At 42.7% G+C, this 270,316-nt stretch overlaps 2 protein-coding genes across 5 annotated transcripts in view; one reads left to right on the top strand and one right to left on the bottom strand.

The window, feature by feature from the left end:
- nts (neurotensin) overlaps positions 1–5,114 on the top strand; it is a 14,042-nt gene extending 8,928 nt beyond the window's left edge. For both annotated transcript variants that reach the window (XM_042301163.1, XM_042301162.1), the window contains 2 exons: positions 797–1,000; positions 4,648–5,114. In XM_042301163.1, coding sequence (XP_042157097.1) covers positions 797–1,000; positions 4,648–4,794 — 351 coding nt within the window. In that variant the 3' untranslated portion in view covers positions 4,795–5,114. The remainder of the gene's footprint in view (positions 1–796; positions 1,001–4,647) is intronic.
- Positions 5,115–27,021: 21,907 nt separating this feature from the next.
- Positions 27,022–210,856, bottom strand: mgat4c (mgat4 family member C). Of its 3 annotated transcripts, XM_024380083.2 has the most exons (7): positions 210,514–210,856; positions 130,627–130,750; positions 130,394–130,458; positions 113,635–113,730; positions 33,083–33,232; positions 32,053–32,200; positions 27,022–31,934 (listed from the first exon to the last, which is right to left on the bottom strand). In XM_024380083.2, the coding sequence occupies exons 5-7, from the start codon at positions 33,209–33,211 to the stop codon at positions 30,778–30,780; spliced, it is 1,434 nt and encodes a 477-aa protein (XP_024235851.2). In that variant the 5' UTR covers positions 33,212–33,232; positions 113,635–113,730; positions 130,394–130,458; positions 130,627–130,750; positions 210,514–210,856; the 3' UTR covers positions 27,022–30,777. The 3 variants fall into 3 exon arrangements, with proteins under 3 accessions (XP_024235851.2, XP_024235854.2, XP_042157694.1); XM_024380086.2 differs by lacking the exon at positions 130,627–130,750; XM_042301760.1 differs by lacking the exons at positions 113,635–113,730; positions 130,394–130,458; positions 130,627–130,750; positions 210,514–210,856 and adding an exon at positions 41,420–41,567.
- Positions 210,857–270,316: the final 59,460 nt, after the last annotated feature.

The raw sequence follows: 270,316 nt of genomic DNA, 5'->3' as shown, positions 1-270,316 counted from the left end.
CCACACGCTCAAACTAGACTATGATACAGCAGGCTTGGAGCTAGATAAGGTTAAGATCTGATCTGTTGCCATGAATTGTGAGAGGGAGCAGAAAGCACAGATATTCACACACACACACACACACACACACACACACACACACACACACACACACACACACACACACACACACACACACACACACACACACACACACACACACACACACACACACACACACACACAAACACACACACACGCACGCAAACGCATGCACACACACAGTCTTACACAGCACAGCTAACCTTGTGGGGACATACAATTCAGTCCCATTCTAAATCCTATTTTCCTTAACCCCTAACCCTAAGCCTAACCCTAACCCGTACCCTTACCCTAACCTTAACCCTGACTCTAACCCTAACCCAAAAACCTAACCTAAATTTAACCTAAACCGAAACCCTAGCTCTTAACCCTAACCCTAAACCTAAACCTAATTCTAACCCTAACACTAATTCTAACCCTAACCCTAATTCTAACCCTAAAACGAATTCTTACCCTAACACTAATCCTAACACTAATCCTAACACTAATTCTAACCTTAACCCTAAACACCCTAGAAATAGCATTTGACCTTGTGGGGACTAACAAAATGTCCCCAGTTGGTCAAATTTTTGTTTGTTTACTATTCTTGTGGGGACGTATGGTCTCCACAAGTATAGTTAAACACGTACACACACACACACACACACACACACACACACACACACACACACACACACTGTCTTAATTATTTCTTATCGTCTCCCACATGAAACAGAGCAAGCAGAACGCCCCCTACTGGCGTGTGTCCCTGGTGAATGTGTGCAGGATGGTGAACAGCCTGATAAACAGCCGGTTGTGGAGAGAACAGGTGGAGTATAACACTGGGGAGGAGCTGGGGGAGAGGCTGGCCTCCCTGCCGGAGCCCTTGGATGAGCTCCTCGATCTACAGCACATCTGCAGAGTACTGCAGCCCCGAGAGGTGAGGGACGGACACAGGGATGCATGCATACATAGTGTACACTGGGATATACAGACGCTAAGGACTGGATTCGGAGGTGTCGGAGGTGAAACTGAATTAGAGCTGTCAAATCCACAAGTGGCTCGTTGAGTTACCTTATCGCGGACACTGCCATTGTGTGCACCGAAACCACACCCGACTATAATCCAACAAATCCCATCCAGACACGTTACAAGTTCATACCCTCGAATTAGACTGACAGGCTTACAATCCTCCCATCCAAATTAACATGAAAACATGCATTAGCCTCACATCAACGGTTTGACATTTCAGAGTCATTATTTCTACCATGGATAGAGCCTACACAGTCTAGTACCATTTTGAACTTCTAGCTCAGTAGGGATAATAAGGAAGGGATTGGTTTGTGACACAACACAGCAGCCACTCCCCGATTTGTCAGCTCATACCACAGTTACACCTCCATTACCGTCAAAACATCAGCTCGATCTGATTGAATCAGGCCACATACAGGGATGACCATACCGACACCTACAATGACAGAGGCTGATACACAGCAAAGAGAGCAATTTTCCCCATTTGAATAGAAAACACACACACACTTTGCATACACACATATAGAAAACAAGCACAGGGATGAGCATTGTAGGTCTACAGAGAGCAGTGCGCACACAAAAAGACATATAAACAGGGCCACACACATATCGCTCACCCACGATGAGCATCTATCTCTGGGCCCTGCACAGCGCTAAATACCCACGATGAGCATCTATCTCTGGGCCCTGCACAGCGCTAAATACCCACGATGAGCATCTATCTCTGGGCCCTGCACAGCACTAAATACCCACGATGAGCATCTATCTCTGGGCCCTGCACAGCACTAAATACCCACGATGAGCATCTATCCCTGGGCCCTGCATCGCGCTAAATACCCACGATGAGCATCTATCTCTGGGCCCTGCACAGCACTAAATACCCACGATGAGCATCTATCCCTGGGCCCTGCATCGCGCTAAATACCCACGATGAGCATCTATCTCTGGGCCCTGCACAGTGCTAAATGCCCACGATGAGCATCCATCCCTGGGCCCTGCACAGCGCTGAACACCCCTCATTAAACACCTATCCTTCTCCTCGTCTCTTTTCTCAAGCTTCTCCATCACGTTGATGTGCACACTGGCAGCTTCTCCATCACGTTGATGTGCACACTGTCAGCTTCTCCATCCCGTTGATGTGCACACTGTCAGCTTCTCCATCCCGTTGATGTGCACACTGTCAGCTTCTCCATCACGTTGATGTGCACACTGTCAGCTTCTCCATCACATTGATGTGTACACTGTCAGCTTCTCCATCGCATTGATGTGCACACTGTCAGCTTCTCCATCACGTTGATGTACACACTGTCAGCTTCTCCATCCCGTTGATGTGCGCACTGTCAGCTTCTCCATCCCGTTGATGTGCACACTGTCAGCTTCTCCATTGCATTGATGTGCACACTGTCAGCTTCTCCATTGCATTGTTGTGCACACTGTCAGCTTCTCCATCACATTGATGTGCACACTGTCAGCTTCTCCATCACGTTGATGTGCACACTGTCAGCTTCTCCATCACATTGATGTGCACACTGTCAGCTTCTCCATCACGTTGATGTGCACACTGTCAGCTTCTCCATCACATTGATGTGCACACTATCAGCTTCTCCATCCCGTTGATGTGCACACTGTCAGATTCTCCATCACATTGATGTGCACACTGGCAACTACACAGCTCCTCACACATCATGATCAAGGTCTCTTCGCCCTGACTATACAGATGACCTGTTTTCTCATGAGTGGAAGAAAATACACTAAACACTTGTTTGAACCACAGCTGCATAAAGTAGGTACAAACCAACCATTATCTGGTGTCAAAATGATTATTATTATAACTGCGTTCCAAATGGCACCCTATTCCTTAAAGTGCACTACTTTTGACCAGAGCTCTATAGGCCTTGTCAAAAGTAGTGCACTATACAGGGGAACATAGGGTGTAATTTGTGTTTTCATGGCCTTATGCACCAGGAGTGGCTCATTACAAAGCCTATTCCCCCTCAGGAGACTGAAAAGATTTGGCATGGGTCCTCAGATCCTCAAAAAGTTCTACAGCTGCACCATCGTGAGCATCCTGACCGGTTGCATCAACGTCTGGTATGGCAGCTGCCCGGTCTCCGACCACAAGGACAGTACAGAGGGTAGTGCGTACAGCCCAGTTCATCACTGGGGCCAAGCTTCCTGCCATCCAGGACCTCTATATCAGGCGGTGTCAGAGGAAGACCCTAAAAATTGTCAAAGACTCCAGCCACCACTATAGTCATAGACTGTTCTCTCTGCTACTGCACTGCAAGCAGTACTGGAGTGCCAAGTCTAGGTCTTCAACTGGCAGCTTCATTAAATAGTACCTGCAAAACACGTCAACAGTGAAGAGGCGACTCCGGGATGCTGGCCTTCGAGGCAGAGTTCCTCTGTCCAGTGTCTGTGTTCTTTTGCCCATCTTAATCTTTTCTTTTTATTGGCCAGTCTGAGATATGGCTTTTTCTTTGCAACTCTGCCTAGAAGGCCAGCATCCCGGAGTCGCCTCTTCACTGTTGATGTTGAGACTGGCGTTTTGCAGGTACTATTTAATGAAACTACCAGTTGAGGACCTAGACTTGGCACTCCAGTACTGCTTGTCGTGCTGTAGCAGAGAGAACAGTCTATGACTACAGTGGCTGGAGTCTTTGACAGTTGAGGACTTGTTTAGGACTTGTTGCGGACTTGTGAGGCGCCTGTTTCTCAAACTAGACACTCTAATGTCCTCTTGCTCAGTTGTGCACCAGGGCCTCCCATTCCTCTTTCTATTCTGGTTAGAGACCGTTTGCGCTGTTCTGTGAAGGGAGTAGTACACAGCGTTGTACGAGATCTTCAGTTTCTTAGCATATAGCCTTCATTTCTCAGAAGAAGAATAGACTGACAAGTTTCAAAAGAAAGTGCTTTGTTTCTGGCCATTTTGAGCCTGTAATTGAACCCACAAATGCTGATGCTCCAGATACTCAACTAGTCTAAAGAAGGATGGTTTTATTGCTTCTTTAATCAGAACAACAGCTTTCAACCGTGCTAACATAATTACAAAATGGTTTTCTAAGGACCAATTAGCCTTTTAAAATGATAAACTTGGAGTAGCTAATACAACGTATCATTGGAACACAGGAGTGATGGTTGCTGATAATGGGCCTCTGCGCATATGTAGATATTCCATAAAAAATCTGACATTTCCAGCTGCAGTAGTAATTTACAACAATAACAATATATTTCTGATCAATTTGATGTTATTTTAATGGACAAAAATGTGTTTTTCTTTCAAAAACAAGGACATTTCGAAGTGACCCCAAACTTTTGAACAGTAGTGTACATGTACATATTACCTCAATTACCTCGACTAACCGGTGCCCCCGCACATTGACTCTGTACCGGTACCCCCTGTATGTAGCATCGCTATTGTTATTTTACTGCTGCTCTTTAATTGTTGTTGGTTAAGGGCTTGTAAGTAAGCATTTCACTATAAGGTCTACACATGTTGTATTCGGTGCATGTGACAAATAATATTTGATTTGATTATTCTGTTTTTCTTTACAGCTGCTTGACAACTCTCAAGAGTACCTTGACGCCGATCAAAACAGTGACAACCCGCTCAAAAGGAAATCACCGTATATTTTTAAGAGGCAAGTGAAAAACACCAAAGCTCGGAGGCCGTACATCTTGAAGCGGAGTACATTTTACTGATCCACCCCCGGGAGGAGAAAGAAAGACACTATACATTCTGTGGATATGTGACCATACGTGCTCTCTGTTGTAGTGTTATTACTGATGTTTCCGCAGTGTTTCGTCCATACAGATGATATCTCAAATCTGTGTCTGTCACTATAGGTCTCTACTCACATTCTAGGCCCAATCCTGCTCCAAAAAGAGAGGACCAATTTAAATAAAAGCATACAAAAGCAGTAAGCAAATGTGTATCTTTTGAGAGACTTTATATTTACTCTATTTGTTCACTCCATGTATTTTCTTTCCAATGTGATTAAACAATACATATTTCAAAACCACTAAGATGTGACAGTGTTTTTTCAGAACTCTAGCTGTTTATAATAGCAAACATCAGGAGACTGAAAAGATTTTGCATGGATCCTCAGATCCTCAAAAGGTTCTACAGCTGCACCATCGAGAGCGTCCTGACCGGTTGCATCACTGCCTGGTATGGCAACTGCTCGGCCTCCAACCACAAGGCACTACAGAGGATAATGAGTATGGCGCAGTACATCACTGGGACCAAGCTTCCTGCCATCCAGGACCTCTATACAGTGCCTTGCAAATATATTCATCCCCCTTGGCATTTTTCCTATTTTGTTGAATTACAACAATTTAAATAGATTTTTATATGGATTTCATGTAATGGACATACACAAAATAGTCCAAATTGGTGAAGTGAAATGAAAAAAATCACTTGTTTAAAAAATTTCAAAAAATAAATAAATAATGGAAAAGTAGTGCGTGCATATGTATTCCCCCCCTTTGATATGAAGCCCGTAAATAAGATCTGGTGCAACCAATTACCTTCAGAAGTCACATAATTAGTTAAATAAAGTCCACCTGTGTGCAATCTTAGTGTCACATGATCTGTCACATAATCCCAGTATATACACACCTGTTCTGAAAGGCCCCAGAGTCTGCAACGCCACTAAGCAAGGGGCACCACCAAGCAAGTGGCACCATGAAGACCAAGGAGCTCTCCTAACAGGTCAGGGACAAAGTTGTGGAGAAATACAGATCAGGGTTGGGTTATAAAAATATATCCAAAACTTTGAACATCCCACAGAGCGCCATTAAATCCATTATTAAAAAATGGAAAGAATATGGCACCACAACAAACCTGCCAAGAGAGGGCCGCCCACCAAAACTCATGGACCAGGCAAGGAGGGCATTAATCAGAGAGGCAACAAAGAGACCAAAGATAACCCTGAAGGAGCTGCAAAGCTCCACAGCGGAGATTGGAGTATCTGTCCATAGGACCACTTTTAGCCGTACACTCGACAGAGCTGGGCTTTACAGAAGTGTGGCTAGAAAAAAAGCCATTGCTTAAAGAAAAAAAGAAGCAAACACAAATGGTGTTCACCAAAAGGCATGTGGGAGACTCCCCAAACATATGGAAGAAGGTACTGTGGTCAGATGAGACTCAAATTTAGCTATTTGGCCATCAAGGAAATTCTATGTCTGGCACAAACCCAACACCTCTTATCACCCTGAGAACAACATCCCCACAGTGAAGCGTGGTGGTGGCAGCATCATGCTGTCGGATGTTATTCATCAGCAGGGACTGGGAAACTGGTCAGAATTGAAGGAATGATGGATGGCGCTAAATACAGGGAAATTCTTGAGGGAAACCTGTTTCAGTCTTCCAGAGATTTGAGTCTGGGACGGAGGTGCACGTTCCAGTAAGACAATGACACGAAGCATTACTGCTAAAGCAACACTCGAGTGGTTTAAGGGGAAACATGTAAATGTCTTGGAATGGCCTAGTCGAATCTCAGACCTCAATCCAATTGAGAATCTGTGGTATGACTTAAAGATTGCTGTACACCAGCGGAACCCATCCAACTTGAAGGAGCTGGAGCAGTTTTGCCTTGAAGAATGGGCAAAACTCCCAATGGCTAGACGTGCCAAGCTTATAGAGACATACCCCAAGAGACTTGCAGCTGTAATTGCTGCATAAGGTGGCTCTACAATCTATTGTGGGTGTGAATAGTTATGCACGCTCAAGTTTTCTGTATTTTTGTCTTATGTCTTGTTTGTTTCACAATAAAAAATATTTTGCATCTTCAAAGTGGGAGGCATGTTGTGTAAATCAAATGACACAAACCCCCCAAAAATACATTTTAATTCCAGGTTGTAAGGCAACAAAATAGGAAAAATGCCAAGGGGGGTGAATACTTTCACAAGCCACTGTACCAAGTGGTGTGCGAGGAAGGCTCTAAAACTTGTCAAAGACTCCAGCCACCCTAGTCATAGACTGTTCTCTCTGCCCCCGCATGGTAAGCTGTACCGGAGCGCCAAGTCTAGGTCTAAAAGTCTTCTTAACAGCTTCTACCCCCATAAGACTCCCGAACAGCTAAACCATGAATAGGGTCTGATAGAAATAACACCATTCTTCATGCACTGAAATTTACAACTTGATAAGAGATATTGATAAGAGCTAGTTAAATGACTAATCCATCTGGATAAGGGAATAGTAAATATAAATGACACTTGTTTTAGATATATTTTAACTTTTAAATCACTGGAGAAAAATGTGAAACCAGTCATGAGGCTAACTGAAGCATATCAACATATCAGCTTTCCGGCAGTAAAGAAAAAATGTACCAAAAAGAAAACAAACATGTACCTGTGTGAAAGAGAGGCTGTGATTGAATAGCAGAAAAACACAAGGTCTTATTTAATGATATGGAGTCTGAGCTGTATGAAGAGAGGCTATGATAGAGTAGCAGAAAAACACAAGGTCTTATTTAATGATATGGAGTCTGAGCTGTATGAAGAGAGGCTGTGATTGAATAGCAGAAAAACACAAGGTCTTATTTAATGATATGGAGTCTGAGCTGTATGAAGAGAGGCTGTGATTGAATAGCAGAAAAACACAAGGTCTTATTTAATGATATGGAGTCTGAGCTGTATGAAGAGAGGCTATGATAGAGTAGCAGAGGAACACAAGGTCTTATTTAATGATATGGAGTCTGAGCTGTATGAAGAGAGGCTATGATAGAGTAGCAGAGGAACACAAGGTCTTATTTAATGATATGGAGTCTGAGCTGTATGAAGAGAGGCTATGATAGAGTAGCAGAAAAACACAAGGTCTTATTTAATGATATGGAGTCTGAGCTGTATGAAGAGAGGCTATGATAGAGTAGCAGAAAAACACAAGGTCTTATTTAATGATATGGAGTCTGAGCTGTATGAAGAGAGGCTATGATAGAGTAGCAGAGGAACACAAGGTCTTATTTAATGATATGGAGTCTGAGCTGTATGAAGAGAGGCTATGATAGAGTAGCAGAAAAACACAAGGTCTTATTTAATGATATGGAGTCTGAGCTGTATGAAGAGAGGCTATGATTGAATAGCAGAAAAATACAAGGTCTTATTTAATGATATGGAGTCTGAGCTGTATGAAGAGAGGCTGTGATTGAATAGCAGAAAAACACAAGGTCTTATTTAATGATATGGAGTCTGAGCTGTATGAAGAGAGGCTATGATTGAATAGCAGAAAAACACAAGGTCTTATTTAATGATATGGAGTCTGAGCTGTATGAAGAGAGGCTATGATAGAGTAGCAGAGGAACACAAGGTCTTATTTAATGATATGGAGTCTGAGCTGTATGAAGAGAGGCTATGATAGAGTAGCAGAAAAACACAAGGTCTTATTTAATGATATGGAGTCTGAGCTGTATGAAGAGAGGCTATGATTGAATAGCAGAAAAACACAAGGTCTTATTTAATGATATGGAGTCTGAGCTGTATGAAGAGAGGCTGTGATTGAATAGCAGAAAAACACAAGGTCTTATTTAATGATATGGAGTCTGAGCTGTATGAAGAGAGGCTATGATAGAGTAGCAGAGGAACACCAGGTCTTATTTAATGATATGGAGTCTGAGCTGTATGAAGAGAGGCTGTGATTGAATAGCAGAAAAACACAAGGTCTTATTTAATGATATGGAGTCTGAGCTGTATGAAGAGAGGCTGTGATTGAATAGCAGAAAAACACAAGGTCTTATTTAATGATATGGAGTCTGAGCTGTATGAAGAGAGGCTATGATTGAATAGCAGAAAAACACAAGGTCTTATTTAATGATATGGAGTCTGAGCTGTATGAAGAGAGGCTATGATTGAATAGCAGAAAAATACAAGGTCTTATTTAATGATATGGAGTCTGAGCTGTATGAAGAGAGGCTGTGATTGAATAGCAGAAAAACACAAGGTCTTATTTAATGATATGGAGTCTGAGCTGTATGAAGAGAGGCTATGATAGAGTAGCAGAGGAACACAAGGTCTTATTTAATGATATGGAGTCTGAGCTGTATGAAGAGAGGCTGTGATTGAATAGCAGAAAAACACAAGGTCTTATTTAATGATATGGAGTCTGAGCTGTATGAAGAGAGGCTGTGATTGAATAGCAGAAAAACACAAGGTCTTATTTAATGATATGGAGTCTGAGCTGTATGAAGAGAGGCTATGATAGAGTAGCAGAGGAACACCAGGTCTTATTTAATGATATGGAGTCTGAGCTGTATGAAGAGAGGCTATGATAGAGTAGCAGAGGAACACAAGGTCTTATTTAATGATATGGAGTCTGAGCTGTATGAAGAGAGGCTGTGATTGAATAGCAGAAAAACACAAGGTCTTATTTAATGATATGGAGTCTGAGCTGTATGAAGAGAGGCTATGATTGAATAGCAGAAAAACACAAGGTCCTATTTAATGATATGGAGTCTGAGCTGTATGAAGAGAGGCTATGATAGAGTAGCAGAGGAACACAAGGTCTTATTTAATGATATGTAGTCTGAGCTTGATATAGAGAGGCTATGATAGAGTAGCAGAGGAACACAAGGTTTTATCTAATGACATGGAGTCTGAGCTTGAAAAAGAGAGGCTATGATAGAGAACACAAGGTGACATGGAATCTGAGTGCTGACCAGTTTCATGGGCTTGGTAGCCAGAAACGGAGACAACTTGCCTACTAATTGGCACGCGGTTATGAGGTTACAGCAGGGCCTGAGCCTATGTTTAAACTTTTTTTAAGGTACAGTGTTAGAAAGGTGTGTTACACTGTAGGTGTTAAAACTGTGTTAAAATTCTTAAAATACAAAAAAGTGATAGTGTTGAATAGTGTTTGTGAAATAAAAATCAACAAAAAATCAGTTTTAAAAAGGTGTTGGTCAATGTTTCCTCAATTTTTTTTGTCACTGAGCAAATGTCAGGTTTGCTGAGTGCCAACTTGAACCTTCTGTTTACTGTGAACACTGAGGCTGTACCTGCTTTAAAGTTAGTTTTAAGAGTGGTAAAGTAGGCTACTGTGGCAATTTGATCATAATGCATGCCTACCTGAGTGACCTACCATCAAAAACAATGGAGAAAATGCATCCCATAACATTTTAATATGGAAATAGCTGTTCTATCTTTCACCCTTACAGCAGCAACCAATGTGTGGTATTCAATGTAGGCCTACATTCCATGACACCTTTGAAAAAAACATGCAGGGTGTCACGCCCTGACCTCAGAGATCCTTTTTATGTCTCTAATTTTGTTTGGTCAGGCGTGAGTTGGGGTGGGCATTCTATGTTTTGTGTTTTCTATGATTTTCTATTTCTATGTTTTGGCCGGGTATGGTTCTCAATCAGGGACAGCTGTCTATCGTTGTCTCTGATTGGGAACCATACTTAGGTACCCTTTTTCCCACCTGTGTTTGTGGGAAGTTAACTTTGTTTGATGGCACATAGCCTTGAGCTTCACGTTTTGTCGGCTTCATTTCGAATAAAAGAGAAAATGTACTCTAATCACCACGCTGCACCTTGGTCCAGTTCTTTTAATGGCCGTGACACAGGGTTTGACATAAGCTATTTATCCAGACAAGGACGTGACTGAAAATGTTGTGTCGTTTGATGAAAGAAACCACTTTACAAAATAAAATGCAGCATTATTCCCATGCTATTATTACAGAGAATCAGACAAATTAGGCTATCCTCTGCCTATTGGCTACTTAGCTCTTTCAAGCCTGTCTCAAAATACAACACTGCCACTTTAAGACAAAACAAAGATCTGTTTTGTGCTCTTGTTTTGTGCTCTCCCCCATTGCTGACTACAAATGATCTATAACTGGGCTAATAACTCACTAACTAGCAAAGGATATAAACAAATGTACACACGTCGCTACATGTAGCTCTGGCTTTGATCTCAAGACAAGCACATCTACTCACGACCACTCATGCCGTCAACACCGTCCAGTTCAAAGTGAATGGCACAGATCCATTTATGGCAATGATCTATTTGCATGTAGGCCTACTGCAGCTCTGATTGGTTATGGTGCATTGGTCTGTGTAGAGTAAGAGCCTGAGTCATGGCTGTCAATGCAATAGAACCCTATTTCCGATGCGTTCTACCTACAGCAAAATCTTACATAGTTTTGCATACTAAGTCTTGCATAGTTTGTTTTGTTTCAGTATGTTGCATTGAAAGTGGCTAATATTGCCTTGATTTGATCACAATTGCCACTGTAAAGGGAAACATTGATAGTGTTAACTAACAGGGAAAACTCTAGAAAGTTGAAGTTCAATCTCGTGCTTCTCTGCGTGGGCTAATATTTCTTATGCTCAGCAGTCCTGGGGGAGCTGCATGCCCGTGCGCAACTTAGAGAGGACATTGGTGGTGATAATATTTAATTTGGGACAGAATTTTGTAGATGTTGAACATCACCCCAAGGCGATGTCATTTTTAACCTGTCCCTTTTTTTGGACAACTATGTTTTGAAAACTTATGTTCACATGAATTCTGATTATTTCCAGGGAAACACAACATCCTGAAATAAACATATAGTGCCTTCATAAAGTATTCATAGCCCTTGACTTTTTACACATTTTGTTTTACCAAGTGAGATTAAAATGGATTTTGCACACCTGGATTGTACAATATTACACATTATTCTTTCAAAAATTCTTCAAGCTCTGTCAAGTTGGTTGTTGATCATTGCTAGACAGCCATTTAAGTCTTGCCAGAGATTTTGAAGACAGATTACATCAAAACTGTAACTAGAACACTAGAACATTCAATGTCGTCTTGATAAGCATCTCCAGTGTATATTTGGCCTTGTGTTTTAGATTATTGTCCTGCTGAAAGATGAATTTGTCTCCCAGTGGAAAGCAGACTGAATCAAGGTTTCTTCTAGAATTATGCCTGTGCTTAGGTCTATTCCATTTCTTTTTATCCCAAAAAAACTCCCTAGTCCTTGCCAATGACAAGAATAGTCATAACATGATGCAGCCACCACCATGGTTGAAAATTTGAAGATTGGTACTCAGGGATTTGTTGAGGTGGATTTGCCCCAAACATAACACTTTGTATTCAGGACATCAAATTAAAATACTTTGCCACATTTTTTGCAGAACTACTTTAGTGCCTAATCAAAAACAGAATGCATGGTTTGGAAATATTTTTTTTCTCTACAGGCATCCTTCTTTTCTCTTGTCAAATCAAATCAAATCAAAGCTAATTTTATTTGTCACATACACATGGTTAGCAGATGTTAATGCGAGGGTAGCGAAATGCTTGTGCTTCTAGTTCCGACAATGCAGTAATAACCAACGAGTAGCTAGCTAACATCTAGCTAACATCTAGCTAACAATTCCAAAACTACTACCTTATACACACAAGTGTAAAGGGATAAAGAATATGTACATAAAGATATATGAATGAGTGATGGTACAGAGCGGCATAGGCACGATGCAGTAGATGGTATCGAGTACAGTATATACATATGAGATGAGTATGTAAACAAAGTGGCATAGTTAAAGTGGCTAGTGATACATGTATTACATAAAGATGCAGTAGATGATATAGAGTACAGTATATACGTATACATATGAGATAAATAATGTAGGGTATGTAAACATTATATTAAGTAGCATTGTTTAAAGTGGCTAGTGATATATTTTACATCAATTCCCATCAATTCCCATTATTAAAGTGGCTGGAGTTGAGTCAGTGTGTTGGCAGCAGCCACTCAATGTTAGTGGTGGCTGTTTAACAGTCTGATGGCCTTGAGATAGAAGCTGTTTTTCAGTCTCTCGGTCCCAGCTTTGATGCACCTGTACTGACCTCGCCTTCTGGATGATAGCGGGGTGAACAGGCAGTGGCTCGGGTGGTTGATGTCCTTGATGATCTTTATGGCCTTCCTGTGACATGGGGTGGTGTAGGTGTCCTGGAGGGCAGGTAGTTTGCCCCCGGTGATGCGTTGTGCAGACCTCACTACCCTCTGGAGAGCCTTACGGTTGTGGTCGGAGCAGTTGCCTTACCAGGCGGTGATACAGCCCGACAGGATGCTCTCGATTGTGCATCTGTAGAAGTTTGTGAGTGCTTTTGGTGACAAGCCAAATTTCTTCAGCCTCCTGAGGTTGAAGAGGCGCTGCTGCGCCTTCTTCACGATGCTGTCTGTGTGGGTGGACCAATTCAGTTTGTCTGTGATGTGTACGCCGAGGAACTTAAAACTTGCTACCCTCTCCACTACTGTTCCATCGATGTGGATAGGGGGGTGTTCCCTCTGCTGTTTCCTGAAGTCCACAATAATCTCCGTAGTTTTGTTGACGTTGAGTGTGAGGTTATTTTCCTCCTCCCTCCTCCCTGTAGGCCGTCTCGTCATTGTTGGTAATCAAGCCTACCACTGTTGTGTCATCCGCAAACTTGATGATTGAGTTGGAGGCGTGCGTGGCCACGCAGTCGTGGGTGAACAGGGAGTACAGGAGAGGGCTCAGAACGCACCCTTGTGGGGCCCCAGTGTTGAGGATCAGCGGGGTGGAGATGTTGTTACCTACCCTCACCACCTGGGGGCGGCCCGTCAGGAAGTCTAGTACCCAGTTGCACAAGGCGGGGTCGAGACCCAGGGTCTCGAGCTTGATGATGAGTTTGGAGGGTACTATGGTGTTAAATGCTGAGCTGTAGTCGATGAACAGCATTCTCACATAGGTATTCCTCTTGTCCAGATGGGTTAGGGCAGTGTGCAGTGTGGTTGAGATTGCATCGTCTGTGGACCTATTTGGGCGGTAAGCAAATTGGAGTGGGTCTAGGGTGTCAGGTAGGGTGGAGGTGATATGGTCCTTGACTAGTCTCTCAAAGCACTTCATGATGACGGAAGTGAGTGCTACGGGGCCGTAGTCGTTTAGCTCAGTTACCTTAGCTTTCTTGGGAACAGGAACAATGGTGGCCCTCTTGAAGCATGTGGGAACAGCAGACTGGGATAGGGATCGATTGAATATGTCCGTAAACACACCAGCCAGCTGGTCTGCGCATGCCCTGAGGGCGCGGCTGGGGATGCCGTCTGGGCCTGCAGCCTTGCGAGGGTTAACACGTTTAAATGTTTTACTCACCTCAGCTGCAGTGAAGGAGAGTCCGCATGTTTTGGTTGCGGGCCATGTCAGTGGCACTCTATTGTCCTCAAAGCGGGCAAAAAAGTTATTTAGTCTGCCTGGGAGCAAGGCATCCTGGTCCGTGACTGGGCTGGTTTTCTTTTTGTAATCCGTGATTGACTGTAGACCCTGCCACATACCTCTTGTGTCTGAGCCGTTGAATTGCGATTCAACTTTGTCTCTATACTCTGTTTGATTGCCTTGCGGAGGGAATAGCTACACTGTTTGTATTCGGTCATTTTTCCGGTCACCTTGCCCTGATTAAAAGCAGTGGTTCACGCTTTCAGTGTCACACAAATGCTGCCATCAATCCACGGTTTCTGGTTTGGGAATGTTTTAATCGTTGCTATGGGAACGACATCTTCAACGCACGTTCTAATGCACTCGCTCACCGAATCAGCGTATTCGTCAATGTTGTTGTCTGACGCAATACGAAACATATCCCAGTCCACGTGATGGAAGCAGTCTTGGAGCGTGGAATCAGATTGGTCAGACCAGCGTTGAACAGACCTCAGCGTGGGAGCTTCTTGTTTTAGCTTCTGTCTGTAGGCAGGGAGCAACAAAATGGAGTCGTGGTCAGCTTTTCCGAAAGGAGTGCGGGGGAGGGCCTTATATGCATCGCGGAAGTTAGAAAAGCAATGATCCAAGGTTTTACCAGCCCTGGTTGCGCAATCGATATGCTGATACAATTTAGGGAGTCTTGTTTTCAGATTAGCATTGTTACTACAATGTTGTTGATCCATCCTCAGTTTTCTCCTATCACAGCCATTAAACTCTGTAACTGTTTTAAAGGCACCGTTGGTCTCATGGTGAAATCCCTGAGCAGTTTCCTTCCTCTCCTAAGTTAGGTAGGATGCCTCTATCTTTGTAGTGACTGGGTGTATTGAAACACCATCCAAAGGGTAATTAATAACGTCACCGTGCTCAACGGAATATTCATTGTCATTTTCTGTTTGTCTTTATAGATGTCCTTCTTTATGTGGCATTGGAAAACCTCCCTGGTCTTTGTGATTTAATGTTTGTTTGAAATTCACAGGTCGAATGAGGGACCTTAGTCATCTACTATTATGGCACACAGACTGAGTCCATGCAACTTATTATGTGACTTGTTAAGTACATTTTTGCTCCTGAACTTATTTAGGCTTGATATAACAAAGGGGTTGAATACTCATAACCTCAAGACATTTCATTTGTAATTCATTTGTAATAATTTCTAAAAACGTAATTCCCCTTTGACATTATGGGTTATTGGGTATTGCCAGTGACACAAAACCTCAGTTGAATACTTTTTAAATTCAGGCTGTAACACAAAAAAATTTGGAAAAAGTCAAGGGGTGTGAGTAGTTTCTGAAGGCACAGTAGATATCTATTTGAAATATTTCGCTTGACATAATGATGCTGAATGTAAAAAATGGCCCAACATACCCCACTCTCCCCTACCTACAAGCCATGCATCAACACTAAGGCCAGTTTAATTGGCTCTTGAGATCTTGAAATCCCTGTTTTGTATTTTTTTCATCTCGGTATAATCTTGAAATAACTTTGTCTCATTTATTAGATTCTCCTTTTGTCTGAGTGAGTATCTGGTGTTTCTGTTCTCTGCTATGCCAGGCTGGAGAGAAGCATTCCAGAACTTGTAACTGTAGTATTTTGTATGTATTATGATCCTGGGTTCAAAATAGGATTAAAACAAGAACATCACAACAAAAAGTCTACAGTCTACATCATAAATAACACAATACAACCTACAAGACATTATTACATTATTCCTCTCTTATTACAGAAGTACAATATAATATCCACACTACCACAATGTGTGTGTGTAGAATGTGTGTGTTTGTGTATTCAGTTGCCAGCGAGTGAGACTGCTGTGGAGCTGCATACAGGTATGTACACCAGCCAGACAACAGAGGGCACTGAGGATTTAAAGAAACACACACAGTGTAATTATTTATTTTGACAATAACGTATGTTGGAAATAGCAAGTGTCATCTCAGGCAAAATATACAGTTTTGTAGTCATAAAAAAAGTTTTTAGGGAAGAGAGTAAGAACAATTCTATCACCTCTCAAACAAAGCCATTTGATGGAGCACTATCTATAGAACTCCAATCAGATGTAGCTAACTCAACAAAAACCTATTGCATTCATGTTCAATTAAAACAATTCAAAAGAGAGATACCGTCAGTTTCTCCCATCCTGTTTGGCTCCATATTACCCGTCCAAACATAACGCACGGTGACTGGATCTCTCATTTTCCTTCTCTTATTAGAAAAGCACAGCCGTAGTGACTATCAAATCACAGGAACAAAGTTTGAAATATCCAGATCAACAGAAAGTAGTGACTATCAAATCACAGGAACAAAGTTTGAAATATCCAGAGCAACAAGTATCTTTAATATTAATGTATGTACATTGATGTCCATATATTACGGCATTAAATACGTAATTAAATGTCCATTAATCAAAATGTGTCCAGTATGTATGGATGCATACATGCCAACAGATGGCAGTATTATACAATGTAACTTTGAACCTTCCCACAGGGCACACACTGGTTGAATCAACGTTGTTTCCACAATATTTCAATAAGATTACATGGAATAGACGTTGAATAGACGTCTGTGCCTAGTGGATTGGTTGTTGAGACAGAGAACGAGAGGGAGAAAAACATAGGCTGAGAGTTTATTGTAAAAAGTTAGTAACATAACAATAGAATGGATTTTAGAAAACAAATGAATCCTAGGTTTATTTTTTTATTTAACTAGGCAAGTCAGTTAAGAACAAATTCTTATTTATAATGACGGCCTACCCCGGCCAAACCCAGACAACACTGGGCCAATTATGCACCGCCCTATGGGACTCCCAATCACAGCCGGTTGTGATACAGCCTTGGAATTGAGCAAGGGTCTGTAGTGTGCCAGTCTCTATGGGGGTGCCACAGGGTTCAATTCTCGGGCCGACTCTCTTCTCTGTATACATCAATGATGTCGCTCTTGCTGCTGGTGATTCTCTGATCCACCTCTAAGCAGACGACACCATTCTGTATACTTCTGGCCCTTCTTTGGACACTGTGTTAACTGACCTCCAGATGAGCTTCAATGCCATACAACTCTCCTTCTGTGGCCTCCAACTGCTCTTAAATGCAAGTAAAACTAAATGCATGCTCTTCCACCGATCACTGCCTGCACCTGCTTGCACCTGCCAGCATCACTACTCTGGACGGTTCTGACTTAGAATATGTGGACAACTACAAATACCTAGGTGTCTGGTTAGACTGTAAACTCTCCTTCCAGACTCACATTAAGCATCTCCAATCCAAAATTAAATCTAGAATCGGCTTCCTATTTCGCAACAAAGCATCCTTCACTCATGCTGCCAAACATACCCTCGTAAAACTGACCATCCTACCGATCCTCGACTTCAGCGATGTCATTTACAAAATAGCCTCCAACACCCTACTCAACAAATTGCATGCAGTCTATCACAGTGCCATCCGTTTTGTCACCAAAGCCCCATATACTACCAACGAGACATTACTATCTCGTTGGCTGGCCCTCGCTTCATACACGTCGCAAACCCACTGGCTCCAGGTCATCTACAAGTCTATGCTAGGTAAAGTCCCGCCTTACCTCAGCTCACTGGTCACCACAGCAGCACCCACCCGTAGCTCACGCTCCAGCAGGTATATCTCACTGGTCACCCCTAAAGCCAATTCCTCTTTTGGTAGCCTTTCCTTACAGTTCTCTGCTGCCAATGACTGGAACGAACTGCAAAAATCACTGAAGCTGGAGACTCATATGTCCCTCACTAGCTTTAAGCACCAGCTGTCAGAGCAGCTCACAGAACACTACACCTGTACATAGCCCATCTGTAAATAGCCTATCCAACTGCCTCATCTCCTTACTGTATTTAGTTATTTATCTTGCTCCTTTGCACCCCAGTATCTCTACTTGCACATTCATCTTCTGCACATCAATCACTCCAGTGTTTAATTGGTATATTGTAATTACTTCGCCACCAGGGCCTATTTATTGCCTTACCTCCCTTATCTTACCTCATGTGCACACACTGTATATATACTTTTTCTACTGTATTATTGACTGTATGTTTGTTTATTCCATGTGTACCTCTGTGTTGTTGTATGTGTCGAACTGCTGTACTTTATCTTGGCCAGGTTGCAGTTGTAAATGTGAACTTGTTCTCAACCAGCCTACCTGGTTAAATAAAGGTGGAATAAATAACAATAGAAAAGTGGTGGCTTTAGCACTGAGATGCAGTGCCTTAGACCGCTGCAACACCGGGGAGCTCCTAGGCAGCCATCGTCATTATCTATAGACTTGTTTTTAATTCTCAAGGTACTCAAGGTATTATTACTACTATTTCAGAGGTAGTGTTCCCTTCCACTACACTGGTTTTGAAGGATTTACAGCAGTGTTTCAGCTGTGTAGTGCTAGAGCAAAACACCTTCGGGCCCCCACCAGGTTAAAGAAACACTGATTTACACTATCAACACTTGTGTTGTCTCAGTCTCCGCGGGTTTACTGACCCTGTAGAGTTAATCCCTACCATCAACACCCCTACCACTCTACCACACACCAGATGATATGCTACACTACGTAAATTAATAGAACAGTATTAAGGACTGGTTTAATTCCATATAGCGGAAGATCCTCGTAAAATGTAAAGGTAATCTTCGATTGAGCCGACATATGCAGCTTTTACCGTGAATGCAAGTAAGCCTTCATAAACATCTGATGCATACAGCAGTAATGTTAAATTCTAGTTGTTTGTATTGGACTAAATCCAGCCTTGAGGTACGCCTATTCAATTCCACTCCAATTTAGAGTCTGGATGCAGATTGACAGTTAAAGACTTGTCGATGCGAGCCGCCTGCTGGAGCCTTTTCAGTCAGTGAGTCTCTCTCTGTCTCTCTCGCTAAATGAAAGTAATTCTCTCATCTCATCTGGACGGGAGACACAGCACATCCTGTCTGTCTGTAGAACAGGCACAAGGCAGTCAGATCAAGAGAATGGCTTGTGAAGGAATGAGATTAGTTCCCTTTGTGCAAAATCTGATTGTGTGAATTGGATGATGGCATAACAAGTGCGACCTTGTTGCGGGGCCTGCCGAGGCGGTAATTAGACCTTCGTATGGAAGCCATTACAGAACTCACCACAGAAGGGACAAGGGAACGGGCATTGTCAGAGCTGTTTATTGTCATCCAATAAGACTAGTGCTGCCTGTCAATTAAGAAAGTTTTTCTAATTATAATATAATTTAAAAAATAATGGCCCGTTTGCAGAATAAGGAGAACCACCACTACCCAGCAGAAATTAAACCTTGATTTACATTTTGTTCTTTGGATAAAGCATATCTCTATGTCATAATACTGCTTTTTCTTATCCTAACCCTAACCACAACCGTAACCTGGTAAAACACTTTCAAAACCACCCTACAACCTCCCTCCGCATCACCGGTCTGGAGATGAAAGCCTCCTGGACCATATTCCAGAGGAGAGCAGCTGAATCCAGGTGGATAGCAAAACTTGAGACCTTGGCTCCACTTCGTATGAATGGTAAAGAGTAGGATAAAGCATTGACAGTGGGAGTTAGTGAGAGCCTAATTTAGAGAGCAGGAGGGGCCACCGACACGAGGAGGAAGTTCAAGAAAAAGCTATGTACTTATTTGCTCAATCTGGTTTTGTCTTTTTTATATGAAATTATATTATATCAAGCACTTTAACATAACACTTATCTTTGTAGAACTTAATCCCTTCATCCCTTGGTGTGATTTCCAATTATGTCCTGACTTATTTAGTTATTTATCTATTCATTTATTGATCGAGTTTGCATGTTTTAATATGATTTTATTATATAAAATTTGTTTTAAAATGGAACTTTCCCCAAGCACTTTATCAAAAATGGCCTTCGTCCTGTTGTTGAACTGTGATGTGTGACCCCTCGGAGCTCTCAGCCTTTCATGTTCTCTCACCCTCTCCAGACCAGTCTGATGTACAATATAGAAACAGGGTAAAAAGTTGCTACAGGTCCATGCAACCCAAGGTTTAATACCAGCATAAACAGAAACCTAAGCCTAGCTTCATGTCCACACACCAATTCAACCCTAACCCTAGCTTCATGTCCACTTTCTGGTTCAAACCTAACCCTAGATTCATGTCTGCATACTAGTTAAACCCTAGTTTCATGTCCACACCCCAGTTCAACCCTAACCCTAGCTTAATATCCACATTTATTTTTAGCTTTATTTAACTAGGCAAGTCAGTTAAGAACAAATTCTTATTTTCAATGACAGCTTAGGAACAGTGGGTTAACTGCCTGTTCAGGGGCAGAATGACAGAGTTGTACCTTGTCAGCTCAGGGATTTGAACTTGCAACCTTTCAGTTACTAGTCCAACAGCTCTAACCACTAGGCTACCCTGCCGCCCCATCCTAACCACAACCTTAACGGAACCCCCCAAAATAACCTACAATTTTGAGTGAAAAACAAATGGGATGTTTCGTGAAAGAGATCTGGCACACAGTCAGGTCTTTAAAAAGCCAGAGCAGATCAGTTGATGCGGCACATCAAACATTGTTTTGTAGTGTCATGTGCATCGGCAAGACTGAGTCAGTGAGACACCATTTACACAATAATATCTCTCTCTCTCACACACATATACACACACACACATCCACTACACCTTCCCGTGTTCCTCATGAAGACAGGAGGCGGTAATTGTCGAGAGGGGAGGGAGTATGTGTGTGTGTTTGTGTGTTTGAGGCAGCCGGTGCAGCAGAACTTCAATTTGCTATTTGTGTCTCTTTGCAGACGATAATTAAAACAACTCTACCCCCCTTCCCCCTCCTCTCTCCACAGCGGTGGCCTCCGTGCCGTTACTGCGTGTCCTTCAGCGGGGAGCGTCCTGACCTGATAGTTTGGTCTTTGTTCTGATTGCACGCTGCAGTGAACCGGCGATCAGCTTTGCGGGTTCAGAGATGCACCCTGGGAGAGGAGCTATCTCCACGCAGCGTGCGGGGAACCCCAACATTAATCTTTAATTAAAGCCTATTCATTTCTAAGGGATGGCACTGCAGTCAATCTGTGAAGAGAGTGAAGAGCTAGATATGAGCAGTGGGTGAGGGTTTAGTGTGTGTGCTAATGTGTGTGGAATCCTGTGTGTGTGTGTGTGTGTGTGTGTGTGTGTGTGTGTGTATAATGAGTGGAGGGAGGGATAGCGGAGGCTGGGCAGAGCCATTACGTCTACTGGTTGAGCTCATTCTGTCTCATCAAAGTCCAGGAACCATTGTTCTGTCAGGGATTTCACCGTTTTTTTTCTTTCTCTTTAGCTAATCAGGAGACTCTGATCTACTACCGCCAGGAAGGGATACCTTGAATTGAGAGAGAGAGAGAGAGGGAGAGAGGAAGAGGGAGGGAGAGAGAGACAGGGAGAGAGGGAGAGAGAAAGAGGGAGAGAGGGCATGAGAAAAAGGGAGAGAGAGAGAGGGAGAGAGAAAGAGGGAGAGAGGTAGAGAGAAAGAGGGAGAGAGGGAGAGAGAGAGGGAAGAGAAAGAGGGAGAGAGGTAGAGAGAGAGGAAGAGAGGGAGAGAGAAAGAGAAAGAGGGAGGGAGGGAAAGAGAAAGAGGGAGAGAGGGAGAGGGAGAGAGAAAGAGGAGAGAGAAAGAGGGAGAGAGGGAGAGAAAAGAGGGAGAGAGGGAAGAGAAAGAGGGAGAGAGGGAGAGAGAGAGAGGGAGAGAGAGAAAAGAGGGAGAGAGGGAGAGAGGAGAGAGAGAAAAGAGGGAGAGAGGTAAAGAGGGAAGAGAGGGAGAGAAAAGAGGGAGAGAGGAGAGAGAAAGAGGGAGAGAGGGAGAGAGAAAGAGGGAGAGAGGGAGAGAGAAAGAGGGAGAGAGGGAGAGAGAAAGAGGGAGAGAGGGAGAGAGAAAGAGGGAGAGAGGGAGAGAAAAAGAGGGAGAGAGGGAGAGAGAAAGAGGGAGAGAGGGAGAGAGATACTCTATGTATAAAAGATGGATCAGAGTATTTATCTCCAAGATTAATAAGCAAGATTTAGAGTGTTCCAAGAAAATATCCTCTGTTAGCCTACATTATGATATTTGTTTCAATATGGTCCATAGGCAATAGATTGGTGGTTTCCTCCATCCCACATGGCACCCTATTCCCTATATAGTGCACCTATTGGTCTCTGGTCAAAAGTAGTGCACAATAAGGAATAGCACACCGTCTGGAATTGGAACACAAACCAAGCCTTCTCCTTGCGGCAAGATTTGTGTGTCGGTAACAGTGAGAAACAGATGGGGAGTTTTGCACCTTTGTGAGGCATAGCAATTGGGAGCGATTAAGCGCTCTTGCTGTAGGGACACCCTCTGAGGTACCAACCGGCTCCAAGAAAGCCCCAAGCCCTGCTCTTTTAACTGCACTCTTCCTGAAGACCCAGGAATTGCCATGAGAGAGAAGAGACAGAGAAGAGAGAGAGTGAGAGAGAAGCTAAAGCTGTTATGAATCTTCATTTGATAGTTTTGGATGTAAATGAAAGATTCTGATGGTGATGAGTAAGATTCTGATGGTGATGAGTAAAATTCTGATGGTGATGTCTAAGATTCTGATGGTGATGAGTAAGATTCTGATGGTGATGAGTAAGATTCTGATGGTAATGAGATTCTGATGGTGATGAGTAACATTCTGGTAATGGTGATGGTCTAAGATTCTGATGGTGATGAGTAAGATTCTGATGGTGATGAGTAAGATTCTGATGGTGATGAGTAAAATTCTGATGGTGATGTCTAAGATTCTGATGGTGATGAGTAAGATTCTGATGGTGATGAGTAAGATTCTGATGGTGATGAGTAAGATTCTGATGGTGATGAGTAAGATTCTGATGGTAATGAGTAAGATTCTGATGGTGATGAGTAAGATTCTGATGGTAATGAGTAAGATTCTAATGGTGATGAGTAAGATTCTGATGGTGATGATGAGTAAGATTCTGATGGTGATGAGTAAGATTCTGATGGTAATGAGTAAGATTTGGATGAAGATGAGTAAGATTCTGATGTTGATGATGAGTAAGATTCTGATGGTGATGAGTAAGATTCTGATGGTGATGATGAGTAAGATTCTGATGGTGATGAGTAAGATTCTGATGGTAATGAGTAAGATTTGGATGAAGATGAGTAAGATTCTGATGTTGATGATGAGTAAGATTCTGATGGTGATGAGTAAGATTCTGATCGTGATGATGAGTAAGATTCTGATGGTGATGAGTAAGATTCTGATGGTAATGAGTAAGATTATGTTGGTTATGAGTAAGATTCTGTTGGTGATGAGTAAGATTCTGATGGTGATGAGTAAGATTATGATGGTGAAGATGAGTAAGATTCTGATGGTGATGAGTAAGATTCTGATGGTGATGAGTAAGATTCTGATGGTGATGAGTAAAATTCTGATGGTAATGAGTAAGATTCTGATGGTAATGAGTAAGATTCTAATGGTGATGAGTAAGATTCTGATTGTGATGAGTAAGATTCTGACGGTGGTGATGAGTAAGATTCTGATGGTGATGAGTAAGATTCTGATGGTGATGTCATGAACCTATCCAACAGCTGTATGGTGTTGTTACTTTATTTCAACTCAACTATCAAGACCTTGGCCTGTTTCCCTACTAAAACCTACTAAATTACTATCTGGCAAGGGAAGAATACTGTTTTGACTTACCAAAATGACCATCCAGATATGGGTGTTGCCTGAACACTGCTTTACAATACCTTTCCATCTCATCCATCCCCTTTTAGATCCCTGATTAGTGATTTGTCAGATACACTATAATAGAGACTGCTCTGGTCTATGTTACATGCCTGGTCCAATCCTGTGTCTTTCTGGTTGCAGACGCGGCTAGTCGCCAGGCTCCGGTCATCACCTCCTCAAAGCATGTGGTCGACAGAACGCTCCGAACACCCGGCTTGGGATCCTCCCACCACCAGAACACACAATCACAGTCTCCCGCCAGCTTATTGCAAGCCATTCATCACCCACCCGTCTGTTCTCCTCCCCGAGGCTTTTAAAGGCCCTTATTTACCCATTCATCTGTTCGAGGCTCTCCACTTTCCTTATTTTTGTCTCCTCCACATGTTTGCACGCACACTCATAACAAGCCCCTTCTGATTGACCTTCACCTTTACCATCCTACCTCAGGTTCATGTAACTCTTCACTGCTACAAAAACCATGTTGTTCTGCTGCCATGTTGTGTTGCTACCATGTTGTTGTCATGTGGTGTTGCTACCATGGTGTGTTGTTATGTGTTACTGCCATGCTATGTGGTTGTCTTAGGTCTCTCTTTGTAGTGTTGTGGTGTCTCTTTTGTCGTGATGTGTGTTTTGTCCTATATTTGTATTTTTAATCCCAGCCCCCGTCCCCGCAGGAGGCCTTTTGCTAGGCCGTCTTTGTAAATAAGAATTTGTTCTTAACAGACTTGCCTAGTTAAGTAAAATAAAAATAATAATAAACTGTGTTACTGGCACACAGATAAATACTGTACATGTGATGGTGCATCAGTACACAATATTCTCAAAATATACTACATCCACCTGGATTCAAAACAATAAATGTTTTAATCTCGAAACGTGCAGCATCTTGGAAGTGAATCGAATGCTTTTTGGATTGGATTCATACACGGGCATCTCCACCACATACTGTACAGCACTGTAGGCCTATGTGAAGCGAATTAGCATCCACTGTGATGATCACAGAGGTGAGTTCAGTCAGGCTGCGGGAGCCAGGAGCATAACTGATCAAAAGTCAAACGAGGAAATCCAAACAATTCATATTACCTGATGGTGCAGTGTTGCGTTTCTAGTTACACACTGCTGGCGTGACCATGGCAACCAGGAATGGATTTGGGTGGTGTCGACTGCAACTGCGTCTGGTGCACTACCTATTATGGGTTATTGCTTTGGACACGCCACTCTGGCAGCTCTCTAAAGTGTGCATTAGAAATGGTTGCCGAGATATGCTGGCTGCTGTGTAGACTCACCTCCCGTATGGTTCCAGTTCACTTTGAAGAGATGGGCAGGGTGGAACGAAGGTCTGAATCTAGTATCTGTGCCTGGAAGGGAAAGTTAAAGACCTGTAAAAGTATATTACCAACCAACCAACAACCAGCCCAGTGTGAGGAGTCTAAAATCTCACTATACAGGAACTCAAATCTATGTATAAGTAGAGATAAACGCAACATGTAAAGTATTGGTCCCATGTTTCATAAGCTGAAATTAAAGATCCCAGAAATGTTCCATATGCACAAAAAGCTTATTTCTCCCTGTTAGTGAGCATTTGTCCTTTGCCAAGATAATCCATCCACCTGACAGGTTTGGCATAAGCTGATTAAACAGCATGATAAGTACACAGGTGCACCTTGTGCTGGGGACAATAAAAGGTCACTCTAAAATGTGCAATTTTGTCACACAACACAATGCCACAGATGTCTCAAGTTTTGGCATCCTTGAATATCCACCAGAGCTGTTGCCAGAGAATTGAATGTTGATATCTCTACCATAAGCCACCTCCACTATCATTTTAGAGAATTTGGGTGGTTTGCGTTGTGTGGGTGAGTGGTTTGCTGATGTCAACATTGTGAAAAGAGTGCCCTGTGATGGTGGTGGGGTTATGGGCAGGTATAAACTACGGATAACAAACTAAATTGAATTTTATCGATGGTAATTTGAATTCACACAGATACGGTGACGAGATCCTGAGGCTCATTGCCGTGCTATTAATCTGCTGTTATCACCTCATTTTTCAGCATAATAATGTACAGCCCCATGTCGCAAGGATCTGTACACAATTCCTGGGAGCTGAAAATGTCCCAGTTCTTCCAAGGCCTGCATACTCAGACATGTCACCCATTGAGCATGTTTGGGATGCTATGGATCGATGAGTAAGACAGCGTGTTCCAGTATCCAGCAAATTAGCACAGCCATCGAAGAGGAGTGGGAAAACATTCCACAGGCCACAATCAACAGCCTGACTAATGTGAAGTAGATGTGTCGTAATGCATTAGGCAAATGTTGGTCACACCAAATACTGACTGGTTTTCTGATCCACGCCCTGACCAATTTTTTTAAGGTATCTGTGACCAGATGCATATCTGTATTCCCAGTCGTGAAATCCATAGATACGGGCCTAATTGTTTTTTTCTTTTTCAATTGATTGATTTCCTTATATGAGCGATAACTCAGTAAAATCTTTGAAATTGTTGCATGTTGGGTTTATGTTTTTGTTCAGTATATATTCACATATATACACATTTCTATATTTCAAATATTGGCCGTAACTGACAGTGCTTTGGGTCCACAGTGCTCAGCCCACTTTCAGAACCTTGATGTCTGTAGTCTATGACAGCTGTCTTAAATATGGTAAAGTAATGCACGTCCTGTCCACTGTAAGCCAAACAAAGAGCATCGTGATGAAGCACTTTTATAAACAGTTCCACCCCAAAAGGCAGTAAGACCCTAGCACTACACAGACATTAAGTATGCAGTAAAAAGGCTACAGTAAAAAGGCAGTAAGACCCTAGCACTACACAGACATTAAGTATACAGTAAAAAGGCAGTAAGACCCTAGCACTACACAGACATTAAGTATGCAGTAAAAAGGCAGTAAGACCCTAGCACTACACAGACATTAAGTATGCAGTAAAAAGGCTACAGTAAAAAGGCAGTAAGACCCTAGCACTACACAGACATTAAGTATGCAGTAAAAAGGCAGAAAGCACATGAATGTTGAAATGAATAATGTATGGATTTTGCTCTTGGCTACTGCAAGATCTGAGTCAAACACGTTGCCTTCCTGCGTTTGCTGGAAGTTTCAAGGAACAGCAAATGTCACACCAGTTTTTTTTATTTGCACTGTGACGAGGGTAGCCAAATTGCAGGATCTACATTTATTGGTAAACATTTCTATATCAAAACATACTGTAACATGTTCAGGCAAAGACATTATAATAACACATACTGTATTGACTCAAGGCTACCTTGTTCTCAATAGCTCTTTCTCTCTCCTTTAACCATTGAATACCATATTCATGCCCCACTGAATGTACTGATGCAGACAATGATGTCATTCATCATTTTGTGCTGTGCAATTTCTCACACAGCGTTTTTTCCCCTTTTAATATCAATGAAAGTAGTAGTAGACTTTTGATATCAATGAAAGTAGTGGTAGACTTTTGATATCAATGAAAGTAGTGGTAGACTTTTGCAAAGTCAATGTACTTCCCCCAAGGTTATTGGCATTCGTTTTGTTTAATCTAAATTGATTTTAAATACAATATATGCAATAAAACATTTGAAATGATACATGTAAAAAAATATATGTCATTTTACAACAATATACATACAGTACTGTTTGACGAACAATGTCGGAAAATACAACACGAAAACGACATCTCTACACATTCTCTCCACTGAACAATATAGCACAAGTGAGATTTAACCTGTTGTAAAGTAAGTAAGGTAGTATTGGTAAGCATCTAGTCACAAACCAAGTACATTTTCAGTCAAGTTCCACTGCAGATGCTGGACAACAAGTTATAGATCCTGGAATATAAAAGGATTCAATTACTCACTTAACACTTGGTGTTGTTCAGATGCATGCACCTTTGTACACTCACAATTGGAAGACAGCAAAACTTCCCAACAACCCAGAATTTCCATTTATACACTGCTTTCTCTTGTTATTCGTGAGTTATGGGAACAGTGACAGAAGGCTCCTGGGTAGCATGGCTACTGATCTGTTGGAAATTATTATAAAAAAACACCCTGGAATTATCTAATGTGGTGCATTTGCTACCACATAATGTATACGTTGAGCTCACTAAAAAGTATTAGGAGATATTGCTGTTTGAAGTCAGGTCGCCAAAGGCGGAACAGCTGTACGCATCACTTTGCTGACTCTGAGCCGAACAGAATTTATTAATATTTCTATGTTTCCCCACCAAGATGTAAATGCTAGTGTTGACTTCAGTCTTTTCTTCAGCTATGACAGCAATTTCCCCTCAAGTAATATCCATGTACAACAACTTCCCAGGATCAAATAAAGGAATCTTGGAATCACAATCTCTATCCCAGGAATACTCCCAGGGATTCCAGGAAAACTAGGGATCCTACTGTGACGTGTCCATGGCTTAAGCTGTATCATTACAGGTAGTACACTGACCTGATTCGTTGGCACTGCTGTGTACATCAGCACATATATTTCATTGCATTCTGTAATAATGTTCTTACACTTTTCAATAAAGTCCACAAAATTTGAATGAAAGGACCACACTGGGCCTTTTAATAATGTTTGCAGTAAGACATTATATTCTAAACGCCAGAGGATTTGAAGTGAAACTATATCATTTTGTAGAATGGGCATAAGAAGAAGTAATATATATTTTGATGACCTGTACAAAAGATGACGGGGCAGCAGGTAACCTAGTGGTTAAGAGCATTGGGCCAGTAACCGGAAGATTGCTGGTTTGAATCCCAGAGCCCTTGAGCAAGGCACTTAAGCCTAATTGCTCCTGTAAATTGCCCTGGATAAGAGCATCTACTAAAAGGTTTGTTTGTACAGAGCACTACAGTTTAATTATGACCATAGCAATTGTATAGAAAGGATGAGCTATAAACGGCGAATAATCCCCTTATTTACTGACTTTTTAACATGCACAAAATGAAGTCATAAGAGGTTGGGGCCTCATGTAATCAAATGTTTGATAAGAAGGAAAAGGTTGTTCTTCAAGGTGATTTGGAACACAGATGCTTATAATGAATAGATCAGAGCCATGGATAAAGAGAAACCCTTGATCTGTGTCTGAACAAGACCAAATGGAAGAACAACATGGAAAAGGCCATGCACCCTTATAATCCCCTCCTGGCACAGCCAGAAGAGGACAGGCCACCCCTCAGAGCCTGGTTCCTCTCTATGTTTCTCACTAGGTTCCTTTGTAGGGAGTTTTCCCCAGCCACTGTGCTTCTACATCTGCATTGCTTGCTCTTTGGGGTTTTAAGCTGGGTTTCTGTATAAGCAACTGCTGATGTAAAATGGGCTTTAGAAATGGATGTGATTGACTGAAACAACAGGTATACCATAACAAGGCATTTTGTGTGAAAAGAAAAACTGCTGTAGGTTTTGAACCATGCCTCCACCTCCACCTTTAGTATTTCAACAGAATATTGGTGTCATGTATGCAAACATTTATCATTTTATTGCATTGCAAAGATTTGTTGAAATTGATGATGCTCTTGATTATGGAAAGATATTTGTCACAAAGCTACACTTGCTAACAGAACAACATTGTATGAAAAGGGAGAGGACAAGGTGATTCTTCAAAATCGTTTCTGAATTGTTATGACAGTAGTCCTTATCTCATTTTGAGAATTGACTTTATACGTATTTTTTCAAAATGACAGGGTATATTTTATTAATTGCATATTACTGAACATTTTACAGACGGTGGCTTTAAGTTACCATCGCCCATGGGTACCACACAGAGTAAAATGTATTTGTTTCTATATTACAGAAACATTCTAAGAGAAGATACATTAGCGGCTGAGAGCACAACATAGGGGAAAGAGAGAAAATGTACTGGAGAGCCTAGCTCCAGGGGGGGTTGTTGTTTGCTGGTGTAAAGCAGAGAGAGAGAGTGCCAAACACAGACCAATTTACTGGGGTAAAATTGTGCTGTGGTGGAAAAAAGGGAAAGATCAGGTCCACCCTATTTTTCACAATCCGATCTGAGCTGTTAAAGAAGATGGGTGAAAACAAACATTGTTCTCCCGTCAGTGGTTCTGATGGAACATACAGCGCCAGGGAAATAGCACAGCTCGCTCCAACACTTCAACACCACACTAGCCTAGATAGGAGGGATTGAAGCAGCACTGACAAAAGTAAAGCCCTGACACAATGGATATTTGTGGAAATATTTACCATCATAATGCTTATAGGGTAACATGGAAAGGATAACTTCGGAAAGAGGTGAATGGAGCTACAGTACTTACTGATAGCAAGAACATTTGGTGCAATGCTATGTTCCTGGGGCAAAAACTGTCTGCAGGGGTGTTATTTATTAAGCAACATTGTTCAAGGCCAGAGGACCCAGAGGCTGCTTTCAATGTGGAAAGAAACTGTGAAAAATATACAGAAAAATAAATAACATCATGAGTGAAATAACCAACAGACCATTCTTATATACTCACACCCATAAAAACGGGTCACACCCATAAAAACGGGTCACACCCATAAAAGAGGTCAGTCAGACAATCCTTAAAAACATGGATTGTGATGATTTCCATAACTGTATAATTCGATAAAGGTACCTTCAAATATAAAAAATTCTAGATCAAAATATGAATGAATACATACAGTATACTATAAAATTAATAAATAAATGATAAAATAAATGCAATAATGTGAAAATAAATACATAAATAAGTACATAAATAAATACACTGTCAAATGAATTACTAAACCAACTGTTGTCTAAACCAACTGTTTTTGTATTGTCCTCATTGACTGGGAGGTTGTGTAGTCCACAAGCTTATACTCCTAATGATCAGCCATTCTTTCTGACTGGCAGTCACCACAATACGAACACACTCAATGTCAAAGGCAATCTTGTGGTCCACGTCTTGAACCTCAATGTTGCCATATTTAAACTCCCCTAACGTGATGTAGGAAGAACACTGCCTTCCTCTTTTTGTCCCCACCAGCTTCTCTCCTACTTCCAGAGCTCCATGGTGCAGGATGTCGTTCTGACGATCGTCCGTTCCTGTCACGATTTTTATCTTGCTTATTTTAGTTGATTTGTTAAAGACTATAACAAAGAAGTCTCCGGTAGAGGGGGGTTTCCCCCAAAAGTATTCGTCCACACTGCTATAAGCCTTGGTGGCGTCATAGTTTTCAAATACATGAATGTTTGTGTACAGGCTAGCAGGAGGGTTGTCAGGGATATCAATGGAGTCTTCTTCAAAGTCATCATCCTTCAACTTGTTCTCTGCCCCTTTATATGAGGAGTAGTAGCCCATGTGCTGGAACAAGGAGGGCTTGAAGCGGATCACGTCTTTCTGGGCAAGCAGGTCCCGGAAGTGAATGAGGAGCCAGTCACAGGGCATCTCCTGGTAGAACATGAGCAAGAAGTGGGCCAGGCGTGGCAGGTCTCTTGAGTGGTAGAGCTTCCCTATGTAGCCAAGCTTGGAGAACTCCAGCATCACCCAGTAGGAGCCTTCCCTGGAGGTGACCACCTTCTTCAGGGATGTCAGAAAGTTCCGTGAGCAGCGCACATCATCCTCCAGCATCATGTAGAAATCAGAGAGGTTGGTGCAGAAGTTGAGGAGAAAGGCATAGTCCACGTTCTGCTTGGAGCGGAATCGTACCCTGTCCTCTGGGTCATTGTAGTTCCTTTTTAGCCCATCCAGTGATGGATAGTACTCCTCAGGGGCATGGATCACCAGGAGATGCCCAGCGATGATGTGGTGGGCAAACTTCCTGGAGATGTCCTGCACCAGGTTTTCACACCAGGCCAGGTCAAAGTCTGCCAGGTGGACCACCACCACAATCTCTTTCAGCTCCTCATAACTGGACTGGTCAAAAATAGATTTGATCGTCTCCATGAGGTAATTTCCTCTTTTTCTTTTCACGGATGACAATCCAATGGTTAGATATTCTGTAAACAGAAAAGTATATTTTATTAAAGCGTACATTGAAAATAACATTTGTGGAATAACAAAGATGAAGGTGACCAAGATAAAATAACATGTAATGACAGTCAAAGATACAATTACTCTTTCGGGGCAGTGGGGTCCCAGCGAGGTAACGATATGTGACGTTTATGGTTCCAGAGAAATTAGTGAGGTCTCTGAAGGTGTGAACATATCTCTCAGTGTGTGAAGGATGCATTGATGTCTCTCTCAGCGGTCTTTTATCCTCCTCCTGCAACACACAACAAAGACAACAGATCAGATGAGACGACTTCATATAGTGAATGCCAGACAAACCAGTGTCTCATCTCATCTAAGCTGCAGACAAACACACACAGCAAAGTCAACTAATTTCCTTGACATGTCTCACATTCGTCTGTAAATAATAAAGAGGTAGAAATAACACATTTTGGTTTTAAACTCCTCAAGAATATCCTGTATAAAAGAAAAAGAAGGGTTAGCCAACTGATAAGAAATGTGGATGCGTCATACTGATTTCAAAGATTTCTAAAACCATTGAGGCATTTTTTTATTGCCATGGAAATGGACTTTGTGAGAGCACAATATCATTGAAGATATGCAAAACTCCTCAATAATTTAAATAACAAATACAGATAATGTGTTATGATTACCAAGATTTGATGGCATCATGAATAAAAAATAATCATCGGCTTTGGGTCCACATCATGAAAATTTAAATATGTTTCCTTTTGAAAACAAGTAATTATAAAAGGGACAACATGGTTAAATACTAAAGTGAACTTGTGGGTGAAAATGATGTTGTTTGATTAAGGAGAGGAGAGAGTTCTGTCAGATGTTTTAATAGCCCAAAAACGGATCTAGTTTGGAATCCATATTCTATGCCATCTGCTGTGAGGATCCTATATCAGCCGGGAATCTGCAGGCCTCAATCCCAAAACAATGGAATAGAGAGGCACCCTCTAAATAGTAGTTATTATATTGTGGCTATTACTTAAAAAAAAAAAAACTTTATTTGGGATCGGAGCCTGCAGGTAGACTGAGCCTGCCTTTAAACTTTAAACATCTGACCGTTAAAAAAATTGTGTGAACTTGCCCTTTATGACTCAAGTGAAAAATATAGAAGAAGACTCACCAGGACGTATCCATCCTCCATGTACAGGTTGAGGAAGAGGAGACAGGTGATCAGGACCCCCAGAAAGGGAATGGTGGAGCGTTTACGGAAACACCTCATCTTGTCCAGGGACTTCCACACCAGCCTCATGATGGAGACACTCACTGGGATCTGCAGGGAAACACAGGGGGAACGGTACATTAGCAAGCCAGTAGAAAAACATTGAATTGGAACATACAGTGGGGCAAAAAAGTATTTAGTCAGCCACCAATTGTGCAAGTTCTCCCACTTAAAAAGATGAGAGAGGCCTGTAATTTTCATCATAGGTACACTATGACAAAATGAGAAAAAAAATCCAGAAAATCACATTGTAGGATTTTTAAGGAATTTATTTGCAAATTATGGTGGAAAATAAGTATTTGGTCAATAACAAAAGTTTATCTCAATACTTTGTTATATACCCTTTGTTGGCAATGACAGAGGTCGAACTAATTCTGTAAGTCTTCACAAGGTTTTCACACACTGTTGCTGGTATTTTGGCCCATTCCTCCATGCAGATCTTCTCTAGAGCAGTTTTGGGGCTGTTGCTGGGCAACACAGACTTTCAACTCCCTCCAAAGATTTTCTATGGGGTTGAGATCTGGAGACTGGCTAGGCCACTCCAGGACCTTGAAATGCTTCTTACGAAGCCACTCCTTCATTGCCCGGGCGGTGTGTTTGGTATCATTGTCATGCTGAAAGACCCAGCCACGTTTCATCTTCAATGTCCTTGCTGATGGAAGGAGGTTTTCACTCAAAATCTCACGATACATGGCCCCATTCATTCTTTCCTTTACACGGATCAGTCGTCCTGGTCCCTTTGCAGAAAAACAGCCCCAAAGCATGATGTTTCCACCCCCATGCTTCACAGTAGGTATGGTGTTCTTTGGATGCAACTCAGCATTCTTTCTCCTCCAAACACGACGAGTTGAGTTTTTACCAAAAAGTTGTATATTGGATTCATCTGACCATATGACATTCTCACAATCTTCTTCTGGATCATCCAAATGCTCTCTAGCAAACTTCAGACGGGCCTGGACATGTACTGTCTTAAGCAGGGGGACACGTCTGAGTCCCTGGCGGTGTAGTGTGTTACTGATGGTAGGCTTTGTTACTTTGGTCCCAGCTCTCTGCAGGTCATTCACTAGGTCCCCCCCGTGTGGTTCTGGGATTTTTGCTCACTGTTCTTGTGATCATTTTGACCCCACGGGGTGAGATCTTGTGTAGAGCCCCGTGGGGTCAAATCGAGTGAGATTATCAGTTGTATATTGGATTCATCTGACCATAGTCTTCCATTTCCTAATATTTGCTCCCACAGTTGATTTCTTCAAACCAAGCTGCTTACCTATTGCAGATTCAGTCTTCCCAGCCTGGTGCAGGTCTACAATTTAGTTTCTGGTGTCCTTTGACAGCTCTTTGGTCTTGGCTATAGTGGAGTTTGGAGTGTGACTGTTTGAGGTTGTGGACAGGTGTCTTTTATACTGATAACAAGTTCAAACAGGTGCCATTAATACAGGTAACGAGTGGAGGACAGAGGAGCCTCTTAAAGAAGAAGTTACAGGTCTGTGAGAGTCAGAAATCTTGCTTGTTTGTAGGTGACCAAATACTTATTTTCCACCATAATTTGCAAATAAATTCATTAAAAATCCTACAATGTGATTTTCTGGATTTTTTCCCCCTCCTTTTGTCTGTCATAGTTGAAGTGTACCTATGATGAAAATTACAGGCCTCTCTCATCTTTTTAAGTGGGAGAACTTGCACAATTGGTGGCTGACTAAAACGTTTTTTTGCCCCACTGTATAGTTCATGAGACTGGGTTGGCCTACAGACTGCCATCAGATGAAGTGGTTATAAATTATTTCCTGTTCTTTCAAGCATCACTTGTTGTACTGGAATCACATTAGTACAACTCTTCCTGGACATAGTGCATAGTGGGAAAAAACTATTTTCAAAATAACATGGCACTGGCAAACAACTGACATATAAATATTCTTGTGGAATACAACTAGTACCACCAGAAATGGATCAAAGAATACGAAGAGTGACATAAAAATACATATTTTTTTTCTAGAACGCAATTAGGCGTCAGCAAGCTCTTTTGTGACACTGCTACAAAGCCCCAGAGATGCCTAATGGAATACAAACTAGCTGTAAGCTTGGTTCAATGACCACACACACATCAATCACGAACACCGGGAGCCTGGATCACCTGGGAATAGGGCTGGTCAATACATTTCTGTTTGGGGTCTAAAACTGACGCTAACATCCTGTCTCTTTGAAGGCTATTTATTCAATCATGACTGGTATTGGTTGTGTGTAATTAGACACTCTTGATGCTTTTGCAATTTTGCATAATTATGGCTTATAGAGTTGAAAACACTTTAACAGACAACTCTCCTTTAATTTCTACATCTGTATATCTCCACGTCCTGTAGTAGCCAAGGTATACAGTATAAAAAGGTCTAAAAAGGTATTGAACAAATCATTGATAAAAGAATAGGTATTGATGGAACCTTGGTTCTAATCATTATGATGGTAGCCTAAAGAAACACCTGCCTACAGTAAATGCATCAATTAGTGGCCAAGAGTTCTAATAATAGTAATAATATAATCTTGAGCCAAACAAGTAGCTCTCTTCATCTACACTGACAGCTTGTGACATCCAAATCTCTCTCTCTCGCTCTCTCTCTCTCTCTCTCTCTCTCAAATAGTAGCCTACACTGCCACACAGCCATTAAATTTCCAAACTCAGTCAGTGCAATTTACTGCAGGGCTGGCCGACCCTGGTTGTTGAAGAGACCACAAAGTGGCAGGTTTTAGCTGATGTGGGCTAGAGTGAGAACAGGCCGGATAATTACAGATGTAGGATCTTCATTTGACCTATATTATCACAGCTAAATAATCCTGCAGCAAGAGGATTTGAACGTTTAGTCCATAATGTTAGGCTATTAGCTAGCTAAAAGTAGTCTTGAGGAAAATCACATACAGTTAATATAACTGGTTTTCAGTGAATCTATGTAAATCACAAAGGTCATCTGCATTTTCTGTGGTGCAGGGACATTCTCAGCAACAAAAAGAGTGATCACGTTAAGATCCTACATCTGTATGTCCTTCCAAAGGTACCTCTGTAGTGTGGTTGACTAACATCAGACAAAAAGCTGCAGTGGTGACTTCACTCCACAGCAGCAGCACAGTGAACACAACACCACCACCTGACAAAATAGTTCCTGAGTCACCTCTGTCACCTCTTCCTGTCAAAAGCCAACAGCCACAGCAAAATGTGTCACTGGCAACCTTTTTCAGTCACTTTTTTAAAACTACATTACTGGAAAAGAAGGAAATTACAACAGGGGAGAGGTTGAAAGAAAGAAAAGCATCTTGAAATAAACAAAATAAATGTTAGTTGGGCCACTGCAGACGAAATACTACAATTACACAACTGGGCAATTTTAGAATTTTCTGCTTCATGCTGGGTGGGTGGTATTCTGTCTCTCACACATGAGTGCTGGATTTGGTGTCCTGATAATGCAGGTTGGATTAGCACTTTGTACTGGCTGCTTGCCTGCATCCTGAATGGCACCCTATTCGAGTACTAGTCAAAAGTAGGGCCATGGTCAAAAAGTAGTGCTCTTAAAAGGGAATAGGGTGACATTTGGGATGCATATCTTGTTTCAATAATTCAGTCTATCTGGGCTCGGGCTTGATAGAGGAAGCTGTGGCCTAAACCTGCCAAAGGCACAGCTGCAGGTACCTACTTCACTCTCTACACTCTTATTGCACACTCAAACAGCTGCTGTGGCAAGGATGTGCCTGAAATCTGCACTGCTTTCCCCAAAAGGAATGGCTTTTGATATGCAATATGCATATCCTGTACCAAAATCAAATCAAGTTTTTGAGGGTATGTGTCTATAAGTGTACCGGACTGTCTCTAAAATATGAATGTGTGTGCACGAGCGAGTGCATGCGTGCATGTGTTGACTATCATGAGTCCAGAGGAGCTTAGTCTGTGGTTTGCAGAGAAAGGGGTAAGTGTATTTTAATGGGCTGTCATAATGGCAGTCAATCACTCCCTCAGCCATCCAACCTCCTTGCTGTAACATTGCAGCAGGATAGTGATAAAGAGCCATTGTACTTTGAACTGAACCAAAGAAACCGCACCACTGCCACTCATTGATAGAATACTACTTATGATATGATAACAGTACACAACACACTGTAGTAGTCTCTCACATCCGTTGGAAATGGTTTGATAGCTATCTATGAAAGACTGCTACCTGTCACTTACAGTCTGTAAGGGAAATTGATCTGAAGAGTGAGGAAAGTAACAAGTAGTTAAAGGGAGTTGAGTTGAGCACTGTAAGTACAAAACTCAAGTCAAATTCCACCATTTCCACTAATGCCTCTCAAGGCTCGACTCCTCTGTAGCTTACCCCACTGAAATAAAATTATATTATATTGAATATTATATATTCAAGATACCACCCCAGAGAATGGTTACACTGTCAAAGCAAAAGTGAAATATCTCTGAAACCTGCATTTGACAAGCCCTGGCAATAAAAGAATCAAGAAAACCAAGCTTTTCAATGTGTTTGTGTACAGTATTATCTACATAATGAATTCATTCCTTTAGCAGGCTACTGGCAGCAGGGCACTGAGGAAGAAGGAATAATGAAGTAAAGATTTTGTAGTAAAGAGTTCTCCTCTGGGAGTATGAGGTGGGAACAACCTTGGAGTCGCAATGTGATATTCAGACATCCAAATAAACCCTTAACAAACACTTTTCTTTCGAGTCTAAGTCACTTTAAACTCCGCAATTTAGTGACACTTAAACATTTTTAAAACTAGGCGAGCCTCGTGTAATGGGAAAACCCGGATGGAAAACACATTGTGAATGAGAAAAGGGGAAAAGATGAATAAAATGGGCAGCAGAAAGCTATTCTCCTACATTTGATGTTGTTATCTGTTTGACATTATTTCCCCTGGGTATCCTGCACCTCACAGATATACAGCTCTGCACAAATAATCAATTAAGCCTGCAGATTTGCAGGGGTTCAGCAGTTGCTTTGTGTCAGGCCTTCAGCCACTTTCAATGGATTTTCTTTCTCCCACAAAAGAGGGAAATACCGGAGGCTGGTGTTGATAACAAAATTGTAGCAAAGCGCGGAATAATAAATCCCTTCATTATGATTTTTTTTATTTTTAGCAAAGAATTCAAATTGACCAAACAGTTGACCAATTACCACATTCTTATGGAATTTGTCACACAAAGAGAATCTATCATCTACAAAGACTTTGTCAGATATCGACCTCTTTTTCGAAAGATGCTGAATTATCAACATAGGCAGCACACCGAAAGGGATTACTATTGGTGCACTATCACTCTTTGGAGTAATAAATTAAAAAGTTGAAAGCAATTTCATCATGCAATCCATAGATATTACCATACACCCGAACAAGGCTACAACTATCAAGGCTGGAACATTGTCAATCATGTTCCCCAACCTGAGAAGATACAGCTCCTCTTCCATCTTGCATTCCACTAACTCCTATTCTAACTTCTACTGAAACTACATGACACACCCGCATTGATTCTGCGCCCCTCTTGTTTGCTGCTCAGTCTGTCGGCATCGTGACTGTGTGCTCACTTAGCTGCCAACACCTTATCAGATCTGATCATCTTCATCGGGTCCAAACGCTGTGTTCTACCAGTAACCGGTACCGACAAGCTGGCTGGCTGTGTGGAACTCCAGAGGCTCATCGGTGCCAAGGTCCAAACAGATGTACACCCACTCCCCTCCTGCTCCAGGCCTGTCACCGCTGTCAGCAGCCTGATCGCACAGACTCTAACGGGAGGTTGTGTGTGAGATTCCCCCCAGGACACACTGTGTGTGTGTGTGTTTCCCCCCAGACATGCTGTCCAAGCTGGCCCTCGCTGCCACCACTACCCCATGGGAGCCAGAACTCCAGCTGTTCTCCCATAAGGGCTTGGTGGTGCACCTTGCAAACAGGAAATCAGAAACATTCCTCATACCAATGCCTTCCTGCCTGCATATCTATTAACCTTTTAGTCGTTTAGCAGACGCTCTTATCCAGAAGGACTTTTGGTAGTGACTGCATAGACCTACATTTGAATACTCTCTAAGCCTCCCTCTGTCTGGCAGAAGTCCATAGTGTTATGGATTCTCCCAACTCAACACCATTACCTATTTTTGCTGACTTCTAGGAAGCTAAGCTTTGTTCTAAGTCCAGCCGCAGTTTGGATCCACATACAGTCCTAAAACTCATTGCCATTTATTACCATCCAAGCTTTTTATGCAAGGACCAGAGCAGGTGACACAGGTGGGGAACAATATTGAACATGTGTCGCCCATTGATGCTAGCTTCAGCGCAATCAGGCTTCAAAACACTTGGAACAAATGGTAGTTCTCTGGCTGCAGTACCAGCGCTCCTGATAGCTCGGTATTAGCCATGATTGAAATGCAATCGTAAAAGGGTTCTTTAAGATTGGAATGGTCCGTATTTCCAGATGGCCAGTGACAAAGCTAAAGGTTGTAGAATATATTTTCAAGGCCACCAAATGGAGGCATGCCACACCTGGACAACTGCACAACTGATCATTAACTGGCTATATCACTGTGATGTTGGATTTGAAAGGGAGACTGCCTTTGTCATTATGACTATATTGATATCAATTGAAGAAAGAACTATGATAAGAGAGAGTACAGTGATCTGTTGACATACATTTGTAACATCACAGCGGCCAGTTGAAAGAGGATATGAGTTCCACTGTAATGACAGGGTCTGATCAGACCGAGGAGCAACACCCTCAAAGTGTCTCTGTGATGGGGGTAAAGGCAATGAATGCTACAGTGAATTGGGTGCCGGGCTGCTTCCACAGTGTTATCTGGGTATTTACCTTTAAGGTCAGAAGGAAACATGAAAGGCTTTGTGGTTCCATCAGTGGCGAGCATAATGAGGACGGGAGGCGTGAGAAATGATTCATGTGTAAGCGAGCCTCTCCCAGGCCCTTCTCAGCAGTTTGCTCTTTGACCCAGATTAGCACTCCGCCAGAGGCCCGCTGGGGAGGGCTGGAGATGGAGGGCCGCGATACGGCTGGCTCATTTCCACTCGAAAACACACCGGACATGTTGTACTAGACACATAAACGCACATATGAATGCACGCACGCACACACACACACACACACATGCACACGCACACACACGGTTTCAGTTAGAACACTATCTTTGGTGTCATTAAAATGTGTTACTGCTAGACACAGACTGTGAGACACATGATGCCACAGCATTACAGTACCACATGGTTATGTAACATATTCTGAAGTTATTATCAAGTGTCAAAATATTCTGTTAATTTATCACCACGGATAGGCCACATTCAGCCCATGGCTGACCTGCGTGTTGAGTAGTCCTGCTGCTGCATACTGACTATCCCTCCTTGCCCTTTGTGTATGACGTCACATGTCATCAACATATGCTGCAGCATTAATCCAGAACCAGAGGCCTCACGTGTATATCTTCTCTCTTCTCCTCTCTTCTCCTCAGACAACTGTCAGCAGCTCGTCCACTCTATCTATAAAAGGACTGGACAGAGGCTGCTCTGGGCGAGAGAAAAAAAGCCATTGAGGACAGGAGAGAAAAAAAAGAGGAGAGGAGAGAATTCTCTCTGTCTGTCAGTTTTGGAGAAGGGAGTCGGAAGGTAGACAGGGGGACTTGGCTCTGCCTTAAAAGCTCTTAAAAAACCAAGGTCACCTCCTGGTCAAATCTGTGAAATGAGAAAATGGCTGAAGGGGCAAGGGGCCCGTGGCAGATAACATGAGAATGCACTATCTCCTCCCCACACATTTAGTGCAGGGCATTGGCAGGCTTTTCAAAGGGCTCTGTCTCTCTGTGGTTTTGAAATGAGGACCACAGAAAGATACAATAAGATGCCCCAGTTTCCCACCAATCTGACAACAGAAAACAGAACAGAAGAAGTAGTGCTCTTAGGAAATGAGCCTCTGGGATTAGGAAAGTAACCACAGAGATGAATAGTGTTCATATCATTGGGGTTTAGAACAAGGAGGAAAGTGATGTAACAAATCCCCAGTACTGTACAAGTGAGGAGCAGATACTGAATAACTTCACCATTCCATTATACTGTACATAAAAACAATTTTCTACATTTTCCTTTTTGTACGTTACTAGCAAACCCCTAAAACACCTCACTGAAAGTAATGCCCAACAATCAAACTATTGAGACCTCAAAAACCATGATATAAAACTGCTTTACACAGCTAAGTGAGATGCAGTAGCCTACCTTAGTGAACAATACATGTCCGTTATTCCATGTTGACTAAAGCATCCTAAACAGCAGTATCCTCTGTCAGCAGCTGTCTCAGCAGGACAGTATTCTACTGTACATCTTCTCTCATGACTGATGAAGAGTATCCTATAACCCTGCATCCAGCATCCACCCAATCTCCCCAGTCTTCCCTTCAGCATTCATATTTGATGAGGAATGTGTGCGCTGGACCAATCACTAAAAGTCATTTATCTCCAATAATCCTGACCAGGCAACCAACCCTGCTGTAGTCGAGACCTTGTTTTTACTGCCTTATCAGGGATTTTTTCTAGCATGAGATTCTTTAAAACATTTTTAACATGTTGCAAGCTAGTAATTCTTAGTTTTCAAATAGGCGGGTTCTACTTAATAAACCATTCTAAGTGGGCACTATAAAATATGTTACATTTTTTTCTCTGTTTTGTATTTTCCAAAATTCTGTTTTGGGGGTTTTAGTTTCTCTGCTTTCATTGTTTTCAGTACTGCTTTATTTGGTAAATGACAAGTTTATAACAATAACAACAAGCTAATGAGGATGTTTTTGTCTGTCTGGCTCCCTGTGTCCTATGGGATGTGCTGTGTTCATTAATTGGCTATTTTCAGACCTAATGTCTCCAGTCTTACTTACTCAACTATAGTGTTGTTCTAACACTTCTGAGTCATCCACCAAACATTAGTGGCCATTATGCGGCACATGACTTACTTCTAAAAAGTATGCTAAATATTTAGCCTAATATCTGATAACATGAATGACTAAACTGTAAGTGATAGGCCTATACCACCAAAACTGAGTATATAATAATATGTTCATATAATGAGATGTTTGATGAAATATTTTTTTCCAATCAGTAATGGATGTTTAGTCTCATAATCAGACAGAATTAAATGAGGCACTAAACGGCCTGTAACGCAATTACACTTTAATTAACGACTGGTTTACTGTTCACTGACATTTATGCTCAGAGCAAAGACTAACTGCTTTTCTACTCTGGTGACTTTGGCTAATTTTCCATGTCTGATTCCCCTTGTCACCCCATAGAAAATTGACTATAGTCATGTTTGGTGACTCCAAATGTCACCAATAATCAGAATAGGTAATGATATGTCATGTCGTTGCACATAAAAATATGACCCAGTCACAAGAGACAAAAAATTCCAAAATACAACGACATACACGAACGAGCCAAGGGTGAGGTTTTACTGTCACGACTTCCGCCGAAGTCGGCCCTTCTCCTTGTTCGGTGGTGTTCGGCGGTCGACGTCACCGGCTTTCTAGTCACTACCGATCCATTTTTCTGTTTCGTTTTGTTTTGTCTGATTACACACACACCTGTTTTACATTCCCTCATTACATTCCCTATTTAACTATCTGGACATACATTTCTGTTCTGTCTGTGATTGTTCATGTCGTTAGTGGTTGTGTTTGTGTTTGAGTTGTGTTGTATGTTCCTATTTGGAATTTTGCTTTATTCTTTGACTAAACTCAGTTGGATTACTATATACCTGTGTCCTGCGCCTGACTCCGCTTTCACTCTGCACCCAATCGCTGATATTTACATTCAAGTGGTGTACTGTATACAGTGAGTATGTAATTACTGACGTGTAGTGTCATTGTGCATGAACAGACGACCACATTCTCTAGTTAAGACGGTCGTTTTCTTTACCTCCAAATGCTATATGTATCATAATCAACTATGCTGTGTTTGTATTTCGGTACATACATGTATATTGCTGTCAGTCTCTAACAAAGCAAGCCCTTTAACATTGAAGTATTTCTGCAAGGCTTGGGTAAAACACAATACAACTCGTATTTTAATGCATAAAGAAAACTTTTTGCATAAAGATTTTTTTGCATAAAGATAACTTTTTGTTTTGTTCAACCTTAAGGCAGGCCCTCAACCTGGTTCAACCTGTGTCCGAAATGGCACCCTATTCCCTATAAAGTGCACCACTTTTGACCAGGTCCCATAGGGCACATGGTCAGAAGTAGTACACTATGTAAGGAATAGGGTGCCATTTGGAACACAAACCTGGTATCACTCTGATGTAGCAACATTCTTACATACTGGAGTATAGGTCTTAAAAATAACCAATCCTATCTGTTCTGAGTTTTTTCAAAACTTTGCTAGTAGCCCACACAGGAACTTATGCATACTGTAAACTATCCCTGAACTTGGTGAAATATCAAATCGGACACTAGTGAAAGCATTCCTGCTTTTATTATTGATGTTCAGAAAGAGGATGAGGTAACTGGAAATATTCTTATATGACTTCAAAGTCCTACTGTTGAGTCCTATACAGAAACATACCAACAGTACACACATGCACCACATACTCCAAAAAGAGTGTAGCCTACATGCACTCTCGTCTTGCTGCCCTCTCGTCTTGCTGCCCTCTCGTCTTGCTGCCCTCTCGTCTTGCTGCCCTCTCGTCTTGCTGCACTCTCGTCTTGCTGCACTCTCGTCTTGCTGCACTCTCGTCTTGCTGCACTCTCGTCTTGGTGCACTCCACTTTAAACGTCTTGCTGCCCTCTCGTCTTGCTGCACTCTCGTCTTGCTGCCCTCTCGTCTTGCTGCCCTCTCGTCTTGCTGCCCTCTCGTCTTGCTGCCCTCTCGTCTTGCTGCACTCTCGTCTTGCTGCACTCTCGTCTTGCTGCCCTCTCGTCTTGCTGCCCTCTCGTCTTGCTGCCCTCTCGTCTTGCTGCACTCTCGTCTTGCTGCCCTCTCGTCTTGCTGCCCTCTCGTCTTGCTGCACCTCTCGTCTTGCTGCACTCTCGTCTTGCTGCACTCTCGTCTTGCTGCCCTCTCTTGTCTTGCTGCCCTCTCGTCTTGCTGCCCTCTCGTCTTGCTGCCCTCTCGTCTTGCTGCCCTCTCGTCTTGCTGCCCTCTTGTCTTGGTGCACTCTCGTCTTGCTGCACTCTCGTCTTGCTGCCCTCTCGTCTTGCTGCCCTCTCGTCTTGCTGCCCTCTCTTGCTGTCTTTGCTGCACTCTCGTCTTGCTGCACTCTTGTCTTGGTGCCCTCTCGTCTTGCTGCCCTCTCGTCTTGCTGCACTCTCGTCTTGCTGCACTCTCGTCTTGCTGCACTCTCGTCTTGCTGCACTCTCGTCTTGCTGCCCTCTCGTCTTGCTGCCCTCTCTCGTCTTGCTGCCCTCTCGTCTTGCTGCACTCTCGTCTTGCTGCCCTCTCGTCTTGCTGCACTCTCGTCTTGCTGCACTCTCGTCTTGCTGCACTCTTGTCTTGGTGCAATAATGTCTTGCCCATGCATTTTTTAGATACAATAAAGTTGAATTATAACACACAAAAAATAAAATGAAATGAACTAGGAGAGAACACAAATCATGAAATCCACAAAAAAGTCATATGCCCCATTTTAAAATGTCTCAAAATGTATTCCATTCAGATACAGTAACTAACTGGTCCCATTTGCCTCAGGGGCAGAAGCTCATGTGTTTAGAATTCAGCGTGTGCCTGGTACTGCCAGTACACCAGCCGAGGTCCACCTTTGGCTCATTTCCTAACAATTTCCAAGCTTCCTCTAAAATGAATATGAATATGCATCATTGTTGCGCAATGAATCCATTTGCAAGACAGAATGATAATGAAGAAAAAGTGCTTTCAAAAAAGCCAATTAATCTTATGTAAAACGGCTGCTCAATGCGGCTAATGAGATGCCATTTTAATAAGCGGGTGTGTTGTACAACAAAGCCATTTGGTAAACACTATTGTTCATTTGTTTGATGACATGCAGGCAACATAACAGATTTGGGTTTATTAAAAAATAGCAATCAATGTTTTATCTGAGGGAGAAGAAATAACCCTCACCTACAGGGAAATGTCTCTACTTATAGAAGCTACTCCAGACAAGATAAATCAAATAGTGAAAGTATTTAAAAGAAACAAAGTATTTGAACCCAGGTTTCCCACATGAAAAATACCATAGTATGGTATAAATACTATAGAATTCACTGTAGTGTTTTTGAGGACTAAAGTATTTACTGTATTATACTGTATTATACTGTAGTATTTACAGTTAACTATAGTGTATTAAATTTCTATAGCGCTTTTCATAGAATCTCAAAGCACTTCAAGAGCAAAAAACAAACAAGAAATATATCACGATAGGGCAACCGATAGAGGCCAAGTTTTTGAAAGCTTCATCCTCCGAAGGTGGAGAGGGTGAGTTCATGGCTTGAGCGGAGAGAGCTGGTCAGAGGATGGTAGATGATGGTGATGGAGTCTGCTGATGATCTTGTAGAGGGCAAGTCTGGGAACCAGCCTGACTCTTTTGGTCATTGGACTTCTTCTCTTCCAGTCTGTGAGGCAGCCACTTGGGTGATGCCTCAGCAGCTCTGGGCACCAGAAAGATCTCCACACAAAGTTCAGAATAGTAGCTGGTCGTCCTCATTACAAGCCCTCTGCCTCAGCAGGGCTGTATTCCACCAGCTCCCATTCCTCTCACGCTTCAGGCGACTCCTCAAATGATGTTCTCAGAAGATCAGGAATTGGCAGCCAGGTGAAATAAAAAATCTGTAACTTTAGTATAAAGAACTAAAACTATAGTATAATTCAGTATAAATCAGGGCCACAACTTTCACTGGGGACAGGGGGGACGTTTTACCATTGGAATGTAATACAAAACGAGACAACAATGTGCTTTAGGAACATGCGGACGCCTCCGAGAGGTCGGGAAGGCTGTTTGGAGTGTTTATTCGACTCGTTAAAAAAAAGTTGCGCCCCTGGTATAAATAATGTAATAAAAAAATGTAGTATACACTAACTGTACAAAACATTATGAAAACCTGCTCCTTCCATGACATGGACTGACCAAGTGAATCCCGGTGAAAGCTATGATCCCTTATTGATGTCACCTAAGGCAACTCCACCACCATTGGGTGCACACTGCCTACCCTACAGGACACCTATAACACCAGGTTTCGCTGGAAGGCCAAGAAGATAACTATTGGACCACCATCTTATTACATTTGCAATCGCAACAAATAATCTGCTTAGACCCCAACAAAGGATCATCAAAAGCCGTGCTATAAATTCTCGGACAACCCAAAGATTCCTAGATGCCCTTCCAGACTTCCTCCACCTACCCAAGGACGTCAGAGTACAAAAATCGGTTAACCACCTAACTCAGGAACTCAATTTAATAGGACGTAATAACCTAGATGCAGTCGCATACTCTGAGGTGCTGACCTGTTGCATCCTCTACAACCACTGTGATTACTTTTATTTGAACCTGCTGGTCATCTATGAACATTTGAACATCTTGGCCATGTACTGTTATAATCCCCACCCTGCACAGCCAGAAGAGAACTGGCCACCCCTCAGAGCCTGGTTCCTCTCTAGGTTTCTTTCTAGGTCCCTGCCTTTCTAGGGAGTTTTTCCTAGCCACCGTGCTTTTTCATCTGCATTGCTTGCTGTTTGGGGTTTTAGGCTGGGTTTCTGTATAGAACTTTGTGACATCGGCTGATGTAAAAAGGGCTTCATAAATACATTTGATTGAAAATTTGATTGAAGATCATCAGGGTCCCCAGCCATCCAAGCCATACCCTGTTCTCCATCCTACAATCACTCAGACATGGGCAGTACAGGAACATCATGGTAAAAACTGAAAGACTGGCCAATAGTTTCTACCCTTAGACCATCAGGCTGCTGAATAGCCACCACTAGTCAGCTATCTGCTTCCCCCTCTCCCCTGCTGCCCCCCCCAACATACTTTTACTCATTCATCACTGTTGCAGTTGTTAATATGTATATTATAGATTTTTTAAATAATAATTTGTACTGTTTTTATTTCACTTGGCCCCCACACCCCCTCAATGGTCATGCTGCTCCCCCTGTGGTCATTCCCCCCCCCAACCCCCTCAACAGTCTTTACTCTGCCTTCTACCCAATGGACATGCATTTATTCATCACTGCTACAGTTGTTATTATTATACAGTGCTATTTCTATTGTTGTTTTATATTACCATTTTCATTATTTTATTTCACTTGGTCCTGGATGTTGGAGCTCGAAGCTTAAGATTTTCACTGCACCCTGCAATCACATCTGCAACCCTGTACTTCTGAATCTGTTGAAACTACTTCAATCAGTGTAGACGATGAAGGAGAGGAGACCGGTTAAAGAAGGATTTTTAAGCCTTGAGACAATTGAGACATGGATTGTGCATATGTGCCATTTAGAAACAAAAGATTTAAGTGCCTTTGAACAGGGTATGGTAGTAGGTGCCAGGTGCACCGGTTTGAGAGTGTCAAGAACTCCAATGCTCAACAGTTTCTGATGTATGAAGAATGGTCCACCATCCAAAGAACATCCAGCCAATTTAACTCAACTGAGGGAAGCATTGGAGTCAACATGAGCCAGCATCCCTGTGGAATGCTTTAGACACCTTGTAGAGTCCATGCCCCGACGAATTGAGGCTGTTCTGAGGGTAAAAGGGGGTGCAATTCAATATTAGGAAGGTGTTGCTAATGTTTTGTACACCTAGTGTAGTATTTACTATGTTTTTGCAGACTGTAATATACTGTTGTATTTTCTATAGTGTTATTGTTTTATTATCTTTGACATAGAAGCAGAGGAGAAATACTAAAACCACAAATTTCACATAACCTGTAGGTAGGTAGAATGGTAGGTAGGTAGGACTGGGGTCTGAACAGATACAGAATATAAATTGTCTATGCTTGGAATGTATGTTTCTCACTTATGGGTGGCAACAATTGGGATATGGGGGAGGGGAATGGGCAGGGTGTATGCAAATTAAATACAGTAGTATAGTATATACTATATAAAAAAACGTCTGTGTTTTTGCAGACTGTTGTATTTTTGCGGACATTATATTCATATTTACTACATCGTTATTTTGCAGATAATACTGTAGTATTTACTATAGTTTACTACAAAATTATATAGTAAGTACTACACATGATTGAGGGAAAATAGTGTGTAGTATAGTATTCTATTACAGTATACTACAGTTTACTATAGAATACTATAGTACTTACTACAGAATTCTCTACTAACTGTAGTATACTGTAGTATACTGTAGTAGAATACTATACTACACACTGTATTTTCCCTCGATCTTGTGTCTTACTTACTATAACATTTTGTAGTATACTGTCGAATACTAAATTATAGTTTTTTCATGTGGGTTGACTGTAGTACTACCAAAAACATAATGGACTGAATGTGTATATTATGGTATGTGTCCTATGGGCGTGCTTTTATGGTGCAGTACATTTCCCAAAAGGTTAGTTCCTTACAAGCAGAGAAAGTAAAGAATGTGGTTAAACTCAGAACTACTGAACATGTCAGGCTTCAGTGGAAATTGTTGAGAGATGGATCACATTTTTAGAAGTAATCGGTAGCTTGTGAACAGCATTACTTTCAGAAGAAAACAAATCTGCTTGTTATCGACTGGTTGTTTGCCGACTGCATCTCTGCCCGATTGAATGTGTTTACTTATTCATCAAGGAAGAAGGCTGCTAGTTCTCGGACGCTGGGCCCCTGCAGTTATCCCCTTCCTGCTGCTGGACAAAAGGGGCAGACCCCATTAAAGATGCATGGGGACCAGTGATTTGAGTTTAAAGTTCTCCAAGCTTTGTACCGGCCTCTTCAAATATTTATGCCCTACACTGTGTGTTCAGTCTTCAGCACATGGAGTCACTGTATACCTCTGCAGTGGGGGCTGAAGCAGTGCATCCAACTCCAGCCAAACAGAAAGGGCCACACAACCCCATTGTCTTTGGATGCAAGTTACTCTCACTAGCATGGTTTCCAGTATTGTGCCATCTCCTCATGAGGTACAGTATTTGCAGGAAGTAATTGCATGTTGAGTCTCTTGGCTTTAAACATCTCCGGCACTAGCAACCACTGACTAGCTCGAAGATAGTGTCGTTAGTGGAAACCATGCTAATGAAATGAGAGAGGGACGAGGTATGACTGATCACTTGTTCGATATCTTCCTGGACCTCTAGATAGTTTGGTATTCCAGAAGAGACTAGTGGATTGAGAGGAGATGTAATGAAGGAGTATTGAGCCCATTGCATCATGTGCTACTCATAATAGACATAATAGACATAGTAGATAGTTCAGGTGAGTATCCAAGGTGGCATAGCAGTTCAGACGTCTTTTGTCCTCGTCTTGTCGTGTCCTGTATATATATATATTTACAACTTTTTTATATACATTTTATTTTTATTTTCCATCAACTCATCTTCAAAACACTCTCCTGCAACCCGCCTCACCAATTGATATTTATAATAAAGTATTATTTACCTCAAATCTGTAATCCTCCAAGAAGCTAGCCAGAAACTCCAAGAAGCTAGCCTGAAACTAGCCAGAAGCTAATCCAGAAGCTAATCAGAAGCTAGTTCAGAAGCTAGTTAGCTTCTTTACTGGCAAATCGTTAGTATTCAGCTAACCACGGTTTGTGGTCATCAGCTATCCTTTAGCTCGAAAATCTATCGCCAGTTCTGTACGGCGCAGCGCGGCTCGGAACGGAACATACCAGACCAATGTCCCTGGATTTCGACTGCTCTCTGGACATTCATACCCAGATCTCACAGCTAGCTAGCTGCTATCCGTGTGACTATCGGCCTTCGTCGATTCCGGAGCAAACATCAATTATTCCGGAGCTAGCCAGCTCCGTCAATCACTCCTGAGTTCCATCAATCACTCCTGGGCTGCAGTCACCTATCCGGACCCGTTTTACTGCCTACGCGGAGCCCCATCGGGCCTTCACAACTGGACTGCCGACGTTATCTACCCGAAGGAGATCCGGCTGGGTCCTCCGTCGCGACGTTACCTGAACGCCCATCTGCGGCCTGCTAACCGTTAGCTGTCTTACCGGCTGCTATCTGAATAGACAATCGGACAATTTATTTATTTTTATTATTATTATGTTTTCTTCTTGGGCCTCTATAACTATATCTATTGTTTTTATTTTTGTTGTTGTTGTGTGATTTGGATTAATCCCCTCTACCACACGGAACCCCACTAATCTACTGACGGAACGCAAGAGGTGGCTAACAACAGACCTCCATCCTATGCTAGCTTGCTACCGATGGCCTGGCTAGCTGTCTAAATCGCCGTGACCCCCAACCAACCTCTCCACTCACTGGACCCTTTTGATCACTCACTAAGCATGCCTCTCCTTAATGTCAATATGTCTTGTCCATTGCTGTTCTGGTTAGTGTTTATTGGCTTATTTCACTGTAGAGCCTCTAGTCCTGCTCACTATACCTTATCCAACCTATTAGTTCCACCACCCACACATGCAATGACATCTCCTGGTTTCAATGATGTTTCTAGAGACAATATCTCTCTCTTCATCACTCACTACCTAGGTTTACCTTCACTGTATTCACATACTACCTTACCTTTTTCTGTACATTATACCTTGATGCTATTTTACCGCCCCCAGAAACCTCCTTTTACTCTATGTTCCAGACGTTCTAGACGACCAATTCTCATAGCTTTTAGCCGTACCCTTATTCTACTCCTCCTATGTTCCTCTGGCGATGTAGGTGAATCCAGGCCCTGCAGTGCCTAGCTCCACTCCTATTCCCCAGGCGCTGTCTTTTGACGACTTCTGTAACCGTAATAGCCTTGGTTTCATGCATGTTAACATTAGAAGCCTCCTCCCTAAGTTTGTTCTATTCACTGCTTTAGCACACTCTGCCAACCCGGATGTTCTAGCTGTGTCTGAATCCTGGCTTAGGAAGACCACCAAAAATTCAGAAATTTTAATTCCAAACTACAACATTTTCAGACAAGATAGAACTGCCAAAGGGGGCGGTGTTGCAATCTACTGCAAAGATAGCCTGCAGAGTTCTGTCCTACTATCCAGGTCTGTACCCAAACAATTTGAACTTCTACTTTTAAAAATCCACCTCTCTAAAAACAAGTCTCTCACCGTTGCCGCCTGCTATAGACCACCCTCTGCCCCCAGCTGTGCTCTGGACACCATATGTGAACTGATTGCCCCCATCTATCTTCAGAGTTCGTGCTGCTAGGCGACCTAAACTGGAACATGCTTAACACCCCAGCCATCCTACAATCTAAACTTGATGCCCTCAATCTCACACAAATGATCAATGAACCTACCAGGTACCTCCCCAAAGCCTTAAACACGGGCACCCTCATAGATATCATCCTAACCAACTTCCCCTCTAAATACACCTCTGCTGTCTTCAACTCTCAGCGATCACTGCCTCATTGCCTGCATCTGTAATGGGTCAGCGGTCAAACGACCTCCACTCATCACTGTAAAACGCTCCCTGAAACACTTCTGCAGGCTTTCTAATCGACCTGGCCGGGGTATCCTGGAAGGATATTGATCTCATCCCGTCAGTAGAGGATGCCTGGATATTTTTTAAAAATGCCTTCCTAACCATCTTAAATAAACATGCCCCATTCAAGAAATTTTGAACCAGAAACAGATATAGCCCTTGGTTCTCCCCAGACCTGACTGCCCTTAACCAACACAAAAACATCCTATGGCGTTCTGCATTAGCATCGAACAGCCCCCGTGATATGCAGCTGTTCAGGGAAGCTAGAAACCATTATACACAGGCAGTTAGAAAAGCCAAGACTAGCTTTTTCAAGCAGAAATTTGCTCCCTGCAACACTAACTCAAAAATTTCTGGGACACTGTAAAGTCCATGGAGAATAAGAACACCTCCTCCCAGCTGCCCACTGCACTGAAGATAGGAAACACTGTCACCACTGATAAATCCACCATAATTGAGAATTTCAATAAGCATTTTTCTACGGCTGGCCATGCTTTCCACCTGGCTACTCCTACCCCGGTCAACAGCACTGCACCCCCAACAGCAACTCGCCCAAGCCTTCCCCATTTCTCCTTCTCCCAAATCCATTCAGCTGATGTTCTGAAAGAGCTGCAAAATCTGGACCCCTACAAATCAGCCGGGCTAGACAATCTGGACCCTTTCTTTCTAAAATTATCTGCCGAAATTGTTGCCACCCCTATTACTAGCCTGTTCAACCTCTCTTTCGTGTCGTCTGAGATTCCCAAAGATTGGAAAGCAGCTGTGGTCATCCCCCTCTTCAAAGGGGGACACTCTTGACCCAAACTGCTACAGACCTATATCTATCCTACCGTGCCTTTCTAAGGTCTTCGAAAGCCAAGTCAACAAACCGACCATTTCGAATCTCACCATACCTTCTCTGCTATGCAATCTGGTTTCAGAGCTGGTCATGGGTGCACCTCAGCCACGCTCAAGGTCCTAAACGATATCTTAACCGCCATCGATAAGAAACATTACTGTGCAGCCGTATTCATTGATCTGGCCAAGGCTTTCGACTCTGTCAATCACCACATCCTCATCGGCAGACTCGACAGCCTTGGTTTCTCAAATGATTGCCACGCCTGGTTCACCAACTACTTCTCTGATAGAGTTCAGTGTGTCAAATCGGAGGGTCTGCTGTCCGGACCTCTGGCAGTCTCTATGGGGGTGCCACAGGGTTCAATTCTTGGACCGACTCTCTTCTCTGTATACATCAATGAGGTCGCTCTTGCTGCTGGTGAGTCTCTGATCCACCTCTACGCAGACGACACCATTCTGTATACTTCCGGCCCTTCTTTGGACACTGTGTTAACAACCCTCCAGGCAAGCTTCAATGCCATACAACTCTCCTTCCATGGCCTCCAATTGCTCTTAAATACAAGTAAAACTAAATGCATGCTCTTCAACCGATCGCTACCTGCACCTACCCGCCTGTCCAACATCACTACTCTGGACGGCTCTGACTTAGAATACGTGGACAACTACAAATACTTAGGTGTCTGGTTAGACTGTAAACTCTCCTTCCAGACCCATATCAAACATCTCCAATCCAAAGTTAAATCTAGAATTGGCTTCCTATTTCGCAACAAAGCATCCTTCACTCATGCTGCCAAACATACCCTTGTAAAACTGACCATCCTACCAATCCTCGACTTTGGCGATGTCATTTACAAACTAGCCTCCAACACCCTACTCAACAAATTGGATGCAGTCTATCACAGTGCAATCCGTTTTGTCACCAAAGCCCCATATACTACCCACCATTGCGACCTGTACGCTCTCGTTGGCTGGCCCTCGCTTCATACTTGTCGCCAAACCCACTGGCTCCATGTCATCTACAAGACCCTGCTAGGTAAAGTCCCCCCTTATCTCAGCTCGCTGGTCACCATAGCATCTCCCACCTGTAGCACACGCTCCAGCAGGTATATCTCTCTAGTCACCCCCAAAACCAATTCTTTCTTTGGCCGCCTCTCCTTCCAGTTCTCTGCTGCCAATGACTGGAACGAACTACAAAAATCTCTGAAACTGGAAACACTTATCTCCCTCACTAGCTTTAAGCACCAACTGTCAGAGCAGCTCACAGATTACTGCACCTGTACATAGCCCACCTATAATTTAGCCCAAACTACCTCTTTCCCAACTGTATTTCATTTTAATTTATTTATTTTGCTCCTTTGCACCCCATTATTTTTATTTCTACTTTGAACATTCTTCCATTGGAAAACTACCATTCCAGTGTTTTACTTGCTATATTGTATTTACTTTGCCACCATGGCCTTTTTTTTGCCTTTACCTCCCTTCTCACCTCATTTGCTCACATTGTATATAGACTTGTTTATACTGTATTATTGACTGTATGTTTGTTTTACTCCATGTGTAACTCTGTGTCGTTGTATCTGTCGAACTGCTTTGCTTTATCTTGGCCAGGTCGCAATTGTAAATGAGAACTTGTTCTCAACTTGCCTACCTGGTTAAATAAAGGTAAAATAAAATAAATAAAATAAAGGTCCATTCAAGTTTTCTCCTGGGAGGTTTAAGATTGAGATTAAGGTGAATGAGTATGGTAAAATGCAGATTGCAAGATCAAAATTGTCTGTAAGAAGCAGTGATGTAGTGGTAAAAGAAGGTGGGTATACTGTAAATTCCAGTGGGTGTTTGAGATAAGACAAACAACCACGGATATAAACCAAAACATACAACATTTTTTAAATGATTGTATTGTTTGATTACACTGATCATGTGTTTTTAAGTTTAGGTGTCGCTTTACTTAGGGTTTAATATTTTCCGGTATCCTATAAATGTTCCATCCCGAGAAGAAATCACTTTTCTCCCGGGTAACCCGGTATTTCCCACCAAAACCGGAAGTGTCTTTCAAAAACATTATAAAGCATATAAATATGTCTGGATTTGATTAGAGCTTTGATTAGCATGACATTTCAAACCTGATGCTACCTGAGCCTGATGAATCATATATTTAATACATTTTATGAGCCCTACATTAACCACATTTAATGAGCCCAGAGCCAAAAACCCCTAAATGATTGTGCCGTTATCCAATACATATTTGATATCGGGTACAGCACATTACCCACGACAGAAAAACATAAAAGCTTATAGATGTAGCTAGCTATATGCTCTCTTGGGTAAATAAATGAAACCAGCTGCAGTAGGCTAATATTTTTTTTGTGTGAACTCTATTACTGTACTGTATTGTATTATACAAATCAAATCAAATCAAATGTATTTATATAGCCCTTCGTACATCAGCTGATCTCTCAAAGTGCTGTACAGAAACCCAGCCTAAATCCCCAAACAGCACGCAATGCAGGTGTAGAAGCACGGTGGCTAGGAAAAACTCCCTAGAAAGGCCAAAACCTAGGAAGGTTCCTAGAGAGGAACCAGGCTATGTGGGGTGGCCAGTCCTCTTCTGGCTGTGCTGGGTGGAGAGTATAACAGAACATGGCCAAGATGTTCAAATGTTCAATTGTACTGTACTATATGGACTGAAATAGAACATGCAGAATAGAAAAGCAGAATAGAACATGCGATTCAGGTGCAGCACATGCGACTCTACAAAGTTACAAGTATAGGCTAGCGAATTGGATATTAATTTTGAAATATAATAGGTAGGCTGACGCATATATACCTTTCATAATATTCCCTTAATGTTATTAGCCTACCTCCCCTTTCTCTCTTTATTGTTGCTTCATTCCTACCTCGCTTTCAACAGTTAAATGACATTTTGTTGTCCTTATCTTCATCATTCTAATGACATCGTTGAATAATGTTGGACTAGAATTAGATGCAGAAGGCTTTCACTTCTCTTCACAAAGATTGAATGGTTATGGGTCTGAATAAATAACTGCTATAGCCTATAACTGCCATCGCACGTTCGCACTTTTTTCAAAATACCCGTGAGTTCCATTGGGCTGCTGCATTTAACATTCAGCAAAAAAGAGCTTGCATCCCTCTTCGAATAGACTATTGGTATAAGAAATGCTAAAAAAAAATGATGTCCAGCAAGCTATTCTAGTCTAGCTTTCTCTGCATGGGAGGACATTTTATGGAGAGTCCAACAGAGCACAGGTGCTTGCGTGTTATAAGTTAGAAGCTATTTTGCATAACCCATCATTAATAAGCTAAATATAAGGCTAATACTACATTGAATTTATTACCTGAAAGAGGTAGGCTAGAATTTATATATAGGGCTATATATCAATCTAGAACAGGATTATATATTTTGGATGCGATATATCAATGGAGTTGATGGAGAGAGTGCTTGCACATGCACTGATTTAAAGCAACGATATTCGAGTGATAAGCTGTTTTAAAACTCTTCAGCTGCTATTAAAATAATCATAATCTTTACAATTAAAAAGCAAGGTGACCCCTGAAAGCCAGACGGAGATGGGTAAATTAGACACGTATTCATTCGGGTCTTTATATTATTGTAGCATCCCATAGGAAAACAAAATCCAAGATGATATCTCCTTTATAACATCTGTCCATCTCCTAGACAAAAAAGAGCACTAGTCAATACAAAAGTGAGATGTTGTGCATTTTCTCATACATCTCAATTGTCACTCCTGAGAAGTAGACATGGATCTGTGTCAGAGTTATCACTGTATGAGTTCTCTGAGCTCTCTCAACATCTGTCTCTTTTCTCAGTCTCAGCTACTAGATAAATGAGAGTAGTACAAGAACTTAAGAGTCTCAATGTGATACAATCAATTAGATGCTCTATCTCAAACATGCCTTACATTTACCCCATACAGATCTCAGTGGTATTTACAGATTGTAATATTAGACCTACCTCACTATTTTTAAATGTTTTAAATTTTATCAGGTAAGTTAACTGAGAAAATGTTCTCATTTGCAGCAACGACCTGGGGAATAGTTACGGGGGATGAATGAGCCAACTGTAAACTGGGGATTATTAGGTGACTATGATGGTTTTTGAGGGCCAGATTGGGAACTTAGCCAGGACACCATGTTTAACAGCCCTACTCTTACAATAAGTGCCATGGGATCTTTAATGACCTCAAAGAGTCAGGACACCTGTTTAACATCCCATCCAAAAAACAGCACCCTACACAGGGTAGTGGGGTATTGTTTTAGACCAGAGGAAAGAGTGCCTCCTACTGACCCTCCAACACCACTTCCAGCAGCATCTGGTCTCCCATCCAGGAACAACCCTGCTTAGCTTCAGAAGCAAGCTAGCAGTGGTATGCAGGGTGGTATGCTGCTAGCATACCATAAACTATATATGAGACCAATTATTACAGGTCTGATCAATTCATGCAAATGTTATCTCAGAGATATCTCTACATGATCTCAAAGTGGTGCTGAAGTGTAAAATAATCACAAAAGTGATATTTTTGTATCAAAAGATACGATATCAAAAGATATGATTTATTTCCATTAATTCATCATTCAATATACATTCATTCTGTTCCAACACAAGTCATTTGTTGAGTATACCTTGTCCTTCTCAAGTGTGTTTGGAAAATGAGCTGCAAACACAATACAGGGCATAGATGTCAAGTCAAGGATAACAACTTTGCCCAAAACATGCTCAAGGGAAATTACAACTGTGTTGACAGGGGTTTCCAATAGGGTCACAACATGAAAGCAGGTACCATGTGTTACAGTATCTTGCAGCAAAGAAAAACCTGCCTTTTCAAATTCACTAATCAGTGTGCATTTGTCACCTGATTCCTCAGAGGTAAAGAAGAAATCAATCTGTCCATACTTTATTTGTGCTACATTAGAATAAAAAAAAACCCAGTACAATTGTTCCTTCTTTTTCCTTTCCCATAATGCCTTGATGTGAGATGAGTTCTCTTAACTTGTGCCCTGTGAAATGCTTTCACTGAATGCAGTGAATGAATGTGGCGACCAGCATGTTTTTATATTGCAGACGGGTACCTTGGCCTCTAGTTGAAGTTCACTTGATGCTCCAATTATGTTTGTTCTCGACTTATCACTCTTTTCATCAGAAGAACTATGGTCATTGGTCATCCGTGCGTAAAAGTCAGCTATGGCATCAGAGAAATAGCAGGAATAAACTGCACTAGTTTGACCGCACGGACTATTTGCATTGGTAGATTTTGAGTACCATGTATGTATGCCTTAACAAATAGCCATTTTATCTTCAAAATGGAAACATGAATGAGTCCATAATGGGCCAAGGGCTCTGACGCTGCCTGCTAGGTGCAGAAGAATGTGAATATTTGCAGTTTGGTAACACTCACCATAGAGATTCCTAATTTGAGAGCAAAAGTTCCATAGCAGATTCTCTGCATGATCGATCTGTTGCATTGATATGGAATCCATCAGAAGAATGAAAATAGCTTCACTTAGAAGGAGGAAGTGACTGTAGTGAAGCGTTCCAAGAACACCACGGAAACAAACAGGTCCAAACAAGATTAAAAGAGCCCGATATTCTGATGGCTTAAAAAACATCCTGTGAGATGCTACTGATCGAGGATATCGTGTCAAGGATGGTGGTCAGATATCGTGAAATCGCTTGTCTATTTCTTTTGTTTCTTTTGACATGCTGAAGGGCTGATGAGAAAACTCAGTGGAAAATCACAGAAGCATCAGAAGGAGCATCACTCCTAACAGAGCTGAGTGCATGTAGTCTATGCCAGTGCTACAGATTAGGTCATAACTTTTAAGTTGGCTAAGCCAACAGGGACCCTTCACACCTTTCACAGTGTTTTTTGTCTCATAGGCCATTTTAGCATCATCAGCAAGCGTGATATGTGCGAGGTGGCCCTTTTGGATCCATTTCTTGGAATGGAAATGCATGAACATGTCCCCTTTGCCCTGTCTTCACAGTCTTTCCAGACTGCTCACATTTCGAACATCGAAAGTTTCCATTGAACTGCACTGTATTTAGTACTATTGCCTTGGCAGGAAAGTCACATGTGCCAGCAATAGTGAGCACTTTGCACAAAAAAAAACAGTTTCAGAGCCCTCTGCAGGTTGCACATGAATTCCATCCACTTGATGTTTACTCAGTGTATTACTCAGTGGTCTAAGAAAGGTAACCATAGATGGTTTTGAGTCCCCATATCAAAGCCCAGCTAAAATCGAATTTCCACTTTTTGTGCATTCAATAAAGCTCAATTCATTATTGATACAATAAAAATGTCACACTGAAAATTGAGATGATTTAAAAACAGGTACCCCATTGGTGTTCCATGTAAGTGAGATGTTTCTAGGATCACCCCCTATCTGCATGCTGTCTGTAAACTTCTGCATCATATATATCTTCCGTTGTTAGGATATTTCTTCTTCTTACAAAATCTCTAGTTAAGCTTTTCCTGAAAACCAGGCTTGAGAAACAATGATCTTATTTGAACCTCCATGAAGGATGATGCTGATCCTTGTTCTGTCATGCTGGTCCCACAGGTCAGACACTGTTCCCTCTACTGACGCAAAACATTTCCGGCAATACTTACAGTACGTATCACAATAGGGGAAGATGCAGAGTGGGAAAAAAGTCTCTGAACTTCTGTACACTGCTCAAGCAGTCTGTGTTGAGACTATCTGGACAAAGCAATGTTGTTCATTTAAGCGAATCACTAAGGGCCTTACCAGTTACTTTATGACAGTTTGTGTAAGCCATAATTACGGAAAGGCCATCTCCAACGGTTATGGATACATTGTCATATAATGGTGTGCCTGTTTTGTTGTGTTGTTGGATGTTGACTGTGCACCGTCCTCACTGGACACCTTTTCAAATCCCTCACTGAAGATAAAGCTCTCATCACAGGGTCAATCCATGAAATCAGGCAACACTTCCTCAAAAGATTCAGATGGATCATACTGATCAGTATTGTCACGTACAGTTGTATATCTCTGCTGGCTGATCTGAAGTTGGAAGTTGGCTCTTCATTTTCAATGGTAAAGTCTGTCGTTGAAACATTCTCTTTGTGCTGGTAACAGAAAATAATAAAACAACAGTTTAATAGTATGTTTAGACAACATTTATTAATGGTAAAACATTGTGTTGCACCATCACTGTGAGTGTACACATGGGTCTCAAAAACTTGGCAAGATAACACACACATATGTGATAAAAGCAAATTAGATGTTTATGCAAATATGTTTCTAGTACAAGAGGGTGCTACTATAAAACATAGGAATTGGAATAAGAATGTATAACTTACTTAAATTTGGTTCATTAGTCGTGCTGTCCTGATGGAGCGCGTGTGTTCTGTCCTGATGGAGAGGGTGCATTCTGTCCTGAAGGGGCTGGTGCGTCGATCCGTCCTGATGGGGTGGTTGAGTTCCATTCATGTGGGCAGGCTGCAGGGAGTAAAATAAAATGTTTTATTAAAATTGTGTCTGCCATGTTACAATATGTCAGAGCAAAGCCACGCCACACTCACCTAATGTGCAGTCCTTCTTGGTCGTTTAGGTGGCCCAGCGTTGTCTTTATTCATCTTTCTTCTCCATCGGCTTCCAGGCTCTGGTCTTGTCATTTTGAGTCTCCAATATTATTCAATGGAGATACAACTAATTACGGCTAGCCCAGTACTACAATGTGTTTGCTCACTCAATTATCATCAAGATACGTATAGGCCTAACACATCTTATAAAGATTCAAGATGCAATACTAATATGCATTACCAAATAAAATTGTTAGAAATATTGTCCCTTATAAAGAGTAGGGGTGGGGTTAAATGCGGAAGACACATTTCAGTTGAATACATTCAGTTCAACAACTGACTAGGTATCCCTCTTTCCCTTACACACATATGCTGAAATAGGGGTGTTGTTGAACATAAACACATGCATGTCAAAAACAAAATAATAAGGCTAGCAGCTAGGCTAACGTTATACTGGAATGGAATATGCATGGGGGTCCTGACTGAAGTATATTATATGTAGATGGCCTAGTGGTTAGAGCGTTGGGCCAGTAACTGAACGTTTGCTGGATTGAATCCCCGAGCTGACAAGATAAAAATCTGTCGTTCTGCCCCTGAGCAAGGCAGTTAACCCACTGTTCCCTGGGTGCTGAAGACATGGATGTTGATTAAGGCAGTCCCCCGCACCTCTCTGATTCAGAGGGGTTGGGTTAAATCCGGAAGGCATTCAGTTGTACAACTGTTTAGGTATAAACTTGCATTACTAATACAAACAGATAAAGCTATTTTACTTACTTACTCTTGCAAACACTGATGCAACTTTCCCCCATGAGTTTGTAAGGAGAGCTCTATGGCAAAACCCTATAAAGTCTATTTGCTCCTTGGCAACTAGCTAATCAACACGGGCATATACTGTTTCGCGTTTATATATATCTCCAGAATTAGACCCAAATGAGCATTCTGATAAATACTGCACTAATCTGAAATCTTTTCAATGTTTGCTACCTGTAGGATAAGCACCATGCAGGAGAATATGATGATGTGCAAATATATGTTGCTTTTCAAGTGTCTCAACAAGTGATTTTTTGAGCAACATATGGCAGCCCGCCTTTAACATTTTCTCTCCCTCTTCTCAATTTCTCTCTCAGGACATTTAGCTTTTGTGAGGCAAAAATCTTCCAAACATCTGATATTCTAGGTGAAGAGGACGTTCCTATCCGACATCTGCAAGATCTTAGGTCAGGAGTAGCCATTCTAGCCAAGGGGTCAGACGGCAGATTTTATAGGGCCACTGTTGAATACATTGGGCAGCCAGAACAGATTGAAAAAAACATTAGATATGGACAAGCTAGGGAAGGGCTGCCCACCTCAACCAACAGTATGTCAGACACCCACAACTGAACATTTAAGCTCACCGTATTCAAGTGACACTGTAATAATTGAGAGGAGCCCACTGTATGAACACGGCAAAGATGTCAGATCAATACTCCCTCTCTGCAGAGAAAACACAGCCAGTCCATCTCTATGGTGGCAACGCACCCACCCTGGTGAGACAGCAACAACCAGCCCCAATGGAACAGCACGCACCAACCCCAGTTGGACAGCATCCCCCAGCCCCCATGAGACAGCACACACCCACCCTGGTGAGACAGCACACACCCACCCTGGTGGGACATCATCCACCCTGGTGGGACATCATCCACCAGCAGTGGGACATTATCCACCAGCAGTGGGACACCATCCACCAGCAGTGGGACATCATCCACCAGCAGTGAGACATCATCCACCCTGGTGGGACATCATCCACCAGCAGTGGGACATCATCCACCAGCAGTGAGACATCATCCACCAGCAGTGAGACATCAACCACCAGCAGGGAGACATCATCCACCAGCAGTGAGACATCATCCATCAGCATTGGGACATCATCCGCCAGCAGTGAGACATCATCCACCAGCAGTGGGACATCATCCACCAGCAGTGAGACATCATCCACCAGCAGGGAGACATCATCCCCTAGCCCCCGTGGGACAGCAAGCACCAGCTCCCACTGGATGGAACGCACCACTCCCAGTGGGACAGCACGCACCAGACTAGGTAAGGTACGCACCGAGAATAGGTAAGGAATTAATATCATGTCACCTAACAAAATATATTTTGTGAAGATGAATTGTAAATCATGTTGAAAAACTTGTCCAATCCCATTTCTGTAGTTTTTTATTTACCTTGGGAATAGTGATTGGGCCTTGAACACATAATGAATGTACTGTATGTGCTATCGTCTCCTCTCAGACCCAGTCTAGATCCCGAGAGCTGCACAGTATCATTGACATCGTTGGAAAAACACTGTGAGCTACAGTAAAGGCCATCGGCGCCGTCCGGCGAGCAAGAGCTGTTTCCTGACAGTGGCATGTTCCTCTCATCGTTCTGCCTTGCTGCCACCCATCAGGCATCTAGGCAAGATTGCTTGCATCTGTTTCATAAGCTTTTTGACAACTTTTTCTCAGTGGAAGAATGTGTCAATTCAGTTGCCTTTGGACGACATGGCAAGATCCCCAAGGGGAAGCGAGTCCTCGACCGGAAGAAGGTCAGCGGAATTCTAAGTAAGTATTTTCTCAAAGCTAGGTTACTTTGTTACTTAAAACTGCCTACAGCAAATATTGATCGAATTTTGATTAAAACTATTTACGTATGTTATTTGTTAATTCATCACTGCAATCAAGTCAAATCAAGTTTCTGAAAACTGTATCTTAAATACCAAAAAATAAGTCCCCCAATGTCCTTTTAAGAACTTTTTGTTTTAAGACATTTGTGTTTTGCATACTGTGAGTCCTTGAGTAGAATTGTCATGTGTTATTTATGTGCTTTTTGTCAAAATATTCATAAAACTTTTTATATACTTTATTCCAGCCTTCGTCTTGCGATGTGCTAACTTGGATGGTTGGACCGCAATCGATGAAGCCAAACTGAAGAAGGCATTCATCAACAAGTGTAGGACCAGAGCAGGACATACAGAGAAGTGAATGTACTAAAATATTTTTGCTTGTGTACAATGTTCAATGTTCATATTTGTAATAAGGTTAATTTAACAACTGTTATGGGCTTACTGGTGTCACATATAGGTTTGACGTTTTGTTCACTACATCTGGTGGGTGACAACCGCCTATTTTCATGTCGACAATTTTCTTTTGGGTTTACCTAATGTATCAAATCAGGTACAAGAGCATATGCTGTATATTCATTTTATTTACATTCTTACAGTTAATGGAACCCAATCTGTGCTGGGAATATAAGGTGAGATGCTTTGTTAATATAATAATCACTGTTGAATACAATTGTTGAATTGTATCAGTTTTCATTCTTGTTTTTAACAGGTAATCATAATTAATACTGCAAATTAATGCTAAAGAAATTAAATTCTCAATTGTGTCTCATATCTCGTTAATCAAGCTCATGTATAGCTTCTGTAGTAATTTTAAGATAAATAAATGAGACATGGAGGAGACTCCTTTATGGATCATACTTCTTAGATATTTCTGAAATGATCACCTCAGACTAAGATCATTAGTTTAATAAATGTATCAAACTTGTCTCAGGAACTTTTCATTATTGCTCCTTTAAAATAACAGAGACAAGAATGAGCTCAATGGTATACAATGATGAGAAAGACCTCTTCTGCTGATTATTTTTACTTACTGAAATTTAACCTTTATTTAACTAGGCAAATCAGTTAAGAACAAATTCTTATTTACAATGACGGCCTACCCCGGCCAAACCCGGATGACGCTTGGCCAATTGTGCACCACCCTATGGGACTCCCAATCACAGCAGGATGTGATGCAGCCTGGATTCAAACCAGATACAGCAGAGACTCCTCTTGTATTGAGATGCAGTGTCTTAGACCAATGCGCCACTCGGGAGCCCTAAAATCATACTTCTCGAAAACTGCTAAAACGATCATCTCAATTAAACTTCATATGTCCTATATATGTCTCATAGAAGTCTCGAACTTCATCTCAATATTTCTCCTAAGGGGCCTTTAGGAGCAATAACCCAGACACAAACGGTCACAGAATGATTCAAAATTGAGAAGCTCTAGGTAGTTTTGAAAGATCTCGAGTGAGCAACAGATTTTTTCCTATGTGATAGGCTATGCTGAAGCAAGTGTAGACTGTTCTGTCACAAAAAAAAACGTTACCATGATGAGATGATAGGAACACTATGCTCTGTACTGAGATGGGCTGTCTGTCCCCACCCTGAGCGTTGATTCATCATGCAGAGGCCGTAGAGAAGACAGATTTAGACATCACATACAATTTAACAGTTCCATTTCACACCATGCTGTTCATATAAATAATTTATTCTAATTTACCAGTTTCTCGCAGTTATTTATCCCAGGAAAAGGGAGTGATTTTGGGTGGTAAATTCCAGTGCTTTTACTGTCCAAATGCTTGGATAGCCTCTGTCTGCTTGCTCCTCTCTCTCTCTCTCTCTCTCTGTCTCCTCCTGCATTGCTGCCTGCCTCAGACTCACCTACGTCTGCCTCACGACTGTCTGTCTTTCTACTCTCTATAAAAGCGTTTTAAAAATAGATTTTATATACAATGGGACAAAAAAGTATTTAGTCAGCCACCAATTCTGCAAGTTCTCCCACTTAAAAAGATGAGAGAGGCCTGTAATTTTCATCATAGGTACACTTCAACTATGACAGACAAAATGATTTAAAAAATCCAGAAAATCACATTGTAGGATTTTTAATGAATTTATTTGCAAATTATGGTGGAAAATAAGTATTTGGTCACCTACAAACAAGCAAGATTACTGGCTCTCACAGACCTGTTACTTCTTCTTTAAGAGGCTCCTCTGTCCTCCACTCGTTACCTGTATTAATGGCACCTGTTTGAACTTGTTATCAGTATAAAAGACACCTGTCCACAACCTCAAACAGTCACAGTTGCAATGTGGCTATCGGAAGTTAAAGGTTGTATCCCTTTGGAGAAAATCACTTACTGCTTGAGGAATAAGTTAAAGACATTTTACAGAATTTGGCAACCTTTTATTGACTATATGGAGAATCTCTCCCCACATCTCATTGATTGAATCTATATATAATCCTCACATAATGTTTCACACGTAATGTATAATATGTAGCCTACGGCAGGTGATCCAATGTCTCGTTATTATTTTTTTCTTATTGTATGTTTGTAGATATAATTATAATTATAATTATTTTTTTGTTACGCTCGTCTGTTACTGTCACTTTGTCCTATCGTTGTCTAATATCTTTTCGCTTTTGTTTTGAATGTTCTTAATTGGAAAATGCAAAAATAAAATATATAAAAAATTTTTAAAAACAGTCACACTCCAAACTCCACTATGGCCAAAACCAAAGAGCTGTCAAACGACACCAGAAACAAAATTGTAGACCTGCACCAGACTGGGAAGACTGAATCTGCAATAGGTAAGCAGCTTGGTTTGAAGAAATCAACTGTGGGAGCAATTATTAGGAAATGGAAGACATACAAGACCACTGATAATCTCCCTCGATCTGGGGCTCCACGCAAGATCTCACCCTGTGGGGTCAAAATGATCACAAGAACGGTGAGCAAAAATCCCAGAACCACACGGGGGGACCTAGTGAATGACCTGCAGAGAGCTGGGACCAAAGTAACAAAGCCTATCATCAGTCCACATACTTTTGGTCATGTAGTGTATCAGCGACGACTTACCAGTTGTACACTCATTATCCAAGAGTTTTTAGTTTGGAGTAGGGATGGGCATTTTACTTTTTTTGACTGTTCAAGTACTTGCATGGGATCGGCTGGTACAGTAGTTCCTATTTCACATCTCGGCCTGTGCCGTTGGACAGAGTGGTGAATGAATGAGCTGCTAACAAGGCAAATCTGGGGGGAACATGCGAACATAACGAGCATACCTGAATCATGAATACACTTGTTCACAGAGAGGCAGGCAAGATTAGAACTCAGATCAATTTTTCAGAAGTTTCAAGTCTGTAGAAGATTCACTGCAATAATCCCATTACACTTAACACACTCAAAGTATGGAGGTCAGTTCAACGCTTCCTGGGAAGGTCCAAACTAACCTCTGCTCTTACCCCAATTCTTAACAACCCAGATTTCAGTCCAGGATTGCTGGATGCTGGCTTTAACTTATGGCTTAATAAGGGCATACGCAGGCTAAATGACTTATTTGCTGATAAGATTTTGTTGTCATTTGAGCAGATGGTCGAGAAATATCGACTCCCAAAGCAGGACTTTTTCCGCTTCCTACAAGTAAGACATTATATTCTGAAGAGCACCACCTTAATTGGTAACCCTGATGTGTCTGTCATTGAAAGAATGCTTTTTTTTCCCACAAAGGAAAATGTCTGTAAGTCTGTTTTATGATACTTTAAGGTCCTTTTCTGCTGTCAACACACAGAGGGTGAAACAAGTGTGGGAGAAAGAATTGTCTGTTACTATTGACGAAGAGATGTGGGAGGACATTTGGAGATATGCAAAAACAATATCTATATGTAACCGTACAGATGTCCTGTTATGTCATATCTTAATATGGGTGAAAATTGTGAAATTCCAATAAAAATACTGTTACAAAAACAAAATGGTGGTTTATACTTGGTTTTCTGCCATCTTTGTGATATATTTATATTTGGGTTTTATGAGAACCAAGGCATTACAGTCCAGTTAATAATCCTTCAAAAGGAGGCAAAAAAAGATCCATTATAAGTCCCTTCTCTGTGCTTCAATTCATAACTGGTAAATCTCTGTGTAACAGGCTATAAGCTTCCTACACAATTCCATCATGTGTCACCACTCTGTTCTATCAATCCACTCACTGCCTTGATCCCTTGACACAGAGACTACTTGAGTTTCCATGGCCTGCCAAAGTGATTACATTGTTGTTTTCCACGGTGTGTTCTCTCTGATTTGCTTAGCCATGGGTGTCCATCAACCGAAGACACCTCAACCCTCAATCTGGATTTCTTTTGATACGTCAGCAGTGATGCTGAAAGTGGTTACGGGTCATTGAGTGTCCTCTTACATTTCCCTCCTAGCTCAGTGCTGCTGGGCTGGGACTGTGGTAGCATACATTTTGTCACCTTGTTTCATTCTGTCTCAGATTGGAAATGTATGGAGGATTATTGCCTGGTGTTCAGAATGAGTGATGATGGGCACTGAGCCTGGCCTGCTCTTTCTCTCCTCTTGTGTGTGACTTGAACTGTGAAACTCATCCTGAATGAAAGACAGGAAACTAATACAGCGGACGGTTGTTGTTGTCATTCATGGGACGCTTCAACCCCCAATGATGGGATTTACATCAGAGATGTAGACTGTATACACTATCGGCGGCTCTGCAGTACTCTGACTGAATAACTTGATGTCAAGGACGTCACTGTATAGAAACTCTTTCACACACTCCCCACTAGACACAGACGTCAGTTCGACGTCTAGTTTCGATATACATTTGGTTGAGTTGTCAACTAATGTGATATAAACGTTAAATCAACAAAACATTTCATTATGTCATTGGATTTAGGTTAATTACTTTTTACAAATCCAATCAGTTTTCCACGTTGTTTCAATTTCATCACATAGATCTTTTGAGTTGAAATTACATGTTGATTCAAACAGTTTTAACCCAATGGGTCAGGCTTACATTTCAGTTACAGTTTACAGTAAAAAAAATAAATCCTATAAATGTTTTTTTATTACTGACATGTATTTTCGACAACTATGTCCCACTTATCAAACTAGGACACTAGTATATTTTCTCTCCGTCTGTTGGGTCACAACCATGAAATCATAAACCACAAAATCATGATCCATCTGACATTTCTCACTGGAGAAGTAATTGCGATAACTCCATACTGCAGTTGGCATTTAGAAGTTGGACGCCTTAGGGACAGAAAGGGAATCGTGGGTTGGAAGAGAAAATGAGAAGAGAGGGTGTTTTTGTTGTGAGGACAAGTAAGCAGATCTGGGTTCAAATACAATTTGAAATAGTTTCAAATACTTCTCTGTGTTTGTTTGAGCTTACCTGGCACAATGGAACCATGAGAAAAGCCTTCTACCCATCTGGTAGAATAGAGCAAAGTTCAAAGTAAAAGGTACTGTAGTTGAAAGATTTCAGATAGTATGTGAACCCAGGTCTGGTTGTGAGAATGAGCGGATCCCTTGTATCAGTCACAGTCTCTGTTGGGGACTGGCGTTAGTTAACTCCCTCCATTATACTCCACACGTCTCTTACAATAGAAGACAATAACACAAATGGGAGGCTCTTCAAGAAGAGAATGGAAGTCACCTTATGGGAGAGGAGGCGACGCTCATATATCACAACTTTACCTTTCTCTGTCTGCTGTTTGATGTGGCTTTTGACTTACACTGTGTTGAATCCAAAGATTGCATGAGGTGGCGTTTTGATGCTTCGTAAATTGGTTAAATGAAATGTTTAATATGACTTACAGCATGGACTGGATAGAAATGGACTGTAAAATGGCAGCATGCAAAAAGTGACGTTAACTATGTCTGTACTTAGAGTGAATTAGACATACACTGTGGCAAAGTTTCTATAGAGAGTTAGAAAGGCTTTTCATATAGTGCAGCCAGAGGAACTGTAGATAGTGTAGGTGTTTCCACTGCAACGCGCAGAATATCAGATACATGGGTTGTTACTCTTCATTATGTTTTAATACACCTGTTTTTTATCCTCATCAAAACTTTGTTTAAATATCCTTCCCTGAAGTCTCAAAGGCAACACAGGTTAGTTCAACAAAGACCAAAGATTATTCTGTTATCAGCTTTCATTCCTCAAATTAATCACATAGCATTTTCCACTCTCTCTCTCTCTGTAACTCTCTCTCTATCTATTTTCTTCTCTTTCTACCAGACATTGAAGATTTATGTGCCCTTTGCTATTAACTAGCCCCACTAACCTTTCTTTTGGCTTGACCTCTATGTCATTAATTGTACAAATCAGGTAAATGCCCGTCCACAGTTAGGTCATTGAATTATTCAGCTATGTTCTCCTTGACATCTGTTGTAATTCATTCTCTCTTCTTTTGCATATAAGACTTTTAATTAGATTTACATCTGGGCTTTGGGCTTTAGGCAGGCCGAGAGAAATGGACATTGATTCACTTTTTCCCCAATGTGCTTTTCCACAAAGCCTCTTTGATGGATAGAAGATAGTCTCACAGTCTGGGAATAGAATTATATTTATCCAATCCTTGACATAGAAATACCAGTGGTGATGCCTTCCGTGGTGAAATTATAGGCTGTCAGCCCCAAACGAAAGCATTTAATTAGTGTCTGTGGGCTCTTGGCTGCTGCAGGCTAACGAACGATCACAGACAATCCCAATCCTACCACCCAGAGACCAGACTGCAGTTAATGCAGCTCGTCACGTCTGAGCTGCTCTATCTTGGGGTTGCTTCCCAAATGGCTCCCTATTCCCTATGGAGTGCACTACTTTTGCCTCTCTGGTAAAAAATTAGTTCACTATATAGGGAATAGGGAGCCATTTGATTCAAAGCATCCCGAAAATCGCTCTTCTCTCAACAACATCTGTAGCATCCGAATGGATATAGGCCTAAAAAAACGAAGGGAAGATGAGACTCTCACGAACATGATGGTGTTCTTCATTTTGTACTACGTCCCCCACAAGCCCAAAGGGATTCGTCTGAAGTCGGTACCGCAGATGTGTCAACTTCTGTCTGTATCGTCAGAACCGCTTGGGCTACACACTAATATGACCCCACTATGTAGGGGAGACTCTCACAAACGTGGTGGTGTTCTCAGTTTTGCTCTACGTCCCCCACATCTGAAGGTAGCCAATACCGGTTTAAAGGTAGCCAATACCGGTTTAAAGGTAGCCAATACCGGTTTAAAGGTAACCAATACCGGTTTAAAGGTAGCCAATACCGGTTTAAAGGTAGCCAATACCGGTTTAAAGGTAGCCAATACCGGTTTAAAGGTAGCCAATACCGGTTTAAAGGTAGCCAATACCGGTTTAAATGTAGCCAATACAGATTTAAAGGTAGCCAATACCGGTTTAAAGGTAGCCAATACCGGTTTAAAGGTAACCAATACCGGTTTAAAGGTAACCAATACCGGTTTAAAGGTAACCAATACCGGTTTAAAGGTAACCAATACCGGTTTAAAGGTAACCAATACCGGTTTAAAGGTAACCAATACCGGTTTAAAGGTAGCCAATACCGGTTTAAAAATGAATGGAAGTATGGATGTAATTTTGTGCCAACAAAAAAAGGGGTTAAATACAGTGCTGTCAGAAACTTCGACTTTAAATAAAAACATTTAGTTGTGTTACAGTCTGAATTTAAAATCGATTGAATTGAGATTTTGTGTCACTGGTCCACACACCATAACCCATAATGTCAAAGTGGAATTTTGTTTTTAAACATTTTTACTAATTAATTAAAAACGTAAAGCTGAAATGTGTGGGGTCAATAAGTATTCAGCCCCTTTGTGATAGCAAGCCTAACATTTTTTTTTGCTTAACAAGTTTTAAATAATTTGTTGCAGGGACTCACTATGTGTGCAATAATAGTGTTTTGAATGACTACCCCATCTATTTACCCCACACAAATTCACAAGCACTGAATTTCAAACACAGACTCAACCATAAAGACCAGGGAGGATTTCCAATTCCTCACAAAGAAGGGCACCTATTGGTAGACAGGTCAAAAAAACAAAAATCAGACATTGAATATCCCTTTGAGCATGGGGAAGTTATTAATTACACGTTTGATGGTGTAACAGTACAACCAGTCACTACAAAGATACAGGTGTACTTCCTAACTCATTTGCCGGAGAGGAAGGAAACCGCTCAGGGATTTCACCATGAGGCCAATGGTGACTTTAAAACAGTTAGAGAATTCAATGACTGTGATAGGAGAAAACTGAGGATGGATCAACAAGATTGTAGTTACTCCACAATACTACCTTAATTGACAGAGTGAAAAGAAGAAAGCCTGTATAGATAAAAAATATTACAAAACATGCATTATGTTTGCAATAAGGCACTAAAGTAAAACTGCAGAAAATGTGGCAAAGAAATTCAGAACTTGTCACACCCTGACCATAGTTTACTTTGTATATTTCTATGTTTTGGTTGGTCAGGGTGTGAGCTGAGTGGGCATTCTATGTTTCATGTCTAGTTTGTCTATTTCTATGTCTGGCCTGATATGGTTCTCAATCAGAGGCAGGTGTTAGTCATTGTCTCTGATTGGGAACCATATTTAGGTAGCCTGGGTTTCACTGTGTGTTTGTGGGTGATTGTTCCTGTCTCTGTGTTTGCACCAGATAGGACTGTTTAGGTTTTCACTTTTCTTGTTTTGTTTAGTCTGTTCATGTATAGTCGTCTTTATTAAAAACATGAATAACCACCACGCTGCATTTTGGTCCGCCTCTCCTTCAGCTGAAGAAAACCGTTAGAGAATCACCCACCGCAACGGGACCAAGCGGCGTGTCAACAGGCAGGAGCCACAGGAGAAGCAACAAAGGCAGCAACAGCGGCGCAATGACGATTGGACATGGGACGATATATTGGATGGCAAGGGTTGCTATACATGGGAGGAGATCCTGGCGGGAAGGGATCGCCTTCCATGGGAACAGGTGGAGGCAGCGAGGAGAGCAGAGGCAGCCGGAGAGAGGAGCCGGCGATATGAGGGAACACGGTTGGCAAGGAAGCCCGAGAGTCAGCCCCAAAAATTTATTGGGGGGGGCTCACAGGGAGTAGGGCTACGCCAGGTAGGAGACCTGCACAAACTCCCTGTGCTTACCAGGGGGCTAGAGAGACCGGGCAGGCACCGTGTTATGCAGTGGTGCGCACGGTGTCCCCAGTGCGGGTGCATAGCCCGGTGCGGTATATTCCAGCTCCGCGTATCGGCCGGGCTAGATTGAGCGTCGAGCCAAATGCCATGAAGCCGGCTCTACGCATCTGGTCCCCAGTGCGTCTCCTTGGGCCGGCTTACATGGCACCAGCCTTGCGCTCGGTGTCTCCGGTTCGCCTGCATAGCCCAGTGCGGGCTATTCCACCTCGCCGCACTGGCAGGGCGACCGGGTAAGGTTGAACCAGGTAAGGTTGGGCAGGCTCGGTGCTCAAGAGCTCCAGTGCGCCTGCACGGTCCGGTCTATCCAGTACCACCTCCACACCCCAGCCCTCCGGTAGCAGCTCCCCGCACCAGGCTTCCTGTGTGTGTTCTCGGTCCATTACCACCAGTGCCAGCACCACGCATCAGGCCTACAGTGCGCCTCGCCTCTCCAGCGCTGCCAGAGCCTTCCTCCTCTCCTGCGCTGTCGGAGTCTCCCGCCTGTTCAGCGCTACCAGAGCCTTCCGCCTCTACAGCGTTGCCGGAGTCTCCTGCCTGTTTAGCGCAGCCAGAGCTGCCAGTCTGCATGGAGCAGCCAGAGCTGCCAGTCTGCATGGAGCAGCCAGAGCTGTCAGTCTTCATGGAACAGCCAGAGCTGTCAGTCTGCATGGAGCAGCCGGAGCTGCCAGTCTGCAAGGAGCTGCCATTCTGCAAGGAGCTGCCAGTCTGCAAGGAGCTGCCAGTCTGCAAGGAGCTGCCAGAGCTGCCAGTCTGCATGGAGCAGCCAGAGCTGCCAGTCTGCAAGAAGCCGCCAGAGCCGCCAGTCAGCATGGAGCAGCCAGAGCCGCCAGTCAGCATGGAGCAGCCAGAGCCGCCAGTCAGCATGGAGCAGCCAGAGCCGCCAGTCAGCATGGAGCAGTCAGAGCCGTCAGTCTGCCAGGATCCGCCAGTCAGCCAGACTCTTCCAGATCAGCCAGACTCTTCCAGATCTGCCAGTCAGCCAGACTCTTCCAGATCCGCCAGTCTGCCAGACTCTTCCAGATCTGCCAGTCAGCCAGACTCTTCCAGATCCGCCAGTCAGCCAGACTCTTCCAGATCTGCCAGTCAGCCAGAATCCGCCAGACTCTTCCAGATCTGCCAGTCAGCCAGGATCCGCCAGTCAGCCAGACTCTTCTAGATCTGCCAGTCTGCCAGACTCTTCCAGATCCGCCAGTCTGCCAGACTCTTCCAGATCCGCCAGTCTGCCAGACTCTTCCAGATCCGCCAGTCTGCCAGACTCTTCCAGATCCGCCAGTCAGCCAGACTCTTCCAGATCCGCCAGTCAGCCAGGATCTGCCAGAGCCTTCCTCCTCTCCTGTGCTGTTGGAGTCTGAAGAGCCCCTTTGTCCTGAGCTGTCCCTCTGTCCCGAGCTGCCCCTCTGTCCCGAGCTGCTCTGTCCCGAGCTGCCCCTCTGTCCCGAGCTGCCCCTCTGTCCCGTGTTATTAAGTAGGGTTGCCGTGGCTAGGAGGTCACGGAAGCGGACAAGGTGGAGGAAGACTACGGTGAAGTGGGGGCCACGTCCAGCACCAGAGCCGCCACTACGGACAGATGCCCACCCAGACCCTCCCCTATAGGTTCAGGTTTTGCGGCCGGAGTCCGCACCTTGGGGGGGTACTGTCACACCCTGACCATAGTTTACTTTGTATATTTCTATGTTTTGGTTGGTCAGGGTGTGAGCTGAGTGGGCATTCTATGTTTCATGTCTAGTTTGTCTATTTCTATGTCTGGCCTGATATGGTTCTCAATCAGAGGTAGGTGTTAGTCATTGGTCTCTGATTGGGAACCATATTTAGGTAGCCTGGGTTTCACTGTGTGTTTGTGGGTGATTGTTCCTGTCTCTGTGTTTGCACCAGATAGGACTGTTTAGGTTTTCACTTTTCTTGTTTTGTTTAGTCTGTTCATGTATAGTCGTCTTTATTAAAAACATGAATAACCACCACGCTGCATTTTGGTCCGCCTCTCCTTCAGATGAAGGAAACCGTTACAGAACTTGATGTCCTGAATACAAAGCATTATGTTTGGGGCAAATCCAACACAAATCCTCTCCCCTGTATCTCTCCAGGTTGTTGCGGTAAATGAGATTGTGTTCTCAGTTAACTTACTTGGTAAAATAAGGGTTAAATACATCACTGAGTACCACTCTTTATATTTTCAAGTCAGGTGGTGGCTGCCGAAAGGCTTTTTGTGTAACGATTGTTTTCCTCTTCTGATGAGGAATAGGATGGATCCGAACAATGCGCAGCGTGGTAGGTGTTCATGTTATATTCATTAAACCGAACACAAAAATAACAAAGGAGAAAACACGACAAAAACAAAACAGTTCTGTAAGGTGTAAGGCAACTCCGGCAGCTCCTGACAGACGGGCGGCTCCGGCAGCTCCTGACAGACGGGCGGCTCCGGCAGCTCCTGACAGACGGGCAGCTCTGGCAGCTCCGGACAGACGGGAGAACCTGGAGGGAGGAGACGGAGAGACAGCCTGGTGCATGGGGCTGCCACAGGACCCACCAGGCTGGGGAGACCTACAGGAGGTCTGTGGGGGAGCACTGAAGATCTGGTGCATACCACTCGCACCTCTCCCTTAGGCTCAATACCCACATTCATCCGGCATGGGCGGAGCACAGGCATAGGACGCACTGCACCCTCCCAGCGCCCCGGAGACACAGCATGCAGAGTGGATGCCCACTCTCACATGGCACTTGTGGGGGGCTGGCCTATAGTGCACCGGGCTATGAGCGTGTACTGGCAACACAGTGCGCTTAACCGCATAACACAGTGCCTGACCAGTACTGCGCTTCTTCCGGTCTATCGACTGACTCCGCCAATCTCACTGTGTACCCCCCCCCCCAAAAAAAAATTGGGGGGCTGCCTCTCGTGCCTGTTGCACTGCCTTACCTCATATTGCCGCCGCTCAGCTTTCGCTGCCTCCCGTTCTTCCTTGGGGCGGCGATATTCCCCAGCCTGTGCCCAGGGTCCCTTGCCGTCCAATATCTCCTCCCAAGTCCAGGAGTCCACTCCACGCTGCATGGTCCTTTTGCGGTGCGTAGTTCTGTAACGTTTGTCTTCCTCTTCTGATGAGGAATAGGATGGATCGGGCGAATGTGCAGCGTGGAAAGTGTTCATGTTATATTTATTAAACCGAACACAAAAATAACAATGGAGAAAACACGACAAAAACGAAACAGTTCTGTAAGGTGCAACAAAAACACTAAACAGAAAAGAGACAACGATTGCCAGCTGCCTCTGATTGGGAACCATACCAGGCCAAACACATAGAAATAGAAAACATAGAACACAAAACATAGAATGCCCACCCCAACTCATGCCCTGACCAAACTAAAACAGAGACATAAAAAAGGAACTAATGTCAGGACGTGACATCTTGAGGTTTTAAAGAGCATCAATAATCAACCTGTCCCTCCAACATGCTGACCACAATGCTGGTGTTACGTACGCACGCATTGCTAAATAAATGTACACATACTGTCACGCCTGCTCCCGCTTTTCCCCCCTGGCGCTCGAGGGCGCCAGGCTGCTATGCATTACGCACTCCTGCCACAATCATTTACGCACACCTGACTTCCCTCGTAACCCGTTTCAGCGATATTGGACTCACCTGGACTCACTCAATCACCTGTTTATTACCTCCCCTATATTTGTCAGTTCCCCAGCTCTGTTCCCCGCTGCTGAATTGTTTGTCATGTGTCTGTGTTACCCATGTGTTGACGCTGTTCCTGTCTAGCTCTATGTCTGTTCCCGAATAAATGTCTGACTACCTGTACCAGAGTCGGTCCTTACAGAATGCAGCAGACATCACACAAAGCATTGGGGAGTACTGGCGTTCCAGTTGGTGGTGACATTGGTCCTGAACCGGGGGTGCCTAGCCAGCTCGTCGGGCTTCCAAGCCCAAGCTGGCTCGAAAGGATTCCTTGCCCCGGTTGGCCCGGTAGGCGCCCATCCCACGTCGGGCCTCAGTTTTCTTGTTTTGTTGGTGATGTCAGGCTTGGATTCCGCTGCCGATGGAACCGGGGGGTGCCTAAACCAGTTCGTCGGGCTTCCATGTCCAAGCCGGCTCGAGAGGTTTCCTTGCTTCGGGTTGTCTCTGCAGGTCCCCATTTCAAGTCACGCTCTGCCGGATCATCGGGCTTCTACGCCGCAGCGGGATCGACAGGCGTTCATGCCTCAGCCGGATCGTCAGGCTCCTATGCCTCTGCCGGTTTGTGGGGAGTTTACCCCCAGCCGGCTTGCCCAGCGCCCATGTCTCGGCCGGCTCACCAAGGTGGGAGGCCGGGTGGCGCCCCTGGGGGGGGGTACTGTCACGCCCGCTCCCGATCTTACCCCCTGTCGCTAGAGGGTGCCAGGCTGCCCTGCATTATGCACTCCTGCCACCATCATTTACGGACACCTGCCTTCCCTCGTCACACGCTTCAGCGATATCGGACTCACCTGGACTCACCCAATCACCTGTTTATTACCTCCCCTATATTTGTCAGTTCCCTGCTCTGTTCTCCGCTGCTGCATTGTTTGTCATGTGTCCGTGTTACCTGTGTGTTGATGTCTTGTTCTATGTTTGTTCCTGAATAAATGTCTGACTCCCCGTACCTGCTTCTCCTGTCTGGCGTCGGTCATTACACATACACGTTATTCAATCATTTCATCCAAACTGCTTGAGCGCAACAACGAGCGTCTGAGTAGCCAGGCTTGCTTCTATTTTTGAATGTTGACGTGCTGCAAGTCCCGCCTCTCCCATCTCCTCATTGGTGTTTAGAAGCATATACCCATGTCGTTGATTGAAAGCTGAACTGAGGTCCACACTATAGTCCAGGCAAAATAATAGCCCAATGTTTATATTCCATGACAAATTAGCTAGCTAGCAACAGCAAGCAAGCTAGCTAAATGTCCATGAATATTTGTGTTTCGACCTGTCCCCAAATTAATGTAGTTGGTTCAGAGTTCGTTTTGATATTTCAACCTGTGTTTCCTGATCGCGTCTGGTATGGATGTACAAAATCAAAATGCACGTGATGGCACACGTGGACGCATGCGTGTGTGCGTGCCCGGTGTAGCAGCATGTAAGACAGATAGAAAACCAACCCAGGTTTAAAGCTAGCATTATATGAGTGAGAGACAGCTTTTATCCAGCTTCAGCCTATGCTTTGGAAAAATTACAGGCTTTGCTTTGAGACACTTAGTGTTGACCTTCAACAAAGACAACAATATGACCTGTGAGCCACGATTCAAAATTGGATGAAGATAAAGGTCAGGAACTGAACTTGTGTTCCCACGGACAGGCATATCTGAATGTGTTACACAGATAAATGTCTACTTTCCATCAATGTAACTGAAGCTCACCTTTTCCATGTACTGCCAAGGCCAGGGTTCTCCAATCTTGTTCCTGGAGAGCTACCGTTTTTAGGTTTTTGCTCCAACCCTCATCTAGTACACCTGATTCTAATTATTAGCTGGATGATAAACTGAATCAGATTAGTTACAACTGAGGTTGAAAGGAAAACTTATCGGATGGTAGCTCACCAGGAACAGGGTTGGAGTGCCCTCACTTAGGCTATTTATAGACATGAAACTGAGCTAGTGCACTCTCTGTAGCCTTGTGAGAAATGACATGGATGTTACATGTTCTGCTGAAGATAGTTGAGTGTAATATAGGTGGTTCAGTGAAGACTTGTGTTAGCTCCCCTAGAAAATTCCTAGGCGTTAGCAGGCTAAGACAATCTCATGGTGCACAGACAAGTCAAAAATAAGGCTGATGTTGATTGTTGAAAATGTGAAATAGTAGGGCATGTCAATGAGACCACTCAACCAGATACATAGTATCCATTACACTCATTCACCCTCCTATAAAGCCCCCTCAGAAGTGGGTGAATCTAGGATTTTAGATGGCTTCATTTAGCCATTTAGTCTTTCAACGGCTTGGTCATTTATTTACAGATCAAAGAATGGGCTGTTTGACAGTCAACAGCCAAAGGCGTGGAACTTTCATCAGTGCCTGTCCGCCCCGAGGAATCAGTCGAGTGCTATCGTGATGGAGAGTCAGGGCTCGGCCCCAACACTCATCCCCAAACAGAGCCTGATTTCCTGCCTCTGAGCCACACAGCCCGTCATTGACTGCCAGTTGTAATTCTCTCAGAGATTGGAGCTGACAATCTTCGGCTTGCCAGACACAAAATCCTGTTTATCTGTCAAGAAGAGGGGCCTCCCTATCCCAACCACTCTCACCCGGCCCTGTCTGAAAGCTCCCTGGGAAGAAAAAGTCTTAGAGAACAAAAAGTGGAAGACAGGCCTGATAGCGAGCCGACCACTGAGAGCTGCCATCAACATACACTCGATGACTGAAGCTTGGGGTGGAGGGAGGGTTGAGGCCTGCTGTAGCCTAATAGTGAGGTCTGGAGAGCCACCAGACAGACACAACCACCTGTGACTGACTTTGGCATCTGTAGAGTAAGTAAGATTGTTGGAGGTCAATTTCAGACTTTCACCGCATCCCCGGAAAGACATTTAGACAGCATTAATAAAAGTCATGGATAATTCTCTATGTCTGCCTCTTCACAATTCACATAGTCATTCAGCCTTCTGAAATGAAGAAAGTGCGCTGTAATAGAATGACACTAAAGATACAGTGAATATGGAATATTTTGCCTCAGGTGATTTATCTTTAGCAGAGAGCTTGATTGAAGGGTTGTGTTCAAAGTCCAGCATCTGGTAAATTCCATCACAATAGCTAATGGTCCGCTACATCCAACATCTTCCCTTTTCAGGTACAGACGGGAAACATCCACTGTCTGCCAATTACCAGCAAAAAAAAATGTCCGGAGTTCACAAAGCTCCTTTGAACGGGTCAGTAGCCAGTGTTTTCTGGTAGGGTAGCTTACATGCAGCTTGTCCATGTAGCAAAAACTCCCAAGGAGGGATGATGGCGCGTCAAGAGTGGCCTGGAGTGGCCAAATGTGACACTCAGTGGAGTGCCAAGATGGCAGTAGTTGGAGGCCAAGATCTGGAAGCGTGGGGCGAGTGAGAGGGGGCCTCTGTGGGACTGAGTGGGGTGGGGGGAGAGGAGAAGGCCAATGAAAAGCTCAGGTCGGGCAGATGGTGGTCAATAATGATGGTCTGGAGGTCCGGGGCTGAGAGAATTCCCAATGCTCTGAGACTGCATGGAGCTTGGAGCTCTGAGACTGCATGGAGCTTGGAGCTCTGAGATTGCATGGAGCTTGGAGCTCTCAGATTGCATGGAGCTTGGAGCTCTCAGATTGCATGGAGCTTGGAGCTCTGAGATTGCATGGAGCTTGGAGCTCTGAGACTGCATGGAGCTTGGAGCGAATACAGAGAGAGAAAAATAACAGAATGTCCGTGGTGTGTTTATGAGAGAGAACGAGATAATCAGAGAAGAGAAAGAAAGAGACAGAGAGAAGTATGAGAAAAAGTAGTGTATGTGTGGGGATAATTAGAATATCACCTAGCTTCTCCTAGGTATTCCTATGAAATTATTCTTCCCATTGTCTCTGACATCTTTAAACCGCCGCCTTGACCTTGCCACCATTACAGGCAACACAAACGTTGACATCAATGCATAATTAATAAGGTACAAATGAGCTTATGTTAATACAGTCGGCAGAAATGTGACGGCAGAAAACGGCGTGGTTCGTTTTGGAGGCCTGGTGGCTAGGGCCGGGGTCAGGAGCAGAGAAAAGCATGCTGGGGTTTGCGGACTCAGAGGGGAAAGACAAGGTTTTTTCCACCAGATAATTGGGAGAGAGAACAGCTGAATTGTGTTCTCGGGGGGCAGTGGTAGCACCCTGGGAATTAACAATAGATTAAGACGACAGAGATGAAAGGAGTGGAGGGGCACTTTTTAATGGGGAAGAGGTGCATTTGTTCTGCAAAGTCCCAGGATTTGCTGTATCGTACACACTGTGTCCTACATTTTTTTGTGAGCGTTACCTCACACTGTCTGTATCGGGTCCTGAACACATCTAGTACCTTTTCATAAGCAGGGTAAATTATTCAGAAACACTGAACACTAAGGAGTGATGAAAATTGTGTATTGAGGAAAAAGGAGACAGATAATGAAATGAAGTAATAAAAGCATGTATAATCACCAGGATTAGATTTCATATTATTTGTGTTGACAGAAAAATGTGGAGCTTTGGCAGTTTCCACATTAATATTCTGATTCAATTTTCTGTTGATGTTGACAGACAAAAGTGTTTTATTATTTCTCTGTGCTAACTCTCTATAAAATACAAGAATCTTATGAGACATTCTGATTAGACTTCAGATTCCTGTGATGAGAAATGTGTGCTTTATTCATTTTCCTTCTTTCTGCCTCATTTGGTCGTGACGACAGTTGACAAGCCCCACTGACTTTTTCATTAACATCTAATTTCTCGTCACCAAAGTGTTAGCAACGCTAGTGTGCTACACAGGAAATGAGCACTCATGTCAATATTTCAGGGGACGTCCTACACACAATGCATTTCAAACAGGCTGCTGCAGACAACGGCAGGTGGTCCGTAGGGGTACACTATTGATCACCCTGCATTATCATTATCAATCTGGGAACGAATCAAGGGGTCAAAACCAGTCACTGCTTAACTTTGGCTGTTCTCACAAACAATCGGAGTCTCTGGAACAACACAAGGAGAAACACAGCAGATTGGTTACCACTTCTCTTTGGCTGTTTACACAAACAATCACTTTTCGTCCCCATGCTCATTCTTGTTCTCGGCATGCCTTTTTGGGACCAAAACACAATACTTTTACACCATACAGACTATACAGAGAAACAGCATGCTGCATTTGATGGGGTTCTCTGTTGGTAAGAATAAGTCAAAGTTAGCAAGGGTTTGGGTTGGCTCTTGATTATGAAACCAGAATCTGATTTCCAGACCTGCCTTGAGCAATTCTAGGTGTATAGAGATCTATTTGTTTTTGATCCGTTCGTTACGGCAGGTAGGTCCAGCCCTTCAACACGGCCATTCTTCTCTATTTCATCACAGAGACTAGAGGAAAAAATAAAACAGAGGGAACTGTCTACGCTCCGTGCTCTATGGGATCAAATCTATTCTCTTATTGCATTCCCGTTCGTTGCTCCCGTTGCTTGGGGGCTGTCAGGCTAAAGGTAATGATATTGCCTGAGACTAGCCAGAGGTAAATTTATGATTGAAGTCTTCCTTGTACCGTGGGGGAAATAAAATGGAGGTGTTGCCCAGCTGGTTTGAGTCACATCTCCAATGACAAATGGCACTCCAGCGTCACTTCAAGTCAACAATGGCATTTACAATGCCGTTGCATATGATAAAGTGTGTTATGGTGATGTTAAATGCATTAAACATTTATGACACAAAGCCATGCAGCAGCTTAAATCTATGTGAGGCCAGAGATCATGTCAATATTCCAGATGACGGAGCAAGCATCAAGAAGTACGACCACGAAAAGAGAGGGTTCTCAGATTTTTTACGTTGGTTGCCGTGGCAACCTAGAGGAGCAGTCATAAGCAACAGAATGGCACACCAGACAATAAAGCATCTGGTTCACAGACATCAAAGGCGTCTGGGGTCTCAAGGTTTTCCCGAAAGCACCATCCATCGTCTAGCACCAGCACCAACCGAGGACCCGTGGCCATTTTCCCTCTCTCCCCTTTATTACCTAGCTCTCAGCTCTCAGCAATGCCCTGGACACCACCACTTGTCTTTGCTAATCTTTCATCATCAGATCCATGTATACTTTACTATCCCCCCCTTCTTTCTTCATCCCAGGCGGTGTGATCGGTGGTTCAGCTCCAATTAATCAATACTAGCCAGTGAGGAGTCGGCAAAGTTTCAGTTTCAGTGAGGCTGAGCTAATAGACCAGCTGACTGAAACTGCTTCACATTTCCCTCCTTTACTGCTGCATGAGAACCATCTATTAAACCAGGTCATGGCTCCTCCAGGACCTCACTTTTGTCATCAAGTGTTAAATAATAATTGGTTTACCAAAGGTTAATTGCTCAATAGATAGCGAGCTGTTGGAATTTAATTGTGCTGTTAAACGCCTCAGTCGTGGACCCTGCTTTCTGTAATGGCTCCTTCAATTTCAAACAAATGAAAATGGTCATTTAGTTTCCAAACGGCCATAAAAAGGTGCAAACAGTTGGTTTAAGACAAGTACTAAATTGGGATAAGTCAAAGGAGAGGAACATTTATGTTCCAATTCTCTGATTGGTTCTCTACGAGACCATGATAAGCTAACCTGTGTTGGCAGAACGCTGGCCAGACCTTCATTAACTTTCTATACATGCTAAATGAAGTCAGAGAGAAATAAAGCTGCCGTGTGGCTCAATTGGCAGAGAAGGTATTTTCTGTATTTATTAGGGATCCTAGCTGCAGCTACTCTTCCTGGGGTCAAAACACAATAAGGCTCTTACATTACATACAAAACAAAAGTAAAACAGTACATCATATAACATTATTACACCACTAAATATCTACAATACAAAATGTATAATACCACCATACAACAATATTACAATATAGAGTGCATGTGCTAGCGCTTGTGTGCATATCCGTGTCTCTATACCTTTGTGTGTGTCTCTTCACAGTCCCCGTTGTTCCATAAAGTGTATTTTTATGAGTTTTTTAAAATCTGATTCTAATGCTTGCATCAGTTACCTGATGTGGAATAGAGTTCCATCTAGTCATGGCTCGATGTAGTACTGTGCGCCTCCCATAGTCTGTCCTGGACTTTGGGATTGTGAAGAGACCTCTCGTGGTGTCTTGAAGGGTATGCATGGGTGTCTGAGTTGAATGCTAGTAGTTTAAACGAACAGCTCGATGCAGAAGACAGAGCGCCGGAGCAGAAGGCAGATGTTTTACGTGCACCCAACCGATTGTGTTGTTTTGTTTGTTTATCTGTGTCGTTTGTAGATCATTTTTTTCTCTTTTTGTACATAATGTGGCCGCTATCGTCTCTTATGACCGAAAATAACTTCTAGACATCAGGACTGCGATTACTCACCACGGACTGGCAGAATCCTTTTTCTTCTTTCAGGACTCTGACGAGCCCGAGGTGGGGGATATACGGTTCCCTTGGGAACAGGCCCCAACCCCAGTGATCTGCGTGAAGAGGAGGCGGAGAAAGAGAGGCCGGAGAGCGGGATGCCTTCTGAGGAGTCGGAGGCGATCAAATAAACCCCCACTTCCCTCAATTCTTCTAGCAAACATGCAATCTTTGGACAATAAAATAGACGAGTTACTTGGAAGATTAAACTACCAACGGGACATTAAAAACTGTAACATCTCATGCTTCACGGAGTCGTGGCTGAACCACGACAATATCGACATACAGCTGGCTGGTTATACGCTGTACCAGCAGGATAGAACAGCGGCATCTAGTAAGACAAGGGGAGGCGGTCTATGTATTTTTGGAAACAACAGCTGGTGCACGATATCTAAGGAAGCCTCAAGCTATTGCTCGCCTGAGGTAGAGTTTCTTATGATAAGCTTCAGACCACACTACCTACCAGGAGAGTTTTCACCCGTATTATTTGTAGCTGTTTACATACCACCACAGTCAGAGGCTAGCACTAAGATAGAATTGAATGAGCTGTATTCCGCCATAAGCAAACAAGAAAACGCTCACCCAGAGGCGACGTTCCTAGTAGCCGGGGACTTTAATGCAGGGAAACTTAAATCAGCTTTACCAAATTTCCATCAGCATGTTAAATGTGCAACCAGAGGGAAAATAACTCTGGACCACCTATACTCCACACACAGAGATACATACAAAACTCTCCCTCACCCTCCATTTGGCAAATCTGACCACAATTCCATCCTCCTGATTCCTGCTTACAAGCTAAAATTAAAGCAGGAAGCACCAGTGACTAGATCAATAAAAAAGTGGTCAGATGCTAAGCTACAGGACTGTTTTGCTAGCACAGACTGGAATATATTCCATGATTCCTCCAATGGCATTGAGGAGTACACCACATCTGTCATTGACTTCATCAATAATCGATGACGTTGTCCCCACAGTGATCGTACGTACATACCCCAACCAGAAGCCATGGATTATAGGCAGCATCCGCACTGAGCTAAAGGCTAGAGCATCCACTTTCAAGGAGCGAGACTCTAACCCGGAAGCTTCTAAGATATCCCGCTATGCCTTCCCGACGAACCATCAAACAAGGAAAACCGTCAATACTGGACTAAGATCAAGTTGTACTACACCGGCTCTGACGCTGGGCAGGGCCTGCAAACCATTACAGACCACAAAGGGAAGCACAGCCGAGGATTGCACAGTGACACAAGCCTACCGGATGAGCTAAACTACTTCTATGCTCGCTTCGAGGCAAATATCACTGAAACATGCATGAGAGTACCAGCTGTTCCGGAAGACTGTGTGATCACGCTCTCCGGGGCCGATGTCAGTAAGACCCTTAGACTGGTCAACATTCACAAGGCCGCAGGGCCAGACAGAGTACCACGACTGCGAGCATGCGCTGACCAACTAGCAAGTATCTTCACTGACATTTCAACCTCTCCCTGTCCAAGTCTGTAATAACAACATGTTTTAAGCAGACCACCAGTTCCTGTGCCCAAGAACGCTAAGGTAACCTGCCTAAATGACTACTGACCCATAGCACTCACATCTGTAGCCATGAAGTGCTTTGAAAGGCTGGTCATGGCTCACAACAACACCATCATCCCAGAAACCCTAGACCCACACCAATTTGCATACCGCCCCAACAGATCCACAGATGATGCCGTCTCTATTGCACTCCACACTGCCCTTTCCCACCTGGACAAAAGGAACACCTATGTGAGAATGCTTTTCATTGACAGCTCAGCGTTCAACACTATAGTGCGCTCAAAGCTCATCAATAAGCTAAGAACTTTGGGATTAAACACTTCCCTCTGCAACTGCATCCTGGACTTCCTGACGGGCCGCCCGCAGGTGGTAAGAGTAGGTAACAACACATCCGCCACACTGATCCTCAACACAGGGGCCACTCTGGGGTGTGTGCTCAGCCTCCTCCTGTACTCCCTGTTCACTCATGACTGCACGGCCAGGCACGACGCCAACAACATAATTCAATTTGCCGAAGATACAACAGTGAGAGGCCTGATCACCGACAACAACGAGACAGCCTATAGGGAGGAGGTCAGAGACCTGGCAGTGTGGTGCCAGTACAACAACTTCTCCCTCAACGTGATCAAGACAAAGGAGATGATTGTGGACTACAGGAAAAAGAGGACCGAGCATACCCCCATTCTCATTGACGGGGCTGCAGTGGAGCAGGTTGAGAGCTTCAAGTTCCTTGGTGTCCACATTACCAACAAACTAACATGGTCCAAGCACACCATAACAGTCGTGAAGTGAGCACGACAAAACCTATTCCCCCTCAGGAGACTGAAAAGATTTGGCATGGGTCCTCAGATCCTCAAAAGGTTCTACAGCTGCACCATCAAGAGCATTCTGACTGGTTGCATCACTGCCTGGTATGGCAACTGCCTGGTATGGCAACTGCTCGGTACTGCCTGGTATGGCAACAGCCTTAAAAATTGTCAGACTCCAGCCACCCTAGTCATAGACTGTTTTCTCTGCTACCACATGGCAAGCGGTACCGGAGTGCCAAGTCTACGACCAAGAGGCTTCTAAACAGCTTCTACCGCCAAGCAATAAGACTCCTGAACATCTAGTCAAATGGCTACCCACTCTCCCCTCTCCACACCACTGCCACTCTCTGTTGTCATCTATGCATAGTCACTTGAATTAACTCTACCTACATGGACATACTACCTCAACTAACTAATGTGCCCCTGCACATTGACTCTGTACCGGCACTCCCCTGTATATATTGTTATTTTTTACTGCTGCTCTTTAATTACTTGTTACTTTTATCTCTTATTCTTATCCATATTTTTTTTAAACTGCACCTTTGGTTAGGGGCTCGTAACTAAGCATTTCATTGTAAGGTCTACACCTGTTGTATTCAGCGCATGTGACTAATACAATTTGATTTTATTTAATTCAGCTTGTCAACACTTCTTACCAAAACAAGTAGTGATGAAGTCACTCTCCTCCACTTTGAGCCAGGAGAGATTGACATGCATATCATTAATGCTAGCTCACCGTGTACATTTAAGGGCCAGCCGTGCTGCCCTGTTCTGAGCCAATTGTAATTTTCCTAAGTCCCTCTTTGTGGCACCTGACCACACAACTGAACAGTAGTCCAGGTGCGACAAAACTAGGGCGTGTATGATCTGCCTGTAGGATCCGCCTTGTTAATAATGTTGTTAAGAAGACAGAGCAGCGTTTTACTTTGGACAGACTTCTCCCCAACTTAGCTACTGTTGTATTGATTGACCATAAAAGTTTACAATCCAGGGTTACTCCAAGCAGTTTAGTCACCTCAACTTGCTCAATTTCCACATTATTCATTACAAGATATATGCTTGATTCCCACGGGGGACCAGCACAAAAATGTTTGCACTGACTGTACTGTAAGTCACTCTGTAATTCACTGATGGCTTCTTACGAGAACATGATAAGCTAACATATGTTACGTAAAGCATTGGAGAACTCAAACCGTCTAATTATACACATCTCTCTTTGATTGCCTCCTGCTCATGTGTTTGCTCTTTGAGTTTGTAGATGTACACAAGTCGGCAATATCTACAGCATGGGGGAGTTGATGCTCCCTCTGCAGATAACGAGAATATAAACCAACCACCTTGCAAGCCAAAAATGGGAAAAAAGAAGACAGACACATTTATTTTGGAGTGTGAATTGTGAGCGTTTACTGAGCGATATGAAATATGTTTTTGATTCCACTGTACCACTGCCAGCCAGAGGAATATTTTAAAGGCACATCCACCTGTCAAGAGCAGAGCCTAATGGGGGACTTTATAAATAATGACGACAACATCCTGCCTGTTATCGTGTCGTTTCTAAGAGAAGGCAGGTGAGCCAGCAAGAGATCAGATTAAACACAAAGCACACACATCTTGTTTAAAGGTTTATCGGATTTCAACGCCATGCTGGGCCATTGAAATAGCCACTGCTGCCTTTCAGGTCAACTAAAGCACAATTATCTTGTTTATGTGGTGACAGTGTCCAGGCTCCGAGGGCAAATGTGCTCCAATTACATCAGCTGATTGACCTTATGTTGTTGCAGGAAGGCGATAATATATCCAGCTCAAGCACAGGTAGGCCTAATCTATTCTAATGTTTTAGATAACAATGACAGGTTCATTTCAAAGGAGACAAAAATAGAGGAGACAAAACCATTATTAGGAAGTTGTTTACTTTTGGACCGTTTTGAAAGAAAGTAGTGAAGAGACTCAAATCACACAGAAGTTTCAAATCACTTCTGTCAACCTGTATGCCTAACTAACTACCTCCATTCCTACAGATATAGGATCTTGATTTGATCACCCTGTTGCAAAACATTTTAAACGTGCAATGCATTTGAGGCTTAAAAATGCTTCTGAAATTTCAGACTTGATTTTCCCTCACAAATAATATATCAACCCTTACAAAAAGATCCATTAATTATAATCCACATAATAATTCACATTTCATGTTGCTGCAGGATTATTTTCCTGCTGTAGCAAACTGGCTCAAATTAAGATCCTACATCTGTAACACCTCCAATTCACACTTCCAATTATTTTAATTGGAATGAAGGCCTTAGCTAAAGGGGGCTAAAAACAAACTTCTTTAAAAGTAACAGTGTTACCTGCGGAAATACCAAGAAGTGGTACATCCAGTCTGTCAAGTGATTAACACCAAGCTTGTTTCGACGTCACCATTTGAGGCTAAACATGTTGTCGAGACACAATAACCCCCAGAGGAGAACATGATTATTATTTTTTTAATTAGCCCAAACGTCAGGACCCCGCTGCTTTGGCTGTGATCACAGGAAGGTGCCACCACAAAACACTTGACAGGGAGCCACAACAACCCAATGACAAACCGCCAGCGCGACTCGCCCTGCAGAGCTGCCACCCTCCGCTCCTGACCCCATAACGAACTACAAGTGCTTTCCATCTCCTCAGACTTGTCAACCTGTCAATCTGCCTATTCAAAGGTTCCCCTTTCCCCGGGAAGGAAAGCTCATTTTCCCTCACCGTCAGCCAAGCCACTAAGTGTCACTTCAGTTTAGGTTTCACTGTCACACTGCAGCCTCTCTCACACTACGGAGCTACCATCGAGGGGTTTAGTCTGGCAATGGTGCGGACCCGTTGTAAATATATATACTGAACAAAAATATAAATGCAACATGCAACAATTTTAAAGATTTTACAGAGTTACAGTTCATATAGGGAAATCAGTCAATTGAAATGAATTCATTCGGCCCTAATCCTTGGATTTCACATGACTGGGAACACAGATATGCATCTGTTGGTCACAGATATCACCGCCTGATACGGCTACTGCACTGCCCGCAACCACAGGACTCCCCAGAGGGTGGTGCGGTCTACCCAACGCATCACTGGGGGCAAACTACCTGCCCTCCAGGACACCTACAGCACCCAATGTCACAGGAAGGCCATAAAGATCATCAGGGACAGCAACCACCTGAACCACTGCCTGTTCACCCCACTATCATCCAGAAGGCGAGGTCAGTACAGGTGCATCAAAGTTGGGACAGAGAGACTGCAAAACAGCTTCAATCTCAAGGTCATCAGACTGTTAAATAGCCATCACTAGCACGTTAGAGGCTGCTGACTATATACATAGACTTGAAATCACTGGCCACTTTAATAATGGAACACTGGTCACTTTAATAATGTTTACATATTTTGCATTACTCATCTCATATGTATATATTGTTTTCTATTCTACTGTATATTAATCTACTAAATATTGCTCGACCAAATATTTATATATTCTTAATTCCATTCCTTTACTATGGACTTGTGTGTATTGTTGTGAAGTTGTAAGATATTGCTTGTGTAACGGGATTTGTCCTCCTCTGAAGAGGAGTATGAGAGATCGGACCAATACGCAGCGTGGTAAATGTTCATGATATTTAATAGAACAGAACACTTAAATACAAAAACAACAAGAGAACAAAAAATAAAACCGAAACAGTTCTGTCTGGTGCAGAATCAAAACAGAAAACAATCACCCACAAAATGGGGGAAACAGGCTACCTAAGTATGATTCTCAATCAGAGACAACGAACGACACCTGCCTCTGATTGAGAACCATACCAGGCCAAACACATAAACACAACATAAAAAAAAGAACATAGACTACCCACCCCAACTCACGCACTGACCAAACTAAAACAAAGACATAACAAAGGAACTAAGGTCAGAATGTGACAGCTTGTTAGATATTACTGCACTGTTGGAGCAAGAAACACAAGCATTTCGCTGCACCTGCAATAAAATCTGCTAAACACGTGTATGAGACCAATAAACTTTTATTTGATTTGAGATACCTTAAAAATAAGGTAGGGGCGTGGATCAGAAAACCATTCTGTGTCTGGTGTGACTCATTTGCCTCATGCAGCGCCTTCGCATACAGTTGTTCAGGCTGTTGATTGTGGGCTGTGGGAATGTTGTCAGACTGCTCTTCAATGGCTGTGTGAAGTTGCAGGAAATTGGTGGGAGCAATAGCACGCTGTCGTACAAGTCAATTCAGAGTATTCCCAAACATGCGCAACATGACACGTATGGTGAGTATGCAGGCCATGGAAGAACTGGGACATTATCAGATTCCAGGAATTGTGTACAGGTCAAATTAAATAAAATTTGTCAAATGCGCTGAATACAACAAGTGTAGACCTTACTGAGAAATGCAGACTTACAAGCCCTTAACCAACAATGCAGTTCAAGAACTAGAGTTAAGAAAATATTTTCTAAAATTACACACAAAAAAAAGTAATTACATAACAATAACGAGGCTATATATAGGGAGTACCGTGTCAATGTGCGGGGGTACAGGTTAGTCGAGGTCATTTGTAAAGTGACTATATCATGACACAAGGCGAGACCCAGATGGAGACACAGGAGGCAGAGGGTTGGAGTCTTACAATGTTTATTAAACCAAAAGGAGTAGGCAAGAGAATGGTCGTGGACAGGCAAAAAGTCAAAACGAGATCAGAGTCCAGGAGGTACAGAGTGGCAGACAGGCTCGTGGTCAAGGCAGCAGAATGGTCAGGCAGGCGGGTACAGAGTTCAGAAACAGCCATGGGTCAAAACAGGGAGGACTAGACAAAGGAAAAGAGCAAAAAGCAGGAAAACGGGAAAAACGCTGGTTAACTTGGAAAACATACAAGACGAACTGGCACAGAGAGACAGGAAGCACAGGGATAAATACACTGGGGAAAATAAGCGACACCTGGAGGGGGTGGAGGGACGGGTGAAACAGATCAGGGCGTGACAGACTATACATAAATAATAAACAGCGAATAACAGCAGTATAAAAACAATGTAAATAGTCAGGGTAGCCATTTGATTAATTGTTCAGCAGTCTTATGGCTTGGGGGTAGAAGCTGTTAAGGAGCCTTTTGGTCCTAGAATTGGCGCTCCGGTACTTCTTGCCGTGCGGTATCAGAGAGAACAGTCTATGACTTGGGTGACTGGAGTCTTTGACAATCTTTTAGGCCTTCCCCTGACACTGCCTAGTATATAGGTCCTGGATGTCAGGAAGCTTGGCCCCAGTGATGTACCGGGCCGTAAGCACTACCCTCTGTAGCACCTTACGGTCAGATGCCGAGCAGTTACCATACCAGGCGGTCATGCAACCAGTCAGGATAATCTTGGTGATGCAGCTGTAGAACTTTTTGAGGATCTGGGGATCAATGCCAAATCTTTTCAGTCTCCCAAGGGAAAAGAGGTGTTGTCGTGCCCTATTCACAACTGTCTTGGTATGTTTGGACCAAATATCAAATCAAATCAAATTTTATTGATCACTTACACATGGTTAGCAGATGTTAGGAGATGGTATAGAATACAGCATATACATATGAGTTGAGTAATGTAGGACATGTAGACATTATTAAAGTGGAGCTATTTAAAGTCACTAGAGATACCTTATTAAATCCTTTTATTAAATGTATTAAAGTGGCCAGAGATTAGAGTCTGTATGTTGGCAGCAACCACTCTATGTTAGTGATGGCTGTTGAGATAGAAGCTATTTTTCAGTCTCTCGGTCCCAGCTTTGATGCACCTGTACTGATCTCGCTTTCTGTATGATAGCGGGGTGAACAGGCAGTGGCTCGGGTGGTTGTTGTCCTTGATGATCTTTTTGGCCTTCCTGTGACATCGGGTGCTGTAGGTGTCCTGGAGGGCAGGTAGTATGCCCCCAGTGATGCGTTGTGTTGACCGCACTACCCTCTGAAGAGCCTTGTGGTTGTGGGCGGAGCAGTTGCTGTCTGTGTGGGTGGATCATTTCAGTTTGTCCGTGATGTATATGTCGAGGAACTCAAAACTTTCCACCTTCTCCACTACTGTCCCGTCGATGTGGATGGGGGGATGCTCCCTCTGCTGTTTCCTGAAGTCCACAATCATCTCATTTGTTTTCTCAACCTTGAGTTGAGAGGTGATTTTCCTGACACCACACTCCAAAGGCCCTCAACTCCCCCTGTAGGCCGTCTCGTCGTTGTTGGTAATCAAGCCTACCACTGTAGTGTCATCTGCAAACTTGATGATTGAGTTGGAGGTGTGCATGGCCATGCAGTCATGAGTGAACAGGGACTACAGGAGAGGGCTGAGAACGCACCCTTCTAGGCCCCCAGTGTTGAGGATCAGCAGGGTGGAGATGTTGTTTCCTACCCTAGAGCTCCGAGACAGGATTGTGTTGAAGCACAGATCTGGGGAAGGGTACCAAAACATTTCTGCAGCATTGAAAGTCCCTAAGAACACAGTGGCCTCCATCATTCTTAAATGAAAGAGGTTTGGAACCATCAAGACTCTTCCTAGAGCTGGCCGCCCGGCCGAACTGAGCAATCGGGGGATAAGGGCCTTGGTCAGAGAGGTGACCAAGTACCCGATAGTCACTTTGTTAGAGCTCTAGAGTTCCTCTGTGGAGATGGGAGAACCTTCCAGAAGAACAACCATCTCTGCAGCAATCCACCAATGAGGCCTTTATGGTAGAGTGGCCAGATGGTATCCACTCCTCAGTAAAAGGCACATGACAGCCTGCTTGAAGTTTGTCAAAAGGCACCCAAAGACTCTCAGACCATGGGAAACAAGATTCTCCGGTCTGATTTTGCATGAATGCCAAGAGTCGCTACGGTGAAGCATGGTGGTGGTGGCAGAATGGGGATGTTTTTCAGGGACAGGGACAGGGAGACTTGTCAGGATCGAGGCGAAGATGAACAGAGCAGAGTACAGAGAGATACTTGATGAAAACCTGCTCCAAAGTGCTTAGGACCTCAGACTGGGGCAAAGGTTCACCTTCCAACAGGACAATGACCCTAAGCACACAGTCAAGACAACGCAAAAGTGGCTTTGGGACAATTCTCTGAATGTCCTTGAGTGGGTCCTCGAGTGGTCTAGCCAGAGCCCGAACTTGAACCTGATCGAACAGCTCTCGAGAGACCTGAAACTAGCTGTGCAGCAACGCTCCCCATTCAACCTGACAGAGCTTGAGAAGATCTGCAGAGAACAATGGGAGAAACTCCCCAAATACAGGTGTGCCAAGCTTGTAGCGTCTACTGAATAAGACTCGAGGATGTAATCGCTGCCAAAGGTGCTTCAACAAAGTACTGAGTAAAGGGTTGGAATACTTATGTAAATGTAATATTTCAGTTATACATTTTTTATAAATTAGCAAAATTTAAAAAAAAATGTTTACGGTATAGATTGATGAGGGGGGAGGAAACAATTTAATCCATTCAAAAATAAGGCTGTAACCTAATTTAAAGGGTTATAGGACAATTTCTATTTTGCACTGTTTATCAAAAGTTTTAGAAAAACAATAATCAACTGACTGGCTTTCTTGATGTCTATAGTATTTCTCTCTGGTATGCAATCTGGTTTCCTCTCGGGTTATGGATGTGTCACTGCAACCTTAAAGGTCCTAAATTATGTCGCCCTTGATTCTAAACAATGTTGTTCTGCTATTTTTATTGACTTAGCAGAAGCTTTTGATATCGTTGACCATTCCATTCTTGTGGGCCGCCTAAGGAGCATTGGTGTCTTTGAGGGGTCTTTGGCCTGGTTTGCGTACTGCCTCTCTCAAGGAGTGCAGTGTATAAAGTCAGAACATCTGCGGGCTTAGCCACTGCCTGTCACCAAGGGAGTAACCCAAGGCTCAATCGTAGGCCACACGCTCTTCTAAATTTACATCAACAACATATCTCAGGCAGTAGGAAGCTCTCTCATCCATTTATATGCAGATTATACAGTCTTATATTCAGCTGGACCCTACCCAGATTTTGTGTTAAAAGCTCTACAACAAAGCTTTCTTAGTGTCCAACAAGCTTTCTCTGCCCTTAACCTTCTTCTGAACACCTCCAAAACAAAGGTCATGTGGTTTGGTAAGAAGAATGCCCCTCTCCCTACCGTTGTGATTACTACCTGAGGGTTTAGAGCTTGAGGTATTCACCTTATACAAGTACTTTGGAGTATGGCTACAGGTGTGATTACTACCTCTGAGGGTTTAGAGCTTGAGGTATTCACCTCATACAAGTACTTGGGAGTATGGCTAGACGGTACACTGTGTTTCTCTCAGCACATATCAAAGCTGCAGGCTAAAGTTCAATCTAGACTTGGTTTCCTCTATTGTAAATCACTCCTCTTTCACCGCAGCTTCCAAACTAACCCTGATTCAGATGACCATTCTACCCATGCCAGATTACGGAGATGTCATTTCTAGATCGGCAGGTAAAGGTGCTCTCGTGCACTAGATGTTCTTTACCATTCTGCCATCAAATGTGCCTCTATCAACTGGTCATCTCTGTATACCCGTAGCAAGACATCTGAGATCTGAGATACCTACTGCAGCCCTCATCCTCCAAATACAACACCCATTCTGCCAGTCATATTCGGCTAGGGGCAGTATCCTGAATTTCCAGATGACTGATGTGCCCAATGTAAACTGCCTGTTACTCAGGGCCAGAAGCTAGGATATGCATATAATCGGTAGAATTGGATAGAAATCACTCTTAAGTTTCTAAAAGGGTTAAAATAATGTATGTGAGTATAACAGAACTGATATGGCAGGCGAAAACCTGAGGAAAATTCATCTGGGAATTTTTGTTTCGTTTTAGGTCACAGGCTTTTCATTGCTAGCCTATGGGATATACAAAAAATAGGAACCAGATTGCAGTTCCTATGGCTTCCACTAGATGTCAACAGTCTTTAGAAAGGGTTTCAGGCTTGTTTCTTGAAAAACGAAAAAGCAGTTGTAGTTTATCCAAGGTGGTTTCATCAGGACAGGTAGACTTTTGGCGCGCGTGAATGAGGGCGTGCTCTTCATTATTATTCCTTTTCTATTGAACACCGTTCTTTCTGTCTGAAATATTATCGTTTATTTACATATTAGTGTACCTGAGGATTGATTAGAAACATTGTTTGACTTGTTTGGACGAAGTTAACCGGTAGCTTTTTGGATTCCTTTGTATGCATGTTGAAGGAGTGGATTACTGAAATCAATGGCGCCAACTAAACTGACTTTTTTGGATATAAAAAACTTTATCGAACAAAACAAACATGCATTGTGTAGCTGGGACCCTTGGGATTGCACACAGAGGAAGATCTTCAAATGTAAGTGATATATTTTATCGCTATTTGTGATTTTTGGAAGCCGTTGCTGATTGAAAAAGTATTTTGATGTGGGGCGCTATCCTCAGATAATCACATGGTATGCTTTCGCCGGAAAGCCTTTTTGAAATCTGACAAAGAGGTTGGATTAACATGAAGTTAAGCTTTTAAATATGTAAGACACTTGTATGTTCATGAATATTTAATATTTCGATTTTCTTATTTTGAATTTGGCGTTCTGCAATTTCACCAGATGTTGTTGCAGGTGGACCGTTAGCGGTCCACGATCCCTAAGAGGTTTTTAAATGTCCCCAATGCACATGCATACCTGGGTCGTCCTCTTTTCAGTTCACTGCAGCTAGCGGCTTGAACGAGCTGCAAAAAACACTCAAACTGGACAGTTTTATCTCCATCTCTTCATTCAAAGTCTCAATCGTGGACATTCTTACTGACAGTTGTGGCTGCTTCACGTGATGTATTGTTGTCTCTACCTTCTAGCCTGTGTGCTGTTGCCTGTGCCCAATAATGTTTGTACCATGTTTTGTGCTGCTAACATGTTGTGCTGCTGCCATGTTGTATTGCTACCATGTTGTTGTCTTGTGGTGTCACTACCATGCTGTGTTGTCATGTGTTGCTGCCATGTTATGTTGTTGTCTTAGGTCTCTCTTTATGTAGTGTTGTGGTGTCTCTCTTGTCGTGATGTGTTTTTTCCTATATTTTTAATCCCCAGTCCCTGCAGGAGGCCTTTTGCCATGATTGTAAATAAGAATTTGTTCTTAACTTCTTATGGCTGGGGGCAGTATTGAGTAGCTTGGATGAATAAGGTGCCCAGAGTAAACTGCCTGCTACTCAGTCCCAGAAGATAAGATATGCATATTATGAGTAATATTGGATAGAACACACTCTGAAGTTTCTAAAACTGTTTGAATGATGTCTGTGAGTATAACAGAACTCATATGGCAGGCAAAAACCTGAGAAAAAATCCAACCAGGAAGTGGGAAATCTGAGGTTTGTAGTCTTTCAACTCTTGGCCTATCGAATACACAGTGGGTTATTGGTCATATTGCACTTCCCAAGGCTTCCACTAGATGTCAACAGTCTTTAGAACCTTGTTTGATGCTTCTACTGTGAGGTGAGGGCGAATGAGAGGGGAATGAGTCAGAGGTCTGGAAGAGAGCCACGAGCTGGTGACGCTCGTTCACGTGAGAGCGAGCTCTGTTACATTGCATTTCTACAGACAAAGGAATTCTCCGGTTGGAACATTATTGAAGATTTATGTTAAAAACATCCTAAAGATTCATACTTCCATACTTCGTTTGACATGTTTCTATGACCTGTAATATAACTTTTTGGACTCTTTGTCCGTACTTTCCGCTGGACTTGCAGTTTGGATGAGTTTGGATTTGTTTACCAAATGCGCTAACAAAAGGAGGTATTTGGGCATAAATGATGAACTTTATCGAACAAATCAAACATTTATTGTGGAACTGGGATTCCTGGGAGTGCATTCTGATGAAGATCATCAAAGGTAAGTGAATATTTATAACGCTATTTCTGACTTCTGTTGACTACACAACATGGCGGATATCTGTTTGGCTTGTTTTGGTCTCTGAGCGCTGTACTCCGATTATGGTTTGCTTTTTTGGTAAAGCTTTTTTGAAATCTGAAACAGCGATTTCATTAAGGAGAAGTTTATCTAAAGTTCCATGTATAGCACTTGTATTTTCATCAACATTTATGATGAGTATTTCTGTAAATTGATGTGGCTCTCTGTAAAATCACCAGATGTTGTTGGAACTACTGAACATAATGCTCCAATGTATACTGAGATTTTCTTTATATAAATATGAACTTTTTAGAACAAAACATACATGTATTGTGTAACATGAAGTCCTATGAGTGTCATCTGATGAAGATCATCAAAGGTTAGTGATGAATTTATCTCTATTTCTGCTTTTTGTGACTCCTCTCTTTGGCTGGGAAAATGGCTGTGTTTTTCTGTGAAAAGGCACTCACCTAACATAATCGTTTGTGGTGCTTTCGCCGTAAAGCCTATTTGAACTCGGACACTGTGGTGGGATTAACAAGAAGTGCATCTTTAAAATGGTGTGAAATACTTCTATGTTTGAGGAATAAATGCCCTGGAGGACTCAGGCTGTCCTGTTAGCACTGTAGGGAACTATTCTTTCGTTCAATCCAACCCATTATTGAATTGAATAGCTCTAATAAATGTATTTTATTTTAATTAACCTAATTTTCAGCTTTGACTGAAAGAGTATGAGGACAAACTCCATGCTGTGACATTATGGTGTGGTGAAGAGGTGTTTCAGTGATAACGCTAGGCATTATGGGGCCCGTCGTGATACCAAAAGGTTCTTGAAAATAACATACATAAAAAAAATTGAACTTGAAAATAATATACATTTTGATGCCACGGTTAGTTTGGTTGGACTCGGATTTCTTTACCGGTAATGGTCATATCTAGGACTGCAAGATTACAGGAACTTTAAATAAATTCCCTGGTTGTCCTGAAATCCTGGTTGGAGATTTCCTGTTTATTCCCTCCTGATTCCGGGAACCTCCAACCAGGATTTAGGGAAAACCAAGGAATGTATTGAAAGTTGCAACCCTAGTCATATCCCTTCAATTCCCTGGTTGACGCCAAGACTATGCTTTGTACTAGAATCCTTCTCCCATCAACCCAACCGTCTCTTGGAAGCATTGAGGAGTGGCTGAATCTTAACACAGCCTGATGTCTGTCTCGTTCCCAATTTGCTCCTCTGCAGGCCTGTCTGTCTGACAGAGTAATGAGAGACTTCATCCAAGACCGCTGGATTACAAATTCACTGCAGCAGTCACTGGCTACAGTACCAAGGAAGGCAGCCAACCTCTTTTTCTCAGCAAATCAATTCTAATTTTGTTCTTTCAGTCGATAACCTGCTGCGCATGGCTGTGTTTCATTCAAGCTTATTTGCAAGCCCCTTTCATCCAGTCCTTCAGCCATGTTGTTTAAACTTGCTAATAGGTAGGCTACCTTCAGCAAAAATCCAGACAGGGGACTTGTGAGTGAACAGGCTTGTTCCTGGAACTAAACATAGTGAAAACTTAAGAACCCAGAGGAGTGAATCCAAACAACTCAACCCTATCAACCCATCTGAAGTCCATAATCCATAGAAGAAGGACACGCTGAAGGGTTCTTGAAAACACAGTATTCAACAATAAAAAGCCAATAACACCTTTACTTCCCCAGAAAACTAAACTCATCTGGTGTCAGTAGTATCCTGTGTATCTGCTACGACACCATTGACAGTACCCTGGTCTTCTCACTCATGCCGGTTCAAATCCCTAAGCCTCAAAAACTGTACCCACAACATAATTAAAAGCAACTCTAAAAGCCTAGCTGTGTCCTTAATGAAGTCTGCCTCAGTTCCACAAACAACAAACTGTTAAAAAAGCTCTTGCAGTACCGGACAAGTATTTTAGTTTATTAAGTCAATATTTTCTTACATTATTTTCTTAAAACTGCATTGTTGGTTAAAGGCTTGTAAGTAAGCATTTCACAGTAAGGTATTTGGCGCATGTGACAGGCTTCTTTGCTCTGCATGGTGAACAAGACAACAATAGGTGGTCCAGATTTAGATCATGAAGACATTGCAACAATAGAGCATCATCATCATCTGTTATGATTGATAGGACATTTACTTTTACTTCTCTGAATGTAAAACATGGTTTTAATGACAGTAACTTTGAGGGTTGGCAAATTCTGAGCAATAGGAGCAAGTACAAACAGTGTGGAATAACTTGGTTATGTGGAAGCCTCATTGCATTCCCTCGTTGTTCTGCAAACTTTTCTCCCTCGGTATCTTTCAGCCTCAGTATCTACTGTACCGTCAAGGTTCCAATGTCAGTGAGTGAGTGTAGTGATGTTATTGCAGCCAGTGAAGGCCCTGAGGCAACATATTAAAACAGGGTCACAGGCTAGCTCTCTACAGTGCTCCCTGTCGACGCTTCATATTGGTATGACAAGTGGGTTCCAGGTAGGGTCCCGTTCATTGAATTAGGAGCCAGAATATATACGACCTGAATTGTAGTATTATATTACTGGGAGGGAACCTCATTGCTTCAGTAAATCAATTACTCTAATTTTCGACAGACAAGGGCAGGTTTTAACCCAAATATGTGTGGCAGTGTATTCAAATAGATGCAGTATAATGTGGGGACATTTGAAACTAACTTGAAGAAAATAAAATGTTTAAAACAGTAATGGGATTGAGAGTGCTATTTTTCACCTATATTTTCAATAAAGATCTATGTTCAGCTCAGAGCCTTTGCACTTTGAGCACTGTGAAAAATGTTTTAACAGCACTGGACATTTTGGGTAACTGAGCCAAAATCTGTATGAAATGACCCTGTTGAGTTTCTGGTACAATGCCTGCATGCTCAGAAAAGCCACTGACCTTCATCAAATGGCCTAACTGATTGTCCATGTAAGCAGAAAAGAGAAAGGTGCCATATATGTACTCGCTCCCAGTGATGTTGTGACAAGGGAATGTGTAATTTATGTGATAACGACTGTTTATGAGAGTGCTAAGCCAAGGCATTGATGGGCTTTGCGATGCTGGAGAGAGGCCAGACAATAAAGAGCAGTCAGGATCAGTAGAGCTGGTCTCCACTGACTCTCTGCATTGTCGGATGCTTCGCTCCCTGGGAGTCTCGCTACGTTATCAGTGATCATCAAAGGCACTGTCAAGAAAATTTTAAACTGGGGCTTCCAGAGGCTGCCAGCGACACTAGACACATCTAAATGAGACAGGCTTATTAATTCTTCAAAAGCCACACAGCTTCCTTTTCCCCAAGACTCATTTTGGTACATTTAAGGAGGATAAAAGCTCAGCCAGACAACCTCACTGTCTCTTTCTCTCGCTCACATACATCATACATAATGCAGACACACATATTCTGTTGATCTCAAGACAACAATATTTCTTACTTTAAAATAGGTGTCATGTTTATAAGTGTTTCATAGAGAGTATAAATGGAAATATGAACATTTCAGGAACAAATTCCAGAGATCAACAAAACACAGGGAATACATAGTTTAAAAATGAACTAACCTGTTTTTATAGAAAACTGCTGTGCTGACAGAAAATTGTTTGTTACCAGTGGGTGAATGTGGGATTTTAATTCGAATGCAGGAAAATGTGATTGATCTTTTAAATTCAAGATTGAATGACATTTTGTTGATGAGTGCAGTGACACAAAAGGGTGGTTTTTGGGGCTTCATCAGGAGTCTCTGCCCTCCTGGCCCACTTATAAATGGGCAATAGCAAATTCGATATTGGGCCAGCTCTTCCCACTTTCAGTGAACCGAACCATGCTGGAATAAATAGTGTGAAAGTATGCTTACTGGGCAAGCATGGTACAGTACGGCTTGGCTTGGCTCGGTTTGAGTTCAAGAGCCTACAAGCTCATAAGACCTGGAGAGTGCAGCACTCCTGTTTTACCCCCCCCCCCCAAAAAAAGGGGGCATCTTTAAAAATGTATATTAATAAATAAGAAAATGGAGCTCACATAACTCTGAAATGTTGTATGCAATATGAGACAAGGAAAAGGCCTTGCAATCTATTGAAACGTTTTCTTTCAGCATACATATTCCACTGCCAAGCATACGATTGTATGAGGAACACCAAAGCCTTAATTATTGTAATTAACCCTTGCATGTACAAGTAGGGACGGCTCCTTGAAACCACCGGGAAGATGTGAGAATGTTTGTATTATAAACCAGTGGTTAAAATGCACATAATTTCGATGTTATACGAGATCCATAATTGGTGAATTCATGATCAGGGGGCCTACTTCATTACAGCTCAAGAGGCTTCATCTCCTCATGGTGGCCATATTTCACCATAATGAATGTGATTTTTTCTCTCTCTTCTCTCTGCAGTAGCTAATTGCAAATGTTTTCTCTCCATGTGAATGATTCAAGTTTTTTTGTTTGCTACAAACATCTTGATTAGAAAACACCCTCCCTTGTGATCACTCACAATGCTGTTATGTTACAAGAGTTTTATTTATTCCTTGGGAGGTAAACTTACTGTACCTAAGAAGGGAGTTGGAGCCCATCTTCTCATTTAACTGCATTGAGGTCAATTGGAATTCCAGTTTACTTCCTGAATTTACTGAACGGAAATGGCACTGACCCCAACCATGCTAAGCACAGCAGTGGACTCTCTCTCTCTCTCTCTCTCTCTCTCTCTCTCTCTCTCTCTCTCTCACACACACACACAATTTGACCCCATGTCTCTGGAGTGGGGTGGATAATCTGTCTATCTGGCCCCTCTGGGCCCTCTGTGTCTCAGCATGGGGGCAGAGGACACTCTGAGCCCCAGAAATGTCCACTCCTATCGGGCTCTCGTCCCAATTGGCCTGCTCCATGGAGGTAAAGACAGCAGCCAACTGCCAGAGGCCATAGGTTAGGAAACACCGCTCTGGCCCACTGCTGCCCACTGACTCTGAACAGAAGGGTCAGTATAGCTCCCTGAAGCTCCAGCCAGGCTCATTCCTCCTGACACGAGCACAAACATCCCCTACTACGATGATAGATACCTCCCTTTATAATGTAATACCACTTTGACTGCAGGAGAAATAAAAAAAATGCACATGCCGCCATCGTATTCATGAGGATTAATGTGGCATCCAGTTTTGTGTGACTGGAACAGCAGCTTAAGCAGCGACGCCACAAAATAATATGCACATTTTCAATTATCATCAAATGTCTGATTATCTTGAGTCTCACTGATATTCAAACAAACATATGATATAATCTCATAGAAAATACTGGGAAATAGTGTTTGACATGACATTGATGAAGCTCCCACTGTCTAGTGAGATAACCCAACCAGACAAATGCAATGGTAGCCTTAGGCATACTTTCAGTGGTGTCACTTTCCCAACTTTCACTTTCAGCGGTGTCACTTTTGAGGCCCTCAAGGCTGTCAGTATAAACCCATACTTCAGCTAGAAGTGCACTTTGAGGAGGGGGGTAATGTTGAGGGGCGCTCTTGGTCTCCTCCCTCACCAGCCCAGCACCTCTACACTGGAAAAGGTAATTGTCTCCTCCGTACGTGGAGAGATGAGTGTTTTTCTAGGACCCATGCAAGGCGCTGTCCCCTCTCTCACACAGCCCAAGAAGTCACAGCAGTTTGCAATAATTACTTTTGCAGATAGAGGTGAGAGAGGACGTTTGCATTAGATGAGGGCCTGGGTAGTCGGGTCCCCATGCTCGGCGCATGCAGCTTTTAATGTCACCATAATCTGGAAAGGTTACCACTGCCAGATCCACTGTATATCTCTGCAACTTGCTGAATCAGTATTTCTGAAATAGGCTTGACATTGATTTAGAAGAAGTGCACACCCAAGTAACTCCTTGAAAAGAGATGTGCTATACAGCATTTCCATTCTATTACAATGTTGTTGTTTTTGTTGTCATGTTGTATTATCACGCCACTACATTATGACACTTGCAAGGTTAGACACATAATTATGTTAAACCATAACATATCGACTGACAACTTTTTTCCTGGTAAAATGTATTTTCCTAAAGCTTTTAACGAAAATATTTTTCTTTGAACCGGTCTCCACTTTATAGACAGATACTACAGAGAGGTAGAGACAAGATACTCAAGGTCAGCAGCTCTACCTCTTTCTCATTTCTGTCCATCTCCTACTCTGTGAAAATGGTTTCTCAGATTGGTCTCTCCCTTCAATGGTCTCATATTCCCACACCTCCCACAGCATAAGCGTCTTATCATCATCACACTTTCTCATTCCATTTTCTCAGGGATGCTGGTGACATTTTGAAGTGTCTGATTCATGCCTTGAGACAGAGCGAGAAGGTTTGTGTGTGTGTGTTCGTGCGTGGGTGCGTGCGTGCATGCATTTGTGTATGCGTGTGTGTATGTGTGCATGTATGTGTGTGTGTATGCACATGTACATGTGTGTGTTTATGTGCCCGGTCATCTCCACCTCCAATCACACACTCCCTCCCTCCCTTCTCACACCTCTCTACTCCATGCCTGGAGCCAGACTCTTGTGTTGTCTACCTCAGAGAAGCTGGTGCTTGGCATAAAGAAGAGGCTCCAGTGGATTCTGTGCTCCGCCTGCCAATGGACTCTTTTGATCAGCCGCCAGGTGATGACAGGTGATCTACATTAATCTCAACCCTCCTGCCTCCCACCTCTCTCTCCTTCTCTCTGTGTCATTCTCTTCTCTTCCTCCCTCTTCCCTAACAGAGGGTCAGTGTGCTAAGCCCCAAGGCTAGGAGAGAAATTATATCTCATGGGAGGGCATTTTAGTTTTTCTCCTCTCAACAGCATTGGATAAACTTTGACTGATGCCTGCTGAGACATTTCAAACGTACAGAAAACCAAGATGGTTAGAAACCAGGTCGATCTTTGTGCTAGTATTTCATTCTGGAATACTGGATCCATGGAGTGGGAGTTAAATACACAATCTGAAACTTATATCATACCAAGTGGTTGGACTGCAAGCATCCAGCTTAAGCAACCGTGAAAGACACAGTAAGTTTACTCTCTCACTTTGACCTTTGTCCTGCACTCTGAACCTGAAACAGCTAAGAGGTCACTATGGAAGATACTGTGGGAGAAGCTGGCACTATTGTAGAGCTAGAAGATGTTTGTGTTTTCCATGATTAGAGCTGAAGAGTTAAGAGTGCCAAACAGGATAACTTATTGTATTGTGCTGCTCTGGTAATTGAAGTCAGACAGATCCCACTGGCACTGTTAGAATTAATTGGAAGGTGAAAGGCTTCACAAACAATGTAATTGAGATTTGGAAAAATAAAAAGCCACTTTTATAGAAGAAGTAGAGCAAATCCTCTCCAGTAGCTAATCACTACTAACCACAGAAACACTCTCCAACACAGATTAACAGTGACACTTCGAAAGTAAGTTGTGTCAGTATCAAATTATACAATGGGTGGGACTAATCCTGAATGCTGATTGGTTAAAAGCGCATTCCAGTCGGTGGCTATTCCACAAATTACCACCGGCTAAATCTATGACTTTAAAATGCCTATTTACTCTGTTCTATCTCACTGCCAAATCCACGATCTCATCAGCCCAGCCAAGCAATTAATAAACTTGATATCCACTATAAAAAGCATCTAGACATTATCTCACTTTATTTTTCTTCAACAGCGAAGATTTGTATAAACCTTGCTTTCTGTCTCTCCGACATTTGAAACATTGTTTCAATATTCAAATTCGATCTCCAGCTGTCCCATAGTAATTAACGTGTCGGAAGTCGGGACGAGACAGACAGGCAGCGTTTCTCAGCCAGCCGAAATCATGAATCGGCTGGCATGCGTGCTTAGTCCCCTCCTTTACTCCCTGTTCACTCATGACTGCATGGCCAAGCACGACTCCAACACCATGATTTAGTTTGCTGACGACACAACGGTGGTAGCCCTGATCACTGATAACGATGAGACAGCCTATAGGGAGGTCAGAGACCTGGCAGTGTTGTGCCAGAACAACAACCTCTCCCTCAACGTGAGCAAGACAAATGAGATGATCATGGACTACAGGAAAAGGAGGGCAGAACATGCTGAGCGGGTCGAGAGTTTCAAGTTCTTTGGTGTTCACATCACCAACAAACTATCATGGTCCAAACACACCAAGACAGTCGTGAAGAGGTTTGTGGAGACTGAAAAGGAGACTGAAAAGATTTGGCATGGGTCCCCAGATCCTCAAAAAGTTATACAGCTGCACCATCGAGAGCATCCTGACAGGATGCATCACTGCCTGGTATGGCAACTGCTCGGCATCCGACCGCAAGGCGCTACAGAGGGTAGTGCGTAGGAAGGCCCAAGAAATGGTCAAAGAATCCAGTCACCAAAGTCATAGACTGTTCTCTCTGCTACATACGGCAAGCGGTACCGGAGCGCCAAGTCTAGGTCCAAAAGGCTCCTTAACAGCTACTATTCCAAGCCATATTTACATTGACAGTCTACACCGGCCAAACCCGGTTGACGCTGGGCCAATTGTGCACTACCCTATGGGACTCCCAATCACGGCAGGTTGTGATACAGCAAGATCAAATACGTGTGTGACTATCATCCCTGGATTACGGATCACCACTTTAAATATCCTGTTAATTCATTTAAAAAAAGAGGTGGTAATGACTGTAACACTAATACACTTGAATGAACTGTATCATACTGATGAAATCTAGTCAACCATAGAGCATTAAGAGCCATAACCACTGTAGGTTGGATAACAACATACTGTACAGTTGAGAACTGATGAAATCTAGTCAACCATAGAGCATTAAGAGCCATAACCACTGTAGGTTGGATAACAACATACTGTACAGTTGAGAACTGATGAAATCTAGTCAACCATAGAGCATTAAGAGCCATAACCACTGTAGGTTGGATAACAACATACTGTACAGTTGAGAACTGATGAAATCTAGTCAACCATAGAGCATTAAGAGCCATAACCACTGTAGGTTGGATAACAACATACTGTACAGTTGAGAACTGATGAAATCTAGTCAACCATAGAGCATTAAGAGCCATAACCACTGTAGGTTGGATAACAACATACTGTACAGTTGAGAACTGATGAAATCTAGTCAACCATTGAAGCAGAAAGAGATCCCTATTCCATGGTATCTTGGCTAACAGCTGCTGATGAACGAGGAGTGATGGCGTGTGATGTGGCTCCTCCATTACAAAAAAACAACCAACTGTTATTTCTAAAGGTGATCACCTGCTTATTACTGTGATTTCCAGCAGGAATAACTCAGCTCAGTGCCTCAGCGGTGGTGGTTTTGGCAGAGGCGGGCGTTATTCAGCATGGCAGGCAGAAGGGGGGCTGTATGGAGCAAGGTGTGACTTTGTTGTGTTGATGATGGAAAAACACTGTCTCTGTTCCAAATGGCACCCTATTCCCTTTACAGGGCACTACTTTTGACCAGGGCCATTCGGACTCTAGTCAAAAGTAGTGCACTACATAAGGAATAGGGTGCTATTTTGGACACCGACAGTGTGTCTTGTCTTATCTTTCCAGACCCCTCAGGTTTGCTTTGGAAGGAGCTATTATCCATTTCATGATCTCACACCATTGTGATTGGAATTACTCAGTTGGATTGGTATGAAATGAAATGCAAAATGGCATTTGGTTTATGATTGACCATATTGTTCGTGTTTGTGGTTATTTTGTGGGCATCCATTTTGATTTAGCGAGGGGGTAGTGCTTTGTTGTGCGCTGTGTTAAATTGGCAATCAGATTGTCACATTACCATTCAGATGGCAAGCGTGATGTTTCTGATAGCGTGATGTTTCTCTCTCTACCACTGTGAGGGCCATGTCCCTGTCTGCATCCCAAATGGCGCCCTATTACCTTTACAGTATAGTGTACTACTTAGGGAATAGGGTGCCATTTGGGACATAGATAGGGACATGGCCCCCACAGTGGTAGAGAGAGAATGCTATTATGTTACTCTCCTTAAAGATCATCTACATCTTTATACGGCTAGCTGGAGAGAAAATAGAGTAGGAGCTAGCTATCGCTGTTCAGTGGTTCGCACTGCATGTCCAATCCATTTCAATGCTGCATTGCTCTGGACATTTAATCAAGCTCCCTTTTACAGCGATACGTCAATCTCCCCGAACACCCGCAAAAAGGGGATCAGGATGCATGAGTGGCGGAATGGGAGATGGAGAGAGCGCGAGTGATATAGTGAGCGAAAGGAAGAGAGAGAAAGTGGGAGGAAGAGTGTTCTAGTCTTCCGCAAATCTGTATTTTGAATCTGAAAATCATCTTTTGTCTCTGTTTAAACATTTGACTTGTCATGTATTTTAACAATGGTGTAAACATAAAAAATTGCATGCAATCACCAAAGACAAATTACTTTATCGACCAGTGATCACCACATTCCAGATGCTCAAGATTATTTAACAACTGCTCAAGCAACCATTACCTCCATCACGTAAACTGGTGGTGGTGTTGAGCTGAGTTAAATCTGAGTTAAAAGTTATTGTGAAAGGGCTGCTTAGTGTGAGCTCTTTTTGACGCTATGCACAGCTTGGGCAGCTGGGATAGGTGCTCTTGCTCCACTTCAATCGGCTGTGATGTTCTTCTCAAGGCTACTTCCTCCTTCTCCCTGATCTGGAATGTGAGCACACAGGCATTGGTTCTTGCTGTCTGTCCTGTAGGAAGAACAGCTGTTTGCATGAATCTTTAATGCACATCGCCCACATCAGTGTTGCTCCATTCGAGCAGACATAGATCTGGTTCCCTTCATTCTCACTTTAAACTGTTTCAAGTCACTTAAAGAATGTCAAATGTCTCATTCATTCAAGTGTCTCACTTCATACAGTTATCTGTTGATTGGAAAAGTATGTATCACATTTGCTTCTGTCAGTAAATGACGCCATCCCTCCAAAAATCAACTAACAATGGCTTTTTACTGGAGAATGGGAAGATTGAGACACCAGCAAAAACCAAAAGCTATTCAAACTGTTGCGTGAACCACCTGTTAACTTGAAAGTTATACAATCAACTTACAACTTACAATCTATGACAACACTAAAGCTTCATTACTGTTTGCGCACATACACTGGTAAGAAGCTCCACATGGCCCTGAGAACCGTCTAGGCTGTGCCACTGTCAGTGACAACATATATACTCTGGCTGTCGGTTGACAATTGTTCTACATAGTGACTCTACTGTCTGTAGCACAGAAGTGTAAAAAGCAATAACAGCAGCAAAGTGCAACAGTGGCTTTGCTTTGCTGTCAATATTTTCCCTCTTGATAAACCCCCTGGGCAAGTATACTTCTTCAGCCAGCCAACACAAACACAGCTTTGTCCTTGTTTGATCCTGTCAACAGTGTGTAGATACAATAGGCAGAAAATAAAGCCTTTTCACTCTGAGGGCTCGACTTCAACAAACCTAATGCTATGGTAAATCTAAGCGCTGGCTGTAGCGCTATAGGTCTGGGGGTATGTCAGAATTTATTATCCTGATTTTCACAGAAGGAATTATGAGAGCAAATAGCTGGTTGTAGGTGTGATGAGGGCTTGGCCACTCATTGGCCAATCAAGGCTTTCATGGCTTCATACTGCATGTGTTTGTCTCAAGTTCTGTAGGTTATTGACAGTCTTTGCATTGTCATCAACTCCAATTAAGCTGGAGGCACAGAATATTCTCGTCCTAGTCCATTGTAGATTGATACTACAGTTTATTGATTAAATGGCATAGGCTACAGTAATAGCAGCAGTAAAAAATCATCCAGTGTTTGCTCAATATGTTTGGAGTGTTGAAAGTCAACATTGTTGTCACTGGCTTCAATGAGTATAGTCCTTTACGTATGTATTGTATGTGTGAGGCACGTTCTCAATAAATATATAGCCTAGGCCTACCATTGATATGGCGTTATAGGAATGAAACATTTGAATATGTTTGTAATCGGACAACAGGCGCTCCTTGAAAATGGAGCCGAATGGAGTATGCACTGCAGGTAGACCTATGTAAATTCTGAATAATGCAAAAGCATGATGGCAAAAGCCTAGACCATTTAGAAACCTTTGATGGACAGGCTACTTGGCTAATGCAAGTTTTTTTTTTAACCACATCCAAAATATTAACAGGACTTAGCAAAAATAATATACAATAGCCTACATAGATAAAAGGGGGTATGTCCACTCACTCTTTTGCTGCTCCCAAACTTAATATTTTAATAAAGCTTTGGTGATTAAGATTTATTTTAAAGCAGTCTCATGAGCCAAACCCTTTATTGATAGTCTCGACTACTTGGTGAATGCATTGAGCAGGACAAAGAAAATAACCTGCAGTACAGTGAGAGGAGGGGAGGCTATGCTTGTTTTTTTAAATGGGGAAAAAACATTTGTTCTTTATGTTTTTAAATACGGTTGGAGAGGCTGCACCCCTGTTGTGAAAATCATGCCATAATCAACCACAACCACAAGACCACTTTTCCCCACCAGCCATACTGAAATTGGCACTTTGGTGCATGTTTTTAAGGACACACCTCAGATATTGCCACCCTTCCTACCTCTGGGAAGCCAGCTCATATAAGACAGGTAAATTACCAATCCTAGCGCTAGGGTTTGAAAATACAAGAGTGCCAGCTTTAACAGGTCAGAATTGCGAACAAGCGTGTTTTTGACAATTGCTTTGGCTTAATGCCAGACAAAAATAGAGTCCAGAGAGTCTGTGTCCTCAGTCTTTGCTGCCACCTCCAAAACACATATCGGTGGTCAGGACCACATATACTACCCCGGAGACCAGGGTTCGATCCCCCATTTCACCTCTTCTAAAACCTCCACCCTCTCATATATCTCACTCTCTGACACTGTCTATCTCTATAGAAAATAAAATACAAAAAGGAGGATGAAATTCTCATTTGTCATCCGCATCACCTCCTCCCAGATTCATGAGAGGAACTGATGAAACTAATGACCAGACAGATGGAGACCAGTGGAGGCTGGTGGGGGGGGGGAGAAATATGAGGACGGGCTCATTGTAATGGTTGGAATGGAATAAACGGAACAGAGTCAAAAGTGATTTCCATATGTTTGGTACTGTTCCATTTATTCCATTCCAGCCACTACAATGAGCCCGTCCTCCTATAGCTCCTCCCACCAGCCTCCACAGATGGAGACAGAGATAATGCGATATTCTGTGTTTGTACCACAGAAGGGAAAGGAAAACCCCATTTGTAAACGCTAATTAGGAGATGTTTTTTTTAAGTGTATGCGGGCGACAGTGAGACAGCACTTCCTCATTGTGTTCACCTTTTATAATGTCAGATCACAGCGAGAGGCATCATTCACTCTGCTACACTGAGTTGTAGGCTACAGTAGCTTCTCTGATGTATGGTGAAGTACAGTATAAGGGAAATTCAAGGAGAAGAACAAACAAATGGGTCGCTGCACAAAAAGAGCACCTTTTGCACCCTTTTGACATTTTAACTAGAAATTGTGCATCAATATTGCATTTTAAAAGCCTGTTATATTAAATGAAGTGTCCTTTAATATAAACCAAATGGTAAATTGAATACATCCCAAAAAATGTTTATGAATAAAGACTTGCCCAAATTCAATATTTTGACATGTCCCTCTGTGGACCCTTCCAAACTTCCATTTCCCCAGTCACAAGGGAATTTATGGCCGATTTAAGATGAAAATGTCAATCCTGTTACTTTATTTGGCACTTAGTAAACACTTACTATAGTATTTTTATTTAACCTCTTCAGACAAAAAAACCTGCTCTTTATGAAGTTGAACATGTCGTCTTTATGACAGAATGTTAAAATTAGGGGAAATATACAGTGCAATCGGAAAGTATTCAGACCCCTTGACTTTTTCCACATTGTGTTATGTTACAGCCTTATTCTAAATTGATCAAATTTAGGGGGGTTTCTCATCAATCTACACACAATACACCATAATGACAAAGCAAAAACAGGTTTTTAGAAATGTTTGGAAATTTACCACAAATAATCAAATGAAATACCTTCTTTACATAAGAATATAGACCCTTTGCTGCAGCATTGAACGCCCCCAAGAACACAGTGGCATCCATCCTTCTTAAATGGAAGAAGTTTGGAACCACCAAGATTCTGGCCAAACTCTGAAATCAGGGGAGAAGGGCCTTGGTCAGGGAGGTAACCAAGAACCCAATGGTCACTCTGACAGAGCTCCAAAGTTCCTCTGTGGATATGGGAGAACCTTCCAGAAGGACAACCATCTCTGCAGCACTCCACCAATCAGGCTTTTATGGTAGATTGGCCAGACGGAAGCCACTCCTCAGTAATATGCACATGACAGCCCACTTGAAAGGCACCTAAAGGACTCAGACCATGAGAAACAAGATTCTCTGGTCTGATGAAACCAAGGTTGAACTCTTTGGGCTGAATGCCAAATGTCACGTCTGGAGGAAACCTGGCACCATACCTACGGTGAAGCACGGTAGTGTTAGCATCATGCTATGGGGAAGTTTTTAGCGGCAGGGACTGGGAGACTAGTCAGGATTGAGGAAAATACGAATGGAGCAAAGTACAGAGAGGTCCTTGATGAAAACCTTCTCCAGAGCGCTCAGGATCTCAGACTGAGGTGAAGTTTCACATTCCAACAGGACAACGATCCTAAGCACACAACCAAGACAATGCAGGAGTGGTTTCGGGACAAGTATCTGAATGTCCTTGAGTGGCCCAGCCAGAGCCTGGACTTGAACCTGATCGAACATCACTGGAGAGACGTGAAAATACAGTAGCTGTGCAGCGATGCTCCCTGTCCAACCTGACAGAGCTTGAGAGGATCTGCAGAGAAGAATGGGAGAAACTTCCCCAAAACAAGTGTGTGTCTTACCCAAGAAGACTCGAGGCTGTAGTCGCTGCCAAAGGTGCTTCAACAAAGTACTGAGTAAAGGATCTGAATGCTTATATAAATATGATATTTCTGTTTTTTTATTTGTAATAAATTTGCAAAAATAAAAAAATGAACTATTTTCCCTTTGTTATTATGGGGTATTGTGTGTAGACTGATTGGGAAGAAGGGGAAAAAACAATTTAATACATTTTAGAATAAAGCTGTAACGTAACAAAATGTGGAAAAGTCAAAGGGTCTGAATACTTTACAAATGCACTGTGGATATACAGTACCAGTCAAAAGTTTTTCTCTATTTGACAATTTTTTACAATACCGTTCAAAAGTTTGGGGTCACTTAGAAATGTCCTTGTTTTCCATGAAAACATACATGAAATTAGTTGCAAAATGAATAGGAAATATAGTCAAAGTTGTTGACAAGGTTATATATATAATGATTTTTAATTGAAATAATAATTGTGTCCTTCAAACTTTGCTTTCGTCAAAGAATCCTCCATTTGCAGCAATTACAGCCTCGCAGAACTTTGGCATTCTAGTTAATCTGAAGAGATTTCACCCCATGCTTACTGAAGCACCTCCCACAAATTGGATTGGCTTGATGGGCACTTCTTACGTACCATACGGTCAAGCTGCTCCCACAACAGCTCAATAGGGTTGAGATCCGGTGACTATGCTGGCCTCTGCATTATAGACAGAATACCAGCTGACGGCTTCTTCCCTAAATAGTTATTGCATAGCTTGGAGCTGTGCTTTGGGTCATTGTCCTGTTGTAGTTGGAAATTGGCTCCAATTAAGCGCCATCCACAGGGTATGGCACGGCGTTGCAAAATGGAATGATAGCCTTCCTTCTTCAAGATCCATTTTACCCTGTACAAATCTCCCACATTACCACCACCAAAGCACCCGAGACCATCACATTGCCTCCACCCTGCTTGACAGATGGCGTCAAGCACGCTTCCAGCATCTTATAATTTTTTCTGCATCTCATGTATGTTCTTCTTTGTGATTCAAACTTCTCAAACTTAGATTTGTCTGTCCATAACACTTTTTTCCAATCTTCCTCTGTCCAGTGTCTGTGTTATTTTGCCCATCTTAATCTTTTATTTTTATTGGCCAGTCTGAGATGGCTTTTTCTATGCAACTATGCCTAGAAGGCCAGTATCCCGGAGTCGCCTCTTCACTGCTGATGTTGAGACTGGTGTTTTGCGGGTACTATTTAATGACGCTGCCACTTGAGGACTTGTGTTTCTCAAACTAGACACTCTAATGTACTTGTCCTCTTGCTCAGTTGTGCACCGGGGCCTCCCACTCCTATTTCTATTCTGGTTAGGGCCAGTTTGCGCTGTTCTGTGAAGGGAGTAGTACACAGCACTGTATGAGATCTTCAGTTTCTTGGCAATTTCTCGCATGGAATAGCCTTCATTTCTCAGAACAAGAATAGACTGACGAGTTTCAGAAGAAAGGTATTGTTTCTGGCCATTTTGAACCTGTAATCGAACCCACAAATGCTGATGCTCTAGATACTCAACTAGTCTAAAGAAGGCCAATTTTATTGCTTCTTTAATTAGCACAACAGCTTTCAGCTGTGCTAACATAATTGCAAAAGGGTTTTCTAATAATCAATTAGCCTTTGATAAACTTGGATTAGCTAACACAACGTGCCATTGGAACACAGGAGTGATGGTTGCTGATAATGGGCCTCTGTACACCTATGTAGATATTCCATTAAAAATCAACCGTTTCCAGCTACAATAGTCATTTATAACATTACCAATGTCTACACTGTATTCCTGATCAATTTTATGTTATTTTAATGGACAGAAAATGTGTTTTTCTTTCAAAAACAAGGACATTTCGAAGTGACCCCAAACTTTTGAACGGTAGTGTACATTGTAGAATAATAGTGAAGACATCAAAACTATGAAATAACAAATATGGAATCATATCGTAACCAAAAATGTATTAAACAAATCAAAATATGTTTTATGTTTTAGATTCTTCAAAGCCACCCTTTGCCTTGATGACAGCTTTGCACACTCTTGGCATTCTCTCAACCAGCTTTACGAGGAAGTCACCTGGAATGCTTTTACAACAGTCTTGAAGGTTCCCACATATGCTGAGCACTTATTGGCTGCTTTTCCTTCACTCTGCGGTCCAACTCATCCCAAACCATCTCAATTGGGTTGAGGTCGGGAGATTGTGGAGGCCACAAAGACACGTCGGTTGGAACCAATGTAGAAAATAGTACAAATGAAGAAAAACCCTTGACTGAGATAGGTGTCCAAACTTTTGACAGGTACTGTATATATATTTCTTACCAAGTTACACTACCCAAAAGGTTCTCAATTGGTGGAACGACCCAACTATTAAACTATCCACGGCTGAAACTACTTCTACCAAATCTTGATTAATAATATAGTAATATCCTTCAATATTACAGTACCTTTCAGCAGAAGTCAGATGTGTTAGTGGGAAGATGTCTGGTTGCTCTGAAGGTTGACATGGACTGGATCCACAAACAGATGCTCCTCAGTTGTTTCTGTCAAAAAGAAAGAGAGTCAGTCAAACGCACAGGAAGTGAATTCATTATACCGTGCACATCGGCATTCCATTGTTCATCTCTGTACCCTGTGTGTATGTGCCAAGGTATGCATCAATGTATTATACCGTGTGTGTTTCTGTGTGTGTGTGTATGAGCGTGTGGGGCACATGTACCGTAGCGTGTGTGTAAGTGTATGTGCAGCTTGCGCTTGCATGCGAAAGAGTAGCTCATTTTCTGTGTGTGCACACATACAACAAACAGTACAGTAAACAATAAGGTCACAACTCCCCTGAGCTTCCCACTGTGACTAGTACACTGCCTTACATTTGAAGATGACTCTCCTCTCAAGAGTTTCCCTGGTAAAGGAAAAACGCTGGCTTTGCCTACGATGTCCACTCTGCCTCTCTCTAGTCTCTAGTCTAACTGTGGCTGACTCTCTCTCTCTCTGTCCAGTCTAACTGTAGCTGACTCTCTCTCTTTCTCTCTCTAGTCTACCTGTTGTTCCCTCTCTCTCTTTCTCTCTCTAGTCTAACTGTTGTTCGCTCTCTCTCTCTCTCTCTCTCTCTCTCTCTAGTCTACCTGTTGTTCCCTCTCTCTCTTTCTCTCTCTCTAGTCTAACTGTCATTCACTCTCTCTCTCTCTCTCTCGCTCTCTCTATGTCTTTCTCTCTCTAGTCTAACTGTGGCTGATTGTCCCTCTACGCAGAGCACAGAGACACTGATGGCAGAGATGAGATGGTGTGGTGCTCCCACACAGAGGCAGGGTAATTGGCTCTCCATGATGGGCCATAAACATACATCACAGGGGTGGTGGAGCGCCAAACAGACAGCTAACTAAGCCTCTCTCACTCTTTCTCTGCTGCTCCGTCTCTGCTGCATATACAAGAAGACACAGATATACACACACAAGTCCCCAAGGACACACACACACACACACACAAACACACACACGCACACATGCACACAGCACATTGTCTTTGTTACTCTGGATATTCACGCTGCCTGCACGGGTCATGCCCTTCACGCCATTATCATAGCACACAGTAGAACACCCCGCCCCCTTTTTCATTACAACAAAACCATCATCATAAGGTAATATACAGTTATATACAGTAATATATAGAGGACAACACTCTCTCTTAATCTCCATAGCACCATCACCATCACCCATAAGGTATGCCCTCGCAAGCAATTACCATAACACCATACATTAGTGATGCGCTGGATGACTCATAACCCACAGTCCCTGTGGTTTTGTCTTTCATTATTTTTATCTGCCGTTAGTACGTAGCCTCAGCTTTAGGGCTGTAGCATGTCAAATACACAACAATTGACAAACGCTTTTGGGAACTTGGTCATAAAAAGTTTATGTCGATCCACTGAGGCAGAAAGGAGTTTAATTCAATTAGAGAAAAGCTGTGAAATAGAGAGTTCAAAAGAATAGAAGGGCCAGAACATTAGTCTAATGTTTGGTGAAGTGGTAAAAGATGATGATAGCAGTGTTATGTGTGATGATTTGTGAGGCGCTATACAAATTCTACAGTCATAAGACGGAGACTTCAAAATGACAAGTCGAGGTAACTGTACTGTTCAGATGGGTTAAATGGAATAGTAGCCTATCTGAAATCTGGACACTGACTGTAAATGTTGACTCTGGAACGTAAATAGCCCACCCAACTAACTCCAACCCACTATTGTTTTTTTCCCCCTGCTCTTTTGCACCCCAGTATCTCTACTTGCACATCATCATCTGTAAATCTATCACTCCAGTGTTAATGCTAAATTGTAATTATTTCGCCACTATTGCCTATTTATTGCCTTACCTCCCTAATCTTACTACATTTGCACACTCTGTACATAGATTTTCTATTGTGTTTTTGACTGTACGTTTGTTTATCCCATGTGTAACTCTGTGCTGTTGTTTTTGTCTTACTGCTTTGCTTTATCTTGGCCAGGTCACAGCTGTAAATGAGAACTTGTTCTCAACTGGCCTACCTGGTTAAATAAAGGTGAAATAAATAAAAAATATTTTTATATTTGCAGGTTAGGGTCGAGTGTGGGCCTCAGATGTTCACTTTATCACATATAGTCACGCGGTTGTGGATGTGTTATAAGCAATTGCGGGCGGGTGAACAAACATCTGAACCAGGCATCACCATAACCCGTATAGGATGACCTTGCTAACCATTACCATAAGACCATAGTGCCATGTATAATAAAGGCGATCCATTACCATAGCACCATTACCATAGCACCATTACCATAGCACCATTACCATAGAACAGACCCTCACTTCCATTATCATAACAGTATTGTCATAATAAGCAGGATGACCCTGTTAGTCATATCCACAAAACTCTAAGACGAGGCATTTCTTTCAGACAGCAGCCTGAAACACAGGAAATGGGGGAAATAAGGGCACCCAAGGCTATAACACAGAAGGAAACATACAGAGAATGGGTGTTTTCAAAAGGTGTTCTCCTTTCAAAAGTGGACTCTAAAGTGTGAACATTTTCTACACCATTCCTGGTTGTGCCTCTGAGTGAGTTACTTAAGCAATAAGGCATGAGGGGATGTGGTTTATGGCCAATATACTATGGCTAAGGACTGTTCTTACCCACGACGCAACGCAGAGTGCCTGGATACAGCCCTTAGCCGTGGTGTATTGGCCATATACCACAAACCCCCGATGTGTCTTATTGCTATTATAAACCTGTTACAAACATAATTAGAACAGTAAAAATAAATGTTTTGTCATAGCCGTGGTATAAGGCTTTCAGCCAAAGCATTCAGGGCTCGGACTCGGTTTGTAATTAGATATAAAACGTCTTCTTACTTTAATATAAAAAATATTCTCAATTTCATGGACTGTTGGTTAGAACAATTTTGTTGATCGGTAATAACCATTTAATTGCTCCTCCGAAGAGCAAGATACTTGAATTAAATGATCAATCCACTTGTTTAGATTACAGCATAGAGTTCCCCTTTCATAAATGAATACAATAAACCCAGTTTGTGGGTGGGTGTGACTGAGTTTATAATATTAGCTTGCCTCAAAGATGAATCACAATAATAATATCTCTCTGACACGCTATACTGTGTAGCTCCATCTCTGTGCTGTGGTGTCTCAACACTGTTCTGTCATATTTGTGTATTAATCTGTGTATTAAAACCATTAAACTGAAACATTTTTTACCATTGTTCATCGCAGGATATAAATGGCAAAAATGAGGGTCTCGGTTTGAAAAACCCACACATAATTTATCCAATTCACTTTTCCCAAAATTAGAGTGACAGGTCTTACATGACCATTCTATTCTGAGACAATCACAGATCCCGAGACCCCCCCACACACACTCTATTGCTCTCTCTCTCTCTCTCTCTCTCTCTCTCTCTCTCTCTCTCTCACTCTCTCCAGACTCTCTCTCCAGACTCTCTCTCCAGACCCTTTCTCTCTCCAGACTGGATCTTCAATGGGAAGAGTGAATGAGATGAAGGGAACAGGAAGAGGAAGAGTGAATGAGATGGAGGGAACAGGAAGAGGAAGAGTGAATGAGATGGAGGGAACAGGAAGAGGAAGAGTGAATGAGATGGAGGGAACAGGAAAAGGAAGAGTGAATGTGATGGAGGGAACAGGAAGAGGAAGAGTGAATGTGATGGAGGGAACAGGAAGAGGAAGAGTAAATGAGATGGAGGGAACAGGAAGAGGAAGAGTGAATGAGATGGAGGGAACAGGAAAAGGAAGAGTGAATGTGATGGAGGGAACAGGAAGAGGAAGAGTGAATGTGATGGAGGGAACAGGAAGAGGAAGAGTAAATGAGATGGAGGGAACAGGAAGAGGAAGAGTGAATGTGATGGAGGGAACAGGAAGAGGAAGAGTGAATGTGATGGAGGGAACAGGAAGAGGAAGAGTAAATGAGATGAAGGGAACAGGAAGAGTGAATGAGATGGAGGGAACAGGAAGAGGAAGAGTGAATCGGATGGAAGGAGAAGGAGAAAGCGGAGGGTCCACAATGCCCCTCATTATTCAGACAGACACTCGAGGCCACAGGAAAAAGCACACTTCATTGTTCTTGTCAAACTCTGTCCGGCTTAATGGAGTGTTCAGTTCTTAGGGCCTCCGTTCGTGGAGAGATTAAGGATGGTGTGGCTGGGCCAGATGTAAAGAGAGAGAGATTAGATCAGGACAAAAAACTTGAAAAAAAAAATCTCCTTTCTCTATTGTTTGTTTCACGGCTTTTGATCTCATTTTAGTAATTTAGCAAACACTCCTATCCATAGCACTTTACAGGAGCAATTAGAGTTAAGTGCCTTGCTCAAGGGTACATTGACATATTTTTCACCTAGTTGGCTCAGGGAATCGAACCAGCAACCTTCGGTTACTGACCCAACACTCTGAACGGCTAGGCTACCTCTCGCTTGCCAGACTTGCTTGACAGAGTCATGGTGCTTTGCAATACAGTGGACCTAGAACACCTGAGAGGAGGTAAAGCCCTCTTGAGATAAATATCTTCCAGGGGCCAAAGTATTTTGCAGTTTCACATAAATATGTCATATCATGTAGCAATGGAGAGGGTAAATGGCAATGTTTTCCAACTGAAGAATAAACTGATGGTTTACGGCATAGGAACTGTGAAGTGGCACAGATGTTTCTATTGTTATTCCTCCTCTGTATCCTTCCCTCCTTTCTGTGGAGATTATCCAGTGATTATGTATTATGTATTATATGTATTATAGAATGTATATGTAGAACCCCATATGCAACCAGCTCTGTAACTTACACTCATTACACAGATTAGGTACTTAGTCCTTTATTTTCTTTGTTTTAACATGATGCTTCTGCTATGGTGCTCAAACATACTGTAGCTGTGAAGCAGTAGTGGAGGTGTTGTTACCATGTTATGGCCAACACACATTCTAAACTGCTTGGCGTACTACACCCTGCAGTCAAAGATATTTTCATCAGAGGTGGATGCAGTTAAAATGTCTGTTTAAATCTCATCCATGGTATATGCTTCCTGATGCAGATGATGCAGGAAGCAGTTGGATTCCAGGCCAAAATAGGACACAGGTGTTTGAGATAAACTCAGTGTCAATGAAGCCTCGTTACAGCATGTCCTTCCCTGCATGCGTCCCGAACGGCACCCTTTTCCCTACAGTGCACTGCTTTTGATCAGGGCTCTGTAGGACTCCATAGGACTCTGGTCAAAAGTAGTGCACTATGTAGGGAACAGTGTACCGTTTGGAACTAGGTTCTACCTATGGGTGTGTACCAGAGTGGCTGCAGCATTGATCAGACAGCCAAGCCCCTTTGTTTGCCTCCTAATTGGGGTAATTTATTGCCCTAACAGAGAGAGCAGCTGTGGCTTTACAGCATCGCACCAATTAAGCCCAGATGCTAAAATGAAAGACAGTACTGAAGACGTGAAGAATCAACAGACCATAACTCAGATCTGGGTAATAAATGTGACAGCATGAGACCGAGGAATGAGGAGGACCGTGGCGGGCTCTTCAAAACCCTCTGCTGATGTATTCCACTGATGTTAGAAACAACAAGCAATGTCATTATCAATGTAAATTCAATGAGTAATTTCAAAACCAGATCTAAGATGACCTGAGAGTTATTGTTTCTTATAACTTCTATGATTTTAATTATTGGTCAGAATCAAAGAAGGGAACAGACATCTCTACAGGGAGTCGAGAACACTTCACGTCTAAGGTTAGATGGATTATGAGTAAAATACTAAATTGTTCTCATGATAGCTCAAGATTTCTCTGATTTACATTTTTATTTTCCACAAAATGGCAGTGGCGGTCAGGATCAGGTGGATTAGAGAATCGGAGAGCGACTGGCCCAGGAAATGTGGGACATAACAGGAGGAAATCAGGTCACCATGGACATTCCTCCAGGGTACGGATAACCCCGACATACTGTGGTTGGCCTGCCTCTCCTCTCACCCAGTCTGAGTCCTTTAGATGATGTGCACTGGGAAAGGGCACACATGTGAGTAACACAGAAGAGTGTGCAGTAACACGGAAGAGGAGGAGGGGCCAACCTGAAGGCTCAGCTTACTGATGATGAATACTTCCAGAGAGAGTTTATGTTTTCTTGTCATGTTACCCCAAAGGAAAAGAACATCTCATCGTTTTGATGATGTCTGGAGAGAGTTTGTAATGTTCTTATCTGGCTCGAAGGACCATGATAAAAGAGGTTGAGTCTGAGAGAATACGTCGTTGTACACATTTTCATTGTGTCACAAATCAAAAAGTCCAAATGGTTCACCCAATAGGCTTGCCAGTCCACATAACATGAGCAAGTGATCTGCCTGGGAATATATTCATTTTAATTATACGGTTCGGCTGGGTCCAAGGTGGTGTATAGGTGAATAGCAAAGTGAGACGTGTGAGCATGCTAGTACCTGGGTCATACAAAAGCAGCACTAAAACATGCAGCACCTTGATAGACTGAACCATACCCCAGAGATGAAAGGCGTTCATGCACTCCTACAGAGAGTATCTCCTCCCTCTGTCCTCCATTAGAATTCCAGCTCTGTCTGGAGCTCCCCTGAATCCCATTACCTTCTCCATTCCATCACTGACTTAAACCCTCAAGACAAAACGAGTGCTTGTCTGTCGTGCCATTGACGGCGGTGTCTTGCTCCTCTATGTAACCTCTCTCCGTCCCTCTCTCTCTCTGTGCCTCTCTCTCGGTCCCTCTCCCTTGCTCTCTCGGTGTGTCTCTCTCTCTCTCTCTCTCTCTGTCTCTGTCTCTCTCGCTCTCTTCAGGGGGAATTCTGATATCAGTAGCCTGATGGGGAGTAGAAACCTCTGTATTTTATGAGGAGAACGAATGGCCCTGAACCCAATTATCTTTCTTTGTTAAGTAAAACTCTACTGGCCCTCATTTCAACATGCAGCCCCCCTTCTGCTGTTTTTACACTACAAAGTGATTACAGATTTAATTAGCTGAGGACCTTGCTTCAGGGAGACTCATGAATCTATATTGATATTTCTGCAGAATGTGGAGATAGGGCCTCGTCCTCATGATGAGCTATGGAGACGCTACTGGAGAAAAAAATAAAGGAGGATGAAGTGATGATTTGCAACTTTCACTCTCCTGTTTACTTTTTCCCCTGAGGCTAATATTTTTATTGCTCTATGAGGATGAGCAGCATGGCTGAATTATGCAGAGCATGGCAGCAGCAATCAATGCTGTCTCACTGTGAGTAGCTTGGATTAAAAGAGGCCTGCTGTCAGGAGAGCAGCATTTCTGTTATTGACATTAGAAAATATTCCACCACTAATCTGGTAGAAATGAATTAAGTGTTCTGAGACCTTCCGCCCCATTTGGAGAGTGGAATCTAATTTGGATTTAATGGTGCAATTTTCCTGCCTAACCTGGTCACTTTGTTTGATGGATCAGTTTAACCATCTGGAATAACATTAACTATAGCATTGGGGTCCTGAAGGTATAGAACTCTATGTATAATACGGAGGTTTCTAGGGTTTCCACCAAGCTAGGTAAATCTGCTTTTACTTTTAAGGCATCGAAATGCTGGAAGAAAATTGATGTTTTTGTGGCATTTGGGCAATTTAAAGTATTGATTGGGAACTTGTTTGAGGATGAAGGTAACTGTTTTTCTGGGTGATTTGTGATGTTGTATTTGTGCTTCGCATGACTGTGTTTCTACATTTGTTTTATTTTTTTTATTTCACCTTTATTTAGTCAGGTAGGCTTGTTGAGAACAAGCTCTCATTTACAACTGCGACCTGGCCAACATAAAGCACAGCAGTTCGACACATACAACAACACAGAGTTACACATGGAATTAACAAACATACAGTCAATAATACAGTAGAAAAAAGAAAAACCTATTAACAGTGAGTGCAAATGAGGTAAGATAAGGGACGTAAGGCAATAAACACTGGGGTGCAAAGGAGCAAGATGAATAAATAAATACAGTACGGGGATGAGGTAGTTGGATGGGCTGTTTACAGATGGGCTATGTACAGGTGCAGTGCTCTGACAGGTGGTGCTTAACGCTAGTGAGGGAGATATGGGTCTCCAGCTTCAGTGATTTTTGCAGTTCGTTCCAGTCATTGGCAGCAGAGAACTGGAAGGAAAGGCGGCCAAACGAGGAATTGGCGTTGGGGGTGACCAATGAGATATAACTACTGGAGCGTGTGCTATGGGTGGGTGCTGCTATGGTGACCAGTGAGTTGAGATAAGGCGGGGCTTTACCTAGCAGAAACTTGTAGATGACCTGGAGCCAGTGGGTTTGCGATGAGTATGAAGCGATGGTCAGCCAACGAGAGCGTACAGGTCGCAGTGGTGGGTAATATATGGGGCTTTGGTGACAAAACGGATGGCACTGTGATAGACTGCATCCAATTTGTTGAGTAGAGTGTTGGAGGATATTTTATAGATGACATCGCCGAAGTCGAGGATCGGTAGGATGATCAGTTTTACGAGGGTAAGTTTGGCAGCATGAGTGAAGGATGCTTTGTTGCGAAATAGGAAGCCGATTCTAGATTTTGGATTGGAGATGCTTAATGTGAGTCTGGAAGGAGAGTTTACAGTCTAGCCAGACACCTAGGTATTTGTAGTTGTCCACATATTCTAAGTCCAAACAGTCCAGAGTAGTGATGCTGGCAGGTGCGGGCAGCGACCGGTTGAAGAGCATGCATTTAGTTTTACTTGCATTTAAGAGCAGTTGGAGGCCACAGAATGAGAGTTGTATGGCATTGAAGCTCGTCTGGAGGTTAGTTAACACAGTGTCCAAAGAAGGGCCAGAAGAATACAGAATGGTGTCGTCTGCATAGACGTGAATCAGAGAATCACCAGCAGTGAGGGCGACATCATTGATGTATACAGAGAAGAGAGTCAGCCCAAGAATTGAACCCTGTGGCACCCCCATAGAGACTGCCAGAGGTCCGGACAACAGGCCCTCCGATTTGACACAATGAACTCTATCAGAGAAGTTGGTGAACCAGGCGAGGCAATCATTTGAGAAACCAAGGCTGTTGAGTCTGCCAAAAATAATGTGGTGATTGACAGAGTTGAAAGTCTTGGACAGGTCGATGAATACGGCTGCACAGTATTGTCTCTTATCGATGGCGGTTATGATATCGTTTAGGACCTTGAGCATGGCTGAGGTGCACCCATGACCAGCTCTGAAACCAGATTGCATAGCGGAGAAGGTACGGTGGGAATCGAAATGGAAGGTAATCTTTTTTTTTTTTTAATTGGCTTTCAAATCAAATCAAAAAATAGAATTGATTTGTCACATACACATGGTTAGCAGATGTTAATGTGAGTGTAGCGAAATGCTTGTGCTTCTAGTTCCGACAATGCAGTAATAACCAACAAGTAATCAAACCTAACAATTCCAAAACTACTACCTTATACATACAAGTGTAAAGGGATAAAGGATATGTACATAAAGATAAATGAATGAGTGATGGTACAGAACGGCATAGGCAAGATGCAATAGATGGTATCGAGTACAGTATATACATATGAGATGAGTAATGTAGGGTATGTAAACAAAGTGTCATAGTTTAAAGTGGCTAGTAATACATGTATTACATAAAGATGCAGTAGATGATATAGAGTACAGTATATACATATACATATGAGATGAGTAATGTAGGGTATGTAAACAGTATATTAAGTAGCATTGTTTAAAGTGGCTAGTGATATATTTTACATCAATTTCCATCAATTCCCATTATTAAAGTGGCTGGAGTTGAGTCAGTGTGTTGGCTGCAGCCACTCAATGTTAGTGGTGGCTGTTTAACAGTCTGATGGCCTTGAGATAGAAGCTGTTTTTCAGTCTCTCGGGTCCCTGCTTTGATGCAACTGTACTGACCTCGCCTTCTGGATGATAGCAGGGTGAACAGGCAGTGGCTTGGGTGGTTGTTGTCCTTGATGATCTTTATGGCCTTCCTGTGACATTGGGTGGTGTAGGTATCCTGGAGGGCAGGTAGTATGCCCCTGGTGATGCGTTGTGCAGACCTCACTACCCTCTAGAGTGCCTTACGGTTGTGGGCGGAGCAGTTGCCGTACCAGGCGGTGATACAGCCCGACAGGATGCTCTCGATTGTGCATCTGTAGAAGTTTGTGAGTGCTTTTGGTGACAAGCCAAATTTCTTCAGCCTCCTGAGGTTGAAGAGGCGCTGCTGCGCCTTCTTCACGATGCTGTCTGTGTGGGTGGACCAATTCAGTTTGTCCGTGATGTGTACGCCGAGGAACTAAAAACTTAGCACCCTCTCCACTACTGTCCCATCGATGTGGATAGGGGGGTGCTCCCTCTGCTGTTTCCTGAAGTCCACAATCATCTCCTTTATTTTGTTGACGTTGAGTGTGAGGTTATTTTCCTGACACCACACTCCAAGGGCCCTCACCTCCTCCCTGTAGGCAGTCTCGTAGTTGTTGGTAATCAAGCCTACCACTGTAGTGTCGTCTGCAAACTTGATGATTAAGTTGGAAGCGTGCATGGCCACGCAGTCGTGGGTGAACAGGGAGTACAGGAGAGGGCTCAGAACGCACCCATGTGGGGCCCCAGTGTTGAGGGTCAGCAAGGTAGAGATGTTGTTACCTACCCTCACCACCTGGGGGCGGCCCATCAGGAAGTCCAGTACCCAGTTGCACAGGGCGGGGTCGAGACCCAGGGTCTCGAGCTTGATGACGAGTTTAGAGGGTACTATGGTGTTAAATGCTGAGCTGTAGTCAATGAAAAGCATTCTCACATAGGTATTCCTCTTGTCCAGATGGGTTAGGGCAGTGTCCAGTGTGGTTGCGATTGTGTCGTCTGTGGACCTATTTGGGCGGTAAGCAAATTGGAGTGGGTCTAGGGTGTCAGGTAGGGTGGAGGTGATATGGTCCTTGACTAGTCTCTCAAAGCACTTCATGATGACGGAAGTGAGTGCTACGCTACGGGCGGTAGTCGTTTAGCTCAGTTAACTTAGCTTTCTTGGGAACAGGGACAATGGTGGCCCTCTTGAAGCATGTGAGAACAGCAGACTGGGATAAGGATTGATTGAATATGTCCGTAAACACACCAGCCAGCTGGTCTGTGCATGCTCTGAAGACGCGGCTGGGGATGCCGTCTGGGCCTGCAGCCTTGCGAGGGTTAACACGTTTAAATGTTTTACTCACGTCGGCTGCAGTGAAGGAGAGTCCGCAGGTCTCGGTAGGGGGCCGTGTCAGTGGCACTGTATTGTCCTAAAAGCGGGCAAAAAAGTTATTTAGTCTGTCTGGGAGCAAGACATCCTGGTCCGTGACGGGGCTGGTTTTCTTTTTGTAATCCGTGATTGACTTTAGATCCTGCCACATACCTGTTGTGTCTGAGCCGTTTAATTGTGACTCTACTTTGTCTCTATACTGACGCTTAGCTTGTTTGATTGCCTTGCGAAGGGAATAGCTACACTGTTTGTATTCGGTCATGTTTCCGGTCACCTTGCCCTGGTTAAAAGCAGTGGTTTGCGTTTTCAGTTTCACCCGAATGCTGCCATAAATCCACGGTTTCTGGTTTGGGAATGTTTTAATCGTTGCTATGGGAACGACATTCTCAATGCACTGTCTAATTAACTCGCTCACCGAATCAGCGTATTCGTCAATGTTGTTGTTGGAAGCAATGCGGAACATATCCCAATCCACGTGATCAAAGCAGTCTTGAAGCGTGGAATCAGATTGGTCGGACTAACGTTGAACAGACCTGAGCGCGGGAGCTTCCTGTTTTAGTCTCTGTTTATAGGCAGGGAGCAACCAAATGGAGTTGTGGTCAGCTTTTCCGAAAGGAGGGCGGTTGCGCAATCGATATGCTGATACAATTTAGGGAGTCTTGTTTTCAGATTAGCCTTGTTAAAATCCCCAGCTACAATGAATACAGCCTCAGGATATGTGGTTTCCAGTTTGCAAAGAATAAAATAAAGTTTGTACAGGGCCATCGATGTGTCTGCTTGGGGGAGAAAATATACGGTTGTGATTATAATCAAAGAGAATTCTCTTGGTAGATAATGCGGTCAACATTTGATTGTGATGAATTCTAAGTCAGGTGAACAGAAGGACTTGAGTTCCTGTATGTTGTTATGATCACACCACGCCTCGTTAATCATAACGCATACCCCACCGCTCCTCTTCTTACCAGATCGATGGTTGTTTCTGTCGGCGCGATGCGTGAAGAAACCAGCTGGCTGCACCTACTCAGTTAGCGTCTCTCGAGTGAGCCATGTTTCCGTGAAGCAAAGAACGTTACAGTCTCTGATGTCTCTCTGGAATGCTACCCTTGCTCGGATTTCATCAACCTTGTTGTCAAGAGACTGGACATTGGCGAGTAGTATGCAAAGACCTTAGTAGTTTCGAAGACCTTAGAAAGGCAGTGTAGGATGGATATAGGTCTGGGGGGATGACCCTCAAAGCTTTCCAATCTTTGGGAATCTCAGACAATACAAAAGAGAGGTTGAACAGGATAGTAATAGGGGTTGCAACAAATTCAGCAGATCATTTTGAAAAGAGAAGGTCCAGAATGTCTAGCCCGGCTGATTTGTAGGGGTCTAGGTTTTGCAGTTCTATAAGAACATCAGCTATCTGGATTTGGGTGAAGGAGAAATGGGGGAGGATTGGGCGAGATGCTGTGGGGAGTGCAGGGCAGTTGACCGGGGTTGGGGTAGCCAGGTGGAAAGCATGGCCAGCCGTAGAAAAATGCTTATTGAAATTCTCAATTATAGTGGATTTATCGGTGGTGACAGTGTTTCCTAGCCTCAGTGCAGTGGGCAGCTGGGAGGAGATGCTCTTATTCTCCATGGACTTTACAGTGTCCCAGAACTTTTTTGAGTTTGTTCTACAGGATTAAAATTTCTGCTTGAAAAAGCTAGCCTTAGGGCCTCCCGGGTGGCACAGTGGTTAAGGGTGCTGTACTGCAGCGGCAGCTGTGCCACCAGAGACTCTGGGTTCACGCCCAGGCTCTATCGTAACCGGCTGCGACCGGGAGGTCCGTGGGGCGACACACAATTGGCCTAGCATCGTCCGGGTTAGGTGCAGTGCGCACTAACCAAGGTTGCCAGGTGCACGGTGTTTCCTCAGACACATTGGTGCGGCTGGCTTCTGGGTTGGATGCGTGCTGTGTTAAGAAGCAGTACGGCTTGGTTGGGTTGTGTATCGGAGGACGCATGACTTTCAACCTTTTCCTCTCCCGAGCCCGTATGGGAGTTGTAGCGATGAAACAAGATAGTAGCTATTAAAACAAACAATTGGATACCATGAAATTGGGGAGCAAAAGGGGTAAAAAAATAATTTAAAAAAAGGTAGCCTTAGCTTTCCTAACTGCCTGTGTATATTTGTTCCTAACTTTCCTGAAAAGTTGCATATCATGGGGGCTATTCGATGCTAATGCAGAGCGCCACAGGATGTTTTTGTGCTGGTCAAGGGCAGTCAGGTCTGAAGTGAACCAAGAAGATCTTCAAAGGTAAGGCATAAATTATATCGCTATTTCTGACTTTCGTGTCGAAACTCCCTGATTGAAAATGATTTGTTAGTGCTGGCACCGTCCTCAGATAATCGCATGGTTTGCTTTCGCTGTAAAGCCTTTTAAAAATCTGACACGGTATCTGGATTAACAACTAGTTAAGCTTTATTTTGATGTATTACATGAAAGTTTAATATTTATAGTAATTTAATTTGAATTTCGCGCTCTGCAATTTCACCGAATGTTGTCCAGGTGGGATGCTACTGTCCCACCTATCCCAAAGAAGTTAAGCTAACAGTCCGGTGTGCTCTGGACAGCTAGCAGGCCGCGGCTAGCATGCTAGCGGATGGGATTTCAGGGGACGAAGCGACGGCGGAGCCAGTTGAGAAAAACCCCATCGGGCGAATCACGTCGGTGGTCCAGTTGTGATGAGTCGGCGGGGATCCAAGCCAGTTGGCAAAAAGAGGTATTGTAGCCCAAGTAGTGGCTGATGGACTTATTTGGCTAGCCGGGAGATGGGCATAGTAAGGCTAACTCCAGGCTAATTGGTTATTGCTTCGGGACAGTGACGTTAGCCAGGAGTGGCCACTCGAATAGCAGCTAGCTAGCTGCGATGATCCAGGTGGGAAAAAAAGGTTCAGAGCTTGCAGTAGGAATCCGGAGATATGGAGAAAAATAAGTACGATTTGCTCTGCTTTGAGTCGCGCTGTGCAAACTGGCGAGAGTTTTCCATGCTAGAGGTGGCTGATGACCGCTATCAGTGGCTAGCTGAGTACTAGCTAGTAGCTAGTTAGCTGGCTAGCTTCTGTTGGGGTTCCGGTTCAGGTGACGGTTCAGACAACGAATCAGCAGGGCTCTGTATGGTGGGTATAGTGGCCAAATAATTTGTCCGATGGGCCTCTTAAGCTAACAGTCCGATGTACTTTAGACAGCTAGCGGGCCGTAGCTAACTAGTAGCCAGTTAGCTGGTAGCCAGTTAGCTGGCTAGCGTTTGATGAGTTGATGAGTTCTTAAGTATAAAAATAGCAGATCCGTACCACATTGGTGAAGCGGGTTGCAGGAGAGTATATTCAGTCCGTAGATAGAAAGTGATATTAAAATATTAAATATATATACGGGAGAAAACACCATCTTGGAATTTAATACATATATATAGTTTGGGTATAATGTGTATATTTAGGTTTTATATGCAGGTTGCATTTGTAAAAGAGGCCGAGGTCTCAATATGTCTTCCATGTTAAAATAAAGGTTAAATAAAACAAATGAAAATAAATACTGAATACAAAACCTAAATCAAATCGTATTGGTCACAAGAGCCGAATACAGCGGGTTTAGACTTTATCATGAAATGCCTGCGTACGAGCCCTTCCCAATGATGCAGAGTACAAAAATAAATAAAATACAAATTAAAGTAGTAAAACAGGAGGAATAAAATTCACGAGATCGGAGCTATATACAGGAAGTACCAGATCAATGTGTAGCTATATACAGGCAGTACCAGTACCAGATCAATGTGCAGGAATACGAGGTATTGGAGGCAGATATGTACATGAAGGCAGGGTAAAGTGACTAGGCATCAGAATAGATACTGTCCTGCATACTGTATACTGTATCTAGACACTGAATTGTATGTGGTACTCTTACTTCAGTCACGACAACTTACTGTATAACTACATGTTAAACTGTAGGCAACCAACAACTACTATACATGTCAAGAGTACAGTGTTCCACTGGAGTGTTGTGATGAACAGTGAGAGATGAAAATGAGTATGAAAGTGTCAAGTGGAGCTTGTCAAACCCCACTCATGTATGAATATTTCACTAGCATCACACACACACGCGCCCGCACGCAGACACACACACACCACAAACCAGCCCTCCTCGCCTCGATTCCCCCGGCTCAGAGAAGAAAGAGGCCCTCCGACGGATACCTGTCTCCTGCTTCATCTCACAGCCCAAATTTCAGATGGCATGAATGACAGGAGGAGCTCTCCAGTGCTGACAGCGCTGCCTTATGGGGGAACTTGAGCGGTCTCATAGGAGGAGCTCTCCAGTGCTGACAACGCTGCCTTGCGAAGGAACTGGAGCTTTCGCCCACATCACACTGCTGCCAGAAACCAGGCTACGCCCATGACCGACACACACAGAAACAAATACTGTACCACACAAACGAGTAATACACACTCACTCAATCACTCACAAACGCACATAGACGCATAGGCAAACAAACATTCAGCAAACAAACACACATAAGCATGCATGCACGCACACACATACTATAGGTGCACACACACACGGCACACACAAATGTCACACAAGTACATTGAGTAGGGAGCACACACAGGCAAACACACACCAAGGATGCAGCAATATTCCAAACATATAGAATAGCACACACACACAAAAAAAACACACACACACACACACACACTTGAGCAGAGCTTTTTTTGCATAATGTGTCTCCTGACAGTTATCAAGATGGTAAAGTACCGCCCCCTTTACATACAGCCACATCTCTCCCAGGAAACATAGATATTCACAGAGCTACTAGGTCTTTCCTCTACCACATGACAGATCATAATGTAGTTATAGTAGCCAGGGAAATCCTACAAGATAATACTATATACGCCCCCGTCTCACGTTCAGCCAATTTCGTACATTACACAGCATTCCCTGTTTCCCTTTTAGTTTAATTTTGTATGTTAAATGCGGAGATTTAAAGATTGTAATTAAGGCTGGAAGAATTACCGTACAATCGTGTAACTGACCATTATGGATGAAGACCGTAATGAAAATAAAAGAAACCGCAAACTGGACGAATAGCTGAGTGAAGAAGGGAGGGCCGGGCATTATTGCGGTTGAGTCCATTTCCACGGTTACATGGACTCTTTACAACATGATGAAACTTTGTTTCTAAGGTGTTGTAGCAAATGAGTCTTTGGTTGCCTAGGTAATGCCTCCTTTCTGTAGCAGCACATGCAGTCAGGAGCTAAACAAATTATTATAACGGTGACCACGGTCATTTGGCTGACCAACAACCGTCATCCAGAATTCCATGACCATCACAGCCCTAATTGTAATGCAGTATTGATCAACATACAGTATATATTTTAAAACCCACTATTAATGAACCACAGTATGGAGACCAGGGAGTGGGTCACTAAGATAGTAAATCCATCCTGATGTACTTACTTTTACTGCTTATCCTATGGGCCATTATAGGACTCTCCTCTCTCTCACAGGTCAAAGTGTCGATGCTGGAAGAGGGAAAAATAAACATTTGGATGTTAAATCACTGTGGTAAGAAAACCCACACAGACTCAGTAAACACACAGTAAAACACTAGTGTGTGGTGGTGCGAAAGAGAGAGAGGGAGAGAAAGAGAGAGAGAAGAAAGAGAGTGAGAGACATTGATTTTCCCCTACCCCGAAGTGCCAGTTCATCATTCCGTGAGACACTCTCTATCGATCCTTCGCCTTTAGTTTGTTTGTAATTTTGGGGGCTTAAAGCTGGTCGCTATGATAGATCCCTCTGTACGCCATTCGTCTCCTACATGAAAAATGGACAGATCAAAGGATGTGTGGAAATGACCTCATTTTCAGAGTTGTTTGATCTTCCCTTCGGTTGGTCTTTCAGCCTTGTTTTAAAACTTTTTTATTTTGTTATTAAACCTTTATTTAACCAGGCAAATCAGTTAAGAACACATTTATAAGCTCTGTCCAACCTTTTAAAATGGTGTTTTTGCTGGTATGCAACCATACAGTAATAACACAGGAAAAACGAGATGAGTATAACCCCAGAATACCAGGAACATTCGCAGGACATTAGCTAACATTCACATAAAGTTATATTTCGGGTTTTATCTAACATTAAGATGATAACATCCTAAAGACATATATATATATGGGGGGTTAAATTAGTGGTTAAATTAAATATCCTTGGAATGTTATCCTAACATTCACAAAAATGTTGTGCACTACATCTATAACAACCACCACAGAACATTCTCCTGAGGATCTTAATAGGTTTCCAGGTAATGTAATAACAAAATGTGTTCTGGGAATGTTCTTGCAACATAGTGAAGGTTTTATACAATCATTGTACAATCATCAGTACAACTTGACAGTGTTTGTGTTATTAGGACTTTTTGGGCAACCTTAATGAACTAGAAACATTCACAGAACGTTGGTTTGCTGGGATTACTTAAGAAAATTGGAATCATCTTTGTAAAATACAACTGTAAGTGCATCCCTAGACCAAGATCATTCATGGTAACAAAACCAAATTACTTCACATTTTCATTTTGAGTGGATTCAATTATTCTGATATGTCTGATGGTTAAGAGATATCTTTCCCCCTTTCAATATTCAGGACCACTGAAAAATAGAACATACCTTTAACTATCCATTTCGGTTTAGCCCGTGTTCATAAATTTTACTCTCATCCCTCCCCCATCTTCGAGTCTATCCTGATTTCCGTTCAGTGAGAAGTCACAGAAACGTTTTGTTTTCATCCACCCACACACAACCTCCAACTGCCCCACCTTCCTACCTCCCAACCCCCACCCACACACACCGTGGACCTGCCTTCCCTTCCTGGAGCCAGAGAGCATCACATAGTGACCTAGCACCACCTCTCCAGATGCTAAAAGATACCCTGAGGTTATCATGTATGACAAAGCTTAGATTACAGTACAGAGATCACAAAAGGAAGTAAGCTCCCTGCACAGGAGATCCCAACAAATACAAACATTGGCTGCTGCTAGCTTCAGTATCTCTTATCTCTCTATTTAAAGGCCTGTATTGAAATGGTTTGTTTCTGATGAATATGAGAGACAACCCGTTTCTGATCATGGAGGTCATCCAATAAATCAATGGAGAGGTGTAACTCCCAGGCAGCCATTTCTCCTAGCCAGCACAGCCCTAACTCAGCCCTAACTCAGCCCTAACAGCCCTAACTCAGCCCTAACAGCCCTAACTCAGCCCTAACTCAGCCCTAACAGCCCTAACTCAGCCCTAACAGCCCTAACTCAGCCCTAACTCAGCCCTAACAGCCCTAACTCAGCCCTAACAGCCCTAACTCCCCAGGTTTTATAACGTAATGTGTGCCTAATGGCCACACTCATTAGTGGCATCTCCAAAACACACTCTGGTCATTACCGAGCACATTTGCAGTTTAGGCTTCATGCCGGCATTGTCACTTTAAGTCATTCGTCACATTCCCTGGCAGTTGGCACCACAAATGAACAAAAAGCACAAATCGTATCATAATCTGTGACTATCGTTATCTGCATACAATGCCAGCCAGCTTGTTTTGACACGTCAGTTTTTTCGGTGTAGCGAGAAACCTGGTTTGAAACAACATCCATCATGTTGACTCAATGCTGCCGAGGGAGGCCACTTGAAGACCACATAGTAGTAGGCAGGAGGAGGTGCAGTGTGAATGGTGCACTTTACCTTAGTAAACCTCCAGTGTATGGAGAGAGAAGAAGAAAAAGTGCTGAGAGAGAGAGAGTTATAGTGGGACAATGGGAGAAAGAGAACAAGTGGGAAGTTACCATGGGTTCTCTGGACCAAAAAGGGTCTAGGAGGTGGCTGTGGCATGTGGCGTGGAAGCAGTCGGACCGTGGCTGAATTTTTTATCAAATTTTAGAGGCCCCCCATCTTGGCAGTGTAGCTACATTTTTTTAATTTGGCTTGCAGCTGAAATCAAATGTTGCCGTTTTAAAGCACATTTCTTGGAATTCTATGCATTTTGACATGGTTAATGCTGTGTTCTTTTGTTCAAACATAATACATCTATTCTGCTAAATCCATTGGTTCGGATTTTTTATTTTTTATTCTCCCTGACTGTCTAGCTTTATTATAGTGATTGTTAGTTTTCAAATATTAGATTATTGTAAAATATATAGGTCCATTATCTTTCCTACATACCTTATATTTGCTTTAAGGCATTTAAGTTTACACTGAAAACATTTTAACATCCCAAAAATACACTGCTCAAAAAAATAAAGGGAACACTAAAATAACACATCTTAGATCTGAATGAATGAAATATTCTTATTAAATACTTTTTTCTTTACATAGTTGAATGTGCTGACAACAAAATCACACAAAAATGATCAATGGAAATCAAATTTATCAACCCATGGAGGTCTGGATTTGGAGTCACACTCAAAATTAAAGTGGAAAACCACACTACAGGCTGAGCCAACTTTGATGTAATGTCCTTAAAACAAGTCAAAATGAGGCTCAGTAGTGTGTGTGGCCTCCACGTGCCTGTATGACCTCCCTACAACGCCTGGGCATGCTCCTGATGAGGTGGCGGATGGTCTCCTGAGGGATGTCCTCCCAGACCTGGACTAAAGCATCCGCCAACTCCTGGACAGTCAGTGGTGCAACATGGCGTTGGTGGATGGAGTGAGACATGATGTCCCAGATGTGCTCAATTGGATTCAGGTCTGGGGAATGGGCGGGCCAGTCCATAGCATCAATGCCTTCCTCTTGCAGGAACTGCTGACACACTCCAGCCACATGAGGTCTAGCATTGTCTTGCATTAGGAGGAACCCAGGGCCAACTGCACCAGCATATGGTCTCACAAGGGATCTGAGGATCTCATCTCGGTACCTAATGGCAGCTAGGCTACCTCTGGCGAGCACATGGAGGGCTGTGCGGCCCCCCAAAGAAATACCACCCCACACCATGACTGACCCACCGCCAAACCGGTCATGCTAGAGGATGCTGCTGGCAGCAGAACGTTCTCCACGGCGTCTCCAGACTGTCACGTCTGTCACATGTGCTCAGTGCGAACCTGCTTTCATCTGTGAAGAGCACAGGGTGCTGTTGTGTATGCAGGACATGGAAGTACTGGGACGTTTTCAGCTTCCAGGAATTGGGTACAGATCCTTGCGACACGGGCTGTGCATCATGATGAAACAAGAGGTGATGGCAACGGATGAATGGCACGACAATGGGCCTCAGGATCTCGTCACGGTATCTCTGCGCATTCAATTTGCCTTCGATAAAATGCTATGTGTTTCTTGTCCGTAGCTTATGCCTACCCATACCATAACCCCACCGCCACGATGCACTCTGTTCACAACATTGGCATCATCAAACCGCTCGCCCACACGAAGCCGTACACATGGTCTGCGGTTGTGAGGTCAGTTGGACGTACTAACAAATTCTCTAAAACGACATTGGAGGCGGCTTATGGTAGAGAAATTAATATTACATTCTCTGTCAACAGCTCTAGTGGAAATTCATGCAGTCAACATGCCAATAGTACGCTCCCTAAAATCTTGAGACATCTGTGGCATTGTGTTGTGTGACAAACTGCACATTTTAGAGTGGCCTTTTGTCCCCAGCACAAGGTGCGCCTCTGTAATGATAATGCTGTTTAATCAGCTTATTGTTATGCAACACCTGTCAGGTGGATGGATTATCTTGGAAAAGAAGAAATGTTGACTATAAGGGACATAAACAAATTTGAGCAAAACATTTGAGAGAAATAAGCTTTTTGTGTGTATGGAAACGTTCTACAATCTTTTATTTCTGCTCATGAAACATGGGACCAACACTTTACATGTTGCGTTTATATTTTAGTTCAGAATACAGTTGAAGTCGGAAGTTTACATATACTTAGGTTGGAATCATTTAAATTCGTTTTTCAACTACTTCACAAATGTCTTGTTAACAAACTATAGTTTTGGCAAGTCGGTTAGGACATCTACTTTGTGCATGACACAAGTCATTTTTCCAACAATTGTTTACAGACATATTATTTAACTTATATAATGCACTGTATCATAATTCCATTGGGTCGGAAGTTTACATACACTAAGCTGACATACACTAAGCCTTCAAACAGCTTGGAAAATTCCAGAAAATGATGTCATGGCTTTAGGAGCTTCTGATAGGCTAATTGACATAATTTGAGTCAATTGGAGGTGTACTTGCAGATGTATTTCAAGGCCTACCTTCAAACTCAGTGCTTCTTTGCTTGACATCATGGGGAAATCAAAATAAATCAGCCAAGACCTCAGATTGTCGACCTCCACAAGTTTGGTTCGCTTCAAAACTGCCATAAAAAAAAGCCAGACTACGATTTGCAACTGCACAAGGGGACAAAGATCGTACTTTTTGGATAAATGTCCTCTGGTCTGAAGAAACAAAAATAGAACTGTTTGGCTATAATGACCATCATTATGTTTAGAGGAAAAAGGGGGAGGCTTGCAAGCCGAAGAACACCATCCCAACCGTGAAGCATGGGGGTGTGTTAGGAATTTTATAAATAATGACTAAACAATATCTACATTTAAATAGAACTGTAACTAATTGAACTCTACCCTGTTTTACAATATCTGATTAATAATGTTAGTTCCTAAGAAAGAGGTTATGTAGCATGGATAAGGGGTAATTGGAAATGATAACCATTGTGTAGGAAGGAATGTGTGTGTGTGTCTTAAGTAAGCAAAGAGGATCATTAACCTATGTTTGAACCGACTCAACTAGAACTCTGTGGCGATCAAATAAGACAGCGAGAGCCCCTCCAGGTTTTCCGCATCTGGAACTGTCTGCTAAAGTGGTAATAAATTATGGTGAGACTTCAGGAGTTAATCCAGATATATTGTGGGTCATGTATGTGCGCTAGTGAGTTGGCTTTTGAACCTGCTTTTTCCTGGTCGAGAGGAGGAGATACCTTTTATAACCTATGACGTCATATTTGATATATAAGCTGTTGTACAGGGTTCTATGAACAGCGCGCTCTCGAGAAGAAATGCTATTGGCTAATTTTGAGACTGGTCTCTGTCTATTTTATGCAAATAAGGATCTTACAAATTCTTAGAAACAGACAGAGTGATTTTAATTGAATTGGTCAATGAACAGATATAGGAATTATTAAATTCCTTTGACGGGTGGCAGCATCATGTTGTGGGGTGCTTTGCTGAAGGAGGGACTGGTGCACTTCACAAAATAGATGGCATGATGAGGCAGGAAAGTTATGTGGATATATTGAAGCAACAGCTCAAGACATCAGTCAGGAAGTTAAAGCTTGGTCGCAAATGGGTCTTCCAAATGGATAATGACCCCAAGCATACTTCCAAAGTTGTGGCACCAAGACTCTTCCTAGAGCTGGCTGTCTAAGCAATCGGGGGAGAAGGGCCTTGGTCAGGGATGTGACCAAGAACCCGATGGTCACTCTGACAGAGCTCCAGAGTTCCTCTGTAGAGATGGGAGAACCATCCAGAAGAACAATCATCTCTACAGCACTCCACCAATCAGGCCTTTATGGTAGAGTGTCCAGATGGAAGCCACTTCTCAGTAATAGGCATATTTCAGCCTTGGAGTTTGCCAATGGGCACCTAAAGGGCTCTCAGACCATGAGAAACAAGAAACTCTGGTCTTATGAAACCAAGATTGAACTCTTTGGCCTGAATGCCAAGCGTCACGTCTGGAGGAAACCTGGCACCTCCCAAGGATTTCAATAGCAGAAACATCCCTGGTTACAACCTCAGAGCTGTGGGAAACACTGTCCACACTCCGCAGAAACCTCTCCCAAGTCCTTGAAGCCCAAAGTGTTCCAACGAGAAATGTCAGAATCTTAGGTGCAACCACGCTATTTGATCAGGACATGGGATACCTAATACCAATTCTGTATTTTTCCTAGAAGATTGAGGGAATTGAAGTGTGGGTGTACAACAGCTCCCATCCAAGTAAGAAATATAGAAGGAGTGTGAAAGAGAGAAAGAGAGAGAATGAGGAGAGAGAGAACAAGGAGAGAGAGTTAGAAAAATAGAGAACAAGAGAGAGAGAGAAGAGAGAGAATGACCAAGAGGAAGAGAGAGAGAGAAAACGACAAATAGAGCAATAGAGAAATAGAGAGAGAGAGTGGGTGGAGAAACATGTTGGCTATCCTTTGTCAACTGCTCAGTGCCATTTAATGGCCTGTAAACTCCTTTGCTGGAAAAGAAAAGGCAATTAGCATACTGAGTGGATTACAAGATTGCTCTGACTCCTGGATTAATGTGTGCACTTAATCGTCTCATTGCTAAGCGATTCTTGGATATGGCTATCCAAGGGGAACACATTTCTTCATTCTCTAAACCCTGTAAAGCTCAAACATTAAAATGGATTTCTTCTGTCGCACCAAAGATGCACTCCTTCACAAAACTCCCTCACAATATCTATAGAAGTCGAGTTGTTATTGTTTTGTTGGTTGTTGCTATACACCCTCCAACAACAGCAACTTTCCTCAGTTAAGTAAAGTAGTGTTTCTCGATGTCCTTGAATGTAAAAGCCATACATTCTATTTCTCTGATGCACGTACCACACACTTTGCAACAATCTTCATCACAGTCTCTGCCACCCTGCAACTCTGATCAACGAGGAAACTTGGTGCTCTCTCTCTCCCCATCTCCAGGAACTGCAGCTTCACCCCCTATCTTCCCCCTTCCTGGCTTTGATATGATCTTTAATCCACAGCTACTCACCTCACCTCCAAATCCTTCACTGACAGTGTCAACCCAGAAATGAAAAGAGCTGATAACTTTGCAGCGCTATCACTCAGCACCGAGGCAGGCGACACACACACACACACTCTCCCAGGATGGTAGCTTCACCTTAACGCACACACAGAGCCACACACATACCTGACACTCTCACACACACACAGATTACATTACTGCATTCAATATTCCAGGTAAACATTTTCAGATGGTGCAAAAAAATCAGTTTCATAAAACCTTGCCAACCCATGCGAGAAATTCCACCCAGGCCATTAGAATGTAAAATAACCTGATTAGGTTCAGTTCCAGAAAGTTAGGTTTACCCTGTTTACCACATAGCCTTGTCATGAGCACTAACAGTGAGCACTACTTCATTTATTTGGTTATCTATGGAAATTTCCATCTCCGTTTTGATTCTCTGCTGTTACCATCCCTGCAGATAAAGAGCTTTGGGGATGCGCTGCACTTCCCTCCTTCAGAAATTAAAGAGCTGATTCACAGCATTCTGTTAAAAGGAGCAGATGGTGGAGACATGCCTTTGGTTCCCCAACCAGTGTTGTTCACCAGCCCCCACTAGACCACCGGCGCTGCTACTGGGCTGGGCTAGGCTGGGCTCGACAAAGCAACTAGGCCTTTGTTGCAGTTCAGGTTTTACCTGTCATTGCCTCTTTTCTAGCTAACTTCCTTAGAGAAAGGGAAAGAAAGGGAGAGGAAGAAAGAGGAAGAGGGGGAAAGAGAGAGAGAAACATGGTGAGAGCGAGGGAGAAAGACAGAAAATTATAAAGACAGAGAGAGAAAGAAATAGTGGGAGAAAGTGGTGGAGAGGTAGAGTTGGTGAGAAAAGAGTGACAGAGAGAGAGAGAGAGAGAGAGAGAGAGAGAGAGAGAGAGAGAGCTCTCTGGGTGCATAAAGAATGCATTTTCTCTTTAGAAATCAATAATGTCTCAGTGCTGTGAGGATCACCAGCGTCGACATCGCCTCCAACTTATTCATTCATTTCTCCAAATGATCTACTGCTTCCTCACTCTCTTTTCCTTTATCTGTCCCTCTCTCTGTCTACCTCTCTGGAGGTAGTCTCTTTGGCTTGTTAAGATCAAATTCAAATTCAGATTGCGTTATTGGCATGAAATACAATTTGTAGATATTGCCAAAGCAGGATAGTGGTACAGCATTCCAGTAAATACAGTTTAATGCAATGAGGTTAATGAAATACAGTTAATTTCAGTAGTAATAATAACAATAGTACATATGTGAAACTAGACGAATATTGCAAGTCAAGACTTCACAGGAGAGACATTTGAACCTTTTCTGGGGTGGTTTATCAAAATGTGTTTTTTGGCAGAAATGCCTGTGAACTTTCATGTGCCTTAATAACAAACGTGTATGCCATATGTAAAAACAAATATAACATTTCAATTACGAGCCTAGTTGGTTAAGCGTTTCAGGAAACTAGGTGTATGTCGACACGACTCCACAGGAGAGCCATTTTAACGTTTTTTTTATTGATTTTTTTTTAAATGTATTTTTTGGCAGAAATGCCTTCTGGAACATGGGAACTTTCATGTGCCTTAATAACAAACTTGTGTGCAATAATATTGTTAAATTACGAGCCTTGTTCATTAAGACACAGAAAAAGTCAGCAACCTTCCCACTAGCCATGATTGGCTGAGATAATGAGTGAGCTGGACATGCCAAGAGAGGAGTTCGGATTGGTCTGCCATATAGAAGGCTTCTGTCTATATGAGCTGGTCAGTCTGTGTTGGTAATCCTGTCGAACCCTGATTTTTTATGTATCGTGTAGTGGAGCTGCATAAGTGTTGCTCTCCACTTTCTGGAGGTTTGAGTTTTGAAATCAGTGGAATCAAAATATGATAGCTAAAGAGATGGAGAAAACACCTGTCTTCGGATTACATCTTCACACTAAGGGCAACCATGGCATGGCAGGAAGACGTGTCCATCAAGCATGAAGATGTATACAGGTAAGATAGTCTAGCTAACTACATTTTCAGATATTACACATTTCTAATTTTGACAGGAACTGGTTTCATTTCAAGCTGAAGTGTAGTTAGCTAGCTAGCATACACGTTGTTAACCAAGCTAGGTTCATTGTTCACCTACATGTCTTAAGCGAAGGTGTACTGTAAGCTAGTTAGCTAACTTTAGCTGACTGGCTCCCTAGCTAACATCACATGTATCCTCGTCCTCTCCTCGAAGTTGTCCAATGCCGTGTCTCCATCTCCCCATACAGCGTTTGCCCACTCCAGAGCTCTCCCCGAGAGGCATGAGACGAGGGTGGACACTCTCTCCCTTCCAGTTGGAGCTGGGTGAACGTTGGCCAGGTATAGGTCAAGTTGTAAGAGGAACCCCTGGCACTGTGCTGCAGTCCCATCACGTGTATCCCCTGTCGCAAGCGGAGACGGCAAGCTATGGAGACATATGTCGCCGAATCCCTGCGTCAGGGGTTCATTCGATCCTCCACTTCACCCTCCTCCTCAAGTTTCTTTTTTGTAAATCAAATCAAATCAAATGTATTTGTCATGGTTAGCAGATGTTAATACGAGTGTAGCGAAATGCTTGTGCTTCTAGTTCCGACAATGCAGTAATAACCAACGAGTAATCTAACCTAACAATTCCAAAACTACTACCTTATACACACAATAATATGTACATAAAGATATGAATGAGTGATGGTACAGAACGGCATAGGCAAGATGCAGTAGATGGTATTGAGTACAGTATATACATATGAGATGAGTAATGTAGGGTATGTACATAAAGATATGAATGAGTGATGGTACAGAACGGCATAGGCAAGATGCAGTAGATGGTATTGAGTACAGTATATACATATGAGATGAGTAATGTAGGGTATATAAACAAAGTGGCATAGTTCAAAGTGCCTAGTGATACATGTATTACATAAAGATCTAGTAGATGATATAGAGTACAGTATATACATATCCATATGAGATATATGGGTATGAGTAATGTAGGGTATGTAAACATTATATTCAGTAGCATAGTTTAAAGTGGCTAGTGATACATGTATTACATAAAGATGCAGTAGATGATATAGAGTACAGTATATACGTATACATATGAGATAAATAATGTAGGGTATGTAAACATTATATTAAGTAGCATTGTTTAAAGTGGCTAGTGATATATTTTACATCAATTTCCATCAATTCCCATTATTAAAGTGGCTGGAGTTGAGTCAGTGTGTTGGCAGCAGCCACTCAATGTTAGTGGTGGCTGTTTAACAGTCTGATGGCCTTGAGATAGAAGCTGTTTTTCAGTCTCTCTGTCCCTGCTTTGATGCACCTGTACTGACCTCGCCTTCTTGATGATAGCGGGGTGAACAGGCAATGGCTCAAGTGGCTGTTGTCCTTGATGATCTTTATGGCCTTCCTGTGACATCGGGTGGTGTAGGTGACCTGGAGGGCAGGTAGTTTGCTCCCGGTGATGCGTTGTGCAGACCTCACTACCCTCTGGAGAGCCTTACGGTTGTGGGCGGAGCAGTTGCCATACCAGGCGGTGATACAGCCTGACAGGATGCTCTCGATTGTGCATCTGTAGAAGTTTGTGAGTGCTTTTGGTGACAAGCCAAATTTCTTCAGCCTCCTGAGGTTGAAGAGGCGCTGCTGCACCTTCTTCACGATGCTGTCTGTGTGGGTGGACCAATTCAGTTTCTCCGTGATGTGTACGCCGAGGAACTTAAAACTTACTACCCTCTCCACTACTGTCCCATCGGTGTGGATAGGGGGGTACTCCCTCTGCTGTTTCCTGAAGTCCACAATCATCTCCTTAGTTTTGTTGACGTTGAGTGTGAGGTTATTTTCCTGACACCACACTCCGAGGGCCCTCACCTCCTCCCTGTAGGCCGTCTCGTCGTTGTTGGTAATCAAGCCTACCACTGTAGTGTCGTCCGCAAACTTGATGATTGAGTTGGAGGCGTGCACACAGTCGTGGGTGAACAGGGAGTACAGGAGAGGGCTCAGAACGCACCCTTGTGAGGCCCCAGTGTTGAGTATCAGCGGGGTGGAGATGTTGTTACCTACCCTCACCACCTGGGGGCGGCCCGTCAGGAAGTCCAGTACCCAGTTGCACAGGGCGGGGTCGAGACCCAGGGTCTCGAGCTTGATGACGAGTTTGGAGGGTACTATGGTGTTAAATGCTGAGCTGTAGTCGATGAACAGCATTCTCACATAAGTATTCCTCTTGTCCAGATGGGTTAGGGCAGTGTGCAGTGTGGTTGAGATTGCATCGTCTGTGGACCTATTTGGGCGGTAAGCAAATTGGAGTGGGTCTAGGGTGTAGGTAGGGTGGAGGTGATATGGTCCTTGACTAGTCTCTCGAAGCACTTACATGGTGACGGAAGTGAGTGCTACGGGGCGGTAGTCGTTTAGCTCAGTTACCTTAGCTTTCTTGGGAACAGGAACAATGGTGGCTCTCTTGAAGCATGTGGGAACAGCAGACTGGGATAAGGATTGATTGAATATGTCCGTAAACACACCAGCCAGCTGGTCTGCGCATGCTCTGAGGGCGCGGCTGGGAATGCCGTCTGGGCCTGCAGCCTTGCGAGGGTTAACACGTTTAAATGTTTTACTCACGTCGGCTGCAGTGAAGGAGAGCCCTCATGTTTTAGTTGTGGGCCGTGTCAGTGGCACTGTATTGTCGTCAAAGCGGGCAAAAAAAGTTATTTAGTCTGCCTGGGAGCAAGACATCCTGGTCCGTGACAGGGCTGGTTTTCTTTTTGTAATCCGTGATTGACTGTAGACCCTGCCACATACCTCTTGTGGCTGAGCCGTTGAATTGCGACTCTACTTTGTCTCTATACTGACGCTTCGCTTGTAAAGAAGAAGGATGGTGGTCTGCGCCCGTGCATTGACTGTAGAGGTCTCAATTAAATCACGGTGAGGTACAGTTACCCGCTACCTCTTATCGCCACAGCGATTGAGTCAATGCACGGGGCGCGCTTCTTCACTAAACTGGATCTCAGGAGTGCGTACAACCTGGTGCGTATCCGGGAAGGAGACGAGTGGAAGACGGCGTTTAGTTCCACCTCAGGGCATTATGAGTACCTCGTCATGCTTTACGGGTTGGTGAATGCTCCATCAGATTTTCAGGGACCTGCACGGGCAGGGTGTAGTGGTGTATAACGATGACATTCTGATATACTCCACTACACGCGCCGAGCATGTGTCCTTGGTGCGCAGGGTACTTGGATGACTGTTGGAGTCTGACCTGTACGTCAAGGCTGAGAAATGCCTGTTCTTTCAGCAGTCCGTCTCCTTCCTGGGGTATCGCATTTCCACATCAGGGGTGGAGATGGAAAGTGACCGCATTGCAGCCGTGCGTAATTGGCCGACTCCCACCACGGTAAAGGAGGTGCAGCGATTTTTAGGGTTTGCCAATTACTACCAGAGATTTATCCTGGGTTTTGGCCAGGAGGCTGCTCCCATTACCTCACTACTGAAGGGGGGCCCTGTGCGTCTGCAGTGGTCGGTTGAGGTGGACTGGGCTTTTGGGATAAGCTGGGATAGAAGGCGTGCTCTCTCAGAGCTTGGGCACGCCACCGAAGCTCCGCCCCTGTGCTTTCTTCTCGAAGAAGCTCAGCCCGGCAGAGCGTAACTATGATGTGGGGGACCGGGAGCTGTTGGCTGTGGTTAAGGCTTTGAAGGCGTGGAGACATTGGCTTGAGGGGGCTAAACACCCTTTCCTCATCTGGACTGACCACCGCAACCTGGAGTACATCCGGGCAGCTAGGAGACTGAATCCTCGTCAGGCAAGGTGGGCCATGTTCTTTACCCGTTTTGTGTTTACCCTGTCCTGCAGAACAGGTTCCCAGAATGTGAAGGCAGACGCACTGTCCCAGCTGTATGACACAGAGGAGCGGCCTATGGATCAGACTCCCATTCTCCCGGCCTCCTGCCTGGTAGCGCCGGTCGTGTGGGAGCTGGATGCGGACATTGAGCAGGCGTTATGTACAGAGATGGCACAGAACTCGCCCCGCCACTCCTCCACTAACCTCTCCCCCTTTCAGTGTGTATTGGGGTGCCAGCCGGTCCTGGCACCGTGGCATCAGAGTCAGACCGAGGCTCCTGTGGTGGACGAATGGATCAGGTGTGCGGAGGAGACATGCAAAGCCACCCATGGTCACCTCCAGCTGGCCGAGCTGCGCCAAAAGGCGGTGTCGGCGCGCCGCTGGAGCCGCACGTCAGGGGGGGGGGGGACGACTGTCACGACTTCCGCCGAAGTCGGCCCCTCTCCTTGTTCGAGCGGCGTTCGGCGGTCGATGTCACCGGCTTTCTAGTCATCGCCGCTCCATTTTTCATTTATCCATTTGTTTTGTCGTGTTCCATGCACACCTGGTTTTCATTACTCAGTCACACTACATTTATTTATACCTCTGTTCCCCCTCATGTCTTTGTGTGAGATTGTTTTGTGTTACGTGTCTATGTTGACACGCTTTACTGGTATGCGTTTATTCTGTGTTTTCTTTCACGAGGTATGTTAATGTGTTTATACAATATTATTATTGCGCGTTTGCACTTTTGCATTGGCTGGAGGTTTCGACACAGTGGCGTCCGTCTGTTGGTTTCTACTGCCAAAATAAAGCGTGCGCCTGTTCACAACTCTCTGCTCTCCTGCACCTGACTCCGCTCCCAGTACGCACGCTATTGACAGCTAACTTAACGTTAGCTACAATGCCTTGCCAAAGTATTCACCCCCCTTGTCTTTTTTCCTATTTTGTTGCATTACAACCTGTAATTTAAATGGATTTTTATTTGGATTTCATGTAATGGACATACAAAATATAGTCCAAATTGGTGAAGAGAAATTTTAAAAAATCAAAAAAATAAAAATGTAAAAGTGGTGCGTGCATAAGTATTTACCCCCTTTGCTATGAAGCCCCTAAATAAGATCTGGTCCAACAAATTACCTTCAGAAGTCACATAATTAGTTAAATAAAGTCCACCTGTGTGCAATATAAGGGTCACATGATCTGTCACATGATCTCAACACTACTAAGCAAGGGGCACCATGAAGACCAAGGAGCTCTCAAAACAGGTCAGGGACAAAGTTGTGGAGAAGTACAGATCAAGGTTGTGTTATAAAAAAATATCAGAAACTTTGAACACCCCACGGAGCACCATTAAATCCATCTTTAAAAAATGGAAAGAATATGGCACCACAATAAACCTGCAAAGAGAGGGCCACCCACCAAACTCATGGACCAGGCAAGGAGGGCTTTAATGAGAGAGGCAAACAAAGGACCAAAGATAACCCTGAAGGAGCTGTAGAGCTCCACAGCGGAGATTGGAGTATCTGTACATAGGACCACTTTAAGCGGTACACTCCACAGAGCTGTGCTTTATGGAAGAATGTCCAGAGAAAAGCCATTGCTTAAAGAAAGAAATAAGTAAACACGATGGTGTTTGCCAAAAGACATGTGGGAGACTCCCCAAACATATAGAAGAAGGTACTCTGGTCAAATCTAGCTTTTTGGCCATCAAGGAAAACGCTATGTCTTGCGCAAACCCAACACCTCTCAGCACCCCAGGAACAACATCCCCACAGTGAAGCATGGTGGTGGCAGCATCATGCTGTGGTGATGTTTTTCATCGGCAGGGACTTTGAAACGGGTCAGAATTGAAGTAATGATGGATGGCGCTAAAAACAGGGAAATTCTTGATGGAAACATGTTTCAGTCTTCCAGAGATGTGAGACTGGGACGGAGATTCACCTTCCAGCAGGACAATGACCCTAAGCATACTGATAAAGCAACACTCGAGTGGTTTAAGGGGAAACATTTAAATGCCTTGGAATGACCTAGTCAAAGCCCAGACCTCAATCCAATCGAGAATCTGTGGTATGACTTAAAGATTTCTGTACACCAGCGGAACCCATCCAACTTGAAGAAGCTGGAGCAGTTTTGCCTTGAAGAATGGGCAAAAATCCCAGTGGTTAGATGTGCAAAGCTCATAGAGACATACCCCAAGAAACAAAATGTGGCTCGACAAAGTATTGACTTTGGGGGGGTGAATAGTTATGCACACTCAAGTTTTCTCTTTTTTTGTCTTACTTCTTGTTTGTGTCACAAAAAAATATATTTTGCATCTTCAAAGTGGTAGGCATGTTGTGTAAATCAAATGATACAATCCCCCCAAAAAGACATTTTAATTCCAGGTTGTCAGGCAACAAAATAGGAAAAAAGCCTAGGTGGGTGAATACTTTTGCAAGCCACTATAGCTAGCTAACAAGCTACAAACTAACTACAACATTGTTCAGAAAGTTGCTTTTAGTTGCTAGATTGACATATATTATATTCATTTGTAAGAGGATGGGTTATTGGTGTTAAAATACACCAGTTATGCTGTTTTGGACCACCTGGCTGCTGATGTCATGCAGTTTTTGTGTTAAAAAAATTTCACCACGACAAGTTTGATGTCGGACGACAATAGAATGTTCATGATGTCACTGTCTACAGAGATGTCAATAGACCTAGTATAAACCAGACTTTCGTCTTGAAATCTTTGGTTGTTTAGTACACTACCGTACTCACTCTGTTTAGCACATGGCCTTATTTGTGAATCCTTAAAGAGATGGGTGGGGCTAAGGCTTAAGAGGCTGTGAACAATGCTGAATGGGTGTAGACAAAGAAAAGCTCTCCAGTAGGTGTACAAAACATTAAAGGGCCATTTTCTCAAAAGTGGAGTTACAAGTTTATCAACTTTCAAAGCAGAATTACTTTCCCATTGTTCCTCAACTGTAGTGTACGATATAAAATTTTCTAGCACTGAGTCGCTACTTTTATCCAATATAAAAACACCATTGAAAATGTTGCTATATAAGACCGAATCGAGCCAGTCTGTCACATATAACCAATGTTAGATAAAGTAGATAACTGGGGAGACCCATGAGGCACCGCACAATTGGCCCAGCGCCGTCTGGGTTAGGGGAGGTTTTGGCCTTATCCCATCGCGCTGTAGCGACTCCTGTGGCAGGCCGGGCGCATGCACGCTGACATGGTCACCAGTTGGACGGTGTTTCCTCCGATACATTGGTGCGGCTGGCTTCCGGGTTAAATGAGCAGTGTGTAAAAAAGCAGTACAGCTTGCCAGGGACATGTTTCGGAGGACGCACGGCTCTCGACCTTTGCCTCTCCCGAGTCCATACGGGAGTTGCAGCGATGGGACAAGACTGTAACTACAAATTTCCATGTCGTCCCCTGCTGCTGTTAACCACAAAGTTCCCCTGGAACTCAGCTGTGCTCCATCCACTGTGCTGTGCACTCACCCACACCTACTGTTTCAAATGCACTGACATTACATAAGCATTCAATACTCAGCTGAGCTAGAACACCACATTGCTGAACACAACACCTACCACAGAGCAGTCACCAAACACATCTTCGTTCATTCCCCTAATTTTCATCATTAGCCATAGAATCAAGGTGCGTCAACGCAGCAAACAATGCATGCCACGAACAGATGCCACCTTCCGCTGGGGCTCCAGAGAGAGCGAGAGGGTGGGTGGAGGACATGTAGCATCAGACACACCACATGCTCTGCTCCTCTGTCCCAAAGCCCCAGCCGAACCCCCAGCCAAACCCCCAGCCAAACCCCCAGCCAAACAGCCAGCCAAACAACCCAGGTGATGGGTAAACAATCGGAAGAATTACTTAACGTAGTGCTGCTAAATCTGGGGAATGAATGGGTATGTGAATAAACAGATGGGGTTTTATTGGAGGTGTTATTCAAATGTGGGTCTGCCTTAGTTACCACAGAGAACCTTGTTTTTTATGATTAGAGTTAGCAGTAATGCTGAACTGTTGAAGTTCAGAGATTCTCAAAAGGTCAGTGAGGTGACTTTGGGATACAGTTTTGGACTCTTTTCCTCCCAGTGATATTTTTCAGTGAATGTTTTGAACACAGGTAGCAGGATGTGCAAGACATACAATTTGGGTTTGAGCTTGTATGAGTGTGTGTGTGCGCGTGTGTGTGTGTCCATTGGAACACCACTTGTGCTGAGTCACAATAAAGAGTATCTCAATGTGAAGCACTCACTCAGCAACTTTAATGCTGGTGCCGCGAACAAAGGGGTCAGAGATTACAGTAATTTCACTTCTCAGCATCGATATTCACAACTTCTCTGGGGCAATGAAACTCTGTCCAAAGTTATAAAGGGATCTGTTATTTTTTGGTATGCATGGGCCAACTCTGACAAGCGAATGCACTGTGTTGCACATTACACACCTCCGATCTCCCAATCTCAGTGTAAAACAGCACAGGCAGGAACAGGTCGACTCAGTATTAATTTAGTGTTCAAACTCAAAACCACTGAAGTCAGCTCAGATTTATTATAGCTAATACACCATCTGCTTGTTTCACACAAGGGAAGAGCTTATTCAAATGGAAGAGGTACAGTAAATAAATAGCCTACCATGTCTCATGTCTTCAAGACTGGATTCATACCGAGCCGGCGATTTTGAGAAGGAGAACAGGCAGAGGATGCCTGGTAGGTAAAGGCTGTTTAAAGAGAGTGTTGTTTCCACCACACTTCTGATGGCATAGTGTTACATGAGCTGAGAATTGCATTGCTCTAATGCTAGACCCATAGCTATCTAACAAACGTACTACCAGGCTCTTTGCAATGCACAAATTACATTAACAACCAACATCAATTGTCCTCTGTCTGAGCAACAGTAAAAGACGAAAGAAACACTAAAAGCCATTGAATTGACACCTCCACACGACCAATACTGACTAGAATACAATCCACCGTCACCCCTCTAGACAATGACATGGCAACTCCAATTACAATATGCAGTTGAAATTCCGGTTTGACATGAACATTTTTTTGTCAACGTGAGAGAAAAACCTTGATATGAAAGATTTACAGTGTTTCAACTTAACACAGAGGTTACGTCCCAAATGGTACCCTATGTCCTACATGGTGCACTAATTCTGAGCAAAGCTCCATGGGCCCTGGTCAAAAGTAGTGCACTAGATAGGAAATATCATGCCATTTGGGATGTAGCCGTCATATCCAATAGCAGATGAAGGTCACCACTCAGAATGCAGGCGTAGGTGAGCCTGTCCGCTTCCAGAATGATAAATACATTGGCCACTTTTATCGAGGAACCAATAATGCACAGTAATCTCTTTTGTTTATTTCTTTCCCCAGACAATTAAATTCTCCATTAATGCCGTGTGTATTACAAGGACATATGTGCGTGGGTGTGTTGGGATGAGTGAGTATGTTTGAAAAATAAAATGCTCTTCTGTCTCCCCTTGATGGCACTTCATTTTGAAAAGGCACTCTAGAATGTGACGCATACATGCTTTATGTGAGCACCTGTTTACAACTTACTGTAATGGTCCATGTCCATCCCACTGCAATACAGTATGACTGTTTTGAAATCCCTACCTTATCACCATTGTTCTAATCATTAGTCCAAACAGTGGCAAAACGTTCCATTTTGCAACTAAAACTAGAGTTTCTATTGGAGAAATTCTGGTAAATTCCTTCCCGTTTCGTTATGTTTGCTTCCGTTTAACGTTTTGCAACAGGAAAGGCTTAACGAATACACTCCAGGTGAATGATAATGTCAAGGGGAAGTAATCAACATTTTAAAATGAATAGATTTGGTCGATAGTTTTTCGTTATTTTGACATCCCCACAATATAATTGGAAGAGGAAGTGTAAAACTTTAAAATTAGTCTATTAGCTAGAAAGGTAACATGCTGACCACACAGCTGACCACATAACAAAGAAGGTATTCTCCTATTTTCTATTGTAGCTATCTAATTCAGCTATCTAAACACTCGGGAGCCTTTAGAGGGCTCCAGAGTGGTGCAGCTCCAGAGAGGTGCATCTCAGTGCTAGAGGTGTCACTACAGAACCTGGTTCAATCCCAGGCTGTATCACAACTGGCTGTGATCGGGAACCCTCCCATGTGGCGCACAGGGGAGGGTTTGGGGAGGGTTTGGCCAGGGTAGGCCGTCATTGTAAATAAGAATTTGTTCTTAACTGACTTGCCTAGTTAAATAAAGGACCCCATGCAGTACCTCTGCTGACCCTAGGGGCCGTGGACTCCAGGTTGAATACCCCTGATTTACTATCAAACAGCATTTGAACCCAGGTCTGCACACTACACAGGTAAGGCCGCACTGAAAGCCCAAGCAGCCGGACAGAGCCCTGCTAAAGTCAGCTTGCAGAGGCACCTAGACAAGTCTGACAACGTGTTATACATGGGATTTCACCACCCAGTACATAGTCTCACTATCTGTCTCCCTCTCCAATTTCCTCCTTTTTTATGCGGCCTCATTTTTCAGTGTCACCGTTTTTTACATGGCGTGTAACCGCTTATATGATATAATACTCTAAATCAGAAAATTATATTTTATGGGGCAAGCAGTGAATAATTTTCTATTCAGGCTGTCCACCGTTTTTCTTTTCAATAGGGCGTAAAATTATGTCATTGGAGGAGGAGATGGGATGATGAAAACAGCAAAAGACATGGTCATAAGATTATAGACTGGTGGTTCTACAGTATGTGTTCTGACTGCTGCAGCCAACCCTGGGATACTATGACGACCCTGGGTGTTCTGACTGCTGCAGCCAACCCTGGGATACTATGACGACCCTGGGTGTTCTGACTGCTGCAGCCAACCCTGGGATACCATGACAACCCTGTGTGTTCTAGCTACGACATCCAACCCTGCTATACCATGATGACCCCTAGGATACCATGACGACCCTGGGTGTTCTGACTGCTACAGCCAAACCTGGAATACCATAATAACCCTGGGATACCAGTGGTGTAGTGGAGGGTATACACAGGTATACTCCATATAAACACTTTTTTATTGTGGGCAATGCGTATACTCACTTCTTAATCCCCACAATGCGTATACTCACTTCTTAATCCCCACAATGCTTATACTCACTTCTTAATCCCCACAATGCGTATACTCACTTCTTAATCCCCACAATGCGTATACTCACTTCTTAATCCCCACAATGCGTAAACTCACTTCTTAATCCCCACAATGCGTATACTCACTTCTTAATCCCCACAATGCGTAAACTCACTTCTTAATCCCCACAATGCGTATACTCACTTCTTAATCCCCACAATGTTTATACTCACTTCTTAATCCCCACAATGCGTATACTCACTTCTTAATCCCCACAATGCGTATACTCACTTCTTAATCCCCACAATGCTTATACTCACTTCTTAATCCCCACAATGCGTATACTCACTTCTTAATCCCCACAATGCGTATACTCACTTCTTAATCCCTACAATGCGTAGACTCACTTCTTAATCCCCACAATGCGTATACTCACTTCTTAATCCCCACAATGCGTATACTCACTTCTTAATCCCCACAATGCGTAAACTCACTTCTTAATCCCCACAATGCGTATACTCACTTCTTAATCCCCACAGTGCCCATACTCACTTCTTAATCCCCACAATGCGTATACTCACTTCTTAATCCCCACAATGCTTATACTCACTTCTTGATCACCACAATGCGTATACTCACTTCTTAATCCCCACAATGCGTATCAAAGTAGTGTAGTGGAGGTATATGCTATATCAATTATTAAGACTGATGGAACAGATCAGAATGTTTAGTTTAGAGGGAAATTTCACTGCTGCTCTATTTCACTACAGTATTTGTTCATTAATATGTTATTAACATATCATATGTGTTATAAAATGGTTGAATTTCCTCACAACATGTAAATATGAGCGATTCTGCATCTCACCGGTAGAAACTGGCCAGTTACATTTCTTGGTTGTAAGCAAACCACAATATCCAGAATTCATAGCGATTTCAGCAGTACCGGCCCGTGGGGGTGTATCCAGTTGACGTGAGGAATATCAAAATGTCTGTTTGTAGCCAGCACATTCAGCCAGAGGATTTCTAAACAGAATTGAAGTCTTAACTGATGGGGTTGCCTTGTCATCAAACGTTGAAAAGTGATGCTATTCCATCGATTTATCCCTTCACTTCAAAGAGGAAGGAATCCAATCAGCTAACATCAGAGAAGCAAAAAATAAGTCAAGCTGAGGTAACATAGCTAACATTACATAGCTAACTAGCTAGCTAACAAACTACATTTTTTTTTATCTAAACCATAATCTAGCTAGCTAACTTTCAGAATATGCTGGCTAGATATTCCAACGCATATCAATGTAATTAGCCAGCTGCTATCTGGCGATGTGATTTGTAACTTTGCAAGCTAACATTAGATTTGTTAGGTTACGATTGCTAACTGTTAGCCAGCTAGCAGAGGCTACCGTGACTGTGTTCTGTTTAGAGTCCGATCCCATCAACATCTGCAAAAGCATTAACATCAAGCTCAGCACCAGGAACTAGTGTAAGTCACCTCACTCAAATCTACTAAATCAGTCCATGACTTAATTAATGACGAGTAAATAAATATACTGGAACTAGGCATAAACATGGTCTGTGTCTTGTTGTCACAGTTGGTTTACAAGTAGGCTACAACTTCTACTGTAGTTTTCAATGTATTATGGAGGCTTGATGTCTAAATTGGAGAAAATGAGGTATTAGTAAGGAGGGGATGGTTAGGTGACTGACTGGTGTCTGTTCGGGGTAGTTACATTGGGGCAAAAAAGTATTTAGTCAGCCACCAATTGTGCAAGTTCTCCCACTTAAAAAGATGAGAGAGGCCTGTAATTTTCATCATAGGTACACTTCAACTATGACAGACAAAATGAGAAAAAAATCCAGAAAATCACATTGTAGGATTCTTAAGGAATTTATTTGCAAATTATGGTGGAAAAAAAGTATTTGCTCACCTACAAACAAGCAAGATTTCTGGCTCTCACAGACCTGTAACTTCTTCTTTAAGAGGCTCCCCTGTCCTTCACTCGTTACCTGTATTAATGGCACCTGTTTGAACTTGTTATCAGTATAAAAGGCACCTGTCCACAACCTCAAACAGTCACACTCCAAACTCCACTATGGCCAAGACCAAAGAGCTGTCGAAGGACACCAGAAACAAAATTGTAGACCTGCACCAGGCTGGGAAGACTGAATCTGCAACAGGTAAGTAGCTTGGTTTGAAGAAATCAACTGTGGGAGCAATTATTAGGAAATGGAAGACATACAAGACCACTGATAATCTCCCTCGATCTGGGGCTCCATGCAAGATCTCACCCCGTGGGGTCAAAATGATCACAAGAACGGTGAGCAAAAATCCCAGAACCACACGGGGGGACCTAGTGAATGACCTGCAGAGAGCTGGGACCAAAGTAACAAAGCCTACCATCAGTAACACACTATGCCGCCAGGGACTCAAATCCTGCAGTCCCAGACGTGTCCCCCTGCTTAAGCCAGTACATGTCCAGGCCCATCTGAAGTTTGCTAGATAGCATTTGGATGATCCAGAAGAAGATTGGGAGAATGTCATATGGTCAAATGAAACCAAAATAAAACAAAGAATGCTGAGTTGCATCCAAAGACTACTGTGAAGCAAGGAGGTGGAAACATCAGGCTTTGGGGCTGTTTTTCTGCAAAGGGACCAGGACGACTGATCCGTGTCAAGGAAAGAATGAATGGGGCCATGTATCGTGAGATTTTGAGTGAAAACGTCCTTCCATCAGCAAGGGCATTGAAGATGAAACGTGGCTGGGTCTTTCAGCATGACAATGATCCCAAACACACAGCCCGGGCAACGAAGGAGTGGCTTCGTAAGAAGCATTTCAAGGTCCTGGAGTGGCCTAGTCAGTCTCCAGATCTCAACCCCCTAGAAAATCTTTGGAGGGAGTTGAAAGTCCGTGTTTCCCAGCAACTGCCCCAAAACATCACTGCTCTAGAGGAGATCTGCATGGAGGAATGGGCCAAAATACCAGCAACAGTGTGTGAAAACCTTGTGAAGACTTACAGAATTAGTTTGACCTCTGTCATTGCCATCAAAGGGTATATAACAAAGTATTGAGGTAAACTTTTGTTATTGACCAAATACTTATTTTCCACCATAATTTGCAAATAAATTCATTAAAAATCCTATAATGTGATTTTCTGGATTTTTTCCCCTCATTTTGTCTGTCATAGTTGAAGTGTACCTATGATAAAATTACAGGCCACTCTCATCTTTTTAAGTGGGAGAACTTGCACAATTGGTGGCTGACTAAATACTTTTTTGCCCCACTGTATTGTGTGTCAATGTTAGTATGCATGATATATTGACATGAGGGGGGTGGGTGGATATAGTACCTTGTTTGAGTGTGTATTAATGGGGACAAAGTAGTAAAATGATTGATTTGGCATGGGGGAGAGGGGATGTTAGAATGCCCTTCTAGCCTGTTTACTCTAATGTTGGAGGTGCTTGCCTACTCAACAGCACAACTGTAGGTGCTCATACACAACAATACATGACTAGACTGTCTATAAGTCAAGCCCCCGTCAAACTTTTCACATCTTTGCTAACAGCCCATTTCAATTCCCCATTATTGATTCTGAGTATAACAAAACACCAGTCTACTGTATCCTTTTTGTTTTCTTTTTGTTTACAGATGAACATGGTTTATTGTATGGTTACACATCCTCATTATCAGTCTTCATGTCTTTCCAGGAGACTTGCAGTACAAACAAATCTTCTGCAAGAAGTCAAAGCAGTGGGTGGTGAAGAAACCCTTTTTTGGTTTCACATAGAACTATTTTGGTTTCCATGTAGAACCCTCTGGAGAAAGTGTTTAACATGGAACCCGATTCTAGCTGGAACCAAAAAGGGTTCTTCAAAGAGTTCTCCTATGGAGACAGCCGAAAAACCCTTTTAGGTTTTTGATACAGTAGCATATTTTTTTCTAAGAGTGTAGTATGCTCACAACTGCATTTCGGTTTAGATATTGCTAGCTGTTGTACATATTTCTATAATAATTTTTACAAGTGCACTGTCAAGTGATTCAATGATTCCAGCTGCATCAGAAACCAATAAAATGTTGACTTCAACTTCTGGATAAATTCATTGTGAAATTCATTAAATGTATTTGGATAAACTAGCTTCAGCCTTACTGCTAAAACAAATTATGCATGGAGTTAGTGTATCATTTAAACTTGAATTTGTTGGCAAGTAAACATGTTTCAATAAAACAGTAGATTAGTCTGTCAATATAAGAAATAAGTAAACATGGCTTATATTCAAGAGTTTATTTGCTCTGTCCACCTGTCCTTGTGATTGTGATTGTCTCCTTCCCCCTCCAGGTGTCACCCATCTTCTCCATTATCCCCTGTGTATTTTTACCTGTGTTCTCTGTTTGTCTTTTGCCAGTTTGTCTTGTTTGTCAAGTCAACCAGCATTTTCTCAGCTCCTGCTTTTCCCCAGTCTCTCTTTTTCTCGCCCTCCTGGTTTTCACCCTTGCCTGTCCGGACTCTGAGCCTGCCTGCCTGACCACTCTGCCTGACCCTGACAGTGAGCCTGCCTGCCGTCCTCTACCGTAGCCCCACTACTCTGGATTATTGACCCCTGCCTGCCATGACCTCACGTTTGCCTGCTCCTGTTGCTGTAATAAACATTGTTATTTCAACAAAGTCTGCACTTGGGTCTTACCTGAAATGTTATACACAGTAGAATAAAAATATACTACTAATGCTTATAATAAATACTACTGTTCTACAGGGAGAATACTTGCATATGGTGTGTTTGGGTGGTGCAGTGAGGTGTTCAGAGTCACTTTAATACAAGGGGAGATTGTTGTTATGGGACCTTTCATCAACTTCTTTGTATCCTAGTGGTATTGTCTGTGGGAGAAAGACGACCATGCTATTACACATTCATGCACAATCGTCATGTAATGTCTGTATTCCTACTGTAGCAGCATGGTGTAGAATATGAGATGCGTCACAGACACACTTTAGCTAGCTACCTACAACACACAGGTATAGTTACTCCAAGACTAATATGAGTCAAAAAACCAAAGTCATTCCGCCATCATCAACAAAACATTTATCCAGTTTTGCTGCTAATGAGAGGCACTGATACTAGCTAGGCTAGTTAGCTAGCTGTGTATTTGCTATACCTAATATATTATGTAGTCTAATGTTATAGTTAGTTAGCTAGCTAGTTAACTATAACGTTAGACTACACTATATATGATGTATAGCAAATACACAGCTAGCTAGCTAAACTTGGCTAGTTTGCCTTTTAGTGGTACTAGCAAGCCCCGTTATGGTCGAATCGATCACCACATTTTATTGTACTGAACAACACTGCCTTGTGTAAAAAGAGAGCTTATAACTAGCTAACTTCCGACCGCAAAACAACTTACTTGTTTGTCATTTGCCCCCTGACTCCTGACATTTTTATTTGCCAAGCTCTTAGAAAAATAATCATCTATTGTAATTATTTAGCAATCTCAGGTAGTGCATGGTAACATAGCTTCCGTGAACCTATAAACTGATTGCAGGAATGTCCAACAAAGCTGTTGCCAGAGAATTTCATGTTAATTTCTCTACCATAAGCTGACTGCAAAGTCATTTTAGAGAATTTGGCAGTACGTCCAACCGGCCTCACAAACGCAGACCACGTGTATAGCATCGTGTGGACGAGCGGTTTGCTGATGCCAACATTGTGAACAGAGTGCCCCATGGCGGGGTTATGGAATGGGCAGGCATAAGCTACAGACAACGAACACATTGCATTTTATCGATGGCAATTAGAATGCACAGAGATACGGGTACGAGATCCTGAGGCCCATTGTCGTGCCATTCATCTGCCGCCATCACCTCATGTTTCAGCATGATAATGTACTGCCCCATGTCACATAAATCTGTACACAATTCCTGGAAGCTGAAAATGTCCCCGTTCTTCCATGGCCTGCATACTCACCAGACATGTTTGGGACGTTCTGGATCGACATATACGACAGCGTGTTCCAGTTTCTTTTCCAAGTGGTCAAAAGTGGTCTCCTGATGTGGTTTAAGCATTGTTGTGGACTTTTTTTCTCCAATTTTGTTGTTCTATTAAAAAAAGTGTGATTTTTGAGAGACTTATTCAGTTGGAAGACCAATATGGGATTGATCATTGTTGGTCATTCAGAGTGTAAGTCACTGTTTGACATAGAATGTTTACACAGGGCACCTTTCTTTCACCAGGGGATTTTTTGTGCAAAATTCGAGTATACCCACTTCTCTACAGCCGACCCTAATTACAGACCAAACTTCCCCCATCAAATGCTTTCTTCTTCATAGAAGCTACCAGTCGGTTACTGCTTTGGCGACCCTTGCATAATACCCACACCCAACTGAAGGGCCAATTTAATGCTTCGCTGCTCAAGGAACAAAATAAATGCTGTGCAATATAAATTACAGCCAAGCAGGCAGATACTTTTTGGAGCATCTCATCTGAAACCTGGAGAGCCTCTGCCATCGCCTCAGAACTAACATGAAACCACATGGCAGGGAGCCATGGTCAGGGTGTCAGATTTCACATGGTGGGCCACCACGAGGCCAGGAGAGGGACTGAGTTCACCCCTCCGGTGTGTTTGGATAGCCTACAGTGGGTCAGTGACTCAGAGGCAGGCAGTCCAAAAATACACCACTTCTTTATTACAAAGAAACAGTACAGTATTACTATCATGTCTCAATATCTTTCTTTCTCTCTTTCTCTCTAATGGCAGCCTACCTGTACCAAACCTGGGACAATCTCTTCTCAAATGATTTTGCCTTTATTTGTTAGCTAACACAAAAAATTAGTTTTTTTGTTGTTGCACAAATTGGAAAATATTTATCTGCGCAAGGTTAATTGCATGTGTGCCGTTGGTCCTGTGAGAATTATTTGACAGAGCAGTTGAGGAGAAAATCCCCACGCCAGTATGCCCCCAGGATCTGGGTTGAGAAGGGTTGAGCTCAAGCAGAACCTGCCATGGCCTTTAGATTGAAACAATGTCCCAGGGAGTTTACACCCATTAAGTACAGCGCACACGGTTCCTTTCTGTGTGTATGTGTGATTGAACATGTGTGTCGGTGTTGGTGTGTGTGTTTCTCACCCATCGCGCTTGGAGAATCCAATTTCTTACACGGAACAGGCCACAGAGAGTGTTGCTGTTGTCTGAGTAGACTGAGCTTGTGTGTGTGTGTGCCATAGGGCATTGGTAAAAACTACTGCACCATGGGTTGCCATTTCAGACGCAGCCTGATGTCTGCCATGCCTAGAAGCAGCCTTGACTATGTAATCCCATTTACCCTCCAAACGGGTATACTTCCAGCCTGAAGTGTACCACTGTGTACACACATACACACACAACACACAACACACAACACACACACACACAGCACTGGGAGGCAACACCAGATGCCAGAGAGGAAATTGGAAAAGACACTTCCGACCTGACAATTACATAGCAAAGGCCACTTTCTTTTAGGCTATGAATGGATGTCTGAAAACGTTGCTTTCATATCTGATTTGCGGATGCTGGGTACACAAACAAAGTGGAAATCTTTAGTTATTACAAAGCCCATTGACATGACAAGGGCATCTCCCACGGCAGCCACACAATTAAACTCTCGTTATTTCTCTCTCACTATTTTTGTCCACTATTTTTCTTCGCCTACATACACTACCATTCAAAAGTTTTGGGTCACTTAGAAAGTTCCTTGTTATCCATGAAAACATACATGAAATGAGTTGCAACATGAAAAGGAAATATAGTAAAGACGTTGACAAGATTATAAATAATGATTTTTTAAATAAATAATAATTGTGTCTTTCAAACTTTCCATATGCAGCAATTACAGTCTTGCAGACCTCTGGCAGTCTAGTTGTCAATTTGTTGAGGTAATCTGAAGAGATTTCACCCCATGCTTCCTGAAGCACCTCCCACAAGTTGGATTGGCTTGATGGGCACTTCTTACGTACCATACGGTCAAGCTGCTCCCACAACAGTTTAATAGGGTTGAGATCCGGTGACTGTGCTGGCCACTCCATTACAGACAGAATACCAGCTGACTGCTTCTTCCCTAAATAGTTCTTGCATAGTTTGGAGATGTGCTTTGGGTCATTGTCCTGTTGTAGAAGGAAATTGGCACCAATTAAGCGCCTTCCACGAGGTATGGCATGGTGTTGCAAAATGGATTGATAGCCTTCCTTCTTCAAGATCCCTTTTACCCTGTACAAATCTCTCAATTTACCATCACCAAAGCACCCCCAGACCATCACATTGCCTCCACCATGCTTGACAGATGGCGTCAAGCACTCCTCCAGCATCTTATAATTTTTATCTGCGCCTCACGCATGTTCTTCTTTGTGATCCGAACACCTCAAACTTAGATTTGTCTGCCCATAACACTTTTTTCCAATAGTCTTGCCCATCTTAATCTTTCCTTTTTATTGGCCAGTCTGAGATATGGCTTTTTCTTTGCAACTCTGCCTAGAAGGCCAACATTGTTGAGACTGGTGGTATTTAATGAAGCTGTCAGTTGAAGACTTGTGAGGCGTCTGTTTCTCAAACTAGACACTCTAATGTACTTGTCCTCTTGCTCAGTTGTGCACCGGGGCCTCCCACTCTTCCTTCTATTCTGGCTAGAGCCAGTTTGCGCTGTCCTGTGAAGGGTGTAGTACACAGCACTGTACGGGATCTTCAGTTTCTTGGCAATTTCTCGCATGGAATAGCCTTCATTTCTCAGATCAAGAATAGACTGACGAGATTCAGAAGAAAGGTCTTTGTTTCTGGCCATTTTGAACCTGTAATCGAACCCACAAATGCTGATGCTCCAGATACTCAACTAGTCTCAAGAAGGTTAGTTTTATTGCTTCTTTTATCAGGACAACAGTTTTTTTTAGCTGTGCTAACATAATTGCAAAATGGTTTTCTAATGATCAATTAGCCTTTTAAAATGATAAACTTGGATTAGCTAACACAACGTGTGTCACGCCCTGGTCAAAGTATTTTGTGTTTATCTTTATGTATTTGGTCAGGCCAGGGTGTGGCATGGGGTTTTTGTAATTGTGGTGTGTTTGTCTTGGGGTTTTGGTGGTGGTATTGGGATTGTAGCTTAGTGGGTTGTCTGGCAAGGTCTATGGCTGTCTGGAGTGGTTCTCAATCAGAGGCAGGTGCTTATCGTTGTCTCTGATTGGGAACCATATTTAGGCAGCCATATTCTTTGAGTTTGTCGTGGGTGATTGTCCTTAGTGTCCTATGTGTACTCGTTGTTAGTTTGCACCAGATAGGCTGTTTCGGTTTCGTTTATTGTTTTTGTAAGTTCGTGTTTCTTTGTTATATTAAACATGGATCGCAATCGACACGCTGCAGTTTGGTCCGACTCTCCTTCATCACCACTAGAAAACCGTTACAGAATCACCCACCACCAACGGACCAAGCAGCGTGTTAACAGGCAGGAACCACAGGAGAGGCAACAGAGGCAGCAGCAGCAGGAGCAGCAGCAGCTGCAGTGGGAGAGGCTGCACCACCTGGAGAAATGGACATGGGAGGAAGAACTGGACGGTAAAGGACCCTGGGCTCAGCCTGGAGAATATCGCCGCCCCAAGGAAGAACTGGAGGCGGCGAAAGCTGAGAGGCGCAGATATGAGGAGGCAGCACGGCGTAGCGGATGGAAGCCTGAGAATCAGCCCCAAAAATTTCTTGGGGGGCTCAGGGAGAGTGTGGCAGAGTCAGGAGTCAGACCTGAGCCAACTCTCCCTGTTTATCGTGAGGAGCCAAGGAGGAGACCAGAACCAGAGACTGTGAAGGAGTTAATGGGGAAATTGGAGGAGAGAGAAATGAGGGAGTTGCTGTGTTGGTGCTTTTTGCATGGAATTCGCCCGACGGAACGTGTTGGGGATTTGATGGCACCTGGGTTAGCGCTCCATACTCGTCCTGAGGTGCGTGTTAGTCGGCTGGTGAAGTTGGTGCCAGCCTCACGCACCAGGCCTCCTGTGCACATCCCTAGCCTTGCACATCCTGTGCCAACACTGCTCTCAAGATCTCCAGTACGCCTTCACGGTCTAGCCCATCCTGTGCCACCTCCACACTCCAGTCCTCCGGTAGCAGCTCCCCGCACCAGGCTTCCTGTGCGTGTCCTCGATCCAGTACCACCAGTTCCAGCACCACGCACCAGGCCTTCAGTGTGCCTCGCCTGTTCAGCGCAGCCAGCGCTTTTCTCCTCTCCTGCACTGCTGGAGTCTCCCGCCTGTTTAGCGCAGCCAGAGCCTTCCTCCTCTACAGCGCTGCCGGAGCCTCCCGCCTGTTCAGCGCAGCCAGAGCCTTTCTCCTCTACAGCGCTGCCGGAGCCTCCCGCCTGTTCAGCGCAGCCAGAGCCTTCCTCCTCTACAGCGCTGCCGGAGCCTCCCGCCTGTTTAGCGCAGCCAGAGCCTTTCTCCTCTCCTGCGCTGCCGGAGTCTCACGCCTATCTAGCGCTGTTAGAGCTTTCCTCATCTCCAGCGCTGCCGGAGTCTCCCGCCTGTTTAGCGCAGCCAGAGCCTTCCTCCGACACAGCGCTGCAGGAGTCTCCCGCCTGTTCAGCGCAGCCAGAGCTGCCAGTCTGCATGAAGCAGCCAGAGCTGTCAGTCTGCATGGAGCAGTCAGAGCTGTCAGTCTGCATGGAGCAGCCAGAGCTGTCAGTCTACATGAAGCAGCCCGAGCTGCCAGTCTGCATGAAGCAGCCAGTCTACATGGAGCAGCCAGAGCTGTCAGTCTACATGAAGCAGCCCGAGCTGCCAGTCTGCATGAAGCAGCCAGTCTACATGGAGCAGCCAGAGCTGTCAGTCCGCATGGAGCAGCCAGAGCTGTCAGTCTGCATGGAGCAGCCAGAGCTGTCAGTCTGCATGGAGCAGCCAGAGCTGTCAGTCCGCATGGAGCAGCCAGAGCTGTCAGTCTACATGAAGCAGCCCGAGCTGCCAGTCTGCATGAAGCAGCCAGTCTACATAGAGCAGCCAGAGCTGCCAGTCTGCATGAAGCAGCCAGAGCTGTCAGTCTGCATGGAGCAGTCAGAGCTGTCAGTCTGCATGGAGGAGCCAGAGCTGTCAGTCTACATGAAGCAGCCCGAGCTGCCAGTCTGCATGAAGCAGTCAGTCTACATGGAGCAGCCAGAGCTGTCAGTCCGCATGGAGCAGCCAGAGCTGTCAGTCTACATGAAGCAGCCCGAGCTGCCAGTCTGCATGAAGCAGCCAGTCTACATGGAGCAGCCAGAGCTGTCAGTCTGCATGAAGCAGCCAGAGATGTCAGTCTGCATGGAGCAGCCAGTCTGCATGGAGCAGCCAGTCTGCACGGAGCTGTCAGTCTGCACGGAGCTGTCAGTCTGCACGGAGCTGTCAGTCTGTAAGGAGCTGCCAGTCTGCAAGGAGCTGCCAGTCTGCAAGGAGCTGCCAGTCAGCACGGAGCCGCCAGAGCGGTCAGTCTGTAAGAAGCCGCCAGAGCTGTCAGCCTATATGGAGCAGCTAGTGCCGCCAGTCTGCCCAGCGCCGCCAGTGCCCCCAGTCTGCCCAGCATCGCCAGTCTGCCCAGCGCCATCAGTCTGCCCAGCATCGCCAGTCTGCCCAGCATCGCCAGTCTGCCCAGCATCGCCAGTCTGCCCAGCATCGCCAGTCTGCCCAGCACCGCCAGTCTGCCCAGCGTCGTCAGTCTGCCCAGCACCGCCAGTCTGCCCAGCACCGCCAGTCTGCCCAGCGTCGCCAGTCTGCCAGACTCTTCCAGATCTGCCAGTCAGCCAGACTCTTCCAGATCTGCCAGTCAGCCAGACTCTTCCAGATCTGCCAGTCAACCAGACTCTTCCAGATCTGCCAGTCAACCAGACTCTTCCAGATCTGCCAGTCAACCAGACTCTTCCAGATCTGCCAGTCAACCAGACTCTTCCAGATCTGCCAGTCAACCAGACTCTTCCAGATCTGCCAGTCAACCAGACTCTTCCAGATCTGCCAGTCAACCAGACTCTTCCAGATCTGCCAGTCAGCCAGGATCTGCCAGTCAGCCAGGATCTGCTGAAACCACCAGCCAGCCAGGAGCTGGTAGATCTATCTACCTGCCTGAGCTTCCTCTCACTCCTGAGCTTCCTCTCACTCCTGAGCTTCCTCTCACTCCTGAGCTTCCTCTCACTCCTGAGCTTCCTCTCACTCCTGAGCTTCCTCTCACTCCTGAGCTTTCTCTCACTCCTGAGCTTTCTCTCACTCCTGAGCTTTCTCTCACTCCCGAGCTTCCCCTCAGTCCCGAGCTGCCTCGGTCCCGAGCTGTCCTTCAGTCCCGATCTGTTCCTCAGTCCAGTGGGGTTCTGGGTGAGGACTACTAGGCCATGGTCGGCGGCGAGGGTGGACTATCCAGGGACGAAGGGAGAGGGGACTAAGACATTAAAGGAGTGGGGTCCACGTCCCGCCGCCGGAGCCGCCACCATGGACAGACGCCCACCCGGACCCTCCCTATTGTTTTGAGGTGCGTTCGGGAGTCCGCACCTTAGGGGGTTCTGTCACGCCCTGGTCAAAGTATTTTGTGTTTATCTTTATGTATTTGGTCAGGCCAGGGTGTGGCATGGGGTTTTTGTAATTGTGGTGTGTTTGTCTTGGGGTTTTGGTGGTGGTATTGGGATTGTAGCTTAGTGGGTTGTCTGGCAAGGTCTATGGCTGTCTGGAGTGGTTCTCAATCAGAGGCAGGTGCTTATCGTTGTCTCTGATTGGGAACCATATTTAGGCAGCCATATTCTTTGAGTTTGTCGTGGGTGATTGTCCTTAGTGTCCTATGTGTACTCGTTGTTAGTTTGCACCAGATAGGCTGTTTCGGTTTCGTTTATTGTTTTTTGTAAGTTCGTGTTTCTTTGTTATATTAAACATGGATCGCAATCGACACGCTGCAGTTTGGTCCGACTCTCCTTCATCACCACTAGAAAACCGTTACAACGTGCCATTGGAACACAGGAGTAATGGTTGCTGATAATGGGCCTCTGTACGCCTATGTAGATATTCCTTTTTTTTAAATGCAGTTTCAAGCTACAATAGTCATTTACAACATTAACAATGTCTACACTGTATTTCTGATCAATTTGATGTTATTTTAATGGCCCAAAAAAATAGCTTTTCTTTCAAAAAGTGACCTTAAACTTTTGAACAGTAGTGTACTAGTGATGATGGTGGGTAGCCTGCATAAAGCAGCACTTCAGACAGTACCCCCATACCTACTTACTGAAACCTACTGAACATTCCTCCAACATGCTCCAAAGGTAATGTTATAGGCTCATTGCCCATTTTACTATTGTCAGGTTCTATTGTATCTATTCTATTGTAACACCCAGTAGCACCTCTGATTGTGTTTATTGTTGTCGTGTGTCCGTGTCCGTGTGTGTGTGTTTGTGTGTGTTTGTTTGTTTGGTGTGTGGGCGTCCGTGCATGTGCAGGAATTTGTTGTGTTTGTGAGACTGCATCGGGCTTTGTCTCTAAGTGCTGAGTGTATTTACCCTAGGTCTTTCCAGGGCTATGCTTTGGTGCACCCTGTGAAACATGGATGAATTCAATTACATGGTGGCTGAGACTCCCTGACAAGAGCTCACTCTTGTTTCAATCACCCCGCAGCTGGATATCGGGAGGCGGAAAAGTGGCGGCCCAGAAGAGACCCTGGATGTGTCCCAAATGGCTACTTTTGACCAAGGCCCATAGGTCTCTGGTGAACTGTGTAAGGAATAGGGTGGCACTTGGTCCGTAGAAAAGGAACCCGCTGGAGCAGAAGGCTACTCAATCACCCCCATCAGCAGCTCAGGTCTTCAGCGGCAGCCCATACAAAAAAAATAATACATTTAAAATATATTTTTAGAATACATAAAAAATATTTAAAAATTGGCTAAATAATGTCGACATTTTTTTTATTTTAATACAAAATCAATTCCAATATATATTATAGAATGTATTTAAAATGTATATATAAATGTATGTACAATTTATATCACAATATATTTTAAATGCATCGGAAAATGTATTAAATCTATTTCAAAATATATTCTTAAAGAATGTATTTTCGGATATATTTATCGATACACACTCACCGGTCAGTTAATTAGGTACACCCTATATATGAAAATGGATTGCTCCTACAGAAAGTTATTCACGTGGACATAGCTTGCTATATAAAACAGGCAGACAGGAATTGAGGCATTCAGTTACTGTTCGATTCAAAATTAGAATAGGAAAAACTAGTGACTTAAGCAACTTTGAGCATAGTATTATCATCAATGCTAGGCGCGCTGGATACAGTATCTCAGAAACGGCCGACTTCCTAGGCTTTTCACGCGCCACAGGGTCTAGGGATTACCGAGAATAGTGCGAGAAACACCCTTTGTCTTAATGACAGCTTTGCACACTCTTGGCATTCTCTCAACCAGCTTCACCTGGAATGCTTTTCCAACAGTCTTGAAGGAGTTCCACATATGCTGAGCACTTGTTGACTTATTTTCCTTCACTCTGCAGTCCAACTCATCCCAAACCAACTCAATTGGGTTGAAATCGGGTGATTGTGGAGGCCAGGTCATCTGATGCAGCACTCCATCACTCTCCTTCTTGGTCAAATAGCCATTACACAGCCTGGAGGTGTGTTCGGTCATTGTCCTGTTGAAGAACAAATGATAGTCCCACTAAGCGCAAACCAGATGGGATGGCGTATCGCTGTAGAATGCTGTGGTAGCCATGCTGGTTAAGTGTACTTTGAATTCTAAATAAGTCACAGACAGTGTCACCAGCAAAGCACGCCCACACCATCACACCTCTTCCTACATGCTTACAGTGGGAACTACACATGTTTTGGTAATCCGTTCACCTACTCTGCGTCTCACAAAAACACTGCGGTTGGAATCAAAATTCTCAAATTTGGACTCATCAGACCAACGGACAGATTTCCACCAGTCTAATGTCCTTTGCTTGTGTTTCTTGGCCCATGCAAGTCTCTTCTTCTTATTGGTGTCCTTTAGTAGTGGTTTCTTTGCAGCAGTTCGACCATGAAGGCCTGATTCACACAGTCTCCTCTGAACAGCTGATGTTAAGATGTGTCTGTTACTTGAACTCTGTGAAGCATTTATTTGGGCTGCAAATTCTGAGGCTGGTAACTCGAATGAACTTACCCTCTGCAGCAGAGGTAACACTGGTTCCACCTTTCCTTTCCTATCCTCATGAGATCCAGTTTCATCATAGCTCTTGATGGTTTTTGTGAATGCACTTCAAGAAACTTTCAAAGTTCTTGAAATGTTCCGTATTGACTGACCTTCGTGTCTTAAAGTAATGATGGACCGCCTTTTCTCTTTGCTAATTTGAGCTGTTCTTGCCATATTGGGTAAAAGACCGAGTCTATATTATGGCAAGAACAGCCATAATATGGACTCGGTCTTTTACCAAATATGGCTATCTTCTGTGTACCACTCCTACCTTGTCACAACACAACTGATTGGCTCAAACGCATTAAGAAAGAAAGAAATTCCACAACTTAACTTTTAAGAAGGCACACCTGTTAATTTAAATGCATTCCAGGTGACTACCTCATGAAGCTGGTTGAGAGAATGCCAAGACGGTGCAAAGCTGTCATCAAGGCAAAGGGTGACTACTTTGAAGAATCTCAAATATAAAATATATTTAGATTTGTTTAACACTTTTTTAGTTACTACATGATTCCATATGTGTTATTTCATAGTTTTGATGTCTTCACTATTATTCTGCAATGTAGAAAATAGTAAAAATAAAGAAAAACCCTGGAATGAGTAGGTGTGTCCAAACTTTTGACTGGTAATGTACATTTTTGAACAAGAAAACAGTAAACATGTCGCCCCCCACGAATGATGAGGCCCATTGTCATGCCATTCATCCGCCGCCATCAACTCATATTTCAGCATGATAATGCACAGCCCTGTGTCGAAAGAATCTGTACACAATTCCTGGAAGATTAAAATGTCCCAGTTCTTCCATGGCCTGCATACTCACCAGATATGTCACCCATTGACAATATTTGGGATGCTCTGGATGTTCGACAGCGTGTTCCAGTTCCCACCAATATCCGGCAACTTCGCACAGCCATTGAAGAGGAGTGGGACAACATTCCACAGGCAACAATTAACAACCTGATCAACTCTATGCGAAGGACACATGTCGCGCTGCATGAGGAAAATGGTGGTCACACCAGATACAGTGTACGTTAATATTGTGGAGTAACTAGTAATTAATATTGTGGAGTAACTAGTAACCGTTGATCCATCCTCAGTTTTCTCCTATCACAGCCATTAAATTCTCTAACTGTTTTAAAGTCACCATTGGCCTCATGGTGACATCCCTGAGCGGTTACCTTCCTCTCCAGCAACTGAGTTAGGAAGGACGCCTGTATCTTTGTAGTGACTGGGTGTGTTGATACACCATCCAAAGTGTAATTAATAATGTCACCATGCTTAAAGGGATATTCAATGTCTGCTTTTTTTTTTACCCATCTACCAATAGGTGCCCTTCCTTTGCGAGGCATTGGAAAACCTCCCTAGCCTTTGTGGTTGAATCTTTGTTTGAAATTCAGTGCTCGACTGAGGGACCTTAAAAGTATCTGTATCTGTGGGGTACAGAGATGAGGTACTCATTAAAAAATCATGTTAAACACTATTATGGCACACAGAGTGAGTCCATGCAACTTATTATGTGACTTGTTCAGCAAATGTTTACTCCTGAACTTATTTATACTTGTCATAACAAAGGGGTTGAATACTTACTGACTCAAGACATTTCAGCTTTTCATTTTTAAATCATTTGTAAAAAAATTCATAAAACATAATTCCACTTTGACATTATGGGGTATTGTGCGTAGGCCAGTGACATATATTTACTGCCTGGTATAGCAACTACTCGGCATCTGACCGTAAGGCGCTACAGAGGGTAATGCGTATGGCCCAGTTCATCACTTCAAGGTCAAGCTTCCTGAAATCCAGGACGTATATAGTAGGTGGTGTCAGAGGAAGGCCCAAAAAAATTGTCAAAGACTCCAGTCACCCAAGTCATAGACTGTTCTCTCTGCTTACCGGCAAGCGGAACCAGAGCGCCAAGTCTAGGACCAAAAGGCTCCTCAACAGCTTCTACCCCCAAGCCATGAGACAGCTGAACAACTAAACGAATCAAACGGCCACCCGGATTATTTACATTGACCACCCCCCCTGTATATTATCTATGCATAGTCACTTTACAAATTACCTCGACTATCCTGTACCCCGCACATTGACTCGGTACCGGTACCCCCTGTATATAGCCTCCACATTGACTCTGTACTGGTACCTCCTGTATATAGCCTCCACATTGACTCGGTACTGGTACTCCCTGTATATAGCCTCCATATTGACTCGGTACTGGTACCCCCTGTATATAGCCTCCACATTGACTCTGTACTGGTACCTCCTGTATATAGCCCCACATTGACTCGGTACTGGTACCCCCTCTATATAGCCTCCACATTGACTTGGTACTGGTACCCCCTGATATAGCCTCCACATTGACTCGGTACCGGTACCTCCTGTATATAGCCTCCACATTGACTCTGTACCGGTACCCCCTGTATATAGCCTCCACATTGACTCGGTACCGGTACCTCCTGTATATAGCCTCCACATTGACTCGGTACCGGCACCTCCTGTATATAGCCTCCACATTGACTCGGTACCGTAATACCCTGTATATAACCTCCACATTGACTCGGTATCGTAATACCCTGTATATAACCTCCACATTGACTCGGTACCGGTACCTCCTGTATATAGCCTCCACATTGACTCGGTACCGGTACCTCCTGTATATAGCCTCCACATTGACTCGGTACCGGTACCTCCTGTATATGGCCTCCACATTGACTCGGTACCGGTACCTCCTGTATATAGCCTCCACATTGACTCTGTACTGGTACCCCCTGTATATAGCCTCATTATTGTTATGTACATTTATTGTGTTACTTTTTGATTGATGAGATTTTTAAAACTTTATTTAGTAAATATTTTATTAACTTTATATCTTGAACTGCATTGTTGGTTAAGGGTTTGTAAGTAAGAATTTCACGGTAAGGTTTACACCTGTTGTATTCGGCGCATGTGACTAATTTGATTTGATTTGACTGTAACGCCATATAATACCACTCATTGGAAGCACAAGACCTAGACCTACACTTTGACATATTGTGGAGCGTTGTACGATGTACAGTTTCATTATTTAATTAAGCTGAAGAGATGCACTTACTATCGTCTTTTTTTTCTTTATTACTAAAATTAGGTGAAATCAACAAGAAAAATGCCTAAAGAGTAATTTAAGAAGTCCAATTATGAACCACTTTGGCCACCCTGTAGAATAGATGTCGTAGCCACGCATTTCTGCAATATTGTTTGGCATTACATGCATATGAGCAAATATATCTGTCACACCCTGATCTGTTTCACCTTATCCTGTTATTGTCTCCACCCCCTCCAGGTGTCACTTATTTATCCCTGTGTATTTATCCCTGTGCTTCCTGTCTCTCTGTGCCAGTTCGTCTTGTATGTTTCCAAGTTAACCAGCGTTTTTCCCATTTTCCTGCTTTTTGCATTCTTTTTTATAGTCCTCCCGGTTTTAACCCTTGCCTGTTTCTGGACTTTGTACCCGCCTGCCTGACCATTCCGCCTGCCTTGACCATGAGCCTGTCTGCCACTCTGTACCTCCTGGACTCTGTACCCGCCTGCCTGACCATTCTGCTGCCTTGACCACGAGCCTGTCTGCCACTCTGCACCTCCTGGACTCTGATCTGGTTTTGACCTTTTTGCCTGTCCACTACCATTCTCTTGCCTACCCCTTTGGATTAATAAACAATGTAAGACTCCAACCATCTGCCTCCTGTGTCTGCATTTGGGTCTCGCCTTGTGCCCTTTATAATATCTACATGTACTTGAAATACATTTTATGTGAAGTTAAACCTGTGGAAATGCATTTTCTTTTCGTTTGGGAGCACACAGTTAGACTATGCCTTGACATCCCAATAGAGAACAGAGAAATGGCATATGAATAGTAGAGAAACAAAGGGATGTATAGGAGTTGTTGATACTTTTTCAAGGAGTTTCTAGATTTCTTGAAGTTTCTTATGAGTTTATTTTTCCCCTGACACATTGGTGCGGCTGGCTTCCGGGTTAAGCAGCTGTTAAAAATGAGGTTTGGCAGGTCATGTTTCGGAGGACGCATGACTTGACCTTCGCCGAGCCCGTTGGGGAGATGCAGAGAAGCAATTGGATATCATGAAAAAGGGGGTAAAAAAAAAATACAGTGAACGTGAAGAACCTGGCATTGGTTTTATATCAAAGGCAAAAACCTCAGAGAGCGATACTTCAGAGACTGATGTAACTGGCATCATTATTGTGTTATGTGTACAGTCTGCACAAGTACACTCTCATTGTGTGCTTTTTGGGCTGAATCGTGTCACCGCACTTCACACTGATGCCACTTCACTACACTGATGCCACTACTCTCTCAGGGCCTTACTGCCAGTACACTGGCCCTGTGTGGATGAAGCTTTTCTAGGCTAATAAAACAAACGCCATCAATCATCATGATTGCCAGGCGTTTCATTGGGTTCATCATTTCCCCATGAAAAAAAGCCTGGGTCTATATCCGTTGAGCTGTAGAGATAATTTAAGGCAGTAATCAGCCATTTTATGACTTGACGTAGATAACTAATGAGCAGGGCTGGTGATAGTAGGGATGGGAGGGCATCACATGGGGAAACGGGGGGACAGAGCTGGGTTCAAATACTATTTGAAGCGTTTGCTTTAGTATACCTAGAGTGCCAGATGGGCAGGGTTTACACTTTCGGGACGATTCTATTCGTCCATTAAGCCAGGCAAGCTAACTCAACCAAGCAAATATAAATTATTTTAAATTATTTTAAATAGTATTTGAACCCAGGTCTGAGGGGGAAATCCTGTTAGAGAAGCCCCTCGTACCGTATTTCTGTCTCTCTCGCTGTCTCTCTGTCTAGCCCTCAATCTCGCTCTCTCTCTCTTTCTCGCCAACAGCATCGTATATTTCCCTCTTCCCTCCAGGCTGTGCTGTCTGGAGTGATTGAGTGGTGGCTTGTCCTGGAGGAGGCCACATCATTTAACAGCTGTTCCCTGAGATCCCTGAGGGAAATGTATTTTTATGTGCCCTGTCTGTTACCTATAAGGCCTCTTTCTATTTCAGAAGCAACATTCTGATTCATGGGCGACCCTACTTGGGGACGTTGTGATGATAACACAAACGTGCCACATAAGTCACACGTCGCTAAAAAAAGATAATATTGTCACATACACAGGATTGGTACAGTCAAATGTGCTGTTTTATAGGGTTAGCCACAGTAGTATAGCACTTTGGAGTAAATGAGGGTTAAGGGCCTTGCTCAAGATTATGCCAACAGATTATTCACCTTGGGTCTTCGAACCAGTGACCTTTCGGTTACTGGCCTAACGCTCTAACCACTAGGCTACCTGCCACCCTGAAGAGGGCAGAGGAGCGACAAAGAAATACAGGAGGGAATTAAGTCAAGCTCGCAGGGTAACAGAATAGGCCGATTATTTTGCAGCATAGGGGTGCGCGGTGCAAAGCCTTCTCAGAACAAAAGACAGTAACAGACAGAAATGTAGGGCAGCAATCCAACTGATCTCAACACATGCCAGTCATCCCTTTTTCAATGTCACTTCAATAACAGACCGTCTACCAGTACCTTGTGATCTAAACAAGATTGACTCTCCCACTCAGCTAAAGAAGTCAAGGTTGTTGTCCTAGGTCTCAAGGTAAGGTGACGTCACCTTTTGAGTCGGTCTACTTTGCAAACTACTTCTGCCAAACGTAAGAAAACTAATTGTGATGAAGGCCAAGATGGCTTGATAACATAAATCAGTGTCCTCCTCTTTTAGATATGTGGATATCCAGGCAGTTCTACTCTATACCTCCCTCCATCCATCCATCCCTCCCTCCATTCTCTGTCCATTTATTATCAGTGCTTGGCCCTAGCCACTAGCTGCATATCAGGTCTGGGCAGCGGGCTAATCTCCCGTCCCAGAGCCCCAGCCAGGCTCCAGCAGCAATCAGAGGCCGGCCGGCCGGCACATTACCTCAGCAATACTGTAGTCTGGCACACACAGCAGCCTGCCTTCCTGACCGCCTGTCTGACCGCCATGCCCACAGAAGGAGACGGCTGGCAACGGGCCTGTCTGTAGCTGACACAGCAGCAGCTCGCAGGCCGGGCCCACGACCTGGGTTCAAATAGGGTTTGTTTTCTTTGAAATATTTTTGATTGAGCTTGAATGAGCTGGCCTGGCGTGATGTGGCCAATGGAATAGTCCCCACCCATCTGGCACTAAAGGAAAGCTCAATAAATTACTGAGAGGTTAGACATATGTGTGACTCCCTTTGTTTTTATAGCTTACTGATAACATAAGTAACATTTATTTATTATCAGTGATATTTATTCTTTATCTTATTCATTTTGTATGCAACGTACATAAGAATAGAAAAAAACATACCCTTATCCCACAGTGCATGTATCATGATTAAAGCTGATATAAATGTAAATAACACCGGTTTAAAGGTCTCTTAATTGGCTGGCTGGGAACTTTAGAATACATTTTAAGATTATTCTATTGGTTTTTAAATAAATCCACGATTGTGCACCCAAATACATGTCAGACATGCTTTTAAGTTATATAACCAGTAGTTCCCTCAGGTCCTCTGGCACTGGCCGTTTAACTATCCCAAAGCCTAGGACCAAGAGGCATGGAGAGGCAGCCTTTTAACTATCCCAAAGCCTAGTACCAATAGGCATGGAGAGGCAGCCTTTTAACTATCCCCAAGCCTAGGACCAAGAGGCATGGAGAGGCAGCCTTTTAACTATCCCCAAGCCTAGGACCGAGAGGCATGGAGAGGCAGCCTTTTAACTATCCCAAAGCCTAGGACCAATAGGCATGGAGAGGCAGCCTTTTAACTATCCCCAAGCCTAGGACCAAGAGGCATGGAGGCAGCCTTTTAACTATCCCCAAGCCTAGGACTTTTAACTATCCCCAAGCCTAGGACCAAGAGGCATGGAGAGGCAGCCTTTAACTATCCCTAGGACCAAGCCTAGGACCAAGAGGCATGGAGAGGCAGCCTTTTAACTATCCCAAGCCTAGGACCAAGAGGCATGGAGAGGCAGCCTTTTAACTATCCCAAGCCTAGGACCAAGAGGCATGGAGAGGCAGCCTTTAACTATCCCCAAGCCTAGGACCAAGAGGCATGGAGAGGCAGCCTTTTAACTATCCCCAAGCCTAGGACCAAGAGGCATGGAGAGGCAGCCTTTTAACTATCCCCCCAAGCCTAGGACCAAGAGGCATGGAGAGGCAGCCTTTTAACCTAGGACCAAGAGGCATGGAGAGGCCCATCCCCAAGCCTAGGACCAAGAGGCATGGAGAGGCAGCCTTTTAACTATCCCAAGCCTAGGACCAAGAGGCATGGAGAGGCAGCCTTTTAACTATCCCAAGCCTAGCCTAGGACCAAGAGGCATGGAGAGGCAGCCTTTTAACTATCCCAAGCCTAGGACCATAGAGGCAGAAGCCTAGGGACCACTATCCCCAAGCCTAGGCATGGAGAGAGGCAGCCTTTTAACTATCCCAAGCCTAGGACCAAGAGGCATGGAGAGGCAGCCTTTTAACTATCCCAAAGCCTAGGACCAAGAGGCATGGAGAGGCCTAGGACCAAGGGCATGGAGAGGCAGCCTTTTAACTATCCCAAGCCTAGGACCAAGAGGCATGGAGAGGCAGCCTTTTAACTATCCCAAGCCTAGGACCAAGAGGCATGGAGAGGCATGGAGAGGCAGCCTTTTAACTATCCCAAGCCTAGGACCAAGAGGCATGGAGAGGCAGCCTTTTAACTGTCCCAAGCCTAGGACCAAGAGGCATGGAGAGGCAGCCTTTTAACTATCCCAAGCCTAGGACCAAGAGGCATGGAGAGGCAGCCTTTAGTTACTAAGCCCCCAGCCTCTGGAATAGCCTGCCAGAGAACCTGAGGGGGGACGAAACTGTGGACATATTTAAAAGAGATCTTAAAACACATCTTTTTAACTTTGGTTTTCCTCAGGGTGCTTTTTAGTTGTTAGGTTTGTGTTATTCTTTTGTTTTTTTTATCTTGTGTTTGTTGTGTAGCAAATATTTCTGCTTTTATTTTGATTGTTTATTCTAAAACATGTCCTGTTAAGCACATTGCGTTGCAGTCCATGTTTGAAATGTGCTGTATAAGTAGAGCTTATTTGATTTGATAAATGTACATTAGCTGACTGTAGGATGACCTTATTTCTGTAGATCGATCACAATGTGTCTTTTGGCATATTTTAGCTTTGTTATGCTTAGTATTTTATATGTCTGTCAGAGTTAATCAGTTAATCAGTTAACTCAAGTTCACACTGAAAACATCCAAAATACATCATCTATACAGCTAAAAACATCAATGTTATGATGTCAATGATGTCAACAACAACAAAAATCTGAATTTGCTAACCGCTACAAAATCTAAATCTGGACAAAATCAAGACGTCAATATTCTTGTAATGCTTTCTGTATATTAAATATTAAATTACAGCTCAATTAGAGCAAATTCTCAATTCTCAATCACGATTAATCACAGCAAATCATGCAATTAACTCAATACATATTTTTTGCGTTTGACAGCTCTTGTATTTTAGCACACATATGGAATATGCTTAGCACTTAAAATGTATCTTCTAATTAATTCCATATCTTCATTATTTGTTTATATAATACGGTAACATACAGTACACAGAACATGAACAACAAAAGATAACTATGCTGAAGAGATACAAAGACAAAGGAGCCCACTGTGAATAATGAGTGTATATGCACTATGCAGACAGTGAATTCAGACAGAGAAGCTAATAACATGTTCGTGTTTCTCTTTGGAGTGTGACAACAGCTCAGAAGAAGAATTTGAAGAGAGAGAGAGAGGCTGAAAGTGTTAATGAGACTTATTTTTAAGAAAACGAGCAAGGTGGCGGCCATGATGAATATTCAACAGCTCAGCACCTTGATGAACCAACCACCAAAAAAAAAAAAAAGTGTGTTCTGTGTAAAAAATTTAAAATAAAAGTGTGATGTATTCTTTGTGTCAGTGGGTTCATCTCAATGCCTCCATGTTTCATATACAATGCCTCCCTTGTATATTATAGTCTGTAGGCTAACCCCCCCACATACACACACACACCGCCACCATCGTACACAAATACAAGTCCAACACATTTGATGAATTTATCAACAATTGTTGTTGTTATCGTCTATTTACCCTCAACTCGATCGGACTCTCCATTTAAAAAAAATATCCAAATGTGGACTGATCAAGCAAGATGGCTCACAAGACAAGTTACATGCACTACTACTACGTTGCTAGGCAACAGCGAGTGAGAGAACCTTACTTATTTTCAGGGAAATAACTTCAGTGTCCAAAACAAATAAGATGGGATACACCATGAAACTTGTGAATTAGATGGCATGCCACAAGACAGCAGCATTTCCATCAGCCGACACAACCCAAAAGGACAGTTGTACAGAGACCTAGATTAAGTTTATAAGCCAACGTCTGGAGTACAAAGCATGATCAGTAGATAAAGTTTTCATTGAAAGGGCTTTTTAGTCCAGGATTAATGTGGGCCAGTCCAACTGCTCCAAAGTACCTATCATGAATTCCCTCTTCTATTAGGAATAACTTTCATATACTGTAATAGTATCTATTCAGGAATATAGTAAGTTTATGTGTGTTTACGGTAAACTGTCTCCTACATCCTTGAATCCCTCAGGGATTAGATTCCAGTGTGGTTGGTAGTTGGTATACCAACAAGAAGCAAGACATCATTTTCTTTTAATTTGAGCAAATGTACAAAAGATTTTGTATTAGTATTGAGATCTTGAGATGCAAAAATATTTATGCTAACTTAAAACAAACTCTGACATGGTGCCGATAGGTATGGCAGCTCTGCTTCTAGCTCCTAAGCAACTTTGCAGTACTTAATTTTTGTGTGTGTTACTTCTTACATTATTATCCCAGACATTTTTTTGTGTTATTACATACAGCCGGAAATAACCTTTGGATATCAGAGCGGCTGTATCTCACCAGCATTACGACCAGGAATACAACTCTCCCAAATTAGATCCCTTGTTCGTACCCCCCAGGGCAATTGAACTTATTCCAGAAGCTTCTCCAAAACACCGCCGGCGGAGAAGAGGTATTCTGAGTGGACTTCTAGTCTGACTAAGGAAACATGCACACCATCCACTGCTTCCGAGTATATTACTCACTAATGTTCAGTCTCTGGATAATAAAGTAGACGAGCTCAGAGCGAGGATCTCCTTCCAGAGAGACATCAGGGATTGTAACATACTCTTTCATGGAAACATGGCTCTCTCTGGATATACTGTCCCTGTTCTATACAGCCATCTGGGATCTCAATACATCGCGCAGACAGGAATAAAGAACTCTCTGGGAAAAAGAAAGGCGGGGAAGTATATTTCATGATTAACTATTCATGGTGTGATTGTGATAACATACAGAAACTCAAGTCCTTTTGTTCACCCGACCTAGAATACCTCACAATCAAATACCGACCGTATTACCTCCCAAAAGAATTCTCTTCAGTTATCGTCACAGCTGTGTATATTCCCACTCAAACCGATACCACGACCACCCTCAAAGAACTACACTGGACTTTATGCAAACTGTAAACCACATATCCTGAGGCGCATTTATTGTTGCTGAGGATTTTAACATAGCAAATTTGAGAAAAATGCTACCGATGTTCTACCAACACATTGACTGTAGTACTCGCGCTGGTAAAACATTGGAAAACTGCTACTCAACTTTCGAAATGACTACAAGGCCCTCCCTCGCCCACCCTTCAGCAAATTTGATCATGACTCCATTTTGTTCCCCCCTTCCTATAGGCAGAAATTCAAACAGGAAGTACCTGTGCAAAGGTCTATTCAATGCTGGTCTGGCCAATCTGAATCCATGATTCAAGATTGTTTTGATCACGTGGACTGGAATATGTTCCGGGTAGCCTCTGAGAATAACATCGACAAATATACACTGGTACGGTGACTGAGTTCATCAGGAAGTGTATTGGGAGATGTTGTACCCACTGTGACTATTAAAACCTACCCAAACCAAAAACTGTGGATAGATGGCAGCATTTGCGCAAAACTGAAAGCACGAACCACTGCATTTAACCATGGCAAGGTGACTGGGAATATGGCCGAATACAAACAGTGTAGTTTTTCCCTCCGTAAGCTAATCAAACAGGCAAAACGTTAGTACAGAGACAAAGTGGAGTCCCAAATCAACAGCTCAGACACGAGACGTATGTGGCAGGGTCTACAGACAATCATGGACTACAAAGGGAAAACCAGCTACGTCACGGACACCGACCTCTTGCTTCCGGACAAGCTAAACACCTTCTTTGTTTGCTTTGAGGATAACACAGTGCCACTGACGCGGACCACTACCAAGGACTGTGGGTCCCCCCTCCGCTCTGAGGACGGCGCAGTTTGATTTGAATACAGAAAGACGGGGCTCATTAAATTGGGTTAACTTTATTAATCATGTTTACAATTAGGCTTGGGCGATATACCGTTTCAACCGTATAATGGGGTATTTTGAAATACCAACGGTATGATTTTCAATACCGTTTTCAACACCTGCTGTGTGGTACGCCACTGCGTGGTACGCAACTGATTGCTACGCCACTGCCACTATAAGTTAAGTATAACTATAAGAAATCTAAGAGGTGTCAAATAAATTATATCCAGCTCAGGGTTCCAGCTATGCATTTGTTTTGCTAACTTGCTAGCTAAGCGGCTAGATGTCAAGATCAATTCCCTCCTGGATCAAGATCCTTGTTCCCAAAATTGTGCATTGTTGTTTTTTTAAATAGCGCCCCTTGTGTAAAACTGTATACCCCAGTATGGTACAGAAACGGTATGACGGTATGAACATCTTGATACCACCTGACCCTATTTGCAATGCATTTCATGTTAAAATATAATGAACAATATTTTTAAACAAACACCCTCAGAAAACTTCTCAACAATAAAACTTACACTTAATGCAGAACAGAATCATAAGTAGGTCTCCAGACCGAAGACGTCTGGATTTACTAATTAAACGAGACAAGATGAGAAAAACTCCACCAGCTCGCTCCGACGGGAAATAAAACAGTTTTGCCCATATTTGCTTTGTTATTTAGCATGAACAGCTCATATTAATTACTCTCTCTTGTTTCCTTAATTAACTTGATTCATTACTTTGGCTGTAAACACATTAGTCAAATGAAGAGTCTCTGAGCACACCTGGCTTTGCTTTCTTTCTTTTCTTGCTGTGTTGCTGTGTGTGTCTTTCTTCTCGTTGCTTTCTAATAAGTAAGTAAGCATTTCACTGTTAGTCTACACCTGTTGTTTACGAAGCATGTGACAAGTACAATTTTATTTGATTATGCTGCTGGTTGGCAGAATATTAAAGAAACAACATTTTTTTTACGGGATGCTGGAGTAGAAGGCTACCTTCCTCCCCTCTAACTCCGCCGTCCTCTTCCTCCTCTAGAAATAGAGTAGAGATTGTGATAGCTGCCTACCTTTCTCCCCTCTCTCCCCACCCTCCTCCTTCTCTAGCCATAGAGTTGACCTCTCTTTTCCTCCTCTTCCTCCTCCTCTAGCAATAGCTGCCTGACCGCCAAGGAAGACTTAATGTATAAGATTTGTCAATGTCAATTTCCTAGCTAATCTCTCAGGTCCACCTCAGCGCTAGGCTAGTTAGCTCCCACCTACCTAACACCCATTCATTCTGCTCAGCGCCTGCATTCTCAGAGTACACTCCATACCAGAGACAAAATAACTGAGTTCCATGGCCATGGTTTAAAGAATGAGATTGAAGTAAGTATGTGTCTATCTATACAGCCTGACCCTGGGGGCCATACAATGAAGATGGTTACCACATTCCTGTGACAGTACACTGTAGCCTTACTCTGAAGCAGGGATAGGCAACTGGCGGCCCAGTTGCCCATCCCTGGGGGTCTCAACTTACTGTTGCGAGGTAGAATAGCAGAATACACAATGTCAAGAAAAATTGGTTAGATTGGTAAATGAGTCTAGCAGCCAGCTATCTAAACATGTAGTAATCGAGGTCAAATTAAAGCCCGGGAGGCCCCTATTCATTTTGTTAGTCAGTCTCACTCAGATATCATCTTAAAAACTACAAACACTTTTCTCCACCATATGGCAAAATGTGTAGAATTGCACAAAACACCAAAAAATATAAATTTGCCTGAACTTAGTTATAAAATTGCCAAATCTTCTCTCTGCCCCATGGCAAACTCTATTTTTTTACTTTTTTTTAAACAAAAATGTTCTCTCTGGTGGGCCATCAAAGTTGCCCATCCCTGCTTTAAAGAGATTATTCTGCTTTAAATAGATTATTATACTTTCCCAGAGTCAGATTCATTTATGACTCTGCATGCAGTATGAAGGAAGTTAGAGGAAGTTTCGCGAACCAATGATAACTAGCGCTAGTGCAATGACTGGATGTCACGTTAGTCATAACGAGGAGACCAAGGTGCAGTGTGAGATGAATACATTCTTCTTTATTTAAACGAAGAACACTAAACAAACTAACAAAATAACAAAACGAACGTGAAGCTATAAACACGAATGCTGACATGTAACTACACATAGACAATAACCCACAAAACCAAAATGGAAAATGGCAACCTAAATAGGATCCCCAATCAGAGACAACGATAAACATGTCTCTGATTGGGAAACAATTCAGGCCACCATAGACCTACATTTACCTAGACAATACCAAAAACCCCATAGATATACAAAAACCGAAGACAAGACAAAACCTAACCAAAATAATAAGGAAAACAAAGATAACTAAGGTCAGGGCATGACAGTACCCCCCCCCCCAAAGGTGCGGACTCCCGGCCGCAAACCTAAACCTATATGGGAAGGTCTGGGTGGGCATCTAACCTCGGTGGAGGCTCTGGTTCTGGACGCCGCCCCCTTCTACAAGAGTCCGCTCTTGTAGCACAGACCCGTGGATCATCGGAGGCTCTGGACTGCGGATCCTCGCCGTAGGCCCCGGCTGGGGACCCTCGCTGCGTGGAACATCGCCGGATGTTCTTGACTGGGGACTGTTGCTGGAGACCCCGGACTGTGGACCGATCTGGACTGCCGAGGTGCACAGTAGGCCTGGTGCGTGGTGCCGGAACTGGTGGTACCGGGCTGGGGACACGCACCTCAGGGCGAGTGCGAGGAACAGGAACAGGGCTTACTGGACCCTGGAGGCGCGCTGGAGGCCTGGTGCGTGGTGCCGGCACTGGTGGTACCGGGCTGGTGACACGCACCTCAGGGCGAGTGCGGGGAGGAGGAACAGGGCGTTCTGAACTGCCGAGGCGCACTGTAGGCCTGGTGCGTGGTGCAGGCACTGGTGATACCGGGCTGGTGACACGCACCTCAGGGTGAGTGCGGGGAGGAGGCACAGGATACATTGGACCGTGGAGACGTATTGGAGATCCAGAACATAGCTGGCTCAATACGTCCTGGCTGGATGCCCATTCTAGCCCGGCCAATGCGAGGAGCTGGAATAGAGCACACCGGGCTAGAATAGTGCACTGGAGACACCGTGCGCGTCTCTGCATAACATGGTGCCTGACCAGTTACACGCTCCCCACGGTATGCACGAGGAGTTGGCTCAGGTCTCCTACCTGACTCATGCAATATCCTCGTGTGCCACCCCCCAATAAAAATTATTGGGGCTGCCTCTTGGGCTTCCGTGCTAGCCGTGTATCTTCATATTGTCGCTGTTCCTCTATTCTCCGGTATTTATCCTTGTAGTATCGCCGTTCCGCTTTCGCTGCCTCTAGCTCCTCATTAAGATGGCGATACTCCCCCGGCTGTGTCCAGGGTCCTGCTCCATCTAATATCTCCTTCCAGGTCCATTTCCCCATTAAGTGCTGTTCCTTCTTTTCACGCTGCTTGGTCCTGGTTTGGTGGGTTATTCAGTCACGTTCGTCATAACGAGGAGACCAAGGCACAGCGTGAGATGAATACATTCCTCTTTATTTAAACAAAGAACACTAAACAAAATAACAAAACGAACGTGAAGCTATAAACACGAGTGCTGACATGTAACTACACATAGACAATAACCCACAAAACCAAAATGGAAATGGCAACCTAAATAGGATCCCCAATCAGAGACAACGATAAACAGCTGTCTCTGATTGGGAACCAATTCAGGCCACAATAGACCTACATTTACCTAGACAATACCAAAACCCCATAGATATGACAAAAACACACATACCACCCTAGTCACACCCTGACTTAACCAAAATAATAAAGAAAACTAAGATAACTAAGGTCAGGGCGTGACACTGGAAGTCTACAAATATCCTAGTTGCACTAACGCTAGGTAACATTGGCTTGTGAAACTACCACTAACTACCTCTAACTCACTTTAACCTCTGATAGTGACAAAATTATGTAAAAAGACAATAACTACATTGAGAATCAGCGACAACGTTGTTGGCCTTGAATAATCTACCTGAGATTCCATTAAACCCAGTGGTAATTATGATTGGGGATGTGGGGGGGGGGCCTTGTTACATTTGTTCCCGGTTTCCCCTATGCACTTAACGCTAATGCCAAGCATTAAACGCGCCGATACCATTCTGCTGATACTCGGGTTTGAAAATGGTGCAGTTCACTCAACTGCTTTCAAATATTTTTCCCGCGACTGTGCAATGGCTGGGCATATGCATATCAATGCATGATTCTCTCTCTGTGACACACACAATTAGAAAGTGCCACAAGAGGAATATTATTTTCTCACATAGAATGTGATAAGACAATTGAAAAAAGTAAACTGACAACGGGGGTTGCCTGAGAGTCAGTACCTTTGTGAATTTAGCCTACAACAGTATCTAATGAAGAATATTGGCATTGTACACCGTCTCGCCCACCCCGTGTCATCAAAACATACAAGACAGGCTGTGTGTCACGTGTGCTCCCTCTCCGGCCTCTAGGTCACCAGGCTGCTTGTTATGGCGCACACCAGTCAACACCAGTTACGCGCACCTGCACGTCATCAGGCTGACCTGGACTCCATCACCTCCTTGATTACCTGCCCTATATATGTCACTCACTTTGGTTCCTTCCTGAGACGTCATTGTTTCTGTTTCAGTTTCCTGTCTATGCGTTGTTCATGTTTCTTGTTTTGTTTATTAAATTATGCACTCTCTGAACTTGGTTCCCGACTCCCAGCGCACACGTTATACTGTGCGTGCCACTGCTATAAAATTGATGCCGCAAACACCCCAAAAAATATGGAACATGAATAAAAAAATCTGCTGAGCGCACTTTGAAGATTCTGCTGTCCACATTTACTTTTCCCCATTCGTTACTCGTGTTGTTAGCTGGGGACAAGTCAATTTGGACAGCAGCATCTTCAAAGTGCGCTCAGCAGATTTTTTTATTCGTGTTCCATATTTTTTGGGGTGTTTGCGGCATCAATTCTATAGCAGTGGCACAGCCTGTCTCGTATGGTTTGATGACACGGGGTGGGCGAAACGGTGTACAATACCAATATTCTTCATTAGATACTGTTCTAGGCTAAATTCACACAACCTAATGTACCGGGGCTCAGCCCCACTTGGCTCTCAACTGAATCATAAGTGGTGGGTCTCTGCCACCGTGTGCCCCGGCCCAAATAACCCCTGATTATGCCCATTCAGAATATAAAGAATGTTTTTACAACCTATTTGTAAATCAATGAGGTAGGTTGCGGTTGCCAAATCTTATGCTGTGCAAGAAACATAACATGATTGTATGACATATTGATTCTGTGATTTGATTTGGAGGTGCTCCCATATTGAGCATGAAAATGCATTTTCTGTTCTGTAGAATGATTGTGTGCATTATAGGCTTAACATGACATACTGTACATGCTTTTAAAAAACCTGCGAGGGTCAGTTAGAGAACAGTGGGTTTTACTAGGCCTCCTCTTCCTCAGAATAATGGGGAAATCAGTTTCCTCAGTATCATTTACATTGGTTAATGGATTAATTGTCAATTTGGTGAGTCATAAAAGTGAAAATTAAATGACAAAACACAATATACAGTATTATCTAACCAAGACATTCGTACATGCCAGGCTGTATCACAATCGGCCGTGATTGGGAGTCCCATAGGGCTTCGCACAATTGGCCCAGGGTCTTCGAGTTAGGGTTTGGCCGGGGTAGGCCGTCATTGAAAATAAGAATTTGTTCTTAACTGACTTGCCTAGTTAAATAAAGGTTAAATAAAAAATATTTAAATGCCCTGTCTACTGTTTCTACTAACAGAAATGCTTTGTTTTGACACAATGTAATGACTAACCTTCCCTGTCTAGCTAGGTTACGTCATAAACATCTAAGTTACAGAGCACAATGTAGTTAATTAAGCCTATTACAAATCTTTAATCTACAAGGTCTTAAGTAGGTACTAGGTCTTGAGTAGGTACTAGGCCTTGAGTAGGCACTAGGTCTTGAGTAGGTAATAGGTCTTGAGTAGGTACTAGGTCTTGAGTAGGCACTAGGTCTTGAGTAGGTAATAGGTCTTGAGTAGGTACTAGGTCTTGAGTAGGTACTAGGTCTTGAGTAGGTAATAGGTCTTGAGTAGGTACTAGGTCTTGAGTAGGTACTAGGTCTTGAGTAGGTACTAGGTCTTGAGTAGGTACTAGGTCTTGAGTAGGTACTAGGTCTTGAGTAGGCACTAGGTCTTGAGTAGGTACTAGGTCTTGAGTAGGCACTAGGTCTTGAGTAGGTACAAGGTCTTGAGTAGGTAATAGGTCTTGAGTAGGTAATAGGTCTTGAGTAGGTACTAGGTCTTGAGTAGGTAATAGGTCTTGAGTAGGCACTAGGTCTTGAGTAGGTAATAGGTCTTGAGTAGGTACTAGGTCTTGAGTAGGTAATAGGTCTTGAGTAGGCACTAGGTCTTGAGTAGGTAATAGGTCTTGAGTAGGTACTAGGTCTTGAGTAGGTACTAGGTCTTGAGTAGGTACTAGGTCTTGAGTAGGTACTAGGTCTTGAGTAGGCACTAGGTCTTGAGTAGGCACTAGGTCTTGAGTAGGTACAAGGTCTTGAGTAGGTAATAGGTCTTGAGTACCAGGGAGTAGGCTTGTCACAATACCAAGATTTTACAAACAATATGATATCAGTATTTTCACCATATCACGGAGGGAAGAAAATCAGTGGCCTAGCATCCTGTTCGCCCCGCCCCTGGTCGCTTGTTCACGTTTTCTGAACATTCTCCAAAAACCTGTCACTGAAATTCTCAATACAACACATTGAATTTAACTTCACACTGTTCAGTGTATAATACAATGCTGCATAGAATGGCTGATTTTCTCATAATTGCAAAGGCCTTCCTGTGATTTGGCTGGAGGAATGGGAGGAAGGAATATACTGTACATCAGCGGAGGCTGCTGAAAGGAGGATGGCTCATAATAATGTCTGGAACAGTGCAAATGGAATAGCATCAAACACATAGAAACCATGTGTTTGATATCATTCCACTCATTCCGCAACAGCCATTGCCATGAGCTCATCCTCCCAAATTAAGGTGGCCAAAAACCTCCTGTGATATACTGTCACGTTCTGACCATAGTTCCTATATTTTGTCTTTGTTTTTGTATGGTCAGGGTGTGAGTTGGGGTGGGCAGTCTATGTTTGTTTTTCTATGTTGGTTTTTGTGTTCGACCTAGTATGGTTCTCAATCAGAGGCAGGTGTCGTTAGTTGTCTCTGATTGAGAATCATACTTAGGTAGCCTTTTTTCCACCTGGGTTTTGTGGGTGTTTATTTTCTGTCTAGTGTGTGTTGTCACCTTACAGAACTGTTTCGGTTTCGTTGAGTCACGTTTATTATTTTGTTCCAGTGTTCAGTTGTGTTTTTTTAATAAATCGATATGGACACTTACCACGCTGCGTTTTGGTCCGATCCTTACTCCTCTTCAGACGAAGAGGAGAAAGTCTGTTACATATACATGCACAATGATCTGCAGGTCATTGTGTCAGTCAGGGTAAAACACTGAATAATGATCTGCATAACACTGTGTCAGTAAGGGGAAAACACTGCATAATGATCTGCATGTCATTGTGTCAGTCAGGGGGAAACACTGAATAATGATCTGCAGGTCATTGTGTCAGTCAGGGTAAAACACTGAATAATGATCTGCAGGTCATTGTGTCAGTCAGGGTAAAACACTGAATAATGATCTGCATGTCATTGTGTCAGTAAGGGGAAAACACTGCATTATGATCTGCAGGTCATTGTGTCAGTCAGGGTAAAACACTGCATAATGATCTGCATAACACTGTGTCAGTAAGGGGAAAACACTGCATAATGATCTGCATGTCATTGTGTCAGTCAGAGGGAAACACTGCATAATGATCTGCAGGTCATTGTGTCAGTCAGAGGAAAACACTGAATAATGATCTGCAGGTCATTGTGTCAGTCAGGGTAAAACACTGCATAATGATCTGCATGTCATTGTGTCAGTAAGGGGAAAACATTTTTCCCAATCAGAGGCAGCTGTTTATCGTTGTCTCTGATTGAGAACCATACTTAGGCAGCCTGTTTTCCCACTATGGTTTGTGGGTAGTTGTTTTCTGTTTTGTGTTTCTGCACCTGACAGGACTGTTTTGTTTTCGTTCATTCTTGTTGTTATTTTGTTTAAATAAAAGGAACATGAATACTTACCACGCTGCATATTGGTCCGATCCATCCTACTCCTCCTCAGAAGAGGAGGAAAACCGTTACAGTACCCCTGCACACTGACTTGGAACCAGTGCACCTGTATATAGCCTCGTTATTGTTATTGTTATTCTGTTACTTTTTATTTGAGTTTACTTGATAAATATTTTCTTAACTCTTCTTTAATTGCACTGTTGGTTAAGGACTTGTAAGTAAAAATGTCACTGTAAAGTCTACAATTGTGTTCGGCGCATGTGACAAATAAAGATTTGATTTTATCCCTCTCTCTGTCTCCCTCAATCTCTCTGTCTCCTTCACTCTCTCTGCCTCCCTCACTCTCTCTGTCTCCCTCAATCTCTCTGTCTCCCTCACTCTCTCTGCCTCCCTTACTCTCTCTGCCTCCCTCACGCTCTCTGACTCCCTCAATCTCTCTGTATCCCCCACTATCTCTGACTCCCTCAATCTCTCTGGCTCCCACACTCTCTGTCTCCCACACTCTCTGTCTCCCTCACTCTCTCTGTGTCCCTCACTCTCTCTGTGTCCCTCACTCTTCTCTGCCCCTCACTATCTCTGTGTCCCTCACTCTCTCTCCCTCACTCTCTCTATGTCCCTCAATCTCCCTCCCTCACTCTCTCTATGTCCCTCACTCTCTCTGCCTTCCTCACTCTCTCTGTCTCCCTCACTCTCATAAGCACACACACACCACTCTCTCTCTCCCACAAATACACACTGCTCCCAACTTTTAAAACGTTAGGCACCAAACAGAATTTAAGGAGCAGCAGACAGAAATAGATGTTTGATATAGTTTAGTCTTCCATTAGCCCTATATGAATGAATCCTACCTTTTCAAGCACATCTCATGAGTAGCAGACCCTTTTCCGTTCTTCCTGTTCCAATCAGATGTGCCTAAACCTACTGTCAAGTTACCAGGTTGTTAGCTAGCTAGGTAAAATGACTGAACTAAGTTGTTTGTTATCAAACCAATAATTAGCAACCCGGTATTAGTTTAAAATGGCCTGCAATGTGGTTCTTGAAATTAAAGCTGCAAGCATGCCTGTCACGAAGTTGTACTCCCTTTTCCCTCTCTGACACTCAGAGGCTGCATGACAGTGAACATGCAAAGTCTACTCAGACTGGTCTGTGCGCTTGGTTACAACAGGGGATGAAATGATACAATGTATCAACATTACTCGCTTTGCGCACTGCTCCAATGTTACAAATGTACAGATGTAACAAGAGAAGACTCATCAGAGTAGGACCTGCATCCCCGCTCGCCATCACAGCTAAATTATAAATATTTTTTAACTGACGGAAGAATAGTCACTGAAGACCGGACGGAGAGAAGCAGGTGAGTGAGGGCTGGTAAGAGATGAGGCTGGCTGACTACAGCTGCCACAGGTGATATGGGCATGAACGTGAAGTGGATATCATTGGACCTGCCCATACCAGAGATTTAGTGTCATATGAAACAGTACTAAGGTATCATAAGTATCATGAAGTTTTGGTACTGTGATATTACAGTGGTACTGGTATACCGGGCAACACAACCAGGGAGAGGCCCCAGAACTAACAAAGGAAAAGTACCACTGTATGAGGCTCAAGAACACTGCCTTATAAATAGCCTACACAGTAAGAACAGATCCACTCAAAGAAGGGCATAATTGGAAGCACTAGTGGCCACAATGGGTCATCAGTATATGGCCATATTAGTGTCTGACTACCACAAAGGAAACAGGGCTTGTCTGCACAATAGACTCAGAGAAACTAGAGACCCTCTCAGGCATCATGGTTGAAAAATAGATTTTAACTCAACAAGACTAACCTGGATTAATAAAGTTGAAATAGAATGGTTCATATTGAAATAATGAATTTGGAACATCAGACGGTAATTAGTGGACATTTGTTGGGGGCATATACATTTGGCTGTCATTCTCATTCAGAGAGCAGTAAAAGCAATCATAAAAACAACATGGTGTGCATTCTAAAATAATAATGGTACTTAATAGGAGTTAGAACGATTTTACTGAGAACAGCTGTCTTGCAATAATGAGTTCCTGGCATCTACAGGAGAAGTTCAAAGCCCTTTAATGCTGCACTCATAATGACGAGGGAGGGAGGGAGAGAGTCTTGAGCAGGGCGACCTACAAACAGGCTATAACCAAGACCATAGTACAAGCCACTAATATACCAGTAAACCAGTAATAATACAGGACCCTAGGGACTTGATGAGGCCATTTTTATGCTGTAGCCACAAATAAACATACAGTATCATAACCCCCAATTCCCCCAGCATATTGTTGCTTAGTGACCACTGAACTGTTCCTAATCCACATGTAAAGAACCACAGAAGGCGACAGGGGAATAACGCTGCTCTGGATTCAGTAGCTAGCTAACCATTCAGTACACGTTCTTTTTTCATACAGTGTATAAATTAACATTTCACTTGTAAAGGTCATTTTTGCTTGCTTTTTCACTCCCAGTAGTGTTTTTGTTTTTAGAATATTTAAAGAAACTGTGAATAACGGAGCCTCTTCAACACAGGGAGAAAATAAACATGTTTGTTATTTTCTATAATAACAACCGTATATTGAATCTGTATTTCAAATCTGTATTCAAATCAAATCAAATGTTATTTGTCACATGCTTTGTAAACCACAGGTTTAGACTAACAGTGAAATGCTTGCTTACGGGCCCTTCCCAACAACGCAGAGAAAAAGAAAATAAAGAATTAATAGAAAAGTAAGACATAAAAATATAATATAAAATATAATATAAAATATATAATAAATACAAAATTCCAAAAAGCAGAATTGGTAACGAGCCTGTAAAACGTCTGCTATCCAATGCTGCGCCCTTACACCTATGTATCATCTGGGATGTTTTCCAAAGCAAAGTATACTAAGTGTTTTGTTCCGTTGATAGTGAATGTTTAGTCTTGACGAAGACTGTTGTGCTCCATTTCTAAATGCATTGAATCCTACCAATGCATCGGCCTGGAGAGCAACCAACAGGGACTCATGACATACAGTAATAGCTAGACATCTACACTAAGTTGACATATTGTATATTTAATTGGTCAGTCTTATCTTACATTATTAATCATATTGTAGTAACTGTTTGAAGTACTTCAGATGTTGCAAAGCAGTTCCATTACACAACACAGCAGTCATTTGCATGTGTTTGATTTCTAGCAGCGGCTCCACACCTCTTTCAAAAACAATACAGGCACAACTAAATTAAGATCCACCTTTCTATCATTGCTTCCTATTCCTGACACAGATTATTTATATCTATTTCCATGCCAACATTGTAAAAATAACTCTCTGAAATACGTAGTGTACCGAAATAACTTACAGTGCCTTCAGAGTATTCATACCCCTTGACCGAATTCAAAATGGATTAAATATACACTACAAAAGTTTTGGGTCACTTAGAAATGTCCTTGTTTTTGAAAGAAAAGCACATTTTTTGCTTCTTTAATCAGAACAACAGTTTTCTGCTGTGCTAAAATAATTGCAAAAGGGTTTTCTAATGATCAATTAGCCTTTTAAAATTATAAACCTGAATTAGCTAACACAACGTGCCATTGGAACACAGGAGTGATGGTTGCTGATAATGAGCCTCTGTACACCTATGTAGATATTCCATAAAAAATCTGTCGTTTCCAGCTACAATAGTCATTTACAACATTAACAATGTCTACACTGTATTTCTGATCAATTTGATGTTATTTTAATGGACTTTTTTCTCTCTGTAGTTTTACTTTAGTGCCTTATTGCACACAGGATACATGTTTTTGAATATTTATATTCTGTACACACTTCCTTCTTTTCACTCTGTTATTTAGGTTAGTTTTGTGGAGTAAGTCCAATATTGTTGATCCATAACATTGCAAAAATCAAACTTTCTGTCCAAAAATGATGCAGAAAAATGTATCCATGCTTTTGTCACTTCTAGGTTAGACTACTGCAATGCTCTACTTTCCGGCTACCCAGATAAAACACTAAATAAACTTCAGTTAGTGCTAAATACGGCTGCTAGAATCCTGACTAGAACCAACAAATTTGATCATATTACTCCAGTGCTAGCCTCCCTACACTGGCTTCCTGTCAAAGCAAGGGCTGATTTCAAGGTTTTACTGCTAACCTACAAAGCATTACATGGCCTTCCTCCTACCTATCTCTCTGATTTGGTCCTGCTGTACATACCTACACGTATGCTACGGTCACAAGACGCAGGCCTCCTAATTGTCCCTAGAATTCCTAAGCAAACAGCTGGAGGCAGGGCTTTCTCCTATAGAGCTCCATTTTAATGGAACGGTCTGCCTACCCATGTCAGAGACGCAAACTCGGTCTCAACATTTAAGTCTTTACTTGAAGACTCATCTCTTCAGTGGGTCATATGATTGAGTGTAGTCTGGCCCAGGAGTGGGAAGGTGAACGGAAAGGCTCTGGAGCAACGAACCGCCCTTGCTCTCTCTGCCTGGCCGGTTCCCATCTTTCCACTGGGATTCTCTGCCTCTAACCCTATTACAGGGGCTGAGTCACTGGCTTACTGGGGCTCTCTCATACCGTCCCTGGGAGGGGTGCGTCACCTGAGTGGGTTGAGTCACTGATGTGGTCATCCTGTCTGGGTTGGCGCCCCCCCCCCCCTTGGGTTGTGCCGTGGCGGAGATCTCTGTGGGCTATACTTAGCCTTGTCTCAGGATGGTAAGTTGGTGGTTGAAGATATCCCTCTAGTGGTGTGGGGGCTGTGCTTTGGCAAAGTGGGTGGGGTTATATCCTTCCTGTTTGGCCCTGTCTGGGGGTGTCCTCGGATGGGGCCACAGTGTCTCCTGACCCCTCCTGTCTCAGCCTCCAGTATTTATGCTGCAGTAGTTTATGTGTCGGGGGGCTAGGGTCAGTTTGTTATATCTGGAGTACTTCTCCTGTCCTATTCGGTGTCCTATGTGAATTTAAGTGTGCTCTCTCTAATTCTCTCTTTCTCTCTTTCTTTCTCTCTCTCGGAGGACCTGAGCCCTTGGACCATGCCTCAGGACTACCTGACATGATGACTCCTTGCTGTCCCCAGTCCACCAAGGCCGTGCTGCTGCTCCAGTTGCAACTGTTCTGCCTTATTATTATTGGACCATGCTGGTCATTTATGAACATTTGAATATCTTGGCCATGTTCTGTTATAATCTCCACCCGGCACAGCCAAAAGAGGACTGTCCACCCCACATAGCCTGGTTCCTCTCTAGGTTTCTTCCTAGGTTTTGGCCTTTCTAGGGAGTTTTTCCTAGACACCGTGCTTCTACACCTGCATTGCTTGCTGTTTGGGGTTTTAGGCTGGGTTTCTGTACAGCACTTTGAGATATCAGCTGATATACGAAGGGCTATATAAATTAATTTGATTTAATTTGATTTGATCTTCAGTTTTCTCCTATCACAGCCATTAAACTCTGTAACTGTTTTAAAGTCACCATTGGCCATATTGAAATCCCTGAGCGGTTTCCTTCCTCTTCAGCAACTGAGTTAGGAAGGACGCCTGTATCTTGGTAGTGACTGGGTGTATTGATACACAATCGAAAGTGTGATTAATAACGTCACGATACTCAAAGGGATATTTAATGTCTTCTTTTCTCTTTTTTTTACCAATAGATGCCTTTCTTTGCATGACTCCCAAGTGGCGCAGCGGTGTAAGGCACTGCATCACAGTGCTAGCGACGTCACTACAGACCCTGGTTCGATCCCGGGCTGTCTCACAACCAGCAGTGATTGGGAATCCCATAGGGCGGCGAACAATTGGCCCAGCATCGTCTGGGTTACAGGAGGGTTTGGCAGGGGTAGGCCACATCTTTACTCCTGAAATTATTTAGGCTTGCCATAACAAAGGGGTGAGATTCTTATTGACTAAAGACATTTCAGCTTTTCATTTTTTAAATAATTTTGTAAACATAATTATTACTCCACTTTGACAATTTAATCAATTTTAAATTCAGGCTGTAACACAACAAAATGTGGATTAAGTAAATAAATGGGAATACTTTCTGAAGGCACTGTACTGAAATTAGACCACCTCTAGTAATGTATAGCATTCGCTAGCTACCTATTTCACTCTGAAATGGTGTATAACAAATCAATGAGGGAGCAATATATCCATTATGTCTTCTTGAGGCTGGATAGACACATCTAATGAATGAATTTCAATGGCAAGAGCTCTTTCTCTAATAACTTTGCATAAATCCATGTTCACCTTTAGCCTTCATGTAATTCCAAACCAGACCAACCTCCATTAGATTGACAGATTATACAGACAGAACATAGAATATAATGCAATGAATTGCTAGTTCACTTACACTTACTAATTAAAACTTAATTAGCTATTTTGATATTACAGTCTCAATAAAAATATATAACACCTCGTGTCAGTGGAATGCCTAAATAAATAAAGGTCAATAAAGGAATTAGCAGAAAACTGTTTGAGGTCATTTCAGAGAAAAGCCAGTGACATTTCGGATGTAGAAAAAGAGAATGTCTTGATTGACACTTAAACATTTTGCAATTATCCTGCTGAATACCTCTAGACAGCAAAAAATTCAGGGTAGCAACATCACAACAGTCATACAAGGAACATAAACCGCTGTGATCCACATTGAACACAGTGTCAGGATAGAATCCATAACAGACACAAGGCCAGGTCTTCCTCCAGATAAAAAAAAAGAAGCCACTTGAGACGCCACTTGAATCAAGTACAGAGCCTTCGGGAAAGTATTCAGACCCTTTGACTTTTTCCATATTTCGTTACATTACAGCCTTATTCTATAATTGATTAAATAAATGTTTTTTTCATCAATCTACACAAAATACCACATAATTACAAAGCAACATTTTCAAAACGTATTAAAAATAAATAAATATCATATTTACATAAGCATTCAGACCCTTTACTCAGTACTTTGTTGAAACACCTTTGGCAGCGATTACAGTCTAGAGTCTTCTTGGGAGTGATGCTACAAGCTTGGCACACCTGTATGTGGGGAGTTTCTCCCATTCTTCTCTGCAGATCCTCTCAAGCTCTGTCAGGTTGGATGGGGAGCATCGCTACACTGCTATTTTCAGGTCTCTCCAGAGATGTTTGATCGGGTTCAAGACCAGGCTCTGGCTGGACCACTCAAGGACATTCAGAGACTTGTCATGAAGCCACTCCTGTGTTGTCTTGGCTGTGTGCTTAGGGTCATTGTCCTGTTGGAAGGTGGACCCTCACCCCAGTCTGACAGGTGGATCATGTCATGTCCAATAAATTGAATTTACCACAGGTGGACTCCAATCAAGTTGTAGAAACATCTCAAGGATGACCAATGGAAACAGGATGCACCTGAGCTCAATTCCGAGTATCATAGCAAAGGGTCTGAATACTTATGTAAATAAGATATTTCAGTTTTTTATTTTTAATAGATTTGCAAAAATTTCTAAAAACCTGTTTTCGACTGTGTCATTATGGGGTATTGTGTGTAGATTGATGAAGATGTATTTTTATTTAATACATTTTAGAATAAGGCTGTAACGTAACAAAATGTGGAAAAAGTCAAGGGGTCTGGATACTTTCTGAATGCACTGTAATTCAACCTAGCACATCCAACCTAGCTGTACAGTATGTCAACAAACATCTGAGACAGGGAGAGACAGCGTTAAAAGCACAAACACCAACCCCCCAACACACACACACACACTTAATGTGTTGTGAAATCTGTTGTGTAATGCATTGTAATGTTTTTTAAATTGTACAACTGTCTTCATTTAGCTGGACCCCAGGAAGAGTAGCTGCTGCCTTGGCAACCGCTAATGGGGATCCATAATAAATACAAATACGTACAAACACAGAACAGAGGAGCTGCTGACCCGGTCTGAACCAGTTCTCTGTGATTTATGGTTTATGGTCCCAAGGCAGACACACTTTTGTTCTTGGGGGTCATAAATCTCCTGCACCTCCAAGCAGATCAGCTGACTATCCTTGGCAGGCCAGCAGACACCCTTACGCTTCGCTTAGTCCCATCTGTAGACTACTGTACAGTAGGCTATACCTCTCAACACACACACACACACACACACACACACACACATAGTAAGTAGCATGCACGCGCGCACACACACACACAGTAGGGAAAAAGTGATGACTTGTTGTGGGTCTGCACACACACACACACACAGAAACCACCGCTATATTTAGCCCCATCCATAAGAGCTGTACATTACACCTCTTAACACAAAGAAGCAGAATCCCCCTCAAACAAACCCCAGTGCAGGCATGGTAGTAAATCACAATGAGTAGACAGACAATAGTATGCGATAAAGACAAGCAGAGCACCATTCATTCCAGCATTTAAAACATGCTAACAGTGCTTCTATGGTTTACCTGTGTGTGCCCTCCACAGCTCTAGTCCCAATGTAATATTCCAATTAAATTATTGAATTCACTCATGAAGTAGAAAATTTACATTGAATTGAAGTCTAATTTGAACTATCTTCAAGTTATGGAAATGGAATTGAATTGGAATTAGACTGTTTGAACTGTTTGAATTGGAATTGAAAAAATCTTTGGAATTGAATTGAAATGTAATATTAGTACATTTTCCAGTGAATGGAATTAATGCACTTAGTATCAATGGACTGCAGGATTTATTTTAAATCATTTATATTATTTAGCAGTATGCTAAATAGCAGTATGCTGTAGCAGTATGCTGTAGCAAGTATGCTGTAGCAAGTATGATGTAGCAAGTATGCTGTAGCAAGTATGATGTAGCAAGTATGCTGTAGCAAGGTTGTCTGAACAGTGACATGATTAGCCTGAAAGCCCAAGGGAAATTAATTTGAATTTGTGGAATTGTTGGGGATAATATTTAATTGGGAATTGAATTCTTGGGATTTACCTAACATTAGATTTGAAAGGAATTTAATTATATCTGAATTCAAAGACTGACCTTGGATTTTATTTGAATTAAATGGAATTGACAGGGAGAGGGAATTTAATTAGAATTGCACTGTAGACTGATGCCTTGAGCACACTATAACGTTATGTATCTATGAGTCATTCTGTAATACAAGACTGTGGCACTGTGTGCACCTACATTGGCTGTTTTGTAGGTGGAGGCTCTAGCTGTGTGCGTGTGGGGGGGGTGACATGCACCTTCTCCTTCCAAAAAGACTAAACAGCATGTTGAATACAATGATTTGGATGACAAATTTAACCACCTGAAATTAGTTACTTCCACCAGACCACAGACATTTTGATGGATCCTTTGTACACAAGACATGAGACAACTCACTGTCACGGAAAGGAGTGCAGGGAGGGAGTGAGGAAGACAGAGAAAGGGGAGGCAGGGACAAGAATGACAGACAGTGACAGCAAGAAATGACACAGGGAGGGGAGGCAGGAAGGAGAGTGACAGAGGATTGAGAGAAAGATGCACAGAGAGAGAGAGAGAGAGAGAGAGAGAGAGAGAGAGAGAGAGAGAGATCTGCCTCTATGTCTACCTCTAACAACGACATAAAACAGCATGCTGAGGGGAGAGATCGTGATCATCTGAAGTCGCTGGTAGCAGAGAGAGGATACAGGATGCTCAAGCTTTACACAGCAAACCATGAAATATCACAGCTACAGGCATTTACACTCACTCACCTGCCGGCTGTATTGCTGTACGTTTAAGAAGTGTCTCTCTCTGCTCTGTCTCCTGTCTGTTGTCAGTGTGAGAAGCATGAGGGAGTTCTGCCGATGTTCTGTGCTGCACGCTGTCACCAGTCTAAATAATCTCCATGACTCACACAAGAGCAGATCATTGGCTCTCCAAAACAGTGCCGTAAACACTCATAATGGCAATCGGTAGCCGCGCTCTCTTTCTCTCCCTCTCTCTCTCTTTCGCAACCACCCCTCTCTCTTTCTCTCCCTCTCTTTCGTAACCCCCCCTCCCTCCCTCTTTCTCACAGCCCAACTCCTCACCAAGGTGTCACTAACTGTTTCTGCGCACCCTGCTTCTCTTTAGCTCTCTCTTCCTCTCCCATCTCCGCTCTCCAGATTGTCCGTCTTAAAGAAAGGGAGGTGTTGGGAAAAGCTAATTATAGTTAAGGGTCGCAGCAGCGGGACAGGCTTCGTGAATAATACATGAGCTCAATATTAAGAGGTGAATGACTACCTGGAGAAAACATAGGCACTAGGGGATGACAGGAACCCAATTACATTCACTTAGCTACGAACATCCTGTTGTAATTATGTACATGATGGAGGATGGAAGAGGCTGAGGTAAAAGATTCACTGTAGCTTTTGAGTCTGTAAAATGAGAAATTCTAATTAAGATCGCAGAGAAGGAGAACATCTTTTAGCGTTACAGAGAAGAAAAACGTCAGATAGCTTACATTAGAGCAATGACTGTAAATACAAGTCTTTACATTGGTTCATATAAAGTGCATCACCTACAGGCAGATTGCCTGGCAACCCAAACTCCTTGCTCCGGCCAAACGCTATGCCAATGGAAAACCATTCTCGACCATCTGATTGGTCCCAGAAACCGATGGGTTGGGCCAGAGCCAGAACACACGTGGGTAAAGCGGTGGATAGAAAACTTGTCATTGGCTTTGATAATGTGATTGGTTAGAGATGATCCAATCGCTAATGACTTTGTTTTGTACAACACCCCTCATTTTGATGTCACCACAAAGGACTTCAATGATGGCAGTCTCAGACTGAAGTATGTAGCAAACGATAGAGCTGCAGAAGAATTCAGTTTATCATCAGGCAAATAAGATACTCATAAAAGGGTCAAATATTGTAAATGTAATTTCAAAAATAAATGTATCTCTATTAAATATTGATTGGTCCTTTGTCTGGTGTCAATAAGTCAGCAGTGTTGTTTTATTGCATCGTGGATCTGTTGTAGGCTATTGGAGTATCTGTCCATAGGACCACTTTAAGCCGTACACTCCACAGAGTTGGGCTTTACGGAAGAGTGGCCAGAAGAAATAAAGAAATAAGAAAACACGTTTGGTGTTCGCCAAAAGGCATGTGGGAGACTCCCCAAACATATGTAAGAAGGTACTCTGGTCAGATGAGATGAAAATTTAGCTTTTTGGCCATCAAGGAAAACACTGTCTGGTGCAAGCCCAATACCTCTTATCACTCCTTGAATACCATCCCCACAGTGAAGCACGGTGGTGGCAGCATCATGCTGTGGATGTTTTCATAGGCAGGGACTGGGAAACTGGTCAGAATTGAAGTAATGATGGATGGCGCTAAATACAGCGAAATTCTTAAGGGAAACCTGTTTCAGTCTTCCAGAGATTTGAGACTGGGACGGAGGTTCACCTTCCAGCAGGACAATGACCCTAAGCATACTGCTAAAGCAACACTTGAGTGGTTTAAGGGGAAACACTTATATGTCTTGGAATGGCCTAGTCAAAGCCCAGACCTCAATCCAATTGATAATCTGTGGTATGACTTAAAGATTGCTGTACACCATCGGAACCCATCCAACTTGAAGGATCTAGAGCAGTTTTGCCTTGAAAAATGGAAAAAAAAACTGTGGCTAGATGTGCCAAGCTTATAGAGACATACCCCAAGAGACTTGCAACTGTAATTGCTGCAAAAGGTGGCTCTACAAAGTATTGATTTTAGGGGGGTGAATAGTTATGCACACTCAAGTTTTCTGTTTTTTTGTCTTATTTCTTGTTTGTTTCACACAAAAAACATGTTTTGCATCTTCAAAGTGTGGAGGCATGTTGTGTAAATCAAATGATACAAACCCCCCCAAAAATCTATTTTAATTCCAAGTTATGAGGCAACAAAATAGGAAAAATGCCAAGGGGGGGGTGAATATTTCCGTAAGCCACTGTATGTGAAGTTTGTTGGTTGGGGGGATGGGATGGGATGGGAGGTTGGGGGTGGAGGCCCACTTCTTTTTTGTTTTCTTTTCCTGTTCATACTGAATACTGAATTTATTATTATCAATACTTTGTAATTATGCACCTTTTGTAATGTTTATTTTTTAAATTCTCATCTTGTGGTCTTCTTCGTCTGAGTGGCAGCCCACAGGTACAATAAGTGAAATAATGAAAAAAAATGGAACAGTATGAAATTATATTAATTAAAATATTGTACCTTTATATTGTACCCCCCCCCCCCCGATAGCAGTCTCAGACTGTAGGGTACACAATAGACCTGCGGAAGAATTCAGTTTGTCATCAGGCAAATAAGATACTCAAGAAAAGGAAAAACATTGTAAATGTAATTTTAAAAATAAATGTGTCTCTATGAAATATATTGATTGGTCATTTGTCTGGTCTCCATAAGTCAGCAGTCTTGTTTATAGCATTATGGATCTATTGTAGGATATAATTATCCTCTGTGATGCATACAAGACTTCGGTAAAGACCTGACATCAATAAAAGAAAAAGCCTTGAAAGAAGCAACATAAAGCAGTTCCTCCAATATCCAATTCACTTTTACGCCTCTGTCTCAGAGGAGAAAATAATTGGGTAGAAATAATTGTTTCCCTGACAGCTACTGCTGGAGTGCTCTAGGGTAGCATAGCCTTGCCTTGAATTAACTAGCCATGCAAATCTCATGCATGGTGTGTCAATGCTATAGTAATTATTTCCCTGAGGTGTAAACGTCAGTGGCAAGAGAAGTGTATGCATTTCATGTCATTAATGTATTTAATAATTATGGTGACTACCTATCAGGCCTGGGTTCAAGTACTATTTCAAATATCTCAATTACTTTCACATACATTCCAAAGTAAGTATTCAGATTACCTTTATTGGAAAAATCAAGTAGTTGAATAATACAATGTATTTGGAAATACACTTGGAAAGTATTTGAAAATACTCACATACACTGACTCAAATACACTGCCATACATTTAACCCAGGCATTTGAAAATAGTATTTAAAATATGTTTTTGAAAATGATTTTAAATACAATTTGGAAGACCATTTAATTTTTAATTTTTTTATTTTTACAAATAACCATGCAAACATTCCAAAAGTACTTGAAACTACTAAAATACACAGAAAAAAGTATTTAAAATAACAAATACTCAAATACAGATGTATTTAAACGCAGGTCTGCTACCTATATGAAAACGTGGAGCGAGCTTGCTATTAGATCAGGTAGCTTTTTTTATATGTTCCATGTCAACTTGAGCTGGGACGATAAACCAAAAATGATTGACACTGACCACACCGACGACTTATCGTGGACATTTTGTTGATATAATTCATTACGATAAATCACCTACAGCATAGGGCCTTAGTTGAGAAATTAGAAGTTTGTTTGCTGGTTGGGGGGATGGGATGGGAGGTTGGGGTTGGGGGGATGGGAGGTTGGGGTTGGAGGCCCACTTCTTTTTTGTTTTCTTTTCCTGTTTATACTGAAATTATTATTATTTAAACTCTAAAAAATTATCTGAATGATCAATATTTTGTAATTATGCACCTTTTGTAATGTTTTTTTATTTTATTTTCTTGTTGTCTTCTTCTGAGTGGCAGCCCACAGGTACAATGTATGAAATAATGAATAAAACAAATATAGGTGTCATGGTTCTCTATGGTGTAGTAGGTCAGGGTGTGACTAGGTTATATATTTCTATGTTGGTGCTCTTGGTATGGTTCCCAATTAGAGGCAGCTGATGTCCGTTGTCTCTAATTGGGGATCATACTTAAGGGTTCCCTGTTCCCACCTGCTTTGTGGGATATTGTTTTGAGTGAGTGCATGGTGCACCTCAGTACTGCACGGTCGTTGTTTGTTTCTTGGTTTGTTTTAAGTTTCACTAAAAATAAAGATGTGGAACTCCAATCACGGTCTGTCTCTCCACACGATCGGGACATATGGATTGAATATGAAATTAGATGAATTTAAATATGGTACCTGTAACCCCGCATGACAGAAACATAGGAATTCAAAAAGCATTCAAATAGCTTTTTTTGCAAAAAAATATATGCCTACTATGCTTATCATATAATTAGATTACACTCAATAGGGACAATCAAGTGCATGACAGCAATTCAGACATGAATGTATGAAGCAGCTGTTTGGCTTGCAGTCATTTCCAGGTCAGATGAGTATGGGGTTTGGGCACCTGCGTTGTCAGAAATGCCTGGTAATAAATTAGTGACGACAATTCGCAGCTCCGGTAGCAGGTGCAACATTCCTCCTGTTTTGAATGGACTTTCCCAAGGCACCTTGTACTACTGTTGACTGTTGTGATAATGCTATTGTCTCTTTGAGTTCAAAATTGTAATTGTGTACAAGTTGCCAGCTCATTATTGGAAAAATAATTTACCTGAAGTCGTTAGAGGCACTATTTTTCACAAAGTGCAATAGTAGATCTTATCTGTAGTGCGTGGCACTATAGCTTAGGGGGTGTGTCCAAAAAATATTTTGGGGTATTTTCACGAGGGATATAAAAACACAATACTTGGCGGTGGAGTAAAGAAATGCTGTGATATGAAGAGACACATCTATTTTAAAAACTTGAGTGAGAGAGCAACAATTACGGTTCCTACCTTCTGGTCTGCATCTGTCACGTCAAGCTCTGTGCCCTTGGCCTGATGATCAAAGCCTCCACTGTAGTGTCATAAACAGCTGGCGTGATAGGGGGTGGGAGGTTGATGCCTTCATAAATAAGCTATTTCAACTATCCTCCCCATACACACGCACACACACACCCATGCAGGCACACACACATACCCCACCGTTAACAAACACATGAAGAGTTTAGGTCTTTGTTCTTTGTTTCCACTGTCATTGACGTATATTTAATGGAGGATTCTGTGTCTTCTCGTCTTTGATTCCTTTGGCACTTTCATGCTGCTTACAAGCACCACATTACCCATCATTATCATCTCCACCATGCTCACTCCACTGCAGACAACTACTGGTTTCTCAAAGATCCCTCTGAGGAGCCATGAGCATTAATTGCAATCTCCACCATCGGCTCAATGGTACACAGTTCCATTATATAATCCATAGCCTCTCTCCTTTGCTGTGTGCTATTGTTTGTGCCGGCTATGTTGAATATTATTCATCCCTCACTGTGGACCGTTTACTTTAGCTGCTTGCAAATGGCAGCGGATTCCCTACATAGTGCAATATACTTTTGACCAGAGCTCCAGGGGCGCTCGACAATGGTGACCCTGGCTGTGACCCCACTCCCTGCGGGTGTCTCAGGGGGAGTTGGGATATGCAAGAAACACATTTCCATTCCATTATTATTATTATCTCTCACTATACTACAGCCAAGTCCTTTCATGTATCTGCCAATATCCTCCCCCCTGAAGGCTGAATGACATAATGCCTCAATAACACAGTGTCTTTTGTAGTATAAACGCTACGGGCGTAACGATACACCTATTGGTACCAAACTGTTCAGTACAGGGAACTCGGTTTGGTCCGCATTGTGAACGCAAATGAATACATTAAAACAATTTTTTTTTTTAAATTGGCAAAGCCTACGCTGTGCTGTATGCCGCTTGATGAAATCTGAACTGAAAAAACATTTCAGGCTATTCTTTTAAAACAACTAGAGCCTATGTGAACATTGTAATCCAAATTCAAATCTTAATTGCGGAATTTCAAACTATCCATTTGTGAGGCACAGCTGGGAACTAGTTCTGTACGATGGCGATTGGTGGGGTCAATAAACCAAGAGGATCCTCCATCATCGTTTAAATCTCCAGTTTGGGAAAATGTTGGCTTCCAAGTAGATTACAACGGCGATGGACAAAGAGCTGTGTATAAAACGTTAACATTTGAATGCCACTGCTCATCGAGAATAGCCTATGTTGCTGCCAACACCTCAAACATTTTGATACATTTACGCCAAAATCACCCCAATATTCCTACCACCGGAGCCAGACAGAAATGCAAAGAAACAACAACACAACTTCGCTTCCCCTCTGCATTCAAGCAGCTCTTCACAGCTGATTCTGACCAGGCTAAAGAAATTCCAAGCGCGATTAGTGTTTATAGCCGTGGATATGCGCCTATTCTCAGTGATTGAGAATAGACGGTTTTAGCACCTTGTGAAAGTGGTAGAGCCACGTTACGAACTTCCCTCTCGCACCAATTTCAGCAAACAGGTAGTACCTGCTCAATATAAGCAAGCCAAAGCCAAAGTTTTCAATGAATTGGCCAATGTACCCTATGGTGCGCTTACTGCAGATGGTGGACATCCAGGGCTACAGAGAGCTATTTAACAGTGACAGCCCCATCACATTACCCCGGAGTGGGAGATGAAAAATACTGTGCTATAGACACACCGCCTTTATGAGAGTCACACACCTGTGAATATTTTTCTCTTCGTTTACATATTGACTTTACACACATATTGCACTTTATTTTAGTGTTTTTTTTTATGAGTAATTGTGTGTTTTCACAATCAGGAATACCAACACTTTGTATTTTCTTAAATAAACAAAAATTAACTCCAGTAACTGTTGGCATTTCATTTTCACCGCTGTACCAAAAGCGAACTGAACTGTGACCCCAAAACTGCAATACATAATTTAACCGTGGGCTTGGAGAATTGTTACACCCCTAATAAACGAATCAAAATCAAGATTCAGATTACAGTTCATACAACCTGGATGTTAAAAGACAGCGAACGCACTTTTCTCTTCAGGGATGGAAGTGCATTTTGGTCCTGCAGACCCCTCTGGACATAACTGATAGATATGCAACATATGCATTCAAAAGGGATATTATTTTATCAGGTTTAATCAGGTTTGAAGTTATAGTTTACTGTATAGCCTACAAGTTGCATAAATAATACACAGAACATTTATAGTACTACAGGTTAATTGGTAAATCAATACAAAGAGCATAAATGTATGCACATAATGGGAATTATTATGACATTTTGAAACTACTCATCTAAGATACTATATTTAGCCCCATGTGACGATAGGGGAGAGTGGGATAAGTTGAGCCTTTTTTTAAATTCCTCATCACTCCGTCAAGGGACATATAGTATTCTCTCTAACAAAGATATCTTCATGTATTTCCGGATGTTGTGTTTCCCTATAAATAATCAGAATTAATGTAAACATAACCGTTTTGAAAACATAGCTGTCCAAAAAAAGTGGTCTCCTGGCACCGTGTGTGAGGTAAGTTGAGCCGCAGGACAGGGTAAGTTAAGCCACCTACACATTTCTGTACTGAATTAAATATTACCACTATCTTTTTAAAACCAAGTCTATCTTTATTTCCCAAACAGAATTCAACACACACACAATTGTTTTATTGTCTTTTAATCATTTTAAGTATATTTTAAATCAGGCTTAACACCTAACAAACAATGTACTTTTTGTAACACCTTTAAAGAGCGACTGCCTTTAAAAAGCAACAAATCCCTTTGAAAATGGCCTATGTGGCATTGATTTGAGTCAGAAACTGTTATTCTAGTGTCAAAATGTACTACAAAGGGTAAATAACATAACTTGGGCCATAAAGTCAGTCTGGTCTAAAACGGAGTTTGGAACATCCGCGCGTCAAAACGTTTATTTGACAATGACCATTTGCCCACTGACATAAACAGCTGTGGTGATTGCTCTCTATCAAATAGCATAGAGAGTGAGACAGACGTGCCCAGCAGGTCTGACTTTATTTACTTGAGAAATACTGAACCAAACAACTTAGAGTAGGTTGATATAAAATTGCGCAACCAAAACATCCTCTGCAAAAACGTCAAAATGTATTACAGATTTCTTGAGTTATCTTAGATTCATTCTGGGGATTTTGAGAAAGTGAAATAGGCTTCCACAACTACAGCGTATCATGGGGTACAAACATCATCAACGAAATGTGGAATCAGTCAGGAAATACACATCCAAGACTGAAATCTTGTTTTTCGAATGAGCAACAGAAAAACACATGCCAATCGGAATGTTCAGTGGCTCTTTAACATAGGCCAGGCCCTGTTGTTACCTCATATCCCAGCGATAATGCCTTGCATTGTGCCTGGGAAGAAAACACTTCAATTTGCATAACTTGCCATTGGCTCAACCATTGGCTCAACTTTCCCCAAGGCAAACATTTTGTCTATATTAGCCCATACAGTTACAAGGTTTCACTATCATGCTAGGTTTAGGACCTCATATTGAAGCTTATAGAGACCCCAACTGATGTATAAAACTATCTTAAAATGATCTCTAACACAATAAATTAATTTGACTTGGTGAAAATCTGTTTTTTGGACCTTACTTCACACTTTTTCCATGTGGTTTGTTCCTTCACAAACTCCATGATAGGAAGATTTCTTCCTAAACATTTGGTCAAATAATTCATTTTGTGTATGGTTTCCCAGAAACGTACTATTTTGGCTCAAATGAATCCCCTCTCCCCCAATGTAAAGTGAAAACCTAGCTATAACTGCTTCAAAATACATTTGTATGTTTTTATTTAACCTTTATTGAAGTGCTTCAAAAGAAACACAACTGTATGAGATTATAACAGCAGTTAAACTGTGCCAAGACTACTTCAGCACGTTGTCTCTCATTGATTACATGGTTACAGATATGGACATTGTATTGCTAATGCAGCCAGCGAGTGCGGCAGGTAACCAACTCAATGATTGACACAGCAAGATGCAGAAATGAACAATGGAAAACGGCGGGCTGCCAAAGGCAACCCACACAAACGAGTGGCTGGAGATGCTATTAAATAAAGAGTGAATCACTTAAAATGAGTGAGTGCTTGACATTTTTTGACAAATGTATTTAGCGTCTCTCCTTACAGTACCCTCTGCCATCAACGACGCCATCTGTGACTCACAGCACATTACATTATAACGATGGTTAAAGAGCACAAGCTTCAGAACATGAACTTTTCCTCATGACAATAGCAGTAAAATCAGATAAAAAAATATAAAACTACACCTTACGGTACAATAGGAACTGTGAAGACACACACAGACACACACACACACACACACACACACACACACACACACACACACACACACACACACACACACACACACACACACACACACACACACACACACACACACACACACACACACACACACACACACAGCACAGACACACGCATACACACACATGATAACATACGCATTATACACACAAGTACACATGGATTTTGTGTTGTAGATACAGTATGTGGTAGTAGAATAGTGTTGTGAAATCTGTTGTGAAGTGTAATGTAATGTTTTTATTTGTATATAACTGCCTTCATTTTGCTGGAGCCCAGGAAGAGAAGCTGCTGCCTTGGCAGGAACTAATGGGGATCCATAATAAACCCGAGGAAGAGAAACTGCTGCCTTGGCAGGAACTAATGGGGATCCATAATAAACCCAGAGGAAGAGTAGCTGGTGCCTTGGCAGGAACTAATGGGGATCCATAATAAACCCCAGGAAGAGAAGCTGCTGCCTTGGCAGGAACTAATGGGGATCCATAATAAACCCCAGGAAGAGAAGCTGCTGCCTTGGCAGGAACTAATGGAAGAGATGCCATGGGGATCCAAATAAACACCAGGAAGAGAAGCTGCTGCCTTGGCAGGAACTAATGGGGACTAAACCCCAGGAAGGATCCATAAATAAACCCCAGGAAGAGAAGCTGCTGCCTTGACAGGAACTAATAGGGATCCATAATAAATCCCAGGAAGAGCTGCTGCCTTGGCAGGAACTAATGGGGATCCATAATAAACCCCAGGAAGAGTAGCTGGTGCCTTGGCAGGAACTAATGGGGATCCATAATAAACCCCAGGAAGAGTTGCTGCTGCCTTGGCAGGAAGGGGATCCATAATAAACCCCAGGAAGAGTTGCTGCTGCCTTGGCAGGAACTAATGGGGATCCATAATAAACCCCAGGAAGAGTAGCTGCTGCCTTGGCAGGAACTAATGGGGATCCATAATAAACCCCAGGAAGAGTTGCTAATAAACCCCAGGAAGAGTTGCTGCTGCCTTGGCAGGAACTAATGGGGATCCATAATAAACCCCAGGAAGAGAAGCTGCTGCCTTGGCAGGAACTAATGGGGATCCATAATAAACCCCAGGAAGAGTAGCTGGTGCCTTGGCAGGAACTAATGGGGATCCATAATAAACACCAGGAAGAGAAGCTGCTGCCTTGGCAGGAACTAATGGGGATCCATAATAAACCCCAGGAAGAGTTGCTGCTGCCTTGGCAGGAACTAATGGGGATCCATAATAAACCCCAGGAAGAGTTGCTGCTGCCTTGGCAGGAACTAATGGGAATCCATAATAAACCCCAGGAAGAGTAGCTGCTGCCTTGGAAGGAACTAATGGGGATCCATAATAAACCCCAGGAAGAGTTGCTGCTGCCTTGGCAGGAACTAATGGGAATCCATAATAAATACAAATACAAATCAGATCAATTCAGCAATGCCTCGCCAGTGTTCAACAAGATGCCTCTATGATGATTTTTAACAGCAAATAATGAGAACATTTGGCCACCATGTGACTATCTCTGTGTCCTGATATTTTACATAGTATAGTTTGTTTTATTGAGAATCTTTTATTTTAGCTTCAAGTTCAAAATCTCAGACTGCCAAGTGAAAGGTGAAATGATCGGTAGAGCAAAAAGAATCAACCTGTGCCTCTCAATTCCTTGTAGACATTGTGCTAATTCCCCAACACCAGCAGTTTGACAATCACAGGCCCTCCTATTAAATGTTCAGTGTATTAAAAACAGACATCTAATTATCATTCTCTCAATGGGAATGTCTTGGACTAGCATGCTGTTAATTTGTCTGTCAACCGATATCAACAAACCCCCTTTTGATGTCAAACTGCAGAATAAAGGAACTTTATGGGGCGATAAACACTTGACTGTTGATGGAATGTCTCTAACACTATAGCAGCTCCTAGATAATTGCTTCTATCTGTTTTACGGGAACAAAAGAAATGTCACTTGGCTCACACCTTGTTACACCTTGTCACTCAGAACTTAATTTTGAGATATCTGAAAACATGAGGCCAACAAGTTTGAAAATAGGGTGTAAAAGCAGGAAAAGGGGTTGAATTGAAAGGGTAATTCAAAAGGATACCCTTTGAAAGAAAATACCATTTGTGGCAGTAACTACACAGTGGAATAAAATTGCTACCTACATGAAAAGCCCATTTAATGAAAAAGTTGTCTTTTTTCAATTCAAAATCTTGTATCTAGGGATGCAGCTTTGGGGGCCATCACACATCTCCACTCAAAACTAAAATCTAAAATCTTGAGTAAACACTGCAAGCAGGGCAGACAAAAGCACTGGTGGCAACACGAGGAAGGGCATACATACAGCCGGTTCTTTTTCGATTTCTACCTCTTTTATAAACATGTAGTTCAAGCCCTGCATCAGCATGATGCTTAGTGAACCAGTTAAGCACTCGGCGGCCATCAGAGCTGCATCTCTGATCCCACCGAGATGGGAGCTAGATCCATGCCTAGAGTGTTAAGAGTCTTGGGCTGCGAACCCAAATGGCACCCTATCCCCTATATAAAGAGGGTCCTGGTCAAAAGTAGTGCACTAAATAGAGACTATGGTGCCATTTGGGACGCATCCTTGCTTTCCACTGCTAATCTTGGCATTGGTGCTTGACTTACTGTAGTAATCCTGCTTAACATGGCAGAGTCCACACAGACACAGTCCATTCATTCATACAGTCTGTCAGCAGCTGGCTCTAAGGCCTCTTTACACAGGCTGTGTGTCCCAAATGGCATAATTTCCCCTATATAGTGCACTGCTTTTGACCAGAAGTAGTGCACTTTATGGGGAATAGGGTGTCATTTGGGACAGCCGCAGCAGTGACTGGATGCACAGAAACAAGAGGTGCAGCCAGAAATCCACTTTCACCGACACAGACAGTCTTCATTTGTCAATGATTACGCCTCACAGTCTCACATCCTTACTGTCACAGTAAGCTTGATGGCTTCCACACAGACACCGCAAGGCCGACTAGATATTCATTGGCCCCTCTGACCTTATCCTCCTCGGATAATCATAGTGGCAAGCCAACGGAAAGACATTATAAGGAAACTGCTCTTGACAATTATTTCCGGCATTTGTCTAACCTTTCACAGAAAGATGCGAAAGATACTGGAGATGCTGCCTGCCTAGTTCATCTAGATGGCCGCTCAGATGACTCACACACTGTCTATGGACCCTTTGACAGTCAACAATTAAGAATATGTAGAACAAAATGTCAGTCTTGATTATTTTATTTTTAGAAACACACATTTAACATGCCGTTATGAAATTTGCTAAACTGAAAAGAGAAGAAACTGAAACCTTTAGATTTGAAGTATACATATGTGAGTATAAGTTCTGTTAATCAGAGGTTCTCAACCTGGGGGGTACTTGGCCTATCCACAGGGGGTACTTAGGAAGACTCAACATAGACCTGTTTGTAAAATGCAAATGAGGTGGTACCCTGGGAAGTGCAAAATGCAATCGGGAGTAGGGCTGCACAATTAATTAATTAACGTGCAATATACATATCACAAGAGATATCCATTTCGCATTATTTTGAAACGCCACGTCCATTTTTACAGTTTACTCTGTCTGCTGTAACGTCAGTTTTTATAGTTTACTCTATCTGCTGTAACGTCAGTTTTTATGGTTTACTCTGTCTGCTGTAACGTCAGTTTTTATAGTTTACTCTGTCTGCTGTAACGTCAGTTTTTATAGTTTACTCTGTCTGCTGTAACATCAGTTTTTATAGTTTACTCTGTCTGCTGTAACGTCAGTTTTTATAGTTTACTCTGTCTGCTGTAACGTCAGTTTTTATAGTTTACTCTGTCTGCTGTAACGTCAGTTTTTATAGTTTACTCTGTCTGCTGTAACGTCAGTTTTTATAGTTTACTCTGTCTGCTGTAACATCAGTTTTTATAGTTTACTCTATCTGCTGTAACGTCAGTTTTTATAATTTACTCTGTCTGCTGTAACATCAGTTTTTATAGTTTACTCTGTCTGCTGTAACGTCAGTTTTTATAGTTTACTCAGTCTGCTGTAACGTCAGTTTTTATAGTTTACTCTGTCTGCTGTAACGTCAGTTTTTATAGTTTACTCTGTTTGCGTGTAACGTCCGTTTTATAGTTTACTCTGTTTGTTGTCTCTCTCCCTCTTTCCTCTTGTGGCTGCTTCCCATACACACAAAGCCCCGCCCCCTGTCACTCAAGCAGTGAAATCCACTTCAATTAGTGTAGATGAAGGGGAGGAGACAGGAGACAGGTTAAAGAAGGATTTAAGACATGAATTGTATATGTGTACTATTCAGAGGGTGCCAGGTGCACCGGTTTAAATGTGTCAAGAACTGCAACGCTGCTGGGTTTTTCACACTAAACATTTTGCCGTGTGTATCAAGAATGGTCCACCACCCAAAGGACATCCAGCCAACTTGACACAACTGTGGGAAGCATTGGAGTCAACATGGGCCAGCATGCCTGTGGACCCTTTAGACACCTTGTAGAGTCCATGTCCCGACAAAATGAGGCTATTCTGAGGGCAAAAGGGGGTATAGCTCACTATTACGAACGTGTTCTTAATGATTTGTAATCTCAGTGTACGTTTGCATGCTGTTCTGTTAGGTCAAATGCAGTCAACAGCCTGTTCCAAACAAAAACAATGCTGCCTTCCACTTTGCTTCTTAATATAAATCATTTTGTTTCTAGGATTCCAAAATATATTGGGGGGGTACAGTAAGCTAAAATGTTTGAGAACCACTGTTCATTTTGGAGAGTGGGAAAAAAACATGGATAGTTGACTGGTTACACAATTTCAGTCTAGTAAGGAATTAGGGCTCAGACACACCAATAGTGTTTGCTGGCCGAGAGTACTAAGCACCTCTGAATGCAATTTGCAAACCGAGTGCTCATCGATTTTAGATGTAGAATCACCTGAAAATGTCGGCAGTCAGACAGCGGGTGGCCCCCTAAAACACAGCTCCCTGAATGATCAGCAGACGAATGCTAGAATCAGTGCTATGTGTGTGAGCCTGTAAAATTCTAGTCAAGGAGCAACTAAGTATGAGTCCAGGTGAAGGGCGTGTATCAAGGACCTTAGAAAAGCTTCCATTTAACGATGTTGTTAGAAATGGTTGTAAATTCTCGTGTTTATGTAGGAGATGAATAATAATAGGCTAAGAGACAGCATTATGACACAATTATAACAGAAAACATATTTTGTAATGTAATACTTGTGATACTGCTGTATTAAAGGTTTTAATGATCTGTTATTGATTTTTGGTATGTGAATTCAGATGAATTCATTTAGTTAACCTTACTCAGTGTGTCTGAGTATTTTTTTTAAAGTAGTTTCATCACGATGCAACACCCGTCACAGTGACCCCTGATGATGAGCCACACGCAGTCTGCAGCCAACAGAATCCAGAGCTGCTGCTGCACAGTAATGAGTAGCTGTTTGGCCACAGGCCCCTTAGATGAGCCATGGTGCTGTCACTCTCACCACCCCAGGACACAAGCTGTTCTACAGAATTAGGAAAACTACAGCAACTACTACTAGCTACTACAGCAACTACTACTAGCTACTACAGCAATGTATGAACTACTATTTAGATATGAGGACTACAGCAATGGATGTGTTTTGTTTTGTGTTACATGTGTGCCCTCTGCAGTTTATTCAACAATAATAGCCTATCTCAAAGTTAGACATTCTTGACTCCTGTCAATCTAACATTGTTGAATGAAGTAGGTCGCTTCTTTTTGGAATCTAACTGTATTTATACACTGAAGGAAAGGTTATTATAAGCTAACCTACTGCAACTGTATTTACAGTAGATTTGGGCTATACCTCAGGATAACCTTAAAAGCATGGGTAAGAAGCCAAGTTTGTAGTATTTGTGTGTAGGCTAACATACTTTATGTGTAGACCAGTGAAATAACGTCTTACATTCTTGCTTGGGCTATTTATCTACAGTAAAGCTCCACATCCATAACATTGCCAATCTTAAAAACATTGCAGATATTACTGTATACGAAATATGAAAAAAAAAATAGGTTACTCACGTCAAAACATAATGTCGTCGTTTTACCCCGCGGAGTATGTTGTCATGCTTTACTTCTCTGCAAACGCATCTAATGAAACCGTCGAGTGCTCGCTTTACGGTAGCCCTACAACTCTGCTACAGTCAGTCTTCAGCTCTTGAATTCTTTGCTGCCGTAGAAGCGCCGACCGACCTGTCCCGAGTGTCTAAGGGTTCTCTTCCCTCTCAGATGAAAGAATTCTAGAAATATACAATATATGAAACCTTAATACAACAGTTGCATCACTACATGTATGGAGGTGCTGCGTATTGTCTCGCTCTCCTCCCTTCGACTGCAAGGAGACTGTAGGCAGCGCGTGGACCAGTGATGCTTAACGCGCCCAGATTGGAGAATATGGTAACTGTCTATCTCATCCTATGTCCTAACAGTTTCCATAAACCACCTGTGTAAACTATAAAGCTTTACCAATACGTTTACAGTGACTATTATATTGAACATATTACAAGGCTTGCTTGCTTTAATGATATTTTTCAAAAAACATTTTCATTGATAAATAATTAATCAATTATGTATTAAATCATTAATAAATGTAGGCCTATTAATTTCAAAACATTTTTAATATGGTGTGCCAACAATGAGTCATTTTGCATTCCAACATTGTAAACCTTGTTGCATGATGAGAGGCTTGGGGACTTTAATTATAAGGGAAAACATGCATTAATGATTTAATTCCAGACATTTGTATTTGAATTTGTATTTATTAGGGATCCCTATTAGCAGCAGCTACTCTTCCTGGGGTCCAAACACATTAAGACACATGACATATAAAACAGTACATCATATAACATTATTACACCACTACATATCTACAATACAAAATGTATAATACCACCATACAACAATGTTACAATGTACGTGTGTGTATAGTGTGTGTGTTATCATGTGTGTGTGTATGCATGTTGTCTGTGCCTGTATTTATGTTGCTTCACAGTCCCTGCTGTTCCATAAGGTGTATTTTTACCAGTTTTTTAAATCTGACTCTACTGCTTGCATCAGTTACCTGATGTGGAATAGAGTTCCATCTAGTCATGACTCTATGTAGTACTGTGCGCCACCCAAGATTTGTTCTGGATCGGGGGATTGTGAAGAGACCTCTGGTGACATGTCTTGTGGGGTATGCATTGGTGTCCGAGCTATGTGCTAGTAGTTTAAACAGACAGCTCGGCATTCACAAGCTGTCTGTAAGAATTTGTTCTTAGCTGACTTGCCTAGTTAAATAAAGGTAAAATATATATATTTTTTAAATAAAAAATTCAGCTTGTCAAAACTTCGTACAAAAACTTTGAGCCAGGAGAGATTGACATGCATATCATTAATGTTAGCTCCCCGTGTACTTTTAAGGGCCAGCCGTGCTGCCCTGTTCTGAGCCAATTGTAATTGTTGTATTGTTTTCCTAAGTCCCTCTTTGTGGCACCTGACCACATGACTGAACAGTAGTCCAGGTGCGACAAAACTAGGGCCTGTAGGACCTGCCTTGTTGATAGTGTTGTTAAGAAGGCAGAGCAGCACTTTATTATAGATAGACTTCTCCTCAACTTAGCTACTGTTGTATCAATATGTTTTGACCATAGTGGTTACTCCAAGCAGTTCAGTCACCTCAACTTGCTCAATTTCAACATTATTCATTACAAGATTTACTTGAGGTTTAGTGTTTAGTGAATGATTTGTCCCAAATGTAATGCTTTTAGTTTTAGAAATATTTAGGTCTAACTTAATTCTTGCCACCCACTCTGCAACTCTGAAACTAACTGCAGCTCTTTGTTAAGGGTTGCTAACATGTATAGTGTTGAGTCATCCGCATACATAGACACACTGGCTTTACACAAAGACAGTTACATGTCATTAGTAAAGATTGAAAAAAGGGGGCCTAGACAGCTGCCCTGGGGAATTCCTGATTCTAACCTGGATTATGTTGGAAAGGCTTCCATTAAAGCACACACTCTGTGTTCTGTTAGACATGTAACTCTTTATCTAAAGCCATAACACATGTGTTTTTCTAGCAGCAGACAAGAGGTCAAGCCAGAGCTGGCCCTGGGCCTAAGGTAAGGTTGCTGTCTCCCTGGGCACATGTGTATTCAACACCCGGTTGCATGGGCTTTCTTCTCATATTTATGCACACATCAAATATATATATATTTTTACCTTTATTTAACTAGGCAAGTCAGCTAAGAACAAATTTTTATTTTCAATGATGGCCTAGGAACAGTGGGTTAACTGCCTTGTTCAGGGGCGGAATGACAGATTTTTACCTTGTCAGCTCAGGGATTAAATCTTGCAACCTTTCAGTTACTATTCCAACACTCTAACCACTACGCTACCTGCGCCACTATGATCGATAATGTCAAAAGCCACACCAAAATCTACCAAACAGCCCCACAATATTTTTGTCATCAATAATATTGGAATGCCTTTTGCTTCCCTCCAGGCCTGAGGGCACACACTTTCTAGTGGGCTTATATTCAAGACATAACAAGTAACAGTGGCAAAATCATCAGCTATTATCCTCAGTAATTTTCCATCCAAGTTGTCAGACCCTGGTGGCTTGTCATTGTTGATAGACAACAATCAATTTTCATATCTTCCACACTCACTTTATGGAATTCAAAAGTACAATGCTTGCCTTTCATAATTTGGTCAGATATAATTGGAAGTGTAGTGTCAGTGTTTGTTGCTGGCATGTAATGCCTAAATTTGCTAATCTTGCCAAAAAAATAATAATTAAAGTAGTTATTAGTGGGTTTTGTGAAGAATGAGTCATCTGATTCAATGAATGATGGAACCGAGTTTGCCTTTTTGGCCAAAATGTCATTTAAGGTGCTCCAAAGCTTTTTACTGACATTCTTTATAGAATTTATTTTTGTTTCACAATGTAGTTTCTTCTTCTTTCTATTTAGTTTATTCACATGATTTCTCAATTTGCAGTATGTTTGCCAATCAGTTGTGCTGCCATTTCAATTCCTCATTAATCCGAAGGGGATTTAACCGTTTTTACAGTTATTTTCTTAATGGGTGCATGCTTATTAGTAACTGGAATAAGCAATTTTATAAATATTGCAAGTGCAGCATCTGGTTGCTCGTCAACATAAGAATTACTACAACACTTCTTATACACTATATGAGGCCCAGCCTTTGGAACTTTAGTTTTCCTAGATATGGATACTATATTGTGATCACTACATCCTATGGATTTGGATACTGCTTTAAAGCACATTTCTGCAGCATTAGTAAAGATGTGATCAATACATGTTGAACATTTCACTGCTTCTTCATCACACCCAAAACACTGTACCTTATAAAGTATGATATTTCTTGCACATTGTATAAGCTATGGGAGGATGAACTACACCTCTATTCTCCTCAGCTGAGTCAGATATGAAACAGATTTGCCCCTGTGGGCTCAGTTTGTTCCTGTGTCAGCCACGGTGCTCTCAGTCTCAGGTCAGGTCTGTCCAAGAGCACAGAGGTCGGTGAGAAATCACCATGAGCCAGTCAGACAATTAGTGGTGTGACACATCCTGCCACATCAGACCGCAAACACCCCCTGATGAATCACAGGGGCCTGACCAAAAATAGCCACTAAAGCCATCGTAACAGCCGGCATCTTGGAATGCCTTATGCCTCCCAAATTCTCTTTATAGTGCACTAGTTTTGACCAGGGCCCTTATATGGGGAAATGGGGCCATTTAGCACACAAACCATGTGTCATCCAGTTTATGGACCACTTTCACATCCTACATCCTGGTTGCCTGTCGACAAAACAAAATACGGTAGACAAGGTGGGATCATTTTGTGTCTGTAAAATTAATTTTGTGAGAAATATCGGTGGAAACGCTTTTATGCGCAAATATTGATATAATATCCATCATATTGAAGTGAACTTGGAGTCTTGCAATGACATGGTCCTCCTACTACGACTCGGGAAACTATGCAGTTCATTAGGCTACAGATGGAATAAGTTATGATGAACTTCACAGGGTGGTGAAAGTGCAAGGTGATGAGCTTGATGCTCCTTTCCAATAAATATTGCCGGTGTTATTATGGTGACTTAATGATCGATGCTTGGCTGCCATTTGACAAATAAAAATAATCTTGCTCTTCTGTCCATAACAGTCTCATGTAGGCAAAACCTGCACTGCATCTGTAAGCTGTTGTCTAGAGCGCAAGTACCAGTACCAGTACCAGATGGAAACACATCTCTGGTGGGAAAATACACCAATTGTTTTAATGAAGATTGTTGAATATTTGCATGAATATCTGTCGCCAAATGATGTTACAGACCATTGTTTGTAATTTTGGACAAGTGACTTGAGCTTTTGGACAGTATACAAGTAAAAAAATCAGTCTGAAGGACAAGTGGCTGAATAAGTTACAAGTGGCAAAAAAAAGTAATGTGAAGCCCTGTAGATGATTCAGCCATTGTCAATAACAACTGGCAACTAGAACTTAACCGATGGACACCGACTGACATTTGGTATGTAGTAAATCTTATGTATATGGAACAAAAATATAAACGCATGGTCCCATGTTTCATGAGCTGAAATAAAAGATCCCAAAAATGTTTCATACGGACAAAAATATTATTTCTCTAAAATGTTTTGCACAGATTTGTTTACATCTCTGTTAGTGAGCATTTCTCCTTTTCCAAGGTAATCCATCCACCTGACAGGTGTGGCATATCAAGATTGTACTGGGGACAATAAAAGGCCACTCTAAAATGTGCAGTTTTGTCACACAACACAATGCCACGTGCAATTGGCATGATGACTGCAGGAATGTCCACCAGAGCTGTTGCTACAGAATTGAATGTTCATTTCTCTACCATAAGCCGCCTCTAATGTCAATCCAGAGAATTTGGCAGTATGTCCAACTGGCCTCACAACCGCAGACCAGGTGTAACCACACCAGCCCAGGACCTCCACATTCGGCTTCTTCACCTGTGGGATCGTCCCAGACCAGCCACCCAGCCGACAGAGATGGCCGCCTCGCTTCGCGTTCCTAGGAAACTATGCAGTTTTTTGTTTTTTTACGTGTTATTTCTTACATTAGTACCCCAGGTCATCTTAGGTTTCATTACATATAGTCGAGAAGAACTACTGAATATAAGATCAGCGTCAACTCACCATCAGTACGACCAAGAATATGTTTTTCGCGACGCGGATCCTGTGTTCTGCCTTACAAACAGGACAACGGAGTGGATTCCATGCAGCGACCCAAAAAAACGACTCCAAAAAAGAGGGAAACGAGGCGGTCTTCTGGTCAGACTCCGGAGACGGACACCCCGTGCACCACTCCCTAGCATTCTTCTTGCCAATGTCCAGTCTCTTGACAACAAGGTTGATGAAATCCGAGCAATGGTAGCATTCCAGAGGGACATCAGAGACTGTAACGTTCTTTGCTTCACGGAAACATGGCTCACTGGAGAGACGCTATCCGAGGCGGTGCAGCCAACGGGTTTCTCCACGCATCGCGCCGACAGAAACAAACATCTTTCTGGTAAGAAGAGGGGCGGGGGCGTATGCCTTATGACTAACGTGACATGGTGTGATGAAAGAAACATACAGGAACTCAAATCCTTCTGTTCACCTCACAATCAAATGTAGACCGCATTATCTACCAAGAGAATTCTCTTCGATTATAATCACAGCCGTAGATATCCCCCCCAAGCAGACACATCGATGGCTCTGAACAAACTTTATTTAACTCTCTGCAAACTGGAAACGATTTATCCGGAGGCTGCATTCATTGTAGCTGGGGATTTTAACAAGGCTAATCTGAAAACAAGACTCCCTAAATTTTATCAGCATATCGATTGCGCAACCAGGGGTGGAAAAACCTTGGATCATTGTTACTCTAACTTCCGTGACGCATATAAGGCCCTGCCCCGCCCCCCTTTCGGAAAAGCTGACCACGACTCCATTTTGTTGATCCCTGCCTACAGACAGAAACTAAAACAAGAGGCTCCCACGCTGAGGTCTGTTCAACGCTGGTCTGACCAAGCTGACTCCACACTCCAAGACTGCTTCCATCACGTGGACTGGGAGATGTTTCGTATTGCGTCAGATAACAACATTGACGAATACGCTGATTCGGTGTGCGAGTTCATTAGAACGTGCGTTGAAGATGTCGTTCCCATAGCAACGATTAAAACATTCCCTAACCAGAAACCGTGGATTGATGGCAGCATTCGTGTGAAACTGAAAGCGCGAACCACTGCTTTTAATCAGGGCAAGGTGTCTGATAACATGACTGAATACAAACAGTGCAGCTATTCCCTCCGCAAGGCTATTAAACAAGCTAAGCGTCAGTACAGAGACAAAGTAGAATCTCAATTCAACGGCTCAGACACAAGAGGCATGTGGCAGGGTCTACAGTCAATCACGGACTACAGGAAGAAATCCAGCCCAGTCACGGACCAGGATGTCTTGCTCCCAGGCAGACTAAATAACTTTTTGCCCGCTTTGAGGACAATACAGTGCCACTGACACGGCCTGCAATGAAAACATGCGGTCTCTCCTTCACTGCAGCCGAGGTGAGTAAGACATTTAAACGTGTTAACCCTCGCAAGGCTGCAGGCCCAGACGGCATCCCCAGCCGCGCCCTCAGAGCATGCGCAGACCAGCTGGCTGGTGTGTTTACGGACATATTCAATCGATCCCTATCCCAGTCTGCTGTTCCCACATGCTTCAAGAGGGCCACCATTGTTCCTGTTCACAAGAAAGCTAAGGTAACTGAGCTAAACGACTACCGCCCCGTAGCACTCACATCCGTCATCATGAAGTGCTTTGAGAGACTAGTCAAGGACCATATCACCTCCACCCTACCTGACACCCTAGACCCACTCCAATTTGCTTACCGCCCAAATAGGTCCACAGACGATGCAATCTCAACCACACTGCACACTGCCCTAACCCATCTGGACAAGAGGAATACCTATGTGAGAATGCTGTTCATCGACTACAGCTCGGCATTCAACACCATAGTACCCTCCAAGCTCGTCATCAAGCTCGAGACCCTGGGTCTCGACCCCGCCCTGTGCAACTGGGTACTGGACTTCCTGACGGGCCGCCCCCAGGTGGTGAGGGTAGGCAACAACATCTCCTCCCCGCTGATCCTCAACACTGGGGCCCCACAAGGGTGCATTCTGAGCCCTCTCCTGTACTCCCTGTTCACCCACGACTGCGTGGCCACGCACGCCTCCAACTCAATCATCAAGTTTGCGGACGACACAACAGTGGTAGGCTTGATTACCAACAACGACGAGACGGCCTACAGGGAGGAGGTGAGGGCCCTCGGAGTGTGGTGTCAGGAAAATAACCTCACACTCAACGTCAACAAAACTAAGGAGATGATTGTGGACTTCGGGAAACAGCAGAGGGAACACCCCCCTATCCACATCGATGGAACAGTAGTGGAGAGGGTAGCAAGTTTTAAGTTCCTCGGCATACACATCACAGACAAACTGAATTGGTCCACTCACACAGACAGCATCGTGAAGAAGGCGCAGCAGCGCCTCTTCAACCTCAGGAGGCTGAAGAAATTCGGCTTGTCACCAAAAGCACTCACAAACTTCTACAGATGCACAATCGAGAGCATCCTGGCGGGCTGTATCACCGCCTGGTACGGCAACTGCTCCGCCCTCAATCGTAAGGCTCTCCAGAGGGTAGTGAGGTCTGCACAACGCATCACCGGGGGCAAACTACCTGCCCTCCAGGACACCTACACCACCCGATGTTACAGGAAGGCCATAAAGATCATCAAGGACATCAACCACCCGAGCCACTGCCTGTTCACCCCGCTATCATCCAGAAGGCGAGGTCAGTACAGGTGCATCAAAGCTGGGACCGAGAGACTGAAAAACAGCTTCTATCTCAAGGCCATCAGACTGTTAAACAGCCACCACTATCATTGAGTGGCTGCTGCCAACACACTGACACTGACACTGACTCAACTCCAGCCACTTTAAAAATGGGAATTGATGGGAAATGATATTAAATATATCACTAGCCACTTTAAACAATGCTACCTTATATAATGTTTACATACCCTACATTATTCATCTCATATGCATACGTATATACTGTACTCTATATCATCGACTGCATCCTTATGTAATACATGTATCACTAGCCACTTTAACTATGCCACTTTGTTTACATACTCATCTCATATGTATATACTGTACTCGATATCAGCTACTGTATCTTGCCTATGCTGCTCTGTACCATCACTCATTCATATATCCTTATGTACATATTCTTTATCCCCTTACACTGTGTATACGACAGTAGTTTTGGAATTGTTAGTTAGATTACTTGTTGGTTATTACTGCATTGTCGGAACTAGAAGCACAAGCATTTCGCTACACTCGCATTAACATCTGCTAACCATGTGTATGTGACAAATAAAATTTGATTTGATTTGATTTGACAACTGAGGTGTATTTCTGACTGTAATAAAGCCCTTTTGTTGGGAAAAACGAATTCTGATTGGCTGGTCCTGGCGCCCGAGTGGGTGCTCATGCCCAGTCATATGAAATCCATAGATTAGGGCCTGATTAATTTATTTAAATTGACTGATTTCCTTATATGAACTGTTGAAATTGTTGCATGTTGCGTTTATATTTTTGTTCAGTATATGTGACCGACCGGCTCAATTCGGTCTTATGTAGCAAATTTTTAAATGGTGTTTTTTACATTGGATAAAAGTGGAGACTCAGAGCTAGAAAATTGATATCATACACTACAGTTGAGGAACAATGGGAAAATAATTATGCTTTGAAAGTTGATAAACTTGTAACCTCACTTTTGAGAAAATGTCCCTTGAATGTTTTGGTACACCTACGGGAGAGCTCTTCTTTGTCTATACCAATTCAGCATCGTCCACACACTCTTAAGCTTTAGCCCCACCCAGCTCTTTAAGGATTCATATGTGTACTAAACAACCAAAGATTTCAAGACTAAAGGCTGGTTATACTATGGGTGTGTTTGTAAATTCATTCTGGAGTGCCTGTGTGCTCAGAGTGCGCTCTGGGTGTTTGTAAACTCAGAGCATTGTCAGATTGTCCATTTGTAAATTCTGAGCGTTTCGCTCTCGGAGCATTCAGAGTGCACAATGAATGCTCTGGCCAAGGAGTTGGGTTGATCCAAGCGTTCTGACCAAACAACAGCAGTCAAACACCCAAGTTACCTGGCTAACGTTGGCTAGCTTGCTAGCTACTTCCAGACACAAATGAGGGAACAGCTCACTCTGGCCATTTTACTCGCCCTAGCAGAGCTGGTTAGGCTGTTTTTATGTTATCCAGAGCGTTGGTGACAAATGAATGACACTTTTTTGCCAATGTTTACTGACACCAGCCATATTCAACGGGTGTTGAGTGTTCGTAAATTTGTCAGTTATTCTGCGCTCTGGCACACTCAGACGAGTGCTCTGAAATCGGAGTAGATATCCATAGCAAATTCACCAGCTACGTCTATCGACAGTTGTCACGATGACATCATGAACATTCTGTTGAAATGGTTACTTGCATAGTGGAGTCTTTTGTTTAGACATGTAGCTTGCTAGCTATCTGAACAATGAACCATAATCCCAACTCATAATGTTACTACCCTGCATGAATCTGCAGGTAGCTAACCAACCAGGTTCAATGTTAGCTAGCTAGCTAACAGTAGATTTGAACTAGTAATGTAAATGGCTTTGAGATACGAATAATATTACTACACATACGTTAGCTAGCGAGCCAGCCAGCTAATGTCAGCTAGCTAGCTAACAGTACGCTTTAACTTGAAATGAAAATGACTTTCTGACAAAATTAGAAACATGTAATATCTAAAAATGTAACTAGCTAGACTATCTTAGATGGACACTTCTCCCTCTCTGTCAGATGCCAGGGTTAGTTTGAAGATGTAATGTATAAAACACCTGTCTCCGGATGTTCTCTTTTTGACTACGTTTGCATATTTGCAATCAAACGCCAGAATTTTCTCTGTCTCCTTAGCTATCCTACTCGAATTCCACCGTGTATTCCGCTGATTTCAAAACTTGGTCCTCCAGAATGTGCAGAGAAACACCTTTGCACGGCAGACCAATCCGAACCCATCTGTCGGCATGTTCAGCCCTCCCATTATCTTAGCCAATCATGGCTAACGGGAAGGTTCCTATCTTTTTCAGTGGCTAAACCAACTAGGATCCTAATTTAAAAAATGTTATTATTATTTACAGATGGCATACAAGTTTGTTATTAAGGCACATGAAAGTTCCCGTTCCAGAAGGCATGTCTGCAAAAAAACAACATTTAGATTATTTTTTTAACGTTTATGTTCAAATGGCTGTCCTGTGAAGTAGTGACTCGCGACATACGCCTAGTTTCCTGAAATGAGTCACATATATGTCCTTAGAAGCTGCGTAAAAATAAAGTCACTGCAACCTTAGATGGCTGCACCAGACCAGTTGGTGGCACTACAGACGTCATTGGCACCAGTGGCACCATAGGATACCAGAGCAATAACTATTGATCAAGTGGACTTTGTCTCATGCAAATTAATGTTCCATTTAAATTATGCAGAAGAACAACTTGAAATATCATGATTAGTATATCTGTATAATCACATGCTGTTGTCTGAACGTAGTGAAAAGTGGATATTTTATTCTGTAAAATGTGAAACCGGAAAAGAAAGGAAAGGGAAGGGGGGTACCTAGTCAGTTGTCCAAATACGTTATTAAGTCCTGCCGCTTGAGCGTATTACAGCTGTGAGAGTATATTAAAGTATTTTGGAAGACTAATGTGGAGTGTACCAACAGATATTTAAGGGCTTGTTAGTAAGCATTTTATGGTAAGGTCTACTCCTGTTGTATTAAATCAACATGGTAATGCTTTCACTGATTGTACATAAAGGAAGAAAGTTCCTATATGATAGAGTGCTTGCTTTTTAATCCAACTGATCTTGTGTCCTTTCTGTCATCCTGTGAACCCCATTCATTGCTGCTTGCAACTATATTTATTATTTATTTGTTTGTCAGTCAGTCTATTTTCTGTGAATGCTTATTTTTCCTGGAAAACAATTTAAAACATCTCCCTTCAAGTATAAAACTGTTGGGGGAAAAGGACAAGAACATTTTTTCAAAGGAATGATCCAGTAGGTAGCCATCATAGTGTGAGATTTAAATGGCACCCTATTGCCTTTATAGTGTACTACTTTTGACCAGGGCCCATACTTCTTTGGTCAAAAGTAGTACATTACATAGGGAAAAGGTAGCTGACTAAACTCAACTCCATGGTGAAAGAAGTTTATGATGAACTCCACCAACAACGTTGAGCAGAGACCAGGCTTTGAGGAATTCAGCTCCGACTACATCGATTCTCCCAAGGTCATAGGTACAAGGTAAACGTTTCATTATTAGCATTTTTTTAAGTATTGACCTTGGGCGAATCTATGTAGTCTGAGCTGAATTCCAAAAAGCCTGGTCTCTGCTCAACTCCAATGGTGGAGTTCATCAGAAACTTCCTTCACAGTGGAGTTGAGTTTAGACAGCTAGGAAAAAGGGTACCATTTGGACAATGAGTATTTGGAGACCTAGGCCTACGTCACTGGAGACAAACATGGGAAACAGTCTTTTGATTTAAATCAGTAGATCATGTTTGGAGTCTTCATCGCAGTAAGACACAAAGAGAATGAGGGCCTAATAATGTTTCATCCAGTCATCAAAAGGTTCAATCCTAGAGCAGAGTGTTTTTTAATATGTTATGGTCTGAACACACTTTTTGTCTTTTTCTAATTTACTTCGTAACAGATTTGGATCTTTATTCTAGAACTGAATGTGTTTTTTTATTCTTCTATATTTAACCTTTATTTAACTAGACAAGTCAATTAATAAGAAAATCTTTTTGACAATGACGGCCTACCCCGGCCAAACCCGGACGAGGCTGGGCCAATTGTACGCCACCCTATGGAACTCCAAATCACGTCTGGATGTGATACAGGGACTATATCACTATGTGATACAGGTTCCAGGGACTATAATGACACCTCTTGCACTGAGATATAGTGCCTTAGACCGCTGCACCCCTCGGGAGCAGTAGGCCTATTACGACACATCACAACACTATGACATAAATATGACACCAGTTCATTGATTATTCATGCCAATATCAATATTGATTATTTACTGCATATTAATTCATTGCCAGAGTCACGTCATACTTGTATACCCTGCCTCAGAGGCATGATTACCAGTGACTGAAGGCCTATATACAAAATGTTGGCAATGAGTCGATGAAAAAAATATGTATTCCATGCACGAAATTCAAACATCTCCTTTAAACATTGATGAAGACAAAATGCATGCAGGATCTTTTCAGTGCTGTGCTGAAATAATAATTGTGAATTGGAAAAGGGAGTGAATTTATCCAGACTTTGCATAGCCGTGTGGCAGTTTGTATCACAACTCATCACCTTTATGTTGCACTGTGAAATTAAAGGTGAGTTTTCTCACCCAATTTCCCAGGTGTCGTCGAATCAGCACCTCATGTTCACACCTGGCAACCCCGTGGAGGTGATCTTTATTTCAAATGAATGACATTAATGTATCTCTTGTTGCGGATTCAGAGGTATTCTTTAACGTAGTAGCCACCACGGTTCAGGGTCTGAGAACCTGGCTCCTGTCCCCTTCCCATTTCGATCAATGTTGCAGACACAATGTTATGTTGACTCTTTCCTCTCTTGCAGTAGCATAATGTCTAGCACTTTAGAGATCATCTTTAAATGATATATATTATGACCTCACCATTATTTGACTGGACAACTGCTGACGGGGAAAGTGGAGCTTCCGATCTTCTGCCTCGATAAAACCTCAACCTGACTGGGAAATGTTATCTGCTCTAGAAAGAATGAGAAAGAACAATGCGATCTTCTGCCTCGTTAAAACCTCAACCTGACTGGGAAATGTTATCTGCTCCGGAAAGAATGAGAAAGAACAATGCGATCTTCTGCCTCGTTAAAACCTCAACCTGACTGGGAAATGTTATCTGCTCTGGAAAGAAAGAGAAAGAACAATGCGATCTTCTGCCTCGTTAAAACCTCAACCTGACTGGGAAATGTTATCTGCTCTAGAAAGAATGAGAAAGAACAATGCGATCTTCTGCCTCGTTAAAACCTCAGCCTGGCCTGGAAATGTTATCTGCTCTAGAAAGAATGAGAAAGAACAATGCGATCTTCTGCCTCGTTAAAACCTCAACCTGACTGGGAAATGTTATCTGCTCTAGAAAGAATGAGAAAGAACAATGCGATCTTCTGCCTCGTTAAAACCTCAACCTGACTGGGAAATGTTATCTGCTCTAGAAAGAATGAGAAAGAACAATGTGATCTTCTGCCTCGTTAAAACCTCAACCTGACTGGGAAATGTTATCTGCTCTGGGAAGAATGAGAAAGAACAATGCGATCTTCTGCCTCGTTAAAACCTCAACGTGGCCTGGAAATGTTATCTGCTCTGGGAAGAATGAGAAAGAACAACGCTGAAGTGTCAGTAAGAGGTTAGGCCCGGCCGACTATTCTCAATAAAGGATAATACATAGTTCTTAGTTTATAATACAAAGGATAATACATAGTTCTTAGTTTATAATACAAAGGATAATACTAATTCCTTTGTAGCGCTTTAGAAGCTTCAGGAAAGATAGGCCTAATGCAACCTGCACATGAGAGGATGCAAAGAAATCCAAGTATTTCACAAAAATAAACTCTTTCTTTATGTTCTCACTTTAACTACTAGACATTTAGAAAGTTTGTGATAGTGTTATAGTTTGTGATAGTTTGTGTGAGCATCGAGTATTTTGAGATGAGTAGAGAGCAAAAGGAGAGACAAGACATTTTCTCAAGGCTTTCTGTGAGAAAGGGTGTTGTAGAGGAATCTTGTGAGGAGGTTAAGCCATTGTTAATTCCACAATGCTTAATCATTCTCCTAAAACAACAGGAAAACATCAATACTGGAGCTGTGGCCAGTGAACAGATTAACAGGATTACTACCGGATGAGGATGCATGCGCACACACACACACACACACACACACACATAAACACACACACACGCACGCACGCACACACACACACACACACACAGTAAGGAAACAGTGACGTGTTGTGGGTCTGAATTATACTCCTTTTTTTGTAAGATGCTTTGTTAAATATGCAAATCTCTGCTTATCTTTAAAACATTAACATAGGCAATGTCACTCAGCATATAAATGATATCTCACAACAACATATCCATAATGTATTATTACAACCTCTCTAGTCTCATGTTCTCCAGATATTGCTTTTGAAAATAAGTATAAATCTGCTGTACAGATACTCTATAAGAATCCCACGCTGAGGGCTGAGAGAGGAGGGATTTCAACGAGTTGCTAAAATTAACCATTTGCCAGGGTTGAGAGGCCCTTTCAACTTGACAACACCCGCAACCTTGACGGAAGAAGGCAAAATAATGGATTCCAGGGGGAAATTGTTGAATAGCGTGGAGCACCGTACATCTTTGGCGGAAGAGTAGGGAAGCCACGAGGGCTTGTTATGTTTGCTCCTCATGAAAAACTGTTGATATCCTACAGCCTTTAATACCATATCTTCACTAACTCACTTTCTCCTCTATCTCTGTCTGCATCCTAATGGCACCCTGTTGCCTACATAGTGCACCAAATAGGGAATTGGGTGCCATTAGGGATGCTCTCTCTCTCTCTCTCTCTCTCTCTCTCTCTCTCTCTCTCTCTCTCTCTCAGCTGTCAGTTTGTTCTTCTCATACTGCATTTGAACACATGAACCCTCCTGCCTCCCCACAGCATGCATTATGAATGTTTATAAGAGGAATGAGCTGATTTGTAAACCCTTAGCACAACCATGTGTCCCACAGGATGCCAAATAATGATTTTAACTGTCCGTCCAAAAGATGTATCTCCCTAATCCCCCTTCACCCCCTACCACCCTCTGCAAGTGAAAGGTGCCGACTAATTTAAGACAGGAAAGGCGATGGGCAGTCCCTCACAATGAATGAATGATCCGGCCTCCAGCAAAAATAGGAGATTTCTTCTTAATGTAGTGCTGTAAACATTTATCATCCCACTGAGCCCCTGCACAATAGCACAGAGTACCTAGCTACCTACACAATGACCTCATCACATACCTTCACGTTAATCTAAATGTAATCCTTTATAAATTCTGTAACACAACAAAATGTTGAAAACGTTAAGGGGTGTGAATACATTCTGAAGGCATTAAGGAATAGGGTGCCATTTGGGATCCCACACATAAATCTCTGTATTCCACACATCTGTAAGGTCCCTCAATCGAGCAGTGAATTTCAAACACAGATTCAAAATCAAATCAAATTCAACCACAAAGAACAGGAAGGTTTTCCAATACCTCGCACAGAATGGAATCTATTTTCTTTTTAAGAAGAAAATAAAGCAGACAATGAATATCCCTTTGAGCATGGTGAAGTTATTAACTACACTTTGGATAGTGTATCAATACAACCAGTCACTACAAAGATACAGGTGTCCTTCCTAACTCAGTTGCTGGAGAGGAAGGAAACTGCTCAGGGATTCCATCATGAAGCAAATGGTTACTTTGTAATAGTTAGGGACAGATCTAAGTTTACTGGGGGGAGGGGTGGTCCAAAAGGGGAAGGTTGTTAAACTTTTTTTTCTTTCCATAATATGGACTTGGTCTTTTACTAAATAGGGCTATCTTCTACCCCCTTACTTGTCACAACACAACTGATTGGCTCAAACGCATTAAGAAGGAAAGAAATTCCACAAATTAACTTTTTAACAAGGGAAACCTGTTAATTGAAATAAATTCTACGTGACTACCCCTTGAAGCTAGTTGAGAGAATGCCAAGAGTGTGCAAAGCTGTCATCAATGCAAAGGGTGGCTACTTTGAAAAATCTAAAATATATTTTGATTTGTTTAACACTTTTTTGTTACTACATGACTCCATATGTGTTATTTCATAGTTGTCTTTACTATTATTCTACAATGTAGAGAATTATAAAAAAATGTAAAAACCTTGAATGACTAGGTGTGTCCAAACCTTTGACAGTAGTATATATATATATATATATATATATATATATATACACATAAAGGAAGCGATATATATTAAAATATTAATATCATAGTGGACACCTAAGCCAATAGCTCTTTGCATGCAATGCCCTGATACATTTAGTGCTCAAATCTCTGACAGCTGAACTGTAAAGTGGACAATTTTGTTTTAGGAAAGTAGGCTATAAAAGTTTTGCATATGCTACACATCGTAACACAAGGAATAGTGTTTTTGTAATTTGTTATAGGCTGTTTTTTAAGGACACGTAAATGTGGCTCATTTTGCCATTATCCCTTGTTTATTGATGCTGAGCATGGTTGGATCTGAATACATATAGATGTCCATTACATTTATGAAATGCCCGGTAAGTTAAAATCTTCCCTGTCATGTTGTCCTGTTGTCAAATTTACAAAAGGAAACTCGAAAATGGCATATTGTTTTTATGAAGATTTTTTAATATTCACATGAAAATTTGTCGCCAATTGGATGGAAACCTAGCTACAGACACTAAATACTGGCAAGTGCGCTAGTCCAGTGTCACTTTGATTATGCACATCATGGTTCACCAGCAGCCAAAAAAGCTTGTAAGATTTGTACTTAAACTCCCCCGTCAAACTCATCTGGAAGTTAAGCATTTTTTTGTCTGTATCTCTGTAATGTGTCTGTATCTATGTAATGTGTCTGTATCTATATGTATCTATGTAATTGTATCTCTGTAATGTGTCTGTATCTATGTAATGTGTCTGTATCTATGTAATGTGTCTGTATCTATATGTATCTATGTAATTGTATCTCTGTAATGTGTCTGTATCTATGTAATTGTATCTCTGTAATGTGTCTGTATCTATGTAATGTGTCTGTATCTATGTAATGTGTCTGTATCTCTGTAATGTGTCTGTATCTATGTAATGTGTCTGTATCTATGTAATGTGTCTGTATCTATGTAATGTGTCTGTATCTATGTAATGTGTCTGTATCTATGTAATTGTATCTATGTAATGTGTCTGTATCTATGTAATGTGTCTGTATCTATGTAATTGTATCTCTGTAATGTGTCTGTATCTCTGTAATGTGTCTGTATCTATGTAATGTGTCTGTATCTATGTAATTGTATATGTATTATGTTGTAAAAAATAGGGAACACAATGAAAATAAGTCCAACTTTATTGTGCAATCCCGGTCAATTTAAAATCTTATGTACAGTATGTATTTTTTCTACTGATAAAAATAAAATCAGTCAATTAATCAAGCCAAACTGTGCAGCGGCCAATACATGAATGGAAAGAGTCATCTGTTACTAAACACCAAAACGTTTATTACATCCAGAGAAGTTCAAGCCAAGCCTTTGATACTTGGTAAGTCTACAAGGTAGAGAGGGATATTTTGTTTGTCGAGATTGAAATAGTCTTTGTATTGTGGTGTTGAAATGGCAAACCATGATATTGAAGTGCCCAAATTCGGTATGCTTTGTTTATTCCTTGTGTGTTGCATTGGCACAGAAACCTGTTGGTGTAAAATTTGTTGCATATATTTTATATAATTATCAATGTTGCATAAAAATGTGGATAATCAAATCCCCCCTAGCTGATTGTCTGCAGCCAGCTCTGATCATAGTGTAATGAAACAGGCAGGGAGAATGAGTGAGATCGTCGTTGGTAGTTGGCAAACCCTCAACCTTCTGGCTCGTAACCCTGCGTGGCATCAACTGTGCCACATAAGCATGCAGAAGTGGCAAAGTCGATAGCCACGTTAATAAACACAAGGTCGCTACAGTTAGTTACAGTTAGACACCTTAAATTGGACCAGTTGGTAAGTACAGAATAAAAATATTCCAAAACATGCATCCTGTTTGCAATAATGCACTAAAGTACAACTGCAAAAATGTTGTAAACAAATAAACTTTATGTCCTGAATACAAAGCTTTATGTTTGGGACAAATCCAACAACGCATTACTGTGTACCACTCTTTACATTTTAAATCATGGTGGTGGCTACATCCTGTCATGGGTATGCTTGTCATCGACAAGGACTAGGGATTTTTTGGGGATAAAAATAAAAACAGAATAGAGCTAAGCACAGGCAAGAAAAACAGACAGTGTCACGTTCGTCATAACGATGAGACCAAGGCGCAGCGTGAGTTGAATACATTCTTCTTTTATTAAAACAAAGAACACTTAAAATAACAAAATTAACGTGAAGCTATAAACACGTGTGCTGACATGCAACTACACGTAGACAATAACCCACAAAACCAAAACGGAAAATGGCAACCTAAATAGGATCCCCAATCAGAGACAAAGATAAACAGCTGTCTCTGATTGGGAACCAATTCAGGCCACCATAGACCTATCTAAACCTAGACATACTAAAACCCCATAGATATACAAAAACCCTAGACAGGACAAAAACACGTAGACAGGGCAAAAACACCTAGACAATACAAAAACTAAACCAACCATCCTTGTCACACCCTGACCTAACCAAAATAATAAAGAAAACAAAGATAAGGTCAGGGCGTTACCCTCCCCATAGAAACCTATATGGGAGGGTCTGGGTGGGCATCTAACCTCGGTGGCGGCTCTGGTTCTGGACGCCGCCCCCCTTCTTTACACTGAGTCTGCTCTTGAAACAAAGATAATTAAGGTCAGGGCGTTACACACTGGCAGACAAATTCACCTTTCAGCAGGACAATAACCTAAAACGTATGGCCAAATGTACACTGGAGTTGCTTACCAAGATGACATTGAATGTTCCTGAGTGGCCCAGTTACAGTTTTGACTTAAATCGGCTTAAATCTATAGCAAAACTTGAAAATTGCTGTCCAGCAATGATTCTATTATTTTATGTATTTATTTATTTGTACCTTTATTTAACTAGGCAAGTCAATTAAGAACAAATTCTTATTTACAATGACGCCTGTAAATAAGAATTTGAAACCTGGACGAGGCTGGGCCAATTGTACATCGCCTCCCAATCACGGCCGGATGTGATACAGCCTGGATCAACAACCAACTTGACAGAGCTTGAAGAATTTTTTATTGAATAACAATCCAGGTGTGCAGAGCTCTTAGAGACGTACCCAGAAAGATTCACAGCTGTAATGCTACCAAAGGTTGGGTCCTGGTCAAAAGTAGTGTACTACATAAGGAATAGGGTGTCATTTGGGACTTGGTGACTGATTTGCTATGCAGCATGCCACAATCACCCACAACTCACTGTGCCTGGATGATTTCGTGAGCATATATAGCTGTATTGAAGATAGCAGTCCTCGAGCAAGGCCTTCAGATGAGGATCAGTTGATTCCACAGGGGGGTTCATAAGATATGGAAGGTGTGTGTGTGTGTATGTGCATGCATGCGTGTGTAAGGCATGTGTGGCATGTGTGTGTGTGTGTGTGTGCGTGTGTGTGTGTGTGTATGCATGCATGCGTGTGTAAGGTATGTGTGGCATGTGTGTGTGTGTGTGTGTGTGTGTGTGTGTGTGTGTGTGTGTGTGTGCGTGTGCGTGTGTGTGTATGTGCATGCATGCGTGTGTAAGGCATGTGTGGCATGTGTGTGTGTGTGTGTGTGCGTGTGCATGCATGCGTGTGTAAGGCATGTGTGGCATGTGTGTGTGTGTGTGTGTGTGTGTGTGTGTGTGTGTGTGTGTGTGTGTGTGTATGTGCATGCATGCGTGTGTGTAAGGCATGTGTGGCATGTGTGTGCATGTGCGTGTGTGTGTGTGCATACGTGTGGGTGTGTTTGCCTTGATTCCACGGGGGGTCATATTAAAGGAGGTGTGTATGTGTGTGTGCGTACAGCATGTGTGGTGTGTGTGTAGTTGTGTGTGCGTGCATGCATGTGGGTGTGTGTGTCTGCTTGCATGTGTGCATACATACATGCATGCTTTCATGTGTGCATATAATGGCACTCCCGTGAAAAAGCGAAGACTATTGAGGTTTTATTGAACAACGCTTGAGGCAGTGGCTATCACATTACATAATGTAATTATTCCAACAATCCTGGTCGTGTTGACACTTTGGGACATGTAATATTCATGTGCCTGTTGGAAGTGGGGGCTGTTCATTAAGCAGGGGGATATATAATGCACAACCACATTAACTCTTAGCCCAGACCCCAACAGAACAGCAACACTGGCTGCACATTAATACGTAATGCTGAAATACGCAGAAATCACTTTAAAGAAATAAGAATGCCAGGGAAAGTAAGAGTTGAGAAGAAAAGAGAGACATACAAATACAGAGAGGAGGAGGAGAGAGGTTACATGTGACTGAATGCCCCATGCTAAGGCCTGCATTTTCAGTTCTCAGAAGGGGCATTAAAGCCATGCAAAGCAGTGCAGAAAGGCTTCACAGCATCGCTGTGGTCCATTTGGCTGGCTGCTGATGCTATAGCAGGAGCATCGCTGTGGTCCATTTGGCTGGCTGCTGATGCTATAGCAGGAGCACCGCTGTGGTCCATTTGGCTGGCTGCTGATGCTATAGCAGGAGCACCGCTGTGGTCCATTTGGCTGGTTGCTGATGCTATAGCAGGAGCACTGCTGTGGTCCATTTGGCTGGCTGCTGATGCTATAGAAGGAGCACCGCTGTGGTCCATTTGGCTGGCTGCTGATGCTATAGCAGGAGCACCGCTGTGGTCCATTTGGCTGGCTGCTGATGCTATAGCAGGAGCACCGCTGTAGTCCATATGACTGGCTGCTGATGCAACGTTGCATCAGTATTTCAGTCTCTGGCCCCCTAATGTCCCTCAAAGAAACACAGGCAGCACACCTGTAGCCCCCTGATGGAAAAAAGTGGAACTGCATGTAAAGAAAGATTCCGAAGAAACAGAATCCTTGAAAATCCTAAGAAAGATTTAGCTTTTACTCACTGCCAACTGTAGCAGAGATTTAGGACTGAGCCAAGCTTTCATCAAATCTTAGTTAGAGAGGGAGCTTGGAGAAGAGAAGCCAGAGTGGCTCTGTTGACAACCGCAAAGCTTGTTAAATCCAGTGTCACTAAGAGATCAATACCTACTTAAAGTGTTTACGCTTGTCCACTAGGTTGACACAGTGTCAACATGCATTTGCATTACATTGTCTCAGGAGCTATGTGGGCCTGGGGTTTGGTGTTAAAGTCCACTGACTACACCAGATTCAGGTGGCTCAATCCCAATTCTGTCAGTCACAATCATTCACAAATAAGCAATTCCGAAGGACAGAGGAGCTTTCACAGAAATTATTCGATGCCAAGTTTGATAATGACAATTTTAGCGGGATCGGCAGCGTTCAGATTTGGACTGTATCGTTCTGGGAACCCATTTGCAAGGATCCGGTACCTCTCATGGCATGATTTTTTTTTCACTGTTTGCAATGTAAAGATTCTAATAAAAGCAATCAAAGCTATTTCAAGTTGCATCCTCTGTAATTCTCCTGCCCCCTAAAAAATATGGAAACGTGCCTGATATTCTAAGAATTTAAATTCATCTGCCAAAATTATAGAATTATTGCTGTCCAGAAATAAATGAAATAATCCAGAATACTACACCAATTGTAAGCCTATATTTTAGCCGCAGAGGATCAATAGCTTTTTTAAAATAGCCTTGTGGATTGTGTGTAGCCCAATCACAAGGTATTCCTACAGTCAGGAACGTGCAGCAAATCTGTCAGCCGAAACAATATTTCAAGTACAATCGCGGGAAAACACAGGTTGGAAAGCAAATGGCTGAAAAGAGAATCTGTCTGTAGGCTACCAAATATGTTTTCAACTTCCAAATAGGCCTATTGATGGAAGAGCATTGTTTTAGAAAATTAAACAAGAGAGGGATAGGCTTTTGGCACGAGCACACCGGCCAACGGGGGTGAGTGAGCTGCACATCATTGGGTGAGTCAGTGAAACAGTAAAGCTTTTAAGGACTATAATTTAATCCTCATATTGTACAATATGTCTCAACACACCTAGGCCTAGGTTATTGATGGATGCAAGACAAGGTCGTTTTTATTGATCTCAGATTCTCAGTTTGTCAGTGTCAAAGTAGCCTGTCAATTTGATCATGTGTGAGGTATTAAAAATGATTCTGCTAAAGTCTCCAGCCATCTAAAATTATGCAGAATTGCATGACGTGCATTTCTAAAAGGCAAAAAATGTCCCTGACTTCAAGGCTCCATTTTGTTTTTCACATGTGCAACTTCTGCAAGTACCTCGACTCTAACATGCAACGCTTTATTATAAAGGTGATTTTTCTTCATGCGTTCCGGTATCTCAGAGCGCCCCAGGCCCCCCCCACCCCCGGCTCACTTTTTGTTCAGGGCATCCCAATTTACAAATGAAGCTCTATAGGTCTATGCATGTTTGAGTGCCTGAACTTAACTTCTCACTGGCAAGAGAAGATGAAGATGATGATGATGATAGCGTATTATTAACAATAAATTCAGCTTAAAGGACCAGTGCTTACTGCAGAAGTTAGGAAGAAAGCTGGAGAGGGGTTTTGTACAATAATGATGATGATAGTAATGGTCTTGACACTGATGCTCTGATGGATACTGAGAGATGTTTCTTTCAAGATGCCGTAGAGTACGTCTAGATGAAAGCCTTGTGTAGATTAAAGGTCTACTAGTCTACTTCTCTATAGTTCAGGTGCAGGAATTACTTCTCCAGAATGTTAAAGGTTCCCTCTCTTGCTTAAAATAGGTAACGTTTGAGCTTAAAAAGCCTTTAGCTTTTACCATAAAAATACTGTAGTTGAAATATAGAGAAATAAGGCCTCCCGAGTGGTGCAGTGGTCTAAGGCACTGCATCATTACAGCCCCGGGTTCGATCCCAGGCTGTGTCACAGCTGGCCGTGACCAGGAGACCAATGAGGCGGCGCACAATTGGCCCAGCGTCGTCCAGGATAGGGGAGGTTTTGGCCAGCACCGATGTCCTTGTCCTATCGTGCTCTCCTTGTGGAGTGTCGGGCTCCTCCAAGCTGACATCTGTCGCCAGTTGTATGACGTTTTCTCCGACACATTGAAGCGGTTGGCTTCCGGGCAGTGCGGCATGGCATGGTTGTTTTTTTGGAGGATGCGTGGCTCTCGACCTTCGCCTCTCCCAAGTCTATACGGAAGTTGCAATGATGGGACAAGACTGTACCAATTGGATACAACGAAATTGGGGAGAAAAAGGGGTAAAAGTACAAAAATAATAATAATACAGAGGAATAATGAAAACACCAACATTTTTTCCTTGCCTCCTTTAAACCAGCATGCCTAAATAACAATCCAAATCCAATCACGGTAACTCACCTGTTTCTTATCCTCTTGTGGCTGCAATTTGATCTGATTTCATTTGAATGTTTATTCCACTAATGCTACTGCCAGCCACTGTTTTGTGGTAATCCAGTTGAGATAGAGTGGGGCAGGATACTGTCAGGTTTTAGCCAGTGTCCCCGACGTGATTACAGATGGCTGCATAACAGCTAAAACAATATGTCCACCTCGGGAAGTGACTTCACTAGATTCAATCAGTCCCCAAATTTTTATACCTGCCACTGTGATTGGGATATCGCTACATATAATGACATAGATCTAATAACTGGGGGGGGCGTTTGAATATCACACAAACTGACCAGCAACATCCTAAACTCAATACAGTAGTGTTACTGCTTTATGTTTGGGTCTCCTTGACTGTCAACTGACTTTTTCTCATGCCAGAAACAGTCAGGATTTTGCCATGATTTCCTAATTCAACGTTCTTGTTTTCTGCCAGTACACCGTCCCTGTGTGTTATCTGGGGTATTATCCACTGTATGTAACTCAGCATTCTAAATAAAATGAAGTAATTTATCTTAATTGTAAGAAATCTACTTTGCCATTAAATTGCCACTCCATAAGACTAATCATTTGCCTTTTTTCCACTTCATTGATTTGCAGCAGAATGACAAACACAATCCTTTCAAATGTTATCTTTGAGGGATTTCTCTTCAGCGGTTTAAATGGCATAAACTATATTGTTCCATGTGGGTTCATATACAGATTGTGATTACTGTATTTCCACAAGCAAGAAAGCTACTCTTGCGATGCAATTAAGATTGACATTTGGTATTTTATGGATCATTGTATTTTTTCTCAAAGCAGATATTTTCCCCTCTCTGCATCCTCCACATGAAGGCTTTCCTAACATTCAGAGTGACTGAATCTTATCTTTATATCTCAAAGATGAATCCTAGTGCTATTGGGTTGCTTTTATCTTTAAAGAAGACAGACTATTTTGAAGTTGAAAGGAATATGAATTTGAGATCGTCGTGTGTCTTGTGAATTTTGCAAGCTAAGGGGTTATTAGATGACCAGCAGGCACATCTCACATCTCAGACACAGGAAGTGGCCTGCAGCCCTCATGTCAGGTCTCTATTTGATTGTGGATGCTGTCTGTCTGTCTGTCCGACTGCCTGCCTGTCTTCCTGCCTGTCTGCCTGTCTGTGTTTACATCCTACTTGGCCCACTACCCACTACAGTACATACATGCTTCTGGCCCAGCCCAATCCACACCGCATCATGCCAGTGTAAACGACCTGTTCACAATATACCTCCTTCTTCCTTGCCTACCCAAAGCGGATGTGTCTACAGTAGGTCTCCCTCCAAAAACCTTCACAAGGACCACACCACACCGTCCAGACCCCAAGGTTGATGAATCCCATCTCAGTAGATTTCTAAATCAATGAGTTTCTGTCAAGTTGTACAGTTTGGAATGTTACGCTGCGCCTCTGTGCAGTTCCCTGAAATCGACCAATCACGACCGAGCCGAGAGGAACAGGAGCAGAGTGGGTGTCAGCCAGGCTCTGAGATGATGGATGGGGCTCACTAGAGAGATGATGGATGGCCTGGCAGACATTTTGTTTCAGATCTACAATATAATGCAGAATGGGTTACTAAGACATTGAACAACATCCAAATGCCCATCATGCAACTTGGAAGACATTTTGTTTCATAACCATGCAGAATGGGTTAATGAGACATTAAACCAGATCCAAATGCCCTTCATGCAACCTGGCAGACATTTTGTTTCATAACCATGCAGAATGGATTACTAAGACATTAAACCAGATCCAAATGCCCTTCATGCGACCTGGCAGACATTTTGTTACATAAACATTCAGAATGGGTTAGCAAGACATTGAACCCTCTGAGCAACCTCTCAAGAGAGCATCTGTAGCTACAGTATGTCCTTGGAGGCCAGGGCCTGTATTCAAAAAGCTTCTCAGAGTAGGAGGGCTGATCTAGGATCCGGTCTGGTGAAATTTTATCAGGTCAACCCCTGATCATATAATGTTTTTCATTATGTTCTGTAAGGCAAAACTGATCCTAGATCAGCACTCCTAATCTGAGACTCTTTGAAAATGCGGGCCCAGATGGACATTGAAAGGTGTTTTTTTGTTTAGTTTTTTCCTTTAATCAACTAGGCAAGCCAGTAAAGAACACATTCTTATTTACAATGACGGCCTACCGGGGAACAGTAGGTTAACTGCCTTGTTCGGGGGCAGAAAGACGTACTTTTACCTTGTCAGCTCGGGGACTCGATCCAGTTCATGATGCTTGATAGGTGAGGTAAGACGTTTTTGATGCTCTTTTGTCCAAACTGGGATTTCTGTGAAACTGCTATTAAAATCTAGTTATTTGGGCTATTTTTGTCTCAACAAAACTGCACTCATCACGTCTGTCTGATTGATTGTGGAGTAATTTTCGTTTTTTCTTCTTCTCAGCACAAAATGCAGTGGATCCATAGTGTTAATTAAACAAGGAGAAAAGCAATTAAAAAGTGCCACTATCAGCCGTGGGCAGATTGTGTGTTTCAGTGAGCCGTGCCGCGAGAAATATGGTGAGAAATATTTATATTCCACTTTCAAAGTCCCTTTTGAAGTGCCTGATCGTATTGGCGATGCTTTATTCATAAACAGCTTTTCATGGACAAATTCTGATTGAAACCGTGAACAATACAACATACATATGTTCTGAGAAGAGGATAACTTTTCATCTAAAGGAATAACAATTCGATATAAATGCATTTTTCAAACAAAGTTTTTTGTATTGTAACCTGTGGCCAATTTAACTTCTCCAACCAAAAGACAGCTGCTTATTTCTCCCCCCAAAATACTTCTCAATGCGAACAACGCACCAAGAACCAGATGCATTTGAAGTGATTTTCAATTGCACATCACATGAAAATGTCCAAAATCATAGCCTACTTCCAGCCAAATACTTGTGCAGGGCCCTATCTTCTTCTACCAAACCCCATTATCCGTTTGTTGTTTGTCTCACTGGTGAAGACAAGCCATTTCTTCCACCGTAACCTCCCTGGAGCCTGTTTAAAGGGATGCTTCATGCCTCTTACCTCTCCTAGGAAGAACACTCAGTGGCCAACACTGTTCCCGTATCTCTCCTCCCTGTGATAAAGAACCTAAGTGATCCTAAAGAGAAATTATTTTTGCCATTGCACGCACACACACACACACACACACACACACACACACACACACACACACACACACACACACACACACACACACAGGTGTTGTCTCAGCACAGCAGCAGTGCATTTAAAATTGACTAAAAATGAATGCACTTGAGAGGGTACATCGTGTTTCAACTACCAACTGCCATTTGATGTGCCGTGAGATGGAACAGTGGAGCATAATTCCGGGAGTTTTACACGCTCAACGTTTCACTTAATATGCACCATGGTGACATTGCTGTGGCGATGATTGCCCTTGACATCCTGCGTCGACGCCTGATTTTCATGTCCTCGTTTTCTGCTCCCTCGTCTCTCTGTTGGTTCGTTCTACGCCCTGCTGTGTCCCGACACAACACAGCAGCCCTCCAGTGATCTGAGCAGGGACCTGACTCCAAACACAAATAAGAAAACACAAACTGGATGTCTCTCCCACCAAGCCAAGGCCTCAAAGTAGGGAGAAGTGTGGGGGTGGGGAAATGGAGGGAGAGAAGATGACAGACTTACCACTATTGAAGTTTCAGCCTTGGCTATACAATAAGCAGAAGTCTATGGAGCTGTATGAATGGGTTGTTGTTTTTTAAAATTTGTTATATATTTGGTCCATAGTGATCCATAAAGTGAAATGAAAATAATGTAAGTTACCTATGCTTGATCTATTATCTGTTGTTTTCAGTCATGTTTGTTGCTATTCCTCTAGATGTCCCTTGCGAAGGCCAGAATGTATTGTTTTGAACAGCATCATTATTCACCTCTTCTGCCCTATTCAAATGAAGTCTGACGGTGTGCTCTGAGAACAACATTTAAGGGAATGATGGGACTGCAAATAAGGGTGTGTGTGTGTGTGTGTGTGTGTGTGTGTGTGTGTGTGTGTGTGTGTGTGTGTGTGTGTGTGTGTGTGTGTGTGTGTGTGTGTGTGTGTGTGTGTGTGTGTGTGTGTGTGTTTGTGTGTGTGTGTGTGTGTGTGTGTGTGTGTGTGTGTGCAGGAAGGGAGCCCACGAGGGCCTCCTGCTTTGGCAGATGATGACTTACTTACTGAGAGAGAGAGAGAGAGAGAGAGAAGAGAGCGAGAGAGAGAGAGAGAGAGAGAGAGAGAGATAGGGAGAGAAAGAGAGTGACAGAGAGAGAGAGAGAGAGAGGAGAGAGAGAGAGAGAGAGAGAGAGAGAGAGAGAGAGAGAGAGAGAGAGAGAGAGGGGGCTTGCAGCCCCACTGGCAGAGCAATATTCTGTGACAAAAACTCTCCTCAGTGACTCAACTCTGCATGATGTAACCCACTTGGCACAGGCGTCAGTTCAACATCTAGTTTTTATTTACATTTGGTTGAGTTGTCTACTATTGTGAATCCAACTTGAAATCAGCAAAACATTTCACCGTGTCATTGGAAAAAGGTTGAAAGTTCGGTGACAAAAACAGGAAATGCAGTTAAGTTGATGACTTTTTGCAAATTCGATGAGTTTTCCACATTAATTCAACGTCATGACATACATTTTTTGGGTTGAAATGACGTGGAAACATTGTTGATTCAACCAGTTTTTTGCCCAGTGGGAGTTACAAAAACCTTGCTCATTAATCAACCCTGTAACCAAGGAGCAACTTGTTTAGTACAGCACACTATGCAACTTTAACAATTACTTAGGACACACACACTTCAAATCAAAAGGCTCCAGTCCTCAAACAAATCTCTTCATGTTTATTCTGTCAAGTCCCTGTCTTCTGGCATCACAAAAGCCGGCTGTGGGAGACAAGCAGTGGTCTGACAGAGGGCCGGTGCAGCGGCTAATGTGCTAAAAGCAGCAGGGTGGGGGGCTGTCTCTACTGACTAGCATCGCTCAGGGGCCGTGGGCCGGAACCAACACGAGCTGGTGGATAGAATGCAAACACCTGACACATCAGTTAGCACGCCTCTTTGCCGGGCACAGCTCCAAAGCTGTCAAGGCAAATTACGTCACAGACGTACTGACCCCAACACACACACACACACACACACACACACACACACACACACACACACACACACACACACACACACACACACACACACTGCTATCATCTTTGGTTTTAAAGCAGAATCTATGCTGCTGTACAACAGATGACAGGGCCTTAGGTGTTATACTGTACATGGTTCTGAGCGATATGAGAGGAACGGAGTGTAAGGGATGTTACACATCAAACCCCCAAATCCAGCCCATTCGCTGATTTGATATCTGGTCAGGAAGGCTCAACTAAAGAAGAGCTAAATAATAGAGAAAACAGCGAAATTGTAGTGTAGGAGATTTCCACAGTCATCAGAGTTCTTCCCTTTCTTCCTCCTGTCTCAAGGTCAACTCATTAAAAGTTGCACAAAAGCCTTAATTCAAAGGAAATATTGTGTAGTTGTTAGACTGGTCACTTCCACTGTCTGTCAAGTCATGTGTAAATTCAATCTGCTCAACCATTAGTCTGAATGGAGCACCACACATTACTTTCAATGGATTACTACGCCATCCACAATTACAGAGTGGGGATGGGCAGGGGGTTTGCAGTGCTTTGCCTGGTTTCCATAGCTCCATAGCTGTCTGCCCTGACAATGGCTGTAGTTATAGCATTACAGTATACACACAGAGGCCCTTCTGTGAACTGGCTGTGAAGGGGCGCAGATGGACAGCGTGCCTGGAGCTGGGATTGTTTCAGCCTCAGTTACCAGTGGGCTGGATGAGGAAAATAACAGCTCTGGATAGGGAACAGCCAAGAAGCACTTAGTGATGGTGTGAGACTGGTCTAGTAGATCCAGGTGGGGTCCCTCATGAAAAACTACTACTGATTTAACCACTCATCCCTTCTACACAAGATCTACATAAAACCTACTTGTTTTACTACTTGATTACGATTGTGATATGGAGTAAATCAGTAGTGATTTACATAGTAAATTAAATAGGGGCTCCCAAGTGGTGCAGCGGTCTAAGACACTGCATCTCAGTGCTAGACGCGTCACTACAGACCCTGGTTTGATTCCAGGCTGTATCACAACCGGCCGTGATTGGGAGTCCTATAGGGCGGTGCATAATTGACCCAGAGTGGTCCGGGTTAGGGTTTGGCCGGGGTAGGCCGTCATTGTAAATTAGAATTTGTTCTTAACTGACTTGTCTAGTTGAATTAAGGTTAAATAAAACAAAATAGTTATGAGTGATAAATTCTGATGTTTCACTACTCGTGAACATGACATATTTCCTATTCAAATCACTACAGAATTCACCCTTAAAATGGCTACCGTGTAACAACTGAGCTTTTGGGTATCTACTATTGAAAACCTACACATACCTACAATTCCTACATGTTCACTATTGAATGACTATGTTATTCCTACATGTTCACTATTGAATGACTATGTTATTCCTACACATTACTGCTGTATGCTTACTCAATCCCTAGTGAATTACTACTGCCAACTGTAGTTATATCATCAAACAAGAAATAATAAGGTTATACAAAAGTAATTTTTGGACTTAACTATCTTCAGATCCTCTTTTTTTATTGCAGCCGCATTTCTTTTAGAAAATAAAAGAGAAGCACAAGAGACAACCAATTTTAAGCCATTATCAATCATCTGCTAACAGAGCTCACATAAGACAACACATAAAAACAGTTGATAAAGAATGTTAATCTTACCAAAAATGGCCTTTTGTCTCCTTATGTCGAGGGCCTCCTTGGCAACAGGTCAAAAGAGGTAAGTAGAATGGGTAAGTATACCAATATGAACATACTGTACATTTGCAAACAAACAAACATACTTATTAGCTAGCATGACGAAAACAAAGGCTACATAGCTACATTTTAATGGGAGTTAGCAAACAGCTAGGCTAAACACAAGACCGTTTTGGCAAGCAATCTTTTTGATGTGATAGAAAGGTGTATAAATGGCTAAACAACGAGATGAAAGTATTCATAAAACATAAACATAAATAAATGTACAGATGGTGCTAGCATAAGGGCAATTAAAGACAGGATGACAAAGGATGGAAGATGATTACATTCGGGATTGTCAAAAACAGTAGCTAGCTAACAACAACCAACTACTTCCTGTTTGGTCTTCTTCTATAGTCACAAAAAGCCAGTGTCGTCTGGCTCTAGTGTTGTGACTACTTATTTACTATCAAAATCAAGTAGTAGAAACTCTAACTAATTACTATTGAAAAGCCTGTGTAGTAAAGCTGTAGTGTTTTGACTACTTATCTACTACCAACATTAAATATAACAAATCTCTAACTGATTACTACTGGAAACACTACAGTTTTCCTACTGAACACTACAAAACTCCACTTGGGTATCTCGAGTAGTGCATATACAACACATTCACTACACAATTCTGGATGACTGTGTGATAATTGCTCTTGGTATCCAATGTGAGCAAGACCTTTAAACAGGTCAACATTCACAAAGCCGCGGGGCCAGACAGATTACCAGGATGTGTACTCAAAGCATGCGTGGACCAACTGGCAAGTGTCTTCACTGACATTTTCAACCACTCCCTGACCGAGTCTGTAATACCTACATGTTTCAAGCAGACCACTATAGTCCCTGTGCCCAAGGAAGCAAAGGTAACCTGCCTAAATGATTACTGCCCCATAGCACTCATGTCGGTAGCCATGAAGTGCTTTGAAAGGCTGGTCATGGCTCACATCAACAGCATTATCCCGGATTCTCTAGACTCACTATAATTCGCATACCGCCCCAACACATCCACAGATGACGCAATCTCAATCGCACTCCACACTGCCCTTTAACACCTGGAATAAAGGAACACCCACTCCACACTGCCCTTTAACACCTGGAATAAAGGAACACCCACTCCACACTGCCCTTTAACACCTGGAATAAAGGAACATCCACTCCACACTGCCCTTTAACACCTGGAATAAAGGAACACCTACTGTATGTGAGAATGCTGCACTGCACAATGGAAACACATAAACATGTTTTTAATCTTTATTTAACTAGGCAAGTCAGTTATGAACTAATTCTTATTTTCAATGTCAGCCTAGGAACAGCAGGTTAACTGCCTTGTTCAGGGGCAGAACAACAGATTAGTACCTTGTCAGCTCAGGGATTCGATCTTGCAAACTTTCAGTTACTAGTCCAACACTCTAACCACTAGGGTACCTGCCGCCCCAACATCCTGATAGACTGACCAGGTAGGCCTTACAGAAGGGGCAAGTTAGCGTTTGTCGGCATGAATCTTGTTCTGGAGGCAGCTCTGCAGAGTGGTCACTAGTTGGTGTGACCGATGTGAAACGGCTAGCTAGTTAGCGGTGGTGAGACCTTGAAGTAGTGGTTCCCCTTGATCTGCAAGAGCTGCGGTTTTTGTGGAGCGATGGGTAACGATGCTTCGTGGGTGACTGTTGTCTGTGGTTCGAGCCCGGGTAGGGGCGAGGGAACGGACTAAAGTTATACTGTTAGATTGATGCTGTTGACCCGGATCACTGGTTGCTGCGAGAAAAGGAGGAGGTCAAAAGGGGGGTGAGTGTAACGGATGTGAAATGGCTAGCTAGTTTGCGGTGGTGCGCGCCAATAGCGTTTCGATCGGTGACGTCACTCGCTCAAAGACCTTGAAGTTGCTCTGCAAGGGCCGTGGCTTTTGTGGAGCGATGGGTAACGATGCTTCGTGGGTGACTGTTGTCTGTGTGCATAGGGTCCCTGGTTCGGGCGAGGAGAGGGACGGAAGCTATACTGTTACATTGGCATAGCCACAACGTCATAAAATCTGATTTTAAACCTAACCTTAACCCAAACCGTAACCACACTGTTGGCCATAATACCTAACCCTAACTTTAGACAGAAAAACTCATTTTATGAATTTTTACAATATAGCCAATTTCAACTTTGCAGCTGGCCTATCTAAGGGGAAATCTCTCAGTTCTGCCTCCAGGACAAGACTCATAACAATAAACATCAACCTGCACAGAAAGTTGGAAAATCTATATTTGATTTAAGAAAACAAAATGTGGTGCAGGTTAGTTACGATTTTGTGTTCATGGAATTGAGGGCTGTTATTGTTGTGGTTGTAGTGTGTGTGGCATGTGTGTGTGTGTGTGTGTGTGTGTGTGTGTGTGTGTGTGTGTGTGTGTGTGTGTGTGTGTGTGTGTGTGTGTGTGTGTGTGTGTGTGTGTGTCCTATTGCAGTTTATCTGTATGAGAGAGCACCTGTCACTTCCCTCAGTCCTTCACAGTTGGCTGCATTATTCCAGCTGATTTCCATCCTGTGGCAGAAGGCTGATTCTCTTCCATAACAAAGTGAGAGACACTCCAGGCTCCCTGCCGAGAATCATTATCTTTATTCCCACGGTTACGCTAAAGGTCACACAAATTTCTACAGTCATACATGCTACTCCAGCGGGTCACTAAGTCAGAGAGATTAATCTTTCCACTTCGTTCTCAATGACTGAGGTTTCCTTTGTTGGGCACAAGTGAAGTGCGAGAATTAAAGGCCACTATCTCTCCCTCTTTCAAATATTACTTGAAGATGTTACATTTTTTCTATGTAATTGAATTTCTCAGGGGTGGTCGAACATTATTCATGTTTCAAGTTTTATGTGCACAAGTAGGCCTAAAGTGGAATGTCTTTATAGAATACCCTAAACCCAACAGTGCATTAATCAATATCAATGTAGAAGAAAAAATAAAATAAAAAGATGAACACGAAAAGTAAGTAAGCTATATATACATTGTCAGATTTATTCACATCAGGGCTTTAATTCCTTTGTTAACAGCAATAATAGTGTCAAGACGAGAAGGGTCATAGAGAACGGCCAGTGTAATATACAGTAGCTATCATTGTACTCAAAGAGGGTAATTATCAAACTCTTTGTTGGTATAAATAGGACAAACCTACGGAGAAAGAAAACCTTATGTGGAGGACCAGGGTGTGCCTTTTCTGAGAAACAGACAGACTGGTATCAGAACCCTAGACACGAGGGCTTTTCAAACTGGTTGTTCTTAGCCCCGAGCTATCTTTTGACCTTGATTTAGAAATAACCCAAGGCTAGCTTAACCTTGTTTCACACAACTTTCTGAGAACCCTGAGGTAACCAAAACTTTTTTCACAAGTCACTTTGCTGAAAGCATTTTGGCCACTTTGGTCAAAGGTATTCAGGTATACAATGTACAGAAATGGTACAAAAGTGTGTGTACACCATATAAATATGTTACCAGCAAATTAAACTGGGAAAAATACAGGGCAATGACATAGAGGCATATAATTGCTTTCACACCCTATGAATACTGTGAATGCCATGCCTCATGGTAATGATCACTTTCCCTCTCGCAAACTTTGAGTTTGTGGAAAACAACTTGTTTTTTTTCAAGGGAATTAGCTATAAAGCCATAGGGAATCCAACACGAACAAACTCAAAAGACAGTTGTACATCCAGTCCTGTGTTATGTTTTCAATCTCTTGGCTGAAGTCAGAGACAGAATCACCTCAGGCTGGTACCGCATTATTCCTCACAGACACGTATAGGTCTCTGCTTCCCGGGTGTTGTTGTTTGCTTGAATAATTTATGGATTTGATATTTCAGCCTCCTTTTAAATGTAATCAAGCCAGGCTGTAATTATCTCCTACGGAGGACCTTTCAACATACCTTCCAGGCACTTATTGGGAATTTGCATTTATAATTGCTTTCCCATCTCATTGGCTGCTGTAGCCACTCCACTGCTTTGGAAAACGGTTATAAACAAAATATGTCCCTGAGTGGCTGCAATAGGATGTTACTACTCTTTTTAATCATCTCTGGCACCTGTTATTTTGATAGGGATCAAGAACTCTCATTTTCACTGATAAGGCTTCCGTGTTTGTGATCAATTTACTCTGGATAATGTTGTTTAGTGAGAAACCATTTTAACTTCTGATTCAATCGCGCGCATGGAATATGTCATTGAACTCCACAGTCAATTGGTCCCTTGGGCTTTCTAGTCTGACATGGTCTTCATCACCAATCATAATCTACTCTGTGTTTAGGCCGGGAGATTTAGCAGCGATGTCGCAGCACAATGTTTTAGAGTTTCAACCATAATGTGAAAATATGAATTATGAGAGAGATGGAGATGGACATGCTCCCATAAGCTCTCAAAGCTTCCAATATTCCATTATTCAAGACCTCCTCCCCTCGTTTAACTCTGTATCGATTTCTCTGTCTTTTTAGAAGCAGATGAAAGATTGGAAATCTGCTCAAAAGTAGCACTGAGAAACGTTTATACTTACAGAGAGACATCTATCCTTCTTCCAAGTGTTATGATATGGGGGAGGGGGGGTAGTTTAGTCTTAGCGCACAGTTAGGCAACACACTCTACCAGGATACACTTCCGCACTCCATCCCCCAGGGGGCAGCAGCCAGCAACCAGGTTCAAGTGTTGTGCTGTCAGGCCTTGATAATAGCAGCTGCTGCCAAGCCTTGAAAAGGGCAGATGCTGCCAAGCCTTAATAAGGGCAGGTGCTGCCAGGCTTTGATAAGGGCAGGTGCTGCCAGGCCTTAATAAGGGCAGGTGCTGCCAGGCCTTAATAAGGGCAGGTGCTGCCAGGCCTTAATAAGGGCAGGTGCTGCCAGGCTTTGATAAGGGCAGGTGCTGCCAGGCCTTGATAAGGGCAGGTGCTACCAAACCTTGAAAAGGGCAGTTTCTGCCAAGCCGTAATAAGGGCAGGTGCTGCCAGGCTTTGATAAGGGCAGGTGATGCCAGGCCTTGATAAGGGCAGGTGCTGCCGGGCCTTGATAAGGGCAGGTGATGCCAGGCCTTGATAAGGGCAGTTTCTGCCAAGCCTTAATAAGGGCAGGTGCTGCCAGGCTTTGATAAGGGCAGGTGCTGCCAGGCTTTGATAAGGGCAGGTGCTGCCAGGCCTTGATAAGGGCAGATGCTGCCAGGCTTTGATAAGGGTAGTTTCTGCCAAGCCTTAATAAGGGCATGTGCTGCCAGGCTTTGATAAAGGCAGGTGCTGCCAGGCCTTGATAAGGGCAGGTGATGCCAGGCCTTGATAAGGGCAGGTGCTGCCAGGCTTTGATAAGGGCAGGTGTTGCCAGTTAAGGTGATCGTCAGTTAGTGTCCCAGCTGGAAAAGCTGTTTGGTGGCTATGAGGCCTTTTGTTTGTTTTTGAGTCTTTGGTCATGCCTTTTTGTATTTTTCCTTTTTTTATGCCATATGAACAAGTAATAATCCGCTTGGACTGGCTGAACAAGAGGACAAGCCAGAGCTGGCCCTGGGCCTAAGGTAATGTTGCTGTCTCCCTGGGCACATGTGTATTCAACACCCGGTTGCATGCGCTTTCTTCTCACATTTATGCACACATCAAATCAGGTTACAGACCATGTGGCTAGGCCTAAGAACTCTGACACAACGACTGCAGCAAAATCCGTAGGCTAGTTATTGGTTTCGTAACACAAGTACCTAGAAAAACATCTGATTGGCTTTTGAATCATTACCTTGTTTTCCCTCCTCTTCTCCTTCTCGTCTCTCTTACCCATCAAATTGCATCTAATTATTTAGAAGAGCATGTGTTAATTCAGCCGGCTAGGGGAGACGTGTGTGGAATTGTGGGGCATCCAGGCTAGCCAGTGGGTGCTTCTGGGGAGTGAGCTTATGACAGGAGTGACACGTGTGTTTTATGGATGAGTTCTCCAGGGGCTCTTGGGGGAATCTCTATCTAAGCACAGCTCCTCAAGGATTGAATTAGCCTTTTGATCCACCAATCAATTTGGAGAGGGAGAAGAAATGAACAGTGGTTTTCACAGCCGTGAGGAAAATATATCACTTTAGCTCCTGGCGGTTTCTTGTCAATAAAAAAGGAAATGCCTACAGGTATGAAAAGGTATATCACTGTTACAGTATATACTGCAGGTATATCACTGTTGTTCAGCCATGTCTAGATGATACATACGCTAACTGGATGTTTAATTCATTACTTGAATCACATGGTTGTGTCAGGTCACCAATCACAGCCCGAGGCGATAGAACTCAGGTAGAAAAATGTATGAACTCCTTCTGTGACCTGCATAAATCATCTCCTATGGCATATTTAAGGTATTATCATACTGATAATGAAATATTAAAATGTGCCAGGCCGTGCACAAGAATGGAACAGGTAATTCAGTAACGATGACATAAACCTCTGAAAGAAAGAAATGTGATCCACGGGGAATGAATCCGAGCTGCACCAGTTCTCCACATGACTGTTGATCAGGGCAGAAAGTAGGTCAGAACCACAGGTTGGCTGCTCAACTGGGCTGAGATACAGTATTATTGGATTGTTCTGGGTTTTTGATCTGAGGTTGATTCATTAGCATTGTTCAGACCAGGCCAACAGCTCTGTCAACGATAGTGACTCACGTGAACTAATATGAAGGGAAAATAAATAGGATTGAAATTCCACATTTAAAAAATGTCTCCTCAAAATGTAAAGATAAATACACAGTTGGTCTGTACCAAACATAATAATGAAAAATGAAATTGAAAAAGGGACGTTTTGCTTTTATTTTTGGAAACAGATGAGTGTTTGAGGACCCAAACTTCATGTGATCCCGTTAGAACATTTAAGCTAGCAGACTGAAGTAAAAAAAGAAAGAATACCTGTCGGGAAGAAACACTCTCACCTAGATAAACCAATAAGTGCTTCATGCATTAAACATGAGCTGCTCAATTTGGATGTGTCGTCCCAGAGAGCGGAGGGGTTTGAGAGAAATTCATTCACATTTTAATCACACTGGAGGTTCAATTAATCATTGTGCGGTTAAAGGGTGAAAACTATGAATATTCAGTTACCAGACAAAGACTTCTGTGACCCTATATTCTTGCCTTAATTTTAATCATATTCTTGCAAACCGTACCTCATCTGCCTACGTTTTTCCTCTAAGGGATACCCTATAATAATGCTTAAGTTGCATTTTAATTTCCAAAACCCTGGGAATGTTGTCAGAGGAAGAGAAGAAAGCACTGCTCTCCTATTTATAGTACTGGGCCTGATAACTGACATGAAAACGTTGGAACTGTTGTCGGCTAAAAAGTGGTATTTGATGAGTTTCTCGGTTCACCAGACTATGTTCAGACTGTTTGAGCCTCTATAAGTGTATAATAAATTAACGTTTTGAGGACTTAAGAGATTGAAGATCATCATACTAACTATTTGAAAGCTACAAGGCCTGTATATACTTTGACATTGGATTTGAGCACAGCTGGTATTGAAGAGTCTTCTGAGTCACGAAAAGAGTGGTCACATGCGAGTGGTCTCCTCAGCCAAAATGGAGAACATTGATCTGCTCCATTATGAAGTCCTAAAATGAATAGGGCCGGACTAAGCTGCTTATATGCACTATCTCTCCTGTTGATTAGACAGGAATTAATATTCACTGGGCCGTGGATCTCCGAAAACATTTTAGCGTTCGCTTTTTAAGAACTGCCAAGCATCTCAAGACAGCAATTAAGCGCTTTCGTTCCCCTAGCCACCTTGCCTGAGAAATTATGGAGCTGGGCCGCTGGAGACGGAAACATTAAATGAGAGCTCCTCCGGAGCGTCTCATTGGCTGCCAGGGATTCTATATGCAGATGAGGCCAGATGGCAGGAGGACCCTGCTGAGGGCTGGTCACGTGAGGAGCAGAATCCTCAATCAGGACAAGAAGGGGGTGCATTCACACTGTCGCCATGTTATGCTATACAAATAATGCACAAGAATCAAATTAAGTTGAAAAACCATAGGTCTGTTTCAAGAAATGGCTTCACTTTTCCACTCAGCAGGTGGTTTTAATGCCACAGTGTTTCTCTCACTGCAGCATGGACTATAGCACCATTCCACCTGCTACTCACAGCAGCATCACAAGAGGAAAGGGACCTTGCTACCTCTTCAAAAGCAATCTACCATTATATATTTTCAATGCGAACAGTACACCACTTGAAGTTTAACAGCAGGCAACTACACACGGACTGGAGGGAAAACCCACAAACACAAGGATCATTGAAGATACATACTTTGAAAAGCCTGGGGCCAATGCTGGGGAGGAGTGCTTTTATCAGCTTGAAGCCAATGGTACTGTAGGGCCTTATGTTTGCGCAGTCATGTGTCATAGTAAGATTTTATAATGTATTTTAAGCATTATCCAGTAATCAGAATTACAGCAAAAATGAAAGCAATTGTCTGATGGTGCTAACTTAAAAAGAAAAGGGGAAAGTTTGATGAAAAAGCTTTAAATCAAAAAACATATCCAGGCACATCACATGATTGGGCAAAACACAGAGCCATAGCAGATACAGTATTTCATTTGACATCTATCTCACCACAGGTCTGCCAGCTGGATCTCACCATGGAACATCCTGCTAAAGTATTGATGGCACACTGCATCCTGGGTAACCTCCGGGTGCTCCATGGGCTGCCTGTGTTACCATAGTAATCTTGAAGCCGTTGTATACTTTATCGGTGCCTTAGAGAGGGATGGTTCATTCCAAATACAATTGTATCTGTTATTTCACTGACCTAAACTGTTGTTTAGGTCAGTTTAGGTCAGTTTGTTGCTGTATAATTTGTTGCTGACAAACCAACTTTTCCCAAGAAACAGAAGCTTTGAGATGTCATTACGTGATGCTATAACAATTTGGTAGCCCTTTATGCTCATACCCGTATGTTTACATTGCAGATTTAGACACTGATAAGCGACTAAATTGGAACGTCAGTGGCTGTACAGTAACATGCAATACATGACATCAGAACACAGTCTCTGTGCTTCACAGCGCTTTATGTGTTTTGACTGACAGCCTTTCTGAACTTGAGCACCGCACGGGACAGGTTTCCCCCATCCCTCCTGCACATTTTTTGTTGTCTGAGTGAGGAAAATGCTGAAAACTAAGAGGACTCTGTGTATTTTGAAAGATGAGATGTTGAGGATTATAATAAATATTGTTTTGATGTCATACAAGCAAACCAAAAATTTGCAATTCACATTTCCATATCATAAAACTCATGTCATATTCAGTGTCAACGTTTATGTTCACTATGCTTGATGTACAGCTACAAGATGACCTAGGTTTATCTGAACAGAATGAGTCTATGCGTGTCTATTGTGAAGATAATTTGCTGCAAAACACACACCTGAATGCACTCATGAGTCCTTTCTAAGCGCACCAAAATTACGATCTGTTTCTCAGTATTTTCTCGTGAAAGCCTGTTGGCAATGGAACAAGTTTCCAAATGAAGGATACCTGACTCAGATTGCGATTTAAAAAGACAGGTTTTGGAATGCGTAAACAACAACAGTATTTGTGTGATTGGGGGGGTGCAGGGTTGAGTTCCAAACAAAACCTGTGTTCCTCAACGGTATAGCTAGGAGACCTCAAAAGCACCTTGTAATTTAAATTTATTCTTTGAGTCATAAAAGTGCCTTGAAATTACGCACACTTTGGAGAGGTTTAAGTCTCGGACAAATCTTCCAAGAGTTAAAATACAATTTGTAATACAATCACATTTTCACATATAATACAGTTACAAACAACAGACATAATACACTGCCATATTGACCAGATAAATACTCTGACAGTCTGAAAAGATAGATTGGTTCCTTCGTCTACCATAGTCCTGCACAACCTTCCAATTTAGCATGTTTGAAAGTGGTTCTAATGTATTGTTTGAATTTATATATTGAAAGGTTTCTGGTTTGCTCAGATAAATTATTACATTTCTTTATTGCATTGAATATAAATGTTATTTTGTCTATTTCTCTTGTCTGCTGGGATAAGACATGGTGGACAATCTGTTCCTCGTATTGACTGAATGTCTGTCTCTTACCAACTGAATCCTGTTGTGAATGGAGTTTGGTCGTTTCACATTGGTATACAATGTGAAATAAAATAAGCATGTTCTGTGTAATCTGCAGTCCCCTAATCTCACATGCTGATGCATTTTCCCAGACCACAGAACAGTAGTTCACCTGACTCCCAATTAATGCATGGGTTGTTTGCTTAAGAATCTTTCCTTCTAAACATGCATGCAGTTCATAAATTATTTTCTTACATAGATTAGTTATTTGAGACGACCATGATAAGCAGTTGTCTACCTGCACCCTTTGGTAGTTTGATTTCTGACACTTCCTGAAGTTGTACTCCCTCTTTGACCTTTTCCTGGTTGAACAGATCTAATCAGTTTTCTCTGACAAACCCACTCCCTGGTATTTCCCAGATCTACTACTAGCTTCGTGGACCTGTTGAACAGATCTAATCAGTTTTCTCCGACAAACCCACTCCCTGGTATTTCCCAGATCTACTACTAGCTTCGTGGACCTGTTGAACAGATCTAATCAGTTTTCTCTGACAAACCCACTCCCTGGTATTTCCCAGATCTACTACTAGCTTCGTGGACCTGTTGAACAGATTGTCTTCCTGTAGCTGTTGAACAGATTGTCTTCCTGTAGCTGTTGAACAGATTGTCTTCCTGTAGCTGTTGAACAGATTGTCTTCCTGTAGCTGTTGAACAGATTGTCTTCCTGTAGCTGTTGAACAGATTGTCTTCCTGTAGCTGTTGAACAGATTGTCTTCCTGTAGCTGTTGAACAGATTGTCTTCCTGTAGCTGTTGACAGATTGTCTTCCTGTAGCTGTTGAACAGATTGTCTTCCTGTAGCTGTTGAACAGATTGTCTTCCTGTAGCTGTTGAACAGATTGTCTTCCTGTAGCTGTTGAACAGATTGTCTTCCTGTAGCTGTTGAACAGATTGTCTTCCTGTACCTGTTGAACAGATTGTCTTCCTGTAGCTGTTGAACAGATTGTCTTCCTGTACCTGTTGAACAGATTGTCTTCCTGTACCTGTTGAACAGATTGTCTTCCTGTAGCTGTTGAACAGATTGTCTTCCTGTAGCTGTTGAACAGATTGTCTTCCTGTACCTGTTGAACAGATTGTCTTCCTGTACCTGTTGAACAGATTGTCTTCCTGTACCTGTTGAACAGATTGTCTTCCTGTAGCTGTTGAACAGATTGTCTTCCTGTACCTGTTGAACAGATTGTCTTCCTGTAGCTGTTGAACAGATTGTCTTCCTGTAGCTGTTGAACAGATTGTCTTGATGTATAAATTGTGGTATCATCTTTCAAATATAGTAGCTTGAGTTTCAGATAAGGAAGGTCGTTGATATATTAAGTAAATAAGTGGCCCAAGGCAGCTACCCTGCAGTATTCCTGTAATGATTTTTATGAATAATGACTAAATTATGTATACGTTTAACATAAGAAAGGAATGTATGTGTGTGTCGAAAGAGAATGAAGAGGCGCATTAACCTATGTTTGAAACAACCCGGCTGTAACTCTGGGGATATAAGGTAGGACAGGGAGAGCCCCTCTAGAGCTCTCGTATCTGGGGGAGACTGGAACTGTCAGCTGAGTGGTAATAAACTGTGGTGAGACTCATGAGAAAATCCCTATGTTGGTGTGTATGTATGTGTGTAGGGTAAGAGAAAGTTATAAAAGGAATGTCTTTGTACAGCAGCGCTCTCGTAAATAAACCTTACTGTAAACTGGCCTCTGTATACTTCATTTCAATAAGAACCTTACAAATTGTTAGTAATAGACAGAGTAATTTAAGTGAAGTTCAGTTTATGTACATTGAGAACAAAATTCTCTTAACAATTCCACAGTCTAGGGCATGAGGGTAAGAAAACGATCCATCGATATAGGTGGACTGTTTCCTGTCAGTTAGATATGACTGTACCTAATTCAATGTTGCCTCCTTAATAAACACATAATGCAGTAATTTTGTTAAAAGTATTTCATGATCCACTAAATCAAATGCTGCACTAAAATCTAGAAATAGTACACCCACAAACGTGCCATTATCCATAGCGCTTTGACACTGATCAGGTTTAACACCTCTACTGACACCAGTGGTAGACTAAAAGAGCAGGTTTGTTTTGCTCATAATATGATCATCACACAATTGGACGACAGCTTGTTTGGAAGAATGGGTGTTTACATTATATCTCAGTAAATTCATTTTCTTTGCAAAAACGTTGTGTGGCCACTTGGAGACAACAGTTAATCCTCTCACTCAATCCCTTGTCATTTTTTAAAACTTATGTTACACCTACCCCACATTTTCCATTAATATTCTTATCATGTTACTGAATGTATCCAGAGTATTTTCAGATTTCATTATCAACAAATGTGGCAAAAAGTGCAGTAAATGTAAAATGCACATATGATCAACAGGATTCAGTCCTGGATTCAGTCTTGTGTCAGGTGAACTGTTGTGTCCTTAACTTTGGTTTAAGATGTGTCCCATAGTCTACAAACTCTCTTTCAATTGCTACCGTGGATATGCTTTTCATATTTCATCTGTAAGAAACATTTCAATTTAGCCCTGTCCGTTTAGGCCAATTCCCACCCGTGTGAAGGGTTAAGAACACACTCCTCAAGACACAACTAAAGCATGGAGAGGGTGTGTTGAGTTGACGTACCGTGTGAACGCTGCTAAAATTGAAAGAGCAGCAGTCAGCAGACAATATTTCAGAGGTACGTTTCTTTACAGCTTTTCCTCAAGCGACTTCAAAGTAGACCTATAATAGACTGTACGCTTACGCCATTCATTTCTACTGTATGTTGTTCTACATTTCATATTAAACAAGCCTTGTAAGATGTATACTGACTGTGGTCTTGAGAGATACATGTACCATATATATATGCTGGTCCAGGCTTAATTTACAGAAATCCACATACAAAGTGTAAATGAGTCCTGTGGGAATTAGCTGTATTTCTTTTCCAACTCAATGTATGAGTTCTGATTCAGCCTTATTCATGTTTTTTGAGGATTTACATTTCATACAGATGGCACCGCTTTTGATATAAAGAGGATAAATTCATAAACTCTCTACAGTTTGTGTTATTCTCATCACAGCCCTGGTTCTATAGGCTAAATGCTAATTATTGGTTAACAGGGTATTGGCGATCAATAATTTGCCAAACAAGAGAAAGGAGTTTGTTCACTTCACCTGAAATATAGGTCCCAATTCTAAGGCTTGAGGACAAAGTGATGTAACCCTCTTGCGGCTGAATCTGTTGTCAGGCAATTTTCATTAGAATCCAGGATTATTCTAACCTGAGGTGACTGCCCTTACATCTGCTGCCCCGGCAATTAATGGAATAGATTTCAAGAGCCACTGAGGCAGATCCCCTGATAGAGCCGTCCACTTTATCTTAGCCTACATGGAAACTTTGCAGCCCAGACAGTGATTTAGTGCATGGGCTTTGTAGAAAGGTCACAGCTCTCTGTATCAGTCCAACTCTGCAGGACCTCCCCTACAACTGCCACCCTGGTTCTACTACAGACTAATGGGAGTGCAGGTATACAATCTTTATATAGGGCTACGATTTAAATTAATGTTCACATGCTACCATTTGTAATACAAAATTGAACACTTTGTATAGGCCTAGTGAGATAGAATAGGATCCATATTCCTAGTGAAGCCACATGAAATACATTTAGGTAATTTTGATATGCTTGTTTGTCTATCAGTGAGCCACCCTAGGAACATGTTTGTTGATTGACTCACTGTACATTGTGTGACAGATGTGTTCTGACCCAGAGAAAGAGAGAGAGCATGGGAGAGAGAGAGAGAGAGAGAGAGAGAGAGAGAGAGGTGTGACTCAACTCTGCATGATGTAAGTTACCAAAACCTTGCTCCTCCTACAGCTCTGAACCAAGGAGCAACTTGTTTAGTACAGAACACTATGCAACTTTAACAATTACTCAGGATGAGAGAGGAGGTTCTGTACTGCGGATGTATGGGTGGGGAGCAACTACTTCTACTAGGCTAGATGAAGCTACGGTCTATGTGTAGTAGTTTAGGACACTACCAGACTCATAGGCCTACTGCCCTAGTTAAATCATTTCAGATGACCATGGCTCATGGTTGGCTAGTCTGACAATCTGGAACCTTTGAACTTTTTCAGCTCTTAACTAAATTTACAAGAAAGAAACCCAGAAGCAGTGCAATCAAAGTTCCTTACTCACCCTGCTTTCGACATAAACATCTCATACATTTACTGTTTGCTGTAATGGTGTCGGAGGTGACGGCCGCTGTTTTACTGGCTCCCAACCAATTGTGCTATTCATGTTTTATTGCATTGTTTGTAACTTAATTGTACATAATGTTTCTGTCACCGCCTCTCGTGACTGAAAAGAGCTTCTGGATATCAGAACAGCGATTACTCACCTTGAACTGGACAAGGATTTTTCTTTAACGAGTCGGACGCAAAGTATTTACTGCAGATACCAGACCAGGCCCATGATTCCCTGTTCCCTGTTCACCCATGACTGCGTGGCCAAGCAAGACTTCAACACCATCATTAAGTTTGCCGATGACACAACGGTCGTATGCCTGATCACCAACAACTATGAGACAGCCTATAGGGAGGAGGTCAGAGACCTGGCAGTGTGGTGCCAGGACAACAACCTCTTGCTCAACGTGATCAAGACAAAGTAGATGATTGTGGACTACAGGAAAAGGAGGCACGAGCATGCCCCAAATCTCATCGACGGGTCTCTAGTGGAGCAGGTTGAGAGCCTCAAGTTCCTTGATGTCCACATCACTAACAAACTATCATGGTCCAAACACACCAAGACAGTCGTGAAGAGGGCATGACAATGCCTATTCTCCCTCAGGAGACTGAAAAGATTTGGCATGGGTCCTCAGTTCCTCAAAAAGTTCTACAGCTGCACCATCGAGAGCATCCTGACTGGTTGCATCACCGCCTGGTATGGCAACTGCTCGGCCTCCGACTGCAAGACGCTATAAAGGGTAGTGCGTACAGCTCAGTACATCACTGGGGCCAAGCTTCCTGCCTTCCAGGAGATCTATACCAGGTGGTGCACTAAAAATTGCCAAAGACTCCAGCCATCCTAGTCATGGATTTTCCTCTCTACTAATGCATCGCAAGCAGCAAATAGCAGATTTTTTATGGAATATCTACATAGGCAAACATAGCCCCATTTTCAGCAACCATCCCTCCTGTGTTCCAATGGTAAGTTGTGTTAGCTAATCCAGGTTTATAATTTTAAAAGGCTAATTGATCATTACAAACCCCTTTTTCAATTATGTTAGCACAGCTGAAAACTGTTGTTCTAATTAAATAAGCAATAAAACTGGCCTTCTTTAGACTAGTTGAGTATCTGGAGCATCAGCATTTGTGGGTTCGATTACAAGCTCAAAATGTCCAGAAACAGAGTACTTTCTTCTTGTTCTGAGAAATGAAAGCTATTCCATGTGAGAAATTGCCAAGAAACTGAAGATCTCGTACAACGGTGTCTACAGCTCCCTTCACAGAACAGAGCAAACTGGCCCTAACCAGAATAGAAAGAGGAGTGGGAGGCCCTGGTGCACAACTGAGCAATAGGACAGGTACATTAGAGTGTCTAGTTTGCGAAAGGGACGCCTCACAAGTCCTCAACTGACAGCTTCATTAAATAGTACCAGCAAAACACCAGTCTCAACGTCAACAGTGAAGAGGCGATTCAGGGATGCTAGCCTTTTAGGCAGAGTTCCTCTCTCCAGTGTCTTGTGTTCTTTTGCCCATCTTAATATTTTATTTTTATTGGCCAGTCTGAGATATGGCTTTTTCTTTGCAACTCTGCCTAGAAGGCCAGCATCCCGGAGTCGCCTCTTCACTGTTGACGTTGAGAACTGTTGTTTTCGGGCGCATGGGACAAATATGATTTGATTAGCTAAGATTTAGACCTCCATTAAACCTAACTGTTTTGATACAACAGTATTTTCCTAATAAGACTCTTAGTATGTAGTCTATGCAGTAGTTATACTACCAGGGGATGACTCTTTGACAAACTAAGACATTAGACTCTAAGGGATAATTCAGTATTGTCAGTGACTTCCAGTCTACATCCTTTCAAACCTTATAAGGTAAAGAGGCCTTGTTGGTGACAATGAGAGGGGAAATAGAGCTCCCCACACGCTCATCACACCACTCACGCCTATCTGTAAACTGAGGATCCCTCTCTCTGGTTACTGAGAAACCAAAAACATATGATCCAACAACTTTCAAATGAACCAAATGAGCTAGCTGGTGTGTTTTCATCTGATTGTCAAACAAATTGTTTCAAAACGTAGGCTACCTGCACACATCCATCCATTCCTAAATAATTCCAGCATCCAAATAGTGCACTGTGGACCTGCCAATTAATGGTTTAATCCATGACAGAGCTGGGGGTGTTCGTTTCATTTGGAATTAGTTTTTATTTTATTCCCCTGTAGCAGTACAAAATTGCATTTTAAACAAAAAGGAGAATGGTTAGGGGAGTTCAGGTTTCATTCAGGGGTGCTGGCTACCCCGTAATTCACAGTGATGAGATATTGGAATCGCTTCATCCCATGAGTTTTTCCTGGTCGTATAACTTGGAAAAAACCCTGGCAAATAATCGACACAGCATTGTTAATAATGTTGGCGTAATGAAAGACACAACTAGCTATAGCAGCTGTCACACAGGTTCAGGAGATATTTGGTATTACTTTAGAAGCTGAAGGAGAAAAGGTTGAGATCTGTCTGGAAATGAACAGACATTTCTCTACTTAATGAGATGACCTTGAAGGTCATCATCAAAGTCACAGCAGTCTGAGTGACCACTCTATTTTTATTTGTCTCTCTGATCATCCTCTATCGATTCGGCCGCCTGTTAAATGAGCGAGAGATGACGTTTATTCTGAGCCTTTCATGGGATTTAAGATCAATGGGATCAGTCAAGACTGCGACCTGGGGTGATCTGGCCACAGAGATGGAGGCAGTGTTCCAAATTGAACCCTATTTACTATGTACTGCACTTTTATTGACTAGGACCCACAGGGCTCATAGGGCTCACAGGGCTCATAGGGCTCACAGGGCTCATAAGACTCACAGGGACAGGGCTCATATGACTCATAGGGCTCATAGGGCTCATAGGGCTCACAGGGACAGGGCTCATATGACTCATATGACTCATAGGACTCACAGGGCTCATAGGGCTCATAGGACTCACAGGGCTCATAGGACTCATAGGGCTCATAGGACTCACAGGGCTCATATGACTCACAGGGACAAGGGCTCATATGACTCATATGACTCATATGACTCATAGGGCTCATAGGGCTCATAGGACTCACAGGGCTCATAGGAGTCACATGGACACCGGCTCATATGACTCAAATCAAAATCAAATCAAATCAAATTTATTTATATAGCCCTTTGTACATCATTTGATATCTCAAAGTGCTGTACAGAAACCCAGCCTAAAACCCCAAACAACAAGCAATGCAGGTGTAGAAGCACGGTGGCTAGGAAAAACTCCCTAGAAAGGCCAAAACCCAGGAAGAAACCTAGAGAAGAACCAGGCTATGAGGGATGGCCAGTCCTCTTCTGGCTGTGCAGGGTGGAGATAATAACAGAACATGGCCAAGATGTTCAAATGATCATAAATGACCAGCATGGTCAAATAATAATAATCACAGTAGTTGTCAAGGGTGAAGCAAGTCAGCACCTCAGGAGTAAATGTCAGTTGGCTTTTCATAGCCGATCATTAAGAGTATCTCTACCGCTCCTGCTGTCTCTAGAGAGTTGACTCATAGGGCTCAAAGGGCTCATAGGGCTCATAGGGCTCATAGGGACAGGGCTCATATGACTCATAGGGCTCATAGGACTCACAGGGACAGGGCTCATATGACTCATAGGGCTCATAGGGATCATAGGGCTCATAGGGCTCTGGTCAAAAGTAGTGCATTATGTAGGGAAAAAGTGCCATTTGGGTTGAAGAGAAGCAGGGAGGGAGCAAATAAAGCTGTTCACATCGTTTCACTTCATTTCTGCTTTGAAGGACACATTTCTCATGGATGACCAAGTTCTATACAACACCAGTGAAAACAACCAGGATTTGGGAGGGAATAAATATATACAGTATCTAACTGGATCTAATATTTGCCTGATTTTAGTCTTCAAATTATTTTAAGGAATATCCACTTTTACAGTGTTAACCACAGTGTGAGTGTGTGAATATGTACAGTATTTCTGTCAGTGTAGATTGAACTGTGTGTGTGTGTGTGTGTGTGTGTGTGTGTGTGTGTGTGTGTGTGTGTGTGTGTGTGTGTGTGTGTGTGTGTGTGTGTGTGTGTGTGTGTGTGTGTGTGTGTGTGTGTGTGTGTGTGTGTGTGTGTGTGTGTGTGTGTGTGTGCATACGTGTGGGTGTGAAGCCATATGTGAATGTGTCTGCTTTGAGCTGATAGCACTCTCTGCTTGAGCTTGCGACAGAATTGCAAAAAGGCTTTAAACGGCGATTCAGTGCCACACAATTCCACCATTATCTGAACCCCAACTGTACTCACTCTCATCACCGCCTGCCAATCGATTGATATCCTATGGATGAAAAGTAAAGCAGCAGAAGTTTTCAAAGACCCGCTAACATCCCTCCGAACATTCTCTATTCCTCTCTCTCACACACATGCTCTTTTTATATCATTATTTTTTAGTCTAGTAAAAGTGCACACAGTGAAAAATAACCTACACATGTAGGATCATAATTTGATCACTCGTTTGGATTCATTTGTGACAATATAGGTCAAATTAAGATCCTACATCTGTATGTACCCGTGCTTTGAAGCAGCAAAATAGATTTTTAAATTTAAATGATTTCTGCAAAACACTGATATTGGATGGTAGACCTTGGCTGCAGTTGCTAGGCCACTGATCCAGCGGTGTGACAGAGTGCAGAGGCCAGCCCCCTGGCCAGGGGAAACAGTGGGAGATCTGGCCATTTCAGCTTCAGAAGGGTTTCTTCCACCTAGGCTGTATAGAGAGTGGAGACCTCGTTATCCGACTACAAGTCAGAAATTGGATATATTTTTGTTCACTTGTGAAATGGGGGATCGTTAGTGAGGAGGGTTCCCAGTGTGGGTCAGGGCCTGTCTGTTATCGGTCCTATATGAGAAGGAAAAAAACAGGGAAATTAAAGAAAAATGCTGTAAAAGAGAAAGGTCAAAGTCAACTAAATCAGGGCCGAATGTAGAACCTAGAAGGTTCCGTACCTGCAATATACAGTAATTACCTTCAGTATTCAGAGGTATGGTCATCCCTCTATTATACCAACTCTATCAGTTGTCATGTTCATGTACAGGGCCTAGTGAAAGTCTACATACCTCTTGCACAGTCTTCACATTTTGCTGCCTTAAAAAGGGAATACATTAGATTGTTTTGCCTACAGATCTATACAACCTACTCTACATTTTCATAGATTAATAAATTATAAGAAAACAAAAATGTCTTCATTGCATTTGTCTTCACACCCCAGAGTTTGGCAGCAATTAAATCTGTGAATCACTTTGAATAATATTCTACCAACTTTGCACAACTCTTAGGGTAACTTATGTCAATTGTTTTTGACAAAATTGCTCAAGATTAGTACATTTGGTTGGGAATCATTGATGGAGAGCGATATTCAAACCTTGTCTCTGATTCTCAAACAAATTTAAGTCAGAGACTAGACCATTAAGGAACACCCAGCACCTCTATAAATATATAAATATATAAAAGTCATTCTGGTGTCTTCGACATGTTTTTTTGTTTTTTTGCCACACTAAAAAAACACTCTATCCCAGGGTACGTTTTTTAGAAGACCGAGGAGGGTTTTACTTGAACTTTTACCTGGGCTTTGCTCCTTTAATATTTATTTTGATCCTGACAAACTACCCAGTCCCTGCTGATGACAAGCATACCCATAACATGATGCTGCCACCACAATAAGAGTTTTATGTTTTGCAGATGCAATCAATACCTCCTCATTTTTTTTCTCACATTATATCAAATGTCGAGTAGGTTGTGTAGATAGATAGGAAATACATTTTATGTAATCCCTTTTTAGATTTAATTTTAAATCAGCAAAATGTGAAGACTGTGCAAGGGGTGTGTAGACTTTCACTAGCAACTACATGTGGAGAAGATTAGGGGGTTTCTTTGAATCCATTAGTACTTGGATGTAGTAGAACAACTAGGCATACTGTGAGGAAACAGGATTTTGTAATGTGGCAAAATAAGAAAGAAATATACAGTATAATAAACCAGGCATTTTGGGTTGGATGTTTGTTTAGAATGGAACCAAGTCCTCCTGCACAGTCAGACTGATACAGAGAGCTGTGACCTTTCTACAAAGCCCAGGCACTAAATAACTGTCTGGGCTGCAAAGTTTCCATGTAGGCTAAGATAAAGTGGACGGCTCTATCAGGGGATCTGCCTCAGTGGCTCTTGAAATCTATTCCATTAATTGCCGGGGCAGCAGATGTAAGGGCAGTCACCTCCAATTAATTAATTAATGAAATGAAATAGTCCAGAAACAAAGTGGGAATACATCAGTTGGTCTCCCTGTGTAGCTGGCCATAAAGAAATGAAATAGTCCAGGAACAAAGTGGGAATACATCAGTTGGTCTCCCTGTGTAGCTGGCCATAAAGAAATGAAATAGTCCAGGAACAAAGTGGGAATACATCAGTTGGTCTCCCTGTGTAGCTGGCCATAAAGAAATGAAATAGTCCAGGAACAAAGTGGGAATACATCAGTTGGTCTCCCCGCTCCAGAGTACAGGCCTCGGTGTAACGCTCATTCCTTCGACGATAAACACGAATCCGACCATCACCCCTGGTAAGACAAAACCGTGACTCGTCAGTGAAGAGCACTTTTTGCGAGTCCTGTCTGGTTCAGCGTCGGTGGGTTTGTGCCCATAGGTGACGTTGTTGCCGGTGATGTCTGGTGAGGACCTGCCTTACAACAGGCCTACAAGCCCTCAGTCACGCCTCTCTCAGCCTATTGCGGACAGTCTGAGCGCTGATGGAGGGATTGTGCATTCCTGGTGTAACTCGGGCAGTTGTTGTTGCCATCCTGTACCTGTCCCGCAGGTGTGATGTTTGGATGTACCAATCCTGTGCAGGTGTTGTTACAAGTGGTCTGCGATCAGCTGTCCGTCTTGTCTCCCTGTAGTGCTGTCTTAGGGGTCTCACATTACGGACATTGCAATTTATTGCCCTGGCCACATCTGCAGTCCTCATGCATCCTTGCAGCATGCCTACGGCTCATTCACGAAGATGAGCAGGGACCCTGGGCATCTTTCTTTTGGTGGTTTTCAGAGTCAGTAGAAAGGCCTCTTTAGTGTCCTGAGTTTTCATAACTGTGTCTTAACGACCGTTCCACAGGTGCATGTTCATTAATTGTTTATGGTTCATTGAACAGGCATTAGAAACAGTGTTTAAACCCTTTACAACGAAGATCTGTGAAGCTATTTGGATTTTTACAAAGTCTCTTTGAAAGACAGGGTCCAGAAAAGGGCCTTTTCTTTTTTTGCTGAGTTTACATCTCCTCATGACCAATTACAGAAGGCAGAGAGGGCTACAGTCTGTGTAAAGATGTCATAACTCAGGGACTTTGGAGAGACCATATTGGGGCAGGGGGCATATGCATGAGACAAATTCCATTTTCCACACAAATCCATTCTCCACACATCTCGTGACCTGTGTGACATTCTACACTTCTTTACAGAGTCATGCATATCAACTTGGTATTCATTTCATGATAACGTAAATCTAATTAGAGTACAGGTGACTAATGCCAATCTGATTATGTGGATGATGTCGTGTTCTGTCTCTCTTCAGTTAGGGGGAGTGATGAGCTCTACAGTAAAGTCTCACAACTCAATCGCTGGTTGAAAACTGTTTTCTGCCCCTCCCAAAAGATAGAATTTGTAGATAATTGGCCCTCTTTCTGAGACTCACCCACAAACAGGACCAAGCCTGACCTTCTGAGGAGTGACGGACTCCATCCTAGCTGGAGGGGTGCTCTCATCTTATCTACCAACATAGACAGGGCTCTAACTCCTCTAGCTCCACAATGAAATAGGGTGCAGGCCAGGCAACAGGCTATTAGCCAGCCTGCCAGCATAGTGGAGTCTGCCACTAGCACAGTCAGTGTAGTCAGCTCAGCTATCCCCATTAAGACTGTGTCTGTGCCTCGACCTAGGTTGGGCAAAACTAAACATGGCGGTGTTTGCCTTAGCAATCTCACTAGGATAAAGACCTCCTCCATTCATGTCATTATTGAAAGAGATTGTGATACCTCACATCTCAAAATAGGGCTACTTAATGTTAGATCCCTTACTTCAAAGGCAATTATAGTCAATGAAATAATCACTGATCATAATCTTGATGTGATTGGCCTGACTGAAACATGGCTTAAGCCTGATGAATTTACTGTGTTAAATGAGGCCTCACCTCCTGGCTACACTAGTGACCATATCCCCCGTGCATCCCGCAAAGGCGGAGGTGTTGCTAACATTTACGATAGCAATTGTCAATTTACAACAAAAAAAAATGAAGTTTTCATCTTTTGAGCTTCTAGTCATGAAATCTATGCAGCCTACTCAATCACTTTTTATAGCTACTGTTTACAGGCCTCCTGGGCCATATACAGCATTCCTCAATGAGTTCCCTGAATTCCTATCGGACCTTGTAGTCATAGCAGATAATATTCTAATCTATGGTGACTTTAATATTCACATGGAAAAGTCCACAGACCCACTCCAAAAGGCTTTCGGAGCCATCATCGACTCAGTGGGTTTTGTCCAACATGTCTCCGGACCTACTCACTGTCACAGTCATACTCTGGACCTAGTTTTGTCCCATGGAATAAATGTTGTGGATCTTAATGTTTTTCCTCATAATCCTAGACTATCAGACCACCATTTTATTACGTTTGCAATTGCAACAAATAATCTGCTCAGACCCCAACCAAGGAACATCAAAAGTCGTGCTATAAATTCACAGACAACACAAATATTCCTTGATGTCCTTCCAGACTCCCTCTGTCTACCCAAGAACGCCAGAGGACAAAAAATCAGTCAACCACCTAACTGAGGAACTCAATTTAACCTTGCACAATACCCTAGATGCAGTTGCACCCCTAAAAACTAAAAACATTTCTCATAAGAAACTAGCTCCCTGGTATACAGAAAATACCCGAGCTCTGAAGCAAGCTTCCAGAAAATTGGAACGGAAATGGCGCCACACCAAATTGGAAGTCTTCCGACTAGCTTGGAAAGACAGTACCGTGCAGTATCGAAGAGCCCTTACTGCTGCTCGATCATCCTATTTTTCCAACTTAATTGAGGAAAATAAGAACAATCCGAAATTCCTATTTGATACTGTCGCAAAGCTAACTAAAAAACAGCATTCCCCAAGAGAGGAGGGCTTTCACTTCAGCAGTAAAAAATTAATGAACTTCTTTGAGGAAAAGATCATGATTATTAAAAAGCAAATTACGGACTCCTCTTTAAATCTGCGTATTCCTTCAAAGCTCAGTTGTCCTGAGTCTGCACAACTCTGCCAGGACCTAGGATCAAGAGAGTCACTCAAGTGTTTTATTACTATATCTCTTGACACAATGATGAAAATAATCATGGCCTCTAAACCTTCAAGCTGCATGCTGGACCCTATTCCAACTAAACTACTAAAGGAGCTGCTTCCTGAGCTTGGCCCTCCTATGTTGAACATAATAAACGTCTCTCAGTCCACCGGATGTGTACCAAACTCACTAAAAGTGGCAGTAATAAAGCCACTCTTGACAAAGCCCAGAAAATATAAAAAAATATCGGCCTATATCCAATCTTCCATTCCTCTCAAAAATCTTAGAAAAGGCTGTTGCGCAGCAACTCACTGCCTTCCTGAAGTTTGTTATATCTGGAGTACTTCTCCTGTCCTATCCTGTGTCCTGTGTGAATTTAAGTATGCTCTCTCTAATTCTCTCTTTCTCTCTTTCTTTCTCTCTCTCGGAGGACCTGAGCCCTAGGACCATGCCTCAGGACTACCTGACATGATGACTCCTTGCTGTCCCCAGTCCACCTGGCCGTGCTGCTGCTCCAGTTTCAACTGTTCTGCCTGTGATTATTATTATTTGGCCATGCTGGTGATTTATGAACATTTGAACATCTTGGCCATGTTCTGTTATACTCTCTACCCAGCACAGCCAGAAGAGGACTGGCCACCCCACATAGCCTGGTTCCTCTCTAGGAACCTTCCTAGGTTTTGGCCTTTCTAGGGAGTTTTTCCTAGCCACCGTGCTTCTACACCTGCATTGCTTGCTGTTTGGGGTTTTAGGCTGGGTTTCTGTACAGCACTTTGAGATATCAGCTGATGTACGAAGGGCTATATAAATAAATGTGATTTGATTTTCAGCTGTAATGTGCTCACACAATTTTAGCACCATACCGCTGTCCTCAAGCTCTGCCCAGTATTTACTCAGTACTGGGCTCGAATCATTTCAGCACCATACCGCTGTCCTCAAGCTCTGCCCAGTATTTACTCAGTACTGGGCTCGAATCATTTCAGCACCATACCGCTGTCCTCAAGCTCTGCCCAGTATTTACTCAGTACCGGGCTCAAATCATTTCAGAACCATACCGCTGTCCTCAAGCTCTGCCCAGTATTTACTCAGTACTGGCCTTGAATAATGTCAATACCATAGCGGTGTCTGCTATGCATGGCATAATACTCTACTGTCTCTACACCTCTATCCAAAAGGCTATGTGTTGGAGAGAAATTATTTACCTACGCAAACATATTTTTAAACATTCAACAGGAGTAATATGACCCCTATGACCCCAAATGTTGTGTTCTACCTTAAAGCATTCCAGGAGCACACAAAACCTTACTATGAGTGTAGCTCTGCTTGTAATGCCGTAGAGGAAGGTGTTTACAATGCCATAAAGGAAGGTGTTTGTAATACCGTAGAGGAAGGTGTTTACAATGCCATAAAGGAAGGTGTTTGTAATGCCGTAGAGGATGGTGTTTGTAATGCTGTAGAGGAAGGTGTTTGTAATGCCGTAGAGGAAGGTGTTTGTAATGCCGTAGAGGAAGGTGTTTATAATGCCGTAGAGGAAGGTGTTTGTAATGCCGTAGAGGAAGGTGTTTGTAATGGAAGGTGTTTATAATGCCGTAGAGGAAGGTGTTTATAATGCCGTAGAGGAAGGTGTTTGTAATGCCGTGTTTATAATGCCGTAGAGGAAGGTGTTTATAATGCCATAAAGGAAGGTGTTTGTATAAGGAAGGTGTTTGTAATGCGTTTGTAGCCGTAGGAAGGTGTTTATAATGCCGTAAAGGAAGGTGTTTAAAAAGGTGTTTGTAATGCCGTAGAGGAAGGTGTTTGTAATGCTGTGGGAAGGTGAAGGTGTTTTGTAATGCCGTAAAGGAAGGTGTTTGTTAAAAAGGTGTTTATAATGCCGTGCCGTAGAGGAAGGTGTTTGTAATGCCGTAGAGGAAGGTGTTTGTAATGCCGTAGGTGAAGGTGTTTGTAATGCCGTAGGAAAGGTGTTTGTAATGCCGTAGAGGAAGGTGTTTGTAATGCGTAGGTGAAGGTGTTTGTAATGCCGTAGGTGAAGGTGTTTGTAATGCCGTAAAGGAAGGTGTTTTGTAATGCTGGAAGGTGTTTGTAATGGTAGTGAAGGTGTTTGTAATGCCGTAGGTGAAGGTGTTTGTAATGCTGTAGGTGAAGGTCTTCGTAATGCCGTAGGTGAAGGTGTTTGTAAGGTGTGAAGGTTGTAATGCCGTAGGTGAAGGTGTTTGTAATGCCGTAGGTGAAGGTGTTTGTAATGCCGTAGGTGAAGGTGTTTGTAATGCCGGAAGGTGTTTGTAATGCTGTAGGGTGTTTGTAAGGTGTTGTTTGTAATGCCGTAGGTGAAGGTGTTTGTAATGCTGTAGGTGAAGGTGTTTGTAATGCCGTAGGTGAAGGTGTTTGTAATGCCGTAGGTGAAGGTGTGTTTGTAATGCCGTTGAAGGTGTTTGTAGGGTGAAGGTGTTTGTAATGCCGTAGGTGAAGGTGTTTGTAATGCCATAGGTGAAGGTGTTTGTAATGCCGTGAGGAAGGTGTTTGTAATGCCGGTGAAGGTGTTTGTAGAGGAAGGTGTTTGTAATGCCGTAGGTGAGGAAGGTGTTTAGGTTGTTTGTAATGCCGTAAGTTTGTAATGCCGTAGGTGAAGGTTTTGTAATGCCGTAGAGGAAGGTGTTTGTAATGCCGTAGAAGGAAGGTGTTTTTGTAATGCTGTAGGTGAAGGTGTTTGTATGCGTAGAAGGTGTTTGTAAGGTGTTTATAATGTTTGTAATGCCGTAGGTGAAGGAAGGTGATTGTAATGCTGTAGGTGAAGGTGTTTGTAATGCTGTGAATGGGAAGGTGTTTGTAATGCCGTAGGTGAGGAAGGTGTTTGTAATGCTGTAGGTGAAGGTGTTTGTAAGGTGTTTTTGTAATGCCGTAGGTGAGGAAGGTGTTTTTGTAATGCCGTAGAGGAAGGTGTTTGTAATGCTGTAGGTGAAGGTGTTTGTAATGCGTAGGTGAGGAAGGTGTTTTGTAATGCCGTAGGGAAGGTGTTTGTAATGCCGTAGGTGAAGGTGAAGGTGTTTTTGTAATGCTGTAGGTGAAGGTGTTTGTAATGCTGTAGGTGAAGGTGTTTGTAATGCTGTAGGTGAAGGTGTTTGTAATGCGGTAGGTGAAGGTGTTTGTAATGCTGTAGGTGAAGGTGAAGGTGTTTGTAATGCTGTAGGTGAAGGTGTTTGCTAGGTGAAGGTGTTTGTAATGCTGTAGGTGAAGGTGTTTGTAATGCTGTGGGTGAAGGTGTTTGTAATACCGTAAAGGAAGGTGTTTAAAATTCCGTAGAGGAAGGTGTTTGTAATGCCGTAGGTGAAGGTGTTTGTAATGCCGTAGGTGAAGGTGTTTGTAATGCCGTAGGTGAAGGTGTTTGTAATGCCGTAGGTGAAGGTGTTTGTAATGCCGTAGGTGAAGGTGTTTGTAATGCTGTAGGTGAAGGTGTTTGTAATGCCGTAGGTGAAGGTGTTTGTAATGCCGTAGAGGAAGGTGTTTGTAATGCCGTAGGTGAAGGTGTTTGTAATGCTGTAGGTGAAGGTGTTTGTAATGCTGTAGGTGAAGGTGTTTGTAATGCTGTAGGTGAAGGTGTTTGTAATGCCGTAGGTGAAGGTGTTTGTAATGCCGTAGGTGAAGGTGTTTGTAATGCCGGTGAAGGTGTTTGTAAGGTGTGAAGGTGTTTGTAATGCTGTAGGTGAAGGTGTTTGTAATGCTGTAGGTGAAGGTGTTTGTAATGCTGTAGGTGAAGGTGTTTGTAATGCTGTAGGTGAAGGTGTTTGTAATGCCGTAGGTGAAGGTGTTTGTAATGCCGTAGGTGAAGGTGTTTGTAATGCCGTGGGTGAAGGTGTTTGTAATGCTGTAGGTGAAGGTGTTTGTAATGCCGTAGGTGAAGGTGTTCGTAATGCCATAAAGGAAGGTGTTTGTAATGCCATAGGTGAAGATGTTTGTAATGCCGTGAACGAAGCGCACGCAGCCTGCTTGCTCCAGTACACACAAAATCGAATAGAACAAGGACTTGGAATAAATGCCTCTGATTTTGAGTGGTTAACCTTGATGGAGTCTTGAATTGACTCTTAAAACCACTCATTTGCTACTCTTGAATCACATCCTAATGGACTAAACTGTTAGAGCAGTTGAAAATAGAGGGGAGAATCTCATTAAGAGTGATTCAATAGCTCCAACTTGAAAAGCTTTACCTGAGAAAATAAGAAATAGGTATATTCACACTGATCTACACCTTCAATTTGGGCATGAGTTTACGTCTATTTCCGTTCAGTGTGTAGAGAAGGTGTGCTTGGAGACCATTTTGTGCAATTGCCCAACAAGGTACCATTTGCCAAATTTTAACTGGCTTTTTACATCGAAAGGTGAAAAGGATCTCCAAGAGAAAGAGTTATGCTGCTGTGAAGGCCACTTTAAGGTTGCTGAGGCTTCTAGAAGTTGGCTTCTAGATCTCCAAATACACAAACAGCTGATGTTCCTTTGTCCTCTGAGCGCTCCTTTCAATTATTGTGGCAACATTCAAAGATTTCAACAGCATTGATGCTCTCTTCACCTCAACTCTGTCTGCACATGAAGATTGTTCTTTAGACATGCTGTCAGAGAGCCACAATGGTGGTTTAGTTTCTCAAAGCTTTTATTTTCCATAGGAAAAGTTTCTTAAATGACTTTCAGTTAGAAATACTAACTTTTGGGGGGGAAATCTTCAAATCCAAAGGGATCAAATATTCCGTGCAGTATCTCTTCAGGTATTGAAGTGAAGCCATGCATTTATTTTAAATCATAGTATCCTTTTTTTTTTGTGCCACTTTAAATGAGAAGTGTACATTTATAAAGGGGTTATGAGTACTTGATGTTGTCTTGTATTGATGATACTTTATAAGATGTATTGGTAAAGTTTTAATATACCTGCACCAGGAAACAAAGGGGTCATTGGAGAAAACCAGGGTAAGGCCTTGACTCTGACATGTGCATCTGGAGTATCAATGTCTTCATGGAAGGTAACAGTCAGGAGGTGGAACTGCTAGAGGTGAGCAATGCTATAATTGGGCTGTACTAGGTAGAAAATAGCCTCTGCCTATTTCTGCCACAGGCTCTGCAATGATTTTTTAAAATATTTTTTATTTATGCTGCTCATGATTTTCAGCATAAAGGCTGCTGAGGTGAAAGCGTCTCGACCAGTGCCTGGGGAACATGCTGGGTCCAGAGCGGGTAATGAACCTGTTATAAACAGGAAGTGAGGTTTTAGTTTTTCGGGGGGATATGATGCACCTCTTGAGCCTGATGCCTCCCAGCTGGCTGGGGCTGTGAATGACTTCATCAGCTGCTACTGCCTTTTATTAGCCTGGTGAATCACTCTATAGGAGGGGGTGAGGGCAAACACAGCGTCAGGGACACCACCTGCTGAGTGCGAGAACGGGACTGTCTGCCATATCCACCTTAAAACTGATACACTTTCTTTATAAAGAGGTAGAACAATTCATTCCGTTGATCTACGCACAGAAAGGACCAGTAATATGTTTGTCCGCCCATCATCCACCTCCCCCAGTGGGTTTGCCAATCATCAACACCTCCTCCCAGCCAGGTCCTTGTCCATATACACACTGTTATTGTGATGTAGCTACACTCATGGGCCTCTCCCTTAGACACTTCATCAAGGAAGCCAAAGCCTTCAATTGTCTTCCGGCTCCTGCCGACACCTCCTACTGTCACAGTTACTCTGTGCTGTCTGAGGAAGGAATTGGAGCGAACACTTCACTGTTTCTAGAGGCTAGAGATGAGGAACTGTATCTTAGACATGGTGTTACTTTGCTTGTGAGAT

Source organism: Oncorhynchus tshawytscha, linkage group LG19, assembly GCF_018296145.1.
Source record: "Oncorhynchus tshawytscha isolate Ot180627B linkage group LG19, Otsh_v2.0, whole genome shotgun sequence".
Lineage (NCBI taxonomy): Eukaryota > Metazoa > Chordata > Actinopteri > Salmoniformes > Salmonidae > Oncorhynchus > Oncorhynchus tshawytscha.
The sequence above is the reverse complement of the archived record's forward strand: the minus strand, read 5'-3'. Positions and strand labels throughout refer to the sequence as shown.

What these genes read in the sequence shown, in the direction of transcription:
- mgat4c (XM_024380083.2), bottom strand. Translation starts at nt 33,211, where the DNA reads ATGAGGCTGGTGTGGAAGTCCCTGGACAAGATGAGGTGTTTCCGTAAA. An exon ending in TGGAGGATGGATACGTCCTG is followed by an intron (nt 32,201 to 33,082) that starts GTGAGTCTTCTT and finishes TGTGTGTTGCAG; the next exon opens with GAGGAGGATAAAAGACCGCT. An exon ending in GACCCCACTGCCCCGAAAGA is followed by an intron (nt 31,935 to 32,052) that starts GTAATTGTATCT and finishes TTCTGTTTACAG; the next exon opens with AATATCTAACCATTGGATTG.